The sequence below is a fragment of the Ranitomeya variabilis genome, chromosome 8, assembly GCF_051348905.1.
Source record: "Ranitomeya variabilis isolate aRanVar5 chromosome 8, aRanVar5.hap1, whole genome shotgun sequence".
In the NCBI taxonomy this organism is placed as follows: Eukaryota; Metazoa; Chordata; class Amphibia; order Anura; family Dendrobatidae; genus Ranitomeya; species Ranitomeya variabilis.
This window is the reverse complement of record NC_135239.1, coordinates 19,084,372-19,372,729: the sequence shown is the minus strand read 5'-3', so window position 1 is coordinate 19,372,729 and position 288,358 is coordinate 19,084,372. Positions and strand designations below refer to the sequence as shown.

Below are 288,358 nucleotides of genomic sequence, written 5' to 3'. Positions count from 1 at the left end.
TGCAGCCTATCCATCACTAGAGAGCGCTGACATCACTGAGAATGCAGCCTATCCATCACTAGAGAGCGCTGACATCACTGAGAAAGCAGCCTATCCATCACTAGAGAGCGGTGACATCAGTGAGAAAGCAGCCTATCCATCACTAGAGAGCGGTGACATCACTGAGAATGCAGCCTATCCATCACTAGAGAGCGGTGACATCACTGAGAATGCAGCCTATCCATCACTAGAGAGCGGTGACGTCACTGAGAATGCAGCCTATCCATCACTAGAGAGCGGTGACATCACTGAGAATGCAGCCTATCCATCACTAGAGAGCGGTGACATCACTGAGAATGCAGCCTATCCATCACTAGAGAGCGGTGACGTCACTGAGAATGCAGCCTATCCATCACTAGAGAGCGGTGACATCACTGAGAATGCAGCCTATCCATCACTAGAGAGCGGTGACATCACTGAGAATGCAGCCTGTCCGTGTCTAGAGAGCGGTGACATCCGTACTACTAGCCTCACAATTAACCGCAGCCCCATTACTTTGTTTTTAGCCCTCTAAATGCCCCTCTCTTGCATCCGCACATTGTTTTCGTCGACAGGTTAATGTTATGAATTGCATCGGGGGAAGATGTCGGGGGCAGAGCGCACGCCATTGCTCACCGACGCTCGCCCAGCTTTGCATTACTCTTGTAAGACATTTATAACTCGCCGCTCTGATCAGGATACAACTTACTACCCAGATTACTTTTCTAAGTAGGAATATGTTTAAAAAGTAAAATCTTTATAGCTTCTTAAGACGCGCGGCGCTCCGTGATAAATTTTCGTATTTTGACTGTTAATATGTTTGAATGAAAATTATTTATACATTTCGGTGTGGTTGAACGCTTTTCATTTGATTGCTGCCTGTGGGAATAAAAGCAGAATAGCAGGAAATGTGGATGTCACGCCGTGATGTATACCCAGATTATGAAATGATAGCGATTCAGATGAACACCGCGTAAAGTCATTTGCATCAAACTATGACAACTGCAATTCCTGACAAGGCCTCTTAGTTTTTGGGGATAATATCATCGCACTGCAATCTAATCTAGCGGCGGCGCGGCTTTTTAATGCATTTAAAAGTCAGGCAATGGAAGAATTCCTGAGTGTTGTCATTCTCGGCTGCACCCAGGACTACAGATGAGATTAGATTTAAACATATGCACGTATGATAAGATGCACGACATTCATCAACACGCTTAGTCACGGCTAGGCAGAGTGAGCGCCAGTCCGATATTACCGCCATATGCGCTGCGGAATAAAGACGTGATAATGTAAATGGTATTACTGGCTGCTGTAAGTATAAAGAGCCGAAATGCAGCAATTTGCAGCAGTAGATGAAAAAAAAAATGGCTTGGAGAGACTTAGATTTAATTAAGTCGGCAAATACAGGTCAGTGTGGGTCACGGATAAGTCATCTCGGGCTAAAGGGACTACAAGTCACAGCATGGCCTGGCAGCGGTTAATGATCTACTCTGCCTTTGTTCAGATATGCAAATACTGAGAGCTGCAGGATGTGCTCGGCGCTGCCACCTGCTGGACAGGACTGGTTATACAGGTGTCTCATCTGCATGTAGATTATTAGTATTGTATCATTTTTGATTATACCACCTGATAATAGAAATTATTTTTTTTTACATTGCATGAGATACGTCAAAAGATTAATTTAATAAAGGTAGAAGGATTTTTTTTTTCTTGTGAGGGCAATAGGTAAAAAAATAAACGGGTTTGCTTCTGCCTTTTTCTGGATTAACACTTTGTGATGATACAGTGATGATTAGAGAGGACTGAGAATGTTGATAGGTTCCTTAGCAGCCATGTGGTGATAATAAACTTTCGAATTACTTTCATGCCTTTCTCGGAGCCATTGACTCTTGAATTGTGTCCTAATGCCCAAGTGGTCAGTCAGGGTTTCGCTGGCTGAATGATGTGCCCTTGATGAAGCTTTGAAGGGTGGTACTGGATCTACTATGGAGTTATTGGTAGTGCTCCATGGGAGGGAAACATATAAATTAGCTCTCCCCCGGAGAGAAGAAAATGATCTTGTTAGCGCCACCTATTGGAGGTATCTACCTTGCCAATGTCCTATCCATTACCGAGCATTGGCACATGGCCAGGAACATTAACCAAGTCACCTATCCACAGACATCTCTTCGGGGTACTTGTCCCTTCACCTTGACCCACCAAGGGCATCTCATTCACCCAGCCATTCTCTGCTCTGCACTCATTAGGGGCACGTCCCCCAAAGCGGCTCCAGCGTTAGACATTGACTTATAGGGTTGTCACCTCCACTAGGTTGCACAAACAAGATAGTTTCCTTCCCTCTGGGAGATATCTAATTTACATGTTTTTCCCATGGTTCATTGCCAATCAGACTCCATACTGAGCTGGACTCCTTTAGTAGAGCCAATAGCCCCCAAAGCTTGATTAATGGCAGCTCATTCAGCCAGCCAAACTGTGCACTATACTGATGAGGGGCAAGTCGCCCGAAACAGCTGCCTGTAGACAGATATCTATCTGTGGTCATTTTGCATGGGGTCGTCTGGTCAAATCATATTAATGAGTAGGATAGGCCATCAATATGCGATCAGTAGGGGTTTGACACCCAGGACCCCAACAATCAGCTGTTATTTGCTCTGGCAGCAGAACCGAGCTGCACTGCGCTGCTCCATTCAGTGTGTAGCGGCTGCTGCCGGTACTGCAGTATTCTATTAAATAGGAGCCGCTCTTCAGCACCCGGCAGCGGCCGCTACACATTTACTGGAGTTGTGCTGTACAGTCCCATTAAATCTGGTCGCTGCTAAAGCAAGTAACAGCTGACCAGTAGAGGGGTCGGGATTTTGGCCCCACTCATCTGATATTGATGACCAATCACTAGTTTGATTTGACCAATAGGTGGCATTACAAGGCCCCTTTTTACTCTTCCCTCTGGGAGAGAGCTTATTTTCATGTTGTTTTTCCCATGAATCATTAGTAACAAGACTCCACTGTCAATGGATGCACGAGATCTCTGTACAATGCATGAGCATTTATAACAATGCAAAACTGGCGCTAATGGGGCGCGTTGCTCCAAATAGCGGATGTGACTTTAGCGATATAGTGCAAGTGACGAGGAGGTAACCTGTATTCACATTGGGCGTATATATATACAGTATATATACAGTATATATATATATATATATATATATATATATATATGTTCCTTCAGACATCCGTGATAATCGGTCCGATGTTGCCGGTATGCGGCGCACAGACCGGCCGCACATCTCCTGACCCGAGGGGACCGCTTCATATATTTCTATTAACCTGTCACACCCTGGCATACATTTCTGCACCGCATAGGAAAGTGTTGTCTGTTTTTGTCCAAAAATAGAGCTATCCCTAACCACGGCCCTTAAAGGGGATGTCCAGTTCAAATCGACAAGTCTGCAGTCAGGCTGTGTGATTGCGGACTTATGAATCCTCCCAGCGCATGCACTGTGCCCTGTGGGGATATGCCGGTTTTTGAACCCGGACCAGAGGGTATGTTTGAGTTATACATATTCCTGGCCAGTGGGCGTGGCCTCACCTCCATACACTTGTATGGAAGGGGCCACGTCCTGTTGTCAGACACTCCCAGTGGACGGCTCTGTCACTAGACAGGGCGTGGCCTCACTCAATACAAGTGTATGGAGTGAGGCCACGCCCACTAGACGGCCCTGGTCGGGAGCATGTATAACCCATACATACTCTTCGGCCCCGGCGAATATCCGCAGCGCACAGTGCATGCTCTGGGGGATTCATAAGTCCGCAGTCCACAGAGAGGCTGCACACTTATCGTTTTTGACCGGACAACCCCTTTAACAACTACTGCAGTTCAGCCCTAGTGAAGTAAATAGCACCGAGCAGCATCACCAGAAGCCGCCCATGAATAAAGACGCGCCCTCATCTTGGGTGATGCAGCGCCGCTGTCCTTCTGGTGCAGTCTCATGAAATGTGACCCCCATTATTAATGGAGTACGGCGAAATGTGATCTAACATGGGAGCAAAGACGCCCCAGACACTTGGAGTTGCACAAAAAGTTGGATGTTGCTATCGGCGGTGCGAAGGATGCAGGTGCACCCAGGTCCCAGCATCTGAAGGACCCAAAGGCACCAGGCTTGTAAATGTCACATTGTGGGTGGGGGGCTCTGTGGCAGATTGAGCACTAGGGTCCAAGAGCCGGCTCCCCTGGGAGTAATGAAGACGTGGCGCTGATATAAGAGGGTCATTAAGTGAGGATCTGGCAATGGGTGCGATATATGAGGGGCCTCCAGGAGCTAGTCCTAATGTATGAATATTTGCTCCTCAAAGTCAGACTATGGGGAATATTAGCATTTGACTAAATTATTCATCACCTTCCCGAGAAATCAGGGGAATGATGTCTTGAGAATGGCGAGGTGACAACGTAGCGAGCGGCAGAAAGGGAAGGCTGTCATTTTTTCTTCAATTACAAAAGGCAAATATTTATTATTTATAAGTATTCACCTTGCATGGGCTTAAATGTTATTTATGAACCTGTTGCATAGTGATTTCCAATGTAACTCATTATTTTTAGCCTTAGGGTGTTGTAAAGGAGCCTGCCTGTATTTAATGGTGCTCTGTTAGGCAGTGCAATTACACTGTAATCATTATGTAAAATGTGCTATTAATTAAACCAATTTCTGCTTAGAACATTCTCTTCTGCAGGGCTTAATCTTAATCTTCCAGCATCCTTCACACTGTTTTTCATGAATTAACCCACTCGCTGACAGATATAGACCTTGGCGGCTGTATCGATGATGTTCACACTTTTTTATTGGTTAAGTATGGGACTGGGGTTAAATATTAGCCAAGAATAAGACATAATGGATGAGGAAGGAAGGAAGGAAGGAAGGAGAGAAGGAAGGAAGAAAGGAAAGAGAGAAGGAAGGAATAAAAGAGAGAATGAAGGAAGGAGAGAAGGAAGGAAGAAAGGAAGAAAGGAAGGAAGGATAGAAGGAAGTCAGGAGAGAAGGAAGGAAAGAGAAAAGGAAGAAAGGAATGACAGAAGGAAAGAAGGAGAGAGGGAAGGAAAAAGAATAAGGAAAAAAAGAAGGAAGGATGGATGGAAGGAAAGAGAGAAGGAAGGAAGGAGAGAAAGAAGGAAGGAGAGACGGAAGGAAGGAGATAAGGAAGGAAGAAAAGAAGGAAGGAGAGTATAAAGGAAGGAGATTATGAAGGAAGGAGAAGAGAGAAGGAAGGAGGCAAGGAGAGAAGAAAGCAAGGAGAGGAGAGACGGAAGGAAGGAAATAAGGAAGGAAGGAAAGAAGGTAGGAGAGAAGGAAGAAAAGAAGGAAGGAGAGTATAAAGGAAGGAGATTAAGAAGGAAGGAGAGAAGGAAGGAAAGAGAGAATGAAAGAAGGAAAGAAGGAAGGACCAGATTTGGTCCATAGGGTTTGGTCAGTACAACATCTGTAAGAAATAAGGCTGGGAAAAGTCAATTTACATCTAAAAATCATCTATAAATTGGTATATTAAAGCAATAATTTGCTTTACTTAACTTGTAAAAATATCAAATTATAAATTTATTACACTCCGCCCACATCCAAGGCTGCATTGGGAATTTTCAGTGCTCCTTACACACAGCATTTAGAGAGATATCCATAAATAATTATGGATTTTGCTCTAGTTTTCTAACAATACAAAATTACATATTATTGTCTTTCTTCTGCCACTTTTATCACTTTTTAAAAATGTACCGGATTTAGAGAAGAGTTGGGGCCACCTGAACTTGGCAGTATACAGCAAAAGTATTTCCCGACATGTACTTCAGCCGCTATGTACATGTAGGCATACGGTGGCATTTGTCACCCATGGACTCCCATATATAAAAATTATAATAACAATTTTTAAAAATGTATACCAAACATTTTATCTGGATGCCTCTGCATATAAAAAATACCCGCCCAATGGAAGCCAAATAGACACCATCAGATACAGTGGCATGTAAAAGGTTGTGCACCCCTGGTCAAAATTACTGTTATTGTGAACAGTTAAACAAGTTGAAGATGAAATGATCTCTAAAAGGCCTAAAGTTACAGATGACACATTTCCTTTGTATTTTAGGCAAAATATAAATATATATATTTTTGTCATCTTTTACATTTAAAAAATTACAAAAAGGAAAATGGGCTGATGCAAAAATTTGGGCACCATGCATGGTTAGTACTTAATAGAACCCCCCTAGTTTCACAGCTTATAAATGCTTTTTGTAGCTAGACATGAGTCTTTCAATTCTTGTTTGAGGGATTTTCATCCCATCTTCCTTGGAGAATTCCTCCAGTTCTGTGAGATTCCTGGATCGTCTTGCATCCTCTGCTATTTTGACGACTAGCCACAGATTTTCAATGATGATCAGATCAGATCAGGGGACTGTGAGGGCCACTGTAAAACCTTCAGCTTGTGCCTTTTAAGGTCATCTATTGTAGATTTTGATGTGTGTTTAGAATCATTATCCATTTGTAGCAGCCATCCTCTTCCTCTTTTCATCTTCAGCTCTTTGCAGAATGTGTTATGTTTGCATCAAGAATTTGTTGAAATTTAACTTAATCCATTCTTCCCACTATCTGTGAAATGTTCACGTCATTGGCTGCAGCACAACCCCAAAGCATGATTGATCCACCCCCATGCTTAATGGTTGTCAAGATGTTCTTTTCCTGAAATTCTGTGCCCTTTTTTCTCCACACATACCTTTGATTATTGGAGCCAAAGACTTCTATTTTATCCTCATTGGTCCAAAGGACTTGTTTCCAAAATGACATGGGGGGTCAGCGGGTGCACTAGTCCGCTAGCCAAAACCCATGGACCAGGGATTATCCAACCAAACGCCAGCTCTCTTTTTACCGTGGGCGTAATACTACTCAAACAACACAGGGTGAGTGTAAAACAGAATGGCAATACTTCATTGAACCACAAAACAGGAAAATAACACATAGAACAGTCCTAGCAAAATACCCAAGATGGTGCAAAATTACAGTCTCACCCTTCCACTGACTCGCCGGGATAAGACCAGCTGTGACTTCAGAGCTTCATGCACAGAGAAGAGGTAATGCCAAGCTGACAGTCCATTGAGGTACAGTGCCAGATGACTGGAGGGTCACATCCTGGCTTCTCCGAACATCGCCATAGTTGTTATGGCAACTCAACAAGCCATAGGACCCACACAATGGTCATTCAACATATTAAGCAAACATCTATTATTCAATGACCCTGGATTACTGTCTTTCAAAGAAAGCAGACAATAAGTTGTAGGAGCTGATATAAGAGGCAAACATTAGCAATTTAAAAAATATAAAAAATCAACATTTAAGACTCATATGACAACGGTGTACGGTTCTTGACCAAATGAAGAACAAACACATAAATTCAAAATTAACATATAGATAACAGTCTATTCCTCCTGGATTACTGAAAATAGACGTCTTGTTAGTTAAGATAAAATGCTGTGTCATCACAGCTTGTTTAGCATTTTTTTATACTTCTGATACTGAATTTTATGGTGAGAAAGCAGGAGAGGTTTTCTTCTGATGACTCTTCCATGAAGGCCATATTTGAGCAGGTATCTCTGAACAGTAGAGCAATGTACCACAAATCCAGAGTCTGCTAAATCTTCCTAAAGGTCTTTTGCAGTCAAGCGGGTGTTCTGATTTGCCTCTCCAGCCATCCTATGAGCAGCTTTCACTGAAATTTTTCTTGGTCTTCCAGACTATATCGTGACCACTATTCCTGTTAACTGCTATTTCTTAATTACATTTCAAACTGAAAAAAGGGCAACTTGAAAATGTTCTGCTATCTTCTTATAGCCTTCTCCTACTTTGTGGGAATCCATCACTTTCATTTTCAGAGTGCTAGGCAGCTGCTTAGAAGAACCCATGGATGCTGTTTTTTTTGTCACAAGGTTAGAAAAGGCTAGGTTTTTATAAAGCTGGAAAACTTGCATTGATGAAAGTGAACAAGCCATAACCCTAGCAGGCTAATTAAAGTCTGAAACCTTGTTCAAAGTTATCTGAGCACACAAATCTCCAAAGGTGCCCAAACCTTTGCATCGGCCCATTTTCCTTTTCGTAATTTTTAAAATGTAAGAAATTGTAATATATATTTATTTTGCCTAAAATACAAAGGAAATGTGTTGTCTTTAACTTTAGCCATTTTAGACATAATTTCATCTTCAACTTGCTTAACTGAACACAATAACAATAATTTTGAACAGGGGTGCCCAAACTTTTATATGCCGCTGTAAACAGTGCCGTATGCATACTTTTTGGGTATACACCACAAACATAGGGGGGATTCAACCTTATGTCTACTGCACGGATTGTGTTGAACATGCTGAGCAGCAGATTTTTTTTATTTCTTTTACTTGGTTATATAGTGCCATTAATTGGCACAGCATTTTACAGACATCATCATCACTGTCCCCATTGGGGCTTACAATCTAAATTGCTTATTAGTATGTCTTTGAAGTGTGGGAGAAAACCAGAGCACCCCAGCACATCTTGTCCTTGGTGAGATTTGGACCCAGGACCTCAGATCTGCAAGGCTACTATGCTAACTACTGAGCCATTGTGCAGATTGTGTAGCATCCAATGAATAGGTGGTCTAATTTATGGGTACATTTATGATCTTAGTCTGTTTTGTAGCTGTTAAAAACGTACCTATTTTTATAAATAAGAACACCTATATTCACCTCTGTTACCGGCACCGTTCCAGCAGTGTAAACATTGGTTCTCCCAGGGATCATCACATGATTCCTGCGGGAAAATCAGCACTGGATTCATTCTCCGCACCTGCGAACAGATCACACACATCCAGAGGAAGTGAGAGAGTAGCAGCCGTCACTTACTTACTTAGTTCGCATCTCGGCTTCAGGAAAATGGCCGCCACGATCTCCATCTGCGCATGCGCGGCATCCCGCGGCCATTTTCCTGAAGCCCCGGGCAGCAGAGCACTCCATCTGCGCACGCGCGGCCACAGGAAGATGGCCGCCCCCACCGATCACCAGGGGAATAGCGCAGATCGCGCTCTTTTCCCTCCCCTGTGCAGTGGTTTCTGGACTTGGGCATGCGCACACCACTACGCCACCAACGGAAAAATAAGCAAGATCTGGGGGAAGACACCACGCCCATCTGACCAGACCAGCCTGATTGACAGGCGAAAACGGCTACTTTGGTAACATATTTCGGCAGCATAGGTGGGGAATCGGGGTCCACAAAATACACTATTGTAATGCACAGCTCAGGCCCTATTTAACAGTATTTTTATCTCATACGGAAAAAACGGGGTGACAGGTTCCCTTTAAGTGGATACTTAAGTGGGGTGTCTATAAGCATAATCTAAGCTTGTATTTTAGCAAGTGGAATCATAAAGAGGACTTTCAGTGCTAATAGAGCATGATGAGATTTGTAGTCCATCACTGCTTATTTGCACAGGACGTTAGAAAATTGCAAATCTCTTCCCATCCCGCAATTTTTTCCTGCTTATATTTCTGCGAATTAAGAAACGTAACGTCTTTGCGGCGTCAGGCAATTTTTCCCCAGCTGTCCTCACCTCTACAGTAAGATATTAGTTTATCCAATATGTGAAATAGCTCCATTGCCGGCTACATTGATCAGCTTTTTAATATACATTGTTGACCTTAATGATGCTCTATTGAGATGAGGGCAAGAGTTGTCTGATCAGGTTGAGATTAATTTCCGGCTGCGGCGTCTGAAAATGCATGAAAATGTACTCCCTCTTCTGGTATTAAGCTTGCAGGAGGGCGATGATTGATTGACTAGTTTACAAATGAAGGTGATAAAATTAGTTTGCGATTCACATACATTTCTTAAAACGAGGCTGGCTGGTCGTTCAGACAATGAGGTTTGGACAGATTGTATTGCTGGGTTAGCCAATCTCCTGTACATGTCAAGATTTATAGAGCTGAATTGTAAAGTTACAATTGCAGCTGTGACTCTCGTGGAGGGATCTCTTCAAATTCATCCTCACTTTACTTAAAAAAGCTATTACCGAGTCATAGGCTTCTCCATAGAGAAGAATGTTCTGTACCGAGGCCGAGCCGGAGCGTCGCCCCGTCCAATTGTAATATAAACTATGATCCCCAGGTCAGGAAATCTGTATATTTATATAAGTGTTATTATATTTATATAGAATAGATATAGACACATAGAAGAAAAGATAGATGATATATAGATAGATACATAGATAGATAGATAATAGATAGAAGATGATAATTGGTAGATGATAGATACATAATAGATAGATAATAGATAATAGATAGATAATAGATAGATAGAAGAGGATAATAGATAGATGATAGATAGATAACAAATAGATAGATAGATGATAAATAGATAATAGATGATAGATAGATAGATAGATAGATAGATAGATGATAGATAAATAATAGATAGATAATAGATAGATCATAGATAATAGAGATAGATAATAGATAGAGAGAAAGATAATATCTAGATAGATAGATTATAGATAGATAGATGGATAGATAGATAGATGATAGATAATAGATAGATAATAGATAGATGATAGATAATAGAAAGATAGATAGATAATGGATAGATAGATAGTATCATAGGTACACTTCAACTGTGAGAGACAGAATCTTTAAGAAAATTAAGAAAATTACATTGTATGATTTTACATAATTAATTTGCATTTTATTGCATGAAATAAGTATTTGATACAATAGAAAAACAGAACTTAATATTTGGTACAGATACCTTTGTTTGCAATTGCATAGGTCAGACGTTTCCTGTAGTTCTTGACCAAGGTTTGCACACACTGCAGCAGGGATTTTGGCCCACTCCTCCATACAGATCTTCGCCAGATCTTTCAGGTTTCGGGGCTGTCGCTGGGCAACATTGAGATTCAGCTCCCTCCAAAGATTTTCTATTGGATTGAGGTCTGGAGACTGGCTAGGCCACTGCAGGACCTTGAAAAGCTTCTTACGGAGCCACTCCTTAGTTGCCTTGCCTTAGTTGCCCCCAAATTATGATGTTTCCCCCACCATGCTTCACGGTTGGAATGATGTTCTTGGGGTTGTACTCATCCTTCTTCTTCCAAACACGGTGAGTGGAGTTGATACCAAAAAGTTATATTTTGGTCTAATTTAACCACATGACCTTCTCCCATGCCTCATCTGGATCATCCAGACTGTCATTGGTGAACTTTAAACATGACATGTGCTGGCGTGAGCAGGGGGACCTTGTGTGCCCTGCAGGATTTTAATCCATGATGGCGCAGTGTGTTCCGAACGGTAATGTTTGAGACTGTGGTCCCAACTCTCTTCTGGTCATTGACCAGGTCCTCCCGTGTAGTTCTGGGCTGATTCCTGACCTTTCTCAGAATCATCCTTACTCCACGAGGTGAGATCTTGTATGGCCCAGACCGAGGAAGATTGACAGTCATCTTGTGTTTCTTCTATTTTCTAATAATTGTGTCTTCTCACCAAGCTGCTTGCCTATTGTCCTATAGCCCATCCCAGCCTTGTACAGGTCTACAATTTTGTCCCTGGTGTCCTTAGACAGCTCTCTGGTCTTGGCCATGGTCGAGAGGTTGGAGTGTGATTGATTGAGTGTGTGGACAGGTGTCAAGAGTGGGGTATGAGAAAGAGTTGTCCTAGTAGTGGACAACCCCTTTAAATTGTCCACCTGCAAAGACTTCTGAAAGTCACATATAAAAGTTCTGCAGAAGTTTCATACTGTTCCCTGTGAAAAAAATAAGGAGCTAAAATTTCCATACCATAAAAACAGCATTTGCAGTAGTTTTTTTTTTCTCTTTTTTTTTTTTTTTTTTAACCTAGAAGCTGCACTTTCTCTCAATAATGGCTACATCAATGTACAGCGCCTTTATATTTTGGGCAAAATTGTCTTTTGACCCTTTTAGGAGCAAGGTCTTGAGGACCACCCTCATTCTGAGATAAAATTGTATGAGGGATGGCATACATAATCCATAAATAATTCATTTTCGGATTGTTATTCTAGATTAGGAGGATTCTTCTCTCTTTCACAAACAATGTTATATATCAGTAATCCATGCCTCCATGCCCTCAGAATTTGGAGGACACCAAATCATTTTCTATATACTATATGTGGTTTCCCATATCAAATATTCATGTATTTTTATATAAAAAAAGAAAAAAAGTATATATATATATATACTTAGTTCTGCAACTATAAGGACACAACACATTTCCCTGAGACTGAGTGTCATCCATATCTGACCGATGGGGGTCTGACACCAATCACACCTGACTATCAGATGTCACCATGACCCATGGTGGCCCAGAGTACACAGTGTATGGAGATGGGAACACCACAGCTCCACACACTCAATAGTGGCCATCTTTGGGTCAGATCCTATTACAGTGAATGGGAGCTGAGCTGCAGCACCAAGAACGGATATTAGACAGTGTATGGACCGTGGTGTTCTGGTTTCATACACAGTTTACGTGTGGTGACTATGGACCTTCTAGCTGACTTTGTCACTAATGCTGGATTAATGCTTTAGTAGGGTTCAATTGTTGGGGTGTTTAGTGGATTATGGATAAGGGGGTAAAAAAAAATACATCAATCCAATCCATATGTGCTGTAATTCGATTGTAGATGAAAATGCCCTTGAATAAATATGGCAGACATTAATGATGGGGCTCGACTTTGGATGGGTGGGAGCCACTTGATTATCATGAGGAAGGGTTACAAAAGCATCAATCGCAACCTGACGTCTCTTCTTCATCATATTGGAAGTTTGCAACTCAACTAGTACAAGGTTATTTTAATTTCTCTCCCCGGCCGTTGCTGTTTTCCAATTCCCCTGCGCTCGTCGGTGACTTAAGAAGCCTCAGATATAGATTTTTCTCTAAGGTTTGTATATGTTTAAGGCACCTCGATTTTTCAAGTCACCCAATCCAGGGACCTGTTAGTCTACAATTGTCTCCCATCTTTCTCTGATGGTCTGATGGATCACTTTCCTTGGTGCCACCGCTCAGGACCGGTGACAATCAGTGAACTGATTGTGTCTGCCGTTCCGCATATCTGTAATTGATTGCCTAAACCTGAGGACTCTTTTCTCCCACTTGATATGATGAAACATTGGAGGAAAATCACTCTCAACGAGGAGGAGTCGAGATCATTAGTTATTTAGCTCTCGGCTGGCTCCTCGCTCGTCTCCTGCCTGGATTGTCCCACAAGTGCACATTATGGTAATCAGACAGAATGTATGTATACGAATCAATCACATGGAAGCCCGTCACAAGAGTTATGACACCGCAAAGTCTGTTTGTAACTTTTGATTTATGGAAGGATTTCTGTTCTCTAAATTGGGACTGAGGCATTTCGGGATGAGTTAACCCTTGTTCTCCTCACCTAAAAGAGCGTAACCTCTGAAGACAGCCATATAGAGAGACTCCACAAGTGATTTCTAGAGATGTACTACACAATTTCTTTTAGCATTTTTGTAGTAGTAGATACCTTTTGAAAAATGTAGCCAAGGAATCTAATTTTTAGGATATAATCACGATAAATTATCATTTTCGGCAAGTAACATTTTTCAATGGTTGGTAATTTGCATCACAACCACCTGGTGTCCACATAAATATCTTCTGACAGAGACCATGTTTTTTTTCTCATGCCATTCATCTCGGAATTAGAGATGACCGAATTGATCCATTACCAATCAAGGTCGTTACACATTTTTCAATGTTTTCCAAAATTTGGGGTATTCAGTTTGAAGAAAATTAACAAAAAGGCGGTCATATGGAACATGACATTTTTTTCTGTCTTCTTTTAAGAGCCAAAATATTAAAGTACATTACATCTATCCTTATGCCACCGCAGCTTCCCAGTCCTCAGCTTTAGTCTTGTGTTCTTCGTCACTCCCGTCCAGGACTGAGGACTGTGATTGACCCGGGGTGCTGTGGAGTGGAGCTGTAGTGACAGTTGAGGGTCTAGGACAGGTAAGTATAAAGTATTTTATTATTTGTTAACCCCTTCTCTCTCCTCCATTTAAAACCAGACCTCAGGGCATAATAAGCATCTTTTCAAGTGAATCGGGAAACTTCCAAATCAGACCAATTTTATTTGGACTGAATTGAGTCTGTCAGGCCAAATCTGTCTCAAATGAATTTTGGGAGATTTGTACTCATGATATATCAATCCAAAAGGAAATCTGAGGAAGGACACATATATAGCTTTATAATATCTACTGGTCAAAAAAGATCAGATAAGGAGAAGAAGACTGTGTGGTTGTGTAGTGTCCAATAACCCACCAGCTGGGATGGCTTACAGACCCAACATTCAACCCTACATGGTCAAGCAAAGTACTATAGACGCAGCAAGCAAAGAGATCCAAGAATATTCTACCTTTTTGTAGGTAATAGTGTGTTTTTGGCTTTCTGCTAGGTGGTTCCTCTGATATATGGTACTAATTACATTTGAGGTAGCAGAAATTCATTTTCTTGATATGTTACGGGGCCCATTTAATTTTTCCTCGGGATCCAAGGATTCTAGTTTTACACATGCAGATAAGACTGTATATACTTTGTTTGCACCTTCTATCAAAGTTATATGTCCAACAGAAGGCCTAAAATATACAAAAGTATAGACAAACATTTTTTTGGCAATCTTATGGCACTGGGTAATGTCCCAATGACCACCAGTAAAAGCCCTTTTCTGTGACCATTGTGCCAATTAGACAGCAGAGTCTAAGAAGCAGACAATCCTTCAACCTATCTGCAAAATAAATGGGCTGGGGTATAAATGTAATGGGTGAACTGGTTGCAGTCGCATTCATACCCTGGAGCCTAGGGTTCCAAATGGGCTTTGTGACCCATATGAGAAGACAAATTCTATTAAAGACCCATGAGAATTGAAGGCCCTGTTAGACATTTTGCATTGGGGCCCTCAAGCTTCAAGTTATGTCACTGGGAAGGGGACCAACATTTCACTTATGCCTTTCTCCAAGGAACCCATCATGGCTCCATGGGCTCCCTGTATGCCTATGGTTGGGTGAAGACCCAGGAGTTGACTACCGCCACTATAAAGGGTTTTATCGGAGATCCTATTAATTGACACCACCATTGGTGTGATCAGTAGGGATTAGGGACTCTCAAAGGCTGATTTTAGTGGGTAAAAGATCTTGGCCCAATGCTCAGGCTCTAAAATTGGATTATCTCTTTGTTCATCATAAATATGCAGATTTATAAGTACATTTTTTTTCCCAAAATTACAAAAATTCTAACGTCACGTCTACTTTGCTCGTGTATCTTACATAAAATAACGGACATCCAGAAATAACCAGCTCTGGACATTAGAATTCCCTCTGGGCTTCCATACATATAATTATTATGTAATAAATTTCAGGACCCTACAGCCCAGTACAGGGATCTAATCTGTGAAGAGCTGCCCCATCTCATTCTGTTTTTTTGTTAGTGTATTAAACTTTTACTACAAGATCATTTTCATTATTTCTGACATTAGAATGTGATTATTGGGCAATAAAGCCGTCTTTCATATATCAGAGGTGACCACATACAGCAGCGGCCTCATCACCTAATTAAAGCAATAACCCTAATTTATCATGGCCCTGCTGTTCCAGATGAAGCCTGGACATTCAGGCCTGTTTATCTAGAGGCATTCCAATCTAATATTTATTGCTGGGATTGATCATGGAGGACAAAGGAAATGTGTCAGCTCCCTTCGGGCAGAATTCACAGCCAACCACAGGATGACATCTCAGCTGCTGTTTTTGAAGTGTGTTTCCATGTCCCCTTCTTGACTGCAAATATCTATCTACAGTGGTGTAACTTGAAGCTCATTGGCCCCAATACAAAAGCTCCAACAGGGCCCCCCAATTATTGCAAGTTTTTGATACCAATGCTTTTTTATATAGGTCACAGGGACTTTTGCGACCCCCTAGGCTCAGGGGCCCAGGAGCGATTGTAACCTCTGCACCTATTGTATTTACACCCCTATCAATCTATTATCTATCTATCTATCTATCTATCTATCTATCTATCTATCTATCTATCTATCTATCCAAATATAAAAGAAAGTTGAAAAGCACCACTAGCAAGCAGTATGTAGAAAAATGGGTGCCAGACCTTCAAGGCATAGACCGATCCTCAATATAGTATAAAAAGATGAAGACGGCACTCCTTCTTAGAAAAAATATAGTGGTTTATTAACCAATTAGGGCTCCTGTGACATTTCGGCTCAAGGTGTGAGCCTTTTGTAAGCCTTTACGCATAAAAATGGCAGCTGCTAAGGGTATTTATTCCCTCATTGCTGTTTTAAAACAGGCCGTAGCGCCTCCCAGAGTCGGAAAATCTCCAGGGCCTTGGCTACTGGGGATAGCTGAGACCCCAGAGAACATGATAAGGGCCGAATTTTTTAGTGTTGGATCACATGATCGCCGTTATTCAGTGAATAATGGCAATCACAAAGAAAAAAGTCTGCCGGCTGTTTCAATGATTTCTTTCTTCTGACATAATATACATGTCATGGGAGAGAGAAATGATGTCTCCTGAGACTCCCTGGTACCTCCGGCATCTCCTGGTCCCTCCTGATCAGTCCCCCAACCCAGCATCATCTTGCTGGAAGAAAAAATGTCGGGTGCATGCGCAGTGCCCCCGCCGAGACCTGCCGGCTGGTACCCGGCAACAATAGGACATTTTTCCTATTGATCCCTTTTGATCACTGTGATAGACCCTATAACAGTGATACAAAAATAAATGGTAAATCAAATTCCCCTTTGTCACCCCCTTAGTTAGATAAAAATCCTAATGTATATATATATATATTTTTTTTTTCAATTTATTGCAGTTGGGCTTAGTGTTAGGGTTGTGGTTGGGGTTTGGGCTAGGGTTGGGATTAGGGTTAGGGCTTTATTATGGTTAGGGGTGGGTTAGGGTTAGGGTTGTGGTTAGGGTTGGAGTTAGGGTTGTTTTAGGGTTAGGGGTGTGTTAGGGTTAGGGGTGTGTTACGGTTGGGGTTGTGGATAGGGTTGGAGTTAGGGTTGTGTTAGGTTTAGGGGTGTGTTATGGTTGAGGTTGTGGATAGGGTTGGAGTTAGGGTTGTGTTAGGGTTAGGGGCGTGTTAGGTTTAGGGTTGTGTTAGGGTTAAGGCTGTGTTACGTTTGGGGTTAGAATAGTTTTTTTTTTCAAAAGTACAAAAAATTACAATATAAAGGCTAGTGTTGAGCTCAAGTGCTCAATACTCGAGTTTACATTGGGTGCTCAAGTATGCACAGAGTATTGCAGATCCCCGCATGTTTTTTTGGGGTGTCTAATAGCGGCAAAACATGCGGGGCAGGGACTCGAGCATGTCACTTGCCCATGTCACTCGAGCACTTGTGATATTCGGTGCATATCTGAGCACCAGATGCAAACTGGAGTAGCGAGCACTTGCGCCTATGACGATATATGACGACCTAATGTTATCAAATTCTGTCACATACCTGTAGGTTCAAAATGCTCACTATATCCCTGGAGAAAATCCTTTTTGGATGTGGTTTACAAAATGAGGTGACTTGTGGGAGGTTTCCATTGTTTAGGCACATCAGGGGCTCTCCAAACGCAACATGCCATCCCCTAATAATTCAAGCAAATTTTACTTTGAAAAAGTCAAATGACGCTCCTTCCCTTCTGAACCCTGACGTGCGTCCAAACAGTAGATTTCCCCTACAAATAAGGTATCAGCGTTTCCAGGAGACATTGCACAACAAATTTTGGCATCCATTTTCTCCTGTTACCCTGGTGATAATAAAAAAGTTTGGGTCTAAAGTAAAAAATTTTGTGAAAAAAAAAAATGAAATGTTAATTTTTTTCCCTCCACATTTAAGCAACTGAATGGGTTAGTAAACTTCTTGAATGTGGTTTTGAGCACCTTGAGGGGTGCAGTTTTTAGAATTGTGTCACTTTTGGGCACTTTCTGTCATATAGACCCCTCAAAGTCACTTCAAATGTGAGGCGGTCCCTAAAAAAATAGTTTTGTAAATATTGTTGGAAAAATGAGAAATCGCTGGTCAAATTTTAATCCTTTTAACTTCCTAACAAAAAAAATTATAGTTCCAAAATTGTGCTGGTGTAAAGAAGACATGTGGGAAATGTTATTTACTAACTATTTTGTGTGACATAACTCTCTGATTTCAGGGCATAAGAATTAAAACTTTGAAAATTGTAAAATTTTCCAAATTTTTGCCAAATTTGCATTTTTTTCACAAATAAACGCAAGTCATATGGAAGAAATGTTACCACTATAATGAAGTACATTATGTCATGAAAAAACAATTTCAAAATCAGTGGGATGCATTGAAGCGTTTCCAGAGCTATACCCTCATAAAGTGACACTGGTCAGAATTGTAAAATTTGACTTGGTCATTAAGGTCAAAATTGGCTTGGTCATTAAAGGTTAATATCACCATAATTTGTACAATTCAATAGAAAAATAAACTAAAATAATTTTGTGGGGGAAAATGAAAATAATAAAACTAAAATAATGTGGTTGCGTAAATGTGAACACCATCTTATAATTGCAGATGTGGTTGTGTTCAAAATTAGTCAATCACGTTTACCCTACTGTTACATAGTAGTCAGTCCTCGGCCGCCATCATTTACAGGGATCCTGATTAATCCCATAGAAGGTTTTGCTGTTCGTGGAGGATTTTCCTGACATTTTCTTAGCTCCTTTTTTACAGCAAAAGCCATGGTCCATAAACAGCTGGAAACACAGCAAAGGTATCTCATTGTTTAAAGTTATCAGTCTGGAGAAGGGTATAAAAATATTTTCAAGGCATTAGATCTACCATGGAATCATGTGAAAATGTCATCAAGAAATGGCTTAAAGAATGACTTTAGCTACAACTGGACGTTCCTCAAAAGTTGATGAAAAGACTGAAAGAAAATTGGTCCTGGAAGCTGCCAACAGGCGGACAGCAACATTAAAGGAGCTGCAGAAATTTCTGGTAAATCCTAGTTGTGTACTTTATGTGACAACAATCTCTCTTATTTTTCATACGTCTGGTCTGTAGAGTTAGGGTAGCAAGGTGGAAGCCTTTTCTTATGAAAAAAAACATTCAAGCCAAGCTATGTTTTTGAAAAAGCTTTATTAAGTTTGCCAAAAGCATGTGAGAAAATGTGTTATGGTCTGATGAGACCAATTTTGTACTTTTTGAACATATTTTCGAAAGGTACAAAGCCAATACTGCTCATCACCAAAATAGAACCATATCCACAGTGAAGCATGATGGAGGCAGTATTATGCTTTGAGGCTATTTTTGGTCAAGGTGGAGGGTGCAGCGCCCCAGAGTCCTGGTCGTTGCAGTAATGTCGCTCTTCCACCAGGGAGAGTGATATTACGTCTGATGGTACTAAAGGAGTTCACCTTGCCAGGTATCACAGTCACACACTACACTTCACACTCCAGTCCACCAGGGGGAGCAAAGGTACTATCTACTAGGCCACTCCTCACACACGGGTAAAACTGGTGGGTTAGATAGGAAATTAGGCAGAAGCTACCTGGGTTTGACCCAGAGAGGACCTGTCAGGCAGACAGGGGGAGAAGGAGGAACATCTGAGCTGCAGTCAGAGGGTCCCTGTCAGGGGTGGGATCCTGACAGAGACCAAGCACGAGATAGAACGTTACGGAGCTGCGCCTGCACCCATTGCGGCAGCATCCTAAGAAAGGACATGAAGAGAATTGTATTGTGGAGAGTGAGAAATAAAGTCACAGCACAAGGAGATAATACCGGGAGGAGTTCTGCCCCAAGATCGGCAGCCTCCTTCTGAGGCGCGTAGCCTTGGCCGGAACACTGAGGGAGTAATAGGCTCTACACATTACTTCAGAGACTGGCAGGACAGTTGATTTCAAGTTGGCTGCCCGACCTTAATACCTATGAAGACACGGAGGCAAATTGTGGGAGAGGGGCGTCTCTAAGGTCCCTATAAATAAGCTCCAGGCCTACCCCGTCATACGGGTTGTCCTATCCATATCATCTGGGGGACAGAGAGAGAATATCAGAAACATACACGACAGTTGTGAGGACTATCCCGTGGTGCTCAGCAGGGAGGTACTACAACACACAGGCGCTAGTAGGAAGGCTACTGATTTCCACCTGGATAAGGGAACTCTGGATGTGCCTTCAGACCGGCTGGACTCTGCCTGCCCTGTGAACGGTACTCTGGACTGTGGACCCTGAAGTCTTCAGTAAAAGGTAAAGAGACTGCAACCCTGTGTCCTCGTTATTCATTGCGCCTTACAACGTCCACCATCACCACCTATACATCTGGGAAGCCCTGGGAACATACTTCACCTGTGGGAAGGTACACCATCTAGCTGCCATTCTATCACCCCAGCGGACCCTAGCAGCGTCGGTCACCCTGACCGAATACCACAGGTGGCGTCACGAACACCAGACAAACTACACCTTGAATTGGACGCCCCTCAAAAGGGCCATGGACCGGGTCAGGCCACAGTGACATCCCCCGAACCGAAGGACCCGGTACCGAGTACCCCATTGCCCTTACACTGGGGGCGCTCCAAAGGAATTATGAACATTTCCAAATAGCATCAATTTTGCAATAAACCCTTCAGGCCTCTGCTAAAAAAAATTGTCAATTACCTTAAGTGACCTCCAAAGCAGCAAAAGAATGGCTTCACCAGAACAAGATGGAAGTTCTCGAATTGCCCGACAGGAGCCCCTACCTGAATTCAAGTGACAATGTATGAGTGAAGAGAGCGCTGTACACAGGAGATTTCCCCACAATGCGTGTAGCTACTGCAAGGAAGAACATTTTCAGTTTATCAATTGAAGTATGCAGACTATGGTTGACATTAAACAAGGAAAAAGTCTATGAATTCTTCTCGGTATGATTATTTTTACATGACAAAACCTGGTATTTTAACAGGGGTGTGTAGACTTATTGTATCTACTGTATACAGACACTCTCATGGGGTTTCTACACTTATATGGGCACTAATATGGTGGTCCAGCTTCTATATAGGTAGTGATATTGGGTTGTTAAATTATATGGTCACTGTTATAGTAGAAACTTTTATACAGACACTGACACATGTGTTATGACCCCAATGGCAGAGGGTCTCAGAAATATTTACTAAGTCTGCAAACACAAAAACCAGCTCATAGGGCAGTGGTAACTGGGCTGACCATATATCTAATCCTAGCACCACAAATAACAGCAGCCGGGGAACGTGCCTACGTTGATTCTAGACGTCTCGCGCCAGCCGGAGAACTAACTAACCCTAGAAGGGAAAAGAAAGACCTTTCTTGCCTCCAGAGAAAAGACCCCAAAAGTTGGATACAAGCCCCCAACAAATAATAACGGTGAGGTAAGAGGAAAAGACAAACGTAAGAATGAGCTAGGTATTTAGCAAAGAGAGGCCCACTAGCTAATAGCAGAATATAGTAAGATAACTTATATGGTCAGCAAAAACCCTATCAAAAATATCCACGCTGGAAATTCAAGAACCCCCGAACCGTCTAACGGCCCGGGGGAGAACACCAGCCCCCTAGAGCTTCCAGCAAGGTCAGGAATCACATTTAGTACAAGCTGGACAAAATGAGAGCAAGCAAATAACCCAAAAAACAAAGAAGCAGGACTTAGCTTAATTTAGCACGAACCGGGACCAGCAGATAGGAGCAAACAGAAAGGATCTGATTACAACGATGCCAGGCACTGGACTAAGGATCCAGGAAGTTTATATAGCAACACCCCTGGACTAACGGCCCAGGTGGGTGCAAACTGAGGGAAGAAACTCCCAGAGTAATATCACTAGTAACCACAAGAGGGAGCCAAAAAGTCTAATTCACAACACACATGATTGCAATTGTTGTATGGGGTCTAACAAGGCTTGGACATTAATAGTCTGAGGCTCAGGATTGGTTTGTTATTTTGAATTGATTTGTTAATATAATATCAAGTGTTTTTGGAATTTTAAATGCAAAAAAAGAGAATATTGCAGATCTAGAAGGTAAGATACTATTGGATACATCAGAGAGATTATTTCATTGGCAATCATTACCGGTAGTTCAGGGTGGTCTAATTGTTATTTTGAGTGGTGGAGATGTAATAGAAGTGCCCATTTAAGATGCAAAGTAATTGCCCATTTTTTCGAAAATTAACGGGGTACCCATAGATATCAATAAAGTGTTCCTCAGATTCAACCAGTCTTCCATAATCCTGCACTGTCAAGAGTCCTGGTATGTTCTTCTACTAGGTCAACCTAGGATGTTCAAAAAGATTTGTAGGACTCCGATCCATTGGCCACATTTGTAGTCCATGGCCATGAATCCAAGATGTGTGAATCTCTTCCTATCTGCCAGAATCTTCGAAGCCTCTTCAGATTTGTATTTGAGACATAGTGTCTGCCACACTAATCAGGAGAGGTGGTGGGATGCCAGCAGATACGCGACACAGGTCTTGGCATTTATGGATTACCAATGTGACCACTGGACCAGGGTTATCTCTTTGATCATCTCTGTTAGTAGTACATAGAATATTGGTTTATTTTTGCAAAATGTTTGGTAAATTATTAGACCCTTTGGCCAATTCCCAAAGTGTAGATTCATTGCGGCCACTTCTTGAGCCAAGTTTTCAATTGCAGCTGGTAAGACTGAACATCATTGTTAAAATCTGCATAATTATTTTTATGATACAAGTAGTTGGCAGCCAGGAAAGTCAGCGTCAGCGCCTTTGTCTTCAGGCTTTCTAAATTATTAACCAGTATTGGCCGGGCAAATAGAAGATGCAAACTGTTTGTAGAATCCCAATTAAAGGCTCAGTAATGTTGTCATTTGCAATCATCTCACTATAAAAACAGGCCTCACACGGGCGAGGAAAATCTTTTGAACTTGTGATCTGCTGTGGGCTTGATTTGTCACATGGGGTCGCCGGTCAGGGCAGAGGTGACTGTCGTGGTCAATATGAATGTCCAAAAGGACATGATCTTTTTTTGGTGAGAGATGACATCCTCTGGAGGGATTAAGAAAGGATTAAATTCAATCAGTGATTGAAGGATTTAACCTCATCCTTACGGGAAGGATGTGGAGGACTTACAAATTAAAGTATGTATTGGTTTCACCCAATTCTGGACATGATCCTATCTATTTAACTTTTGGGGGAGATGGAATCACGTGTGCAATTTTGGAAAATTGTGTACAGTTTTTGAGCCAAAGTCAGGAGTGCATTCAAAAAAGAATAGGAAATATAAAGATAGGGCTTATACTTCACCCCGCTGGAGTCATTTATGGTTTGGGTTCAAAAACTGCATCAAAGATTTCATGGAGGGTATATGAGGGGTTACATTCAATGACATCCACCATCTTAGAGCCCCAAGAAACCTCCACCACGTAAGAGACCTTCACCACTTATTCTCCAATCAACCATTTTTTAACCCTTTTCTTAAAACTGTAGATTATTTGAGAAAACCGATGGAGAAAACCGATGAGGTGTTGATGGATACTAGGAATCCTCTGTCTGGGCTGCAGTACCAGGCCCTGTGCTTGGAAAGCAATGAAGGGGACACAGTTCTCACTGGAGGTCAGTGGTGTAACCTGAGGCTTGTGGCCCATAATGCAAAATCTCCAACAGGATTATCAACTATGAAGGGTATTCAATGGTATCGTCTTCCTATATTGACCAAAGAAATATTTTTGGATCCCTTTGGCTTGAGGATCAAGGTGCGATTGTCTGTAATCCATTCACCCATTATAGTTACTCTCTTGCTGGAGCGTCCAATTCCCTTCATTCAGCTAATAGGCTGAGGTGCCTGGACTCCGAACCCCACAAATCAGTTATTGATGGTGTAAAAAAGAAGGTGGAGGTCGTCACTGAGTCCTCCAGAAGAGGAGAATTAAATACGGTAGCTTTCCAGGGTAACTGGAACAGACCTGACGTAAACCAGAAGCTGGAAGAGCTAGCAAACTGTGCCTGTTGCACCCCAAGTGGTCGAGTAGTTCTAGACTCCCACATAATACAAATCCAGCTGACCTATGGTCCACGAATCTGGAATGGACTGTTTATACTCTGAAACCAGAGCTCCCAACATAGAAACCCGAACCAATGAGAACATGACAGGGAATATTAGTAATATTAAATTATTTTATTTATTTATTTATTAGTAGCAATAGTGACAAACATTTTTAAAAGGATATTGATTAAAAATAAAAAATGAATATAAAAATACATATATAAATAGATTCCAAAAAATGTACACAGTTCAAGCCGCAAAATCATAAGGCAAGCCAAATCCTCATCATATACTATCAAAAATGGCAATTTATCCCAATATGCACACTAGATAAAAAAATTTATAAAAATATATAGTATAAAAAATCCAAAAATCAATATGTGCCAGTGATAGAAAGATCACAAAAGACTCCAAAAAAATATGTATCTCAAAGTATCAATGTGAAGAAATAAAGTGCTATGTGCAACAGTTAGATTACCACCAAGAACACATCTGGTGCAAAGAAAACGGCCAAAAGGCCAGGAAAGTGCTATGTGCCAATGCAATAAAAAAATGCCAATTAATCACAATAATAGATCAGGGGAATGACCCAGGGCTGCCAGCGGCTCGGTAATGTGTACCCCGACGCGCGTTTCAGACACGCAGTCCTTCATCCCCCTGACGAAGGACTGCGTGTCTGAAACGCGCGTCGGGGTACACATTACCGAGCCGCTGGCAGCCCTGGGTCATTCCCCTGATCTATTATTGTGAGTAATTGGCATTTTTTTATTGCATTGGCACATAGCACTTTCCTGGCCTTTTGGCCGTTTTCTTTGCACCAGATGTGTTCTTGGTGGTAATCTAACTGTTGCACATAGCACTTTATTTCTTCACATTGATACTTTGAGATACATATTTTTTTGGAGTCTTTTGTGATCTTTCTATCACTGGCACATATTGATTTTTGGATTTTTTATACTATATATTTTTATAAATTTTTTTATCTAGTGTGCATATTGGGATAAATTGCCATTTTTGATAGTATATGATGAGGATTTGGCTTGCCTTATGATTTTGCGGCTTGAACTGTGTACATTTTTTGGAATCTATTTATATATGTATTTTTATATTCATTTTTTATTTTTAATCAATATCCTTTTAAAAATGTTTGTCACTATTGCTACTAATAAAAAAAATAAATAAAATAATTTAATATTACTAATATTCCCTGTCATGTTCTCATTGGTTCGGGTTTCTATGTTGGGAGCTCTGGTTTCTGCTTTTTAGTGGGTCTCCACTATAACCGTTGCACAGGTGGTGATCCATTAATTATAGTATATTTTACTCTATTTTACTTACAATTATTATTTTGGTATCACTACTGTGTCCTTTTACTGTTTATACTCTGGTAGCTGAAGCACGAGTACCTCACCCACAGCTACCGCCCCGACCCACTTGTAATGGTTTATCCTAAAGGCTCGTGCACATGACTGTATTTTCATTCTGACTGCAATCCACCAAAATATCGATTTGCACTTGGACCAATGTTATTCTGTGGGGCCATAAACATGCCGATTTAATCCTCCGACCAAGTTTCAGCTTTGATCCGATTATCGTATTGTACTCGGCCATGCAAGTCGCTGAGTTCGGCTGAAAAATCGGTCTGTATTTGGATGACATCTGATTGCAGTCTGATTTTCCCGGACTGACAGAATGGAGAAGATGTAGAATTTTTTTGCCATCTTCTCCTCATCCAAGTGAATCGGATCACTGAATGATCACAGTCTGATCAAACTATGTGTGTGATTAGCCCGATTCTCTCGGATGAGAGAAAATCCACTGGTGTGACCCTAGCCTTAGGAAAGGCCATTAATATTATAGTCCTGATAAACCCCAGAAAGACTTTTATGAAGAGTAGTTTTCTACTCTTGTCCACGACTTAGGACAGTCTTCCATCTTGGAAAAGAGCAGGATTCAGCTGAGTGCTTCTATCCTTGTGTTTTATTGATAAAGTTTATTATAGTGCAGTTCTGCTTTACAACTCCATGGCTTCCTCCTGACAAGCCCCATTTCTAATAGTCCTATGATGGCCACCATATTAGTATCGGGCAGGTTCCTATGAACTGGATTGATACCTTCTGTTGGAGTTGTGGGGACGTGAAAAGTTTTTTCGAAATGGTCCAGATAGTATGTTTTCAAACCAGTCCATCCAAATGAAGGCACAAAATAAAGTTGAGCTTCAGGAGTCAGAAAATTACTCATCCTAAATGCTGCATATTAGAAAATTATAATTTACATATTGACATGAATTTTATTTTGATTTTTTTTTTCAGTTGGATTCATGCAATGGCTTATTTTGGGGATTTCTTTCCAGCGTTTTTTGACCTTAATGAGTCCTTGTCTGGCCAGTCATTAATTATGCTCCGAGCATAAATTGATACAATGATGGATATGACTGGTGTCCATGATCAGGAAGGTGTCAACAGTGGCACCCCGGCTCTACCAGTGGCCCCGGGGCCGTAGAGATCAGAGAGGGAGGTTTGATGCTGATGAAGGATCACAGTGCGGAGTGTATTGATGGATGACATAGCTGGAGGTCTCCGGTTTTGTAGATGTGTACACCTTTCCCAGCAAGGGTTCTCAAGCTAAATCCAAAGTCACAGCTTCTACTATCCGCTATAAAAAAATATGGTCTCTTAGACTTCCACTAATAATTGTCTACTTGTGTGGAGACCTCGGACCAGTTTGCACACGTATGTTTCTTTAAGTTCTAGTTTGCCCTCAAGTTTTGGTCTAAATCTGCCATAATGGTGGAACACACTAGATTTTACAGGACATACAACACATACAAAGTTTTCCTCCCTGGTTCCAATATGGAATGTTGCAGCGTATCAGAGCTCAGGAAGGGATTTCCTTAACTATTAAATGGGTTATTTCTAAAAAAAAATAATAGAATATGGGATAACTAGCTGATCGCTGGGCGTCTGTTTGCTCGGCCCCAGTCTTAAATGGAGCAGGGTGTGCTTGCCCGGCCTTCTCTCCATTCACTGGCAATAAATCTGTTGTAAATAGCCTAGCACAACGCCTGGCTTTCTCTGGCAGGAAAGGGCACAGAGCCCCATTCTTGGGGGCCAGAACTCCGATCCCCGTATTGCGGGAAATCCCGGCAGTCAGACTCCCAGCGATCCGCAAGTTATTTGCTATCTAATGGGTAGGGGATAACTTTTTACTTTGGGTATAATGTTCCTTTTAACTGCCAGGAAACAGAGTTGGCGACATTTTGAAGCATGCAGTGTCGTCGAAATTTTTTGACGAAATTCTACAATAATAGTTTATTTACATAAAACTGAAAAAAATAAAAACTTCTAAATTGCAGTGCAGCTATCACTTCTGCCATCATTAGATTATCTCATCCTAGGCAAGAAGCCACAAAGAAAATCTCAAACACTGAAGGACTTAAAGGGGTTGTCCACCTTTGGGGACATTTACTTAAATAAATGTATATGAGGCTAAAAATAATTTTTGCAATTGGGTTTCATAAAAAATGTTTGCACCAATTTTCTTCTACTGCTTCTGTATTGTACTGCCTATTTTGGCTGCAGAATGAGTGAACTGAGAAACTGTCAGTCTTTTTCTGATTTATGGCCTCAGTGCACATCAGAGTTGCATATCTTGGAAAATGAAGAGTATGTAAATGTCAAACGGTGCAATATTTTGTATGCAATTATTTTTACCCCCAAATACATTAATTTAAAAAAAATAATTTTAGTGACAAAAGTGGACAACGCCTTTAAAACATCCACATACAACACAGAGAACCCACTGATTTTAACATTGTATGTGTAATTCTTCAGTTCCCCTGCGGAGGCGCTGCAGGGAAATGGAACACTTATTTAATGAACACATATTACAGATAATCGCAATCTGGCGGACTGCACAGACTAGGCCACATGCACACCATTGACCTCTATGACTGGTATTGCAAGGGTGGGATGCACCAGAGGCCTCGTAATCAGTGCTGGAAGACTGGAAGAGGTGAATGGAGACCTGGGTGGGGAACGGCGGCGGCAGGACAGGTGAGGGGCGAGTTGAGTATACAATTTTACTACTTTATTTTATTTTAACCCCTTTTCGACTCTAAAAAGTGTCTTAGCCAATTGAAAGCCACCATTTTGCTGGATTTGAGCAAATCAAATGCCCCCCAAAAAAACCATTTGCTTCTAATCGATTTATCTCTAGTTTTAGTAAAAAAAGGGAGAGTTCAAAGTGGAGGGCCGGTTTAAAGAAAACTCTTCTCGTATACTATATATGGGGCTGCCATTTTGAATACACTGACGCCAGGCCGCACTCTCTAAACTATCCTGAAAACCCACAGCTCCTCATTTCCAAGGTTTCGTCATGACGAGGTGTCATCCATAGTGACACTGTTGAAGCTAAAACATCCCACGGCAACCAATCACAGTGCCGCTTTCATTTTTCAAGGACAGAATACAAAATGGAAGCCGCGCTGTGATTGGTTGCTTAAGTCAACAAAGACTTTTTTATTCTTTCGCACTGATTTCATGAAACACCCAATTTGATCAAATTGGGACAAATTTGACCTGTTTATGGCCAAATTAATGGCACTACGTATCAGAACTGTGTCGTTGTTGCCCATATTGACTAATCAGAGACTAATTTTCATGATTCTGGGGCAGTGTAACCCCTTAGTGCCCCATGATTGATATATCCATCATCGAGCAGATCGGGGGGTGCGGAACAAGTCCAGAAGCTCAACTCCTATCACTGGTGTTACCCATTTAGATACCACTGTCAATCTGTGACGTGATCCGGGGGAAGAACCAATGGGTCACCATGGCAGCCATCTTGGTGTTTCCATGAATCCAAGCAGCAGCCTGAGCTCCATGATTTACACGATATATTGCAATACTAAGAATATAGTATAGGAAATCGGATGTTTCAGGTCTCTTAAAAAGACTAAAAATAAAAAAAATGTAAAAAAAGTATAAAAAAAATGTTAAACTTGAATCCTCCTCCTATTTACCCCATTAAAAATAAATTTAAAAAAGCAAAAAATATTTGGTATTGCCACATCTGTAAAAGCTCAATCTAAGAAAATATACAAATATACAATTAATTAACCCGTACGGTAAATGTCATTAAAAAAATAAATTGAAATGCCAGAATTTCTTTTTTTGGTCACTGCACCGCCTTGAAAAAGTACAATAAAAACTGATCAAAAACCACCAGCTCATGACGCAAAAGACAAACTCTCACGTGGCGCCACTGAGGTAAAAATTTTTGTTTGAAAAATAGGGACAAAAAACTTCCAATTTTTTTTTTTTTACAATCTTCTAAATATTTTTTTTTTATTTAAATTAAAAAAAGTATGCTGATTTGGTATCGCTGTAATCATACTAACCTGGGGAATAATGTTACTCATTTTTATCACACAATAAACACTGTAAAAACAAAAGCCAAATTGCATTTTTTTCACCATTTTGGAATCTTTTTTTTTTCCTTTTTTTATACATATTAATGATTATAATAATTGGTTTCATTCAAAACTACAAATAAAAAAAAAGTTATGGCTCTTAGAATAAGGGGAAGGAAAAAGAGTAAAAATGAAAAAATGTCCAGGTCTTTAAGGGGTTAAAAATGAAATCTGATTTCTGATTGTTTACCATGGGCGACATGTCCGCCGCACATTTCCACAATCGTGGGCCAGTCTCTGCCCCCAAAGCAGCTTACGCCAAATGTTATCACCGTGGTAACTTAGAGAGGATTTGTAAAAATGACATCATGTGATCTTTCCTCTCAGTCTAATCGGGACTGTAACATGACGGCGGCCATTTTAGGTGGTTTTTGGATTTGTGTTGAAGCGATTCGTCCATCTCTCCTGAGACAAAATGGCCGCCTCCATTTTGAATATTATACAGGGCCGGCGTTCATGTCCCATAATAGGAAGACTAGGAGCGCGCGGCCATATTTTATTCACCGGCATCTATAAAATAAATGAGGATTCCCCGGCCTATAAATATATATCGCCTGTGCCTTATTGTGCCTTTTTTTATAATTAGGAGAAATTTCTATTGAGATTTATCTAGAAAGAGAGAAGATATTACCTGGAGGAGATGACGAGAATAAAGTTAGATAAAAAGCGGCCGTTAACCCGGCGGCGTCAGTCCACGAGGCGAGTCTCAGACTGTAAACCGTCAAATGGGATTCAGCGACACTGTAAAAGAGAAATGACAGATAAAGAGCTCGGCGGCCGGCCTCACATTGACAACCGCTCAGAAATTGATTTCAGTCTGTGATGGCTTCTGTGGTCCCATGTGGGCCGCAGGCTGCGGCAGCATCATCTGGTAATCTTGTCATCAGATTTTCGTTTTTCCCCCTTTCATTCTCACATTTAAGGCCTATTGACTTATGAGGATCAAGAAAAAGAAGTCAAAATATCCTTTAAGTGTTTTAAGAGACAAACGGCTCCGAGGCTGAAAGCCCCGACAGAGAAGATGTGACCTTTCTAGGCAATGGGGTCTTCACAGAGATAACATAAAAAATGGTTATAACAATAGAGACTTGTTACATAAATAGATAAATAGATAGATAGATAATAGATGATAGATAGATAATAGATGATAGATAATAGATAGATAGATGATAGATAGATAGATAGATAGATAGATAGATAGATAATAGATGATAGATAATAGATAGATAGATAGATAGATAGATAGATAGATAGATAGATGATAGATAGATAGATAGATAATAGATGATAGATAGATAATAGATGATAGATAGATAGATAGATAGATAGATAGATAGATAGATAGATAATAGATGATAGATAATAGATAGATAGGTAGATAGATAGATAGATAGATAATAGATGATAGATAGATAGATAATAAATGATAGATGATAGATAATCGATAGATGATAGATAGATAGATAGATAATAGATAGATAGAGAGATAATAGATGATAGATAGAGAGATAGATAATAGATAGATGATAGATAGATAGATAGTAGATAGATAGATAATAAATGATAGATAGATAATAGATAGATGATAGATAGATAATAAATGACAGATAGATAATAGATAGATAGATAATAGATGATAGATAGATAATAGACATAATAGATAGATAGATAATAGATAGATAATAGATGATAGATAGATGATAGATAGATGATAGATAGATAGATAATAGATAGATAGAGAGATAGATAGATAGATGATAGACAGATAATAGATAGATAATAGATAGATAGATAATAGATAAATAGATAGATGATAGATAATAGATGATAAATAGATAATAGACAGATAATAGATAGAAAATAGATAGATAGACAGATAATAGATAGATAATAGATAAATAGATAGATGATAGATAATAGATAGTGTAGGTAATAGATAATTGTCAGATAATAGATAGATAGATAATACATAGATAGCTAGATAATGGATAGATAGAAAGATAATAGATAGAAATATAATTAATAGATAGATAATAGATAGATAGATAGATAGATAGATAACAGATTCTACTGATGATATTGGACATTCTCGAGTATTTAAGTAGAAATACCCAAAGACCCCAACATTGTTACAAAGCAGCAAAACCAAAAGAGTGGATCCAAACTCCCCAACATCTGGATATTGCTGATATGTGAATATCCCACTTTCCACCCCCACCTCCTTTTTCTCCACCGCTTGTTCTTTTGAAGAAAAACTAAGGTCGGGATCAGCGAATTGATTTCCAGTGATCACATTAAGAGCAGGGTCAACACTTATCAGGCCGGGGCTCCCACTTTACCGCTCAGCATTTCTAACTACTCCGGAGTGACAGGCTGAATAATATTGTGGTTTATGAGGGAGTTGTTGTGCAGTCACTTAAACCATATGTCAGATATTGTAATTTACCACTCTCCCAGCTCCATTATGCATACATACAAATTTACTTTGCAAAACGTGGCATAGAAAAGAAAAGCGTTCAGAACGGAAATGCTTCAAAATTGCACTTTTTTTTTTACGCAATGTACATGATGTATACTATTACTGTACCTGTACCTAGACCTATATGTGCTCAAGGTAAAAATATTTCTGTCATCTCCTGTTTTATATTTTTGCTTAAATGTTAATCATTTATCTTGTTTTTTTTACTCTGGTTTTGAATTAAAAAGACTAGGAATACATTTGTTTAATTTTTCGAAATTAAAAATGCATCAATGGAAAATTTAATTATTTAGAATTTAAAAAGTAATTAGAAATGCATATTTTTATTAAGTTTTATTAAGTAAATATTTGGCGCAAAGGATTTATCCTTATTATTGTTATTATTATTATTATTACTACCAGTATTATTATTGTTTAGCTTTATAATAATCATCGTTATTATTATTTCCTTGTCTTAAAACATTCATATAATTGCTTTTCCTTCAAGATTTAATTAACCACAAAAAAATATTAATATGTTTATTTTTTCCTTTAATTGTAAATTGACATATTAACTTTACAATCTTAACCACTTGTTAACTTGGGATACACATATGACAAACCGGTCGGTCTGAAAACGATTAGAAAAAGCTTCAAAATTTAAAGTCTTTCATTTTTGTAATTTTTTTACTTTAGTTTTTTTATTTTTACATGGGAAATGCCATTGAAATGAAAGCATCTCACCCCTATTTCCCAGCGCTAAATATTCTTCAGTGGTAAAAAATCTTTTGAAGGTCAGGACCATTTCTTTAGAGTTCACCCTTCTATTTAATAACTTGCAGCTGTGTCAAAAAATATATTCATCACAGAAGAGAGCGCGGAAGTATTGTGCAATGTAATTGCAGCTATCGATACGCTTTAGCTCTCCCTGTTATTCCATATTCTGTCCATCCCCAGACAAGGCTGGAGGATACAAAGGGTACAGATCTTGTTAGGTAAAGCCTTTGACACTTTCACTATCAATTGTCTTTTGCAAGCTCTGATCATCACCTCAATTATCTGCTGTCCGGCCTACCTGATAGGTTTTTGCCAACTATAAGTCTTCTGTCGATGAACACGGAATAATGACAGCTAGGGCAAATGGACAGAATACCAAACAGACAGGGAATTGAAATCTACATCGAAAAAGTAACAAAAGCAGAATAGACAAACATAGTATCTTCGGAACACAATAAAAGAATTGTTTTCATTTTGTTTTTACAACAGTTCTTAGAAATTGAGACTTTATTATTATTATTGCAAATAACAGTAATACTAAACTATGTATATATATACTATATATATATATATATATATATATATATATATATATATATATATATATATATATATATATACTGTATATATATGCAGGTGTTTCTCACAAAATTAAAATATCATCCCAAAGTTAATTTATTCCAGTTCTTCAATTCAAAAAGTGAATCTCATATATTATATAGTGTCATTACACACAAAGTGATCTATTTCACGTGTTTATTTCTGTTAATGTTGATGATTATGGCCTACAGCCAATGAAACCCGAAAAGTCATTATCTGAGTAAATTAGAATAATTAACAAAAACACCTGTAAAGACTTCCTATGCATTTAAAAAGGTCCCTTAGTCTGTTTCAGTATCTCCACAATCATGGGGAAGACTGCTGATGTGACAGATGTCCAGAAGGTAGTCATTGACACACTCCACAAGGAGGGTAAGCCACAAAAGATCATTGCTAAAGAAGCCGGCTGTTCACAGAGTGCTGTATCCAAGAATATTAATGGAAAGTGGAGTGGAAGGAAAAAGTGTGGTAGAAAAAGGTGCACAAGCAACCGGGATAACCGCAGCCTTGAAAGGATTGTTAAGAAAAGGCCATTCAAAAATTTGGGGGAGATTCACAAGGAGTGGACTGCTGCTGGAGTCATTGCTTCACCACACACAGACGTAGCCAGGACATGGGCTACAAGTGTCACATTCCTTGTGTCAGCCACTCATGACCAATAGACAACGCCAGAAGCGTTTTACCTGGGCCAAGGAGAAAAAGAACTGGACTGTTGTCAGTGGTCCAAGGTGTTGTGTTCAGATGATAGTAAATTTTGCATTTCATTTGGAAATCAAGGTCCCAGAGTCTGGAGGAAGAGTGGAGAGGCCACAATCCAAGCTGCTGGAGGTCTAGTGTGAGGTTCCTACAATTAGTGATGATTTGGGGAGCCATGTCATCTGCTGGTGTAGGCCACTGTGTTTTATCAAGACCAAAGTCAGCGCAGCCATCTACCAGGAAATTTTAGAGCCCTTCATGCTTCCCTCTGCAGACAAGCTTTTTGGATATGCAAATTTCAATCTTCAGCAACACTCGGCCCCTGTCCACACTGCCAAAAGTACCAATACCTGGTTTACAAACAACAGAATCACTGTGCTTGATTGGCAACAAACTCGCCTGACCTTAACCCCATAGAGAATCTATGGAGTATTGTCAAGAGGAAGATGAGACACCAGACCCAACAATGCAGACGAGCTGAAGGCTGCTATCAAAGCAACCTGGGCTTCCATAACCCCTCAGCAGTGCCACAGGCTGATCGCCTACATGCCACGCCACATTGATGCAGTAATTGATGCAAAAGGAGCCCCGGCCAAGTATGGAGTGTATTTACTGAACATACATTTCAGTAGGCCAACATTTTGGATTTTAAAATCATTTTTCAAGCTGGTGTTATACAGTATTCTAATTTACTGAGATAATAACTTTTGGGTTTTCATTGGCTGTAAGCCATAATCATCAACAATAACAGAAATAAACACTTGAAATAGATCCCTCTGTGTGTAATGACTCTATATAATATATGAGATTCACTTTTTTTATTGAAGAACTGAAATAAATTAACTTTTTGATGATATTTTAATTTTGTGAGAAGCACTTGTATGTACAGTATTTATAGTACAGACCAAAAGTTTGGACACACCTTCTCATTTAAAGATTTTTCTGTATTTTCATGACTATGAAAATTGTACATTCACACTGAAGGCATCAAAACTATGAATTAACACATGTGGAATTATATACTTAACAAAAAAGTGTGAAACAACTGAAAATATGTCTTATATTCGAGGTTCTTCAAAGTAGCCACCTTTTGCTTTGATGACTGCTCTGCACACTCTTGGCATTCTCTTGATGAGCTTCAAGAGGTAGTCACCGGGAATGGTTTTCACTTCACATGTGTGCCCTGTCAGGTTTAATAAGTGGGATTTCTTGCCTTATAAACGGTGTTGGGACCATCAGTTGTGTTGTGCAGTAGTCTGGTGGATACACAGCTGATAGTTCTACTGAATAGACTGTTAGAATTTGTATTAGGCTGGGTTCACACTGCGTTAGTGTGACCCGTTTAACGGACTACGTTACACCGCGGCATAACGCGGTGTAACATAGTCCGTTAACGCCGCCATTGAACGCAATGGCGGATGCATCGCTAGCGCACGCCCACAATGGGTGTGTGCTAGCGATGTGCTGTCATTGAGTGACGGACCCTGAGACGTGGGCTGCAGCATTTCCGGGTCCGTCACTGCTAGCGCAGATAGAGCTAGCAAAGCTCTTTCTGCGCTAGCGGGATGCAAACTCCGGCACTTGCGCTAGCAGCAGCCCGTTAGCGTATGTGCTGCACGGGCTGCTGCTAACGCAGTGTGAACTTAGCCTTATGGCAAGAAAATAGCAGCTAAGTAAAGAAAAACGAGTGGCCTTCATTACTTTAAGAAATGAAGGTCAATCAGTCTGAAAAATTGGGAAAACTTTGAAAGTGTCCCCAAGTGCAGTTGCAAAAACCATCAAGCGCTACAAAGAAACTGGCTCACATGAGGACCGCCCCAGGAAAGGAAGACCAAGAGTCACCTCTGCTTCTGAGGATAAGTTTATCCGAGTCACCAGCCTCAGAAATCGCAGGTTAACAGCAGCTCAGATTAGAGACCAGGTCAATGCCACACAGAGTTCTAGCAGCAGACACATCTCTACAACAACTGTTAAGAGGAGACTTTGTGCAGCAGGCCTTCATGGTAAAATAGCTGCTAGGAAACCGCTGCTAAGGACAGGCAACAAGCAGAAGAGACTTGTTTGGGCTAAAGAACACAAGGAATGGACATTAGACAAGTGGAAATCTGTGCTTTGGTCTGATGAGTCCAAATTTGAGATCTTTGGTTCCAACCACCGTGTCTTTGTGCGACGCAGAAAAAGTGAACGGATGGACTCTACATGCCTGGTTCTCACCGTGAAGCATGGAGGAGGAGGCGTGATGGTGTGGGGGTGCTTTGCTGGTGACACTGTTGGGGATTTATTCAAAACTAGCTGAAGAGCCCGGCGTTGCCTGGGCATAGTAAATATCTGTGGTTAGTTATAGCACCTCACTTCTCTTATTTTCCCATCACGCCTCTCATTTTCCCCCTCACATCTTTTCATTTTCTCCTCACATCTCTCATTTTCCCCTTCACTCCTCTTATTTTCCCCCTCACTCCTCTCATTCCTCCCTCACTCCTCTCATTCCCCACTAACACTTGTCATTTCGACCGCTGTCATTTTCTGATCACTCCACTATTTTCCCTCACTCCTCTCATTTTGCACTCACACCTTTTCATTTTCACCTCACACCTCTCATTTTCACCTCACACCTCTCATTTTCCCCTCAGTATATACATGTTTGTCATCTCCCTTATATATAATATACACCTGTATGTCATCTCCTGTATATAGTATATACCTGTATGTCATCTCTTCTGTATATAGTATATACCAGTATGTCATCTCCTCATATATATAGTATATACCTGTATGTCATCTCCTGTATATAGTATATACCTATGTCATCTCCCCTGTATATAGTATATACCTGCTGTATGTCATCTCCTCCTCTATATACCTATGAGTTATCTCCTCTTTTATATAGTTATATACCTGCAGTATGTCATCTCCTCCTGTATATAGTATATACGTGTGTCATCTCCTCCTATATATAGTATATACCTGTATGTCATCTCCCCTGTATATAGTATATACCTGTGTGTCATCTCTCCTGTATATAGTATATACCTGTGTGTTTTTTCCTCCTGTAAATAGTATATACCTGTGTGTCATCTCCTCCTGTATATAGTATATATCTGTATGTCATCTCCTCCTGTATTAGACCTCGTTCACACGTTATTTGGTCAGTATTTTTACCTCAGTATTTGTAAGCTAAATTGGCAGCCTGATAAATCCCAAGCCAACAGGAAGCCCTCCTCCCTGGCAGTATATATTAGCTCACACATACATATAATAGACAGGTCATGTGACTGACAGCTGCCGTATTCCTATATGGTACATTTGTTGCTCTTGTAGTTTGTCTGCTTATTAATGAGATTTTTATTTTTGAAGGATAATACCAGACTTGTGTGTGTTTTAGGGCGAGTTTCATGTGTCAAGTTGTGTGTGTTGAGTTGCGTGTGGCGACATGCATGTAGCGACTTTTGTGAGATGAGTTTTGTGTGGCGACATGCGTATAGCAACTTTTTGTGTGTCGAGTTGCATGTGACAGGTTAGTGTAGCAAGTTGTGTGCAGCAAGTTTTGCGCATGGTGAGTTTTGCGCATGGCGAGTTTTATGTGTGGTGCGTTTTGAGTATGTGCAAGTTTTGTGTGAGGCAACTTTTGCATGTGTTGCAACTTTTGTGCATGTGGCAATTTTTCCGCGTGTGCAAGTTTTGCATGTGGCGAGTTTTCCATGAGGTGAGTTTTGCACGTGTGGCGAGTTTTGCGTGAGCCTAGTTTTGCATGTGGCAAGTTTTGCGCGTGGCGAGTTTTGAGCGGTGACTTTTGTGTTTCGACATTTTATGTGGCGAGGTTGGTGTATGTGTGGTGAAATGTGCGCTGAGGGTGGTATATGTGTTCAAGCACGTGGTAGTGTGTGGCGCATTTTGTGTGTGTGTTCATATCCCCGTGTGTGGTGAGTATACCATGTCGGGGCCCCACCTTAGCAACTGTACGGTATATACTCTTTGGCGCCATCGCTCTCATTCTTTAAGTCCCCCTTGTTCACATCTGGCAGCTGTCAATTTGCCTCCAACACTTTTCCTTTAACTTTTTCCCCATTATGTAGATAGGGGCAATATTGTTTGGTGAATTGGAAAGCGCAGGGTTAAAATTTCGCCTCACAACATAGCCTATGACGCTCTCGGGGTCCAGACGTGTGACTGTGCAAAATTTTGTGGCTGTAGCTGCGGTGGCGCAGATGCCAATCCCAGACACACACACACACACACACACACACACACACACACACACACACACACACACACACATACACACACACATACACACATTCAGCTTTATATATTAGATTGAAGGCATACTGAACCAGCATGGCTACCACAGCATCTTGCAGCGGCATGCTATTCCATCTGGTTTGTGTTTAGTTGGACCATCATTTATTTTTCAACAGGACAATGACCCCAAACACACCTCCAGGCTGTGTAAGGGCTATTTGACCAAGAAGGAGAGTGATGGGGTGCTACGCCAACTGACCTGGCCTCCACAGTCACCAGACCTGAACCCAATCGAGATGGTTTGGGGTGAGCTGGACCGCAGAGTGAAGGCAAAAGGGCCAACAAGTGCTAAGCATCTCTGGGAACTCCTTCAAGATTGTTGGAAGACCATTGCCGGTGACTACCTCTTGAAGCTCATCAAGAGAATGCCAAGAGTGTGCAAAGCAGTCATCAAAGCAAAAGGTGGCTACTTTGAAGAACCTAGAATATAAGACATATTTTCAGTTGTTTCACACTTTTTTGTTAAGTATATAATTCCACATGTGTTAATTCATAGTTTTGATGCCTTCAGTGTGAATGTACAATTTTCATAGTCCTGAAAATACAGAAAAATCTTTAAATGAGTGTGTGTCCAAACTTTTGGTCTGTACTGTATGTATATTTATTTTTAATTTTATTTATTTTTTTCCTTGAGCAGAATGTAAAAATTAAAAAGTCAATTAAAATTTTCTTCCAAAATTGTCTCACTTTTTTTTTTATTACAATTACGTTGGGTTCTGGATATGTATACAGTAGATTCTCTCCAAATCTTACTCAATAAAAACTATTTTCCTAAAAAATAAAATAATCTTTATCCACTTTTTACCATTAACTTTACTAAACTTTCCTTTTATTATTTTTTTTATTATTGCATTATATTATAATGCATCTGCTGCTTTTCCTTGACCACGGCATTTAGGTAGAATCTTTGTCCCAGGTAAAAGGATACCTTATGTATATAACTTTTTATTTTGGATACCTTATGTATTGAACAGGTAAAATTTCAGAAAAGGCTTGGAGACATCTGTAAGGCCCAGGATTGGCGAGAAATAGGTCAAAACTGGTGGTTTTTAGTGATGAGCAAATATACTCATTACTCGAGATTTCTCGAGCACGTTCGGGGGTCCTCCGAGGATTTTTAGTGCTCGGAGAATTAGTTTTTATTGCCGCAGCTGAATGATTTACATCTGTTAGCCAGCATGAGTACATGTGGGGGTTGCCTGGTTGCCAGGGAATCCCCACATGTACTTATGCTGGCTAACAGATGTAAATCATTCAGCTGCGGCAATAAAAACTAAATCTCCGAGCACTAAAAAATACTCGGAGGACCCCCGAGCATGCTCGAGAAATCTCGAGTAACGAGTATATTCGCTCATAACTAGTGGTTTTGCTATGTTGATGCCACATATCAGGGTTAAATGGTCAAGATCTAAGTTTTCCTCAATCCTGGCTGCCACTGACAAGTGCCGATCACTGTCGATCACGGCTGCCGGTCATGTGAGTGATCATATGGGCACAAATGCTTGACACTTACCATATAGAGAAGGAAAGGTTTACTAATGAAGCAAATAATAATGACTATAATAATCCTAAGATTAATAATAAAACTAACATTTTAAAATAAAATAATAGTCATGATAATACAGTTCTAATAATAAAATAATTTGACTAATAATAAAAAATAAAAAAATAATGAAACCAATATTTGTTTAACAATTATGATTATAATAATAGTAAATTGAATAGTAATAATAATAATAATAAAAACAGCACATGCAAAGAAGGGAAAAATCCGGCACATCCATCCGATAAAAATCGATATAATTTATTAGAATTCCATTCAAACAAAAGGATCCAACTTGATACGTTTTGGCACAACAATCTCCTTTTCTCATAGGAATACAACAACACTAATACAAAAAAATAATAATAATAACAATGAGAATACTGGATATCATTGTAATTATTAGATACTTTATTAAGGATTATTCTCTAATGATTCTCTACATTTAGTCACTCAGAGCTGTTTAGAAATGAGAGATACTACATTCCGATTCCGAACTAATTGTAGATTTTTAATGGTGCGTGGTGATAATGATTTAATAAGCAAATAATAAGAGGCTCAGTATTTAAATAAATGACGCTTACATTTACCACATCAACAATAGGAGCATTAAATAATATTTTTATTCTATGTAAATTTCCGCCATTCATCTCCTGCGTATAATGAATGGATATAATTATATTCTGCTTCATTGGAAGGAAGGTCATTGATAATCTTGTAATTTCTCATTGGTGTAAGGAATGAAAACACAAGTGTTTGTGATGAATGTATTCAACCTTTTGCATACTTTGCTACTCGCAACAAGCATTAAAATGCAACAAGAAATTAAGTTCTTTGCTTCTGTAGAATTTGTAATCGCATTGAATTCATTTGTCACAGACTGAGACCGTGACGTGCGGTGAGCGTGATTACGGAAGGGAGTGAGGGCTGAGATGTGTGGACTTGGCCGACTTAGGTTTAAGTTCTTATTGTCCCGATGGATGTAAAATGAAAAATTGTGCAACTTTACAGTAAGTTATGATACAAATTGTCATATTGTTTGGTTCCTATAGCTTTTATATATACACAGACCTATAAATCACCATGGTAACAGACAACGAACAAGCCCTGTGTAGTCTGGTCCTGCAGTCAAGCTTCCTTCTACCTGTTATATTATCCTTATATTAGAATTAGGGAATTTGACAAAATTTGATTCTTCAGAGTTGCTTAAATTTGATTTATCGGGACATCAAATTTTCAGACTCCAGAACATAATAAATAAGGTTCAAAAATAAAAAATATTATACTCTCATTGCCCTTCACCAGTCCTGGTTTGACATCTCCCCAACCAGTCCTCCTCTGATTCACTTCCTTTCTTCGGCTCTGGTCTACTCTTCTTTTTTCAGTTTTCATCACTCTTCAGCACCTCTGGTGCTGATTGGGCCTCATGTGACATCATGAAGTTCATTGCCCTGTAAAGTCATAATATCACCTGCAGAGAAGACTGGAGCCAGAGAGAAAAAGCAAATGTGACACCTGTGTCAGTGCCTGACCCCTCTATTTCTGTTGCTGGGCAGCACCATGCCTTCAATGAGAGGCAATAACATGGCAGTTCTGTGTATTCTATGGGATTTGTGATGCCATCCAGGGAGCTTAGGGGTTAACCTTTGTCTTTGGTTTGTGGTTGTTCCTAGATGATTAGCCTCAGGTGTGGCTGTTGCTAGTTGTGATCCCTAATCCATGTTCCATTCTGTCAGTTATAAGTTAAGCTTGACCTGGTCCACATCCCTGCTCTCTACTCCTGTGATGCTATTTTTAGTATTCTCTTTTGTGACCTTGACTCATATTCTTACCACTCACTAATTTTCAGATTTTGTTCTTCACTAATGAACCAGCGTTATGACCCTTCTTGCTGCCAAATTTCTCCAAATCCAAACCTACAGGGCCCTGTGTGAGAAAGTGATGGCACCACCTTAAAATATAAATTAATTGTGGTTTATCACTTCTTTGAGAAGCTGAGCACAAGTTCACTAGCCACACGCACGCCTGATTACTGCCACACCTGTTCCCAATCAAGAAATTACTTAAGTAGGACCTGCCGGACAAAGTGAAATAGACCAAAAGATCCTCAAAAGCTAGACATCATTCCACAATCCAAAAAAAATCTGGAACAAATCAGAAACAAAGTAATTGAAATTTATTAGTCTGGAAAAGGTTATAAAGCCATTTCTCAAGCTTTGGGACTCCAGTGAACCACAGTGAGAGCCATTATCCACAAATGTCAAAAACAAAAGGTGAGCCTTCCCAGGAATGGCCGGTCAACCAAAATTACCCCAAGAGTGCAGCGTTGACTCATCCAAGAGGTCACAAAGGACCCCACAACAACATCCAAAGAACTGCAGGCTTCACTTGCCTCAGTTAAGGTCAGTGTTCATGACTTCACCATGAGAGACTGGACAAAAATGTTTCGCATGGCAGAGTTCCAAGATGAAAACCACTGCTGAGCAGTAAGAACATAAAGGCTCATCTCAGTGTTGCCAGAAAACATCTTGATGATCACTAAAACATTTGGGAGAATACTCTGTGGACTGACAAGACAAAAGTTGAACTTTTGGAAGGTGTATGTCCCATTACAGTTGGTGTAGAAGTAACACAGCATTTCACAAAAGGAACGTCATACCAACAGTAAAATATGGTGGTGGTGGTAGTGTGATGATATAGGGCTGTTTTGCTGCTTCAGGACCTGGAATACTTGCTGTTGTAAATGGAACCATGAATTCTGCTGTCTACCAAAAAATCCTAAAGGAGAATGTCCGGTTATCGTTTGTGACCTTAAGCTGAAGCACACTTGGGTTATGCAGCAGGAAATTGATCCAAAACACACTAGCAAGTCCACCTCTGAATGGCTTAAATAAACAAAATTAAGACTTTGGAGTGGCCTTCTCAAAGTCCTGACCTTAATCCAATTGAGATGCTGTGGCATGACCTTAAAAAGGCGGTTCATGCTCGAAAACCCTCCAATGTGGCTGAATTATAACAATTTTGCAAAGATGAGTGGGCCAAAATTCCTTCAGAGAGTTGTAAAAGACTCATTGCCAGTTATCTCAAATGCTTGATTGGAGTTGTTGTTGTTAAGGGTGTCCCAACCAGTTATTAGGTTTAGGGGGCAATTACTTTTTCACACAGGGCCCTGTAGGTTTGGATTTCTTTTTCCCTTAATAATAAAGACCTTAATTTAAAAACTGCAGTTTGTGTTTACTTGTTTCATCTTTGTCTAATATTTATATTTGTTTGGTGATCTGAAACATTTAAGTGTGACAAACATGCAAAAGAAAAGGAAATCAGGAAGGGGGCAAAAGAACATACAATCAACATGATGGTTTAGAAGCCCCAGCCTCAAACCTCCCAGGAATGCACATTTTTGCAAGGGTTTTGCATAAGTCTCGCCACTTTGTGTCTTGGATGCTGGGACTTCCTCAGGAAAATCCTAACTGCTGCAACTATGCATATTTCCATTATTTTTAGTCTTTTGTTAGTGTATTTTGGGTTGTTGGTTAGTGACAAATATCATTTAAAAAAATAATAATAATTTGTTATCATTTTTAAGTGGACTTGTAGAGTAGCATAAGCTTGGGAAATCCTTGGTTAAGGGAAAATTATCAATCAAGACCACCAACCAATTTATAGTAGTAATTTCTAAATATATAGCAGAGGTCCTTCTAAGTCTCCTCACAATTCAGTGTCAGTTGTGATCACAGCATCATCCTCTGCACTTCATATTTTATGCCCCTCTTAAGTCATTTTCAGCTGATTCTATAGCCCTTTGCATTTTCAACTATGACCATGACCTGAATCACATTGCTCCATGGTCTTCTTAAATGGTTTGTCCAAGATTTAGATCTTTTATAAAAACAACACCACACTCCTCCATGAGTAAAACACAGCCGATGGACTGACTGTGATAAAAAAGCAAAACCATTTTTATAAGGATTGATCACTACTATAATACCTTTCTCAATAACAGATTGTTGGGGGTCCGTTTCTCGGATCCCTCATTGATCAGCTGTTAAAATGTCCCACGGCTGCCTGAATTCCCTACAATAGAAGCTGAGCTTCAAAATCCGAAAATGGCCACTACAGAGTGTACAGAGTTGGGATGTTCTAGATCCATACAATGAGTACGGTACTTTTGGTTGGCATCTGGTTACACCTCACCATAGTAGTTCCCCATGTCCGACCCCCACCTATCCTGACGATAGGTTATTAGTACTGTAGATAACCCTGAAAAAATATCTCACCAAACGCAGCCAAGTAGATATTTTTACGGATATTTTTTAGAAATGATGGATTTTTTTGTTAAAGCCAAGTAAAAAATCCAATCAACGGCGCCAAGGAATCCTATAATAATTCAGAATTGTCCACATCAGCGGGTCAATGGACTGTTCATAAGATCCGAGATGTCTCGTTAATACTCTACCGACATGCCGAGAGCAATCCACGAAAAGGCTTCTTCTATTAACCGGGCTTATATATAATCTCATTATTCTAATAAAGTCAAATCAATTAAGTCGGACAGTATGAAGGTCTAGTTCAAGCCGAGATTAGATCTAAGTTGTTTTTCGAGGACAATGAAGAGCAGGACCTCGGCTAAGTTAATAGGCATTTTTTTGTCTCCTAATCCCCCTTTTCCTGGAGCTTGTCTTGAGTTTTTGAAGGAGGGCAATTTAGAATCTGTCTTAGTGCAAATCTTACAAGGGCCCTGTGGCTACTCAGAGGGGAGCAAAACCCTCTCGGCATTCACCGAGATATGCTTCAAAGGAGATTGTACTCTTAATCCAATTTACTCAGCCGCATAACTCCCACAGGTTCAGCTTGCCAACAAATTAAAATCCAGCTTCATAAAAGCACCTTGAATTTGGAAGGTATTGCCGAGACCGCTAGACTTGAAACTTCATTTATTCTGGCTAACTTCTCAATTATCTTCCTTGCAGTGGAGATGTGTAAAAGTCCAAAAATCAATAGGATTCCATTCCCCGTCTATTGGAAAGGGAAGAATTAATGAGATAGGACACTCTCTTAATCAGAAATAAATGTTTTAATTCAGGTAATGACATAGTTTTCCCTCGCTGAACGATGACAAATGCCGCCCCGCACCCCCAACAGAAGCATTTTCAATTTTATTGTAAATATAAAAGGTATTGATCGGCCTCATGTACAAACCCTATTGCTTACAAAAGCCATTCAGGGGGACTGGGAAAAACTATTAAGCACCAGGGCAGAAATCGATAAACAACACTGAAATGTTGTAGAGCTCGCCCGAGGCCCTGCGGAATCTGAGTAAGCCAGACGGGCGATACAGAGACGGATACAACGCCCGTGGAGCAAAGTTAGGGATAAGGAGGGTCCGTCTTTCCTGAGGTGAATGGAGCCAGGGGGGGATTGGGGTCCATAAGTATGCTTCATTTAAATGTATTCCAATAATCGCTGCTACTGATGATCAGCATATATAAAATTTCACCCATTATATCATATTACATGGTAAAGCAGAAATTTTTTGAACGTTTTTATTCTATCTAATATTATACTACATGGTAAAGTAAAGGATTTTGAATGTTTTTGTTCTTTTTTTATGTAATAATATATTACATGGTAAAGAAGAAGTTTTCTGATAGTTTTTTTTTTTTTTTTAATCTAATTATGCTGAATAGTAAAGTAAAAGTTTTTGAATGTTTTTATTCTTGTTTTATGTAATATTATATGACAAAGTAGAAGATTTTTGAAAGTTTTTATTCTTTTTTTTATTTAACCCCTTTCTGACATAGGGCGTAACAGTACGCTGGTGTCGGACTCCATCCCTTTGATGTGGGCTCCGGCGTTGAGCCCACATCTTTTCTGGCACATGTCAGCTGTTCATATGTCTGGAACAGACACAGGTGGAATCGCGATCCACCCACGGCTATTAACCCGTTAAATGCCGCTGTCAAACTCTGACTGCGGCATTTAACATGCGCTTCCAGCAATCACAGAGGAAATCCGCCCATCGGTGACCCCTGTCACGTGATCGCGGGTCACCGATGGGTTGGTATGAAAAACAGAGATCTCCTGCAGACTTCTAGTGTTGTCACTGCCTGGCTGCTATGAGCGCCGCCCGGAGGTCGGCGCTCATAGCAAGTGAGTAATTCTGCTACATACAGGCGATCTGATCATTGCCTGTATGTAGCAAAGCCGATCAGGTTATGGCAGCTTCTAGTCTCCCATAGAGACTATTGAAGCATGCAAAAACTAAAAAAAATGTTTTTAAAAATATAAAGAAAGTTTAAAAAATATAAACGTTCAAATCACCCCCCTTTCGCTCCATTCAAAATAAAACAATAAAAGCAAAATCAAACATAGACATATTTGGTATCGCCGCATTCAGAATCGCCCGGTCTATCAATAAAAAAAGGATTAAAATGATTGCTAAACGGCGTAGCGGGAAAAAAGTCAAAACACCAGAATTATGTTTTTTTTGGTAGCCGCGAAATTGCATTAAAAGGCAATAACTGGTGATCAATAGATCGTATCTGCACCAAAATGGTATCATGAATAAAAAGTCATCTTAGTGCACAAAAAAATAAGCCCTCACCCAACTCGAGATCACAAAAAATGGAGACGGTACTGGTATCGGATAATGGCGCAATTTTTTAATTTTTTTTAACAAAGTTTGGAATTATTTTTCACCACCTAGATAAGAACCTTGACATGTTTGATGTCTATGAACTCATAATGACCTGACCTGCAGAATCATTGTGGCTGGTCAGTTTTAGCATTTAGTGAATATAGTAAAAAGCAAAACAAAAAACAACTGTGGGATTGAACTTTTTTTTGCAATTTCACCGCACTTTGATTTTTTTTCCCATTTTCCAGAATACGTTAAAATCAATGGTGTAGTTCAAAAATAAGACTTGTTCTGCAAAAAACAAGCACTCACATGGCTATTTTGACCAAAGAATAAAAAAGTTATGGCTCTGGGAAGAAGGGGAGCAAAAAATGAAAATGCAAAACCAAAAATACCTCTGGTCGTTAAGGGGCTAATATCATATTACAATGTAGAGGAAAAGTTTTGGAATGTTTTTATTCTTTTTTTTACCTAATATTATGTTACATGATAAAGTAGAAGTTTTTGAATGTTTTCTTTTTTTTCTCGTAAAGAGGTTTTCTGGATTTTGGCAAACAAAATCATCAGGTTTAACACCTTTATAACATATGACTTATATTTACATCGTGTCCCTACTTTTGATGCGGGTGTAAGGAGAGGTTATATGTTTGGTGTTGTGCATTGGTCAAGGACGACCATCATTAAAGAAGGGGGAAATGTAAGGAAATGCACATATTGCACTCTTCCCCCTTGAAGACATCAATATTATTGTTATAATGTAATGGGTGGTGTCATGCGTTATTGTGATGGAGATGTGTAATGGGAATTGTAATGGTGATATATTGTAATGTTTTGCACTGTACTGTGAGGAAGCTGATTTTTGCCTAGCAACAGACAGGGAGTATGGTTAGACATAGATAAGTGTTACGACTGGCCCAGAGAGGCAGGGGCTATGTAGCTCTGAGAGGACTTTGTGGTAGTGACTCAGAGAGCGCCTAGCTTGCAGCTAGAGCAGACATTTGGTCTGAGTGCTCAGCAGGGCCGCACGCAGTGGGTGCTCTTTGGCAAAAAAGAAAGGAGATCGGGACAGAGATAGCGTGATCCTGAGGAACAGACCGAGACGGAGAAAGTTGCAAATACACAGAGACAGTGCTGGCTCAGAGGACGGACCAAAGAGCAACATGACCAAGTGAGAAGGGTTCAGACAAGGTACGCCTAGAGATAAGGCCCTCAGTAGCTTACAGGTCTTAAAGGTAATGGGCCAGGATGGAATAGAATATGAGACAAAGTGAGTGTTCCGTGCGGGAGTTCCCAAAGCATCAGAGAGCATGAAGATGAATCTGCCCATATTGGCAAACCCTCTCCTCTACGAGGAAATTCAGATGCGGAACCGTGGGAAGAGGAAATGACTTTAATGATGTTAAGCTGGGTGGTGGTGAAGAAAATTAGGCCAGTGGAGGCAGGAACGTTTGAGGCCGAGGAAGTAATGAGACTGTATATTGAGATGCTCTGTATTACTGGAGAAACATGCAAGAAGCTGTGTACACGCTATCCTGTGTACATAGTTGCCATGCAATGGCTGTTTAGTAAAGCTTCGTTTGTTAAGAAATGGTGGTTTCTTTTTAAGAACTGGTTAATATCTGGTCCTAGCAAACCAGCGTCATTGGTTACATGTGGCCTGCATGGACATACCGCCCCTACAACACAAGTCCGCACACCCTGTCAGGACCTCCAACTTCATGTAACATGCCGGGACGCAACAGACGAGTATCTCATTCATAGCTACCACCCTGCACCACATTACACGGGCTCACATTCTGAGCCTGCATCTTTCCCCGCATATGATGAGGCTATCGATTACATCTAGGACGTCATTGGCTGCTGATTACACAGAAGCTGCCAGCAGAGGATCTTGATGATTTATCAGCAGCAGAACAACCCTCAGACAACCATTATTAACCCAATTGTTAGCAGACGAGGCTTTACTTGCCAGGACTTCCGCACATGTCGTTCATTCCCGATACTGAATAAATCGAGATGTTTTGAAAACTTTGATTCCAATTTGTGTCTATCTATCCTCTGATTTCCATGATTCCTTCTTGGTGCTGCAATTTCAGTGTTAAAGAGTGCATAGCACATCTATCCATATTTATGTATCCATATTTATCTATCTACAGTATCTACTGTATATCTATCTAAGCACATCACTGGGAATCATGATTTTCCCTCATTGTTTGCAGTTCTGGGTTAATATGCAGAAGCCTCAGGAGTTAAAAGACAGGAGACTGGAGAAAAGTGTTTCACATGAAGAATTCGGCTGCTGATCTGGATATGATTATGGATCGGTTGGGGTCATGTTACCCATCAGTAGGTGAAGTGTTCATTTTACTTTCATCTCACCTTCGATATTATGTCAGTATCATGTCATTCTCATCACACGGAATGATAGAAGCTTCTGCTACAACTCTTGTTATTACGGTCATTTGACCCCTGATGTAACATCTGTATAATACCATCATCTCCGGAGTCTGCTGAAACGCACACACTCCGAGGCCGTGTCACCTACCCTAAGTGAAAATATCCCAATCAGTCCTGCTAGCGGGACCCAGCACCGCGCGTTATTTTCCAGATGTTAAAGTGAAGACCTCCATGAATTGGTTGACATTTACCGACTACACGTCTATCACGCTTTCTGTTGAATCCAATAGACTTTCTCCTTGTGGAAGAGATGGAATTTCACATAATAATACAAGATTCCAAAGAATGTTTCTTCTTAAAGGAGACCTGTGTCATTAAATCTCCTAAAAATGTGGTCCATTTAAAAGGGTCCCCTGAAAACTAACTGATCATAGGGTCTTATGCTGGGACCCCAGAATTTAACCTGTAATGTAATAATTAAAAATGAGTGATTCAATACACAAAGAATTACACCTTACGAATAACTTTGGTGAATCCAAACATTTTCAGGATTTCAGGATTTTCAGCTGACAATTTGCAAGATTTTTTTGAGGCTTGGGAAGGGGCTAAAAAATAGTAAAAGTTTATACTTACCCCTTGAGTCTTCATATTTTCTGTCACTGGCTAGGTCTCATGCAGTCCTGTAGGGCACAACGCACATCACTCATCGGTAGCGAGTGTAGAACTGGGGATGGGAGCTGGACAGGTGAGTTTAATATTTTATTCATTTTAACGCCTTCCTGGCCCTCCATTTTTTTTGCTTTGAGAGCATAAATAATGGGGTTTTTTTTCAGGGCACTTTCAGACTGAATAAATTGGGACCGATTTGAGCAAATCTGCCCCCCCAAATATTTTTTGGAAATTTACTCATTCCTATTGATATCATATCTATAACAATTGGCATCTTATTCTCCATCTCTATTGATATAGGGCAACTCGTGCCATCCTTATTTTGTGTGACTTTCTTAATTACCCTCTCCCTTTTAATTGCTTCTTTCAATGTAATAGGTTTCTGCAACCTTAGTCACTTTTGAGAATGTAAAGTGATGCTGCTCACTAGAAAATGGAGCTTTCTAGCATTCTGTTAGGCAGAGGCAGGGCCAGTGACAAAACACGCCCATGAGGAGCATTGGGGCGGTGCTTCGATACTATAAGGACCCATTTAGCCTCTATAAGAGAGTGGGACAGAAGCCATAGGGAGACAACTGTGTCATCAGCAAAGAAAGCATTGTGTTTCAGAGGTTGTGGAAAATCTCAGGGAATTTGACAATTGGGACTACAGACTCTCGCTCAACAGATGATGGGAAGACAATGGAGGTAAGGGTCAATGTTGAAATCAATCCTTTTGTTCTTCAGCTGTCGACTCTGGTATATAGGCACCTTGAAAGTATACAGGATATAAATTTTGGAATCTTTACGAACATCACCGGCCATGGTATCAATCATGTATGGAAGTTCTTCATCTGTGAGACCTCCTGTAGTTACCTGCTTTGCAACTGGTAATGCTTCACTTGGCTTGGGCCCAGGAAAGACATATCACATTTTTAGCCCATAGGGGAGAAGGGTCCAGTCACACTACTGTTATGACCCCAATGGCGAGGGTCTCAGAGAAACAAGTAAGTCTGCGACGTACAAAAATCCAGCTCATAGGGCAGTGGTAACTGGGTTGACCATATATCTACTCCTAACGCCAACACTAGCAGTAGCCGGGGAACATGCCTACGTTGGTCGCTAGATGTCTCGCGCCAGCCGGAGGACTAACTACCCCTAGAAGAGGAAAACAAAGACCTCTCTTGCCTCCAGAGAATAGACCCCAAAAGTAGGATAGTAGCCCCCCACAAATAATAACGGTGAGGTAAGAGGAAATGACAAACACAGAGATGAACTAGATTTTAGCAAAGAGAGGCCCACTCACTAATAGCAGAATGTAGTAAGATAACTTATATGGTCAACAAAAACCCTATCAAAATCCACACTGGAGATTCAAGAACCCCCGAACCGTCTAACGGCCCGGGGGGAGAACACCAGCCACCCTAGAGCTTCCAGCAAGGTCAGGAAACAGATTATATACAAGCTGGACAAAAATGCAAACAAAAACAAATAGCAAAAAGCAAGAAAGCAGACTTAGCTTAATCAAACAGGAACCAGGATCAGTAGACAAGAGCACTACAGATTAGCTCTGATATCAACGTTGCCAGGCATTGAACTGAAGGTCCAGGGAGCTAATATAGCAACACCCCTGACCTAACGACCCAGGTGAGCATACAAGGGATGAATGACATACCCAGAGTCAAATCACTAGTAGCCACTAGAGGGAGCCAAAAGGTAAATTCACAACAGTACCCCCCCTTAGTGAGGGGTCACCGAACCCTCACCAAGACCACCAGGGCGATCAGGATGAGCGGCGTGAAAGGCACGAACTAAATCGGCCGCATGCACATCAGAGGCGACCACCCAGGAATTATCCTCCTGACCATAGCCCTTCCACTTGACCAGGTACTGAAGCCTCCGCCTGGAGAGACGAGAATCTAAGATCTTCTCCACCACGTACTCCAACTCGCCCTCAACCAAAACCGGAGCAGGAGGCTCAGCAGAAGGAACCACAGGCACAACGTACCGCCGCAACAAGGACCTATGAAATACGTTGTGGATGGCAAACGATACCGGAAGATCCAGGCGAAAGGATACAGGATTAATGATTTCCAATATCTTGTAAGGACCAATGAAGCGAGGCTTAAATTTGGGAGAGGAGACCTTCATAGGAACAAATCGAGAAGACAGCCATACCAAATCCCCAATGCGAAGTCGGGGACCCACACCGCGGCGGCGGTTGGCAAAACGCTGAGCCTTCTCCTGTGACAACTTCAAGTTGTCCACCACATGCCCCCAGATCCGCTGCAACCTATCCACCACGGAATCCACCCCAGGACAGTCAGAAGGCTCCACATGTCCCGAGGAAAAACGAGGATGGAAACCAGAGTTGCAGAAAAATGGCGAAACCAAGGTGGCGGAACTAGCCCGATTATTAAGGGCAAATTCAGCCAACGGCAAGAAGGTCACCCAATCATCCTGATCAGAAGAGACAAAACACCTCAAATAAGCCTCCAGAGTCTGATTAGTTCGCTCCGTTTGTCCGTTAGTCTGGGGATGGAAAGCGGATGAAAACGACAACTCAATGCCCATCCTACCACAAAAGGATCGCCAGAACCTGGAAACAAACTGGGATCCTCTGTCCGACACAATATTCTCAGGAATGCCATGCAAACGAACCACGTTCTGGAAGAACACAGGAACCAGATCAGAAGAAGAGGGCAGCTTAGGCAAAGGAACCAAATGGACCATCTTGGAGAAACGATCACATATCACCCAGATGACAGACATGCCCTGAGACACCGGAAGATCAGAAATGAAATCCATAGAGATGTGTGTCCAAGGTCTCTTCGGGACAGGCAAGGGCAAGAGCAACCCGCTGGCACGAGAGCAGCAAGGCTTAGCTCGAGCACAAGTACCACAGGACTGTACAAATGACCGCACATCCCTTGACAAGGAAGGCCACCAAAAGGACCTGGCCACCAGATCTCTGGTGCCAAAAATTCCCGGGTGCCCTGCCAACACCGAGGAATGAACCTCGGAAATGACTCTGCTGGTCCATCTAGCAGGCACAAACAATCTGTCAGGTGGACAAGAGTCAGGCCTACCAGCCTGAAATCTCTGCAACACACGTCGCAGATCTGGAGAAATAGCAGACACGATAACTCCTTCCTTAAGAATACCCACAGGTTCAGCGACTCCAGGAGCATCAGGCACAAAGCTCCTAGACAGAGCGTCGGCCTTCACATTCTTAGACCCTGGTAAATACGAGACCACAAAGTCAAAACGGGAGAAAAACAATGACCAGCGGGCCTGTCTAGGATTCAGGCGTTTAGCAGACTCGAGATACATCAGATTTTTGTGATCAGTCAAGACCACCACACGATGCTTAGCACCCTCGAGCCAATGACGCCACTCCTCAAATGCCCACTTCATGGCCAACAACTCCCGATTGCCCACATCATAATTTCGCTCTGCCGGCGAAAACTTCCTAGAGAAAAAGGCACAAGGTCTCATAGTAGAGCAACCAGGGCCTCTCTGTGACAAAACGGCCCCTGCCCCAATCTCCGAAGCATCCACCTCAACCTGAAAAGGAAGTGAGATGTCAGGCTGGCACAAAACAGGCGCCGAAGTAAACCGGCGTTTTAACTCCTGGAAAGCCTCCACGGCAGCAGGAGCCCAGTTAGCTACATCAGAGCCTTTCTTGGTCATATCCGTCAGCGGTTTAACAACGCTAGAGAAATTTGCGATAAAACGACGGTAAAAGTTAGCAAAACCCAAGAACTTCTGAAGACTCTTAACTGACGAGGGTTGAGTCCAATCATGAATAGCTCGGACCTTGACTGGATCCATCTCCACAGCAGAAGGGGAAAAAATGAACCCCAAAAAGGGAACCTTCTGTACACCAAAGAGACACTTTGAGCCTTTTACAAACAAAGAATTTTCACGCAGAATCTCAAAAACCATCCTGACCTGCTCCACATGCGAGTCCCAATCATCAGAAAAAAACAGAATATCATCCAGATAAACAATCAAAAATTTATCCAGATACTTCCGGAAAATGTCATGCATGAAGGACTGAAAAACTGAAGGCGCATTGGAGAGCCCAAAAGGCATCACCAAGTACTCAAAATGACCTTCGGGCGTATTGAATGCGGTTTTCCATTCATCGCCCTGCCTAATGCGCACAAGGTTGTACGCACCACGAAGGTCTATCTTGGTGAACCACTTGGCACCTTTAATCCGGGCAAACAAATCTGACAACAGCGGCAAAGGATACTGAAATTTGACAGTGATCTTATTTAAAAGCCGATAGTCAATACAAGGCCTCAAAGATCCGTCCTGTTTGGCCACAAAAAAGAATCCCGCACCAAGAGGGGAAGAAGAAGGACGGATATGCCCCTTCTCAAGAGACTCCTTGATATATGAACGCATCGCGGTATGTTCAGGTACCGACAGATTAAACAGTCTCCCCTTAGGAAACTTGCTGTCAGGAATCAAATCTATTGCACAGTCACATTCCCTATGAGGAGGCAGTGCACTGGACTTAGACTCGCTGAAGACATCCTGATAATCAGACAAATACGCCGGAACTTCCGAAGGCGTAGAAGAAGCAATAGACAAGGGCAGGGAATCTCCATGAATTCCATGGCAGCCCCAACTTGACACTGACATAGCCTTCCAGTCCAAGACTGGATTATGGGTCTGTAACCATGGCAAACCCAAAACAACCAAATCATGCATTTTATGCAGAACAAGAAAACGTATTACCTCCCGATGTTCGGGAGTCATGCACATGGTAACCTGTGTCCAAAACTGCGGTTTATTTTTTGCCAATGGCGTAGAATCAATACCCCTAAGAGGAATAGGATTTTCCAATGGCTCAAGAACAAATCCGCAGCGCTTGGCAAATGACAGATCCATAAGGCTCAGAGCAGCACCTGAGTCCACAAACGCCATGACAGGATATGATGACAGTGAGCAAATCAAAGTTACAGATAGAATAAATTTAGGTTGCAAATTACCAATGGCGACCGGACTAACAACCTTAGTAAGACGTTTAGAGCATGCTGAGATAACATGTGTAGAATCACCACAGTAGTAACACAAGCCATTCTGGCGTCTATGAATTTTCCGCTCATTTCTAGTCAGGATTCTATCACATTGCATTAAATCAGGTGTCTGTTCAGACAACACCATGAGGGAATTAGCGGTTTTGCGCTCCCGCAACCGCCGGTCGATTTGAATAGCCAGGGCCATAGAATCATTCAGACCTGTGGGAATGGGAAAACCCACCATCACATTCTTAATGGCTTCAGAAAGGCCATTTCTAAAATTAGCAGCCAATGCACACTCGTTCCAATGGGTCAGCACGGACCATTTCCGAAATTTTTGGCAATACACTTCAGCCTCGTCCTGGCCCTGAGACATAGCCAGCAAGGCCTTTTCTGCCTGAATCTCAAGATTGGGTTCCTCATAAAGCAAACCGAGCGCCAGAAAAAAACGCATCAATATCAGCCAATGCCGGATCTCCTGGCGCCAGCGAGAAGGCCCAATCCTGAGGGTCGCCCCGTAAAAAAGAAATAACAATTTTTACTTGCTGAGCGCAGTCTCCAGATGAACAGGGTTTCAGGGATAAAAACAATTTACAATTATTCCTGAAATTTCTAAATTTAAATCGGTCTCCGGAAAACGGTTCAGGAATCGGTATCTTAGGTTCTGACATAGGACTTCTGAAAACATAATCTTGTATGCCCTGCACACGAGCAGCAAGCTGGTCCACACTTGTAATCAAGGTCTGGACATTCATGTCTGCAGCAAACACAAGCCACTCAGAGGTAAAGGGGAAAAGAAAAAAAAATGAGAGAGAGAAAAAAAAACTCAGAACTTTCTTTCTTATAATCCCGCTTCTGCAATGCATTTAACATTTAATACTGGCCTGGCAAACTGTTATGACCCCAATGGCGAGGGTCTCAGAGGAACAAGTAAGTCTGCGACGTACAAAAATCCAGCTCATAGGGCAGTGGTAACTGGGTTGACCATATATCTACTCCTAACGCCAACACTAGCAGTAGCCGGGGAACATGCCTACGTTGGTCGCTAGATGTCTCGCGCCAGCCGGAGGACTAACTACCCCTAGAAGAGGAAAACAAAGACCTCTCTTGCCTCCAGAGAATAGACCCCAAAAGTAGGATAGTAGCCCCCCACAAATAATAACGGTGAGGTAAGAGGAAATGACAAACACAGAGATGAACTAGATTTTAGCAAAGAGAGGCCCACTCACTAATAGCAGAATGTAGTAAGATAACTTATATGGTCAACAAAAACCCTATCAAAATCCACACTGGAGATTCAAGAACCCCCGAACCGTCTAACGGCCCGGGGGGAGAACACCAGCCACCCTAGAGCTTCCAGCAAGGTCAGGAAACAGATTATATACAAGCTGGACAAAAATGCAAACAAAAACAAATAGCAAAAAGCAAGAAAGCAGACTTGGCTTAATCAAACAGGAACCAGGATCAGTAGACAAGAGCACTACAGATTAGCTCTGATATCAACGTTGCCAGGCATTGAACTGAAGGTCCAGGGAGCTAATATAGCAACACCCCTGACCTAACGACCCAGGTGAGCATACAAGGGATGAATGACATACCCAGAGTCAAATCACTAGTAGCCACTAGAGGGAGCCAAAAGGTAAATTCACAACACACTACATGCTGCTTGCTAAGTTCTTTCCTCAACCAACTCTTGAAAAGGAGCCAATCACATCTGCCTGAGTTCACTAGATGCCTTCATTATACTTAATTTATTATTTGCTTTTCTTGCAATGTGTTCTTCCCCAGGATTCCAGCTCACAATCAATAGGCTAGCAGAAACTTTAAAAATGAGCCAAAGGCTGTACTGCTAAGTATTGGAGAATTTTCTCTGCCTAAAGATCTAAACGGCAAACTTCTTCTTTACAGGCATATTGTACTTGTACATTTCTATATATCCGTACATCTCTATATACCTGCATATTAGGGGTAAAATATAAGTCAGAGATTTGTGTCTTCTATATCATTGCTAAAAAATAATTAAAACAATTACAATAACTACATTTTTTGACACTTTTTTTAAAATAAACATCACAAATCAGTAAATAACATGGACATATTTGGTACCCTTGTAATCGAAGCAATAATTATTTACAATGAACGGTAAATTTAATGAAAAAATGGCTTCTTTGCTTTTGTTTTCTTTATTAAATGCATAAAAGGATTCATACAAATGTAGCACTTAGGCTAGGTTCACATTGCGTTAGGGCAATCCGTTTAGCGCTAGCGGATTGCGCTAACGCAATGTATTTTTAGGGGTCGCGTTTGGGGTTCGCATTAACGTCCCCGCTCTCGCAGATCCCCGATCTGCGAGAGCGGGGAACGGACCTCGGGCGCGCCGCGGACGCTGCAAGCAGCGTCCGAGGCGCGCTACAAAAGAACGGCACATCGCTAGCGCGAGCCGAAAAAGGCACGCGCTAGCGATGCGCTTCAGGCAAAAAGAACATTGCTGTCAATGGGTGCGCTAACGGACCCGTTGCACGGCGTTAATTGCGACATTTTCGCCGTGCAACGCTGTCCGTTAGCGATCACCCAAAAACGAAATGTGAACCTAGCCTTACATGTTTGACAAAATGGGATTTAAAAAAAAATACCGCTCACCTAGAAAAACATAAGACCTTGATTATATTGAAAAAAAAACTATGGCTGTTATTAATGTGAAACGACAAATAAACCAAAAAAAACATTGTCCGGTCGTCCAAATAAGTGCATCCCAAATATATTTATTGTGTATTTGCCTGTGTTGTATGTGAGCATATTTAATATTTGCTTGTGCATGTGTGTGCTATGTATGTGCATGTGTCATGTATTAGTATGTGTGTATTTTATATATGTGTATCTTATGTGATTATCCATGTAATTGTGCATTTGTGTATATATAGGTAAGTCCTCCGTGTGCCGCCCTAAAAGGCCATAGTACAACACACACAATTGTCAATATCTGTTGATCTCCTGATAAGACAAACATATGCCTCCTGCTTATCTGGATCAGAACGTCCATTGTTCTCATTGTGCACTTGAGCAGCTGCTCGCCATAATGTCTCCCATCGTATGGGATGGACAGAGCTCTCATAAGCCGCTGGTATAGAATAGAGAAGATAAGTGCTGTAGCATCATATAAGGCACCGAGCTCAACGTCAGTGCGAACCTGAGTGTCTGATGAAGAAAAAGTCATTAAAAGTGAACTTTTCATTTAAAAAATGTATGTAAAAAAAATCATCCCCCAGATTTTTCAGTTTTTTATTACACAGAGCAAACAATTCATCAAAACATCTGCCTCAAATTTCACTGTAAGGCTACTTTCACACTAGCGTCGGGCCGAGGTCCCCGACGCTAGCGCTGTCTCCGCCGCACAACGGGTGCAGCGGATGCATTTTTCCAGCGCATCCGCTGCCCCATTGTGAGGTGCGGGGAGGTGGGGGCGGAGTTCCGGCCGTGCATGCACGGTCGGAAAAAGCGGACCGTTACATGTAACGTTTTTTGCTCCCGGTGGACCGCCACAACACGGCACAACCGTCTCACGACGGTTGCGACGTGTGGCAATCCGTCGCAATGCGTCGCTAATGTAAGTCAATGGAGAAAAAACGCATCCTGCAAGCACTTTTGCAGGATGCGTTTTTTCTGCAAAACAACGCATTGTGACGGATTGCAGTTAACGCTAGTGTGAAAGTAGCCTTAATCATCATTTCCCCATAAATGGCCAATGTAACTAGGCTTCAATTCAATCAACGTGAACAGGACATATGCTGCTGGGGGCAATGACAGCCTAGGCCCACAGAACGATCTATATCAGATTATCCAAACCGGCTATTAAATGACTGTTGACTTCACCAGCAGAAAGTGAGTGCAGCTCTGGTGTGTAATTCAGGATGTAACTCAGGATCAGTAATGTAATGTGTGTACACAGTGACTGCACCAGCAGAATAGTGAGTGCAGCTCTGGAGTATAATACAGGATGTAACTCAGGATCAGTAATGTAATGTATGTACACAGTGACTGCACCAGCAGAATAGTGAGTGCAGCTCTGGGGTATAATACAGGATGTAACTCAGGATCAGTAATGTAATGTATGTACACAGTGACTGCACCAGCAGAATAGTGAGTGCAGCTCTGGAGAATAATACAGGATGTAACTCAGGATCAGTAATGTAATGTATGTACACAGTGACTGTGGAGCGCCCCCACTGCCGCAGGGCCGAGGGGTACCCGGTACCGGGCCTCTCTGTCGCAGTTCTGGGGTTGTCACGGTGGCTAGACCTGGCCCGTGACCCTGCTGAGGGGCATCCAATGAAGGTGGAGAGTGATGTTGTTGTGGTGTGGTGCAGGTCGCGGTGAATAACGAGGACACCAGGTTGCAGTCTCTTTACCTCTTTACTGGAGGCTTCAGGATCCTCAGTCCGGAATACGGTTAACCAGGCTACCTGAGTCCGGCCAGTCCGATGGCACCTCCAGAGTTCCCTTTGCAGGTGGAAATCTGTGCCTACCCTCTAGCGCTTGTGTGTTGTGGTCCTCCCCTGCTGTGCTTACGGGATAGTCCCCACAACTGTTGTGTCTGTTTCTGAAGTTCCCTCACAACTCGATTATGATGTTCTTCTTCGTCCCCCCAGATGATATGGCTAGGACGCACCCGTATGACGGGTAGGCTCGGAGCTCTTCCTGGACCCTAGTGTCGCCCTTCTCCAAATGTTGCCCCTATGTCTTCTTAGGTGATTTGGGTGAGACAGCCCGCCTAGAACTGACTGTCCTGCCGTAGGTTTGAAGTTTGGCCTGGAGCTCTATACTTCCTCGGCGTTCCGGCCACCGGCTGCACGCCACAGTAGGATGTTGCCTCGTCTTACAGCACGACTCCTACTGGTGTTTCTCCTTGTTGCGTTGATCTCGTTTCTCACTCAGCACAATAAACCTCGCTTCTTGTCCTTTCTTGGGGTACCGCCGCAATGGAGTGTGTTGTGAATTTGGATTCTGGGCTCCCCCGGTGGCTACTGGTGGAATTGAACTTGTGACATCATCTTCCCTGTTCACCTGTTCTGATTAGATCTGGGTGTCGCTATATAACCTGGCTTCTCTGTTAGATGCTTGCCGGTCAACAATGTTATCAGAAGCCTCTCTGTGCTTGTTCCTGCTCCCAGACATCTACTAGATAAGTTGGACATTCGTCCATGTTTTGTTTTTGTATTTTGGTTCCAGTTCACAGCTGCAGTTTCGTTACTGTGTCTGGAAAGCTCTTGTTGATCAGGAATTGCCACTCTGGTATTATGAGTTAATGCCAGAGTCCTAAAGTAATTTCTGGATGTGTTTTGTTAGGGTTTTCTACTGACCATGAAAGTATGCTTTCTGTTTTCTGCTATCTAGAAAGCGGACCTCAAATTTGCTAAAACTATTTTCCTGCTGCGTTTGTTATTTCTTCTAAAATCACCGCCAATATATGTGGGGGGCCTCTGTCTCCTTTTTTTGGGCATTTCTCTAGAGGTGAGTCAGGTCTTATCTTTCCCTCTGCTAGCATTATTTAGTTCTCCGGCCGGCGCTGGGCATATAGGGATAAAAAGTAGGACATGCTACCTGGCTACTTCTAGATGATGCGGTAGGTTTAGTTCATGGTCAGTATAGTTACATCTTCCAAGAGCTTGTTCCTATAGAGCAGCGGTTCTCAACCTGGGGGTCGCGACCCCGAGGGGGGTCGAACGACCAAAACACAGGGGTCGCCACCTCTCTCACCTCCCCATCCACCTTCCCCCGTATGCCTGGACTGCTAGCTTTACTCCCGGCATAGCTTTGGGATACCCGCAGGAAAATGAATCGATCGCGCATCGGATCTAGGGAGATACCAACTTCCGACGTCCCCCCTTCTTGTTTGGTGCAGCCAGGACAGATCCGGAATCTGTGGCACGTATCTGGCAACGGAATCCAGGGATGCAGGAAGAACGCGGCTGCCGGCATCGGTAATCGGCTTGAAGGGCTGACGTCACACGCTGCTCCACTTCCTCATTCCGAAGCAGAGAGAGCAGCGTGCTGTGTGTCACGCGGGGGTGGACTGCAGATGACGGAAGAGCAGGGTGAGTCTCTCCCCTCTCCGGTGATCCCATCTGCTGAGTTGTTTGTAATCCTCTCCTGTGCGATACTGTGTGCTGAGCCATGTATCTAATCCTCTCCTGTGCGATACTGTCTGCTGAGCCATGTATCTAATCCTCTCCTGTGCGATACTGTCTGCTGAGCTGTGTATCTAATCCTCTCCTGTGCGATACTGTGTGCTGAGCCATGTATCTAATCCCCTCCTGTGTGATACTGTGTGCTGAGCCATGTATCTAATCCTATCCTGTGTGATACTGTGTGCTGAGCCATGTATCTAATCCTATCCTGTGTGATACTGTGTGCTGAGCCATGTATCTACTCTTCTCCTGTGCGATACTGTGTGCTGAGCCATGTATCTAATCCTCTCCCGTGTGATACTGTGTGCTGAGCCATGTATCTAATCCTCTCCTGTGCGATACTGTGCTGAGCCATGTATCTAATCCTCTCCTGTGTGATACTGTGTGCTGAGCCATGTATCTACTCTTCTCCTGTGTGATACTGTCTGCTGAGCCATGTATCTAATCCTATCCTGTGTGATACTGTGTGCTGAGCCATGTATCTAATCCTCTCCTGTGTGATACTGTCTGCTGAGCCATGTATCTAATCCTCTCCTGTGTGATACTGACTGCTGAGCCGTGTATCTAATCCTATCCTGTGTGATACTGTCTGCTGAGCCATGTATCTAATCCTATCCTGTGTGATACTGACTGCTGAGCCGTGTATCTAATCCTCTCCTGTGCGATACTGTGCTGAGCCATGTATCTAATCCTCTCCTGTGTGATACTGTGTGCTGAGCCATGTATCTACTCTTCTCCTGTGTGATACTGTCTGCTGAGCCATGTATCTAATCCTATCCTGTGTGATACTGTGTGCTGAGCCATGTATCTAATCCTCTCCTGTGTGATACTGTCTGCTGAGCCATGTATCTAATCCTATCCTGTGTGATACTGTCTGCTGAGCCGTGTATCTAATCCTATCCTGTGTGATACTGTGTGCTGAGCCATGTATCTAATCCTATCCTGTGTGATACTGTGTGCTGAGCCATGTATCTAATCCTATCCTGTGCGATACTGTGTGCTGAGCCATGTATCTAATCCTATCCTGTGTGATACTGTGTGCTGAGCCATGTATCTAATCCTATCCTGTGTGATACTGTGTGCTGAGCCATGTATCTAATCCTATCCTGTGTGATACTGTGTGCTGAGCCATGTATCTACTCTTCTCCTGTGCGATACTGTGTGCTGAGCCATGTATCTAATCCTCTCCCGTGTGATACTGTGTGCTGAGCCATGTATCTAATCCTCTCCTGTGCGATACTGTGCTGAGCCATGTATCTAATCCTCTCCTGTGTGATACTGTGTGCTGAGCCATGTATCTACTCTTCTCCTGTGTGATACTGTCTGCTGAGCCATGTATCTAATCCTATCCTGTGTGATACTGTGTGCTGAGCCATGTATCTAATCCTCTCCTGTGTGATACTGTCTGCTGAGCCATGTATCTAATCCTATCCTGTGTGATACTGTCTGCTGAGCCATGTATCTAATCCTATCCTGTGTGATACTGTCTGCTGAGCTGTACATCTAATCCTCTCCTATGTGATACTGTGTGCTGAGCCGTGTATCTAATCCTATCCTGTGTGATACTGTGTGCTGAGCCGTGTATCTAATCCTATCCTGTGTGATACTGTGTGCTGAGCCGTGTATCTAATCCTATCCTGTGTGATACTGTGTGCTGAGCCGTGTATCTAATCCTATCCTGTGTGATACTGTGTGCTGAGCCGTGTATCTAATCTTATCCTGTGTGATACTGACTACTGAGCCGTGTATCTAATCCTATCCTGTGATCTCATCTGCTGAGCTGTATCTAATCTTATCCTGTGTGATACTGTCTGCTGAGCTGTATCTAATCTTATCCTGTGTGATACTGCCTGAGTTGTATCTAATCCTATCCTGTGATACACTGCTCAGCAGTCAGTATCTAATCCCATCCTGTGTGATACTGTCTGCTGAGCTGTGTATCTAATCTTATACTGTGTGATACTGACTGCTGAGCTGTATCTAATCCCATCCTGTGTGATACTGTGCTGAGCCGTGTATCTAATCTTATAGTGTGTGATACTGACTGCTGAGCTGTATCTAATCCTCTCCTGTGTGATACAGTCTGCTGAGCTGTGTATCTAATCCTCTCCCATGTGATTAGCTGTATCTCATTCTCCCCTGTGTGACCCCATCCGGTGGGCACTGTGGTATAACCCTTCTCGCTGTTTCAGGTTGGGTGGTCTTGGAGGTCATTGCTTTTGCTGTTCTTTTCTTCTGACTGGGGGCGATGGATGAGCAGGTGGAGGCAGAAGGCAGATCAGGCGGGCGAGCAGGGTGAGTGTCTATGCCATAACTAATAAAATTACAGTTTTAAAGTAGCCACCAAAATTATTTTTTGGGTTGGGGGTCACCGCAACATGAGGAACTGTATTGCGGGGTCACGGCATTAGAAAGGTTGAGAACCACTGCTATAGAGGCTTATGCTAGTTCTCTGGCCATGGAGATCATGACAGTTTGACCGGCCCACTAAAGGGTTAAAATCCTTGGCTGAGAAAGGAGAGAAATAAGAAGTCTGCTGAGAGTTTTTTTTTTTTTTTTTTTTTTTTTTTTCTCTGTGCTCTTAATTGGATCACTTGCCAGTCTGTCTATGCTGCAGTCTTTCTTTTTTTTCTCTCTCCTTATAATCTTTGAATGGCTTTGTGTTCACCTGTTAATAATGGATCTTCAGAGTGTAACTGCAGGTTTGAATAATCTCACCACGAAAGTACAAAATTTGCAAGATTTTATTATTCATGCTCCGGTATCTGAGCCGAGAATTCCTTTGCCGGAATTCTTCTCAGGGAATAGATCTAGCTTTCAGAATTTTAGAAATAATTGTAAGCTATTTTTGTCCCTGAAATCTCGTTCTGCTGGAGACCCTGCACAGCAGGTTGGGATTGTGATTTCCTTGCTCCGCGGCGACCCTCAAGACTGGGCTTTTGCATTGGCACCAGGGGATCCTGCGTTGCGCAATGTGGATGCGTTTTTTTTGGCCTTGGGCTTGCTGTATGAGGAACCTCATTTGGAACTTCAGGCAGAAAAAACTTTGATGTCCCTATCGCAGGGGCAAGATGAAGCTGAAATTTACTGCCAAAGATTCCGTAAATGGTCTGTGCTTACTCAGTGGAATGAGTGTGCCTTGGCGGCTACTTTCAGAGAGGGTCTCTCTGATGCCATTAAGGATGTTATGGTGGGGTTCCCTGTGCCTGCGGGTCTGAATGAGTCCATGACAATGGCCATTCAGATCGATAGGCGTCTGCGGGAGCGCAAACCAGTGCACCATCTGGCGGTGTCCACTGAGAAGACGCCAGAAAGCATGCAGTGTGATAGAATTCTGTCCAGAAGCGAGCGGCAGAATTTTAGACGGAAAAATGGGTTGTGTTTCTATTGTGGGGATTCTACTCATGTTATATCAGCATGCTCTAAGCGTACTAAAAAGCTTGATAAATCCGTTTCCATTGGCACTTTACAGTCTAAATTTATTTTGTCTGTGACCCTGATTTGCTCTTTGTCATCTATTACTACTGACGCCTATATCGACTCTGGCGCCGCTTTGAGTCTTATGGATTGGTCCTTTGCCAATCGTTGTGGGTATGATTTAGAGCCTTTGGAAACTCTTATTCCTCTGAAGGGGATTGACTCCACCCCATTGGCTAATAATAAACCACAATACTGGACACAAGTGACTATGTGTATTAATCCGGATCACCAGGAGACTATTCGTTTTCTGGTGCTGTATAATCTACATGATGATTTGGTGCTGGGATTGCCATGGCTGCAGTCTCACAACCCAGTCCTTGACTGGAGAGCTATGTCTGTGTTGAGCTGGGGATGTAAGGGGACTCATGGGGACGTACCTTTGGTGTCCATTTCATCATCTATTCCCTCTGAAATCCCTGAGTTCCTGTCTGATTATCGTGACGTCTTTGAAGAACCCAAGCTGGGTTCACTACCTCCGCACCGTGAGTGTGATTGTGCTATAGATTTAATTCCGGGTAGTAAATACCCAAAGGGTCGTTTATTTAATCTGTCTGTGCCTGAACATACTGCTATGCGAGAATATATAAAGGAGTCCTTGGAAAAGGGACATATTCGTCCATCGTCATCTCCCTTAGGAGCTGGTTTTTTCTTTGTGTCAAAAAAAGACGGCTCTTTGAGACCATGTATTGATTATCGGCTTTTGAATAAAATCACGGTTAAATATCAATACCCATTGCCGTTGCTGACTGATTTGTTTGCTCGCATAAAGGGGGCCAAGTGGTTCTCTAAGATTGATCTCCGTGGGGCGTATAATTTGGTGCGGATCAGGCAGGGGGATGAGTGGAAAACCGCATTTAATACGCCCGAGGGCCACTTTGAGTATTTGGTGATGCCTTTTGGTCTTTCTAATGCCCCTTCAGTCTTCCAGTCCTTTATGCATGATATTTTCCGCGATTTTTTGGATAAATTTATGATAGTGTATCTGGATGATATTCTGATTTTTTCGGATGACTGGGACTCTCATGTCCGGCAAGTTAAGAGGGTTTTTCAGGTTTTGCGGTCTAATTCTCTGTGTGTCAAGGGTTCTAAGTGCGTTTTTGGGGTTCAGAGAATTGCCTTTTTGGGATATATTTTTTCTCCCTCTTCCATTGAGATGGATCCTGTCAAGGTTCAAGCTATTTGTGATTGGACGCAGCCCTCTTCTCTTAAAAGTCTTCAGAAATTTTTGGGCTTTGCCAACTTTTATCGTCGATTTATTTCTGGTTTTTCGGATGTCGTTAAGCCATTGACCGATTTGACTAGACAGGGTGCTGATGTTGCTAATTGGTCCCCTGATGCTGTGGAGGCCTTTCAGGAGCTTAAGCGCTGTTTTTCTTCTGCCCCTGTGTTGCGTCAGCCTGATGTGACTCTTCCTTTTCAGGTTGAGGTCGACGCTTCTGAGATCGGAGCTGGGGCAGTGTTGTCGCAGAAAAGTTCTGACTGCGCCGTGATGAGGCCTTGTGCCTTCTTTTCCCGTAAATTTTCGCCCGCTGAGCGGAATTATGATGTTGGGAATCGGGAGCTTTTGGCCATGAAGTGGGCGTTTGAGGAGTGGCGCCATTGGCTCGAGGGGGCCAGACATCAGGTGGTGGTATTGACTGACCACAAAAATTTGATTTATCTTGAGACCGCCAGGCGCCTGAATCCTAGACAGGCGCGCTGGTCATTATTTTTTTCTCGGTTTAATTTTGTGGTATCGTACCTACCAGGTTCTAAGAATGTTAAGGCGGATGCCCTTTCTAGGAGTTTTGAGCCTGATTCACCTGGCAACTCTGACCCCACAGGTATTCTTAAGGAGGGAGTTATCTTGTCAGCCGTTTCTCCAGACCTGCGGCGGGCCTTGCAGGAGTTTCAGGCGGATAGACCGGATCGTTGTCCGCCTGATAGGCTGTTTGTTCCTGATGATTGGACCAGTAAAGTCATCTCTGAGGTGCATTCTTCTGCGTTGGCAGGTCATCCTGGAATTTTTGGTACCAGGGATTTGGTGGCAAGATCCTTCTGGTGGCCTTCCCTGTCACGAGATGTGCGAGGCTTTGTGCAGTCTTGTGACGTTTGTGCTCGGGCCAAGCCTTGTTGTTCTCGGGCTAGTGGATTATTGTTGCCCTTGCCTATTCCTAAGAGGCCTTGGACACACATCTCGATGGATTTTATTTCAGATCTGCCTGTTTCTCAGAAGATGTCTGTCATCTGGGTGGTGTGTGACCGTTTTTCTAAGATGGTTCATTTGGTTCCCCTGCCCAAATTGCCTTCTTCTTCCGAGTTGGTGCCCCTGTTTTTTCAAAATGTTGTTCGTTTGCATGGTATTCCTGAGAATATCGTTTCTGACAGAGGAACCCAATTTGTGTCTAGATTTTGGCGGGCATTTTGTGCTAGGATGGGCATAGATTTGTCTTTTTCGTCTGCTTTTCACCCTCAGACTAATGGCCAGACCGAGCGGACTAATCAGACCCTGGAGACATATCTGAGGTGTTTTGTGTCTGCTGACCAGGATGATTGGGTTGCTTTTTTGCCATTGGCGGAGTTCGCCCTCAATAATCGGGCCAGCTCTGCCACCTTGGTTTCCCCGTTTTTCTGTAATTCGGGGTTCCATCCTCGATTTTCCTCCGGTCAGATGGAATCCTCGGATTGTCCTGGAGTGGATGCGGTGGTGGAGAGATTGCATCATATCTGGGGGCAGGTGATGGACAATTTAAAGTTGTCCCAGGAGAAGACTCAGCTTTTTGCCAACCGTCACCGTCGTGTTGGTCCTCGGCTTTGTGTTGGAGATTTGGTGTGGTTGTCTTCTCGTTTTGTCCCTATGAGGGTCTCATCTCCTAAGTTTAAGCCTCGGTTCATCGGTCCGTATAAAATATTGGAGATTCTTAACCCTGTTTCCTTCCGTTTGGACCTCCCTGCATCCTTTTCTATTCATAACGTTTTTCATCGGTCGTTATTGCGCAGGTATGAGGCACCGGTTGTGCCTTCCGTTGAGCCTCCTGCTCCGGTGTTGGTTGAGGGTGAGTTGGAGTACGTTGTGGAAAAAATCCTAGACTCCCGTGTTTCCAGACGGAGACTCCAGTATCTGGTCAAGTGGAAGGGATATGGCCAGGAGGATAATTCTTGGGTCACTGCATCTGATGTTCATGCCTCTGATCTGGTTCGTGCCTTTCATAGGGGCCATCCTGATCGCCCTGGTGGTTCTGGTGAGGGTTCGGTGCCCCCTCCTTGAGGGGGGGGTACTGTTGTGAATTTGGATTCTGGGCTCCCCCGGTGGCTACTGGTGGAATTGAACTTGTGACATCATCTTCCCTGTTCACCTGTTCTGATTAGATCTGGGTGTCGCTATATAACCTGGCTTCTCTGTTAGATGCTTGCCGGTCAACAATGTTATCAGAAGCCTCTCTGTGCTTGTTCCTGCTCCCAGACATCTACTAGATAAGTTGGACATTCGTCCATGTTTTGTTTTTGTATTTTGGTTCCAGTTCACAGCTGCAGTTTCGTTACTGTGTCTGGAAAGCTCTTGTTGATCAGGAATTGCCACTCTGGTATTATGAGTTAATGCCAGAGTCCTAAAGTAATTTCTGGATGTGTTTTGTTAGGGTTTTCTACTGACCATGAAAGTATGCTTTCTGTTTTCTGCTATCTAGAAAGCGGACCTCAAATTTGCTAAAACTATTTTCCTGCTGCGTTTGTTATTTCTTCTAAAATCACCGCCAATATATGTGGGGGGCCTCTGTCTCCTTTTTTTGGGCATTTCTCTAGAGGTGAGTCAGGTCTTATCTTTCCCTCTGCTAGCATTATTTAGTTCTCCGGCCGGCGCTGGGCATATAGGGATAAAAAGTAGGACATGCTACCTGGCTACTTCTAGATGATGCGGTAGGTTTAGTTCATGGTCAGTATAGTTACATCTTCCAAGAGCTTGTTCCTATAGAGGCTTATGCTAGTTCTCTGGCCATGGAGATCATGACAGGAGTGCAGGCGCGGTCCCGTAACGTTCTTTCTGTTCGCTAGGCCTCTGTCAGGATCCCACCCCTGACAGGGACCCCCCTAAATCTTCCCCTGCAACACCCTCTGCCACAGGATGTTGCGTGGTTCCAACCCAGTCAGCTTCTGTCTAACTTCCTATCTAACCCCCAGTTTTACCAGATTGTGAGGAGTGGCCTAATACATAGCGCCCTTTGCTCCCCCTGGAGGCCAGACTGTGAAGTGTATTGGTGTCTGTGATACCTGGTCAGGTGAACTCCTTCAGTGCCATCAGACGTACCATAGCCCCCCTTAGCGGCGGAGCATCAGTACTGCAACGACCAGGACTCTGGGGCGCTGCAACTGCACCAGTTGAAAGTGAGTGCAGCTCTGGGGTGTAATTCAGGATGTAACTCAGGATCAGTAATGTAATGTGTGTACTACACAGTGACTGCACCAGCAGAATAGTGAGTGCAGCTCTGGAGTATAATACAGGGTGTAACTCAGGATCAGTACAGGATCAGTAATGTAATGTATGTACACAGTGAATGCACCAACAGAATAATGAGTGCAGCTCTGGAGTATAATACAGGAGGTAACTCAGGATCAGTACAGGATCAGTAATGTAATGTACAGTATGTACACAGTGACTGCACCAGCAGAATAGTGAGTGCAGCTCTGGAGTATAATACAGGATGTAACTCAGGATCAGTAATGTAATGTATGTACAGGGTGACTGCACCAGCAGAATAGTGAGTGCAGCTCTGGAGTATAATACAGGATGTAACTCAGGATCAGTAATGTAATGTATGTACAGGGTGACTGCACCAGCAGAATAGTGAGTGCAGCTCTGGAGTATAATACAGGATGTAACTCAGGATCAGTAATGTAATGTATGTACACAGTGACTGCACCAGCAGAATAGTGAGTACAGCTCTGGGGTATAATACAGGATGTAACTCAGGATCAGTAATGTAATGTATGTACACAGAGACTGCACCAGCAGAATAGTGAGTGCAGCTCTGGAGTATAATACAGGATGTAACTTAGGATCAGTGATGTAATGTATGTACACAGTGACTGCACCAGCAGAATAGTGAGTGCAGCTCTGGAGAATAGTAGTGGATGTAACTCAGGATCGGTAATGTGATGTATGTACACAATGATTAAACTTTATATGTAGATTATCGCTATATTTTCCCCCAATATAATATCTGTAACATGACAACTCATCTATTTTTGGACTTTCTGTAATGACTTCTCTCCTTTGGCAGACCGGTCTTTGCTGTAGTTATACAGTAGGCAGCATTATCTTGTTTTCCCCATGGAGCGACATTTCCAGGAACTGCAGGGCATAACTCATATTGTGCGCTAATGTTATCACATTATATACGTATGTGCTATTTATGTGAAGTTACAACCTTCCTGTGATATTTCTATTAGATTATCATGCTCATCATGCAACAACCTCAAATAATAATACATGGCTGACACTGATCAAGGCTAATATGTTTCCTTCTGAATTCGTATTTCATTCATTCATGTGATATTAATCTGCGAATATAACACAGACGCCCCAGTGACCCAGGAAATTTCCCTCCTTATAAGACAAGTCAGCAGCTTAATGTTTATTTTGAGAAAGTTGCAAACTTTCAGCAGAGACTTAGTGTGATTTCATTTGCTTCTTTTAGGCTGCGTTCACATATTGCTGATCAGTTTTTGTTACAATATCATTAGAAATACATCTTTTTGTGACGATTTTCAAAAATCATGGTGGAATGAACCCACACCTCGCCACCCCGCCTGATGTCACTATTACGTCAGAAGGATCACGTAATGCGGCCTGACCACTTTCACCAACGTGATGTTCCGCACCCCCTGGGAACACGTAAGATCAGCTTGGTACAGTTTTACACAGACCCCCCTTTCCACACAGGCCCAGGGAGGCACGGGGAGTGAGAAGATGTGGCCAACGCAGTCACTGACGTGGCACTACACTCGCTCACAACCCTGACAGGCTGAGCTGCCCCTTTCACTAGCCCTACCAGCTCACTAGGACTTGACACCAATACCTCCTTAGATATAAGCCCGGTCCTAATATAGAAACCAGCCCCGGTAGCATGGAAAGTTAAACCGAGAAATGGACATATGGATTCGTGGCCCCAGATAAAAGAGCAGCCCAATGTTAAATTGTATATTGTAGTGCAGCGGGTTTGGTGCAGTGTGACAGACAGGCAGTGACCCCAGGAAAGTTCCAAACAAAGTGTCCTTAATGTTCAATGTAACTCACAAACGGAAAACAAATGGTATCCTTCTGATTGAAGCCGGGAGTCAAGACAGTCCGTATGCGAGACCGGTTGCCGTGGGCGACTGCACCTCCGTGTCGCGCTGAGGATTGCTAGGCCTTTTGGCTTCACTTGGCTCCGTGTTACTTCACACAGGCTGAGCCTTGCAGAGCCTCCTGCTCTGCAGTTTGCAAACCAAGATTGACACACTCATCCCTTTGCTGCAGGGTTTTTAAATGGAATCTGTGGCCATGGGCCACTTGTAAGACCCAGCCTAGAGGGAGCAAACCACCCCACTCCCATCCTGTAGTTCGCTCCAAAAATAAAAGCCCATGATGGTTTTTTCTTAAACCTGCCTTGGGCAAATAGCTTGTCCAAGACCACACTTACTTTTACTCACACTGCAACCACAGCTGTACCTGTGACTGCAATGTACTCCAGCGGCGTCAATACACTTCTATGCGCATCCTGAAGGACACATAGCGACCCTCGCATATAACACCTGTCACTGCCTCACTATATTTAATCGAATTAAGAGTACACTAGACAATACAATGTGTAAACTGTATACAGTAAGCTCCTGATCTCCCTCTAGTGGTGGCTGCAGGCAGCTAGCATGATAACACTGAAAAGGTTGTATGCTATTACACTATTATGACACATATATATACACTATATATATATATATATATATATATATATATATATATATATATATATATATATATATATATATATACATAAAGTCTTTTAAAGGCAAAAAATGTTTTCTGACTTTTTTTCTTTGAACCGTATTCATGAATCACATTGCACCTTTTTTAATTTAACTTTTTTTGTTTTTGGCTATCTTTTTTTTCTCTTGCTCAGCATTATGGTCGTGGTTTTGGCTACGCAGGTATTTTAGCTTAATTAATTCATCATTTGTGACTTTTCAAAATGTTGCTACATTTTGTACATTTAAATATTTAAAGTACCCGAGTAGAGTACAAAATGTATTTTTAAGGGTATGTGCACACGTTGCGGATTTTGCTGCGGATCCGCAGCGTTTCTGCAGCTGCGGGTCCGCAGCAGTTTCCCATGAGTTTACAGTTCAATGTAAACCTATGGGAAACCGAAAACGCTGTGCACATGCTGCGGAAAAAAACGCACGGGAACGCAGCGGTTTACAATCCTCAGCATGTCACTTCTTTGTGCGGAATCGCGGCGATTCTGCACACATAGGAATGCATTGATCCGCTTACTTCGCTTAAGTAAGCGGATCATGTGCGGATGGTACCCGGGGTGGAGGAGAGGAGACTCTCCTCCAGGCCCTGGGATCCATATTTGTGTAAAAAAAAATTATTAAAATAAAAAATAATGATATACTCACCTCTCAGCGCTGCACGCAGCCGTCCGGTCGCAGGGTTGCTATGCGAGCAGGACCTGCGATGACGTCGCGGTCACATGACCGTGACGTCACGAAGGTCCTTCTTGCAGAGCATCTTTGGAACCGGACCGCCGTGTGCAGCGCCGAGGAGATCGGGACATCGGAGGGTGAGTATAACCATTTTTTAATTATTTTTAACATTACTATTGATGCTGCATATGCAGCATCAATAGTAAAACAAGTGCAGGAGTAAACCCGCAGCGGAAACCGCAAGACAAACCGCGATAAATCTGCAGGGATAACCGCAGCGGTTTTGCCTTGCAGATTTATTAAATCCGCTGCGGGTGAACCCGCAGAGGACCCTTCCTACGTGTGCACATAGCCTAAAGCTTCTTGAATGGATTGTGGAATTTTTTGCTGTAAAAAAGGTAAAATAAATTAAGCATTCTAGAATTTATGCCATTTAAGTATAAGACCAGATAGGAAAAAAAAATGACTTATAAAATATAATTGATAAATTGTGGCCTAAGAGTTGTCTTAGGTAAGAAAAAGTGTCTAGTAATAGATACGACAAATCTATCACACTGTGGCCCCAAATCATCATTTTTTGCCCCTTTTATTAAGAGTAAAAGTTTGTTTTTTAGGCATTTTATCCACCAAATTCATTATGGCTTTTATGGCATTTTTGCCTCATTTTATTTTTGTAAAATGAAAAAACAGGTGAAGTGAAGCTCACACCCCCTCTATTCTGACGTTGTCCAGGCCTCCGGCTAGTCTCTACTTCCTGGTCCTTTTTGATACACAGGAAATGACTGCTCAGCCAATTACCAACCATAGCAGGGACCCACCTCAGCCATTGATTGGCTGCAGTGGTCACATGTTCCTGTTTCAGAATATTATACCTAGAACAGGAAATTGAGACTGGTGGGGGCCTGAGCAGTATCAGAACTATCGGGTGTGTTGGGGGGGGTGGGGGGGGGGTTGGAGGGGAATTGGTAACGTGTTATTGTTTCTTTTTTTAACCCATTCTAAAGCATTTAATGAGTTTCAAAACTTTTTTTTTAAGTCCAGCATGGAAAGCGATGAAACTTTGCAAATGACTTTACTAGGAAATTTGTCTTCCTTCCCTTTAAGAAATTGCATTTAAGCCTCTTCCAAACTCCTTCTTTTCCCCAGTTTATTTGCCTTCCTGCAGCTGCATTGATTTCAGAACGTACTAATGTGGAGTACAGATGATGGCAGTGATGGCTCAGCTCCGCACCGGTGTCAGAACACTCAGAGGAGGTGACAGGTGCTGACTAGTGATGAGCGAGCGTGCTCAGATAAGGTGTTATCCAAGCATGCTCTTGTCGTAAGAGTATTTTCGGCGCGCTCGAATATGCTCGAATAGCTGCAGCTGCATGTCTCTTGACTGTTCGACAGCCGCAATACATGCAAAGATAGCCCGTTTGTTAGCCAACCCCTGCATGTGTTGCGGCTGTCAAACAGCCGTGGCGACTTGAGCATAGTATTCGATTACCACTCGAGCATGCTCAGATTACACCTTATGCTCGCTCGTCACTAATGCTGACCATCACTGCCATCAGCTGTACTCCATATGAGTACAATGTGTTATCAATGCAGCTGAAAGTATAGCAGTCATACGGATTGGGGGAAAAGCCAGGTTTTGGGAGCCAATTACATGCAACTTCCTTAATAAAGTGATTAGCAAAGTTTAAGAACTTTCTACACTGGACAAAAAAATAATAAAAGTGAAAAATGAAACCAAGAAAATGGTGGACAATCCCTTTAAATTGAAGTCTGATTTACAGTAGATAAAAACGGATGGGCGCAGACTATTGAAGCGCTTTAAGAGCGGTCCTCTGTGTTTAGGTACATTAGTCCTGTCGGGGAGTACAGGGATGTGACCTCCTATGTCTGGGCAGCGCTGCAGTAAGTGCAGGACTTGTTTATCCTGATTGCTAATATATCTGCCCATCAGGCGCCACGTCGCTTTTTATTACCGTCTATGGGTTTTTTTTCCACTCCTCCATTCTCGTCGTTATTTGACGTCCCCCCGATTCTCCCTGAATTGGTCATTTTGCAGCGTGAACTATGGTCTCCACCGCGGTAATTGTAGGAAAACAGGCAGCGGAGATATTGTTTCACCATTACGGCTTTAAAGTTTTACCAAGATGCTTAGTTTTCCTCCGGTTTATAACAGAACAAACTCCCCATTTTTCACCGGACCTGATGTATTTTGTGCTGATGACTAGTCCATAATTCAGACTAAAGCACACAGCCACTTTCCTGTACACTGTTTTCTCACCGACGCGAGAGGCCTTGCATAGCGCAGCGGCGGAGCGAGGCAGAGGTAGAGACAATTTATGATGCACTGACACAGGCAGAAGGTGTGATTTATAGTTTAATTTGCTGTCGTAATGGACAGAGGATAATAACATGTAAAATATTAATCAATGTGTTGTAACAGCAGACATCATTTGCAAAGCTTGTTATTTGGAGATGTGCCCCTGACAGTGAACAATTAAACTGACATCAAAAAGGAAAGGCTTATACATAAGGCCATGCCTCGACGAAACACAGAGACGGAAATTAGCAAATAAAACAGCCTTTATTTTCTTATTCTCACTTTATTATTTATTTTCATAGAAACCCCTCCCAGGGCGGAAAAACTGCACTGTATTATCATAGAGGAAGGGTGCAGTGCAGCACAGGAGCCACCAGGGGGCAATGTGACAAATCCCGCTCTATAAATAACAAAAAAATGATCGTTTTGGTGCAGAGCAAAAACACTTCCCGATCCTTTTTTTGTCTGGTTTTATGTTTGTTTATTTTTTATTTTTTGCTTCATTTTCCATTTTTCTATTTGTGTCTTCTTTTATTTTTAACCCATTTATCTGTTTAGTTTTTTTTGTTTTTTGCTTTGTTTTAGTTAGTCATTGTTGCAATGTTTTTTTCATAAATGTTCTCTATTCCCCCCATAGAATGATTTAATATTTAATTATTTAGTTTTTTTGCGTATTTTTTGCGACATTTTGAAAAAAGACTAACGATAAAATGAAAAATGAGTTTTGACTTTGTGCAAAATTTATGAATCACCTGCGCTAATTTGAAGAATGTAAAGACAAAGGAATAAAAAGGGGTCTCCAGCTATGAAATTGGCACAAAGGCAGTAATAAAAATGAAAAAAACATAGCTTTTAATTAATCTACCGTATATACTTGAGTATAAGCCGACCCGAGTATAAGCCGACCCCCTAATTTTGCAACAAAAAACTGGGAAAACTTATTGACTCGAGTATAAGCCTAGGGTGGAAAATGCAGCAGCTACTGGTAAATTTCAAAAATAAAAATAGATACCAATAAGAGTAAAATTAATTGAGACATCAGTAGGTTAAGTGTTTTTGAATATCCATATTGATTTAGGAGCCCCATATAATGCTCCATGCAGTTATGGCCCCATAGATGCCCCATATAATGCTCCATGCAGTTATGGCCCCATAGATGCCCCATATAATGCTCCATGCAGTTATGGCCCCATAGATGCCCCATATAATGCTCCATGCAGTTATGGCCCTACAGACGCTCCATACAGCATTGTGCCACATATAATGCTGCTGCAATAAAAAAAAAAATACATACTCACCTCTCGTCGCTGCTCCTCAGTGTCCTGTCTCTCCGCACTGACTGTTCAGGCAGAGGGCGGCGCACACACTCATACGTCACCGCGCCCTCTGACCTGCACAGTCAGTGCAAGAGGACGGGAAGACGGAGCGGTGCCCGGCGGATGGAAAGCGGACAGGTGACTATGAAATACTCACCTGGTCCCGGCGCTCCTGACGCTGTCCCTGCCTGTCCCATGGTCTCCGGGAGCGGCAAATCTTCCTGTAGTGAGCGGTCACTGGTACCGCTCATTACAGTAATGAATATGCGGTTCCACCCCTATGGGAGTGGAGTCCATATTCATTACTTTAATGAGCGTTACCACGTCATCGCTGAATAGAGGAAGAGCTGCAGCGAGGGAGACCATGGGACAGGCAGGGACAGCGTTAGGAGCGCCGGGACCAGGTGAGTATGCGGCAGTCGTCTCTCCCCCTCACCCGCAGACCCCACCGCCGATCATGACTCAAGTATAAGCCGAGAGGGGCACTTTCAGCCCAAAAATTTGGGCTGAAAATCTCGGCTTATACTCGAGTATATACGGTATTAAAAATGATACAGCCAAGGTAGGTGACAAAAAGACAATCCACACGTGACAAACCGACGCGTTTCAGCAAGGAGCCTTATTCATGGTGTATATGAAGAATGTCGAGCAAAAAACTAGTGGCAATGAATACCACAAGTGATACAATTGTATTGAGTGAGACTGGATTCGACAGAATATGGCCGGAAGTATGCAAATGGCATACTCGTGGTCACATGACCATCCATTCCTGGCACCGACAATGGACAATCCTGACAAAGCACATTGTGCGCACTCTGAAGATTCACAAGTCTGCAGTCACATAGAGAGACTGCAGACTTGAGCCCCGAGCCCGGACAACCCCTTTAAGTCATCTTTCTTTCATTAAGTCTATTTTTATTTTTTTCCTTGACAACTTTGCTCGTCCAGATATTTTAGACAGAGGCACAACATGAGGTTTTTTGTTTTTTTTTAAAGATTTACTATTTTTGGAGCATCTCATTCCAGTCCCTGACTGGAGTAAAGTTCATAATGAATTTTTATTTTGGCGCTGTTTAAGACTATCATGTGACATTTTAAAGGATTGTGTGACTTTTCTCCGAAAAGGGGCAAAAATAGTAAAAGAATGAAAAATAAGATATATTTTTTTTCATTTTGGGCAAAATTCATCATTCATTCATGCAGTAAACACCATAAGACAAACAAGAAAAATGACGTAAAAAAAATATGCAACTGATGAATCGAGCCCATTGTCACCTGCATTAGAAAAGGTGGATCTGTGTTCTAGATCTAGATATTGGGGGAATATTCTACCTATGCACACACTGATCAGGTGTTTAAAGGGGATGTCCCTTTCCAGAAAACATTTTCCTAAATGCACAGTCTGTTATTAAAACAAATAAACTGTGCTTTACGTTCCCTCTCTGTGTTCAGGAAACCCAGTTATCTGCCTATAGATACTTTGACACTGTTCTGGACATTGTTGCATTCAGCTGGTGTGTTAGGCTACTTTCACACTAGCGTCGTGCACTGCATGTCGCTATGCGTCGTTTCGTAGAAAAAACGCATCCTGCAAAATTGCTTGCAGGATGCGTTTTTTCTCCATAGACTTCAATTAGCGACGCAGTGCGACGGATTGCCACACGTCACAACCGTCGTGCCACGGATGCGTCGTGTTGCATCGGACCGTCGGCACAAAAAAAGTTACATGTAACGTTTTTTGGTGCGTCGTGTCCGCCATTTCTGACTGCACATGCGCGGCCGGAACTCCGCCCCCGCCTCCCCGGACCTTGCAATGGGACAGCGGATGCGTTGTAAAACTGCATCCGCTGCCCCCGTTGTGTTTTCTAATCACAGTTTGCGTTGGTACGTCGCAACGTCGCATTGCGACGTGCGTCGTACGACGCTAGTGTGAACGTAGCCTTACATGAACACATATTTATACACTGTTGTAGTTGCAGATGTAACTATTGATACAATGTTCTAGATCTAGACATTAACAGCTGCATTGATAGTGTTCTAGGCACAGATACATTAAAGGGAATCTGTCAGCATCTCATCTGAGAGCAGCATAATGTAAAAAAGAGACTCTGATTCCAATGATGTATCACTCAGAGCCATTACTACAGGGTGTTAGGTATAGGTATACAGATATACTGTATTGCCATTACTACAGGGTGTTAAATATAGGTATACAGATATAGAGCCATTACTAGAGTGATAGATATAGGTATACGGATATAGAGCCATTACTACAAGGTGTTAGATATAGGTATACGGATATAGAGCCATTACTACAGGGTGTTAGATATAGGTATACAGATATAGAGCCATTACTAGAGTGATAGATATAGGTATACGGATATAGAGCCATTACTACAAGGTGTTAGATATAGGTATACAGATATACTGTATTGCCATTACTACAGGGTGTTAAATATAGGTATACAGATATAGAGCCATTACTAGAGTGTTAGATATAGGTATACGGATATAGAGCCATTACTACAGGGTGTTAGATATAGGTATACGGATATAGAGCCATTACTAGAGTGATAGATATAGGTATACAGATATAGAGCCATTACTACAGGGTGTTAGGTATAGGTATACAGATATACTGTATTGCCATTACTACAGGGTGTTAAATATAGGTATACAGATATAGAGCCATTACTAGAGTGTTAGATATAGGTATACGGATATAGAGCCATTACTACAGGGTGTTGGGTATAGGTATACAGATATAGAGCCATTACTACAGGGTGTTAGATATAGGTATACGGATATAGAGCCATTACTAGAGTGATAGATATAGGTATACGGATATAGAGCCATTACTACAAGGTGTTAGATATAGGTATACGGATATAGAGCCATTACTACAGGGTGTTAGATATAGGTATACAGATATAGAGCCATTACTACAGGGTGTTAGATATAGGTATACGGATATAGAGCCATTACTAGAGTGATAGATATAGGTATACGGATATAGAGCCATTACTACAAGGTGTTAGATATAGGTATACGGATATAGAGCCATTACTACAGGGTGTTAGATATAGGTATACAGATATAGAGCCATTACTACAGGGTGTTAGATATAGGTATACGGATATAGAGCCATTACTAGAGTGATAGATATAGGTATACGGATATAGAGCCATTACTACAGGGTGTTAGATATAGGTATACAGATATAGAGCCATTACTAGAGTGATAGATATAGGTATATGGATATAAAGCCATTACTACAGGGTGTTAGATATAGGTATACGGATATAGAGCCATTACTACAGGGTGTTAGATATAGGTATACGGATAAAGAGCCATTACTACAGGGTGTTAGATATAGGTATACAGATATAGAGCCATTACTACAGGGTGTTAGATATAGGTATACAGATATATTGCCATTACTACAGGGTGTTACATATAGGTATACGGATATAGAGCCATTACTACAGGGTGTTAGATATAGGTATACAGATATATTGCCATTACTAGAGTGTTAGATATAGGTATACGGATATAGAGCCATTACTACAGGGTGTTAGATATAGGTATACGCAGGGGCGGACTGGCCCGGGTTGCAGGAATGCATATGCCCCCCGGGCCGGTGCCTGAGCAGGTGCACAGGGCCGCTGGAGGACCGGAAGCGATTTTAATACATAGCGCTCCGAATCCCTCCAGCCGGCCCTTTAAAACTCAGCCAGGTCCTGTGTGCGCGCATTGCCCGAGCTGATAAGTGCCGCGGCGGCCCACGCTAGTGCGCGAGCACGGCCGCGGTCCTGAGTCCTGCGCGTGCTCGTCTGCTGCCAGTGTCAGCGCGGGCAAGCAGGAGACCACGCGCGCACATGGAGATATTTGAAAAGTCCGGCGCGCATAGGGCGCCTCCACCTGACTGTCTGACGCTGGCCCGCCTGCACCAGCGTCAGAGAAGACTGCTGCTCACCAATGCCTGGGATCGTCTTCACCGCCGACGCTGGATAGGACCCGACCCACCTCAGCTCTTCATCCTCCCGACCTCCCCCCCCCCCCCCATCTCAGGGACCTGGGTGAGTCCCAAGATGATTTTTTTAATGTATGTACAGCAGTTGCACTTATATAATGTGTATAGACTGCTATATATACATTATATAGGTGATGCTGCTGTATATAATCACTATACCACCTATATTATGTATGTATAGCAGTCTATATCTTATATAGATGACACTGCTACTGATGCGTATATACGTTATATAGGTGATACTGCAGTGTGTGTGTATATACACACACACACACACACGTATGTATACACATATATGTACATGTATGCACAGCAGTATCACCTATATAACGTATGTACACATCAGTAGCAGTGTCACCTATATAAGATGTAGACTGCTATACATACATTACATAGGTGGTATAGTGATTATATACATCAGTATCACCTATATAATGTATATATAGCAGTCTATACACATGATATAGGCAATACCGCTACTGATGTGTACACTGATGTGTGTATATAGGTGATACTGCTGTGTATATATGTCGTTATATAGGCGATACTGGTGTGTATATACACACACAAACATGTACATATATACACAACAGTATCACCTATATATAACGTATATACACATTGGTAGCAGTATTGCCTATATAATGTATATAATATATATATATATATATACAGTATAGACTGCTGTATACATGATATATAGGTGATACTATCATTATACAGCAGTAGCAGTATCGCCTATATAATGTGTATCCAACATTTGCAGTATCACCTGTATAATGTATAGACTACTGCATATACTTTGTATAGGTGATACTGCTGTGTATAGTCGCACTATCTATCTGTGTCTAATATATATATATATATATATATATATATATATATATGTATATATATAATATTTTTTTTTTTTTCAGTTTCATCTATATAATGTGTGTACACCAGTCACAGTATCACATACAATATATAGGTGATACTACAACTATACACATCGGTCGCAGTATCAGCTATATATTGTATATACAGTAGTTTCAATGTAATATATATTCAGCAGTCGTGGTGTCTCCTATGTGATGTGTGCATCATAATCTTTATATATATATAATTGTCTAAGGGTTACTTCCGTCTTTCTGTCTGTCTGTCTGTCATGGATATTCATTGGTCGCGGACTCTGTCTGTCATGGAAATCCAAGTCGCTGATTGGTCCTGGCAAAACGCCCACGATCAATCAGCGACGGGCACAGTCCAGCAGCGAAATGGCCGCTGCTTACTGCCCTGCACTCAGTGTCCCGTCCATACTCCCCTCCAGTCAGCCCTCACACAGGGTTAATGGCAGCGTTAACGGACCGCCTTATGCCACGGTGTAACGCACTCCGTTAACGCAGCTATTAACCATGTCTGAACAACTTTTTACTATTGATGCTGCCCATGCAGCATCAATAGTAAAAAGATCTAATGTTAAAAATAATAATAATATTAAAAAAAAAATGGTTATTCTCACCTTCCGACGTCGCCCGCTGTCCATGGCAGTGCAAGCGGATGCCAAGGATGCTATGCACGCAGGACCTGGAATGACGTCATGTGACCGTGACGTCATCCCAGGTCCTAAGGGCATAGCAACCCTGGGACCGGAAGCCGCCGCGTGCACCGCAGAGGCGCCAGGACTTAAAGGGGCCTTCGGAACATGAGTATATGTTTATTTTTTATTTTAATTCTTTTTTTTTACCACGCATATAGTGCCCACATTGCTATATACTACGTGGGCTGTGTTACATACTGCGTGGGCTCTGTTATATACTACATCTCTGTGCTATACACTATGTAGCCGGGCAATACACTAAATCGCTATGCTTTATACTACGTAACCTGTGTTATATACTCTATGCGAAGTGTTATATACTACTTCTATGTGTTATATACTACGTGGCTGTGCAATATACAACGTGACTGTGCAATATACAACGTGACTGTGCAATATACTACGTGGCTGTGCAACATACTACGTGGCTGTGCAACATACTACGTGGCTGTGCAACATACTACGTGGCTGTGCAATATACTACGTGGCTGTGCAATATACTACGTGGCTGTGCAATATACTACGTGGCTGTGCAATATACTACGTGGCTGTGCAATATACTACGTGGCTGTGCAATATACAACGTGACTGTGCAATATACAACGTGACTGTGCAATATACTAAATGGCTGTGCAATATACTACGTGCTCTGTGCAATATACTACGTGCTCTGTGCAATATACTACGTGGCTGTGCAATATACTACGTGGCTGTGCAATATACTACGTGGCTGTGCAATATACTACGTGGCTGTGCAATATACAACGTGACTGTGCAATATACAACGTGACTGTGCAATATACTACATGGCTGTGCAATATACTACGTGCTCTGTGCAATATACTACGTGCTCTGTGCAATATACTACGTGGCTGTGCAATATACTACGTGGCTGTGCAATATACTACGTGGCTGTGCAATATACTACGTGGCTGTGCAATATACTACGTGGCTGTGCAATATACTACATGGCTGTGTTATATACTACGTGGCTGTGCTATATACTGCGTGCGCTGTGCTGTTATATTCTACTTGGCTCTGTTATATACTACGCAGCTATGTTATATACTTCGCCGGTTGTGTTATATACTACGTGACTGTGCAATATAGTACGTGGGCTGTGCTATATACTACCTACATATTCTAGAATACCAGATACGTTAGAATCGGGCCACCATCTAGTATAGTATAATGCTTTCCTAATTACCGTATATTGTAGAGATGTGTGTGTGTATAGAGAGAGAGAGAGAGAGAGAGAGTGTAGAGATGTTTGTATAGTGTAGAGATGTTTATATAGTATGGCGCTATGTATATAGTGTGGAATTCACACTATATATACACTGCTGCCACATCTCTACACTATATAATATATACACTGCTCTATATTCCTTAACACGGTATATAATATGCCGCTGTGTATTTAATAGATTGTAGTATACCGTATAAACTCGTGTATAAGCCGAGTTTTTCAGCATATTTTTTTTGTGTGAAAACACCCCCCTCGGCTTATATACGAGTCGTTGTCCCAAAAAAACGGTGGGGGCTGTGGCTAAAGCCTGGGCCGCTGCTAAGGAGAAATGAATATTCACTGCGCTGGCAGTGAATATTCATTTCTCTTATAGCGTTCACAGCCACAGCCTTCCAGCACACATCCCACTTACCTTCCCTGCAAACCCTCGCTGCATCTCGTTCCGGCGCCAGCAGTTCTTCAGGCCGAGCGATCACGTGTCTTCCGCTCATTAAGGTAATGAGTATTCACCCCTCTCCATTCCCATAGGCGTGGGTAAATATTTATTACCTTAATGAGTGGGGGACACGTGATCACCCGGCTACAGGAGCTGCTGGCACCAGAACGAGATGCTGCGCGAGGGCATGCAGGGAAGGTAAGTAGGATGTGTTTTTTTTTTTTTTTTATCGGAACCATGCATACATGAACAATGAAGGAGCCATACAAGGACGGGGATAAGGAGCCATGCATACAAGAATGGGAATAAGAGGCCCATGCATACAAGGACGGGGATAAGGAGCCATGCATACAAAAATGGGAATAAGAGGCGAGGGAGCCATGCATAACAAGGACGGGGATAAGGAGCCATACATATAAGGACGGGGAAGCCATGCAGTAAAGGATGGGGATGAGGAGCTATGCATACAAGGACGGGGATAAGGAGCCATGCATACAAGGACAGGGACGGGGGAGCCATGCATACAAGGATGGGGATAAGGAGCCATGCATACAAGGACGGGGATGTGGGGACAATGCATACCTGGCTTATACTCGACTCAATAAGCTTTCCCAGTTTTTTAAGGCAAAATTAGGTGCCTCGGCATATACTTGGGTCGACTTATACTCAAGTATATACGGTATATTGTGGAGCTGTGTATACTTCTACTGTCCTGCATAAATGGTGTAATTCTCAGTATCTATTCTTATTATGTATGTGTGTATCTGTCTATCTATCACTCCGATTAATTGTGAGAAAAGTAGCGTACTCTTTATTGGCCCATGTGGCAACATTTCGGATCCATAACTGAACATTTCTCTGATATGGAAGTGAAATGTTGCCACATGGACTAATAAAGAGTATAAAAAAAAAACTGTTCCATTGTCTTCCACAAAAGTGGTCTGATTCTCCTCTCACTTGCTGTCCGTGTGCAGTAGTTTTTTTTTTTCTCAGCAGATGTTGCAGTCTGATACACGGCGAGTCAGACCATTGAGGAGATGGAGAAATTAATTTCTCCATCTCCTCCACACCTGTGCTGCGAGAGCATTGGAGCACGGACACTTGGCTCACACTCACAGCAGAGCAAGAGCCAAGTATCATTGGCAGATCACATCGGATGCCATATGCTGCTGTGATTCCACCCTAATGAGCACCTGTATTAAAGGGAACCTGTAACCCCCCCAGGTGTTTTTAATTAAAAGAGCCACTTGTGCAGCACTACTGCTGCATTCCGTGAAGGTGGCTCTTTTAGTTCGGGTCCCTTCCAACGCTGAAATACCGTAATCGTTTTTAGAATTTGCCTGTCATACCTGTAGTTTGTCAGGGGGGCATGTCCTTTCCCCCCTGACACAAATGCCTTCCAGCCATCACTCAGTACTCTGCGTGCCGGGCGCCACCTCCTCTTCCTTCATTAGCGTCCCTGGCGCCTGCGCTGTAAGTTTTTTTCGGGCATGTGCAGTTTGTGCTGCCCTTCAAACATACAGCGCAGGCGCCGGGGATGCTAATGAAGGAAGAGGAGGTGGCGCCCGGCTCCGGAGCAGATACTGCTGGGCGGCAGGAGGAGCGCTGGTCCCCTGTGAGGGAGATGCCACCTCTGCTGTGACTCCTCTGCAGAGTGGTCACTGGGCGCTGTCCTCCTCAGTCCTCTACCATCCTCTGGGCTCTCCTCGTCCCCAGGGTGTCCCCGGCGCCTGCCTGCGGTGTAATGAGCACCATGTACATGGACCTGTGGTCGATCATGCGCACTGCGGCGCCATTCACATGTGGCTCTTCAAATAACGCCTTTAAGAGGAGTGTTGAGGGGCAGGACAAAGCATAGCAAAATTCACTGATTGGGGATGGGGAGTGTTATAGTATGTGGGCTGGTGGGGTTTGTGTGGCAGGGCTGTTTTTTTTGTCCCAGTCCGGCCCTGTCTGAGTGTGATTATACAGTGTGTGTGCGTGTCATTATACAGTGTGTGTGCGTGTCATTATACAGTGTGTGTGTGTGTCATTATACAGTGTGTGTGTGTGTGTCATTATACAGTGGGGCTGTGCCTGTCATTATACAGTGAGGCTGTGCCTGTCATTATACAGTGGGGTTGTGTGTGTGTCATTATACAGTGTGTGTGCGTGTCATTATACAGTGAGGCTGTGCGTGTCATTAATTATACAGTGGGGCAGTGTGTGTGTCATTAATTATACAGTAGGGTTGTGCGTGTGTGTCATTATACAGTGTGTGTGCGTGTCATTATACAGTGAGGCTGTGCGTGTCATTAATTATACAGTAGGGTTGTGCGTGTGTGTCATTATACAGTGTGTGTGCCTGTCATTATACAGTGGGGCAGTGTGTGTCATTATACAGTGGGGCAGTGTGTGTGTGATTAATTATACAGTAGGGTTGTGCGTGTGTGTCATTATACAGTGGGGCTGTGCGTGTCATTATACAGTGAGGCTGTGCGTGTTATTATACAGTGAGGCTGTGCGTGTCATTATACAGTGAGGCTGCGTGTCATTATACAGTGTGTGTGCGTGTCATTATACAGTGGGGCTGTGCGTGTCATTAATTATACAGTGAGGCTGTGCGTGTCATTAATTATACAGTAGGGTTGTGCGTGTGTGTCATTATACAGTGTGTGTGCCTGTCATTATACAGTGGGGCAGTGTGTGTCATTATACAGTGAGGCTGTGCGTGTCATTATACAGTGGGGCTGTGCGTGTCATTATACAGTGAGGCTGTGCGTGTCATTATACAGTGGGGCTGTGCGTGTCATTATACAGTGAGGCTGTGCGTGTCACTATACAGTCGGGCAGTGTGTGTGTCATTAATTATACAGTGGGGCTGTGCCTGTCATTATACAGTGAGGCTGTGCGTGTCATTATACAGTAGGGCTGTGCGTGTCATTATACAGTGAGGCTGTGCGTGTTATTATACAGTGAGGCTGTGCGTGTCATTATACAGTGAGGCTGCGTGTCATTATACAGTGTGTGTGTGTGTCATTATACAGTGGGGCTGTGCGTGTCATTATACAGTGAGGCTGTGCGTGTCATTAATTATACAGTGAGGCTGTGCGTGTCATTAATTATACAGTAGGGTTGTGCGTGTGTGTCATTATACAGTGTGTGTGCCTGTCATTATACAGTGGGGCAGTGTGTGTGTCATTATACAGTGGGGCAGTGTGTGTGTCATTATACAGTGGGGCTGTGCCTGTCATTATACAGTGAGGCTGTGCGTGTCACTATACAGTGGGGCAGTGTGTGTGTGTCATTAATTATACAGTAGGGTTGTGCGTGTGTGTCATTATACAGTGAGGCTGTGCGTGTCATTATACAGTGGGGCTGTGCGTGTCATTATACAGTGGGGCTGTGCGTGTCATTATACAGTGGGGCTGTGCGTGTCACTATACAGTGGGGCAGTGTGTGTGTGTCATTAATTATACAGTAGGGTTGTGCGTGTGTGTCATTATACAGTGAGGCTGTGCGTGTCATTATACAGTGGGGCTGTGCGTGTCATTATACAGTGGGGCTGTGCGTGTCATTATACAGTGGGGCTGTGCGTGTCACTATACAGTGGGGCAGTGTGTGTGTGTCATTAATTATACAGTAGGGTTGTGCGTGTGTGTCATTATACAGTGAGGCTGTGCGTGTCATTATACAGTGGGGCTGTGCGTGTCATTATACAGTGAGGCTGTGCGTGTCATTATACAGTGGGGCTGTGCGTGTCATTATACAGTGGGGCTGTGCGTGTCATTATACAGTGGGGCAGTGTGTGTGTCATTAATTATACAGTAGGGTTGTGCGTGTGTGTCATTATACAGTGGGGCTGTGCGTGTCATTAATTATACAGTAGGGTTGTGCGTGTGTGTCATTATACAGTGGGGCTGTGCGTGTCATTATACAGTGGGGCTGTGCGTGTCATTATACAGTGAGGCTGTGCGTGTCATTATACAGTGGGGTTGTGTGTGTGACTGTCACTATAGAGTAGGACTGTGTGTGTCAATAAATATATATATATTCGCATGCTTGCAGTAACAAGACCGCCTGTTCCCGGTGACGGCACCAGAGAATCCTCTGTGCGCACGATATGAGGATTCACACATAGTGACTGTAGACATGTAAGATCCGACAACCCCTTTAAGGATGGGCCGCGACTCATGGGCCACTGCTGTGTGCTTGCCCCCCAGGCTAAAATTTGCCAGCCAGCCCCTGGGTATACGGATATAGAGCCATTACTACAGGGTGTTAGATATAGGTATACAGATATAGAGCCATTACTAGAGTGATAGATATAGGTATACGGATATAGAGCCATTACTACAGGGTGTTAGATATAGGTATACAGATATAGAGCCATTACTACAGGGTGTTAGATATAGGTATACAGATATAGAGCCATTACTACAGGGTGTTAGATATAGGTATACGGATATAGAGCCATTACTACAGGGTGTTAGATATAGGTATACAGATATAGAGCCATTACTAGAGTGTTAGATATAGGTATACGGATATAGAGCCATTACTACAGGGTGTTAGATATAGGTATACGGAGCCATTACTACAGGGTGTTAGATATAGGTATACGGATATAGAGCCATTACTACAGGGTGTTAGATATAGGTATACAGATATAGAGCCATTACTACAGGGTGTTAGATATAGGTATACAGATATAGAGCCATTACTAGAGTGTTAGATATAGGTATACAGATATAGAGCCATTACTACAGGGTGTTAGGTATAGGTATACAGATATAGAGCCATTACTACAGGGTGTTAGATATAGGTATACGGATATAGAGCCATTACTACAGGGTGTTAGATATAGGTATACAGATATAGAGCCATTACTAGAGTGTTAGATATAGGTATACAGATATATTGCCATTACTAGAGTGATAGATATAGGTATATGGATATAGAGCCATTTCTACAGGGTGTTAGATATAGGTATACGGATATAGAGCCATTACTAGTGTTAGATATAGGTATACGGATATAGAGCCATTACTACAGGGTGTTAGATATAGGTATACAGATATATTGCCATTACTAGAGTGTTAGATATAGGTATACGGATATATTGCTCTGACTTTGTAAACTTTTATTCATATTTCTAACTATACTTGGAGAGAAATTACCAAAATATTGAAGATGCGCCATTGTGACACATTTCGCCCTACTTTCGCCAGCCACATTCTCCAACTCTTCAGTGTATGGATCCTATGGTTGAATCTCACCACGATGTTGATAAAATTGATACAGCTTATAAACGTCCCATTTTCTCACACTTTCATATCATTCCTTTGGCCCTTAATACCATTACCTGCACAGTAGCGTCCTCCATGTCACACAGGATTGTATAGAGAGGTAAACTTGGTCACGAATCTGCTGCCAAAGCTTTAGGGCAAATCTGAAATCTCCTTAGCCGTACAGTTATGTTTATTGGATGGGGAGGTTCTAATAATAACATATTGGGGAGTCAGTTATGCAATTTCCTATTGTAAGGAGGGCCGCCATCAGGGCATTACTGCCCTGACTGGCGTATGGGGCCCGCTGGGCAGAGGGGCCCCGCATCAGCCCCGTCTCATCTGCTCACCGGGCCCCAGGCTAAACCAGGCCCTTAGCGGCGCTGCGGCAATACTATTGACGTGCGGGTGCGGGCCCGCTCCCGCACGTCAATAGTTAACAGCCGCCAGCCAATCGGAGGCTGGCAGCTGACGTCAGCCGCAGTGTGCACGTTGCTGGCGTCCGTTGTCAGTGTCAGTTGCTGGCAAGTGCGCACTTCAGCTGAGTGGAGGGAGCTTCGCCTTCGCCGCAGGAGCGCGGCCAGGTAAGAACTTTTTTTTTTATTATTGAGAGCGGCGATCCGGGGGGGCCCCAGGGCAGAATGCTGGACACACTGGGGGTAGAATGCTGGAGCACTGGGGGGGGCAGAATGCTGGACACACTGGGGGTAGAATGCTGGAGCACTGGGGGCGGGCAGAATGCTGGAGCACTGGGGGCAGAATGCTGGACACACTGGGGCAGAATGCTGGAGCACTGGGGGCAGAATGCTGGAGACACTGAGGCAGAATGCTGGAGCACTGGGGGTAGAATGCTGGAGCACTGGGGGTAGAATGCTGAACACACTGGGGCAGAATTCTGAAGACACTGGGGGCAGAATGCTGGACACACTGGGGGCACAATGCTGGACACACTGGGGGCAGAATGATGGACACACTGGGGCAGAATGCTGGACACATTGGGGCAGAATGCTGGAGCACTGGGGGCAGAATGCCGGGGACACTGGGGGTAGAATGCTGGACACACTGAGGCAGAATGCTGGAGCACTGGGGGCAGGACTGGATACACTGGGGGCAGAATGCTGGACACACTGGGGCAGAATGCTGGAGCACTGGGGGCAGAATGCTGGACACACTGGGGCAGAATGCTGGAGCACTGGGGGCAGAATGCTGGACATACTGGGGGCAGAATGCTGGAGACACTGGGGGCAGAATGCTAGAGACACTGGGGGCAGAATGCTGGACACACTGGGGCAGAATGCTGGAGCACTGGGGGCAGAAAGCTGGACACACTAGGGGCAGAATGCTGGACACACTGAGGCAGAATGCTGGAGCACTGAGGGCAGGACTGGGGACATGGGGGGCAGAATGCTGGACACACTGGGGGCAGGACTGGAGACAGGTGGGGCAAGAATGGAGATACGGGGCATGATTGGAGACACGGGGCAGAATGAAAGACATGGGGGCAGGTTGGATCATGGGGCAGGATGGATATGATGGAGACAGATGGGGCAGGATGGAGAATCATATGGGGCAGAATGGATACTCATGAGGGCAGGATGGGAGAACACATGGCTGAAGCCAGGAGTGAGACACACGGGGCCAGGATGGGGAATATTATTACCATAGTGGCTAATTAAGGGATATTACTGCAGTCATGAATGTATTTTATTTTTTGAGTATAAGGTTTTAAATGGGGGGGTGGTCCTGTTACTGTGCAGAGTGACACTATCTCGCCTTTTTTTCTTCATGTGGTGTAATGTAGAAGTTGGGAAAAATTAAGTAATGTGTTCTGCAAGCTGAGCTCGAGATAACTGTGTTATTTCCTGTAGAGAGACGAGCCCTGGCTGGAAGAAATGATGGCGGTCTGTGCTGGATGAAAGATGAAGGACTTCACCTAGAGACGTCACTGGTGAGTCAGTGTGTTACCTGTACACTGACAGTATACACTGTATACTATATACATAGGTCCTGTGTATAATGTCACCAGTGATCACTGTATTACCTGTACATTATATACATACAGTAGGTCCTGTGTATAATGTCACCGGTGATCACTGTATTACCTGTACACAGACACTGCATACTAAGTACAGATCTCCTGTGTATAATGGCACTGATGGTGATAGTATTGTGTTTTTTTTTATTACTGATCAGTATTGTAGTATTCAGTAACTATGTGGTGGTAATATGTGTTCTGGACATGGTGTTGTGGTATTTGTTCCCTGTATTTGATATTATTCGATCACTGTGGTTGGAATATATGGTCTGGTCATGGGGCGGTGGTATTTGTTCCTTATATGTGATATTATTGGTCATTTTAAAAATTGAAAAATAAATCAAAATATACCTAAATTGTATTGCATATTTTAACAAATATTTAATAGGTTACAGTAGAGTAGGGCCCAGCCAAAAGTGTCTACAGTGTTATGGTGGTGGCTTAAAAAATCTTTTGGCCAAATCAAAAGCTGCCGGCTATATGTGTGATCTGGTGATGGGAACTGTTAATGTGTGATAGGTGAGAAGTGGAGATTTTCCAAGAGAGAGCGGTGGGACTGTGGACAGTTCGAGGGGTGGAGGCGGGGCTAGGGTGGAGCCTGGGCGGAGTCTCAAGGGGGCCCTGAAAATTTTGCCAGTATGGGGCCCCGAAATTTCAAGTGGCAGCCCTGATTGTAAGTATTAAAGTGACTTCAGATATGAAGTTGCTAAATGTCACCTCCTTAATGTCACATCCCATGCCTCCATGGTCTACGGGGTTCCTGTCCCTGAATAATTACATGACACATTATTGCCATCTTTTCTAGGGAACACAGGGAGAGTGCGGCTCTCAGATGTCAAGTACAAGGCAGGTAGACAATTACATACAAATGTCCTCCTCGTCTTTTCCCGTGCCTGCGGTGGGGGGCTTCTTACCCTGGAAATTAGGGCAATGTAAGAAAGGAAACACAACAGTAATGTATCAACACAACAATATAAAACGCGTCAGTAATGTATCAACACAACAATATAAAACGCGTCTTGTGTCCATATTGCCATGAAAACAGACTAGGAAGCTACACTATCCGATGAAGTCGCCCCGTTCACTCCCAGTCTTTTATGTTATTTTTTATTTATTTTTTTTTAATGTACCTTGAATGTTTTTACTTTGTAAGAAGCCCCGTTTAGAAGTTTTATTTTTTTAGCCAATAAGAAAAAAAAAAAGTTTTTCACCAGTGTGCTGGACCCAAGTTTCATCCATTTATTGGTCGACCTATCGTTTTTTACCATCAGTGCTGCATCTGTTTTTCGCACAAAAATGTTTTTCTAAGCTTCTCCGACTCATTAAACAGTAAAAAATGGCCAGTACTCGGCATTCACACTGACCACTTCTGTGTGCTGTCCAATCCTGTATTGGATTCCCCGCACATCCGCGCTCACTTAGAAGCGACTCTCCACCCAGAGTGGTAATCCCGGTACGGTGGCTCAGTGGTTAGCACTATACATGGTGGCTCAGTGGTTATCCCGGTACGGTGGCTCAGTGGTCAGCACTACACACGGTGACTCAGTGGTTATCCTGGTACTGTGGCTCAGTGGTTAGCACTATACATGGTGACTCAGTAGTTATCCCGGTATTGTGGCTCTGTGCTTATCCCGGTACGGTGGCTCAGTGGTTAGCACTATACATGGTGGCTCAGTGGTTATCCCGGTATAGTGGATCAGGGGCTATCCCAGTACGGTGACTCAGTGGTTAGCACTATACACGGTGACTCAGTGGTGATCCTGGTACTGTGGCTCAGTGGTTAGCACTATACACGGTGACTCAGTGGTTATCCTGGGACTGTGGCTCAGTGGTTAGCACTATACATGGTGACTCAGTAGTTATCCCCGTACTGTATCTTGGAATCTGATTTTTTTTTTGGCGCAACCAATAGACTTGAATATGAAATATGTTCAGGCTGCGATTTATTTTTTAGATGGACTTACATTGGTCAGATTTTTCTTCGCACAGCCCATGTCCGTATTACAAGCTCGTCTGAACAAGTCCTTAGGGGCATTTTATTTTTCATTCTGATTTTTTTTTTTAAATAATAGTCAATCATTAATGATGGAGTTGTATACACAGCATGTATACATATATACGGCTGGCTATCTATCTAAGCCAATATGTATACCCAGTATATGTATAATGTATGTTTTTATTATATCTATACAAATATGTGTGTGTGCTCCTGTACATATATACGGTATATTTTTTTATGCTCCCATATGGTAAAACTCGCTGTTATTCTCCCTTGAATCTATTTTCGAAATGACTGCCTGTGTATTTTTTTTCTCTCTCCATAAATTCCATCAAGCAATCTCCCTCTCAAAGCCGGTGTGTAAAAAAAAAAAAAAAACGTAAAAAAACATCGTGGAACAAGGAGCCATGTAACCGCAGATCTATGGAAGGTCAGCACGGGAGATGAGCAAAGCAATAGGAGTCTAACAAGAAGCTTTCAAAAATTCAATTACAGCCACAGAAATTAATAAATCCTTTCTGTTGCTATAGAACGAGAATTTGTCAACCTGTCCATTTTTCAGCATCTCCCTCTGACCCTGGTCAATTACATTGCTTGTAAATAGTTTTTATACATGTTCAAATAATTGCTCATTTTAATGTGCAGTGATCTGTATTCGTCACGCACTGCAGACTTAGCCCATCACTGCGCTGCCACCAGGAGCCATTACGCCGCTGTATGTGAAATTGAAATTGAAGTTATAATTGATACAGGGGCCCATCACCATAATGGGTTCATCATAGCGCCATCTAAAATATTAATTTTCTAATTATGGGTAAATGATCAGACAAGCTGAGCCAGTGCTAGCAATGGGGCCCCTGGGAATCGCAGCTTGCTGGATGGGAGGAAAAGGCCTTGTAGCAAGTGCAGATCTCTTCTCCTCGTCTATCGCACAGCGCGGCGAGATTCAATTCGCCCAGATAATAGGTAAATAACAGTTAAAGATCTGGCTGTTAGGCTCAATTTTCCTCCCTTTGTCTCCGTCTCTCTCTTTCTTCCTCCTCGGCTCCCTTTCATAATTTACAGTAATATCATTAGTACAGCGATTCCACATTCATTTGTCAGCGAGCCTAGAACATCATTTAATTTTAATCACAATAACAAGACAATGTGTTAATAATTTCTACCCTTCGTCTCAGGGAGAAAAAAAAAATCTATTTAGTTCTTTCATTTTTTTTTATACATATGGGCAGAATACCCTATACAGAGTTAAATCTTTTTGATGCAGATATTATTTATTTTTCGAATGTTTCTATTTTACATTTTTTTTAAAATGTGTCTTATTTTTCCTCTGAAATAAAGTTTTTTGTACTTTTATATATTTTGAAACAATGTTGATTCTAAAAATTGATTCTGAAAATGTCCTTATTTATTTTCAATTTTAGGCATTTTTTAACCTCTTATACACCCAACAGAAGACATTGTAGAATTTACTGACATTTCTTTTTTTCTTTCATTTTTGTTTTATTTTTTTAAATTTTAGACATTTTTTAACCTTTTGTATACCCAGCGGAAGACATTGCAGAATATTTTGACATTTCTTTTTTGTATTTTATTTTTTTCAATTTTAGACATTTTTTTAACCTTTTATATACCCAGCGGAAGAAACTGTTAAATCTGCTGACAATTCTTTTTTTTATTTTAATTTTGTTTATTTTTTTTTTCAGTTTTAGACATTTTTTAATCTTTCACATACCCAGCAGAAGACATTGTAGAATTTACTGACATTTCTTTTTTTCTTTTTTTATTTTTTTTCAAGTTTAGACATTTTTTAACCTTTTATATACCCAGCGGAAGACATTATATAATATTTTGACATTTCTTTTTTGATTTTATTTTTTTATTTATTACTTTTTTCAATTTTAGACATTTTTTAACCTTTTATATACCCAGCGGAAGACATTATATAATATTTTGACATTTCTTTTTTTATTTTATTTTTTTATTTATTACTTTTTTCAATTTTAGACATTTTTTAACCTTTTATATACCTGGCGGAAGCATTGTAAAATATTTTGACCTTTCTGTTTTTTAAATTTAATTTAATTTTTTCAATTGTAGACATTTTATAACTTTTTATATTCCCAGCGGAAGACATTGTGGAATAATTTGCCTTTTTTTAAAAATTTCATTTATTTATTTTAAATTTTAGACATTTTTTAACCTTTTACATACCTGGCAGAAGACACTGTAGAATATTTTAACATTTCTGTCCTATTTTTATTTATTTTTTTTAATTATTGTTTTATAATTTTAGACATTTTTTTTTACCTTTTATTTACCTGACGGAAGATATTGTAGAATATTTTGACATTTCTTTTTTATTGCAGTGCATATTTTTTTTATATAAGTTAATGGAATGATTATTATTTTATGAGCAAAAAAAGTTTTTTTTAATAAAATTATTGGGAAATATTTCATTTATAAATTCTTCACCCCCACGAGCGCGGGCCATTAAACATGGGCACAAATGACGAGTCTTAAAAATCCTCATGCGTTAAATAAAATGGGGTTATTAATATTTTAACCATTAAGTTGCTGAGTTGAAATAATATGCAACTGCTATGCTGTTGTTATATTGTACTAGATCATACGGGAATCATATTTGCTATGTGGCCCGATTAGATCGCCAGCTCTTGGACCAAGCGTTATTCCTTATTTTCATTCTCTGCTCCTGTAATCACACTGGCGGTATAATCAGGGCGATGACAAAGGACACCCTGAACGCTAATCCTGCCATCCAGGCCTCGCCATGGCTAGAGGCGGGTACTCCGCGCCAAGTGTCTGCTCACCTTTACCATTTGTCAACCTGTTCATTACAGGAGAGGATTTGACACACCAGAAATGTCTTTTTGACAGGAAAGTTTATACTGGAATGAAAACTGAAGCTAGGGGGAAAAAAAAGAGAGAGGGAAGCGTAAGAAGGATGAACAGGTAATTTATAACCCCGGGATGGCAATAGTAGTCCTGTCTTTAAGACAGGATATATGTCAGCTGCTTGGAAGCGGGGAGACACAAGATTCATGTGCCGGAGGCAGTAATGGGGGCTGCACAGGTGCTCCGCGGAGAGCTCATTTCACATATCAGTGGGGTTTCCAGACATGGAGTCGGTGCTTGGGTGGACACTGGAGTTTGTGGAGATGAAGGAGATTTCCGCCCAGAAATAGCGGCTCTCCCTCCTCTCTGCCTTTACATGTAGATATATAGATGTAACATCCGGGGGTAACATATCATTTGGGCAACGTGGGCAACAGCACAGGGGCCCAAGAGCTCAGGGGCCACTACCAGCTCCAAAGCAGCAAGTAGAGAGACCCCTATACTGTCTTTCCATAGGGGCCCTCACCCGTCTGTGTCTGCTGCCTCCACCCCCATCTTATATGGACTACTAATAAATCAATGTAAATATCTATAAAATTATATGGTTTATGACACATCTATTATCTATCTATCTATCTATCTATCTATCTATTATGTATGTATCATCTCTCTATCTATTATCTATGTATTATCTATGTATCATCTATCTATTATCTATCTATCTATCTATCTATCTATAAATCTATCTATCTATAGATCTATCTATCTATTATCTATCTATCTATCATCTATCTATTATCTATTATATTCTATTATCTATCCATCATCTATTATCTATCTATTATCTATCAATCTTTCTATCTATCTATCTATCTATCTATCTATCTATCTATCTATCTTTCATCTATCTAGCCTCTATCTATCTATTTATCTATCTATCTAGTAGTAAAAAACGGAAGGCAGCACTCCAAAAAGTAGTTTCAAAATAAGGCTTATAGCCAAAACATCGTCACGCCATGTGGACCTAATAAAGTCCACCTTATTTTGAAACTACTTTTTGGAGTGCTGCCTTCCGTTTTTTACTACTATATGTTGACAAGTATGGATTGATTGCTGGGAGACTTTGCACCCATTTAACTTTTAGTGCTGTTCCATTTTTTCTATCTATCTATCCATTATCTATCTATCCATTATCTATCTATCTTTCATCTATCTATTATCTATCTATCTATCTATCTATCTATCTATCTATTATCTATCTATCTTTCATCTATCTATTATCTATTTATAAATCAATGGAAATTTATTTGCCAGCCATTATAAAAAAAAACATATTTCCACAAATAACACAATTGCTAAGAAACATTATATACGCAGTTTCCTTTAGTTCACTTTCTGAACAGAGTCCTCCTTCTTCTACGTCTTTGCGCATTATTTAGTATATTTCCGTTACAGTAGATCCAATGACTGTATGAGAATCTAGGATTGAGGTTCGGATTAGTTCCCCTGAATGGTAAGAACAGCCCAGATAGAAATCTGTATCTGACCTTTAGAAAAAAGCATCCAAAACAAATATTCCTAAGCACGAAAGTTTTCTTTTTTTTTTCATTTCCAAATAGAAAGTTTGACTCAAGCAAGACTTTAATTTTCAGAATTTAATTTGTTTCCATAACATTAATTAGCGTCCAATATTCAAAATTCAATTAAAAAATCTAAAATATTAATTAAAAAAAAACTACTGTAGGACATTCTTATGGGTCTTATTGGCAAATGTTTACCATCATGGGCCAAAACGGAGCTGGATGTGACGTCCAGGAATGTATCACTCACTGGTAACAAGATTGATGTCTGTGTTTTCAAATAAAGGGACTGGAGATGAAGAGCGTCATTGAGAGGCTTCTCCAGCAAGAACTTATTACATTCATTGTCGTCTTATGCAGCCTAAAGAGCGCAAAACAGGGCTCCATTCATGCATTTAGACTGTAGCAAACGTGGTTAATTACCATGAAAAGACACTAAGTGAGCTCTGCTGGAGCTTCCATTATCCCCTCGGACATCTTATTTACTTAAGAAGCAATAGAAAACAAGATGAAAGCACTAAAAACTGATGTTTTTTGTCTTCGCTGAAGGCAGATAATGTACATACAAGAAGACTGTTTGGTAAACCGGCCCGGAAATGGCCCAGGATGTCCATCTGTAAGGAAACCATAAGTGTTTATTATATTACTTGTCCTTCCTTTTGGATTGAGATTGTCGGGATTACCAAATATTCTGGATTATCAACTGGTTAAAATGTTTAGCTATATGGATAGAGAACCTCATAGAATGGACCCATAATATTTCTATTTCGTGGGTTTTGGGTTTTATCATCTGGTGATATTGGAGATTACCTAGAAACAAGGTCCAGACTATGGTAATTTCTGAATTATCGGCAGGGACCTTTAGGGCCCCCTTATGTTAGTTTTCCCTCTACATCCCCTACAGTAACAGTCTTGATTATCAGATGCCACTTAAGCAACATTATATCATAATTCAATTATTATGTGATGCTGGTCATGTATGTACTGACCCCGGCGTTCACTAGAGAAGAAGCTGAGTAAGTTATGTTCTATATGATCGTACTTGAAATGGTGATACTCCTTTTATTTATGTTTATTTATGTAGATGCTAAAAACATTGTTGCGGAGTCATATTACTTATTCTAGAACACGGAAGACTCGCAACCATTAGAAATGTTGGAAAGAAAAATAATTGTGCATTTGTTTTTTAAAGTAGGGGTTACAGGAGGGGATTTGTCCCACCGGTGCTTTGGGGCTATACGGTTGACCTCAAGAGGTTCTAGGCAGATGGACCACTTCTGATGAAAATCATGATACTTTCTCTAATTTGTGTAGGGTGAGCGGACATTGGGAAATTTATGCATTTTTTGGTAATTTAGCTGGAACATTTTTAAGCTGGCCGTACATTTCAGACGGCTGTTTTGTGGTTGACTTGTTGCAAACACTTTTCCAATTTCCAAGATTGGTCCTATGTACTACCAAAATTTTGCAGAAAGCATAACATTTCCAGAAGTTGTAAAGGGATTCTTCACTTTTCAGAACTCTTGGTCTTTGTTGGGAAGCCACCAAAACAGTTGGGCTGCACAGGGGAAGCATATCTAGAGGTGATGACCGAAAAATCTAAAGTACTAAAGACATTGCCAAAAAGCCTTTTTTTTTTTACTTTTATGTAAAGGGAATATGTGTAGTGGACCACTGTGGAGTTGGCGATGAAGTAGGATTTCAAAGGTTGGCAGAAATTTCCTTGACAGTCAGTCCTGCTTGTGAATTATCTGGTATCGATAAAATTCTGTGCCGATGTCAGGATTTACACATACGAGGGATGGGAGGGATCAGTTTCCGCTCAACAACCTTGTGCAATGATAACATAAGGTAGATAAATGTTTAGTTAACAGTGGGCAATGTGATTAGCAAACCAAGGGGCAGGGTAATGTGGCTAGTGGCTAAACGGTATGGCTACAAAATGTTTTGCAATTTTCACATCAGCCACCGAGGCTTCTTCAGACTATAACGTCCTATTCTTTAAGGAAAGCCACACGTACAATATCAGAAATAGCCTAACCCACACATTGTATTTTAGTATCTTTGTGCAAAGGAACTGTAATTGTAAAAGGAGGAGGTGAGCTGTGACATCACCTATTGTGAATGGTAGATCCTGTGTTATCTACTGTATATAGAGGTGTTATCAGTCATTGTACAGGAGGAGGAGGTGAGCTGTGATATCACCTATTGTGAATGGTGGATCCTGTGTTATCTACTGTATATAGAGATGTTACCAGTCATTGTACAGGAGGAGGAGGAGGTGAGCTGTGACATCACCTATTGTGAATGGTGGATCCTGTGTTATCTACTGTATATAGAGGTGTTATCAGTCATTGTACAGGAGGAGGAGGAGGTGAGCTGTGACATCACCTATTGTGAATGGTGGATCCTGTGTTATCTACTGTATATAGAGGTGTTATCAGTCATTGTACAGGAGGAGCAGGTGAGCTGTAATATCACCTATTGTGAATGGTGGCTCTTGTGTTATCCACTGTATATAGAGGTGTTATCAGTAATTATACAGGAGGGGGAGGGGAGCTGTGACATCACCTATTGTGAATGGTGGATCCTGTGTAATCTACTGTATATAGAGGTGTTATCAGTCATTGTACAGGAGGAGGAGGTGAGCTGTGATATCACCTATTGTGAATGGTGGCTCTTGTGTTATCTACTGTATATAGAGGTGTTATCAGTCATTGTACAGGAGGAGGATGTGACCTGTGACATCACCTATTGTGAAGGGTGGATCCTGTATTATGTACTGTATATAGAGGGGTTAGTCATTGTACAGAGGAGGAGGTGAGCTGTGACATCACCTATTGTGAATGGTGGATCCTGTGTTATCTACTATATATAGAGGTGCTATCAGTCATTGTGCAGGAGGAGGTGAGCTGTGACATCACCTATTGTAAATGGTGGATCCTGTGTTATCTACTGTATATAGAGGTGTTATCAGTCATTGTACAGGAGGAGGATGTGACCTGTGACATCACCTATTGTGAAGGGTGGATCCTGTATTATGTACTGTATATAGAGGGGTTAGTCATTGTACAGAGGAGGAGGTGAGCTGTGACATCACCTATTGTGAATGGTGGATCCTGTGTTATCTACTATATATAGAGGTGCTATCAGTCATTGTGCAGGAGGAGGTGAGCTGTGACATCACCTATTGTAAATGGTGGATCCTGTGTTATCTACTGTATATAGAGGTGCTATCAGTCATTGTACAGGAGGAGGAGGTGAGATGTGACATCACTTATTGTAATTGGTGGATCCTGTGTTATCTACTGTATATAGAGGTGCTATCAGTCATTGTACAGGAGGGGAACTAGGTGAGCTGTGACATCAGCTGTATATAGCGGTGTTATCAGTCATTGTACAAGTGAAGGAGGTGAGTTGTGATACAATCTATTGTGAACTCTGGATCCTGTGTTATCTACTGCACATATATATGGGTTATAAATCAATGCACAAGAGGGGGAGGAGGTGAGCTGTGACATCACCTATTAGGAATGGTGGATTCTGTGTTTTCAGCTGTGCATAGAGGTGTTACATGTCAGTGTTATCCTGCCTGTTATGATAATGAGACTACTGAAAAGTCTTCTGTAAAGAACAAGCTATAACAGTTCCAGTGGAAAAATTGCAATTTTTTTTTTATTGTTTTAAGAGAGATGTAGATCTTGAATTTGAAATACATTAAACTTGCTGGTAATTATTAATTTTCTGATGATACATTCTCTATTAAATCTGTGGCGTCTATCGATATACTGGGTTCTATAGCTGCGATGGGCCCGGACTCACAGATGAGGGTTCAGAGATCAGGAACTGGTCTCCCATTTTACAAACACACGATCTGTGTATAACAGGAGCCACATACAGGACGGGGGTACGGAGCATCCGGAACTTTCCATGTCTTTCTCCATCCCTGTGTGTTCGTTCTGAAAGACGTTATGTAATACAAACAGACGGCGTCCGGCTCCGCTCAATCCCCTGTATTCCCGGCTGTGGATACCATGTAACAACAATATATCACAGGACATGACCATTTGGCCCCTTTGAGTTATCTGTTTAGAAAGATGTGAAAACCACTTTTTATTCCCTCATAATAGATACTTTGAGATTGTCGATCAATACTGAACAAGTTTGCTGCTGGCATTTAATGGCTGCCATAGGGACACAGTGACATTGACCTCTGACACTCGCCATGACGAAAAATCTATAGCGAAGAAGGCATAAAGCAGGCTGTCACGCAGCGCCGGCCCTTTAAATTATGAATGTAGATTGACAGCGAGCAAATAAGTATAACTTTATGGAGTCTGAAATGTGTCATGCCTTAAAGGGCCAGGATTCAGAAATCCTTCACTCGCTTGGATTGATCTCATGGTTATAGGAAATGGCAAGGAGGGGTATATTGAAATCCCTGATATCAGGAGTCCGCGTCGCTGACCGGAGAGCAAGACGTAGGATATTATAAACGCCGCAGCCTTTTATATTACTATATTCTCTCTGTGTTATGCTCCGTTTATGCTGCCACTTCTGCTTCCTGCAAAAGAATATCCAGAGAAGTCTATTAAATTGGTCATTTCATGAACTATCATCCTGTATAAGGCAGCGGTTTTATGCTACGCCATAAACGAGGAACGGTAACCAAATGAAGAAAAAAGGAAAATACATACAAAGGATGATAGATAGATGATAGATAGATAGATAGATAGACAGATAGATAAATGATAGATAGATAGATAGATAGATAGATAGATAGATAGATAGATAGATAGATAGAAATAAAAAAAGGAAAACAGCACAAAAAAACTCAACAAAAAGTCACGCCATTTGGGCAGTAAAGTCTACTTTTTGTTGACTTTTTTTGTGCTGTTTTCCTTTTTTTATTTCTATTTTTGAAAGCCATTTGAATATTGGTTGGGGAAACTTTGCACGTTATCAAGGTAGTGTCTGATGCTGTTCCAATTTTTTCTCTTTAGATAGATAGATGATAGATAGATAGATGATAGATAGATAATAGATAGATAATAGATAGATAGATAGATGATAGCTAGATGATAGATAATACATAGATAGATAATAGATAGTAGTAAAAACGGAAGGCAGCACTTCAAAAAGTAGTTTCTAAATATGGTGGACTTTATTAGGTCCACATGGCGTGGCGACGTTTCGGCTATAAGCCTTTTTCAAGCTTGAAAAAGGCTTATAGCCGAAATGTCGCCATGCCATGTGGACAAGTCCACCTTATTTAGAAACTACTTTTTGGAGTGCTGCCTTTGTTTTTTACTACTATATGTTGGCAAATATGGATTGATTGCTGGGAGACTTTGCACCCATTTAACTTTTAGTGCTGTTCCATTTTTTCTAACTAGATAATAGATAGATAGATAGATAGATAGATAGATAGATAATGCATAGATAGATAGATAGATGGTAGATAAATAATAATGAGTTCATGAGTAAGACTGCTTAGTGCAGTCGAAACGCGTTGACTGTGTCATGTCGACCATGTAAATTTTTCTTTTGTATGCACTATATTTTCTTTTGAAAAAGAAAAGGAAAATCCAGTCCTGCTGAGCCGGACTCCAGATGAGCTGGAATCAAGTTTTTATAATTATTTTGTCGCCTGTGTGTTCACTCTTTATTCAGTCCCGCCGCTCCCTCCTATATGTAGCGCAGTGACTGATGCTGCCGGTTAATCCTTAGAACTTTCCGTACTGTACTCAGATGAATGTCACATTTTTGAGAATTGCCCACTGCCTCAGGGTGGTCACCAGGGAGCAGGATACCACGGGGCGCAGGCCACAGGACTTTTTACTTAATAGTAAAGTGATAAGAAAGCGCGGAGACATCACGGTGCACAGGGCCGGGTATTAGATAGTATTAGATGGAGGATGGGTCATCACAGTTCAAATTACACAGAACAATTGAGAATAATGTACCTTCAGGCAAAGAAGGAAAATTCACTTTTAACCTTGGTGGAACTTTTTGTGGCCCACAAAGTGTTACTCAGCTGGAAGAGACACGTTCTCCAGGCTCAATCACAGGGCCAGCATTGGGCTGGGGTTCCCTGGACCCCCAGAAGAGATGATTCTGAGGGCTGCTGACTATGCAGTGCTGCTATCGGAGCTGAGAATCAGTAGAGGTGCCATGTGCCAGACCCCCACTGATCTGATATCGGTGACCTACACTAAGGTTCTGGACAATCCCTTGTAATGCAGACATTCCCTGTTTCAATGTATCAATAATACTTGGGTATTGGAAACCCGAATGTACAGTAGAAATTCCCTACTGGTCAATGTCCATTTCTTCAACGCAAATGTAGAAATATTTTATAAAGAGGAAGAAGAGTGGTCGGGGGCATCTGCCTCACTGGGAAAATTGGGGATCTGAGGCTTCTATTTTGCAGTTTTGCACCATCGATGGAAGATTGGTTGAACATGGGGCTATATATAAGAATAAGAACCCAATGAAATTAATGGGATCAGTCATCTCTTCCTGTAGTTAAAGACGGTGGAGAGGCAGCAATTGCACCTGAGGGATCTCAAATCCCACTTCCATGTATAATAAATGGTACATGGTCTTCAAATTGAGGAACATTTAATCGACGACGAAGACATAGTTTAGTCTTTAATGTGGTAACAAAGGAATGTGAAACTGGACGATAAAGAAACAAGACAGAAGAAGAATTGATGCCATCGAAATGTGATGCTGGGGAAGGATGTTATCAATACCATGGATGGTAAGAAGAACAAAGCAAGCCAGACATGTCACTCGAAGCAAGGATCACCGAGCTATGACTTGCCTATTTTGGACACATTGCTGGAGAAAGACATCATGGTCGGAAGAATAGAAGGAACAAGCCGAAGAGGAAGACCAGCAACCCGATGGCTGGATACTATCAAGATAACGGCGAAGAAGACCCTGGTGGACCCATCTAGGCTGCACAAGATCGGTCTTCCCACAGAGCGTTTATCCATCAAGGCCGTTAAACTAAAAAAAAAAGGTTAGTGAGTGACGTTACAAATTTTGCATACAGATTTAATGTCTTAATGATCACTGCAGTCTGCCCATCAACAGGAGAACCGGCCAGACGGCCACATTGCCCTTTTCTCTACCAAGATGTGAGAAAGAAGAAATTAAACTTGCATTGCCTTCAGGTTGTCCATGGATTTCGGTTGCACTTTTCATTGACCCGCAGACAAAAACATCATCTACATAGTATAAATTGTGAGTCTCCGTCTGATGGTTCGATCGCAGCTTTAGTTCATATCATTATGAAAATCAATGTAGTAAAATCCAAGGTACACAGTTTGGTCTCGTAATTGTCAGGGGCTCAATATAGAATTTTCACTTCTGATTCGCTTCATCTATTAAATTGTTTCATCTTTTGCTTCTTTTTAATTAACTTTACTCAATATCAAAACAATTTGCAATTCCTAAAGTTTGACGAACGTCACATAAACAGACAGCGGTCAAAAATACATGTAATTAACGATTATTTATGAGCGGCTGCCGCCAGAGAGTCGAATTAAAAAAAAAAAAGAGAGAATTAAATTTCTACAAATGTAATTGAGCATTGTGGAAACTGTTTTCTTTGTGATAAACTCCATTCTTTTTCAGAAATTGATAATACAATTAAAGTGTCGTTAATGAGTGTAATATATCACCGGCCACTTTCTACTTATGGGGGGGGGGGGGGGAACGACACTTGATTAAAATGTGAAAATTGTTAAGGGTTTTTTTTTTCGGGCTTAGCTGTACAATCATTTATTGTGGTGGAGCTATTCATTTAATGAAAGGGCATTAAATCAAACAGGCTGCAATTTGGGTCCGGAATTGGCTGTAATTGGACAACTTTACTCTAATTCAGAAAAGTCATCAGTGTTAAAGCGTAGGTGTCATTTCAGGTGACTGCTCACCGGTCCTGTGCATATACATGAGGAATATCACTATTTCTGGCCATTATATGACTTGTATCCTGCATTTTTCACCAATTTCCCCCCTCTTCAGTTGTCTCTGAGCTAGTGGATGGAGACCAGCTAATATTATGTCTCCCATACACAGCACACACAGACGTGAGAGTTTCCTGCTCTTCTGTCTCTAAGTAGTAGTAAGTATACAGCACAACTGAACAGTGTAGCTGTGAATCCAGCACTGTTTTGAGATCAAACACTAGAAAACAGCTGTGTAAACTTACCCTTTGTGACTTAAAAGTGAAGAAGTAAGCTGATTTCTCTATGTAAATTACAGCTTCATGCATAAATGAACTTACTGACAGTAAAAATATATATCTTTGCACCGTGTTAGCCAGTAGATAGAAAAATATTAAGATTTGACAGTCCTTAGTGGTTGATACCTGAAGCTTTAGAGATGGTAAAGGAGTTCAAGATGGATTATCGATCCCCCACTGCTCCAATTTTGATATTTTTAGTGCCATCCCCTGTAAGTCCCTGCAGCTGATCTTGTGTTGCCTAGCCATATGGCTCATGATTAGCTGCAGTGGTCATGCGGCTAGATGTCACATGATCAGCTGCACATGTGTCTCCCATTGGTAACCCTGCCTTTTATTCACAATATTCTCTTGAGGCCGGAGTCACACTAGAGAGGAATACGGACGAGTGCTATGCGAGAAAAAAATCACATAGCACTCGGACCAATGTTAATCTATGGGGCAGATCACATCACCGTTTTTTTGCGAGTGAAATCGCACCATGCTGCAATTTGCACTGTATATTGGCCGAAACTCGCCAATGAAAGTCTATGGGTGCAAGAAAAACTCGCACACCACACGCACCAATGTTCGATAGAAAAGCCGGCAATTCCGTGCGGTGTCATGTAAAATCACACCGACAGGTTAGAATAGATAAAATAAATGTCTACACATAGTATATATATATATATATATATTTATATATATATATATATATATATATATATATACACACAGTACAGACAAAAAGTTTGGACACACATGTCCTATATTCTAGGTTCTTCAAAGTAGCCACCTTTTGCTTTGATGACTGCTTTGCACACTCTTGGCATTCTCTTGACGAGCTTCAAGAGGTAGTCACCGGGAATGATCTTCCAACAATCTTGAAGGAGTTCCCAGACATGCTTAGCACTTGTTGGCCCTTTTGCCTTCACTCTGCGGTCCAGCTCAGGTCTGGTGACTATGGAGGCCAGGTCATCTGGCGTAGCACCCCATCGCTCTACTTCTTGGTCAAATAGCCCTTACATGGCCTGGAGGTGTGTTTGGTGTCATTGTCCTGTTGAAAAATAAATGATGGTCCAACTAAACGCAAACCGGATGGAATAGCATGCCGCTGCAAGATGCTGTGGTAGCCATGCTGGTTCAGTATGCCTTCAATTTTGAATAAATCCCCCACAGTGTCACCAGCAAAGCTCCCCCACACCATCACACCTCCTCCTCCATGCCTCACGGTGGGAACCAGGCATGTAGAGTCCATACGTTCACCTTTTCTGCGTCGCACAAAGACACGGTGGTTGGAACCAAAGATCTCAAATTTGGACTCATCAGACCAAAGCACAGATTTCCACTGGTCTAATGTCCATTCCTTGTGTTCTTTAGCCCAAACAAGTCTCTTCTGCTTGTTGCCTGTCCTTAGCAGTGGTTTCCTAGCAGCTATTTTACCATGAAGGCCTGCACAAAGTCTCCTCTTAACAGTTGTTGTAGAGATGTATCTGCTGCTAGAACTCTGTGTGGCATTGACCTGGTCTCTAATCTGAGCTGCTGTTAATCTGCGATTTCTGAGGCTGGTGACTCGGATAAAGTTATCCTCAGAAGCAGAGGTGACTCTTGGTCTTCCTTTCCTGGGGCGGTCTGTTGTGAATTCTGTTTTTGGCTCCCTCTGGTGGCTACTGGTGGTACTGGTTGACTTTGGTCTTGTGTTTCCAGTGCACCTGTTTTCATCAGGAAATTGGGAGTTTCCTATTTAGTCTGGCTTCTCAGTCACTCTAGTGCCGGCAATCAATGTTACCAGAGCATCTCTGTTGCTTGCTACCTGCTCCAAGTCTGCAATTCAGCTAAGTTGAAATCTTTGGCTTTTTTGTGTTTGTTTTGTCCAGCATGCATTTATATTTCTCGTGCTGCTGGAAGCTCTAGTGATCTGAAATTACTACTCCGGTGTCATGAGTTGATAACGGAGTTAAGGTAGTTTCAGGATGGCTGCTTAGGGTTTTGAGGTAACCGCGAAGTCCTCTTTTGTATTTTCATCTATCTAGTCAGAGGGCCTCACTTTGCTGAATCTATATTCATACTGCGTTTGTGTTTTCCTCTTACCTAACCGTTATTACATGTGGGGGGCTACTATAACTTTTTGGGTTTCCCTGGAGGCAAGCCAGGTCTGTGTATTCCTCTTCTAGGGGTAGTTAGCTCTCCGGCTGGCGCGAGGTGTCTAGGGATACAACGTAGGCACACCCCCTGGCTACTTTTATTTGCGTGTTAGGTTCAGCATCGCGGTTACCTGAGATACCATCTTCCTAGAGCTTGTCCGTTTTTGCCCATGTCCCTGCCATTGGGAATCATGACAGTATTGCCGGCCAGAATGTATTAAAGGTATTGGCTAAAGAAGGAGAGGAAAAAGAAGTTTCTGACACTTTTTTTTTTTTTTTTTACTCAGAGGTTCTGTCTAGCCATAATTGCAATCTGCTGTTTTTTTTTTTTTTTTCTCTCCTCTTAACCCCTGAATGGCTCAGATCTCTGCTGTTGAGAAATGGATATCCAGAGTTTAGCTTCTAATCTTAATACTCTTGCCTCTAAGGTTCAAAATATCCAAGACTATGTTATACATGCTCCTATGTCTGAACCCAAGATCCCTATACCTGAGTTCTTTTCTGGAGATAGATCTCGCTTTTTGAATTTTAAGCACAATTGTAAATTGTATCTTTCTCTGAGATCTCGTTCCGCTGGAGACCCCGCTCAGCAGGTTAAAATTGTTATTTCCTTGTTGCGGGGTGACCCCCAGAATTGGGCATTTGCATTGGCACCAGGGGATCCTGCGCTGCTCAATGTGGATGCGTTTTTTCTGGCACTGGGGTTGCTCTATGAGGAACCTAATTTGGAGATTCAGGCTGAAAAGGCCTTGCTAGCCCTCTCTCAAGGGCATGATGAAGCTGAAGTATATTGTCAAAAATTTCGAAAATGGTCTGTGCTTACTCAGTGGAATGAGTGCGCCCTGGCGGCGAATTTCAGAGAAGGTCTCTCTGACGCCGTTAAAGATGTCATGGTGGGGTTTCCTACGCCCACAGGTCTGAATTAATCCATGACTATGGCTATTCAGATTGATCGGCGTTTACGGGAGCGCAAACCTGTGCACCATTTGGCGGTGTCTTCTGAGCAGGCACCAGAGATTATGCAATGTGATAGAATTCTGTCCAGAGGTGAACGGCAGAATTATAGGCGTAAAAATGGGTTGTGCTTCTACTGTGGTGATTCTGCTCATGTTATATCAGCATGCTCTAAACGCACAAAAAAGGTTGATAAGTCTTTTGCAATTTGCACCTTACAGTCTAAGTTTATTTTGTCTGTAACTTTGATCTGTTCATTATCAACTATTACTGTAGATGCCTATGTGGATTCTGGCGCTTCCTTGAGTCTTATGGATTGGTCCTTTGCCAGACGTTGTGGGTTTAGCCTAGAGCCTTTGGAAGTTCCTATCCCTCTGAAGGGTATCGACTCCACACCTTTGGCTAGGAATAAACCACAGTTCTGGACACAAGTGACTATGTGTATGACTCCTGACCATCGGGAGGTGATTCGCTTCCTTGTGTTGCATAACTTGCATTATGTCTTAGTGCTTGGATTGCCATGGTTGCAAACTCATAATCCAGTCCTTGACTGGAAAACAATGTCTGTGTTAAGTTGGGGATGTCAGGGGGCTCATGGGGAAGTACCTTTGGTTTCCATTGCTTCATCTACTCCCTCTGAAATTCCGGCATTTTTGTCTGATTATGGTGATGCTTTTGAGGAGCCTAAACTTAGTTCTCTCCCCCCTCACAGGGATTGCGATTGTGCTATAGACTTGATTCCGGGCAGCAAGTTTCCCAAGGGTCGTTTGTTCAATCTATCTGTGCCTGAGCATGCTGCTATGCGAGAGTATATTAAGGAGTCCTTGGAAAAGGGACATATCCGTCCATCCTCATCCCCTTTAGGAGCAGGTTTTTTTTTCGTGGGTAAAAAAGATGGCTCCCTGAGGCCCTGTATTGATTATCGCCTGTTGAATAAGATTACAGTCAAATACCAGTATCCTTTGCCACTATTGACTGATTTATTTGCTCGTATTAAAGGGGCAAAGTGGTTCTCTAAGGTTGATCTTCGGGGTGCGTATAATTTGGTGCGGATCAAGCAGGGAGATGAGTGGAAAACTGCATTTAATACGCCCGAGGGCCATTTTGAGTATTTGGTAATGCCTTTTGGTCTTTCTAATGCTCCTTCAGTCTTTCAGTCCTTTATGCACGATATTTTCCGTAAATACCTGGATAAGTTTATGATTGTGTATTTGGATGATATTTTGATTTTTTCGGATGACTGGGAGTCGCATGTTCAACAGGTTAGGAAGGTTTTTCAGGTTTTGCGGTCCAATTCTCTGTTTGTAAAGGGTTCAAAGTGTATCTTTGGGGTTCAGAAGATCTCCTTTTTGGGGTATATTTTTTCCCCTTCTTCTGTTGAGATGGATCCTGTCAAGGTTCGGGCTATTTGTGATTGGACGCAGCCTACTTCCCTGAAGAGTCTTCAGAAGTTCTTGGGCTTTGCTAATTTCTATCGTCGATTTATAACTGGGTTTTCAAGTGTTGCTAAACCTCTGACTGATTTGACTAAGAAGGGTGCTGATGTTGCCAATTGGTCCTCTGCGGCTGTGGAGGCCTTTCGGGAGCTTAAGCGCCGCTTTTCTTCTGCCCCTGTGTTGCGCCAGCCTGATGTTTCGCTCCCTTTTCAGGTTGAGGTTGATGCTTCCGAGATTGGAGCGGGGGCGGTTTTGTCGCAGAAAAGTCCCGATTGCTCAGTGATGAGACCATGTGCATTCTTCTCTCGAAAGTTTTCGCCCGCCGAGCGAAATTATGATGTCGGTAATCGGGAGCTCTTGGCTATGAAGTGGGCATTTGAGGAGTGGCGTCATTGGCTTGAGGGTGCTAGACATCAGGTGGTGGTCTTGACTGATCACAAGAATCTGATTTACCTTGAGTCCGCCAGGCGTCTGAATCCTAGACAGGCGCGCTGGTCATTGTTTTTCTCTCGGTTTAATTTTGTGGTTTCATACTTGCCGGGCTCGAAAAATGTGAAGGCAGATGCTCTTTCTAGGAGTTTTGAGCCTGACTCCTCTGGTGATTCTGAGCCTACGGGTATCCTTAAGGATGGAGTGATTTTGTCTGCTGTCTCCCCAGACTTGCGACGTGCTTTGCAGGAGTTTCAGACTGATAGGCCTGATCGTTGTCCGTCTGGGAGATTGTTTGTTCCTGATGAGTGGACCAGTAGAGTCATCTCAGAGGTTCATTCTTCTGTGTTGGCGGGCCACCCTGGAATTTTTGGTACCAGAGATTTGGTGGCCAGGTCCTTCTGGTGGCCTTCCCTGTCTCGGGATGTGCGTACCTTTGTACAGTCTTGTGATGTTTGTGCTCGGGCCAAGCCTTGCTGTTCTCGGGCTAGTGGATTGTTGTTGTCCTTGCCTATTCCGAAGAGGCCGTGGACGCACATCTCTATGGACTTTATCTCGGATCTCCCGGTTTCTCAGAAAATGTCCGTCATTTGGGTGGTGTGTGACCGTTTTTCTAAGATGGTTCATTTGGTACCCTTGCCCAAATTGCCTTCTTCATCGGAGTTGGTTCCTTTATTTTTTCAGAATGTGGTTCGCTTACATGGTATCCCGGAAAACATCGTGTCTGACAGAGGATCTCAATTTGTGTCTAGGTTCTGGCGAGCGTTCTGTGCCAGGATGGGCATTGATTTGTCTTTTTCGTCTGCGTTCCATCCTCAGACTAATGGCCAGACGGAGCGAACTAATCAGACCTTGGAGACGTATTTGAGGTGTTTTGTGTCTGCTGATCAGGATGATTGGGTCGCCTTTTTGCCGTTGGCAGAGTTTGCCCTCAATAATCGGGCCAGTTCTGCTACTCTGGTTTCTCCTTTCTTTTGCAATTCAGGGTTTCACCCTCGTTTTTCGTCTGGTCAGGTGGAGTCTTCGGATTGTCCTGGAGTGGATTCTGTGGTGGATAGACTGCACCGGATTTGGAGTCATGTGGTGGACAATTTGAAGTTGTCTCAGGAGAAGACTCAGCAGTTTGCTAATCGTCATCATCGTGTGGGTCATCATCTCCGTGTTGGAGACTTGGTGTGGTTGTCTTCTCGTTTTGTCCCTATGAAGGTCTCTTCTCCTAAGTTCAAACCTCGGTTCATAGGTCCTTATAAGATTTTGGAGATTCTTAATCCTGTATCTTTTCGTTTGGACCTTCCAGCATCTTTCACCATTCATAATGTCTTCCATAGGTCGTTGTTGCGGAGGTACGAGGTACCGGTTGTTCCTTCTGTTGAGCCTCCTGCTCCTGTGCTGGTGGAGGGTGAATTGGAGTATGTTGTGGAGAAGATTTTGGACTCTCGTATTTCCAGACGGAGACTTCAATATCTGGTTAAATGGAAGGGATACGGTCAGGAGGATAATTCTTGGGTGACTGCCTCTGATGTTCATGCCTCTGATTTGGTTCGCGCCTTTCATAGGGCGCATCCAGATCGCCCTGGTGGTTCTCATGAGGGTTCGGTGCCCCCTCCTTAAGGGGGGGGGTACTGTTGTGAATTCTGTTTTTGGCTCCCTCTGGTGGCTACTGGTGGTACTGGTTGACTTTGGTCTTGTGTTTCCAGTGCACCTGTTTTCATCAGGAAATTGGGAGTTTCCTATTTAGTCTGGCTTCTCAGTCACTCTAGTGCCGGCAATCAATGTTACCAGAGCATCTCTGTTGCTTGCTACCTGCTCCAAGTCTGCAATTCAGCTAAGTTGAAATCTTTGGCTTTTTTGTGTTTGTTTTGTCCAGCATGCATTTATATTTCCCGTGCTGCTGGAAGCTCTAGTGATCTGAAATTACTACTCCGGTGTCATGAGTTGATAACGGAGTTAAGGTAGTTTCAGGATGGCTGCTTAGGGTTTTGAGGTAACCGCAAAGTCCTCTTTTGTATTTTCATCTATCTAGTCAGAGGGCCTCACTTTGCTGAATCTATATTCATACTGCGTTTGTGTTTTCCTCTTACCTAACCATTATTACATATGGGGGGCTACTATAACTTTTGGGGTTTCCCTGGAGGCAAGCCAGGTCTGTGTATTCCTCTTCTAGGGGTAGTTAGCTCTCCGGCTGGCGCGAGGTGTCTAGGGATACAACGTAGGCACACCCCCTGGCTACTTTTATTTGCGTGTTAGGTTCAGCATCGCGGTTACCTGAGATACCATCTTCCTAGAGCTTGTCCGTTTTTGCCCATGTCCCTGCCATTGGGAATCATGACAGCGGTCCTCATGTGAGCCAGTTTATTTGTAGCGCTTGATGGTTTTTGCCACTGCACTTGGGGACACTTTCAAAGTTTGCCTAATTTTTCGGACTGACTGACCTTCATTTCTTAAAGTAATGATGGCCACTCGTTTTTCTTTACTTAGCTGCTTTTTTCTTGCCATAATACAAATTCTAACAGTCTATTCAGTAGGACTATCAGCTGTGTATCCACCAGACTTCTGCTCAACACAACTGATGGTCCCTACCCCATTTATAAGGCAAGAAATCCCACTTATTAAACCTGACAGGGCACACCTGTGAAGTGAAAACCATTCCTGGTGACTACTTCTTGAAGATCATCAAGAGAATGCCAAGAGTGTGCAAAGCAGTCATCAAAACAAAAGGTGGCTACTTTGAAGAACCTAGAATATAAGACATAATTTCAGTTGTTTTACACTTTTTTGTTAAGTATATAATTCCACAAGTGTTAATTCATAGTTTTGATGCCTTCAGTGTGAATGTACAATTTTCATAGTCATGAAAATAGAGAAAAATCTTTAAATGAGAATGAGAAGGTGTGTCCAAACTTTTGGTCTGTACTGTATATATACTATATAAATATATATATTTATTTATTTATATATATATATATATATATATATATATGTCATTGACACACACACACATATATATATTTATATTTCATAGAGAGTTAGGTAGCAGAATAGCCGATAATTCAATTGTCGGCATCATTAAAAGACTTTATTCATAATGTGTGTGTATTTATTAACCATTTCATACAATTGGATTAATAATGGATAGGTGTCATAATTGACACCTCTCCATTATTAACCAGGCTTAATGTCACCTTACAATAGCAAGGTGACATTAACCCTTCATTACCCCATATCCCACCACTATTACCCCATATCCCACCACTACTCAGGAGTGGGAAGAGAGAGGCTAAGTGCCAGAATAGGCGCATCTTACAGATGTGCCTTTTCTGGGGTGGCTGGGGCAGATTTTTTTATCCGGGGGGGTCCTATAACCATGGTCCCTCTCTAGGCTATTAATATCTGCCCACAGTCACTGCCTTTTCCCTCTCTGGCAGAGAAAATTGCATGGGAGCCCACGCCAGTTTTTTCCGTGAATTAATTCTTTAATTTAACACCTACAGCTCCAAAATTTGACACACACACACACACTACTAACATTTATAGTTAGGGATATATAAAAATATAACACGCTTAGTAACCCGATGTTTACCCTGGTTACCAGCGTAAAAGTAAAAAAAACAAACAGTACATACTCACCTGCGCGCCCCCAGCGTCTGCTTCCTGCTCTGACTGAGATCCGGCCCTAAAGTGAAAGTGAAAGCACAGCGGTGACGTCACCGCTGTGCTGTTAGGGCCGGAGCTCAGTCAGTGTCAGGAAGCAGACGCTGGGGGACGCGCAGGTGAGTATGTACTGTTTGTTTTTTTTACTTTTACGCTGGTAACCAGGGTAAACATCGGGTTACTAAGCGCGGCCCTGCGCTTAGCAACCCGATGTTTACCCTGGTTACCCGGGGACCTCGGCATCGTTGGTCGCTGGAGAGCGGTCTGTGTGACAGCTCCCCAGCGATCAAACAGCGACGCTGCAGCGATCGGCATCGTTGTCGCTATCGCTGCAGCGTCGCTTAATGTGACGGTACCTTAAGAGCCCTTGACACTGGAGAAGCCATAGATCACCCATTGTGCTCCTGAATGTGGGATTAATGAGATTAAGCCTCCTGTGATTTCCCAGAGTGTCCTCTCCACCAGGATAGGAGCATTGGGCCTCTGTATAAGGGTACCGTCACACAGTGAAATTTCCATCGCTGCGACGGCACGATTCGTGACGTCGCAGCGTCGTATGAATATCGCTCCAGCGTCGTAGACTGCGGTCACACGTTGCAATCACGGCGCTGGAGCGATGCCGAAGTCCCCGGGTAAACAGGGTAAACATCGGGTTACTAAGCGCAGGGCTGCGCTTAGTAACCCGATGTTTACCCTGGTTACCAGCGTTAACGTAAAAAAAACAAACAGTACATACTTACATTCCGGTGTCTGTCCCCGGCGTTCTGCTTCTCTCCACTGTGTAAACGCCATAGCCGGAAAGCAGAGCGGTGACGTCACCGCGTCACCGCTGTGCTCGCTTTCCGGCCGGCAGGCGCTCACACAGTGCAGAGAAGCTGAGACGCCGGAGGACTGACACCGGAATGTAAGTATGTACTGTTTGGTTTTTTTACGTTTACGCTTGTAACCAGGGTAAACATCGGGTTACTAAGCGCGGCCCTGCGCTTAGTTACCCGATGTTTACCCTGGTTACAAGCGAACACATCGCTGGATCGCTGTCACACACAACGATCCAGCGATGTCAGCGGGTGATCAAGCGACGAAAGAAAGTTCCAAACGATGTGCTACGACGTACGATTCTCAGCAGGGTCCCTGATCGCTGCTGCGTGTCAGACACTGCGATATCGTAACGATATCGCTAGAACGTCACGAATCGTACCGTCGTAGCGATGGAAATTTCACTGTGTGACGGTACCCTAAGTATCGCTGCAGATGACTTAATGGGATTTCATTGCATATTAATAAGGAGGCATTTTGGGTGTAGCCCTGGGCCCTAAGCAGTAAAGGGACCAATACTTCACCCTATTAAAACTCAGTAGTGCAATTATGACCTTGACAAGACCATTGGGTAGAGATTCTCTTACATCCCATCAAAGGACTTAAAATACATCAGCTGCGTATTACTCAACTTTATCCCCCAAGTCAAAAAAGTATAAACATTTTTGATGTAGGCAGATTTGACAGTCAGGAGTCTGAGGAGTTGACTCCAGAGCTGATAGACTCTCCTTGTGGTCCTTGCTTGTTTCTTAGCACCTGATCACCACTATTTGCCAATTTTATGTCATAATTTTACTGATGATGTCACTGAGAGTTAAAAAGTTGGATATTAATGGTCCATTATACTGGGCTCTACCTGCAGCTGAGCCTGTGGCAAGCTGTGGCATTGGTTTTGGTAGGGATCATCAATTGTTTTGTCATGCTGGAAATCCTTTTTTTAAAGTATTTAGAAGCCATACATAAGTACAGCATTTCTTAAAAGTAAACGGGTTGTCCAGTACTTGACAAACCTTTTTCAATGTCCACCGGCTCTCACAACATAGTCATGATATTTCCAGGGAACACAGGGGAGGAATGACGTCCTAATCACATGCATCTGGGAATGTGTTTATTTCAGGATGTTCTGGGCACATTTTCTCCCACCATTATCAATGTTGAGTATATTGTTGCTATAATGATCCAATCAACTACCAAGAGCCTACTGCCCCATAAAACATCATAACACTTATTGCTCAACAAGTGTAAATTTATTAATGAAAAACATACATAGGTAATAAATACATATAATGACAAAAATGGATGAGGACAAGGTGAATATCTCAGAAGGACAACCAGCCACGTAGGAATATACACTTGATATAGTGGGGGTTTAAAATGTAAATAGCCCTAGCAGTTTGAATCACCCAAGCTGTAAGGTGTGCTGCTGGATGTAAATGAGAGGGAAGCCAGGGAAAGACCAATATATCTGGAAAAAGTAACAGCAAATAGTAACAGCAAATAGTATGTACTATGCCTATCCCAGTCGCTCCTAAATACCTCTAGTATTGCAGCAATGCCCATAAAGTGCACGAGTGATTAGAAGCCATAGCGTCTATTGGGCTTACCCATGTGTATTCCGATGTGGTCGGTGTCCAGCGGAAGGCCCCGACGCGCGTTTCGCGTGATGTGCTTCTTCGGGGGGCTGTGTGGGAACTGAATGTGTGATGGTTAAATAGGTGCATGCCGCTGACACGGCCAATTAACACGCGTACAGGAGTTTACAAATTTAATTAATACTTTTTACTCAGTGTATCAGCACAGAATTGGCGACCGTATCCTCCAGCAATTATAGCTATGAATATTATCACTATAACTAATGATTTCCCCAAGCGACAACACAGAATCGCAGGGGCAAAGTGTCTAAGGGATCGATTTTAGCACAAAGGGTAAATTCAAGACAGGCAAGATCCATATACCTTCTATCTCCTGGTATACCGGAAAGACTCCACAAAAGGTGCCGTATATTGGAAACACCCCTAAAGAACTATCCCCTCTCAAGACCTGCTGCACACCACAAGCATCTCACAAGACCCACCGTATACCAGGAACACCCCCAAAGAATCCTCACAAGAACTGCTGTATACCAGGAGCACCCAACAAGACCTGCCGTATACCGAGAACACCTCACAAGACCTGTTATATATTGGGAACACCTAACAAGACCTGCCATATACTGGTGCAGCGCCCCAGAGTCCTGGTCGTTGCAGTACTGTGGCTCCGCCACTAAGGGGAGCTATGGTACGTCTGATGGCACTGAAGGAGTTCATCTGAGCAGGCACCAATACATTTCACCACCGGGCCTCCAGGGGGAGCTAAGGGTTCTATTTACTAGGCCACTCTTCCCAACACTGGTAAAACTGGGGGTCAGGCAGGAAGTTAGACAGAAAGCTGACTGGATGGGAACCAAGCAACACCCTGTGGCAGAGGGTGTTGCGGGAGAAGATTCAGTAGGGTCCCTGTCAGGGGTGGGATCCTGACAGGGGCTTGGCAACTTGAGCGAACGTAACGGGACCGTGCCTGCACAGTATAGCGGCGGTGCCCAAGAAGGGACTGGAAGCGAGATAGATTGTGCTGAGTGAGAAACGAGATCAAAGCAAGAAGGAGAATACCAGTAGGAGTCTGTTGTGAATTCTGTTTTTAGCTCCCTCTGGTGGCTACTGGTGGTACTGGTTGACTTTGGTCTTGTGTTTCCAGTGCACCTGTTTTCATCAGGAAATTGGGAGTTTCCTATTTAGTCTGGCTTCTCAGTCACTCTAGTGCCGGCAATCAATGTTACCAGAGCATCTCTGTTGCTTGCTACCTGTTCCAAGTCTGCAATTCAGCTAAGTTGAAATCTTTGGCTTTTTGTGTTTGTTTTGTCCAGCATGCATTTATATTTCTTGTGCTGCTGGAAGCTCTAGTGATCTGAAATTACTACTCCGGTGTCATGAGTTGATAACGGAGTTAAGGTAGTTTCAGGATGGCTGCTTAGGGTTTTGAGGTAACCGCGAAGTCCTCTGTTGTATTTTCAGCTATCTAGTCAGAGGGCCTCACTTTGCTGAATCTATATTCATACTGCGTTTGTGTTTTCCTCTTACCTAACCGTTATTACATGTGGGGGGCTACTATCACTTTTGGGGTTTCCCTGGAGGCAAGCCAGGTCTGTGTATTCCTCTTATAGGGGTAGTTAGCTCTCCGGCTGGCGCGAGGTGTCTAGGGATACAACGTAGGCACACCCCCTGGCTATTTTTATTTGCGTGTTAGGTTCAGCATCGCGGTTACCTGAGATACCATCTTCCTAGAGCTAGTCCGTTTTTGCCCATGTCCCTGCCATTGGGAATCATGACAGTATTGCCGGCCATAATGTATTAAAGGTATTGGCTAAAGAAGGAGAGAAAAAAAGAAGTTTCTGACACTTTTTTTTTTTTTTTTATTCAGAGGTTCTGTCTAGCCATAATTGCAATCTGCTGTTTTTTTTTTTTTGTTTTTTTTTTCTCTCCTCTTAACCCCTGAATGGCTCAGATCTCTGCTGTTGAGAAATGGATATCCAGAGTTTAGCTTCTAATCTTAATACTCTTGCCTCTAAGGTTCAAAATATCCAAGACTATGTGATACATGCTCCTATGTCTGAACCCAAGATCCCTATACCTGAGTTCTTTTCTGGAGATAGATCTCGCTTTTTGAATTTTAAGCACAATTGTAAATTGTATCTTTCTCTGAGATCTCGTTCCGCTGGAGACCCCGCTCAGCAGGTTAAAATTGTTATTGCCTTGTTGCGGGGTGACCCCCAGAATTGGGCATTTGCATTGGCACCAGGGGATCCTGCGCTGCTCAATGTGGATGCGTTTTTTCTGGCACTGGGGTTGCTCTATGAGGAACCTAATTTGGAGATTCAGGCTGAAAAGGCCTTGCTAGCCCTCTCTCAAGGGCATGATGAAGCTGAAGTATATTGTCAAAAATTTCGAAAATGGTCTGTGCTTACTCAGTGGAATGAGTGCGCCCTGGCGGCGAATTTCAGAGAAGGTCTCTCTGACGCCGTTAAAGATGTCATGGTGGGGTTTCCTACGCCCACAGGTCTGAATGAATCCATGACTATGGCTATTCAGATTGATCGGCGTTTGCGGGAGCGCAAACCTGTGCACCATTTGGCGGTGTGTTCTGAGCAGGCACCGGAGATTATGCAATGTGATAGAATTCTGTCCCGAAGTGAACGGCAGAATTATAGGCGTAAAAATGGGTTGTGCTTCTACTGTGGTGATTCTGCTCATGTTATATCAGCATGCTCTCAACGCACAAAAAAGGTTGATAAGTCTTTTGCAATTGGCACCTTACAGTCTAAGTTTATTTTGTCTGTAACTTTGATCTGTTCATTATCATCTATTACTGTGGATGCCTATGTGGATTCTGGCGCTTCCTTGAGTCTTATGGATTTGTCCTTTGCCAGACGCTGTGGGTTTAGCTTAGAGCCTTTGGAAGTTCCTATCCCTCTGAAGGGTATCGACTCCACACCTTTGGCTAGGAATAAACCACAGTTCTGGACACAAGTGACTATGTGTATGACTCCTGACCATCGGGAGGTGATTCGCTTCCTTGTGTTGCATAACTTGCATGATGTCTTAGTGCTTGGATTGCCATGGTTGCAAACTCATAATCCAGTCCTTGACTGGAAAACAATGTCTGTGTTAAGCTGGGGATGTCAGGGGGCTCATGGGGAAGTACCTTTGGTTTCCATTGCTTCATCTACTCCCTCTGAAATTCCGGCATTTTTGTCTGATTATGGTGATGTTTTTGAGGAGCCTAAACTTAGTTCTCTCCCCCCTCACCGGGATTGCGATTGTGCTATAGACTTGATTCCGGGCAGCAAGTTTCCCAAGGGTCGTTTGTTCAATCTATCTGTGCCTGAGCATGCTGCTATGCGAGAGTATATTAAGGAGTCCTTGGAAAAGGGACATATCCGTCCATCCTCATCTCCTTTAGGAGCAGGTTTTTTTTTCGTGGGTAAAAAAGATGGCTCCCTGAGGCCCTGTATTGATTATCGCCTATTGAATAAGATTACAGTCAAATACCAGTATCCTTTGCCACTACTGACTGATTTATTTGCTCGTATTAAAGGGGCAAAGTGGTTCTCTAAGGTTGATCTTCGGGGTGCGTATAATTTGGTGCGGATCAAGCAGGGAGATGAGTGGAAAACTGCATTTAATACGCCCGAGGGCCATTTTGAGTATTTGGTAATGCCTTTTGGTCTTTCTAATGCTCCTTCAGTCTTTCAGTCCTTTATGCACGATATTTTCCGTAAATACCTGGATAAATTTATGATTGTGTATTTGGATGATATTTTGATTTTTTCGGATGACTGGGAGTCGCATGTTCAACAGGTTAGGAAGGTTTTTCAGGTTTTGCGGTCCAATTCTCTGTTTGTAAAGGGTTCAAAGTGTATCTTTGGGGTTCAGAAGATCTCCTTTTTGGGGTATATTTTTTCCCCTTCTTCTGTTGAAATGGATCCTGTCAAGGTTCGGGCTATTTGTGATTGGACGCAGCCTACTTCCCTGAAGAGTCTTCAGAAGTTCTTGGGCTTTGCTAATTTCTATCGTCGATTTATAACTGGGTTTTCAAGTGTTGCTAAACCTCTGACTGATTTGACTAAGAAGGGTGCTGATGTTGCCAATTGGTCCTCTGCTGCTGTGGAGGCCTTTCGGGAGCTTAAGCGCCGCTTTTCTTCTGCCCCTGTGTTGCGCCAGCCTGATGTTTCGCTCCCTTTTCAGGTTGAGGTTGATGCTTCCGAGATTGGAGCGGGGGCGGTTTTGTCGCAGAAAAGTCCCGATCGCTCAGTGATGAGACCATGTGCATTTTTCTCTCGAAAGTTTTCGCCCGCCGAGCAAAATTATGATGTCGGTAATCGGGAGCTCTTGGCTATGAAGTGGGCATTTGAGGAGTGGCGTCATTGGCTTGAGGGTGCTAGACATCAGGTGGTGGTCTTGACTGATCACAAGAATCTGATTTACCTTGAGTCCGCCAGGCGTCTGAATCCTAGACAGGCGCGCTGGTCATTGTTTTTCTCTCGGTTTAATTTTGTGGTTTCATACTTGCCGGGCTCGAAAAATGTGAAGGCAGATGCTCTTTCTAGGAGTTTTGAGCCTGACTCCTCTGGTGATTCTGAGCCTACGGGTATCCTTAAGGATGGAGTGATTTTGTCTGCTGTCTCCCCAGACTTGCGACGTGCTTTGCAGGAGTTTCAGACTGATAGGCCTGATCGTTGTCCGTCTGGGAGATTGTTTGTTCCAGATGAGTGGACCAGTAGAGTCATCTCAGAGGTTCATTCTTCTGTGTTGGCGGGCCACCCTGGAATTTTTGGTACCAGAGATTTGGTGGCCAGGTCCTTCTGGTGGCCTTCCCTGTCTCGGGATGTGCGTACCTTTGTACAGTCTTGTGATGTTTGTGCTCGGGCCAAGCCTTGCTGTTCTCGGGCTAGTGGATTGTTGTTGTCCTTGCCTATTCCGAAGAGGCCGTGGACGCACATCTCTATGGACTTTATCTCGGATCTCCCGGTTTCTCAGAAAATGTCCGTCATTTGGGTGGTGTGTGACCATTTTTCTAAGATGGTTCATTTGGTACCCTTGCCCAAATTGCCTTCTTCATCGGAGTTGGTTCCTTTATTTTTTCAGAATGTGGTTCGCTTACATGGTATCCCGGAAAACATCGTGTCTGACAGAGGATCTCAATTTGTGTCTAGGTTCTGGCGAGCGTTCTGTGCCAGGATGGGCATTGATTTGTCTTTTTCATCTGCGTTCCATCCTCAGACTAATGGCCAGACGGAGCGAACTAATTAGACCTTGGAGACGTATTTGAGGTGTTTTGTGTCTGCTGATCAGGATGATTGGGTCGCCTTTTTGCCGTTGGCAGAGTTTGCCCTCAATAATCGGGCCAGTTCTGCTACTCTGGTTTCTCCTTTCTTTTGCAATTCAGGGTTTCACCCTCGTTTTTCATCTGGTCAGGTGGAATCTTCGGATTGCCCTGGAGTGGACACTGTGGTGGATAGACTGCACCGGATTTGGAGTCATGTGGTGGACAATTTGAAGTTGTCTCAGGAGAAGACTCAGCAGTTTGCTAATCGTCATCGTCGTGTGGGTCATCATCTCCGTGTTGGAGACTTGGTGTGGTTGTCTTCTCGTTTTGTCCCTATGAAGGTCTCTTCTCCTAAGTTCAAACCTCGGTTCATAGGTCCTTATAGGATTTTGGAGATTCTTAATCCTGTATCTTTTCGTTTGGACCTTCCAGCATCTTTCACCATTCATAATGTTTTTCATAGGTCGTTGTTGCGGAGGTACGAGGTACCGGTTGTTCCTTCTGTTGAGCCTCCTGCTCCTGTGCTGGTGGAGGGTGAATTGGAGTATGTTGTGGAGAAGATTTTGGACTCTCGTATTTCCAGACGGAGACTTCAATATCTGGTTAAATGGAAGGGATACGGTCAGGAGGATAATTCTTGGGTGACTGCCTCTGATGTTCATGCCTCTGATTTGGTTCGCGCCTTTCATAGGGCGCATCCAGATCGCCCTGGTGGTTCTCATGAGGGTTCGGTGCCCCCTCCTTAAGGGGGGGGTACTGTTGTGAATTCTGTTTTTGGCTCCCTCTGGTGGCTACTGGTGGTACTGGTTGACTTTGGTCTTGTGTTTCCAGTGCACCTGTTTTCATCAGGAAATTGGGAGTTTCCTATTTAGTCTGGTTTCTCAGTCACTCTAGTGCCGGCAATCAATGTTACCAGAGCATCTCTGTTGCTTGCTACCTGTTCCAAGTCTGCAATTCAGCTAAGTTGAAATCTTTGGCTTTTTGTGTTTGTTTTGTCCAGCATGCATTTATATTTCTCGTGCTGTTGGAAGCTCTAGTGATCTGAAATTACTACTCCGGTGTCATGAGTTGATAACGGAGTTAAGGTAGTTTCAGGATGGCTGCTTAGGGTTTTGAGGTAACCGCGAAGTCCTCTTTTGTATTTTCATCTATCTAGTCAGAGGGCCTCACTTTGCTGAATCTATATTCATACTGCGTTTGTGTTTTCCTCTTACCTAACCGTTATTACATGTGGGGGGCTACTATAACTTTTGGGGTTTCCCTGGAGGCAAGCCAGGTCTGTGTATTCCTCTTATAGGGGTAGTTAGCTCTCCGGCTGGCGCGAGGTGTCTAGGGATACAACGTAGGCACACCCCCTGGCTATTTTTATTTGCGTGTTAGGTTCAGCATCGCGGTTACCTGAGATACCATCTTCCTAGAGCTAGTCCGTTTTTGCCCATGTCCCTGCCATTGGGAATCATGACAGGAGTCGTGCTGTAAGACCGAGGCAACATCCTACTGAGGCGCAAACAACCGGTGGCCGGAACGCCGAAGGAAGTATTTCTACAGACAGCTTCAGGCAATACTTCGAACCTACGGCAGGACAGTCAGTCTCAGGCGGGCTGTCTCACCTTAATCACCTATGCAGTCTTGGGGGGCAACTTGTGGAGAGGGGCGACTCTAGGGTCCCGGAAGAGCTCCGAGCCTACCCGTCAAACGGGTGCCGTCCTGACCGGAACATCAGGGAGGGACGGAGATTAGTAGAAGATCATCTAATCGAGTTGTGAGGGAACTTAAGAAACAGACACAACAGTTGTGGGGACTTTCCGTAAGCACAGCAGGGAAGGACCACAACACATAGCGCTAGAAGGAAGGCACAGATTTCCACCTGTTAAGAGAACTCTGGAGGTGCCATTGGACCGGCCGGACTTGCGCAGCCTGGTGATCTGGATTCCGGACTGGGGACCCAGGGATCATCAGTAAAGAGGTAAAGAGACTGCAACCTGGTGTCCTCGTTATTTGCTACACCGCACCACTACACTGCATCACTACAGCCTCACCACCGCTACCACTATCTACTTCTATCATTACTGACTGTGCGCCCCTCGGCAGGGTCACGGACCGGGTCTAGCCACCGTGACAACCCCAGAGCAGAAGCTCAGAGGCCCGGTACCGGGTACCCCTCGGCCCTGTGGCAGTGGGGGCGCTCCACTGGGAAGACCCTAAAAGACTTGCTGTATACTGGGAACACCCCATAAGACCTGTCAAATACTGGGAAGACCCCAACAGACTTGCTGTCTACTGGGAAGACCCCACAAGACTTTCCATATACTGGGAAGACCCCAAAAGACCTGTTATATATTGAGAACACCTAACAAGACCTGCCATATAGTGGGAAGACCCCAAAAGACTTGCTGTATACCAGGAAGACCCCACAAGACCTGCAGTATATCAGAAACACCCTATAAGGCTTGTATACTGGGAACACCTAACAAGACATGTCATATACTGGGAACACACCACAACACTTGGCATATACCAGGAACACTCCACAAGACTCGGCGTATACCGGGAACACTCCACAAGACTCGGCGTATACCGGGAACACCATACAAGACTTGTTGTATATTGGAACATCTAACAAGACATGTCATATACTGGGAAGACCCCACAAGATTCGCTGTGTACCAAGAACACCCCACAAGACTTGCTGTATGCCGGTAACACCCACAATACCTGCCATATTGAGAACATTCTACAAGACCTGTCGTATACTGGAATCACCCCACAAATTCACCATATATGAGTAATGCCCCACAAGACCCTGCCATATATATGTATATATCAGTGCTAATCAGTGAGTGTTGGGCTCCCGACTGGAGGATGCTGTCCTGTCCTCCTTGTCTAGACCTTCATAGAGGTTCCTGGAGTGGGTCGGTGCCCCCGGTTGTATCTTCAGCTCTTTCTGCTGATGTCTTTTCTTCTTGCTACAAACTATCAGTGGGCATTCAGCGAGTTCAGCGCCTGCAGCCTGGACGGGGCGCTGCTTGTATAGTTGAAAAATGGCAGAAAGCAATAAGCATGGATAAAATGCTTCACCTCCGTCCAGGGCCCACTCATTCCTCTGGCGCTCGGATGGAGAGCGATATGTTTTTGTATATTTTGGGTGAATTATTTCGGCAATCTGTTCGGACCTGCATTGTTCAGGAGCCGCAGGTCTCGGAGGTGTTTTCTCCCTCTCTGCCGGTAATGGTTCTGCCTTGATCAACAGTTACAGACAGAAGGGAAGTGTGTTTGCACAATGGAGCGGTTCCCGGGGCCGGGGGACAGTAAATAAGAGAGAAATCGATTCTTCTCCTTTATAAGTGGGATGAGATGGGAAATACAACCATAACTTACCTGCTACTCTGTGCAGGACGGGAGCGCTCAGCTGGGCCACATACTCATAAATGCCACGTGGCCCCTAACGCACCTCTGTTTTAGGGTGGAACTTCTGTGTTACTTGCAGCCTCCATGGAATCAGTATACTCAGTCAGAAAATTAAGCAAAGTCACTACAAGTGCAGCTCTAACCATATTACTGAATCACAGGGATTCTAAACACAGCGCCTCCACTGCCCACAGGTTGTCAGTGGTCTGACAACTCAGCTTCATTCACTCCAGTTGAGCCGAACTGTAATACCGGACATGGACACTAGTGGCGCTGTATGTTTTTCTAATTGTGAAAATCCCCTAATAATCATCTCCATCACTGGTTTCTTCTTCCTATTTAGCAATGGCTGTTAAATATAGAAGATAACCAAGTGGCATCATCTGGAGTGGAGGAGGTGAGCTGTGACATCACCTATTGTGAATGGTGGATCTTGTGTCATCTACTGTATATAGAGGTGTTATCAGTCATTGTACAGGAGGAGGAGATGAGCTGTGACATCATCTATTGTGAATGGTGGATCCTGTGTTATCTACTATATATAGAGATGTTATCAATCATTATACAGGAGGAGGAGGTGAGCTGTGACATCACCTATTGTGAATGGTGGATCCTGTGTTATCTACTATATATAGAGATGTTATCAATCATTATACAGGAGGAGGAGGTGAGCTGTGACATCACCTATTGTGAATGGTGGATCCTGTGTTATCTGCTGTATATAGAGGTGCTATCAGTCATTGTACAGGAGGAGGAGGTGAGCTGTGACATCACCTATTGTGAATGGTGGATCCTGTGTTATCTGCTGTATATAGAGGTGTTATCAGTCATTGTACAGAAGGAGGAGGTGAGCTGTGACATCACCTATTGTGAATGGTGGATCCTGTGTTATCTACTGTATATAGAGAGGTTATCAGTCATTGTACAGGAGGAGGAGGTGAGCTGTGATATCACCTATTGTGAATGGTGGATCATGTGTTATCTACTGTATATAGAGGTGTTATCAGTCATTGTACAGGAGGAGGAGGTGAGCTGTGACATCACCTATTGTGAATGGTGGATCCTGTGTTATCTGCTGTATATAGAGGTGTTATCAGTCATTGTACAGGAGGAGGAGGTGAGCTGTGACATCACCTATTGTGAATGGTGGATCCTGTGTTATCTGCCTATGCCAGTACAAACTTCAACTGAATGTGTGTCCTTGAACGTGCAGTGCCCCAGAGTCCTGGTCATTGCAGTAATGTCGCTCTGCCACTAAGGGGAGTGATGGTACGTCTGATTGCACTAAAGGAGTTCACCTGACCAGGTAACCCACACCCACCATACACTTCACACTCTGGCCACCAGGGGGGTGGTTCTATCTATTAGACCACTCCTCACACTTGGGTAAAACTGGGGGTTGGACAGGAAGTCAGGGAGAAAGGAGCTGGGAAGAGCTCGAGAGAGGACCTGTCAGAGGTGGGATCCTGACAGAGGCCTAGCAAACAGAAAGAACGTTACGGAGCCGTGCCTGTGCTTCCAGCGGCAGTCTCCTAGGAAAGGACAAGAAGCGAGGTTTATTGTGAAGGAGTGAGGAACGGGAATACAGCAGAGAGGTGATAGGACAGAAGGAGTCGTGCTGTAAGATCGAGGCAACATCCTTCTGAGGCGCAAACAGTCAGTGGCCGGAACGCCGAGCAAGTAAGAGACTCTAAGTACTACCTATAATTGGCTGTCTCACTTAAACACCTAAGTAGACAACGAAGGCAGCTGTGGGAGAGGGGCGACTCTAGGGTCCCAGAATAACTCCAGGCCTACCCCGTCATATGGGTGCGTCCTATCCATATCATCTGGGGGACGGAGAGAGAAACAGAAACATACACGACAGTTGTGAGGACTATCCCGGGAGCTCAGCAGGGAAGGACTACAACACCCAGGCGCTAGAAGGTAGACACTGATTCCCACCTGTTAAGGGAACTCCGGATGTGCCTTCGGACCGGCCGGTCTCAGACAGCCCTGTTAGCAGTGCTCCGGATTGAGTACCTCGAGACCTTCTGTAAAGAGGTAAAGAGACTGTAACTCTGTGTCCTCGTTATTCATCGCACCCTGCACCGCACATCATTATCTCTCTCAACTTTTACTGGACGCCCCTCGGCAGGGTCACGGACCGGGTCTAGCCACCGTGACACTCCCAGAACCGAGACAGAGAGACCCGGTACCGGGTACCCCTCGGCCCTGCGGCAGTGGGGGCTCTCCAACTGCACATTCAGTTGAAGTATACTGCAGTGCAGAGATGTGTCAGGTCCCTACGCAGCAATACACACTGCCAGCCAATCAGAGGCCAGCAGCTCACGTCGGTGTGCATGTGACCAGGGGTGCCTGGCAGTGACGTCAATACAAAAAGTGAAACTCATATATTATGTAGAGTCAATACACACAGAGTGATCTATTTAATGTGTATGTCTGATAATGTTGTTGATTATGGCTTACAGCCAATGAAAACTCAAAAGTCATTATCTCAGTAAATTAGAATAATTAACAAAAATCACCTGCAAAGGCTTCCTAAGCGTTTATAAAGGTCCTTAATATGTTTCAGTAGTTCCACAATCATGGGGAAGACTGCTGACCTGACAGATGTCCATAAGGAGGGGAAGCCACAAAAGGTCATTGCTAAGAAGCCGGCTGTTCACAGAGTGCTGGATCCAAGCATATTAGTGGAGAGTGGAGTGGAAGGAAAAAGTGTGGTAGAAAAAGGTGCACAAGCAACCGGGATAACTGCAGCCTGGAAAGGATTAAGAAAATACCATTCAAAAATTTGGTGGAGATTCACACGGAGTGGACTGCTGCTGGAGTCATTGCTTCACCACACACTGACGTATCCAGGACATGGGCTACAAGTGTCGCATTCCTTGTGTCAGGCCACTCATGACCAATAGACAACGCCAGAAGCGTCTTACCTGGGCCAAGGAGAAAAAGAACTGGACTGTTGTCAGTGGTCCAAGGTGTTGTTTTCAGATGAAAGTAAATTTTGCATTTCATTTGGAAATCGAGGTCCCAGAGTCTGGAGGAAGAGTGGAGAGGCCACAATCCAAGCTGCTGGAGGTCTAGTGTGAAGTCTCCACAATCAGTGATGGTTTGGGGAGCCATGTCATCTGCTGGTGTAGGTCCACTGTGTTTTATCAAGACCAAAGTCAGCGCAGCCGTCTACCAGGAGATTTTAGAGCACTTCATGCTTCCCTCTGCCGACAAGCTTTTTGGAGATGGAAATGTCATTCTCCAGCAGGACTTGGCCCCTGTCCACACTGCCAAAAGTACCAATACCTGGTGTAAAAACAACAGTATCACTGGGCTTGATTGGCAGCAAACTCGCCTGACCTTAACCCCATAGAGAATCTATGGAGTATTGTCAAGAGGAAGATGAGAGAGACCAGACCCAACAGTGCAGATGAGCTGAAGGCTGCTATCAAAGCAACCTGGGCTTCCATAACCCCTCAGCAGTGCCACAGACTGATCGCCTCCATGCCACGCCGCATTGATGCAGTAATTGATGCAAAAGGAGCCCCGACCAAGTACTGAGTGCATTTACTGAACTTACATTTCAGTAGGACAACATTTCGGATTTTAAAATCATTTTTCGAACTGGTGATATAAAGTATTCTAATTTACTGAGATAACGACTTTGGGGTTTTTATTGGCTGTAAGCCATAATCATCAACATTAACAAAAATAAACATGTGAAATAGATCACTCTGTTTGTAATGACTCTATATAATAGATGAGTTTCACTTTTTTGTTTAGAAGAACGGAAATAAATTAACTCTTTGATGATATTCTAATTTTGTGAGAAGGACCTGTACGTACTAGAATGGACCCCAGGATAAGACACATATATATCAGGATGGGGTTCAGATTAAGGCACATATATATTAGGATGGGGGATATTATACCAGGAAAGAGGACATATATATGTCAGGACGGGCAGAGGGCACCGGGGCCCATCGGACTCTAGTTACGCCACTGGTAGGACTCATGCCGATCTGCACCACTCCTAGCACGACTGATGTCCATTGGCTGAGATACGTCATTCCATCCTACACATCATCAGTGAAGTCAGGAGATGTGTGCGAGCGCAGAATTATTTGCCCATTGGCGCTGTCTGATGACCATAAACATGTAACAGGTCACTAGGGTGAAAAATTGGATAAAAGGTTCTGTTTAAATTTATCCTGTTTTATTAAAGTTCTGACAAACCCTTTAAAGTGAATCTTCACTCTCTTCATATTTGTTTATGTCTAAACAGTATCAACCTTCATTGTTGTTTTTTACATTTTTTTATAATATTTCTTTATACCAGTCAGAACCTTTATTTTTTTTCCGATACAGAACTCCACATCCTCTCCATAAATAACATGCTATGTGCAAAAAGAAAAAAAAAAAAAAAAAAGAGCATGAACCGCACATCCCAAAATCATACGTTGATCTAAAGCCGCTAGGCAAAAATTTAAATACTGAACATGAGGTTTTCAGTTTAACATTCTGATCAGACTGTATGAAGCCCACTGCCCCTTCACGGCAAACCTCGTAGTGGGTCCTAACGCCCTAACGGAGCGGAGCCGTGCGGCGACCACCGCCGCAGCGGCCGTGCACCAGCAGGGCGGACGGCCTGTTGCCCCACAGCACCCATGCTGCGAGACTGAGTCCCCAAGACTCCAGACCGCGCCGCCCCACCAGCACAAAGCCACAGCAACAATGGCCGCCACACAGCACCAGCACCAAAATGAAGGGAGCATTTCAACTCACCTTCCTCCGCTCCGTTAGGGCGTTAGGACCCACTACGAGGTTTGCCGTGAAGGGGCAGTGGGCTTCATACAGTCTGATCAGAATGTTAAACTGAAAACCTCATGTTCAGTATTTAAATTTTTGCCTAGCGGCTTTAGATCAACGTATGATTTTGGGATGTGCGGTTCATGCTCTTTTTTTTCTTTTTGCACATAGCATGTACTTGTCTCTTTTTTTGGACCAGCACTCCTCCCATTTGGCTCAGGTGATTTTAATTAGCAGGAGACTGCAAAGTAAGGGGTCTAGCCCATTTTGGCTCTCACTGAAGAGCTGGAGGAAGGTGAGTTTAAATGCTCCCTTCATTTTGGTGCTGGTGCTGTGTGGCGGCCATTGTTGCTGTGGCTTTGTGCTGGTGGGGCGGCGCGGTCTGGAGTCTTGGGGACTCAGTCTCGCAGCATGGGTGCTGTGGGGCAACAGGCCGTCCGCCCTGCTGGTGCATGGCCGCTGCGGCGGTGGTCGCCGCACGGCTCCGCTCCGTTAGGGCGTTAGGACCCACTACGAGGTTTGCCGTGAAGGGGCAGTGGGCTTCATACAGTCTGATCAGAATGTTAAACTGAAAACCTCATGTTCAGTATTTAAATTTTTGCCTAGCGGCTTTAGATCAACGTATGATTTTGGGATGTGCGGTTCATGCTCTCTTTTTTTTCTTTTTTTTTCTTTTTTTTCTTTTTGCACTCTCCATAAATAAGAACAAAGATAAAATGCTGGCGACCTGCAGCCACCACTAGGGGGAGCTCACTGCATACTATCTTATCATTAAATTTTTAAGGGGTTTCCAAGACTTTAACACTGATGGGGTATCTTTTGGTCATCAATGAGTGATCTGTGGGGGTGCGACACTCAGCACCTCCGCAGATCAGCTGTGCCCGCTGCAGACAACTGGATGTGCGGAGCTGACAGCACAGCACGGTCAACGGAATACTGGTCACAACCAGGTCATTCTAATAGTGGGCAGATATACAGTTGATAGAGCTGTGCTGTTCCCCTCCGCACATCTGGCCGCCGCTGACACCAGGAGAAGCTGAACGGCAAAGGCATTGGGTGTCGCACCCCCACCGATCACACATTCATGATAGGTCATCAGTATTAAAGTCCCTGACAACCCCTTTAATGTACACATATTATACAGTGAGCTCCCTCTAGTGGTGGTCGTAGGTAGTGAAAATTGAAAATCTTATGTCTATGCAGTGGCTTTAGAATTAACAAAAATTGTAAATATTTATTGAAAAATGTTCTCTTTCTTTCCTGACTTCCTGTTATTGTTGTCGCCATAAGATAATGAAGTCCCCGCAATTAGCACAGGGCTGATAGACAGAGCAGAGGGTTTCGGGCTCCTTGTGCTTTTGTCCTCCATCCAGACTTTATTTGTCTTCTCGGCTCTCGGTGTTTCTTTCAATCAGTGTTTTCTAATAACAGATCATTCCTTTGTGTCTAACTTTAATCTGGTCTTGCCTGACAAGCATCATCTTTTTCATTGAAGGGTAAGACCACTTAAAGAAAGGCCAATGAGACTGTGCAGCGCTCAGCTGACTCGGGTGATTTGTCACTGTGAGCTGCGGTGGTCACACCAATGGATTCATCTCAAGGTAAATGGAGATACCGAGAACTGGGACCCGGAGCTGTGATTAAGGCCCACTTTTTGCAGTGTTGATAGATGTTGCTTGTGTTTATCTATTTGAAATGCCACTAAATCTGTGAATAGGATGGGAGCGGAGAGCACTTTGTAGCTTGAAACATATTAGTGATTTATGTTACACAAAGAAGAGCAATAAAGAGACACCGGCTATTAAGGAAAGCTATTTTCATGAGAAACAGTTTACCTAAAACCCTACTAACCACACCTTGTCCTGTACGCGAGACGCCGTCCTATTAACTCCTCTAGGCATCGTCTGTAGTACCGCATACACAAGCTTATGGGATGTCCTACGTAACAAAGGTAACATAACCTGCAAATGAAAGCAGCAGCAGTAGGGAGCAATAATCCCCCCACAAGTCCTGGGGCGTCATATATTGGACAAAGACTAAAGGGCATGGTGCCAAATAAAGTGACATAACACTTAAATGGAATCTGTCAGCAGGATTTTGCTACCTTATCTGACAGCAGCACAATGTAGGAAAAGAGACCCTGATTCCAACGATGAATCACTTAGTTTACTGGGTGCAGCAGTTGTGATACAATCAGATCTTTTATATGTAGCATGCAGCAGAGCTGAGAAAGCTAACCCCGCCCACACCAGGCTCTTTATTATATACAATGGAAGAACTACCGTAATAGCAAACGTTCTAAATATATTAAAATATATCAAATTTTATTTAAAATATTATAAAACATGATAGTAAATTAAGTGATATAAAAATTAGCACTAATGATCACAGTAGGATATGATAACAGGAACTAATGAGCAGAAACATACGTCCTGATCTAATACATCAGGAATGATACAGTATAGTAGTAAATATAATTTAAAATTAATAATGAAAAATATCTCTATATCCAAAGAATCATTATCTATGTAACCTCATTGCAGTGCAGCAAATAGCGGACCCAGGGATGTATAATAGTGGTAGCAACACCAGGTTCGATTGCATGGAGGCATATACAAGTGCTTCTCACAAAATTAGAATATCATCAAAAAGTTAGTTTATTTAAGTTCTTCAATACAAAAAGTGAAACTCATACATTATATAGAGTCATTACACACAGAGTGATCTATTTCATGTGTTTATTTGATATTCTAATTAAAGGCCCCGTCACACATAGCGATTTACCAACGATCACGACCAGCGATATGACCTGGCCGTGATCGTTGGTAAGTCGCTGTGTGGTCGCTGGGGAGCTGTCACACAGACCGCTCTCTCCAGCGACCAACGATCAGGGGAACGACTTCGGCATCGTTGAAACTGTCTTCAACGATGCCGAAGTCCCCCTGCAGCACCCGGGTAACCAGGGTAAACATCGGGTTACTAAGCGCAGGGCCGCGCTTAGTAACCCGATGTTTACCCTGGTTACCAAAAAAAACAAACAGTACATACTCACCATCTGATGTCCGTCAGGTAGTGCCGCCGTACAGTGAGAGCAGAGCGCAGCGGTGACGTCACTGCTGTGCTGTGCTCTCACTGTACGGCCGGATCTCAGTCAGAGCAGGAAGCAGACGGCAAGGGACCTGACGGACATCAGATGGTGAGTATGTACTGTTTGTTTTTTTTTACATTTACGCTGGTAACCAGGGTAAACATCGGGTTACTAAGCGCGGCCCTGCGCTTAGTAACCCGATGTTTACCCTGGTTACCAGTGAAGACATCGCTGGATCGGTGTCACACACACCGATTCAGCGTTGTCAGCGGGACCTCAACGACCAAAAAAAGGTCCAGGCCATTCCGACACGACCAGCGATCTCGCAGCAGGGGCCTGATCGCTGGTACGTGTCACACATAGCGAGATCGCTACTGAGGTCGCTGTTGCGTCACAAAACTTGTGACTCAGCAGCGATCTCGCTAGCGATCTCGCTATGTGAGACGGGGCCTTTAGTGACAAGCACTTGTGTTTTTGAAACACTGTTGATTCCAGACTGATACATTTCACCTGCACTGATACATTGAAGCCAACTAACAATCCAAAGGGAAAACTAGGCTAAAGCTCCAAAGCAGAATTTGGTAACTTTTTCCCAATGCATGGGCATCTAGAAAGTCTTTAGTAGGATGGCACAAACTATCTCCTATCCTAAAAGTTTGTTACAGTGTATTAGATAGAACATTATGTAGATTGGCTCCAATTGTGCCAATTAAGCCATAATCATCAACATAAACAGAAATAAACACGTGAAATAGATCACTCTGTGTGTAATGACTCTATAGAATGTATGAGTTTCACTTTTTGTATTGAAGAACTTAAATAAATTAACTTTTTGATGATATTCTAATTTTGTGAGAAGTACCTTTATGTGTGATGGTGAACGTTTTGTTCGGTAAATGTTTTGTTCCCATAACTACTCATAAAAGTAAATGACCTATCAACAAATCTTCACGCCGAGCAGTCTCAGCATTGGAATGGACCCCATCTAGGACCAGCTGTGTCAGTGAAGATAGATTTCTGAGATGCAACATAGTGGCTTCTAGTAAGTATGTCTTTTAGATTTTTGGACCTTCTCCATGTTACTGACGGGTGACAGGGAATATGTTTTGCAAGGTCCTAATCTGTTAATAGGACCGACCAGTATTTCTGCAATATCTGCATAACTTCTGTCAAATCAGAGATAAACGAGGGGATAAATCTCACAGGTTGTTCACATCTCATTGCGAGTTTTTTTAATGGGATAACAGCTGATACCTGGGAGTGACCTTCGCTCTCCTGTATCCCCTCATTCAGTAAATATGATGGCTTGATGTTCAAATTTTTTGTTATCAGAATAAATGCATTTCTTGCGCAATATCCAAAGACAGTGAGCAGCTTATCAGAGGAGGGGGCATAGTAAGACCAGGGCTCAGGCCAGCTGTAATCCAGGCAGTGATAATCTCTCACGTTTAGTCAGTGTATGAGTGTTGTTCTATTCTTTCAATAAACTTTATACAATGTTTTCATATACAGTATGTTTATCATAAGGTGTGCACTATATATTTCTATGCAACCGACTGCTTTTTGCCTTTTTTATCCTGTATTATACTCCAGAGCTGCACTCACTATTCTGCTGGTGCAGTCACTGTGTACATACATTACATTACTGATCCTGAGTTACATCCTGTATTATACCCCAGAGCTGCACTCACTATTCTGCTGGTGCAGTCACTGTGTACATACATTACATTACTGATCCTGAGTCACATCCTGTATTATACTCCAGAGCTGCACTCACTATTCTGCTGGTGCAGTCACTGTGTACATACATTACATTACTGATCCTGAGTTACATCCTGTATTATACTCCAGAGCTGCACTCACTATTCTGCTTTTGATGTCACTGTGTACATACATTACATTACTGATCCTGAGTTACCTCCTGTATTATACCCCAGAGCTGCACTCACTATTCTGCTAGTGCAGTCACTGTGTACATACATTACATTACTGATCCTGAGTTACATCCTGTATTATACTCCAGAGCTGCACTCACTATTCTGCTGGTGCCATCACTGTGTACATACATTACATTACTGATCCTGAGTTACATCCTGTATTATACTCCAGAGCTGCACTCACTATTATGCTGGTGCAGTCACTGTGTACATACATTACATTACTGATCCTGAGCTACATCCTGTATTATACCCCAGAGCTGCACTCACTATTCTGCTGGTGCAGTCACTGTGTACATACATTACATTACTGATCTTGTACTGATCCTGAGTTACATCCTGTATTATACTCCAGAGCTGCACTCACTATTCTGGTGGTGCAGTCACTGTGTACATACATTACATGACTGATCCTGTACTGATCCTGAGTTACATCCTGTATTATACTCCAGAGCTGCACTCACTATTCTGCTGGTGCAGTCACTGTGTACATTCATTACATTACTGATCCTGAGTTACATCCTGTATTATACTCCAGAGCTGCACTCACTATTCTGCTGGTGCAGTCACTGTGTGCATACATTACATTACTGATCCTGAATTACCTCCTGTATTATACCACAGAGCTGCACTCACTATTCTGCTGGTGCAGTCACTGTGTACATACATTACATTACTGATCCGGCACTGATCCTGAGTTACATCCTGTATTATACTCCAGAGCTGCACTCACTATTATGCTGGTCCAGTCACTGTGTACATACATTACTGATCCTGAGTTACCTCCTGTATTATACCCCAGAGCTGCACTCATTATTCTGCTGGTGCAGTCACTGTGTACATACATTACTGATCCTGTACTGATCCTGAGTTACATCCTGTATTATACTCCAGAGCTGCACTCACTATTATGCTGGTGCAGTCACTGTGTACATACATTACTGATCCTGAGTTACCTCCTGTATTATACCCCAGAGCTGCACTCACTATTCTGCTGGTGCAGTCACTGTGTACATACATTACATTACTGATCCTGTACTGATCCTGAGTTACATCCTGTAATATACTCCAGAGCTGCACTCACTATTATGCTGGTGCAGTCACTGTGTACATACATTACTGATCCTGAGTTACCTCCTGTATTATACCCCAGAGCTGCACTCACTATTCTGCTGGTGCAGTCACTGTGTACATACATTACATTACTGATCCTGAGTTACATCCTATATTATACTCCAGAGCTGCACTCGCTATTCTGCTGGTGCAGTCACTGTGTACATACATTACATTACTGATCCTGAGTTACATCCTGTATTATACTCCAGAGCTGCACTCACTATTATGCTGGTCCAGTCACTGTGTACATACATTACTGATCCTGAGTTACCTCCTGTATTATACCCCAGAGCTGCACTCACTATTCTGCTGGTGCAGTCACTGTGTACATACATTACATTACTAATCCTGTACTGATCCTGAGTTACATCCTGTATTATCCTCCAGAGCTGCACTCACTATTATGCTGGTCCAGTCACTGTGTACATACATTACTGATCCTGAGTTACCTCCTGTATTATACCCCAGAGCTGCACTCACTATTCTGCTGGTGCAGTCACTGTGTACATACATTACATTACTAATCCTGTACTGATCCTGAGTTACATCCTGTATTATCCTCCAGAGCTGCACTCACTATTATGCTGGTCCAGTCACTGTGTACATACATTACTGATCCTGAGTTACCTCCTGTATTATACCCCAGAGCTGCACTCACTATTCTGCTGGTGCAGTCACTGTGTACATTACTAATCCTGTACTGATCCTGAGTTACATCCTGTATTATACTCCAGAGCTGCACTCACTATTCTGCTGGCGGAGTCATTCTGTTAATATTATTTTATTAGAAAATACCTAAAAAGTGGAAGTCTATAATTTTAAAGGGGAATTTTATCAATTAAAAAAACATGGCTTTTACTCTTCAGACAGCTCCACCCGTGTCCTGAGGTTGTGTCAGGTACTGCAGCTCAGCCCCGCTCACTACGATACCAGCCATTGCCCCAGCACGGGGCTGACGTTATTTCTGGATAATGGCGCCAGATCTTTCCATCATTGTGTAATAATTTCTATTTTTGCTTTACAAGAGACACTTTTAGCCCAGTACAAAACATTTCTTCAGTTTTCCGGCCACTTTTTTTTCTTACTTTCTTAGTGTTTATCTAGAAGATTAAAGCAGAAATAACCGGTTGGGTGACACGAAAAGAGATGATAATGCATGGATATAAAGTATAGCATGAATCAATGTCACAGGGACGCTCCCATTTAAATGAATAGGGTCAAATGAGAGCGCTGCATCACTGTGACGGGGGTGACAGTAACAAATGCCGACCCTCGTCTGCATACAAGGCGGCCGAGGTTTGTAAACATGGTTCATCTGAAGCAGAACTGACCCGCAGGAATTCGGACGAGCCGGCGCTCCGTCTGCCGCACCGTGAATTCGCACTTTGGGCATAATGAGGTTTCAACTCTTCAAGGTTGAACATGTGAAATAATAACACGATTACGCCGCACGTCGACTGTTTGCATAATGTGTTCACATTTAATTTCCCAACACGAGGGGATGCGGATGACATTTAAAGATACAGTTTATCTATGGGAGGAGGGAAGATCAGTCTCCCGAAAATTCATTTTGCAACATTATAAACATGAAAAATGACTCTGATAATATATGGTAACTATATATATACAGCAATGATACAGCCGGCGTGTGGAGTCACAGGTGGACGGAGGAAGAGGAGAGCTTCATTCATTCCTACAGGACGGCAGAGGGAGCAGTTACACCCCCTGGACCTTTGGGGGCGCCAGATGCACCAAAGCCACATAGGAGCTTAACAGTGTAATAATGGGGTCTCTTTTACAGAATGATTGACTCCATACACTTTTGAACATTGCATAAATCAATTGTACCTGCAAATATAAGAAACTTTCTGATATGTCTTCGAAAAAATCTGCTTCTTTCTCCACTAATGACCCATTTCTTTACCTCCTGAACTTATGATTCATACTGATAACTGCTAAAATCTGTCTTGATCAAAACAAGAAAGACTGCCAGCTCACGGTGAGTTTAGCTGTCTATGGAAAAAAGAACGAAGAGAAGAAGAGTGAAAGGCACATGGTGTTTCTGCTTTCTAGTAAGTGTTTTATCTCACCCAGTGCTTGATTCTTAGCTACTGTGCTCAGTACTGCTGTATAATGTTCTCTATGTTGATGCTTTTTAGTAAGCGTTTTAGCTCAACTCCATGCTGGATTCACAGCCACACTGCTCAGTACTGCAAAGTGATGTTCTACATGTTGCTGTTTCTTCATTACTGCTTTATTTCGCCTGAGTGCTGGATTCACAGATACACTGCTCAGTATTTCTGTATAATGTTCTCTATGTTGCTGCTTTTTAGAAACCGCTTTCTCACCTAAGTGCTGGATTCACAGTTACACTGCTCAGTATTGCTGTATAATGTTCTCTATGTTGCTGCTTTTTAGAAACTGCTTTCTCACCTAAGTGCTGTATGATACCCTTCATGCTGCTGCTACTGAATGTGTGCTACATAGTGATGAGGGAGCAGGAATCCCTCATTTCTGCATGCTGTGACATCATAGTAGATAGTCTAACCCTTCTAGCTCAGAGACAACTAAGAATTACAGATAGAGTCTGCAGTGGGGAAAACTAGTGGATAAATACAGGATACAAGTTATATAGTGGCCAGAAGAGATGACATCCCAGTCACCAGTGGCCATGTAACTGTTGGTTGTGACATCATGACTAGTAACTGGGCAGCGACCATTGAAACGGCAGCACTGAAGTGGCGATTTCCTGGGTGGGAATATCTTTATCCCTATGGCTTGCCACTATCAGGTTTTTTTTTACCTTTTATTTTTGGAAAGAAAACCCATTTTAATTTATGTGTCTGTAGTTTTCTGGCCTCACAGCAGCACAGAGGATTTTAGGAGACGGTATTAACCTAATGGGGGTAGTAACTTGTTTTCTCATGATGATGGTGGTGAGGGCAGGGCCGCAGGTGCATTGATTTGCGAAGGAAAATGGGGATGTAGACTGGCAGTTTGATGGTGGAAGGGGGCTGGCCCTCAGCAGCACAGAGTATTTCAGCTTAATAGCTGTTCTCTTCCATCAGTCATGGCGTCCACCATCCTCGCTCCTTCTCCATCCATTTACGATATCACAGCACCAATATTATTTTATTCTTCTTCATTACAACGTCGTTGGTTCTAATTGCAATGATTATTTCTGCAGATTCCGTTCTCTTTAAGTCCAGCGCCATCTGATTGTGCAGCCTCGTCTGCCCGCCACTAATGCCAAGTAACCTGCAGTGCCAGGCTGCAGCGACAACGGCCATTCTGGAAGGAGAGGACGGCTGCTCAGGTTCCTACTCCCCGGAGATGCTTCTTTTAACACTTTGTGCTTGGAAATACCAGCATTCTAGGGTCACTTTCTATTTGATATTATATTAAGTATTAAAACGGACGTGCAAAACCCTACAATAAGTCACGTCCTCTGACCCTGCCCCCCATATAGAGTGTCTGCTTGTTATCTCTGCTCCATTGGGACCCAGCTATGATCAGTGGCTCCAGCTCAGCTGCATTGTCTGTTGGAGTCTAAGGTAGTCAGAAATGGTCCTTTTATATTCTGTCCACCATGCTTTTTGGTGCAGCACAGATTGCAGCATAAAATCAGCATTAATGAAGTAGCCACAAAGAGCGCCTGCGACTCCATACTGTAACCATTACTCTATTTAGGACCATTCTTCCTACTCATTTCCCTTCCATTGTTTTGGGTTTAGTTTTTTACATTGTGCTGTAAAATGTCCTGGCAGCATGATTCGCAGGTCGGTACGAGAGCCGGAGAGCAAACTTATGCGCTTTTTTAAAATTAATATTATTTTTGTTTTAGCGACTTAAAAAATGGCGGAACTTAAAAAAATTTGGTTTAATTTTCTTTTCGATGGAGCCGGCCGAGGGCTGGTTGGTTTGCAGGTAACATTTGGGGTACGTACAAAATTTTGATTGAACTTTTAAGGGGAGGTGAGACCCCAAAAAATGCACCCCTGGCATTTCTCTTTTTCAAAATTTTTTTGTTTTGTGGCATTTACTTTACAGGGTAAATATATATATTTTTTGCATAGATTGAACTTTAATGACTATTTAGATATAGCTGCCCACGGTATATAAGTTGCTGCACCTCTCCTGCGCGGAGCAGCCCGCTCCGTAAACCCACTCCATATATCCGTACCGACTCCATGCTGTAACTTCTCTGGAGCGATGGAGATGAAGGCTGCGCTCTGATTGCTTGCGATGGACTTTGGGCAATTGGAGGTTTTGCTTTTAGACACTTTTATAAATCTTCCCCAACTTGTCGCGGCTCCCTTGATGCGCGGAGGTCATGATGTGCATATGAACTGAGCTTTATGCCTCATCTCAGCGCCTCTATTTTAATTTTACCCAATACCAACACCTTTTCCTTTTTTTTTCCTCCGGCAGCCATTTTTGCCCGTTCTCAGCGAGAGTTAATGGGCTCAGTGTGTCTCCGGCACCGGTAGTCCGGCGCGCGCCGCAGCAGGAGGCAGAAGCGCAGTCTGGATCTTGGCACTGTCAGAAATCTGGACGACACCTGCACCTCATTTGCTTTCGCCGCGGCTCCGGCTCCTGACTCCTGATGGAGAACCTTCCCCCTTTTTTCCTTCCATCCTCGGTATTATGACAAGATATTAATTGCTGCCATTAGCTGCAGCTGCCTTTCTGCGCTCTCCGGAGGTGAGAGAACGCAAGCGAATGAGAAGCACGCACGGAATCCGAGCACGGGGGCAAAAAACGTGCCGATCCCTGCGCCAAAAGGGGATTGTAGGCCGGTGAATAATTTATTAGAAAACATTTTTCTTTGTCCTTCTCGCAGAACCACAAATCCTCCCTGAGCGCTCCTTACCAGCCTTGCAGATAATGTACTTAAACAACTCAGATCTTGCTAAATAGACTGAAGAGGCCACGCGGTTCACACTCTGCAGCGGCGTATCCCCCTCCTCGCACACCCGATGCTTCCATTATCCCCAGCCTTCCCTGTCACATTTTATGGCGCTCCCAACCCGAGCAAGAGGGAAATATATAGCGACCGGTGAAATGAAATTCGGCATTAAGTGCCCGGTGTTGGTTTTGTCAGTTAGGAGAGAGATAGCGGAGATGTTCTGTTTTCACACAGCTAAATCTGGAGTCATAACAAGCGGGATTTATTCACCTGTACCTGCCGTAAGAATGGAGCCGTAAGGGGAGCAGGGGGCGCAGGGACACTCAACCCCCTGACCCAAGTATTACAGGAACGGACACACTCAGGAGAGGCCCCTATATCTGGGCCCCTTGCAGTCCAATAACTCATCATAATGCACAATTCCACCTTCCTAGAGGTGATAGTTGGCTTTGGGTCATGTGTTTTAGGGTCAAATCTCTCAAAAAACTACTTTGAAGATGTGGATCCGTACACTGCTCATGATGGAGCATGGCGGTCCTGCCTGATGGGCTGCGATGGTCAGAGCAGGTTCTTGGGCGATCGGTGGGATCGGTTTGGGGCAATTGAGCGGCATCAGAACTAACCGAGGACAAGGCATGTGTAAGGCAGGGTGAATAATGGTGGTGAGGTCTGAGGTGCCGCTCAATTACAGCAACTGTTAAGTCATTAATGCCCCAAAATGCCGGTAACACAACTGGGTTAGAAATACAAACGTGAGGTTAGTGCCATAACCACCAAAATGTCCATATTAACATTGGAGAAAACATTAAAAAATGCTTCTGTTTCCCGTCAGCTGTGGGGAAGCTGTGCAGCAGCAGAGGAGTGCTTGCGCTGTAGTTAGCTAGTAAGTAGGTGTCAGTGGCACTTACTACACAAGAGCTATAGAGGGGTCACAGGGGAATATATAAAGAGCTCCTGCTGTAACTGCAGGGGGTGGTTTGTCCCCGAAGGAGCAGACCAGCCAACCTTCATGAGAGGACCGCCATTGCTCAGAGAGGTTGTGGCGCATGCTCAGCCTCTGCTCTATTCATTGTCCATGAGACTGCTGGAGTAAGATGGGTAAAGGGCTCTTCCAGCAGTCCCATAGATAATAATGGCGGAGAGGAGGCTGAGCACCTCTGCTCCATTACACTCTGCCAAGCCCCGTATGTTGGGGTCCCAGATCGCAGCTCTCGGGGTCCCAGTGGTTGGACTGCCAGTGATCAGCATGTTATATCCTATACTAAGGATAAGAGTTAGCTTTTTTTTGGGGGGGGGGGGGTTAATAACATAAAGAATTTAAATCTAAATTAAAAAGTTTACTTTTTTTGCTTTACTTTTTATTTCATATTATTTTCTCCATTCATTCACACTGGCTGATTTTACAATTCCGCTGGTTTCCCTTGGAATGCAACATTGAAACATTTTGATAAACTTTGATCAGGAAAACACAGAAAAAGAGTAAAAGTCGTCTGTTTCTGTAGGCGATTGCTTGTCTTCTGCCGCTAATTGTAAGCATCCCCCGTTACTGGATTTCTTCTAATCGTAAATTATTTCTTTTTGTTTCCTGGTGATTTTTTTTCTTTAATTTTCTCACTTTAATTAAAATCTCAGAGCGACCGACTTGTAATTCCATCTGTGTTTTTCTCACCTACAGATGTTTAGCGGTTTAATTAAAAGTGTTAACCCTTTGTGATATTAAGCGCTGGTATATGAGGACACGGAGGAAATGATAATGAGGAGCCATCACGCGCTCGCGTCATGGAAAGCGTCAGTCACTTACCGCAAATTCTGCTCTGCCAGGAGGGTGAATATATATCTATAGGTACATATAGAGTAATAGAGTCCACCCCCAACATAAGGCATCAGGAAGACAACCTGTGCACATGGCTCCCAGCAGGAATACAGACCCCAGACCTCAAATCTAACATAAATATACATAAGACCCCCTGCAAAATACAGAAACAAGACCCCAAAACAAATATCATTCCTAGACAAGACAATTATAAACCCTAGACAAAGCCCCAAAATAAACGCAGACACCAGACCAGTCACCCATGAAGAAATACCTGAATTATACAATCATAAAAATAAATACAGACCCTAGACAAGGCCCCCTGAATAACTGCAAACCCCAGACCAGCCCCTCTCCCCCAAACAAACAGAGACCAGACCCCAATATAAATGCAGACACTAAGCAAGACCCCCTAAACAGATACACATCGGACCCCAAAGTTGAAACAAATGCTATATGTGACCCCCTGAATGAATACAGACATAAGACCCCTAAATATATTCAGACTAGGAAAATTCAGACTTCAAAGTAAGTATAGACCCTAGACAAGACCCCCTGAAAAAATACAAACTTCAGACCAGCCCCCCAGAACAAGTACAGACAAGACCCCATAGTAAAAACCGACACTAAGAAGGACCCCTCCAACAGGTACAGACTGGACCCCAAAGAAAATACAGACACTATGCGAGACCCCCTGTACAAATACAGACCAGAACCCTAAAATAACACAAACTCCAAACTAGACCCCCTGAACAGACCCCAAGGCAAATGCATTACTAACCCGTAGATGTTGACCCCTAGACCAGACCCCTAAATAAGCACAAACTGTAGACTGGAACCCCCAACAAATACAGACAGCGAGTCATAATGGGGGTTCATATTAGGGGGGCTGTGCCCTCAAGGGATTTCCCAGAGAGGGTGGGAAAACCTTAATAAAGGGTATATTTTGCTATTTGCCCCCCAGCCCGCAGTGTTTTCCATTTTTCCGTTTGTAATTGGTGATGTAAAAACAACGTTCTGCCAAAGGGGAAATAACAAGCCTGTGTGCAGAGTGGTGTCAATGAAGCATTTTGCATATTGCTGTTAGTTAATTAATCGAATGCTTGTTAATTACAGAAAGCCCAAGTATTGATCGTTAGCAGCCAATTCCTCGCTGTCTATGAGCCGTCGATTCAGCGGCTTAATTGGCTAATGCGCTCACTAATCAGCTTCTTCCAAGGAAGATCCAGAAACAACAAATCCGACAAAACAAATTATCTTCCTCTTCTTTGCAGTTATTCATTACTGAGACAAATTTCATTGCTGCAAATTTACTAAGAATGTAATGGAAGTATCTGGATGCACCATATGGCGGCATTATAGGGGCCGTGATATCGCTCATGTGACCCAATAACAGGAATGGCTTCTCCTATACATCCAGTGTAATCCTGTCCGTGGATGGATTATTACTACAGCACAGGAACTCAACTAGTTGTCCACGATGTGGCATTAGGTCCCCAGGCTGATGGGCAAAATATGGCATCTGAAAATGGATTACAGCTGAAAAACTAATGCTCAATTAATAGATAATATTACTATACCTTGATTATAGAATGACAAAAAACAACTAAAAGCTTGTGCCATACTGTGCACACATAAAGGTAATACCGCCATACAGCACCCAAATAATGCCACAATACAATGCTACATTATACCACTATAAAGCACACAAATAATGCCGCAATACAGTGCCACATTATACCACTACAAAGCACACTAATAATGCCACAATACAATGCCACATTATACCACTATAAAGCCCCCAAATATTGCCACAATAGCATGTGCAAATAACAGTTACAAACAATGTCTAAATCATACTACCATACAGCACCCAAATAATGCCACAATACAGGGTACAAATAGCAATTACAAACAATGCCACATAATGCCACTATGCAGCACACAATTAATGACTCAATATCATGTGTAAATAACAGTCACATAAAATGTCACATAATACCACTCTAAAGCACACAAATAATGCCATAATACTGTGTGCAAATAACAATTACAAACAATGCCTAAATCATACTACCATAGAGCACACAAATAATGCCACAATACAGGGTACAAACAACAACTATCTACAATACAGGTAATGCCACCATACAGCACATGAATAATGCCACAATACAGGGTAAAATAAGAATTACAGACAATGCCTAAATAATGCTACCATAGAGCACACAAATAATGCTACAATACAAAGTATAAATAACAGTTCCATACAATGTCTAAATAATACCTCCATACAGCAATCAAATAATGCCTGAATTTAGGGCACAAAGAGCAGTTCCATATGATAACTACCTAATACCATCATAAAAAACCTAAATTATGGCACAATACCGTGGCAAAATAACAGTTACCTACAATGCCTACATAATACCACCAACTCAAACAATGCCAAATACAGTGTGCAAATAACAGCTACTGTATATACACTGCCTAAAAAATAGCACGAAAGGGCACACAAAAAATGCCACACTACAGTGGGCAAATAACCCCATATGTTGCCTATATAATACCCTATACAGCATCTAATAATTTGACAATACAATGTACAAATACAATGTCTAAATAATACCACCATACAGCAACTAAATAATACCACAATACAAGGCACAGATAATTCCATATGCTGCTTACATAATATCACCATACAGATCACAAATAATGCCGCGATACAGTGTGAAACAACAATTCAGGGGAATGTCTACATAATAGAACCATACAGCACCAAAATAATGTCACAATACAGTGCACATATACAGTTTTGTGTAACCATAAAGCCCCTTTGCAAATAATAATGTTGTGTTGTGCGTACACAGCTCATCTACAGACATGTGTCTCCATAGTAACAGACTACAAGCTACTCCTGTGTAGTCTGATCCTGCCACCACACTTCCTCCTTCCCTTCTGACCCTGACTTCTTGCTCATCCACTGGGACACATGTAAGGGAACGATGCCGATCCCACACAGGTTTTGCTTATAGTCTATTGCCATGGAGACACATAATTCTACATGGGAGCTGTAGACACAAACAATACATATTACAAACGAAGACTATCTGCAAAGCTGCCTACATTTTTAATTTTAAGGTTCCCAGTGCTGAAATTTCCAAACATTACAGCAATTTACGAGAGAAGAAATTAATTACACTTTATCTACTGAAAAATTATTTTTAGCAGGCGTTGACTTTCACAATAGGTAAAATAGGGTCTTATGTGGGATACCCCCATATCCTTAAAATTCTCTCATCACTGGATTCTTTTAATATTTAGGCTAAGTATCTCATCTCATTTCCAGCGCTTCACTGATTCTGGAACAGTTTTTCTTTTTCTTCTGTGACCCTCCATTCCAAAGTTATGCCCCCCAGTAATAAAAAGCTGCATATTTTCCTAGTGGGTGTGGCCGTGTTTTGATTGGCCAGTGTCAGAGGAGAAAAAGAAAACGCCCACAAGGAAGTTCTGTAGTACACGCCCAGTTTGTTAAAGGGAACATTTGCCCCCATATTTCCGAGGGCATATCTTTGGAACGGAGAGGCACAGAAGAAAAAGGAAAATTGATCCAGAATCAGTGAAACAGCAGCAATCAGAGGAGATACTTGGTTTTAATTTTAACAATCCAGTGAAAAGTCTCCTTTAAATGGGACTGAAAAAAGCAGACTGCCTTTTTAAGGGAACTGCACTCCTGCCTAAAATAATAAGCAATCAACCTAAAAATAGGGATACATTTTTTTAAATTACTTTATTTTTTTCACTTTTTACAGCTGCCCGAATTTAGTAAAAAGCCATTTACTCGTCCGCACAAGGTCTCATTTATTGTGCACAGAATCTCTCCCTTGCATCCTCCTTAAAAAGGTTAAAATGCAATTATCCGAGAGCGAGCCATTAGACGTGGGAATATTAACCTTTGAGCCTCATAGACTCGGACTCATTTTTATCTCCTTTCTTTTTTGTTTGGCGGCCTGTTCGTCTTTTGTGATGGGGGTCCCGTTGCTAGGCGACGCCGGCCGCCATGGTACGCAGACACACTGGTCTATTAGTCCCACGGCGCGGTCTCGGGACGGACATCTTCCCTCCCCGGTGCTCGTTGCTGGCAGTCCTGGCCGCATCCTTTAAGAAGAAGGAAAAAAAAAAAGCATTTATCAACGTACGAGTCAGTAATGGACACTCAGTGGATGGGAAATTGAGATGACCCAAAGGCCAAAGCTGTTAGGGAGACAGGTGGTGAGGGTGAGGGGTCACACTACCCTTTTCCCACCCACTTAGTTGCCAGGAAGGAGCAGAACAGAAGTGTCACTGTTTTCGCTGACGTCTCCCAAGGCTGCGGCACCTGAGATAAATGTTTGCTTGACATCAATAATAACACAAAAAATATTTTACAGTATAAATCAGACCACTAAAAACTTTGACAAAAGGTTGAGCCCCTTGCCGGTCTCCCCTTCTCCCCAGCCCTGTATATGATTTTATATGATTTATATCATCAGGTTTTTTCTGCAGGGACGATTCCTCTTTGTTCTGGATCACTTTGAAGAAAAACAATTGCATTTTTATATTTCGGTGTGGGAAACGGCTCGCGGAGGGTCTAATGTCACCGACCCAAAGCTTAAAGTGCAACCGTCTTTTTAATTTTGATTTCATAAATCAATGGTGCACATGAATATAAGCAACTTTGTAATATATCTTATCAGGGCAATCGGCTTCTTTCTTCTCCTAGATTAATCTTTTACTTTTATTTCATGGATAAAATCTGTATTCAGTGAAGATAGATTGGATATGACAGTTGGTGCTTGTAGAATTCTATGGAGAGGAGGCGGAGCTAGTGGAACACACAGACATTCCGCTGCAAGTTCTCCTGACATGACAGTTACACTTCATCATTTAGAATTGTAGATACTAAGGGTACGTCAAAGAGGAGATCATAAACAATGGATTTCTAGTGGAACCCTCTGCAGGAAATGCTCCTTCTTTGAAGAGTTTTTGGAAGAGTTTCTCATTTCCTGAAATAGTTTTGGAAGAATTTTCTATCAAAAATTAAAAATTATGTGGATTTTTTTTTGTATCAATTTTCTGTCAGGGTCGCAAATCAGCAGTGATTCTACCATGTCTCAACCTGCAATACAATATAGAGTGGCCAATAATAATACATGCTATTAACAACAAACTTAGATGCCGCGCTACCAGGGGATGCTACTACTTTGTAGAGCAACACAAATAATGCAATAAGCAAATCCTAAGTTGAGTTACCTTGTGGCCGTCACTGATGTGTCCCCGTAAAGGCCGTGGGCTACTGTGGTAACCGTGTTCTCCGTGCTGATGAAAGCAGCGTTCCTCAGACTATACAGACAAGGGAGCGTCCTCCCGGTCTGTAGAAACCCCTGCGTGCACGCTGCTGATAGTGCCGGCAAACGTTCCCGGCTGATAACGCCGCCGTGCAGTAGCGTGGTGTGCGGGGGGCGTGGCTATAGCGGTGACGTCACCTGTCCAGTAGACGGACATACACAATCCTGGTCAATCCTAAAAGAGGACAAGAGTGTGGGAGAATTACTGCCCGACCACCCAAGATTTATTTATAGAAAGGTTCAGAACATTGGTAACATCATAGCCCCGACCATTAAAATGGGAATGGGCAATGTGTCTACATCTAGGCATCAACTTTCCAAAAATGGTGGATTTTCTAGCTGTGGGAGTTGCTCGTGCTGCATACGCACTAAAAGTAAACGATCAGTCCAAACTCTGTTTTGGAATGCGGATAGGACAGTATCATTCACTATTCGAGATAGTATTTCCTGTCATTCCAGAGGGGTCATATATACAGTGAGATGCCCTTGTGACAAACTTTACGTTGGTCGCACTAAAAGGAGACTCAAAGAGAGAATAAAAGAACACCTTGATAATATCAAAAAAGGTTTTTTGGGACACCCTTTGTCACGTCATTATGCTGACAAACACAACCGGTCATGTGACCATACATCCTTCTGCGGGATCCAAAGGGTTAAGGAACATCCAAGAGGGGGCGACTATTTGAAAATTATGTCAAAGGTTGAGTCCAAATGGATATTCACATTGGACAGTCTTGCCCCAAAGGGACTGAATCACGAAATTGAGTTGTATGCCTTGTAGATCATAGAATGTGAATAACATTTTAAATACTATTTGAACAGACGTGGTTTTAAATTTGGCAAGATTATATTATTCAATTTACATTTTATGGGGTAGAGTTTATTCTTAGTTTTTAAAAATTATCTAGGGAATATAGAGAATATACTGTGTATTAATAGGGTGGTTAACGGATAATATTCCGTTTTTTAACATAGTTTGAGAATTTTTTGTAATATATTTTTATAGTATTTAATAAAAGTTTTTTGCATAGATTTTTAATTTGTTATATTGTTCATAAATAAAATATTAAGGATTTTATCAAATTCCTTGGGGTGGATATCTTAGGTGAATATTGAGAGGAAATTTGGGAAAGAGTTATAATAACTAGTTGTGTAGCAATATCAAGGTCCATAGGCGTGGGTTGCACTGTGTGTGATATTGTGGGCGGTGTTGGATAATAAGGGGCGTTCCATTGCCATACATAGAACTTGAGAACGTGGCTATATAGTAGGGAAGGTGAGCAGAGTGGCCACACCTTGAGAAAGAGGGACGGTACCCTCGAAACGCGTCGGGATTGGCCCTTTGTGTATGTCCGTCTACTGGACAGGTGACGTCACCGCTATAGCCACGCCCCCCGCACACCACGCTACTGCACGGCGGCGTTATCGGCCGGGAACGTTTGCCGGCACTATCAGCAGCGTGCACGCAGGGGTTTCTACAGACCGGGAGGACGCTCCCTTGTCTGTATAGTCTGAGGAACGCTGCTTTCATCAGCACGGAGAACACGGTTACCACAGTAGCCCACGGCCTTTACGGGGACACATCAGTGACGGCCACAAGGTAACTCAACTTAGGATTTGCTTATTGCATTATTTGTGTTGCTCTACAAAGTAGTAGCATCCCCTGGTAGCGCGGCATCTAAGTTTGTTGTTAATAGCCTTTATTCAGTAATAGCAGGTGTACACACACCACCTGCATAGGTGCCTGCAGCTTTTGGAGGGGGGTTACAGTTTCATTTTAGCGCCGGTGTTTATTCTGAGTATCCAATAATAATACATACTTACAATAATCTATCACCCTATACTAAACGGAAGCAAAAAAAACAGCTTGCCTTAAAGCAGATCTGTGACTAGTTGTATTTACCTTAAAATTCCACGTCCGAATATTAAAATGAGTATTTTAAATGAGGTCCAGTCTCCCCTCACCCACCCACCTGACTGACAGCTGCTGCTTGTTCTGAGCAGAGTGTGATTTCTGCAGCAACAGAGGAGGAGAGACACTGAGGATCTGGCAATCAGATTAGGTGGGTGGAGATATAGCAGGGAGGAGGTACACTGAGGAGCTGGCAATCAGGTTAGGTGGGTGGAGATACAGCAGGGAGGAGGTACATTGAGGAGTCATCAATCAGGTTAGGTGGGTGGAGATATAGCAGGGAGGAGAGACACTGAGGAGCTCTCAATCAGGTTAGGCGGGTGGAGATATAGCAGGGAGGAGGTACACTGAGGAGCTGGCAATCAGGTTAGGTGGGTGGAGATACAGCAGGGAGGAGGTACACTGAGGATCTGGCAATCAGATTAGGTGGGTGGAGATATAGCAGGGAGGAAGTACACTGAGGAGCTGGCAGTCAGATTAGGTGGGTGGAGATATAGCAGGGAGGAAGTACACTGAGGAGATGGCAGTCAGGTTAGGTGGGTGGAGATATAGCAGGGAGGAGGTACACTGAGGAGCTATCAATCAGGTTAGATGGGTGGAGATATAGCAGGGAGGAGGTACACTGAGGATCTGGCAATCAGATTAGGTGGGTGGAGATATAGCAGGGAGGAAGTACACTGAGGAGCTGGCAGTCAGATTAGGTGGGTGGAGATATAGCAGGGAGGAAGTACACTGAGGAGATGGCAGTCAGGTTAGGTGGGTGGAGATATAGCAGGGAGGAGGTACACTGAGGAGCTATCAATCAGGTTAGGTGGGTGGAGATATGGCAGGGAGGAGGTACACTGATTAGCTGGCAATCAGGTTAGGTGGGTGGAGATACAGCAGGGAGGAGGTACACTGAGGAGCTGGCAATCAGGTTAGGTGGGTGGATATATGGCAGGGAGGAGGTACACTGATTAGCTGGCAATCAGGTTAGGTGGGTGGAGATATAGCAGGGAGGAGAGACACTGAGGAGCTCTCAATCAGGTTAGGTGGGTGGAGATATAGCAGGGAGGAGGTACACTGAGGAGCTGGCAATCAGGTTAGGTGGGTGGAGATACAGCAGGGAGGAGGTACACTGAGGATCTGGCAATCAGATTAGGTGGGTGGAGATATAGCAGGGAGGAAGTACACTGAGGAGCTGGCAGTCAGATTAGGTGGGTGGAGATGTAGCAGGGAGGAAGTACACTGAGGAGATGGCAGTCAGGTTAGGTGGGTGGAGATATAGCAGGGAGGAGGTACACTGAGGAGCTATCAATCAGGTTAGGTGGGTGGAGATATGGCAGGGAGGAGGTACACTGAGGATCTGGCAATCAGGTTAGGTGGGTGGAGATACAGCAGGGAGGAGGTACACTGAGGATCTGGCAATCAGATTAGGTGGGTGGAGATATAGCAGGGAGGAAGTACACTGAGGAGCTGGCAGTCAGATTAGGTGGGTGGAGATGTAGCAGGGAGGAAGTACACTGAGGAGATGGCAGTCAGGTTAGGTGGGTGGAGATATAGCAGGGAGGAGGTACACTGAGGAGCTATCAATCAGGTTAGGTGGGTGGAGATATGGCAGGGAGGAGGTACACTGATTAGCTGGCAATCAGGTTAGGTGGGTGGAGATACAGCAGGGAGGAGGTACACTGAGGAGCTGGCAATCAGGTTAGGTGGGTGGAGATATGGCAGGGAGGAGGTACACTGATTAGCTGGCAATCAGGTTAGGTGGGTGGAGATACAGCAGGGAGGAGGTACACTGAGGAGCTGGCAATCAGGTTAGATGGGTGGAGATATACCAGGGAGGAGAGACACTGAGGAGCTCTCAATCAGGTTAGGTAGGTGGAGATATAGCAGGGAGGAGGTACACTGAGGAGCTGGCAATCAGATTAGGTGGGTGGAGATATAGCAGGGAGGAGGTACACTGAGGAGCTGGCAGTCAGGTTAGGTGGCTGGAGATACAGCAGGGAGGAGGTACACTGAGGAGCTGGCAATCGGGTTAGGTGGGTGGAGATACAGCAGGGAGGAGGTACATTGAGGACTTGTCAATCAGTCTAAGCGGATGGAGATTGAACATCAGAAGAGAGGAGGGACATGGATATGCTGTCAATCAGGCTAAACTATCAATGTAAGTACACCAGCCTCTTTGAGTCTGACAGATGTATTTAGTAATATATTTAGTTTGTACTTTGAGATCTTGTGACAGATTCACTTTAACATCTTCTTACTTAATAGATCTCCAATGTGTGGTATCATCAATAGAATTCTCTGAGGTCTGTTATATACATTCAATGATGACGTTATAATATCTGGGGTCATCATCTCAAACTAAAGAGCAGATGAGCTAGCAAAATTTCAATAAAATTTTGTAAGCCTGAAAAACTGTCATTGTGCTGTGATCACATGATAGTTCTCGAGGTTGTAACTTCCAGATAAGCAAGAACCGTGAGTGTTATGGGGCTCACCAACTGAGGGGCCACTTCTTCTGGTAAAGGAGGTAGAAACAAAGTAAATCCTACTAACTGATAGGGTTGACTAAAAGGGCTTCTCCACTTGGGACAACTCTTAGTAAGAACTATTAATATAATGCCACCAATCAAAATGAATGTATTATTAGCAAGGTAGGGCTGTAGTTAAATATAATAAAATATAACTTTTAATAAATACTTATTAAAAAGAGCCTATCAGACTCATAAAACAACAAAAATACCAACGTACATATATATACTAGCTGATACCATCAGTGAGCTATGCAATAAGCTCCAACACAGCACGGTGATTAATTCCAACACCTTATTTCAATAGAGACTAGCGAAATACAAGAGGTATCTTCTCTTATGTGCCCTCTATATAGTAAGCTTAGTCACCAAAACAAATCCAATCAAAGGGAATAAACATTGGCTGCTATTAATAATAGGAATAATAGGAACAATCTCACCCAAGATGGAAGTTGCTTCACAGGATATTATGGTCTGAGAATCCATGCATATAAGGTGGCACTCTGCGTGCCCGTTCCAAACCTCACTCATATGGATTTCATCACACTGAATATTATTTCTCCCTCATTCCAAATTTCTCCCAACGCGTTTCTTGTGGCAATATCATCAGGGGAGAGGCCACTTCAAGAGGATCATAAAGTGTGTGTCGTCTGTCCGGCACACATAAGAGGGTCGGTTTCCCCGCACACAGCTATTACCTTTATACACCGCGCCACCAGCGTTGAGTATGTGACGCACTTAGAGCTGCGTCCGGGTTCCGGTTTGCAAGCGATCACATGATCCTCAGTTAGGGGATCATGTCCGCGTGAAGCGCACAGTGACACGCAGGCGTCACTTCCGGTCATCAGGGGAGGAAAAAACTCCACCCCCAGGAGGAGTACCTAGCGTTGTATACATAGAAATGGACACACAAAGTGTCTTTGAATGAATAGGGAGGATTTTAACCCCTAAGGTACCTTAGTCGCAGGTTTACAAACCTCACTCCCATGGGGGAAGAGATAAATCCATGATATACAGATATGTCCTACAACCTCCACATTACGGAAGGAGAACATTATAAAAAGCATTAGTGGTCACTAGTACTTAGGGTATCAAGAAATCTCCGTAAGAGCGTTTATGTCCAGAAGAAAAAAACTATAAAAATCATGGCAGATTCCTCTACCATTTATTTTGTGCTTATGCTAAATATACCATGTAGTACGGGCAGAGAAAAGAAAAACCTAGGAACAGACTATTATTTTTATTAAATATATTAAATATATATCACCGGAATGAAAGGGATGGATTAATTACATAATCATTCCTAGTTGTTCAATGACCATTGGAGACCTAGTGGAACACGGGCAGACTATTTATCCCTAAAGGGGCCCTCAAACTCATTCCTGCCTAGCCTGTGGGGGTTGGCACCCTAAAAACGAGAGATGGCGCCCCCACTCCACGGCGGCCACCCCTATAAGGCCCTCATAATCCCTGGCTTTAAGATGAACTAATTAAGTGCCCGAAAAGGAACTACATCAAAAGAATAGAAAAGACAAAAAAGAGGGAGGTTATTGGGAAAGATACAGATAGACTACTGTCAATGCTTAAAAAGGGGGAAATTAGATCATTATTTGGGAATATGTATTTATAGAAAACAAGCAAAGGTCAGGATCTCATTGAGGCCCAATGGTTGTTGTGTTTTAAGATGAAATATCCACTTCGTCTCGCATTGCAGTATCCTCCTGCAATACGAGTCGTCTTAAAACACAACAACCATTGGGCCTCAATGAGATCCTGACCTTTGCTTGTTTTCTATAAATACATATTCCCAAATAATGATCTAATTTCCCCCTTTTTAAGCATTGACAGTAGTCTATCTGTATCTTTCCCAATAACCTCCCTCTTTTTTGTCTTTTCTATTCTTTTGATGTAGTTCCTTTTCGGGCACTTAATTAGTTCATCTTAAAGCCAGGGATTATGAGGGCCTTATAGGGGTGGCCGCCGTGGAGTGGGGGCGCCATCTCTCGTTTTTAGGGTGCCAACCCCCACAGGCTAGGCAGGAATGAGTTTGAGGGCCCCTTTAGGGATAAATAGTCTGCCCGTGTTCCACTAGGTCTCCAATGGTCATTGAACAACTAGGAATGATTATGTAATTAATCCATCCCTTTCATTCCGGTGATATATATTTAATATATTTAATAAAAATAATAGTCTGTTCCTAGGTTTTTCTTTTCTCTGCCCGTACTACATGGTATATTTAGCATAAGCACAAAATAAATGGTAGAGGAATCTGCCATGATTTTTATAGTTTTTTTCTTCTGGACATAAACGCTCTTAGGGAGATTTCTTGATACCCTAAGTACTAGTGACCACTAATGCTTTTTATAATGTTCTCCTTCCGTAATGTGGAGGTTGTAGGACATATCTGTATATCATGGATTTATCTCTTCCCCCATGGGAGTGAGGTTTGTAAACCTGCGACTAAGGTACCTTAGGGGTTAAAATCCTCCCTATTCATTCAAAGACACTTTGTGTGTCCATTTCTATGTATACAACGCTAGGTACTCCTCCTGGGGGTGGAGTTTTTTCCTCCCCTGATGACCGGAAGTGACGCCTGCGTGTCACTGTGCGCTTCACGCGGACATGATCCCCTAACTGAGGATCATGTGATCGCTTGCAAACCGGAACCCGGACGCAGCTCTAAGTGCGTCACATACTCAACGCTGGTGGCGCGGTGTATAAAGGTAATAGCTGTGTGCGGGGAAACCGACCCTCTTATGTGTGCCGGACAGACGACACACACTTTATGATCCTCTTGAAGTGGCCTCTCCCCTGATGATATTGCCACAAGAAACGCGTTGGGAGAAATTTGGAATGAGGGAGAAATAATATTCAGTGTGATGAAATCCATATGAGTGAGGTTTGGAACGGGCACGCAGAGTGCCACCTTATATGCATGGATTCTCAGACCATAATATCCTGTGAAGCAACTTCCATCTTGGGTGAGATTGTTCCTATTATTCCTATTATTAATAGCAGCCAATGTTTATTCCCTTTGATTGGATTTGTTTTGGTGACTAAGCTTACTATATAGAGGGCACATAGGAGAAGATACCTCTTGTATTTCGCTAGTCTCTATTGAAATAAGGTGTTGGAATTAATCACCGTGCTGTGTTGGAGCTTATTGCATAGCTCACTGATGGTATCAGCTAGTATATATATGTACGTTGGTATTTTTGTTGTTTTATGAGTCTGATAGGCTCTTTTTAATAAGTATTTATTAAAAGTTATATTTTATTATATTTAACTACAGCCCTACCTTGCTAATAATACAACTCTTAGTAAGACAATTACTGATAAGTAGATCACGAAGTGTCTACCTGCTGGGACACTCGGCGATCATCTGCAATATCTGACAGTAACTGTCTTATTTTCCTGCACTGCCTCCACAGGTAAAATTAAGTATTACATTGAAGCTAATAAAAATCAATGTGTTGTCTGTACAGTATAGTGCAGGATGGAGTGGTCTTCAGAGCGAGATATACTCTTTGCCCCTGGTCTAGTCTGGACAAGAGATGAAGATCCTGAACAAGTTACCTGTTGAAGCTAAAAAATAAAGTGAATAGTAAAAAAAAGCTTTTAGAAATATTTTAAAAAATTTTTTTCCTGTTTTAAATTTGCCTTTTTTACCCCTTTAAAAAATGCAAAAATAAACATATTTGGTCTTACTGGAACCTCAAATGTCTGATCTAAAAAATATGAATTGAATTAGCCCATATGGTAAATACCATAAAAAGAAAAATAATCAAAATTCCATTTTGGTCATCACATTCCCCTAAAAATATAAAATAAAAAGTGTTCAAAGCATCGTTAGTACCCCAAGATACAAATATAAAACTACAGCTCGCCACGCTAAAAACAAGTCCTCACTCAGCTCCATCGACAGAAGAATAATAAAAAGTTGCAGGTCTTAGAAAATGGTGACACAGATCAAAAAATTTTTTTTACAAATCTCTACAAATTTTTACCCATTTCGATAATAAAAAAAAGTTTCTCATTGTGGTAATTGTCCTGACCCGTAGAATTATACTTCTAGTTATTTTTTTACCGAACAATGAACTCCATAAAGACAAAGCCCAAAAAGAATGGTGTAATTAAGTTTATTTTCACCATTTCTCCCCTCTTGGAATTTTTTTCTCCATTTTCCAGTCCATTTTATAGTTAAATAAATGGTGTTATTGAAAACTACAACTCATCTTTGCCAAAAAAAAAGATAAGCCCTTCTACAAACATGTTGACAACAAAAACACAAAAAAGTTAGTCTAGGAAATTGTAGAGGAAACAAAGTGAAATTGCAAAAAAACGGAAAATCGCCAGGTTATGAAGAGGTTAAAAAAGGGAATCTGGGTGACTAAAGAAGAAATAAGTTAGTTGGTTTTGCTCCAAGTTTTGCTAGATGGCGACACCCCCGTTATTACATAAGACCCCCTACTTGTCTATCTTAGATTTTTTATTCTTGGAAAGTAAATATTTACTTCTAGTAATTTCCAGCGACTTTCACCTTTGTCACCCGGTTGTACGATATGTATCTATTACCGCCGCCTCCCTGATATCTGTGTGTTTAGCCTTTTCAAGAATACAATGTTTAATCAATGACAGAAAGGAAACGAAGTCAATCTCAGTCCCACTTATTCCCAAGAAAGCCATCAAATAAGAGAGTGAACTTTGAAATTGATCAGGATTAATCTTACTGACAATGTATCATAACAGATTTCCCTTCTGAGAGCCATTTGTTGGGCTGCAGATGTACGGAAAGTGAGGCGAGGTATAAATCAGAGAGCTCCGAGGTAATTAGAGGTTTACCATTTATAGAATACTAACAATGGCTGATTTATCAAAGCATTAAACAGGAACAGACAAAACAAGTTGCTTAACATTTTCTTATAAAATATCTGCCAACATTCAATTAAGATGGGAATTTAAGACGGCGCCATCAGCGGTAAACGTATTTTTGTTCACTCTAACCTGGGATTAAAACAAAGTATTTATTTCAATTCCAGCGGCAAAGTATCCTGTTTACTAACTCATCTATCATAACTCCGGTTCCGAAAAGTTTTGATCAGATCCAGCGATGACCATTTGCTGTACAGTTATATGGTAAGATAGGTTCCAGCCTCTCACTTAAAGTGGATCTGTCACTAGATTATACAATACAGATTGCATACATTGTTAATCAGATCCCTTCTACCTGATGAAGCTGGTGCGCTTGCTTTGAAAATCCATATCAGAATCCTGGCTAAAAGTATAAACTCAATCTTTGTCTGATTGACAGCTCCTCGGTATACCTCCTCCCTTCTGCGCTATAGCATGTGAAAGACGCAAGGTGAATCGAATCGCCAATTGTTTGAATTGTCCGACGAATTTCGACAAATACTCTGAAGCTCAGCAGATTATTATGTAATTTTGTAGAAAAAGATAAATTTAACTCTCTAATGAGTGACTGATGGCTTTGAAAATTATGAAATCTAAACGTCCATGTATCTTCCGTGATGCGTTACATCAATAAATAGATCGCGGCAAGGATGGAGCAAATTATGCCTGGTTGTAATTTTTGTTTCCAGATTTTTTTGTCAATAACATCTGCTACGGTCATTCCGGAAAAAAGATGTGTTATTGATGTGATAGATACATTCTGGCATTGACACCATGACTAACGGACACAGTAAAATAGTGTAATTACTTATGTGATTAATGAATGACAAATAGATAGAGCCACAGATAGATACATCCAAGCTTACATTCTTCTTGGTGTTTTCAGAAGCTGCTGTATTATCTTATTTATAGATAGATAGTTTCTACAAGATCGTTATTTTTTGGATAAGATTTTGAGCCTTTTGGCTACAGATATAGTCTTATGTACGAGACACTTCTGATTTTTTTTCTGTAAGTTGTCACAGGTTCAATTGACCTTTACTGTAAATGTGTTGTTAGCGTCATTTGACAAAGTATCACTTTATATTTCCATTAATCATGATAGAGATCTACCTGCTGTGAGGCACAAGTTTATCTCTACTACATGTGCTCTGAAGAAAGTGTTTCCTTTATCCTGTCTTTACTTGAATTGGTAATTAAAAATGATTTGGAGATGAATATTTTGTCCAGTTGCATGGAACCGCTATGGGCACAAATATGGCACCCTCTTATGCAAATATTGTTATGAGTGACTCAGTCCAATAGATAATTCACATGCGTCATTGGCCAATTTTGTCCTTAGCTCGGCAGGGTCTTCCACTGGGTCCATTTTGGCCATATGTGGTATTTATCAAACCTAGATGTATTTTTTTAAGATTGAGAAAGACCAGATATGGCTGAAAAGTTGTCTAGTCTTCTTGTTGTGACCTGTTTTTAAACATTATGGAATAATCTCAATTTTTTAGAAGAATTTGCTTATTTTTATGAGTGATGAGTGAAATTGAGGAAGGCTACGTCTATATATGTCCCATCACATCAGCCATGTCCTCTGGTAGAGGCGATACATAGACGATGTTTTCCTCCTATGTACTGGCTCTTTAGTTGAATTGACCAACGTTCATGGCTTCTTGAATTCATTAGACCCTACGATTCAGTTCAGCTTGACTTGTTCAGAAGCCAGTGTATAATTTCTTGACTTATTGGTGACACTATGGTAAACACAATTGGTGATGACACTTTATGAGAAGCCAAAGGATAAGAATTATATATTGAGAAATGACAGAAGTCTCCCTCATTCCTTACCATTTAGTCAACTGCTAAGAGTCAAAAGAATTGTCAGTTACACTGAGGGAATGGAGACAAGTTCAATGCTTATGACTCATAAATATAATAGGAGAGGTCATCCAAATAAATAAGTGCATAGACACAAGCAAAGAGTCTACAATATGGAATGTTCTGTCATATTAAATACATATATTTTCCCCAAAAAAGGATACAATGACTCAGATTCTGTTTGTCTCGACTTATACAAAATGTAGCTACAAAATAGCCACTGTTATACGGAGGCATTGGCCAATGTTGGGTCGATTCCTTCCTACAGTTTCTGACTTCAAACATCCTGCCCTATATTCACATTGCAGATCTCCCCAATATTAGAGATAAAGTAATCAGATCTGATGTAGATTTGTCAGACTTAAATACACAAATTACTCTAACGAGGAGAGCAGCCTAATGGACGACCCAATGGCAATATACTATTAAAGAAATGTTTATCCTCTTAATATATTGCAGTCATCATATTATACAACACTGTGTACTTACAATTGCTCATTTTACTGTTCTACCCAGGTATTTCTTCTTTTTTTCCATTCGGTCTATGACATCACTGATTAAAAACAGGGTAGCTAAATCTTTTTGAGCTCTATGTAGAGTCATCATTAGAACTACAATTCTACATCACTGAAATTTCCCTGGCAAGCCCAGCTCTACCTCCACTTCACCTCCTGATTCAGCTGCTCTATTCCTCACCCGTGCTAGGGACTTTGCGGTGATGTAGTACTTAATTCCTATAATGACTCATGCAGGAAAAATGACCTCCTATTTCTACATGGAACTTAGAAGGATTCAGCTAGTCAGGTTTAAATCATGTGATGTCATAGACTTAATGGAAAAGAGAAGATTTAGCTGGGTAGAAAGGCAAAATCAGCAATTGCAATGACAGAGTGCTTAAATAATCATCTTCCATTGTACATTCTTTTCTCATTTACATCTGTCCCAAAGTTTGAAAATTCCATTCCTTTTTCAATGTGCTTCATTAAAAAAATCCAAGACTAAATGAGAATTTCGAGCCGATATTAGGCGGTAACTAATTTTCAATCCTGTTGTAATGAAAACAAGTGTAACTTGACAGAAATCATCACCTGACCTATTGGTCCTGCCCATGAGGAGGCTTGAGGTCCTGCTCATGAGGAGGCCTAAGCTCCTGCCCATGAGGAGGCCTGAGGTCCTGCCCATGAGGAGGCCTGAGGTCCTGCCCTTGAGGAGGTCTGAGGTCCTGCCCATGAGGAGGCCTAAGCTCCTGCCCATGAGGAGGCCTGAGGTCCTGCCCATGAGGAGGCCTGAGGTCCTGCCCATGAGGAGGTCTGAGGTCCTGCCCATGAGGAGGTCTGAAGTCCTGCCCATGCAAAGGCCTGAGGTCCTGCCCATGAGGATGCCTGAGGTCCTTCCCATGAGGATGCCTGAGGTCCTGCCCATGAGGAGGCCTGAGGTCCTGCCCATGAGGATGCCTGAGGTCCTGCCCATGAGGATGCCTGAGCTCCTGCCCATGAGGAGGCCTGAGCTCCTGCCCATGAGGCCTGAGCTCCTGTCCATGAGGAGGCCTGAGGTCCTGCCCATGAGGAGGCCTGAGCTCCTGCCCATGAGGCCTGAGCTCCTGCCCATGAGGCCTGAGCTCCTGCCCATGAGGATGCCTGAGCTCCTGCCCATGAGGATGCCTGAGCTCCTGCCCATGAGGAGGCCTGAGCTCCTGCCCCTGAGCTCAGGCTCCTGTCCATGAGGAGGCCTGAGGTCCTGCCCATGAGGAGGCCTGAGCTCCTGCCCATGAGGATGCCTTAGCTCCTGCCCATGAGGAGGCCTGAGGTCCTGCCCATGAGGCCTGAGCTCCTGTCCATGAGGAGGCATGAGGTCCTGCCCATGAGGAGGCCTGAGCTCCTGCAGGCTGTGTTTATTACACTGTAAGCAGTGATTTAATACATTTTTGATACTGAAACAAAGTTTTTTCTGATCTAACACCATCATGAAAAAAATATGGAAGAAAAATTAAAAACATTTATACGACTCTAAACTTTTTGGACCTTTAATAAAAAAATGTGCTAATTTTCTCCTTTCTTTCTATTACTTTTTTTATCTTTATTCTCTAGAGAAAAAGGAAAATAAGGATTTTTTGTGACCACAATTCTAAAATCCACAGTGCTATTTTTTTTGTTTGTTTTTTTACAGAAACCTAAATAATATTTAGAAGAAGGAATTATAAGTTTTGAGTTTATGGTGGAAAACACGGAGCGAGGCTGCATCCCGGCCGCAGGCTTGAGTGACAATGTGCATATACAAGCGATTTCATCTCCACAATATAATGTATCATCGGTGTTTATTTCATGTTCTTACACATGGCCATAAAACGCGTGCTAATATATGTGCCATAGCGCCTCCGGTGCTGGCAGAACAGACGTGTTTTAACACCTTCCCAAACCAAGACCCTTGCAAGGAATTGTTGTACATGATGAAGACCCCCCAAACTCAGCAGTGAGTGTGTTGAATGTCTGACTCTGCAAATGATGGTCTTTGAGTGGAAAAGGACCACAGGGTATGGGGGCTGGGATGCAATACTGAGAAATGTAAAGGGTTATAGCCGCATAAGTAGCACAGGACAATACTACCTTGTAGTGCAAAGCAATATATCAGGGAAATGATGAGAGGAGCAGTGGACGCCCGCAGGCAACATTCTCCTTCTAAGGTTCATTAGATTTACAGATTTAACTTAGCAAGAACGGCCATTTAATTTTAACATTTTAACTCAATCCCTTAAGTAGCACGGATGTTGCACCCACCGAGGAGGGAGACGAAGTCACCAAGGAAATCCAGAATATAGGAAATATCCAAATATGGGGAACAACAGAAGCAAAACTATAAGAAATGGCAAACTTGAAACTGGTGGAAGGATTATTACTAGAAGTTACCGATAACGGCGCGTCACTGTAGAGAATGGTGTATGGCGTCATCTGAATTATCATAGATAGATATAGGAAAGAAATAGAGAAAGAAGATAGATAATAGATAGATAGATGGTAAATAATAGATAGATAATAGATAGATCATAGATAGATGATAGATAAATAAATAATAGATACAGTAGATGATAGATAGATAAATAATAGATAGATAATAGATAGATCAATGATAGATAGATAGATAGATAGATAGATAGATAGATGCCATATATACTCGAATATACAGTAAGCCGACCCGAGTATAAGCTGAGACCCCTAATTTTGCCACAAAAAAACTGGGAAAACTTAATGACTCGAGTATAAGCCTAGGGTGGAAAATGCAGCAGCTACTGGTAAATTTCAAAAATAAAAATAGATACTAATAAAAGTAAAATTAATTGAGACATCAGTAGGTTGTGTTTTTGAATATCCATATTGAATCAGGAGCCCCATATAAATGCTCCATACAGTTCATTATGGCCCCATAAGATGCTCCATATTAAAATATGCCCCATATAATGCTGCACAAATGTTGATTATGGCCCCATAAGATGCTCCATATTAATATATGCCCCATATAATGCTGCACATGGCCCATACAGATATTTGCCCCATAGAATGCTGCACATGGCCCCATAAGATGCTCCATACAGATATTGCCCCATATAATGCTGCACATGGCCCCATAAGATGCTCCATACAGATATTTGCCCCATATGCTTTTGCTGCGATTAAGAAAAAAAAAAAAAGACATACTCACCTCTCAGTCCTCCGGCACTTGCTATATTCACCAGTCCGTGTTCCACCATCGGCGCCGCTGTGTCTTCCCCGTACTCTACACTGACATTCAGGCAGAGGGCGGCGTGCACTAATCGTGTCACCGCGCCCTCTGACCTGAGCGTCACTGCAGAGGACGGGGAAGACGCCGCCGCAGCCGGCGGCGGTGGAACGGGGAGCAGGTGAGTATCGTGCACTGCGTTACACTCACCTGCTCCTGGCGCGGTGCAGTCCCTGGTTCCCCGGCGCCGGCAGCTTCTTCCTGTATTGAGCGGTCACATGGTACCGCTCATTACAGTAAAGAATATGCGGCTCCACCCCTACGGGAGTGGAGTCGGGTCCATATTCATTACTGTAATGAGTGGTACCATGTGACCGCTCAATACAGGAAGAAGCTGCAGGCGCCGGGGAACCAGGGACACCGCGCCAGGAGCAGGTATTATTAAACAGCTGCCGCTCCCCCTCTCCTGCCGACCCCTGGGTATGACTCGAGTATAAGCCAAGAGGGGCAATTTCAGCCTAAAAAAATGGGCTGAAATTCTCGGCTTATACTCGAGTATATACGGTATATAAATAGATAATAGATAGATAGATACTAGATAGATAGATGATAGATAGATAATGGATAGATAGATAGATAGATGATAGATAATAGATAGATAGATAGATAGATAGATAGATAGATAGATGATAGATAATAGATAGATAGATAGATGATAGATAGATAGATAGATAGATAGATGATAGATAGATAATAGATAGATAGATAGATAGATAGATAATAGATAGATAGATAGATGATAGATAGATAATAGATAGATAGATAGATAGATATATGATAGATAATAGATAGATAGATAGATAGATAGATAGATAGATAGATAGATAATAGATAGATGATAGATAGATAATGGATAGATAGATAGATAGATAGATAGATAGATAGATGATAGATAATAGATAGATAGATAGATAGATAGATAGATAGATAGATAGATAGATAGATGATAGATAATAGATAGATAGATAGATAGATAGATGATAGATAATAGATAGATAGATAGATAGATAGATAATTAAGAGATAGATAATAGATAATTGATAGATAATAGATAAATAATTGATAGATAGATAATAGATAGAGGGGGCACATATTTTTTTTCAAACAAAAATTGTTAAATGACTGGAAAGGGAAGAGCGAGAACTCTCCTGTGGAGGGGATGATGGATGCAGGAGGACATTTTTCCTGGGATGAAGAAGACTTCAGTCATTTTGCTTTGTAATTAAAAAGAAAGTTAGAAACATCCTGGATACATTAAGAATTGAGGAGATAGATTTTTGCGGTTTTAGTCTCGAGCTCGGGACATTAATGAAATCTTCCTTCAGGGTCAATTTGGACGGGCTGTAATCTTCTGCAAATATATCGGAACGAGGCTCATTTGATGATCTTAAAACTAACTGCCAGGAGACGGCTGCTCATAACTCTCCGAAAACAAGAAGAAGGATCCCGCTCTCGGCTGCGAAAACTTCTAAGTCCCCCAGAATTATTAGCAATCTTGTGTGAAAATCCAGTCTTATTTTTTTTCTGCCTGGTATCGCCACCAGGGGGCGCTGTGTCTGCAGCTTTTCATCATCCTAGTAGGAGGCCTGTACAGCTGTATACAGAGAGGCCCCCTAGTGGTGGCAAAAGGAAAGAGGGTTTTTTGCTAGTATGTACACAGGGGAACAATCTCCATTTTGGCTTCGTCATGCATAAATTGTAATGATTGATATGGCAGCTTTTATCATCAAGTCATTTTTAGGTAAAATGTTCTGCGTTGATTAATTTCTTAATATATCTTCATAGTGATCTGAGCTTTGTTTTCCTGATACAGAGCTCCAAAACTCCTGCATAGATATGAAAGTAAAAGGTAACTTACTGTCCATCTGCGGCCACCAGATGAACAGCGTTTAGAGGTGAGTGCACAGAACAGAGACGCTTATTATCCTCCTGTCAGACATTTATGGCACATTTTGTATATACAGTGGAAAAACGCTTTAATGTAGGAATAAATAGTATTATGTTATTTTTCCTTATAGTATTGTTTTGTAACATTTTTATCACCTGCAGTACCACCTTTCACCACTTTAGTAGACAAAAATTCCCCTAGACACTAATGAAACAGCGCCCCCTCTGTCTAATACAGAGAAAACAAGCCAAAACAATAGCTCAGCAATGACCATCACCCAGAAAAGCAAAATGCCTCATTATATTGAGTCACATATCAGTGAAAGTGATGCCATATTTATTAAAAATGACAAAAATAAGATTATATGATTTTAGTATCCTTGCAAAAGTTATTGAAAGTCTCTCAAAAGGGGTTTTAACGTTATTCTTGTCTTTTTGAACACTGTGAACAGGCGATCTGAAAGTTTTTGTGGTCTTAATTCCAGACTCTACAGACAAGAATGTCATTTTGGACCATTTTGTGGCACGTTGCCCATCAGGCGCCCCTACTATGTGCTCAGTATGGGAGTCATACACATCTTCCATATATTGCTATGCACTGTGTCTCTCCGCTGAACCTATTAACCTTCCAGATTTACAACTTCAAGCTAATTAAAAAAACATTGTGAACCCGAGGGTCACAGAGAGAATTACAGCCCCCCATAGAAAACAAAGGGGTTAAACTAACAAGAAAACCTAAAAATCGTAGAGGGGCGGCCGCCCGAGCACCTGGTGCCGGCCATTGTCCTGAGCTCAGCAGATCCTAAACGAGATGAGCGAATAAAACCAAAACGAGAGAGAACGTCAACCACTCCGGCCTTCATTGTACTATGCAGGGATCCGTCCCGCAGGACCAGTATACACGACATAAAATACAATCCGCCTCTGGACACGCTCCCAATTTCCCTTTCTCTTTTATGATAGGCAAAATAACACGGGCTTATTGGCCAGTAACACATTGCCTGGGGGCCACCGCGGACCCTTCAAAGGTTTCCTTGTCACTGAAAAATGGCTGAAAAGTTAATAGGACCCTGATGTGATGTTGTTAATATGCAAAGTGAGAAGACGGCAAATCTCACTGCGTAATATAAACCCATCCATTATCTGCCCATTATCTATGTATTATCTGTCTATCTATTATCTATCTCTATCTATCTATCTATTATCTATCTATCATCTATATATCTATTATCTATCTATTATCTATCTATCATCTATCTATAATATATCTATTATCTATCTATCTATTATCTATCTATCATCTATCTATTATCTATTATCTATCTATCTATCTATTATCTATTATCTATCTGTCTATCTATAATCTATCTCTTTATCTATCTATCTATCTATTATCTATCTATCATCTATCTATAATATATCTATTATCTATCTATCTATTATCTATCTATCATCTATCTATTATCTATTATCTATCTATCTATTATCTATTATCTATCTATCATCTATCTATTATCTATTATCTATCTCTTTATCTATCTATCTATTATTTATCTATGTATCTACCATTCCATATCTATGTAAAAGTTTGTGCACCCCCCGCCCTGATCAAATTTAATGTTATTGTGAACAGTAAAGCAAGTTGAAGATGAAATGATCTCCAAAAGGCCTAAAGTTAAAGATGACACATTTCCTTTGTATTTTAGGCCAAAAAAAATATGTTGTCATTTTTTACACTTTCTAAAAACTACAAAAAGGATAATGGTGTGATGCAAAAGTTTGGGCGCCCTTGGAGATTTGTGTGCACATATAACTTTGACCAAGGTTTCAGACCCAAGGGTACTGTCACACAGTGGCACTTTGATCGCTACGACGGTACGATCCGTGACGTTCCAGCGATATCCATACGATATCGCTGTGTCTGACACGCAGCAGCGATCAGGGACCCTGCTGAGAATCGTACGTCGTAGCAGATCGTTTGGAACTTTCTTTCGTCGCTGGATCTCCCGCTGTCATCGCTGGATCATTGTGTGACAGCGATCCAGCGATGCGTTCGCTTGTAACCAGGGTAAACATCGGGTTACTAAGCGCAGGGCCACGCTTAGTAACCCGATGTTTACCGTGGTTACCAGCGTAAAAGTAAAAAAAAAAAAAAACGTACATACTCACATTCCGGTGTTTTATAGCGAAAAAACGTGAAAAGAAATGCGAAAAATACTGAACGTGTGCACATGGCCTCAGAAAGATTTAGCAGACTCTGGAGTTGTGGTACAGTTACAGCTACTGATCAGAATCACCTGTACAAATATGGCCTTCATGTAAGAGTCATCAGAAGAAAACCTCTCCTGCATCCTCACCATAAAATTCAGCATCAGAAGTATGCAAAAGAACATCTAAACAAGCCTGATGCATTTTGGAAACAAGTTCTCTGGACGGATAAGGATAAAATAGAAATCTTTGGCCAATGATGATCAAAGGTATTTGTGGAGAAAAAACGGCACAGAATTTCAGGAAAAGAACATCTCACCAACCATTAAGCATGGGGGTGGATCAATCATGCTTTGGGGTTGTGTTGATGCCAATGGCATAGGGAACATTTAACAAGTAGAGGGAAGAATGAATTCAATGAAATTTCAACTAATTATTGATGCAAACATAACACCATCTGTAAAAAAGCTGAAGGTGAAAAGAGGAAGAGGATGGCTTCTACAAATGTATAATGATCCTAAGCACACATCAAAATCCACAATAGACGGCCTAGAAAGGCGCAAGCTGAAGATATTACAATGGCCCTCACAGTCCCCTGATCTGAACATAATTGAAAATCTGTGGTTAGACCTCAAAATAGCAGAGGATGCAAAACGACCCAGGAATCTCACAGAACTGGAGGAATTCTCCAAGAAAGAATGGATGAAAATCCCTCAAACAAAAAATATCTATCTATCTATCTACAGTACAGACCAAAAGTTTGGACACACCTTCTCATTTAAAGATTGTTCTGTATTTTCATGACGATGAAAATTGTACATTCACACTGAACGCATCAAAACTATGAATTAACACATGTGGAATTATATACTTAACAAAAAAGTGTGAAACAACTGAAAATATGTCATATTCTAGGTTCTTCAAAGTAGCCACCTTTTGCTTTGATGACCGCTTTGCACACTCTTGGCATTTTCATGATGAGCTTCAAGAGGTAGTCACCGGAAATGGTCTTCCAACAATCTTGAAGGAGTTCCCAGAGATGCTTAGCACTTGTTGGCCCTTTTGCCTTCACTCTGCGGTCCAGCTCACCCCAAACCATCTTGATTGGGTTCAGGTCTGGTGACTGTGGAGGCCAGGTCATCTGGCGTAGCACCCCATCACTCTCCTTCTTGGTCAAATAGCCCTTACACCGCCTGGAGGTGTGTTTGGGGTCATTGTCCTGTTGAAAAATAAATGATGGTCCAACTAAACGCAAACCGGATGGAATAGCATGCTGCTGCAAGATGCTGTGGTAGCCATGCTTGTTCAGTATGCCTTCAATTTTGAATAAATCCCCAACAGTGTCACCAGCAAAGCACCCCCACACCATCACACCACCTCCTCCATGCTTCACGGTGGGAACCAGGCATGTAGAGTCCATCCGTTCACCTTTTCTGTGTCGCACAAAGACACGGTGATTGGAACCAAAGATCTCAAATTTGGACTCATCAGACCAAAGCACATATTTCCACTGGTCTAATGTCCATTCCTTGTGTTCTTTAGCCCAAACAAGTCTCTTCTGCTTGTTGCCTGTCCTTAGCAGTGGTTTCCTAGCAGCTATTTTACCATGAAGGTCTGCTGCACAAAGTCTCCTCATAACAGTTGTTGTAGAGATGTGTCTGCTGCTAGAACTCTGTGTGGCATTGACCTGGTCTCTAATCTGAGCTGCTGTTAACCTGCGATTTCTGAGGCTGGTGACTCGGATAAACTTATCCTCAGAAGCAGAGGTGACTCTTGGTCTTCCTTTCCTGGGGTGGTCCTCATGTGAGCCAGTTTCTTTGTAGCGCTTGATGGTTTTTACCACTGCACTTGGGGACACTTTCAAAGTTTTCTCAATTTTTCGGACTGACTGACCTTCATTTCTTAAACTAATGATGGCCACTCGTTTTTCTTTACTTAGCTGCTTTTTTCTTGCCATAATACAAATTCTAACAGTCTATTCAGTAGGACTATCAGCTGTGTATCCACCAGACTTCTGCTCAACACAACTGATGGTCCCAACCCTATTCATAAGGCAAGAAATCCCACTTATTAAACCTGACAGGGCACACCTGTGAAGTGAAAACCATTCCCGTGACTACCTCTTGAAGCTCATCAAGAGAATGCCAAGAGTGTGCAAGAATGTCATCAAAGCAAAAGGTGGCTACTTTGAAGAACCTAGAATATAAGTCATAATTTCAGTTGTTTCACACTTTTTTGTTAAGTATATAATTCCACATGTGTTAATTCATAGTTTTGATGCCTTCAGTGTGAATGTACAATTTTCATAGTCATGAAAATACAGAAAAATCTTTAAATGAGAAGTTGTGTCCAAACTTTTGGTCTGTACTCTATCTATCTATCTATCTATCTATCTATCTATCTATCTATCTATCTATCTATCTATCTATCATTTCTTTCATATTGATCTGTGAGATCCTAAGTCATTGCATTGTGTATCTACATATCTTCATTCTTTACAAGTTGTTCGGGCAAGTAAATGTTAATCACTGCACATGCTGTTCATAAACGGCTGCACTCAGGTCTCAATATCTGATATTTATATAATAATCATGGGGGTCTGTGGGGCTGTTCCTACATATTCACATAAAAGACATTTGTGCTCTTTGATGGCATTTCTGACTTACAGAATTAGAAATTGTGTTTAGGTTTTGATAATATAAAATTACATATAATTAGTCAATAGAATTTAAATGAAAAATAACAATAAACAACGAAAATAATTGTTTATATTTTTATTCAATAATTGTTACATTTCTTTTACATTTTAAATGTACTTACATAATTAGTAAAAGAATGTTCAATTAAGTTTCAAAATGATCCCATAAGATGTTTTTCCCCACTAACATAACATTGCTGGAAACACAGTGTCCCTTTAATGGGGATTTAATAAACAGCATTTTCCACCAGCCGACACATTGATGCCATTGTCTTCCACTCAATTGAAGTCCTTGAGTCCGAGAAGCTCGGAGCTTCACTTGGGGCATTTTGTGCTTCCCTCTGTCTTCTGACACAACCTTAGACACTAAAGTAGAGGAAGGTCAAGACAGCATGTAGACTTCAGCATTAACCAGGGGGGCACTAATTACTTTAGGGACAAAGGACAATTGTCGCTGTATTCTAATATTTTGATGAGCAGTTTTGTTTGAAAATATGTTCAAAAGGACACAATGTATCTCCGTGTCCAGCTGCCAGTTCAAAGCTTAGGAAGTTACACATTTCCCAGAGTAAGGTGAAGTTGGCCGAGTGAATCACTCCGAAGACACTTTTACAATCTTCCAAAGCCAAACTCCAATAATAAAGACACTGACGCCAACACTTATGGAAAAAGAACAATCTGCAGGTCTAAGATCTTTATCGAAATTTGCTTCAATTGAGGAAAAGTTAATTTTTTTTTGTCCATTTATCTAAACAATCAACACTTGGGGTGTGAAGAATTAAGGAAAGAAAACATTTATTAAGAGGATATTATCCTAAAATTGACAAAATTTCCATTATGTCAGCCATTTTTCCAAAAATAACAAAGCCTTAGATTGCCAAATTTTGTTTTTTAGTAGACATTTTCCAAAATAGACAACCAGTGCGCCTACCAAACTGGTTCTCAGTGCTGGTGAAATAAAGCCAATGATAAAAAATGTTTCTTGTCAGCTGCTGAGAAGTATTTGCAAAAGTGACAACTAATATGACAGCAGATTCAATTGTCACTTTGTAGGTATAACAATCGCTGGGAAAGAAAAAAATAATGCATTTCTAAAAAAAAAAAAAAAAAAAAAATGACTGCTATGCATATATCAGTCAAACATTTCTTTTACTTTAGTCACATGTAGCCAATTCTGAGATATGTTCATTAGTGAAGAAAAAAGGATTATGGCTAAAGTTTGGCCATTAGTTTACTAGTATCTGGTCAATTTTGACATTTTGGCCAAAGCTCATCACCTTATAAGTTTTATGACTAAATAAATGAATAATTTAAAAAATTCCAAAATTATTAGTAATAAAGTTTCATTTTATCAAAGGTTTGTAAAACAGCAATTTTGTGAAATCACAATTTGATATCAATGCTAACAACAATTTTAACAAAATTTTCCTTTCGTTTATAAAACAGTTCTGTGCAATTTCGCATTTTGGCCCAGGTATATACACTGCTCAAAAAAAAACAAAGGGAACACTAAAATCCCAGATCCTAGATATCACTGAATGAAATATTCCAGTTGTAAATCTTTATTCATTACATAGCGGAATGTGTTGAGAACAATAAAACCTAAAAATGATCAACGTAAATCACAACTAATATCCCACGGAGGTCTGGAGTTGGAATGATGCTCAAAATCAAAGTGGAAAATGAAGTTACAGGCTGATCCAGCTTCAGTGGAAATGCCTCAGAAAAAGGAAATGATGCTCAATAGTGTGCGTAACCTCCACGTGCCTGTATGACCTCCCTACAATGCCTGGGCATGCTCCTGATGAGGCGGTGGATGGTCTCTTGAGGGATCTCCTCCCAGACCTAAACTAAAGCATCCACCAACTTCAGGACAGTCTGTGGTGCAACGTGACGTTGGTGGATGGTGCGAGACATGATGTCCCAGATGTGTTCAATCGGATTTAGGTCTGGGGAGTGGGAGGGCCAGTCCATAGCTTCAATGCCTTGATCTTGCAGGAACTGCTGACACACTCCAGCCACATGAGGTCTGGCATTGTCCTGCATTGGGAGGAACCCAGGGCCAACCGCACCAGCATATGGTCTCACAAGGGGTCTGAGGAACTCATCTCAGTATCTAATGGCAGTCAGGCTACCTCTGGCAAGCACATGGAGGGCTGTGTGGCCCTCCAAAGAAATGCCACCCCACACCATTACTGACCCACTGCCAAACCGGTCATGCTGAAGGATGTTGCAGGCAGCAGATCGCTCTCCATGGCGTCTCCAGACTCTGTCACATCTGGCACATGTGCTCAGTGTGAACCTGCTTTCATCTGTGAAGAGCACAGAGCGCCAGTGGCAAATTTGCCAATCCTGGTGTTCTGTGGCAAATGCCAAGCGTCCTGCAAGGTGTTGGGCTGTGAGCACAATCCCCATCTGTGGATGTCGGGCACTCAGACCATCCTCATGGAGTTGGTTTCTAACCATTTGTGTAGACACATACACATTTGTGGCCTGCTGGAGGTCATTTTGCAGGGCTCTGGCAGTGCTCCTCCTGTTCCTCCTTGCACAAAGGCTGAGGTAGCGGTCCTGCTGCTGGGTTGTTGCCCTCTTACGGCCCCCTCCATGTCTCCTGGTGTACTGGCCTGTCTCCTGGTAGTGCCTCCAGCCTCTGGACACTACGCTGACAGACACAGCAAACCTTCTTGCCACAGCTCGGATTGATGTGCCATCCTGGATGAGCTGCACTACCTGAGCCACTTGTATGGGTTGTAAAGTCCGTCTCATGCTACCACGAGTGTGAAAGCACAACCAACATTCAAAAGTGACCAAAACATCAGCCAGAAAGCATTGGTACTGAGATGTGGTCTGTGATCCCCACCTGCAGAACCACTCCTTTATTGTGTCTTGATAATTGCCAATAGTTTCCATCTGTTATCTATTCCATTTACACAACAGCATGTGAAATTGATTGTCAAACAGCGTTGCCTCCTAAGTGGACAGTTTGATTTCACAGAAGTTAGATTTATTTGGAGCTATATTCTGTTGTTTAAGTGTTCCCTTTATTTTTTTGAGCAGTGTAGTTATAAAGGGTGCAGACGTACCATACGCACCCAGGCCCTAGATTAAGGACACAGAGGTATTGTTGCCACATACAAATACGCCATTATTATAAATGGTTCATATTAGGGGTTGGATATATTCCCCAGTTGCCCACAGTTGTTTCCTTAATGTCTCTATTTTCTCTTGCTAATGTTTATTTCTTATGTTTTTTCTTGATGGTTTCTGTAGCCAGCACAAATATGTCATGATATACACATATATGTATGGAATATAGAACATTATGTGTCACTTTCAGAGGTGGTGCTGGTCTCTGTTCACCAAGTTTTCTCTGTTCAATGCACACTGACAGTGCACTCTCTTGCCGGCTTGTAATTTCTGATCAGAGCCGATGAGGGAGCGCACTGTCACTGTGCAATAAAAAAATGCACAATGACAACTGATAAATGCTCATTATAGCAAGGACTAGCCCAGCCCCTGAATCGGATGTCACTGGTGACGCTTCATTTCAGGGTAGGGGCAGAGGCTGTGGCAGTGACCGCAGCCTCTGCTCCCTGAAAACATCTCGTTTCACTGGGGACATTTTAATTAAAGTGTATCCGATTATGACCACGTAGACAGACATTTAGGATTAAAGTAAATGTTACTTCCGGACCACCCCTTTAACACTAGAGATGATCATAAAGATTCACACGACCCAGGTATGGCAACCACGGAGGAGAGGCACTGAAGATAGAGCAGGATAGGAGCAGGTTTAAAGGGCTCTGGTCCGGCGGTCATAGACTTATTATGAGGCCACTGGAACAAGGTACTGCAAATCTTTTTGATCATCTCTAATTAACATTACATCTGTATTTTTGTGAATCTTCATTTAGAAATTCATCCTTCAAGTTCACGCAGGTTTTTTTTAAGTGAAGGGAAAAGAAATCTACTCAATGAGGTCAACTTGTCATTTCTGTTTGGGGTAAACAACAGTCTAATTATTGGTAACAGGAAAGACAAATCCAAGACAATTCCTTGTGTGCCAGAGACAACAACTATCTGTGCGAAACACCAAATCAAAACACATTTGTTTACTATGTTTCAGGTTTCCCCCTTGAGGCAAGAAGAGGAGACCTCCTGCCTGTGCTCCCTCTGGCCACAATATGCAAGTCTTGGGCTCATATGGAGCAATAGAGGTGGGACACAAGTGGGCTACGAAGACCATCTCCACTTCTGAAGAGCGTTAACATTGTCCAGCCTTTCATGGAAATTTTCTCTTCTATACACAGAAAACTTTTTCACAATATTCTTTCAGCAATTTCAAAATTTTGGGTCAATATATCAAAGTATTTTTTCCATAGAAGATGGCTATTGCTTACATAGAGAACATCTAGCTAAGAATCAATTACATTGTACAAGGTTAGAAATGGCCATCCTCAAGAAATTTTTAGAACTTTATTGGGTCACTATAGAGAAGGGCTCCAATACAAAAGACTTTCAGTAGAGAGACGGCATGCAGAAAACAAAATCCTAGAATTCTCCTTCTTGACATCCAGGAAAACAAGTGCTTGTGGATCTTTTACTAAATGTGGGTGTCACTACTAGATCGCCTCAAGATATTTTGGTCACCTTTTGGCAAAGTTGCGAAAAATATTCTCACTAATAAAAATGTACAGTTGCAGTTTTGTCTGATATTCATGGCACTTTCCTGACTCTTGGGAGAGAGGCTCAATTTCGATGTTCCACCAGCATTGCCTCCTTACTGTATCCCTTGCTTGGGTAGTGTCCCAAAATTCAAATGTAGCCACTGTTGGATCTCAATGATTGATATGGTTGAAGATAAACAATTGCCAAGGATGCCTGGCACCTGCTTACGCCACTCTCTCAGAGCATACATATCTTTGGAGGAGAGATAGCTGTCAACTGAAAGGGTGTTTGACTGACCACTATCCGAGATGTGTGGACACTTTAATAAAAAGTAGCTTTCCCTCTGGGGCCATGACATGGTCCTATGCCTCCATCTGATTATAGAAATTGATTGATTATAGAGTCTGCTATGGTTTCATAAGGAGAATATGGACTTATCGTACATCCCGGTTACTCACCGGTCACACTTTCGAGATCACAGGACTAAACCGAATGTGTTCCAGGGTCTCGATCCGTTCTAGCACCACAGGGTGGAGAGATACGTAAAATGGCTAGTAGGGGCCAGGTAGTAAATCTATGTTTGGTCTCAACACGCAGCAGGGGCTCGGTCGGATCTGATGGCTCCAAAACTGCCTCCCTTACATCGTTCATTAAGGAGTTATGACCCATCTTCGGTTTTGGAGTTTTTAGCTGCTAGAGGCAAGGAGAGGGGATTTAGGTTCAGCCCAGGGGGCAGAAGGGTAGTGACCCAAAGGGGATAAAGGCTAGTGTACGACCATGTGACTTTTCTCTCTGTTATGTTTGCAGTTCACTTGGAAAGTGGGGGCCATGTTGAGTAACATGCTGTGAAGAAACGAAGTATCAGCTGGCAGTCCATGCCCCTTGCTACCCAGCACACATATGGTCTAACATCAAACCGATAATTGGCATGATCCATCTGCTTATATCTTTTGTCCTACCACTATTGTATTTGCATATCTGACCACTGTATATTTATAAAAATTGTATATATAGTGTATTGTCTAGTGTGCCCTTAAGGCGATTAAGTATATAATTTAACCTTGGGCTGAGCTTTTATCTTGATCCACGAATCAACATGTCCATTTCTCTGTTTAACTTTCCATGCTACCAGGGCTGGTTTCTGATCCCATTAATAGACTGGGCTTATATCTAACGAGGAACTGATGGCAGTGTTGTCGGGCTGGCAGCGCTCTGTTTCATTGGTGCTAGCGCTCAGCCTGCCAGGATTGTGAGCGAGTATGCCTCACTGGGCCCATGTGGACAGGGGGTGTCTGTGTAAAACTGTGCTAAGCTGACCTTATGTGTCCCCAGGGGGTGCGTAACATCACATTGGTCAAAGTGGGGAGACCGCACTACGTGATCCTTCTAATTTAATAGTGACGTGTGGCGAGGTGCGGGTTCATCACAGTGAACCTTATATAGGCCCGAGCGGATGCTCTCATGGGATCATGCCGGGCCATCTGCAAAGCTTGACGTGAAGACAACAGAGTCTAGTGGACTAGGGTGAGGGAAGCAAAGCACGGATTCGGTACAGGTACGTAACACCAACTTTACTGCAATCAACTGATCAAGAAACTATCTGCCACAAAAACAGCATGAAAAATGAACTGCTTGGCACGATATGATTATGGCGGACATGCATACCATATTCTCCGTTCCAGATCTACCCAATCTGTTCCAATATTAATGAATGTAGCCAATTTAGGTGTCTTTCCTTTTGCAACATCGGGTCTTAGTTCAACCAAATGTTTATACATGAAACAAGGACGGCGATGATCGCAGTGACTCAGAACCCTGTGATACGTTGCGGCCGTTCTCCCACCATCCACCCATCATCCCGCCGAGCTGAGCTCCTTGTATTGTGGCGGCATTCGTCATCAGCAGTAAGTAGGCTCAGCGTTTGGAATACCTTTGTTTATCTGTGAAAACATTCGAAATTGTCTGAACGGCCCCAAATATGAGGGGGAAGAGACAACAAAGTCCTTTTTATGTGTCCTACAAAGGACTTGAGATCTTGACCGTCCGGCACAGCTGCCCGCGGCGTCCGACAAAGCTGCCATTGTGTGTCCCTTTATACTAAATGGGAGTGAATTACATTAACCCCACTAACAGAATTAGTCTATTCTTTACATTTTCACAGCACAATATACTGTGGATCATATCCGGATGGGATAGACATAAAATAATACGTATCATTCAGAGCCTAATTAACTGTGCACTTGTAATAGCAGAAAGCAACAGAGGGAGAAAAACACCAAAAATGTTGTCTTTTGCTCCATGACAAAGGGCCTTTGAGAGGTCCTTCAGCATTTCCAATGTCTGACTAATGTCTGGAGAGTTCCCCAACCCGCAAAAAATCCCAGAGCCATCGCGTTCCATGTTTAATGTCCTCGGCTTACAATGACACGCTGTCCTCTCGGGGCTCTGCCTCTTACCCCCCAACATATTGACGCCTTTGTTTGCTGTTGCATAAAAATCTTTATGCTTTTCAATGTGAAATTATCATTTTTGATGCAGGGTCGAGGCAAAAGAGCGGTTATTTTGGGTAAATGGCACATGTGCATCTGAACAGAGAGGCCGTAGTGTTTAGGACCAGATAGAAACGGCTATTCCAGGGGATTCCATAGGTTGTAGGCAGTGTAATGTCACAGGGGGTCCCAGCGATGATTCTGTAGTCCTGACTTTCAGTAAATCCAGCAAAATCAAATAATTTGCAATCACCTAAAAGAATCACCGCCGTTTGACACATTGCAGAAGGTTGCATCAGCTGGAAAAGTCTCACATGACCTCTGGTGCAACCGTGCAGGCTTCTCCATGAGGACTTGCAGCTATTACATCACATGGTATAATATAGACAAACAGGACTAACAATCCTATCCTGTATAAAAGCAGAGGCAGGGAATGCAGCAGCCATTATTGGATGCATCTGTAAAGTGAGAGGACGTCACAGTTGACAGCTTAGCAATAGAGATAAGGAGTTAAAGCTATAACACACTGAATAAACATTACAGATAGTGTGTGAGAGCACAGCAGTGAAGAACAGTTATCATCTGTTTACCCATAGCCAGATATGGTGAAGCTGATGAATACTCGTTCATTTCTAAAGAATTAGGTTACATCAGAGCATAAGTAATGTATGTACACAGTGACTGCACCAGCAGAATAGTGAGTGCAGCTCTGGAGTATAATACAGGATGTAGCTTGGGATCAGTAATGTAATGTATGTACACAGTGACTGCACCAGCAGAATAGTGAGTGCAGCTCTGGAGTATAATACTGGATGTAACTCAGGATCAGTAATGTAATGTATGTACACAGTGACTGCACCAGCAGAATAGTGAGTGCAGCTCTGGAGTATAATACAGGATGTAACTCAGGATTAGTAATGTAATGTATGTACACTGTGACTGCACCAGCAGAATAGTGAGTGCAGCTCTGGAGTATAATACAGGATGTAACTCAGGATCAGTAATGTAATGTTTGTACACAGTGACTGCACCAGCAGAATAGTGAGTGCAGCTTTGGAGTATAATACAGGATGTAACTCAGGATCAGTAATGTAATGTATGTACACAGTGACTGCACCAGCGGAATAGTGAGTGCAGCTCTGGAGTATAATACAGGATGTAACTCAGGATCAGTAATGTAATATATGTACACAGTGACTGCACCAGCAGAATAGTGAGTGCAGCTCTGGGGTATAAATTTACATTTTGTAGTGCAGTAATTCTTTCTGTAAGCTGTCATTTAGATGAATTACACTACCCCTGACCTTGCTTTTTATACAATATTTGATAATACGGAGGAATGTTTGCAGTTTTCTGTTATTTTCTGTCTCTTCTGCTCGTTTCTCCGCTTGGCTACAATCACATTTCCCTGTCTAGTTACAGTATTTACCCACCAGTCACAAGTCCTTAGTGCCGTCTTTCCCGCTGTCAATACAGACTGTAATTAACTGCTCGATACTAGATCCATACTGCAATGAATAAAGAACAGCTCAGCTTGTGATTGGCATTTCCAATTAAACCCTTAATGGTGTGATTCTGGACTACAAAAAGGCAATTGCTCCAAATCCAGTGACCTGATAAAATAATTGTTTAAGACGATATGCATGACAATGGCGGAGGCCAGAAGAAGCAAAACGATACAATGTACAACCTCAGCCTGAGATGTAATAAACATCGTGTAATGGAAGAAACCCACATAGGGGGGAATAATAACAGATCTACGACGACTACAAAGTAAGTGAACCCTTAGACCACATAAATCACTATTAAACCTCTACACTCATAGCAGAAGATAAATTGACACGAGCAAAGAGAAAAGTTGTCGTCACTTTCATCAATTTTTCCAACAACAATCCATCAACTTCAATGGAGGGAAAACATTAGTTTTTACTATCGAAGCCAATGGAGGAATATTAGTTTTTCCATCCAGTGTCCCATTGATTTTTTTCATTGCCATTAGTCATTCAATATTATCATATCTTTGGATTATTGTCTCCGCTGCAATGTTTTTCTGTCTATGTTAATTGAGGGGGGCAACTAGTACATTGGTGTAAAAAAATCATCTGTCCGCTCCCTGCAGATGGACGGGGAATGAGAAGTAGTGGTGGGGTCTCTGGTGGGTATATAGATGCACTGCGTGTATGGGGCGGAGTCTGGTCAGGTCATTATACTCGCGCTTACAGGAGGCGCATCACTGGCTCCGCCCATTGGTGACCCCGTCACATGATCGTAGGTCACCAATGGGTCGGCATGACAACCAGAGGTCTGTAGCAGACCTCTGTGGATGCAATTGCCAGATTGCTATGAGCGCCACCCCATTGTCGGCACTCATAGCAGGTGAGCATTTCGGTTACACACAGGCGATCTGATCATTAACTGTGTGTAGCAGAAGCCATCAAAGTACTGCAACTTCCAGACTCCCATAGAGACTATTGAAACATGCAAAAAGTAAAAAAAAAGTTTTTAAAGATATAAAAGTTCAAAACATCCCCCTTTCGCCCCATTCAAAATAAAAAAAAAAAAATCAAACATACACATATTTGGTATCGCCGCATTCAGAATCGCCCGATCTATCAATATAAAAAAATAATTAACCTGATCGCTAAATGGCATAACAAGGACAAAATTCAAAACGCCAGCATTACAATTTTCTGGGTGCCGCTACATTGCAATAAAATGTAATAACGGGTGATTAAAACATTTTACCTACACCAAAATGATATCAATAAAAACGTCAGCTCGGCACACAAAAAATAAGCCCTCAACCAGCCCCAGATCACGAAAAATGGAGACACTATGGGTCTTGGAATATGGCGCCATTTAAAAAAAAAATATTTGTTTGTTTTTTCACCACTTAGATAAAAAATAACCTAGACATGTTTGGTGTCTATGAACTCGTAATGACCTGGAGAATCATAGTGGTTAATTTTAGCATTTAGGAACATGATTAAAAAAAACCAACTGTGGAATTGCACTGTATAGCAGTGTTCCCCAACTCCGGTCCTCAAGAGCCACCAACAGGTCATGTTTTGAGGATTTCCTTCGTATTGCACAGGTGATTGAATGCTTGCCTGTCTAGGTGATGCAATTATCACCTGTGCAATACTAAGGAAATCCTCAAAACATGACCTGTTGGTGGCTCTTGAGGACTGGACTTGGGGAACACTGGTATATAGGGTTCTCTCTGTTTAGGGCGTTATATACATTTCAATATCGTCAGAAGAAGCGTCGGCTCAAGTTTGCAAAAAAGTCCGAAAGTGGACGGTAGAAGATTGAAAACGGGCGATTTGGAGTAATGAGCCGAAAGTCAATAGATGGTTATGATGGGTGCAAATGGGTCTGGAAGAAACGAGGGAAGAAGGGGCTAACAGATCAAGGAATTGAAGAAACTGTGAAGTTCGGTGGAGGAAGCCTGATAATATGATGTTGTTCCACAACCAAAGGTGTTGAATACCTGACCAGGATCGATGGTGGTCTCAGTGAAGTTGAGAGTGTTGAAAGCCAAAGGTGGATTTACAAAATATTATTATTACTATTTATTATGCTTTGCTTATATAGCGCCATCATATTCCGCTTTACAGACATTATCATTGTCCCCAATGGGGCTCACAATCTACATTCCCTATCAGTATGTCTTTTGGAATACCAACAAAGTAATAAAAATGAAAATTTAGATTTTTTAAGAGCAAAACAGTAACAATGCAGTGACATGACCAGAATCACCACCACAACTCCTTTGTATACCAGATCAATGTCTGTTATGACCTGGTGGTTAAGGAGCAACATGGGACGAGCTCTGAGAAGGTGGTATCTGTACTGACCGCAGTTCCTGATCCTAACACCAACACTAGAAGTAGCCGTGGGATGTTCCTGTCACTCCCTAGACACCTCGTCACAGCCTGAGAACTAACTACCCCTAAAGATGGAAACAGAAAGCTATCTTGCCTCAGAGAAAATCCCCAAAGGAAAGATAGCCCCGCACAAATGTTGACTGTGAGTGGAGAGGGAAATGACACACACAGAATGAAAACAGGATTGAGCAAAGGAGGCACTTCTAACTAGATAGACAGAACAGGAAAGAATACTGTGCGGTCAGTATTAAAAGCTAACAAAAATCCACACAGAGTTTACAAAAAATCTCCACACCGACTCACGGTGTGGAGGGCAAATCTGCTTCCCCAGAGCTTCCAGCTAAGCTGAATATATCATACTGACAAGCTGGACAAGAAAAAACATAACATGAGCTGCACGATTAAGTCCACAGCAAGTGGACAACAAAAGAACAAGCAAGGACTTATCTTTGCTGAAATGGACAGGCTATCAGAGAAATCCAAGGAGAGATCTGAATCCAACCAAGAAGCATTGACAGCTGGCACTGGCTGAAGACTAGAGCCAGGCTAAATAGCAGAGCCAGGAGAGACGATCAGTGGAAGCAGCTGCTAATGCTAAACCCAAGGAGCAGCAGTTCCACTTAAAACCACCGGAGGGAGCCCAAGGGCAGAATTCACAAAAGTGCCATTTACAACCACCGGAGGGAGCGCAAGAACGGAATTCACAACAAATGTCCAAACCCCATAATCTCCCTATCCAACATCACTGAAGAGAAGCTTAATTGTCTCGTCTCCAAACCGCACCTCACCACCTGTGACCCCATCCCACCTCCTGCCCAACCTCCCCACCACTATAATCCTGTCCCTAACCCACCTCTTCAACCTATCACTAACTTCTGGCACCTTCCCTTCTGCTTTCCAACATGCCACAATCACGCCTATCCTTAAAAAGCCAACCCTCGACCCAACAGCTATGTCCAGCTATCACCCAATATCGCTGCTCTCATTCGCTTCCAAACTCCTGGAGCAGCACATCCACGCTGAACTTTCCTCCCACCTCTCATCTAACTTGCTCTTTGACAATCTACAATCTGGTTTCCGCCCCCATCACTCAACTGAGACAGCCCTGACCAAAATTACCTAGACCTACTTACAGCCAAAGCTAACGGACAATTCTTAATACTCCTCCTTCTAGACCTGTCCTCTGCTTTTGACCCAGTTGATTCCTGCCTCCTACTACAGATCCTCTCACCCTTTGGCAACAAAGACCTCACCCTATCCTGGATCTCCTCATACCTTTCTAACTGCACATTCAGTGTCTCCTCATCCCACCCTCTCTCTGTTGGAGTCCCCCAAGGCTCTGTTCTAGTACCCCTACTCTTCTCAATCTATACACTTGGCCTGGGAGAACTCATAAAGTCCCATGGATTCCAGTACCACCTTTATGCTGATGACACTCAGATCTACCTCTCTGGCCCAGACGTCACCGCTCTGCTGTCCAGAATCCTGGAGTGTCTATCAGCCATATCCTCCTTCTTCTCCTCTCACTTCCTCAAACTCAATGTGGACAAATCTGAACTCATCATCTTTCCTCCATCTCATAGATCTTCCATACCTGACCTATCTATCGCAATTAATGACATCACTCTTTCCCCCGTACCAGAAATCCGCTGCCTCGGAGTAACCATTGACTCTGCCCTGTCCTTCAAACCGCACATCCAAGCTCTTTCCACCTCCTGTCGCCTCCAGCTCAAAAATATCTCCAGAATCTGTCCTTTCCTCCACCGTCAATCTACTAAAATGCTTGTGCATGCCCTCATCATCTCCCGTCTCGACTACTGCAACATGCTTTTCTGCGGCCTCCCTGCTAACACCCTTGCACCTCTCCAGTCCATCCTTAACTCTGCTGTCCGACTAATTCATCTCTCTCCTCACTACTCCTCCGCTTCCCCCCTCTGCAAATCTATTCACTGGCTCCCATTCCCTCAGCGTATCCAGTTCAAATTACTGATACTGACCTACAAAGCCGTCCATAACCTGTCTCCTCCATATATCTCTGAACTAATCTCCCAAGACCTTCTTCTTTCCTCCAAACTTATTCGCTCCTCACTCAACCACCTGCATGACTTCTCCCGAATATCCCCCATCTTCTGAAATTCTTCGCCCCAACACATCCGACTATGATCTACATTGGGATCCTTCAGATGGAACCTGAAAACCCATCTCTTCAGGAAAGCCTACTGCCTGCACTGACCCCGCTGCCGCCTCACCACTACTGGAGCTACCGCCTCTCCAACACCGAAGCTGCCGCAACCCCCGACCTACTGTCTCCTTCCCCATAATCCTGTAGAATGTAAGCCCGCAAGGCCAGGGTCCTCGCCCCTCTGTATCAGTCCGTCATTGTTAGTTTGCTTACTGTAAGTGATATCTGTAACTTGTATGTAACCCTTCTTATGTACAGCACCATGGAATCAATGGTGCTATATAAATAAATAATAATAATAATAATCTGCATAACTAATCACATGCTGAATAACTGCAAGTCAAATTTATGTAAGAAATAGCCAAGATGATTGTCTATAAAATGATGGTGGTCTGACGTTGGAAGCAGAAGTGGATGGTGAGATATTGCTGAAAGGCAAAAGATTGTCACCCTTTACTTGTCAGTGTGTGTGACACTGTATATGGGACAATTTCTGGCTGTTTAGAGTATGTGGCACCACTGTCTAAACTGGGTACTGTATATACTGTACTATATACAGTACCCAGAAGCTAGATATGGTGGCACTCTGTGATGGGGCACTGTATATTGGGATACCGTCTGATTAAGAACTGCATGTGGGAAACTGTGTATGATGGCACTGTATACTCAGTCAATCACTGATGGTGCACTGAATATTGGAGAGTGCTCTGATGGTGCACGGAATATTGGGGCTCTCTCTGATGGTGCACTGAATATTGGGGCTCTCTCTGATGGTGCACTGAATATTGGGGCTCTCTCTGATGGGGCACTGAATATTGGGGTGCTCTCTGATGGGGCACTGAATATTGGGGTGCTCTCTGATGGGGCACTGAATATTGGGGTGCTCTCTGATGGGGCACTGAATATTGGGGCTCTCTCTGATGGGGCACTGAATATTGGGGCTCTCTCTGATGGTGCACTGAATATTGGGCCTGTCTCTGATGGGGCACTGAATATTGGGGAGCTCTCTGATGTGGCACTGAATATTGCGGCTCTCTCTGATGGTGCACTGAATATTGGGACTTTCTTTGATGGGGCACTGAATATTGGTGAGCTTTCTGATGGGGCACTGAATCTTGGGGCGCTCTCTGATGGGGCACTGAATATTGGAGAGCGCTCTGATGGTGCACTGAATATTGGAGCTCTCTCTGATGGGGCACTGAATATTGGTACGCTCTCTGATGGGGCACTGAATATTGGGGCACTCTCTGATGCGGCACTGAATATTTGGGCTCTCTGATGGGGCACTGAATATTGGGGTGTTCTCTGATGTGGCACTGAATATTGGGGTGCTCTCTGATGGTGCACTGAATATTGGGACTTTCTCTGATGGTGCACTGCATATTGGGACTTTCTCTGATGGTGCACTGAATATTGGGGCGCTCTCTGATGGTGCACTGAATATTGGTGTTCTCTCTGATGGTGCACTGAATATTGGGGCTCTCTCTAATGTGGCACTCTTTGGCTTTTCCATAGTGTATGGGACAAGTCTCTACACACAGTATAGTATATGATATATTAATTGGAGGTCACACGTCACCCAATCGGAAACTAATTGTTCGGCAGTGCTGATCTATGTCCGGTTGTTCCTTAAGGGAAACTTGTAACAGTATTGTTGATGATTTTTGTTTGGGGCACTACATGTCTCAGCAGGACTGATAGCGACATCATTGGATAAATACACTGATACTGGAAGTGTGACGGAGACTGGGATTGTTACTGTCTATGTCGTTGTTTATAAGGGTTCCTCTTTGGCAGATAACGCGGATATAACTATGTAACAAATAACCTATATTAATCACAAAGATGAGCGCGTTAATTTGACCTAAGTTTTGCCATTTATGCGCCCCCTGCTGGGCACATTTATATATTGTGTACCCTGACTAAATCATTGTATTCTGTGGGTCAGCAAATTGGCAAATGAAATAACTCATCAATAATCCAATGAGCCATTTTACTCAAAAAATATTTCTGAGAAATATCTAAAAATATATAAATTTTTTTAGTTTCTAGAAAGTCAAAAAGGTGTAAAATGTCCCGGCGATGACAGAGGAGCCTGCCCTAATAATGGAGCACACTTTGTAACGAATCTCATTAAACATCGCTGAAGGAACATCAGCAGGGAGGTAGCCATCAGGAACCACAGATGCAAAAGAAGGGTCTGTGTCCAACACCACAGGTGACGGAGCGACTACAATGGCACGAGACAAGGAACCTAACAGGATGATGAAAGAGAGTTCTCTCTCCAGCTATCGAAAGAACGAGGGGCATTTTAGGAAAGATTACGCTCAAAGATTAGCACTACAATATCAACACATTAATCAAGCTTTCCAAAATCTATATTACTCATTTCAGTCCATTCTTCATACACACACAGAACATTTGTCTCCCCGAAAGTAGACGAATTAATCAGTAATCAGTACAATGACCGTGTCACAGATAGTTCCCTGGGCGAATGAGACATGGGCGGCGTGAGGGAAGGTGAGCGCTTCCACTTATACCAAAGGCAAAAAGACCTTGAACGCGACCGACATATGAAATGTACTGAATTGTTGCATTTGTGGAGCCACCAAAATACCTTTATGGCCCCTATACACAGACTAAAGTTATCCAAACCCACTGATATCGATGGGATTGGCCAACATAGGTTGAAGTGAAGGACAGCAAACAGTCAAGGTGAAAAAAATTCTTCTTTATTATGCCATAAATGCAACGTTTCAACCTCAAGGGTCTTTTTCAAGCTTGAAAAAGACCCTTGAGGTTGAAATGTTGCATTTATGGCATAATAAAGAAAAAAAATTTTCACCTTGACAGGATGCTGTCCTTCACTTCAACCTATGGTATGTACTCTTCCACTTGGGTCCAGTGGAAATAGGACGGGCATCCACTTTTACGTGTTTTTTTTTGTCAGCCGCTAACCTTTGTTTTGGGATTGGCCAACAGTCTAATGTGTATTTGCAGCGCCCCAGAGTCCTGGTCGTTGCAGTACTGTTGCTCCGCCGCTAAGGGGAGTGATGGTACGTCTGATGGCACTGAAGGAGTTCACCTGACCAGGTATCACAGACACCAATACACTTCACAGTCTGGCCTCCAGGGGGAGCAAAGGGTTCTATGTATTAGGCCACTCCTCACAATCTGGTAAAACTGGGGGTCGGACAGAAAGTTAGAGAGAAGCTGACTGGGTTGGAACCAGGCAACACCCTGTGGCAGAGGGTGTTGCAGGGGAAGATTCAGGGGGGTCCCTGTCAGGGGTGGGATCCTGACAGAGGCCTAGCGAACAGGAAAGAACGTTACGGGACCGCGCCTGCACTTCATTGCGGCAGTATCTTAAGAAAGGACAAGAAGCAAAGTTTATTGTGGAGAAGTGGGAAACGAGATCACAGCACAAAGGAGATAAAGCCAATAGGAGTCGTGCCGTAAGATCGAGGCAACATCCTACTGAGGCGCGTAGCCGGTGGCCGGAACGCCGAGGAAGTATTGGGCTCCACGCATTACTTCTAACCAACGGCAGGACAGTTAATTATAGGTTGGCTGTCTCACCTAAATCACCTAAGCAAACATAGGAGGCAATTGTGGGAGAGGGGCGACTCTAGGGTCCCGGAAGAACTCCAGGCCTACCCGTCATACGGGTGCGTCCTAGCCATATCATCTGGGGGACGGAGAAGAACATCAGAACAGATACGAGTTGTGAGAAATAACATCAGAAACACACACAACAGTTGTGAGGACAATCCCGTGGTGCTCAGCAGGGAGGTACTACAACACACAGGCGCTAGAAGGTAGGCACTGATTTCCACCTGCAAAGGGAACTCTGGATGTGCCTTCGGACCGGCCAGTCTCAGCCAGCCCTGTTAGCAGTGCTCTGGATTGCGGATCCTGAAGCCTTCAGTAAAGAGGTAAAGAGACTGAAACCCTGTGTCCTCGTTATTCATCGCGACTTGCACCACGCACCACCACTACATCTTTCATTGGACGCCCCTTAGCAGGGTCACGGACCGGGTCTAGCCACCGTGACAACCCCAGAACCGAGACAGAGAGGCCTGGTATCGAGTACCCCGCGGCCCTGCGTCTGGGGGCGCTCCATATTGGGGTCTCCCAACTCTCCCCCATATGGAAACCTCCCAATTCTCCCTCATATGGGGGACACTCAACTCTCTCCAATATGGTAGCCTCTCAATTCTCCCAGGTAAGGAGGCCTCCCAACTCTACCCCATATAGTAGCCTCCCAACTTTCCCTCATATGGGGAACTCTCAACTCTCCCCCATATGAGAGCCTCCAATCTCTTCCCCATATGAGAGTTTCCGAACTCTACCCCATATGAGGCCCTCCCAACTTTCCCTGATATTGTAGCCTTCCAATTCTCCCAGATATGGAGGCCTCCCAACTCTCCCCCATATAGTAGCCTCCCAACTCTCCCCCATATGGGAGCCTCCCAACTCTCCCCCATATGAGAGCCTCCAATCTCTTCCCCATATGAGAGTTTCCCAACCTTACCCCATATGAGGGTCTCCCAACTCTCTCCGATATTATAGCCTCCCAATTCTTCCAGGTATGGAGGCCTCCCAACTCTCCCCCATATGAGAGCCTCCAATCTTTTACCCCATATGAGAGTCTCCCAACTCTACCCCATATGGGGCCTTTCAACTCTCCCCGATATTGTAGTCTTCCAATTCTCGCAGGTATGGAGGCTTCCCAACTCTCCCCCATAAACGAGCCTCCCATCTCTCACCCATATGTTAGCCTACCAACTTCCCCCCATATGGGGCCTCCCAACTCTCCCCAATATGGTAAGCCTCCCAACTCTCTCACATATGGGAACCTCTCAACTCTCCCCCATATGTAAGCCTCCCAACTTTTCCCCCTATGGAAACTTCTCAACTCTCCCACATATGGGAATCTCTCAACTCTTCTACATATGAGGGTGTCCCAACTCTCCCCGTATGGAAACCTCCCAACTCTCCCCTATATGGAAACCTCCCAACACTCCCCCATATGGGAACCTCTCAACTCTTCTACATATGGGGGTCTCCCAACTATCCCAAGTATGGAAACCTCCCAAGTCTCCCCTATACGGAAACTTCCTAACACTCCCCCATATGGGAATCCCCCACCTCTTCTACATATGGGAGTCTCCCAACTATCCCACGTATGGAAACCTCCCAACTCTCCCCTATATGGAAACCTCCCAACACTCCCCCATATGGGAAACTTCCAACTCTTCTACATATGGGAGCCTCCCAACTATCCCACATATGAGAGACTCATAACTTTCCACAAAATGGTAGCCTCCCAACTATCTCACGTATGAGAGCTTCCCAACTGTCCCACCTACAGGAGATTCCCAACAATGCCCCATATGGAAGCCTCATAACTCTTCAAAACTCTTGGTCAATTCTTTTGTTCTCCAGAAGATATGCCGCCAGCAAAACAGTCTGGCAGCAACTCTCTCATAGAAAACGCAGGAGCCCCTGGACGAACGATTGTTCTGCCAACAGCTATTTAATGTGTATGGGGCTTTAGACCTTGAATGAGAACTGTTATATCTTAGCCAAATAGGCCATCTACATCATCCAACCACCAATTTACAACCTGCTAACTCAAGCACAAAAAAATTGAAAACAGGTATTAGGAAGGAGGGTGACTTGAGGCTGGGACCGGTCACTTATGTTTGGTCATTTCTAATTGCGGGAGACAATACTTTGTACCTAAATGATTATCCGTCAATCTCAATCCTGGTGGGTTTATGGTAGCCCATCTGATCCAGGGTTTGCCCACAGGATCCAATGTGTAAATCTATTCTGTACACACTCATAGATTTAGGTTTTCATAAGCTTAAAAAAACATGGCTCCTTCCTTCTTCCAGAAACAGCGGTATCCTTGGCCATAAATTGTGCATTGTATTGCATTTTTTAAATGTTAGACATTGTCACAAGTGAATGTTTTCTATATTGATCCAGTGTATATATATATATATATATATATATATATATATATATATATATACTGTATATATATATATATATATATTTATATATATAAACTAAGAAGAATAAAGCCAAAAAATTGTAAATTTACATATAAATATATACATATATATAAATATTCTAAATATTTCAATTATTTTTAAATTGTTTTTACTGCAAATATTTTTAATTTGCTTTTTAACAAAAAAAAAAAAGTACACAGATTCTAAATTTATATCCAATTTCTGTCAATTTCTAAATTATTTTTTACATTGACAGTGATTTAATAAATAGACATAAACTCTACATTTGTTATACATTTTCTGGTCATATTTGTTTGAACTATTTTTTTCTCTTATTATGAAGTAAAAGTAAAATTGTGTTTAACAATCTGATTTTTATTTTTTAAATTTTTTTTAATAAAGCAGATATCCCCAGACATAATTAATGATATACTCAATTTAATATTCATCCACTGTCAAGTCATTTAGAATTCATTAATAAATAATAGGTAGGAATGAAAATCACAGCGTTCGGCTACAGACAAGACTATAAAATAATGAACAGGAAAAAAAAAGTAAAAATTAATAAAAAAAAAAAAAAGAGAGACACAACAAAGGCCACTGAGCACATGAGCTATTTTTATCTGTTGCCGTGAAGGGGTTAACGCGGGGAGTCATCCATCCGCTAAGAAGAAAATTAGGCTTCCTGTTTGATCGACAGCGACTCAAAGATCCCTGATGTCTCAAAATATTAATTTTCCCTTCTAATAATGTTGAAAATATTGCCTGGTGTCATGTTTAATCAGGGGACGCGTTGGGGTTGATTGTAGGTGACGCAGTCATACAGCCCCGGCTGTGTCAGCTTCCACACACCGTCAGTTTTGCTGCATATTCAGTCTTGAAGGAACCGGTGTTTCGGCATTGGGCTCGCCGACCGCTAATAGATTGTGACACCAGAGAAGGAAATCTTTACTTTAATTCAAAAAACAAAAGCCATAAAGCAAAAACTTTGGGACGTGACTTTCTTTTTTTTTTTTTTTAATTTCCTGGCCAGATATGTTGTGTTGTCTGGTTTGGAGGGGAGGGGAGGGGCAGCAGAAATATATTTGGAAATTAAAAAACATATATTTTCAATATCTAAGACTTGAATCGTGGTGAACTGTAGAACAAAAATCGTCTTTATCCATCAAAAAAAAACAAGAACCGGCCAAACAATACGAGCTGTGTCTATCTATTTTCCAAAAAATTCTCCGCATTGTGGCCTTCTTTATTGGCCCACAATGGAAACATTGATTTTAGAAATATTCGAATTTTGTCAGACAGAACAAACTGCCGATGAAAGCCGCCGAAGGACGGCGGTAACACAACAGTGCTCTTATACAAACTTGGCATTTTATTTTTCCCCCCCTTATCCCTTCTTTTCCAAAATCCCAAATAGCTTCAAATCAATCTGATTCATTCAGGGAACTTTTGCCAATTGCCCTAGATCATCGTTCCGTCTTCAATAAAAGTTTTTTTGTGCTGACAAAAGTTTATGTCATCTTCCTCCAAGCTTGGTAGCAAGTGCTAATGGCGTCCCCAACAATCGGCCCTTGTTTGTGCATACACATTTATTAAGTGAAAGTATTTGGAGACTGATGGGACATTGAGCTCCGGTTGCTATGGACATTAATCGCTCTGTAAAAGTCACGACCCCTCTGTTATGCGGCCGGCAACTAATTGAAATGATACAAATTACTTTGATTCTACGTCTGCCAGTTTAGATGCTGGTTGTGGTCAGGGGTCAAATGGCCTCTATTCAGCCGGGGATGTTTGAAGTCGCTGCCTCGGCAGTAAACAGCGCTGCGTGGACTTTGTGACTCCTTCGGATATTGCCACCTATGGAGGTGGGAGGACGGGGCTCCTGGAGGTGGTTAAGGTTTTTTGGGTTTTTTTTGGAAAAGGGGTGAAATATAAATAATAATATTTTAATGACATCAAAGAGGTAAAAGGACACGTTAAAGCAAAATATGAGATAATCTGGAAAGTTGTGTGCCGGATATTTCGATATTTGTTATTATCAAATTTATATACATAGGGTCCTCGCTCCACCACTCTCTGTCCTGTAGGCTACAAGGTGATGTACGCCTACTACCTACTAGACGGTAGCGTCCCCGCACAGGCAGTGCAAGGATGTCACGGTATTGCACTGCCTGTGCTGGTGAAGAAGACCCAGGTCAATCGGATTACATGTGCAGCGCCCCAGAGTCCTGGTCGTGCAGTATTGTCGCTCTTCCACCAGGGGGAGTGATGGTACGTCTGATTGTACTAAAGGAGTTCACCTGACCAGGTATCACAGTCACACACTACACTTCACACTCCGGCCACCAGGGGGAGCAAAGCTTTCTATTTATTAGGCCACTCCTCACACACGGGTAAATCTGGTAGTCGGATAGGAAGTTAGAGAGAAGCCGACTGGGCTCGGCCCCGGTAACATCGAGTCAGAGAGAGAAAGCTGACTGGCGAGGCCCAGGGAGGTCCCTGTCAGGGGTGGGATCCTGACAGCGGCCTAGCACGAGATAGAGCGTTACGGAGCTGCGCCTGCACTTCATTGCAGCAGCATCCTAAGAAAGGGCAAGAAGCGAAGTATATTGTGGAGAAGTGAGAAACGAGATCACAGCACAAGGAGATAATACCAGGAGGAGTCCTGCCTTAAGATCGTGGCAACATCCTTCTGAGGCGCGTAGCCGGTGGCCGGAACACCGAGGGAGTACTGACTCTACGCATTACTCCAGATAACGGCAGGGCAGTTAACTCTAGGTTCGCTGTCTCACCTTTACACCTATGAAGACAACGGAGGCAATTGTGGGAGAGGGGCGTCACTAGGGTCCCTATAAATTAACTCCAGGCCTACCCCGTCATACGGTTGCGTCCTATCCATACCATCTGGGGGACGGAGAGAACATCAGAAACATACACAAGAGTTGTGAGGACTATCCCGTGGTGCTCAGCAGGGAGGTACTACAGCACACAGGCGCTAGTAGGAAGGCTACTGATTTCCACCTGCAAAGGGAACTCTGGATGTGCCTTCGGACCGGCCGGATTCAGCCAGCCCTGTTAGCAGTGCTCTGGATTGTGGATGCTGAAGTCTACAGTAAAAGGTAAAGAGACTGCAACCTTTGTGTCTTCGTTATTCACTGCGACTTACACCATCATCATCTACCTTACTGGGAAGCCCTGGGGAGATACTTCACCTGTGGGAAGGTATACCATCTAGCTGCCATTCCATCACCCCAGTGGACCCCTAAGCAGCGTCGGTCATCCTGACCGAATACCACAGGTGGCGTCACGAACACTTGACAAACTCTCATCTACACCTTTAATTGGACTCCCCTTAGCAGGGCCACGGACTGGGTCGGGCCACCGTGACATCCCCAGAATCGAGACAGGAGGACCCGGTACCGAGTACCCCACTGCTCTGCGCCTGGGGGCGATCCAACTTTGGCGTCACGAACAGGATCTACTTAAGCCTGAAGAATCAGGTCATGTGTGCCTTGGAACTGTGTCTGAATTGTGCTTGAACTGTGATTTATTGCCAAGACTGTGTATTGCCATTTGCCGCCAAAAATTCCCTCCAAAACCACCGCCATTACCGCGCCACGAGGAACGCAGGAGAAGAAGGGCGTGCCATGGGAGGAGATTACCAAAGCGGCGCCAGAAGTAACGACCGCCCCCTCCGACTACTGCTGCAAGATGACGACCTGCCCCGAAGCAGAGGAGGACCGCCCCCTGATTTGCAACGGCGGGAACGAGAGGAAGAAGAAGCTCCACGCTCAGAAAATGGCGGAGCCATGTGCATGTGTGGGCGCAGACCTCGAAGCAGAGAGGGCGACCAGCGAGTACCTGAACGACGACGAAGTGACCCCGGACTGTCCCCGCCGACCAGAGGCGGATCTGAACCCACCGCTGCTGGAGGATCCGAACTTCTTGGAGCCACAGGTGGAAGAGCCGAGTCAACCTATCCCGAAAGCGGAGCCAGCAGATGTGAAGCAACGGAAGTCAGAGCTGTGCCAGAGGGTCGCATTGGAAGATCCGCGGTCAGAACCGCAGCCGATTCAGTGTCCTCATCAATGGAACAGATTGGCATCGGTGGAACCACATCAGACGCAGGTATGGAAAGCGCCCCGCTCTACCGACCGATCCTGCTCCCGTGACCGCTCCCCGTCCCAGCAGTGACCGATTCCCCGCCGCTGAGCTCGTCATGGTACCTCCTGGTACCCTGGAGAAGACAGTACACCTGTTACCAACAGCTATGGGAGAACCATTAGACGTGAGCTCTGAGGGGGTGGTCTTCCAATGGGACGCACCAAGGACTAGACCAGACGGGTCCCGAGAAGAAGGGATCTATATTGCTGCGCTCACCTGGGAGCAGTACCAACAATGCCTAATTTCACACTGGAAAAATCGAAAAGAGACAGAACGAGACCCACCGAGAGTTCAAAAACCGAAGACCGATCGCGGCAATAGGAACTTGGTAAAACAAGGGACTGTACTAGCCTTTCACCCGAAGAGGGGTTGGGGCTTGATACAAGAACCGGGACTACTGTCTGACATCTTCGTTGCCAGCTATGACGTGGAGGTCCAATTCCGCAAAGGTTATCGGAACCGAATCTTACGCAGAGGTGACCAAGCGACCTACACTCGCCAACGGAGTGCACAAGGCTGGTGCGCTCGGAATGTTAAGCGCTGCGAGCCTGCAATAGCGCCACCTGCTGTCTTGACCATGACTAACTCTGAATTGACAAATCCTAATACTACCACCACTGTGTGCATTATTGCCACTACTGAACTTGCTACCAAAACTGACATTCGAACCCAGACCCCTGGTGACCTGGCCGCACCTGAGAGACGAACGAAAGACACTGACACCGGATCCGACGAGAACATGGAACCGAAGCTTCCCCGGTCGGGAAGTGTTCGCTACCAACTGATGCCTTGCAACCTACTATGAGAATAAACCTCGGAACCACGAGTATGTAAATAGTTAACTGTTTGTTTTCCTGCTTTTTGCTGCTTAAAACCCGTCTTGGGTTACTTCTTAAAGGGATCCCTTTGTTGACCCGGGATCCCTACTGTTTTCAAGTTTACTCATCTTTAAAGACTGCCAAATCATGGACAGTGAATGATTCACAAACTGTTGCTGTACATAGTTTGTACCTTCTTAACCCCTTAATCCCATATGACGTACTATCCCGTCGAGGTGGGGTGGGCCTTAATTCCCACCGACGGGATAGTACGTCATAGCGATCGGCCGCGCTCCCCCCGTGATCGTGGCCGGGTGTCAGCTGCCTATGGCCCCCGGACCGCCCCCGGCCCATTAACCCCCGGCACACCGCGATCAAACATGATCGCAGTGTACCGGCGGTACAGGGAAGCATCGCGCAGGGGGGGGGCTCAATACGTGCTTCCCTGAGACGATCGGTACAAGGCGATGTGCTCACCTTGTACCGAGCGTCTCCTCCCTGCAGTCCCCGGATCCAAAATGGCCGCCGGGCTACATCCGGGTCCTGCAGGGAGTACTTCCGGGTCGTGAGCAGGCGCCGGTAAGCCTGCAGCAATGTGAGTGACATCGCCGATCTGATAGAGTGCTATGCAAACTATCAGATCGGCGATCTGTGATGTCCCCCCCTGGGACAAAGTAAAAAAGTAAAAAAAAAAATTTCCACATGTGTAAAAAAAAATTAAAAAAAAAATCCTAAATAAAGAAGAAAAAAAAAAATATTATTCCCATAAATACATTTCTTTATCTAAAAAAAAAAAAAAAAAAAACAATAAAAGTACACATATTTAGTATCGCCGCGTCCGTAACAACCCAACCTATAAAACTGTCCCACTAGTTAACCCCTTCAGTGAACACCGTAAGAAAAAAAAAAAAACGAGCCAAAAAACAACGCTTTATTATCATACCGCCAAACAAAAAGTGGAATAACACGCGATCAAAAAGACGAATATAAATAACCATGGTACCGCTGAAAACGTCATCTTGTCCTGCAAAAAACGAGCTGCCATACCGCATCATCAGCAAAAAAATAAAAAAGTTATAGTCCTCAGAATAAAGCAATGCCAAAATAATTATTTTTTCTATAAAATAGCTTTTATCGTATAAAAGTGCCAAAACATAAAAAAATGATATAAATGAGGTATCGCTGCAATCGTACTGACCCGACGAATAAAACTGCTTTATCAATTTTACCAAACGCGGAACGGTATAAACGCCTCCCCCAAAAGAAATTCATGAATAGCTGGTTTTTGGTCATTCTGCCTCACAAAAATCGGAATAAAAAGCGATCAAAAAATGTCATGTGCCCGAAAATGTTACCAATAAAAACGTCAACTCGTCCCGCAAAAAAAAGACCTCACATGACTCTGTGGACCAAAATATGGAAAAATTATAGGTCTCAAAATGTGGTGACGCAAAAACTTTTTTGCTATAAAAAGCGTCTTTTAGTGTGTGACAGCTGCCAATCATAAAAATCCGATATAAAAAACACTATAAAAGTAAATCAAACCCCCCTTCATCACCCCCTTAGTTAGGCAAAAATAATAAAATTAAAAAAATGTATTTATTTCCATTTTCCCATTAGGGCTAGGGTTAGGGCTAGGGTTAGGGTTAGAGCTAGGGTTAGGGCTACGGTTAGGGCTAGGGTTAGGGCTAGGGTTAGGGCTAGGGTTAGGGCTAGGGTTAGGGTTAGGGCTAGGGTTAGGGCTAGGGTTAGGGTTAGGGCTAGGGCTAGGGTTAGGGCTAGGGTTAGGGTTAGGGTTGGGGATAGGGTTGGAGCTAAAGTTAGGGTTGGGGCTAAAGTTAGGGTTAGGGTTTGGATTACATTTACGGTTGGGATTAGGGTTGGGATTAGAATTAGGGGTGTGTCAGGGTTAGGGGTGTGGTTAGGGTTACAGTTGGGATTAGGGTTAGAGGTGTGTTTGGATTAGAGTTTCAGGTAGAATTGGGGAGTTTCCACTGATCAGGCACATCAGGGGCTCTCCAAACGCGACATGGCATCCGATCTCAATTCCAGACAATTCTGCGTTGAAAAAGTAAAACAGTGCTCCTTCCCTTCTGAGCTCTCCCGTGCGCCCAAACAGGGGTTTACCCCAACATATGGGGCATCAGCGTACTCAGGACAAATTGGACAACAACTTTTGGGGTCCAAGTTCTCTTGTTATCCTTGGGAAAATAAAAATTTGGGGGGCTAAAAATCATTTTTGTGAAAAAAAAAGAATTTTTATTTTCACGGCTCTGCGTTATAAACTGTAGTGAAACACTTTGGGGTTCAAAGTTCTCGCAACACATCTAGATAAGTTCCTTGGGAGGTCTAGTTTCCAATATGGGGTCACTTGTGGGGGGTTTGTACTGTTTGGGTACATCAGGGGCTCTGCAAATGCAACGTGACGCCTGCAGACCAATCAATCTAAGTCTGCATTCCAAATGGCGCTCCTTCCCTTCCGAGCTCTGCCATGCGCCCAAACAGTGGTTCGCCCCCACATATGGGGTATCAGCGTACTCAGGACAAATTGCACAACAACTTTTGGGGTCCAATTTATCCTGTTACCCTTGGGAAAATACAAAACTGGGGGCTAAAAATCATTTTTGTGAAAAAAAAAGAATTTTTATTTTCACGGCTCTGCGTTATAAACTAGTGAAACATTTTGGGGTTCAAAGCTCTCAAAACACATCTAGATAAGTTCCTTAGGGGGTCTACTTTCCAAAATGGTGTCACTTGTGGGGGGTTTCAATGTTTAGGCACATCTCAATTCCAGTCAATTTTGCATTGAAAAGTCAAATGGCGCTCCTTCCCTTCCGAGCTCTGCATTGCACCCAAACAATGGTTTACACCCACATATGGGGTATCAGCGTACTCAGGACAAATTGCACAACAATTTTTGGGGTCCAATTTCTTCTCTTACCCTTGGGAAAATAAAAAATTGGGGGCGAAAAGATCATTTTTGTGAAAAAATATGATTTTTTATTTTTACGGCTCTGCATTATAAACTTCTGTGAAGCACTTGGTGGGTCAAAGTGCTCACCACACATCTAGATAAGTTCCTTAGGGGGTCTACTTTCCAAAATGGTGTCACTTGTGGGGGGTTTCAATGTTTAGGCACATCAGGGGCTCTCCAAACGCAACATGGCGTCCCATCTCAATTCCAGTCAATTTTGCATTGAAAAGTCAAATGGCGCTCCTTCCCTTCCGAGCTCTGCATTGCACCCAAACAATGGTTTACACCCACATATGGGGTATCAGCGTACTCAGGACAAATTGCACAACAATTTTGGGGGTCCAATTTCTTCTCTTACCCTTGGGAAAATAAAAAATTGGGGGCGAAAAGATCATTTTTGTGAAAAAATATGATTTTTTATTTTTACGGCTCTGCATTATAAACTTCTGTGAAGCACTTGGTGGGTCAAAGTGCTCACCACACATCTAGATAAGTTCCTTAGGGGGTCTACTTTCCAAAATCGTGTCACTTGTGGGGGGTTTCAATGTTTAGGCACATCTGGGGCTCTCCAAATGCAACATGGCGTCCCATATAAATTCCAGTCAATTTTGCATTGAAAAGTCAAATGGCGCTCCTTTCCTTCCGAGCTCTGCCATGCGCCCAAACAGTGGTTTACCCCCACATTTGGGGTATCAGCGTACTCAGGACAAATTGTACAACAACTTTTGGGGTCCATTTTCTCCTGTTACCCTTGGTAAAATAAAACAAATTGGAGCTGAAAATAAATTTTGTGTGAAAAAAAGTTAAATGTTCATTTTTATTTAAACATTCCAAAAATTCCTGTGAAACACCTGAAGGGTTAATAAACTTCTTGAAAGTGGTTTTGAGCACCTTGCGGGGTGCAGTTTTTAGAATGGTGTCACACTTGGGTATTTTCTATCATATAGACCCCTCAAAATGACTTCAAATGAGATGTGGTCCCTAAAAAAAAATGGTGTTGTAAAAATGAGAAATTTCTGGTCAACTTTTAACCCTTATAACTCCCTAACAAAAAAAAAATTTGGTTCCAAAATTGTGCTGATGTAAAGTAGACATGTGGGAAATGTTACTTATTAAGTATTTTGCAGAGGACATATCTCTGTGATTTAAGGGCATAAAAATTCAAAGTTGGAAAATTGTGAAATTTTCAAAATTTTCGCCAAATTTCAGTTTTTTTCACAAATAAACGCAAGTTATATCGAATAAATTTTACCACTAACATGAAGTACAATATCTCACGAGAAAACAGTGTCAGAATCGCCAAGATCCGTTGAAGCATTCCAGAGTTATAACCTCATAAAGAGACAGTGGTCAGAATTGTAAAAATTGGCCCGGTCATTAACGTGCAAACCACCCTCGGGGCTTAAGGGGTTAAAGGTGCCCTCTACTGGTTTTACAAAAAGAAGAGCTTTTTGAAGAGACTGTTCCTGATTACAGCGCAGAAGTTCTTGCTTTAAACGGATTTGCAAATTGATAGTTTGCACTACCTCAAAGAGACTTGAGATGTCCCTCTTAAAGGGAATGTTCAGTTGTTGCACTTAGCCTAAAACATGATAATGTTGCCTTAAGAAAGTTAAATAGTGATAATGTTTTACATAAAGATAGTATGTAGCTAGTAATAAGAAATGTTTAATAACGTACTTTAGAAATTGAGGACAGGGGAAAGTTGAAAGCCGAATTTCAATAAAGTGAACCCGTAGCGGTTAGCGAGTCCTCCAGAAAGTCATAGATAGATAGTTGATAGATCTTGCACTTAGAAAAATAAAGAAAATGTTGATTTAGACTTTAGAGTTATATAGCATGCCTTTAGTGGGTACGGTACACACCCTTACAGGAAAAGTTAAATTATTGTTCGGAAATAGCACTTAGTAGATAATAGATAGGATACCTGTATGGGTAATTATATTTCATAGATAGATAGTAATTGTTTGCAAGTTTGCCTTGGCACAATGTAAATATGTTTTTGTTTGCAACGTTCAAGTGTTCTCACCTCCCATAAAGGGAAGCACTGTTATATTTAATTGTTTACAGCATTACAAAATTGTATATCTTTTGCTAACATGTATTGTTCTTCTTTTCCCAGTCCGGGAGTACTGGATTTAACGGGGGGAGCGCAGCGCCCGAGAGTCCTGGTCGTGCAGTATTGTCGCTCTTCCACCAGGGGGAGTGATGGTACGTCTGATTGTACTAAAGGAGTTCATCTGACCAGGTATCACAGTCACACACTACACTTCACACTCCGGCCACCAGGGGGAGCAAAGGGTTCTATCTATTAGGCCACTCCTCACACACGGGTAAATCTGGTAGTCGGATAGGAAGTTAGAGAGAAGCCGACTGGGCTCGGCCCCGGTAACATCGAGTCAGAGAGAGAAAGCTGACTGGCGAGGCCCAGGGAGGTCCCTGTCAGGGGTGGGATCCTGACAGCGGCCTAGCACGAGATAGAGCGTTACGGAGCTGCGCCTGCACTCCATTGCGGCAGCATCCTAAGAAAGGACAAGAAGCGAAGTATATTGTGGAGAAGTGAGAAACGAGATCACAGCACAAGAAGATAATACCAGGAGGAGTCCTGCCTTAAGATCGTGGCAACATCCTTCTGAGGTGCGTAGCTGGTGGCCGGAACACCGAGGGAGTACTGACTCTATGCATTACTCCAGATAACGGCGGGGCAGTTAACTCTAGGTTGGCTGTCTCACCTTTACACCTATGAAGACAACGGAGGCAATTGTGGGAGAGGGGCGTCACTAGGGTCCCTATAAATTAACTCCAGGCCTACCCCGTCATACGGTTGCGTCCTATCCATACCATCTGGGGGACAGAGAGAACATCAGAAACATACACGACAGTTGTGAGGACTATCCCGTGGTGCTCAGCAGGGAGGTACTACAGCACACAGGCGCTAGTAGGAAGGCTACTGATTTCCACCTGCAAAGGGAACTCTGGATGTGCCTTCGGACCGGCCGGATTCAGCCAGCCCTGTTAGCAGTGCTCTGGATTGTGGATGCTGAAGTCTACAGTAAAAGGTAAAGAGACTGCAACCTTTGTGTCTTCGTTATTCACTGCGACTTACACCATCATCATCTACCTTACTGGGAAGCAATGGGGAGATACTTCACCTGTGGGAAGGTATACCATCTAGCTGCCATAACATCACCCCAGTGGACCCTTAAGCAGCGTCGGTCATCCTGACCGAATACCACAGGTGGCTTCACGAACACTTGACAAACTCTCATCTACACCTTTAATTGGACGCCCCTTAGCAGGGCCATGGACTGGGTCGGGCCACCGTGACATCCCCAGAATCGAGACAGAAGGACCCGGTACCGAGTACCCCACTGCCCTGCGCCTGGGGGCGATCCAACTAGGTATAAACTTTATGTGTTTGTGATGCCATTTCTTATAATGGAACTGCCAATCAAGGGGAATCATTCATTTTTAAGGGGGCATTGATGCTTTATAAAGGGGGTATCATTTGTTTTAGAGGGCACTCAAAGGCATTATTGTTAAGTTAGGGGTTCAATACTTGTCTTCAACAGGGTGCTGGCGAGTGGCACCCAAATCAACACCACTGGTATGTAGCTCTACCACTAGAGAAATGCAGACGGAAGAGACCCCTGTGCAGGAACAATATATGGGCCATTTGCAATCCAATAGCTCCTTATAATTCACAAATCCTCCTACTTTGGAGGTGGTAGTGGCCCCCTTATTTATTGGGCCCCTGTGCGGCTGCACAGGTTGCACCAGTGATATGTCCACCCCTGAGCTATACTTTCCTCCAGCAGCCGGTCATTGTGCACAACTGGCCATGATTGCTGCAGCCATTCTGGTGATTTGCCATCATCACTGCTAAGGTCAGAGCCATGATGACAGTCATACGGCATATGAGTCTGACCAATGAGGCCACTGATTAGCTCCAGCGGTCACATGATGGCTTTTTGTATACAGAGACCAGGATGAGCAATGCAGCCTCTACACTCTCTCTAATGGCTATTTATAATTTTTTTAAAATAAAATCACAACAGGAATTTTAATCTGTGGAGGTCCAAGTGCAGAAAACCCCAAAGATGGCTAAAGTGAAGAAGCAGAAACAATTATCTGAGTGCCGGACCTCTTGTTTTCTGATAATCACTGCTCGCTAATCCTCGGAAAGGGGAATGAGACTTGTATGGACTCATGGACCTTTGCTCCGTTCCTTAAGGAAAGTCAGGCAGGCCTACAATGTTGTGCTCAGCGCTTCTGCCAACTTCGTGTGATGCTGTGATGACAATCTCAACGGGAACTGTGATGGTGGCTAAATTTTCCTAGATTGGGATGAAACTGGAAAATTATCTGAGCAGGACACGTGTTATCTGGACATTTTACTGTCTGGGGCAATTGTTTTTAAAGTTCGTGAAATAAAGAATTTTTTGAAAGTTGACAACCCATTTAAGTTGCGCAATTATTGCTAATTTTCGGTGGTATTACTACAGTAGCTGCAGGAGGTTGCAGTCAAATCCCGGTCCTTGGAGCTTAGGGGGAGCCAAAATATCCCCTTTGACCCATACGAGAAGAGTGATGCTATTAAAGTCCCATAATAGTTGGGGCCCTGATGGAGATTTTGCATCGGGGCTAAAAGCTTTTACTGGGAATTTCATCAGCATTTTTAATACAATGCACATCACTGCGGATCCGTCCTCTACCAATGTCAACATATGTTACTAAAGGAGATTGTAAATGTAATTTCATTGAGTGTTCACGGGCCACGCATTGCTAAACAAAGTCATCTGGATGTGTACGGAGAGCAGGTCCGATGGCTGCACTGTCTGGGCGCTGTCATTTCTGGAATCGCAAGGACAATCTGCTCCGAGAAGAAGATGAGTAACGTTCTGGTGGGAAATGAATTCTGCTCTCACAACACGTAACTGTGTGACAAGAATGGATGATTACGATGTAACTCCTTCTGTCCCGGCCAGGTGAGTGCAAACCTCTAATGTGGCCGTCCCTTGGTCCAACATCTCCATGCAAAACCATGTGGGGTGGCGCAGTGGTCAATATTCACATCAAGGACCCATAAATGATATTGTAGGGTTGCTTTGGAAGCAAAGCACAAAAAAAAACAAATGTCATACTATTTCAAGACCATGGTGGTAAAACACCAAATTCAGTGTGGATCTTCTGGCCTAGATCTTCCCCTGCACTAGGACGTTTCGTTTAAAATAGGTGTTTTGACAAATCTTACGCCAATTTTCTGTTTCGTTTCACTGTCGTCTAAAAGATAAATTAGTAGTCCATGGCCACCAGACCAGAATCTTGCCAGCGTCTTTGGTAGCCATGGACTACTGGTGTGGTCGCTGGCTCATGGTCCTGCGATTCTTTTTGCTCAACTCTAGTAACAACTATTTCATCAAGACCCTTGCAGAGAGATATTAGATATGGTCCTTAAAGGGGTTGTCCAGCACTTTTTCATTGAGGGCCTATCCTTAGAATAGGTCATTAATATCTAACCAGTGGGGATGCGACATCCAGCACCCCCAACAAGCAGCTGTTCCCAGTGTTAGTTGTGGCCCAGACTGTAAAATACCAATTTTATTAGATTACTTAAAACCAGCAAGCCCTATCATAGGGATTTCCAGGGCGATAGAGGGACAGTCGCTGAGGAGCAGGGGCCCCATTTCCCGTTATCTACTTAGGGTGCCAACCTCGGCTGCTAGGCAGCTCAAGAGGATAGGGGTCACTTAGCAAAGTTTTTTCCAATCAGTTTTTGATATTTGTTAGTTTTAATTAATAAAATAAAATTGTTATTTTAATTTTTTTGTATGTTTATGCTTTAAGTGTGGCCCAAACTGCTAGGACAGCTCCATAGACTGTATAGTGGCCACGGATGAGTATTGCACAACCGCGACCTATTCAAATCAATAGGAGGTGGATGTGTAAGGAGATGGACATACTGCCCACATTTCCCTCTTGAAGAAACAAGTTTAAATGTTATGTGATGTATAGTGTTAACTGTGATGTGTGAGAAAGGAGCTAGTAATATTGGTAATGTGTGTAGTGTGACAGGGAAAGTAAGAGTTAATGTTTGGTACTAGCACAGAGAAGGAGGGATGAGCTGAAAGGAATGTGAAAATTTCCTGTTAGGAAGTCAGATAGGTTCTAGAGGGCATAGAAAGAGGACCTAAAGTCCAATGTGAGCAGTGTCACGTTCTCGGGTGTCCCCAAGTGAGTGAGAGGAGACCGAGTGGAAAGGGATAGCGAGATCCGGAGCATAAGTGACTGAGAGACAGAATGATATACCATAGACAGGTCCTGGCAGAAAGGCCCAGGGTTTATAACTCTTGAAGGTAACGGGACTAGAAAGGACTGAGTTTGTGACATGAGTAGAAAGTCCCGCTTGGGCATTCCCTGAGTGTCAGAAAGCTTGGAGCTCAGTCCAGCCATGCTGGCACCCTAAGGGTAAAGAAGACGCGGAACCTCGGGATGAGAAAAGGACTCTTGATAAATAGGACTGTAGAGTTGAGCTGTTTTGTGGTAAAGTAGTAAGAAACAGTGGAAACAGAGGACAAGTTAAAGATAGAGAACAATAGAGGAGGAATGAAACTATGTTGTAAAGGAACCGTTCATAGTTACATAGTTACATAGTTATTAAGGTTGAAGGAAGACTGTAAGTCCATCTAGTTCAACCCATAGCCTAACCTAACATGCCCTAACATGTTGATCCAGGGGAAGGCAAAAAAAACCCATGTGGCAAAGAGTAACTCCACCATGGGGAAAAAAATTCCTTCCCGACTCCACATACGGCAATCAGACTAGTTCCCTGGATCAACGCCTTATCAAGGAATCTAGTGTATATACCCTGTAACATTATACTTTTCCAGAAAGGTATCCAGTCCCCTCTTAAATTTAATTAATGAATCACTCATTACAACATCATACGGCAGAGAGTTCCATAGTCTCACTGCTCTTACAGTAAAGAATCCGCGTCTGTTATTATGCTTAAACCTTCTTTCCTCCAGACGTAGAGGATGCCCCCTTGTCCCTGTCTCAGGTCTATGATTAAAAAGATCATCAGAAAGGTCTTTGTACTGTCCCCTCATATATTTATACATTAACATAAGATCACCCCTTAGTCTTCGTTTTTCCAAACTAAATAGCCCCAAGTGTAATAACCTATCTTGGTATTGCAGACCCCTCAGTCCTCTAATAACCTTGGTCGCTCTTCTCTGCACCCGCTCCAGTTCAGCTATGTCTTTCTTATACACCGGAGACCAGAACTGTGCACAGTATTCTAAGTGTGGTCGAACTAGTGACTTGTATAGAGGTAAAATTATGTTCTCCTCATGAGCATCTATGCCTCTTTTAATACATCCCATTATTTTATTTGCCTTTGTAGCAGCTGCCTGACACTGGCCACTGAATATGAGTTTGTCATCCACCCATACACCCAGGTCTTTTTCATTGACGGTTTTGCCCAGAGTTTTAGAATTAAGCACATAGTTATACATCTTATTACTTCTACCCAAGTGCATGACCTTACATTTATCCCCATTAAAGCTCATTTGCCATTTATCAGCCCAAGCTTCTAGTTTACATAAATCATCCTGTAATATAAAATTGTCCTCCCCTGTATTGATTACCCTGCAGAGTTTAGTGTCATCTGCAAATATTGAAATTCTACTCTGAATGCCCCCTACAAGGTCATTAATAAATATGTTAAAAAGAAGAGGGCCCAATACTGACCCCTGTGGTACCCCACTGCTAACCGTGACCCAGTCCGAGTGTGCTCCATTAATAACCACCCTTTGTTTCCTATCCCTGAGCCAGCTCTCAACCCACTTACACATATTTTCCCCTATCCCCATTACTCTCATTTTATGTAACAACCTTTTGTGTGGCACCGTATCAAAAGCTTTGGAAAAGTCCATATATACTACGTCCACTGGGTTCCCTTGGTCCAGTCCGGAACTTACCTCTTCATAGAAGCTGATCAAATTAGTCTGACATGAACGGTCCCTAGTAAACCCGTGCTGATACTGGGTCATGAGGTTATTCCTCTTCAGATACTCCAGCATAGCATCCCTTAGAATGCCCTCCAGGATTTTACCCACAGTAGAGGTTAAACTTACTGGCCTATAATTACCGAGTTCAGTTTTTGCCCCTTTTTTGAATATTGGCACCACATTTGCTATACGCCAGTCCTGTGGTACAGACCCTGTTATTATGGAGTCTTTAAAGATTAAAAATAATGGTCTATCAATGACTATACTTAGTTCCTGCAGTACTCGGGGGTGTATCCCATCCGGGCCCGGAGATTTGTCAATTTTAGTTATTTTTAGACGCCGCTGTACTTCCTGCTGGGTTAAGCAGGTGACATTTAATGGGGAATTATTATCACTAGTCATATTGGCTGCCATGGGATTTTCTTTTGTAAATACTGATGAAAAAAAGTCATTTAGCATATTGGCTTTTTCCTCATCCTCATCCACCATTTCACCCAGACTATTTTTAAGGGGGCCAACACTGTCATTTTTTAGTTTCTTACTATTTATATAGTTAAAGAATATTTTGGGATTATTTTTACTCTCTCTGGCAATGAGTCTCTCTGTCTCAATCTTTGCTGCCTTGATTTGCTTTTTACAGAATGTATTTAATTTTCTGTATTTATTTAATGCCTCCTCACTACCTACTTCCTTTAATTCTCTAAATGCTTTCTTTTTGTCCCTTATTGCGCCCCTTACAGCTCTATTTAGCCATATTGGTTTCCTCCTATTTCTAGTATGTTTATTCCCATACGGTATATACTGTGCACAGGTCCTATCCAGGATGCTAATAAATGTCTCCCAGTTCATAGGACTGTGTACCCATTATCTCTCATATTATTCCTGGCAAACCCGCAACATTGGTTACATGTGGCCTGCACTGGCGTAGCAGAAGACCACACACCCAGCCAGGACTCCAACTTTGATGTAATGTGCCGGGGCACGACAAATGAGTACCTCGCCCATGGCTACTGCCCCGCTCCCCATTACAGATGTGCAGTACCCAGCTGTGGCCAATATTTCGTCTATGGAACTGTTCTGTGCAGCTCTGCAAATGAGCCGCCCACGACACCAGGAACAGCTGACTGAGCGGGTGTTCGAGCCCCACCGATCAGATATTGATGACATACCCTGCATTAGTAAATTCCTGCATTCTAGATTAAATCTTAGTTCTGGGGCATTTTAAACCACTGAATGAGGCTTTCTTCTTGTATTTCTTCTGGAAATATAAAAATAATTTAGTAACTGAGCGTCAGCATTCCTTTTATCAATAGGACATGACTATAAAATTACAGATGTGGACAAAATTGTTGGTACCTTCTGGTGATGGTTCCCTTAACTTAATATTTTGTGGCATGACCTTTGCGGCAATCACAGCAGCTGATTTCTGCACTTCCCGGTGAGATTTCGGCCCCCGTCCACAGGTATTTTGGCTGCTCCTCGTGAACAAACTGCTCCCGCTGTCTCGGGTGTGGAGGCGTCTTCCCCAAGCTGCAGGTCTCAGCTCCTTCCATAGATGTTCTGTAGGATTTAGATCATGGTTCACAGAAGCCTCCTCAGAAGAGTCCAACGCTTTGCTCTCAGCCATTCTTGGATGTTTTTGGCAGTGTTTTGGGTCACTATTATGTTGGAGGACCTATGACCTGCGGCTCAGACTGAGCTTTCTATCACTGGGCAGCATGTTTGGCTCCAGAATCCCTTGATAGTCTTGAGATTTCATTATGAGTCACCCGCCTGGGCAGTGGGGTACTCGGTACCGGGTCCAATCGCACTTAAAGAGGATATCACGGTGGCTGCGACCCGGTCCATGACCCTGGGTGCTCAAGCTGATGAGGAGAGGTCTTTTTAAAGGGGTTTTAATAAAGTCTGTATAAGTTTGTGACGCCACCTGTGGTTTTCGGTCAGTAGGACCGACGCTGCCTAAAGGGGTCCTCTGGGGTGATGTTGTTGCAGCAAGATGGTGACGCTTCCCACAGGTGAAGCGGGGTCCCCAGGGCTCCCTAGGTGTATGGGCAAGGATGGTGTATGCCAGCAAATAAGTGGAGGACACAGAATTTTTAAGTCTTTACCTGGTTTACTGGCAGTAGCAGTCCACAGTCCAGGGCGCCAGGAACAGGTGATGGTAAGGTCCGGTCAGCCTGGAGACAAAAGTAGATCCCTCTCCCAGGTGAGGTCCGTAAGCCTTCCTACACGCGCTAGTGTGCAAGGTCCTTGCTGCCTGTGGCTTCCGTGCAAAGTCCTCTCTCTCCTGTCCTGGGAAAGTTACCTGCATGGCAGGCAGTTTGAGCCATTTTATAGGGACTCTATCATGCCCCGGGCTCTTCAGGTGCTACTTCACCTTCAGGTGTGGTGGGTGCAAATAACATGCAGTCCTATGGCCTCCGGTTCTGCCGTGTGACCTGGAGTACAACACAACCTCGGGCTCCCGGTGCCTGATTTCTGCACTCTGGCTCTGAGGGTGCCAGTCACCATTCCCCTCTGAGCCCCTTTCCTTCTCCACTGTGCTCCTTTCCTCAGTAGCTCCACCACTTTTAACCCCTCGGGTTCTTCCTCTCTCCTGGAGCTGCAGCTCAATCCTGGCTGCCAGCTCCGCTGTCTGCTCTCAGTTCCAGGCTTCCTTCTCTCTCACTGTCTGCTCCAGACCCCTCTCTGCTTGGTCTCCCTGGACCAACTCGCTAACTCCTCCTCCAGGCCAGGATACATATCCTTGAGGGAAGCTCCCCTGAATCCGGGTCCTGAGCTCCCCCTCCTGGCCTGGATTCAGATTGTGTTGAATGTGGGTGCGTTACCTGGTAAAGAGAATCCCATTGCCTCCAAGCATGATATTACCCTCCCCGAAAGGAAGGCAACATCACTGTAACAACCGGTTACCTGGGGTGTTACAATTATACCCTGCACAGATTTTAGACCCTCTGTGCCAGATTCAGCAAAACAGCTCCAGAACATCCAAAACAGCAGGTACAATGTTCTTTTCTTTGTAGGCTTCATTTCTGCATCTGTGAACATAAAGCTGATGTGACACCAAAAAGCTCCAGTATTGTTTCTGTTGGCAGATATGCAACAGAAACAGATTTATTTGTGTGCAGGAGGAGTTTACACTTTTCTGACAGTAGATGGCGATGTTCTTACTGTTATATGCTTAGTTGAATGTAATGCATATACTTGCTGTACTTTGGTTTGACTTTCTCTCCGGTAAAAGGTCCTTCAGACTTCCTGTTATGCTGTATTAAGAAGCTGATGCATGTACCTCATGTTCTGTGAAGATAAAATTTGAATTACCCAATATAATCTACTCTTACAAGTTTCTTCTGGTACCAAACTGTGCAACAGTTTCATTCATCCAAAGGACATTCTCCTATAAACATTCTGACCTATCAATGTACATTTTGGCAAATTCCAATTTTGCTTTTTTATCATTTGTTTTTAACTTTGGTTTCTTCTCGGTTGTCTCCATGAAGTCCACTTTGGCCAAGACACAGACGGATGATGCGATCAGACACCAATGGATCTTAACCTTGGTCTCTTTGGATGTTATTCGTGGCTCATTGGTTCCCACTCATATTATTCATCTCTTCAATTTATCATCGCTTTTCCTCCTGCGGCCACGTCCAGGGAGGTCGGATACAGTCCCGTAGACCTTTAACTTCTGAATAATATGTGCAACTGTGGTCACAAGAACATCAGTCTGTGTGGAGACGTCTTAAAGACTTTATTTTTAACATGTTTATCTATAATTTTCTTTCTAATCTCATGACACAACTGTATCCTAAGCTTTCTTTGCTCTTATGTCCAGTATGGGCACACCTTGATCCCAAACAGCACAATGACTACTTTTCACCCTATAAACAGACACTGACTGATTACAAGTGTAAAGACACCTGTGCTGCTAATTATCCAGGACACACCTTAGTGTAACACGTCCATATGGTCAAATTATTTTCAATCTTATTTAAGGGTGTCATCGTTTTTGCTGAGGCTATTCTCATTAGTTTTTGTTTCTGTTGAACTACAAATCAAAAGTAAAGTCTGATTGTTATTACTGAAAGTCAGTAAATTTTCATTGAAAATTACTTTTTGTCATTTTCAAGTTATTTCATATTTCAGTGACCAGTGTGTTTTTTTTTTTACTGTAACAAAAAGTACCAACAATTTTGTTCATGTCTATATACACTGACGAGCACAAAGGTAACTCCCATCATTTTATAGACAATCATCTTGGCTATCTCATCCATAAATTTGACTTGTAACTATTCAGCATATGATTAGTTGTGCAGATTCTTGTCATCTCACTACATTGTTACTGTTTTGATCCTAAAAATCTAATTTTTTTATTTTTATTATTTTGATGGCATTTTGGAAATCCACCTTTGGCTTTTCAGCACTGCCTGACTCCTTCTGGGCTGCTCTCGATCAGATTCAAGCATGAGAAATCTGATCTGAAGTCTCTTTTACACATCCCCAAAGCTGATGCACACTGGTAGCCTCACTTGGGTCTGTACAGTTTTTGTTTTCACCTCTACCCACAAATGTTGTATAGGGTTGAGGTCTGGGGACTGTGGGGACAATCCATCACCTCTACATCATTGTCATTGAACCATTTATTTGCCAATCATGCTGTATGCTTCGTGTTTTCCTGCTGGAACACTATGTTGCCTTTTTCATACCTATAGTACTTGACTGTATGGAATAACTCATCTTGTAGGATCCTCACATATAGCTCAGCATTGACACCACCATCGATCCTGGTCAAGTATCCAATGGCCTTTGCTGTGAAACAACCACATATCAGGCTTCCTCCACCGAACTTGACTTTTCCTTCAATTTCTCGATCCGTTAGCCCTTTTTTCCCTTGTTTCTTCCAGACTCATTTGCACCCATCAGAGCCATCTATTGACCTTTATTTCATCGCTCCAAATCACCCGTTTACAATCTTCTATTGTCCACTTTTAATACTTTTTTAAAAACTCGAACCGACGCTTCTTATGACGATACTTAAGTTGAGGCTTCACCTTTTTTCGGACCACCATTCCAGACTTGCGTAATCTCACTATTATGGCGCATGCGAGCCTCCTCCACTGCCGTGTTTGTCTCCAGAACTGATAGACCTTGGAATGAGCCGACTTGTTGACTCTGATATTTTGCCTGGACGTCCATCTCTTGGCTTCTGAATGGATATACATACTTCATTTTGCATTCTTCCAACTGTCATGGCTCTCACATGATGCAGTTTGGCAATTTTCTCGGCAGATAGACCGCCATCGATGAGATGGATGATGCTTCTCTTTTCTTGGGAAGTCTTCATGGCTGCTCCTCGATTGCAACCAGTGACCTTTCACTTGGGAATCAAACTAATAACACACGGAGCTATTAGGGAATGTGAGAACAGGTTGTTATTTGTAGTATTCAGTAAGAAAAACATTTTTCCACCACCAGCAGTAAAACTGTAACAATGCAGCGACATGACGAGAATCTGCATAACTAATCGTATGGTAAATAGTCGCAAGTCAAATTTATGTATGAGATAGCCAAGATGATTGTCTGTAAAATCTCACGATTAAAGCAGTAGTGGATGGTGAGATATGGAGCCTGGAAGTCAGAAGGGCAGAACATTGTTACTCTTTTGCTGCGTTCAGTGGGATGAGTCCTGGTCCGTATAATCTTTTTTAAGACAACCTGGCCAGCGGACGACAGCACCCGCTGACCGTCGTGTCTCCACAATGTGTAAGGAGACTTAGGGAATATAAATAGGCAACAAAATGGCTTTTGCCATCATAAATTTGAGAATAGTAGAATCCCCCAGACAAATTAATGTGAATCTGGTGAATTGAATTTGGTCAGGTTGGCTCATCCCTAATGTATATGCCAGCCATGGGATGTGTCTATCGTGATTACATGATTGCACCATTTTGATACATTTGGATACAATGTAACTAATTTGAATGGTTCCTCAGACCAAGAATTGGCTCCTGTTACCCGCGTTTCTGATGCAATGTTGTTTCTCTGCTCGGATTCTATAGTCCCGGCTTATCACTGTAATTATTAGTCAGACGAACCATTATTGTTATTATTATCAAACTCATCCCCCGTTTCTGTGTCATAAAGACAAACCAAATCTCATTTCAATTAGTGGCAGCAGGAGGCAATGAACTTTAAACAGACATTTAATTTCCAGAAGAAAAAAAATTAGGAAGATCCTCCTAGAAATGTTATGGCATTTTGAAACAGATTAATAGCCGAGTCGGAACACAACCTCCCCGCAGCTAAATGACAGCCGGGCTCCGATCAGCCGACAGGTACCGTGAGTAAACCCGCCGACGCTCCGGCTTTAAACTTAATAAAACCCCATTAATGTTTATGGTTGATCGTCTGCGCTGTGTATATTCTCCTTGTTTGGAGCTTTGAGTTTGCGCTGCAGCTAATAAATAACACTTAATTATTCATGAGATGATTCCCATATTTGACGCTGATCCGCCCGGCGCTCTAAATATTTACAAAATCCCGCGGCATTTATTTATTGGAAGGGAACAGTCAATTTTCAGAAAGATATTCTGTAAATCAAATGACCTGCTTGATTAAGGCAGCCACAGCTGAATAAACAGGGTGGGCTTATGGGTCCGCCATTGCACGCCTTTATATTCAATATTTAAAGGGATTATTTCCATCTTCATAAATTAAAATTGTTGGATAGTTCTTGTAAAAACAAGCACTTTTGCAATGTATTGCTTATTAAAATTTGCATCAACATTACTTGTAAGGCTAGGTTCCCATTGCGTTAATGGGATAGCGCTAACGGACAGCGTTGCACGGCGAAATTAACGCCGTGCACCGCGTCCGTTAGCTCTCCCATTGCCGGCAATGTTAGAGCGCATTGCTAGCGCGTGTCATTTTCGGCACGCGCTAGCGATGTGCCGGCCTTTTGTAGCGCGCCTCGGACGCTGCTTGCAGCGTCCGCGGCGCGCCAGAGGTCCGTTCCCCGCTCTCGCAGATCGGGGATCTGCGAGAGCGGGGACGTTAACGCGACCCCTGAACGCGGCCCAGAAAAAGACATTGCGTTAGCGCAATCCGCTAGCGCTCGCGCTAAACGGATTGCACTAACGCAATCTGAACCTAGCCTAAGCACTGCGCATGTTCTGCTGTCTAGCAGCTGTGGTCGGTCACCAAGGCAACGAGCAGGAAACAAAAAAGAAAAGTATTAATATCTCAAGAATGGATGAAGGTTTTAATAAGCAGTAAATGACAAAATTGCTTTTTTTTGCCAGCGCTATCCGACAATAATCATTTATAAAGATGGTAATAGCCCCTTTAAATATATAAAGGTGTACAATGGCAGAAAGTTGACCCATAAGCCCACTCTATTTATTCAGCTATGACTGCCTTAATCATGCAGGTTACTTGGTTTGCAGAACTCCTTTCTGACAACTGATTGTTTCCTTTAAAAAAGACTTTAATAATTACTAGTAAAGAGTTATTTTCTTGTAAGCCTTAATTATGCCATTTCAACATTATATAAGGGTCCGGATGAGTGTTAACCCCTTGGCGACCGCCCATACACATTAAAATGGAGGCCATTACGGGTACTCTCATCGCCGGTTTAAAAAGGCAATCGGGAATAAGGCTGTAGCACCCCCCCAGAGTCGGAAAATCCCCGGGGTCTCAGTTACGCCCAGTATGACCAGATTTCCCGGTGCCCGTTCACATGATCGTCGTTATTCAGTGAATAATGGTGATCACAAAAATATATATGATATACATGCCAGAGGAGAGAGAAATTATGTCCACCCGAGATTCCCTGGTACCTCAACCATTCGTGGACTCTCCTGATCCATCCCCTGGCCCGTCATCATCTTCCTGGAAAAAAAATGACAGGTTCATGCACAGTGTGCCCGCTGAGATCTACCCCCAGTACCCAACAACAATAGGACATTTTTCCTATTGGTTCCTTTTGATCTCTGTGATAGACCCTATCACAGTGGTCGAAATAAAAAAAAATATTTTTCCCATGTTTTGTAGTTGTGGTTAGGATTAAGGTTAGTGTTGGAGTTAGGGTTGGGTTAGAGTTGTGTTAGGGTTAGGAATGGGGTTAGGGTTATGTTAGGTTTAGGGTTGGGGTTAGGGTTGGGTTAGGGTTGGGGTTACGGTTGTGTTATGGTTAGGAATGGGGTTAGAGTTGTGTTAGGGTTAGGGTTGGGTTAGGATTGTGTTAGGGTTAGGGTTGGTGTTAGGGTTGGGTTAGGGTTAGGGTTGGGTTAGGGTTGTGTTAGGGTTAGGAATGGGGTTAGGGTTATGTTAGGGTTAGGGTTGGGTTAGGGTTAGGAATGGGGTTAAGGTTGTGTTAGGGTTAGGGTTGGGTTACGGTTAGGGTTGTGTTAGTGTTAGGAATGGGGTTAGAGTTGTGTTAGGGTTAGGAATGGGGTTAGGGTTGTGTTAGGGTTAGGAACTTGCTTAGGGTTGTGTTAGGTATAGGGCTGGGATTGGGGTTAGTATTGGCGGTCTTTGAAAAGTAAAAAGAAAATGATGATATGACGGCTAGTGTTGAGCGCAAGTGCTCGCTACTCGAGTTTGCATCGGGTGCTCGGGTATGCACGGAGTATCGCTGATCCCCGCATGTTTATATTGGGTGCCTAACAGCAGCGAAACATGCAGGGCAAGGACTCAAGCACTCAGGATATTCAGTGCATACCTGAGCACCCGATGCAAACTCGTCTAGCAAGCACTTGCGCTCAACACAAATGACGACATATTCAATATGACGACCTAATGTTATCAATTTCTGTGTCTTACCTGTGGGTTCAAAATGCTCACAATACCCATGAATAAAATCATTTAGGGGTGTGGTTTGCAAAATGGGGTCCCTTGTGGGGAATTTACACTGTTTAGCACACTAGGGGCTCTCCAAACGCAACATGGTACCCGCTAATTATTCCAGCAAATGTTACATTCAAAAAGTCAAATGGCGCTCCTTCCCTTCTGAGCCCTGCCATGCACCCAAACAGTAGATTTCCCCCCAGAAATAAGGTATCAGCGTATTCAGGAGAAATTGCACAACAAATTTTGTGGTCCATTTTCTGCTGCTACCCTTGTGAAAATAAAAAAAGTCTAAAGAATTTTTTTGTGAAAAAAATTAATGTTTTAGAATCGTGTCACTTTTGGGTATTTTTTGTCATATAGACCCCTCAAACTCACTTCAAGTGTGATGTGGTCCCTAAAAAAATGGTTTTGTAAGTTTTGTTGGAAAAACGAGAAATCGCTGGTCAACTTTTAACTTCATAACAAAAAAAATTATGTTTCAAAAATGGTGCTGATGTAAAGTGGATATGTGGGAAATGTTATTTATTAACTATATTGTGCGATATGACTCTCTGATTTAAGGGCATAAGAATTAAAAGTTTGAAAATTGTGAAATTTTCAACATTTTTGCTAAATTTCTATTTTTTTCACAAATAAACGCAAGCTATATCGAAGAAATTTTACCGCTATCATGAAGTACAATATGTCATGAAAAAACAATCCCAGAATCTGTGGGATGCATTGAAGCGTTCCAGAGTTATAACCTCATAAAGTGACAGTGGACGGAATTGTCAAATTTGGCTTGAACATTAAGGGAGAGGGAGGAGGTGAGCTATGACTATCGATTATTGTGAATGGTCACTGTAATTGTGCCTCTGATGATAATGAGCCTGCTGAAAACTCTTCTTAAAAGGACAGGAAGTAAAAGCTTAAAAAAGCCCCAGTCGCCAGTTTTAAATTTGCAGGATTATTAATGTTGTTGGGACATGAAGAATAAAAAAATGTCAATTTTATTTTTTTAAAAAATAATAATTTATTGCAAAAACCTTATTTGGAAAATAGTAAATTTTCTGATGACACAATTCCTTTAATATATCCTCCTCCGGGTACCTGCATGTGCGGCGCCCCCACACCGCCGCAGGGCCGAGGGGTACCCGGAGCCGGGCCTCTAGTTCTCAGTCTCGGGGTTGTCACGGTGGCTAGACCCGGTCCGTGGCCCTGTCCGTCAGTGGGGGACGTCCGGTGTAATAGGTGGTAGTAATGATAGCGGTGGAGCGGTGCAGTTGTGGGGTGTAAGTCGCGGTAAATAACGAGGACACCAGGTTGCAGTCTCTTTACCTCTTTACTGGAGATCTCTGAGTCCTCAGTCCAGAACACGGTTCACCAGGCTACGCAAGTCCGGCCGGTCCAATGGCACCTCCAGAGTTCTCCTCTCAGGTGGAAATCTGTGCCTTCCTTCTAGCGCTATGTGTTGTAGTCCTTCCCTGCTGTGCTTACGGAAAGTAACCCCACAACGGTTGTGTCTGTTTCTTAAGTTCCCTCACAACTCGATTTGATGTTCCTCTGTAATCCACCCCTTCCCTGTATTCAGGTTGGAATGGCACCCGTTTGTCAGGTAGGCCTGGAGTTCTTCCGGGACCCTAGAGTCGCCCCTCTCCCGCAATTGCCCCCCAAGACTTCATAGGTGATATGTGGTAGACAGCCCGCCTGAGACCGACTGTCCTGCCGCTGTTTGGAGTATGGCTTGAAGCTGTATTCTAATCCACTCCCTCGGCGTTCCGGCCACCGGTATTGCGCCTCAGCAGGGTGCTGCCTCTTTCAGCACAACCCCTGCTGGTATTCTCCTTCTGCTTGATCTCGTTTCTCACTCAGCACAATCTGTCTCGCTTCTAGTCCTTTCCTTGAGTCCCGCCGCTTCCAGGAGCCTGCGCGGACCCGTTACGTTCTTTCAATGCCAAGCCTCTGCCAGGATCCCACCCCTGGCAGAGACCCTACAGTCTCTCCCTTCACAACACCCCCTGCCACAGGGTGTTGCTCCGTTCAATCCCGTCAGCGTTCTCCCTAACTTTCTGCCTGACCCCCAGTTTACCCACTATGGTGGGGAGTGGCCTAATGAATAGCACCCTTAGCTCCCCCCGGAGGCCCAGCTGTGAAACATATTGGTGTCTGTGATACCTGATTGGAGGAACTCCTTCGGTGCCATCGAACGTACCATGGCTCCCCTTAGCGGCGAAGCCACAGTACTGCAACGACCAGAACTCTGGGGCGCTGCACTTGCTGATGTCATCCATTCGCAGGCTCCTCCCACTATGACATCACTAGTCCTGTAGACACTTTGTGTGATGCGCCGCGCTCTCCGCTCTTGCACCTCGCACCGTTGGATGATATGAATCTTTCATACAACATCTTACAAATGTCATCTCTCTCACGAGTCTGGAGGATTTCCATCTCAGCAGTGAGGACGGAGATTGATGTGAACTACAATACACAATACACATTTGCCGTGTCCTTATTAAAGTCAATCATTGTCACAGACGACGACCACTGTGCTGGATCCTCCAAACACGATTATGAGAGGGCGGCCTGGGGAGGAAATCCGATTACATCATGTTTGAGTTCAGGCCAAGAAGGTCCCCGGAGGGTCCCGGGTCGCACACATTCTGATTGAGGGACACAAAGTCATCATTTTCCATCTGGAAATAAATCTGGAAGCAGAAAATCTGGTGCTTGTGTAACGGCGGAAGGAAAAGGTGCCGCAACCAGCAGCCACCGACATGCAGAAACGTTTATTGAAATGTTTCCATCACGTTGGTTACTAATCATCATGTGATACAGGAGCAATTTCCATCATTGTTATTAGCGTCTTTCGTGTTTGTCGTGAAGTTGATTTCAGCCTGTTTGGTTCTCCAGAATTCTCAAAGAAGTGTGCATGATTGCTGATTGTTTCCATCCATCTTGTTGACGATTGTTCTCTTCCTTTTTTCCGCTCAATCCTTCTGACCATATTATAATATAAAATGTCATCTGAAATTATGAAAATTCAAGATATTCAAGAAATTCAGCAAATAGACTAGAAAATACTGCAGAAATGGATGGATGGATGGATGGATGGATAGTATTGTTCTGTTTGATGGTGTTCCTGGTTAGAAGTGGTGTTAAGCAGAAGAAAGAATCTGGCCAGAAGTGGGGGATGGAAGGAGGAAATGGAGAAAATAATAGGAAGGAAGGAAGGAAGGAAGGAAGGAAGGAAGGAAGGAAGGAAGGAAGGAAGGAAGGAAGGAAGGAAATAATGTAAAGGTATGAAGGAAGGCAGGAAGGAAGAGAGACAATTTTAGGAAGGAAGGGAGAAAAATAACAGAAAGGAAGATAGAAAAAATATAAGTATGGAAATAACGGAAAGGAAGGAAGGAAGAAAAATAAAAGATAGGAAAGAAAGAACAAAGGAAATAATGTAAAGAAATGAAGAAAGGCAGGAAGGAAGATAGACAATTTTAGGAAGGAAAGAAGTAAGAAAAATAATGGAAAGGAAGAGAAAATACAAGGAATGAAGGAATAGAGAAAAAAATGGAAAGGAAGGAAGGAAATAATTGAAAGGAGTGAAGGAAGGAAGACAGTCTACTTTAGGAAGGAAAGAAGGGAGAAAAAAAGGAAAGGAAGGAAATAATGGAAAGGAATAAAGGAAGGAAGAGAGATCATTTTAGGAAGGAAAGAAGGGAGAAAAATAATAGAAAGTAAAGAGAAAATATTTAAGGAGAGAAGAAAGAAAGGAAGGAATAAAGAAAATTATGAAAAGGAAGGAAGAAAATAATGTAAAGGAATGAAGGAATATAGACAATTTTATGAAGGAAGAGGGAAGATAATGGAAAGGAAGGAAGAAAGGAAGGAATAAATAAAATATTGGACAGGAAGGAAGGGAGAAAATGATGGAAATGTAGACAGTAAGGAAGGGAGAAAAATAATAGAAAAGAAGGAAGGAAGAGAGAAAGAAAAAATAATTAAAAGTAAGGAAGAAAGTAAGGTTTGCAAACTAAAGTCAGCAGTTTGATTTGTTACTATGGACTAATCATCAATTCTACTTTGTACTAGTTTTTGCCAAATGTCTCTTGCCGCCTCTCCCTCCCCTCCCCCAACATCCCTACCACCACCACTACCTCTTTAGGGACAAAAACTTGAGTTAAAGATAAGCTTCTTTTACCAATGAGAATTTTAAGTATGTTTTTTAATATGATGCCAATGTTTAGGAACTTCTTTCCAGGAGACTGTTTTTTACATATTGCACCACACAATGGCTTCAGGTCTTTTCACCTTCACCATTAGAATCCATCCCATCATCTAGGTGAGCGGCTCTATACATTACATTGCCTGTGGACTGTGATCAGCAGCCATGAAATAACCTTGACTTCTCTCGGTGAAAGTTCCTATAAGTGTTTGATAGTAAATCCCCCCAATCCCAGCAGGTTGTCCCAACAGCCCCAGGTGTGCACAGCGCAGTGATTGGGTAATACTAGTCTCCGGATACACTGCGAACCACGAGGGAGAAGGTGCAGATCAGAGATGAGCAAATCTGCCCAAATTTCATTTTCCAGTTTCCATTGAATTTGGCAGGAAAATTAAAAATTTGCAATGAATTTATGTGACGCAAATCGAATTGTTAATAAAATTTGTTCATTATTCTCTGAGATCTCTCCAAACTCCAGAGCATAATAAACGGAGGGGTCAAGTTATAAAAAATATTATCCTCCCCCTCACCGGTCCGGGCACCACAGTTCCCCACCCGATCCTCCCCCGGCTCCCTTTCTCCATACTGCTGTTGTCTTCTTCTCTGTGGGTCCATTTTGCCGTCATTTTGCTTCTTTTGAGAGAGTCAAATCAACAAAAATTTTGGATTTGGCAACTTCCAATTTTTGGAGAACTCGAATTTGGTTGACCTTGAATTAATTTGCTCATCTCTAGTTAGATCTATGTTTTATGGTCCACTACTTTTGTAAAAATTCTAATAATGAATTTTAATACATTAGGACTCATTTTGTTTCCTTTCCGTTTTCCGCCTCTGTTTCCACCAATATTTCATCTATCTGTAAAAATGTTGAGTCTTTCATCCGCCAATCGATGACCACGGCCCCTGTTTTCCGGGTGTTTTCTTTCCGTGCCGCTCTCTCTTTTTACAGTTCCGTAAATATTTTCCTATGTGCCACTTGCCAAACAAAAGAATTTCTGTAGCTGTTAAATCCTCTGACAAATCCCCGTATGGTGCTTCACATAGGAGCCATTGATAAACAAATTAAAATTCAGTCCCTGCGCCGAGCTCATCTGGTCCATCTCATTGTGGCGCTGAGCGCTGTTTGTAAAGGGCTGAGAGTCTGTCATTCTCCCCTAACCTTGTCTTTGTTAAAGGGATACAATGGGCCTCACGCTCGAGGCCTTACGATCCTGATTAGTAAGTGACAAAGTGTAGAAGCAAATCTACTCAGTCCTTCATAATAAATCTATCACTCTCTAATAGAAAGTCATCAATCGTGTCTCATCCCCGAGGGTCGCGGTGCCGGGATGGGAAGTGTGGTCCTCGGGGATTGAGGCAACTGTTATTATTCAATTAGAGTCTTTTCTTCCTAGTTAAAGACCATGATATCATTATCACTTAATGAATACGTATAATTGGATGGAGATTCCAGGTTTAGCTGATGAATACCACTCACTATTCATTCAGCCCCAACTCATTCCCTGACCATTTATTACAGGGCTTTTGGCTCAAAACCATCAGGGCGACGGGAATTTCAAATTAGCCGAGAATTTTTTTTTTTTTTTTTTATGTGACGAGACCGCAGGACAACACGAGCTGCCCGGCATTTAAATCAAAGTGGACAGCGGAATATTGTGAGATCGGATCTATCAGTGGGCGGCCAGAAGTAGATGAAGAATGTGGGATATTGGCCAATTAGACAATCAACGGATGAGAGAACCGAAATATATACAGAAGGGAGAGATAGATGATAGATAGATAGATCGATAGATAGATAGATAGATAGATAGATAGATAGATAGATAGATAATAGATAGATGATATATAATAGATAGATAATAGATAGATGATAGATAATAGAGAGATAATCGATAGATGATAGATAATACATAATCAATAGATGATAGATAGATAGATAGATAGATAATAGAGAGATGATAGATGCTAGATAGATAGATAGATAATAGACAGATAAATGATAGATGATATATAATAGATAGATAATAGAGAGATAATCGATAGATGATAGATAATAGATAATCGATAGATGATAGATAGATAGATAGATAGATAGATAGATAGATAGATAATAGAGAGATGATAGATGCTAGATAGATAATAGAGAGACAATAGATAGATGGTACACAGACAGATAATAGATAGATGGTACACAGATAGATAGATAATAGATAGATAATGATAGATAATAGATGGTAGATAGATAGATAATAGATAGATAGACGATAGATAGATAAATAATAGATAATAGATAGATAATAGATAAATAGATAGATGATAGATAATAAATAGATAATAGATACATAGATAGATAGTTAAATAGATTACAACTACTAAATTGATAGAAAACGTAAAAGTGCAATATTTTCTATGATAGTTTGGCCACTGAGGGGCGCTCTTCAGTGCTAATTCTTCTGCAATCTATCATTTTAGTATAAAAACCAATATGGCAGCTTGTCTTTGCACCAAAACATGAATATGTGGAGAGTGAAGGGTCTGTGGAACATGCAGGGATATCACATTTTATTTCCTTTCATTTTTTCACACAAGGGAAAACTTCTATCAGATGAGGACTTTTATTTTTAACTTTTAACTGAAAGATGAAAAAAGAAAATAAAGTAAAAATATAAGAAAAAAAGTGAGATAAAACTGACGCTCCGATGACTATTGGTACTTTTGGTGTCGGGGCTGTTTGGTCACTCTTGAGTCCGGCCGTACACAGGGACTGTAGCAAGGAGGTCTATGGGAACAAAGGTAAGATGTTTCCGGGGACTGATTTATGACGCCTGTCGATGGCCGCAAATGATCGCACACGTTGATAACATCTGTTGGAACCTCTGTCTGTCATAATAATTACCTAACATATTGGAAAATCATTTAGCCAATGATTGGCGGAAATATCCGGAGTGGTCGGACAATGGTTCAGTTCACATAGATCAGTGTTTATAATAATAATAATAATAATAATAATAATCATTTTTGATTATATAGCGCCAACATATTCCGCTGCGCTTTACAATTAAGTGTGGACAATACATACAATACAAAGTTACACATAATTCACCAGTCACAGGGGGAGTGAGGGTCCGGCTGCTCGCAGGCTACAATCTATAAGGAAATAGTGGGGTCTTCATATATGCAGGATCCGTCATCAGCCCGGATCTGTCTACAGTCACCATGCACTATTGGGGGCATGGAGGGTGTGGAGACGACTAGGAGGAGCAGAGTATGACCAACATTTAGATGGAGGGAGCATGGGAGAGTCGGGTTAGTGAGTTGAGGAGATCGCCCTATCTGAAGAGATGTTGTGGTGTTTTGTCCGGCGCCCCTGCACAGGGTCCCCTTCTCCCTCCATGCAGGGATGCCGGGTTACTCACTGCCTCGGCCCGTCCCCGGCGTGCTCTTTCATCCTGCTCCCCGGTCTATGTGTGCGCGCATGCTCACGGTCCCCTGCTCTTAATGGGGGCAGCGCACAAAAATACTACAGTACATGTCCACAGCTTGTAGCTAAGAAGCATTTAGTATAATCAGTACACCTGTAAGATGGCTCCCAGCCGATTCATGGGAGTCATCCTGTATAAAAGACTCCCAATTGCTTAGGGCCAAGTTGCCAAGTAACTTTTTGAATCATTAGTGAGTAAGGTGTACTACTAGTGAGTTGTGAGGTGCCCTGGTCCCAGTGCAGCCAGCGTCCTGAACCTGTATCCCTGGTGCCAGTTCTGTATCCGGAGTCCCCTGGTCCCGGTGTGGCAAGTCCTGTATCCAAAATCCTCTAGTCCCGGTGTGGCCAGTCCTGTATCCGAAGTCCACTAGTCCTGGTGTGGCCAGTCCTGTATCTGAAGTCCTCTGGTCTCCGTGCGGCCAGTCCTGTATCTGAGGTCCTCTAGATCCAGTGTGGCCAGTCCTGTATCTGAGGTCCTCTAGATCCAGTGTGGCCAGTCCTGTATCTGAAGTCCTCTAGTCTCCGTTCGGCCAGTCCTGTATTCAAAGTCCCCTGGTCCCAGTGTGAACAGTCCTGTTATCCAAAGTCCTCTATTCCAGTGTCGCCAGTGCTGTATCCGAAGTCCCCTTGTTCCTGGTGCGGCCAGTCCTATATCGAAGTCCTTTAGTCCCGGTGTGGCCAGTCCCGTATTCGAAGTCCCCTAGTCTCGGTGTGGCAAGTCCTGTATCCGAAGTCCTCTAGTCACAGTGTGGCCAGTCCTGTATCTGAAGTTCTCTAGTCTCCGTTCGGCCAGTCCTGTATCTGAAGTCCTCTAGTCCCGGTGTGGCCAGTCCTGTATTTGAAGTCCCCTAGTCTCGGTGTGGCAAGTCCTGTATCCGAAGTCCTCTAGTCCCAGTGTGGCCAGTCCTGTATCTGAAGTTCTCTAGTCTCCGTTCGGCCAGTCCTGTATCTGAAGTCCTCTAGTACCCATGTGGGTAGTCCTGTATTCAAAGTCCCCTGGTCCCAGTGTGGACAGTCCTGTATCCAAAGTCCCCTATTCCAGTGTGGCCAGTCCTGTATCCGAAGTCCCCTTGTTCCTGGTGCGGCCAGTCCTGTATCGAAGTCCTCTAGTCCCGGTGTGGCCAGTCCTGTATCTGAAATCCTCTAGTCCCAGTGTGGCCAGTCCTGTATCCGAAGTCCCCTAGTCTCAGTGTGTCAAGTCCTGTATCCGAAGTCCTCTAGTCCCAGTGTGGCCAGTCCTGCATCTGAAGTCCTCTAGTCTCTATTCGACCAGTCCTGCATCTGAAGTCCTCTAGTCTCGGTGTGGCAAGTCCTGTATCCGAAGTCCTCTAGTCCCAGTGTGGCCAGTCCTGTATCTGAAGTTCTCTAGTACCCATGTGGCTAGTCCTGTATTCAAAGTCCCCTGGTCCCAGTGTGGACAGTCCTGTATCCAAAGTCCCCTATTCCAGTGTGGCCAGTCCTGTATCCGAAGTCCCCTTGTTCCTGGTGCGGCCAGTCCTGTATCGAAGTACTTTAGTCCCGGTGTGGCCAGTCCTGTATCTGAAATCCTCTAATCCCAGTGTGGCCAGTCCTGTATCCGAAGTCCCCTAGTCTCGGTGTGGCAAGTCCTGTATCCAAAGTCCTCTAGTCCCAGTGTGGCCAGTCCTGCATCTGAAGTCCTCTAGTCTCCGTTCGGCCAGTCCTGCATCTGAAGTCTTCTAGTCCCCATGTGGCTAGTCCTGTATTCAAAGTCCCCTGGTCCCAGTGTGGACAGTCCTGCATCCAAAGTCCCCTATTCCAGTTTGGCCAGTCCTGTATCCGAAGTCTCCTTGTTCCTGGTGCGGCCAGTCCTGTATCGAAGTCCTCTAGTTCCGGAGTGGCCAGTCTTGTATCTGAAGTCCTCTAGTCCCCGTGTGGGCACTTTTGTATCCGAAGTCCCGTGGTCCTGGTGTGGCCAGTCCTGTATCTGAAGTCCTCTAGTCCCGGTGTGGCCAGTCCTGTATCCGAAGTCCCCTAGTCCCAGTGTGGCCAGTCCTGTATCCAAAGTCCCCTGATCCTGGTGTGGACAGTCCTGTATCCGAAGTCCCCTGGTCTGGGTGTGGCCAGTCCTGTATCCGAAATCCACTGGTCCTGGTGTGGCCAATCCTGTATCCAAAGTCCTCTAGTCTCCGTGCAGCTAGTCCTTTATCTGAAGTCCCCTAGTCCCGGTGTGGCAAGTCCTGTATCTGAAGTCCCCGAGTCCCGGTGTGGCCAGTGCCGTATCCGAAGTGCCCTAGTCCTGGTGTGGCCAGTCCTGTATCCAAAGTCCTCTAGACCCTGTGCAGCCAGTCTGTCAGGACTCTCAACATTTTTATTACCTTTTGTGCATTACTGCCCTTTTCCAAGATGGCGTCCACCCCAGCCTTCAGTCTGTGCTAGAGTATTCTGCCTTGCATCCAGCTCCTGACCCTGGTGACTCCCTGGCTATATACCTGCTCCTGTGAACCTGTGTGCTGATCCTGCTACTCTGCTCGGAGTTCCTGCTGCATACACCAGTTTCCAGTAATCCTCCTTCATCTGCTGCTCGTGTTTACTTCCATCTGCGTATGCTGGACATGTAAGCTGTTGCTGCTCTGCAAAAACCTGAGGCTATTACCCAGGCCTCCCTGGTTGTGCTAAGATATTATTTGAACTGCCTTATAAGCATAGCTATCTGTGTTTGGACTAAAACAAGGACTTATTCGTGTCAAGTATCCTCAAGAATAATTGTGCTTCATAGACTTTCTGCATGATTGCATTTTCCTCTGAAGTTTCCTATAGACTGTTAAGCTGCGTTTAATATTTACACCAAGTGTTGTGGATTTGAGTTTCTCTCTGCACCTGTTTGAATCACCGTGTGATAATATAGACTTTACCACTTATAAAACTGTGTCCTGTAGTTGTCTTGTTCCACGCAAAGAGTCTCCTGAGTTATCCCATATAATTGTTACACAGTCCTTTATCCAAAGTCCCCTAGTCCCGGTGTGGCAAGTCCTGTATAAGAAGTCCCCGAGTCCCAGTGTGGCAAGTCATGTATCTGAAGTCCCCGGGTCCCGGGGTGGCCATTCCTGTATCCGATGTCCCCTAGTGACAGTGTGGCCAGTCCTTTATCCAAAGTCATTAACCAAAAATTCAAGATGCACATTATAAATCTATAGGGTCAGGAACTTAATCAATATAATACAGTTCCCCCATTATAAAGGATATATAAGAGTTGAGTACTCCTCTGATTAAAAACAAAGAAAAGAGAATGGAGTAACCATAAACCACAAGGATGGAATAAAAGATAAAGTTTATTCAATCAGAAGGTCTTAAAGCAATGGAGGAACAAACAGAACGGGGATATATCATAAAAAAATGTGAAATATGGGATCAGAATCACCGAATAGAAATAAGACAGACTTTATAAAGAACATTCAGTACATGGAAAGACTCAAAAAGGTAAAAAAGTAATGGGAGTACTGGTTACAAATGTGTCAGCATGAAGTAAAGTGCATATAGTGCAAATGTTATCAATTATACCTAATCAGGCTAAGCAGATTACAATACGCAGATTTCCACATGGGCCCCAAAAGTAAACGCTAGTTACTAGTTATAAATAAGACCTACCACTTACCCATGTTATGTTGAGATGCCCCACACAGCCCCGACGCGCGTTCCGCTATCGATTTCTCAAGGAGAGGTGCTTGCTATCATGTTGATCAGTTAGGGTTATATATGCAGACACCACTTGGCTCCACCGGTGGTGTCTGGATATATAACCAATTAAAAACTACACTTTTTCCTATTTTCTTTTACTCCATGTGTGTATCTGTGTACAAGTGGAATAAATATTTTTAAATTATACTCTTTAAACTTTTTTGAAGTGGAACTGCAAAAATAGACAAAACCTATTAAACCTATGTACAGAGGTGGCGTTGTTGCTTAAAAAAAAAGACTGTGTTTTGCAGATCTGAACAACACCTTAACTAATTCTGGCTTTTTACTTCATATTATGAAATACATTTTTTTTCTTTTAATTAGTACGCTTTTAGTCTCTGTTGAGGCTGTACTGGAATACCAGACACAACTTATGTACAAAGGTGGTGCTGTTTCTAGGAATAAAAAAGAAGCAGGCCTTGATATTCAAAATTTTAGCCAACCCTTTTAGAAAAAAATAAACTTTTTTCAGAATTTTCACCCCATGTATAAATATATCTCTACAGATGGAGTAGAATTTTTTTTTTTTTTTAAACAGTACTTTTTAAAGGGACTGAACTGCAATACCAGACACATCCTATGTATAAAAGTTGTTTCTGTTTCTGGACCTTTATTTTCAAAATTGTAGACGACCTTTTCCAAAAAGTACACTTTTTCAAAAATGTTATCGTCTTGGAGGAGAAATTATTTTTTCTTTTTGTTTTCGCACATGAGATGGTGAAAAGAAGAAAAAAAAGTGAATATATAAAAATGAAGGAAAGTGAATGCCTTGTGGGAAGATACCGTATGGCCACCCGAGCCTCTTGGGTGGAACGCGTCGGTTTGTTTGTATTTTAGGCCACCGCTGCTGCGTTTTTCTAATTTCATTAAGCCGAAGATACACAATATTCTAACAATTACATCGGGCTAATGAAAAGGCCGGTCAATAGGATTCTATTTATCGTGACCATAATAAAATCAGTCTAATCCCCCCGTGAACAATGTGCCCTACAAGAAGAGGCCGTGTCCCTCCCACCGGCATTGTTGGGAGTCAATGTACCTTACCTCCTTTGGATCAGCGCTGAGCAGGCCACCTCATTAATCCTAGTTAGGAGATGCTGGTAGGCATGTGTCTCATCTCGATGCAGATGGTACGGTAGAAGCTTGTCCGCTCAGTTAGGGAATCGCAGACAATCACCTCCAGCCTCTCATAGATCACTTCAAATTAAATTTACATTAAGTGCTACTCCGTCAGAGCCGGGAGAGGCTGACAACTTTGGAAAATGCGGATGATAATCTATTAAATCCTAGTATATACACGTCGGCTAATTTTACTTAAACTCATGCATACCAGAGTGAGGGTGAGCTTGAAAAATTAAAGAGTCTTTTGCTGGAACAAAGGACTTTCTGAACTGTTGACTTTGGTAAGACACACTCTGTCAAGGCAAGGAGCCCTTTCCCCCCTGATATTTAGCATTGGAATAATTTTAGCAGATAATTTATTTTACATTTTTTGCAAATTTTTGCATTTTTATATAAAGTGTCTATTGGGGTAACAGAAAGAAAAAAAAAGTCAAGGTTTATGATAGAATTAAATTAAACTTTATTGAATAAAATAGGATTGAAAAAAATATATGTATTTTTTAATGAAAAATATAATGGTAAATAATACATGTAATTATCGGCTTGTAACTTAGAAACATTTTCCTGAAGTTAGTTGCCGTTCACAGGTCACAACTGAAATTTGCTAAGAAGTTTTTAAAAAAATCTAAAATGTTTATCATCAAGTGGACTTGATTATTTGGAAATTAACTAAGTTAGGGCAGGTGCAGAAGAACGTATTTTTGATTCAATAAAACATCAGATCTCATTCGGACCAATGTTAGTCTAGGGTCCGTACGCATGTTTGATTTTTTTCCTCCGACAGAGACTTGCGAGGAAAGAATCACTGCATGTCCTAGTTTGATCTGATATTCGTATTGTTTTAGCTTTTTTTAAAATATAGATTGTGATATGAAAATTAAACCATCACCAAATATTTTCAACTAAACAAATGTAGCACAAAAACAAAATGTAAACAGCAGGTCATTTTCTGGCGATAGCTTCCCTTTAAAGAGGTTCTTCACTTTGGATAGTCCATAATTCTAAAAATGGCCCATTAACAAGAAACAGATCTCAAAATGTGAAGCTGCTTGTACCCAAGCGATCAGCTGTCATTTTTGAGGAAACCTGACATTAAATGTTTGGGGTTTTTTCTACAGCGCCCCGAAAGGGCAGATCAGACATTACAAATTATTCATCCAAATTAAAAGATTGTCATCCAGATAAAATGTAACGAATGGAGGCAGGACGCCAAGCATTACAGCAAAAAATAGTGGTTTATTAGCCCATAGTGGCAGTAACAAGGTTTCAGTTCTAAGGTATGAACATAAATATAACAAAGTTGTAGCTTCCAGCAGCCACCAATAGGGGGAGCTAAAGCACTTACTGCATACATCTCTATCATTGAGTTTATTAAACAGTATGCAGTGAGCTCCTGAGCTCCAACTAGTGGTAGACGGAGAAAGCTAAAGTTGCATAATTTACCTCTGACTTCACTGAAGATTTGGAACCCTGTATAAGAAAAAGTTTTGAGGGTTATACAGATAAATTAAAGGGGTTTCTGGGCAAGATACTATGTTTCTGCAGTCGCTCCATGTGGCTGTAAATTGGTGAATTCAGACAGTGTGCATTATAAGACTGAGTGAAGCAGATGAGACTCTAGCAGGCACGTGACCGCAGGAAGGCAAATTGTGTACTGGCGGTCACTTAACAGCCCAATTGGTTTGGCAATAAAGGGGAATCATGACAGTGAGAATAGTGCACACAGTCAGGATTCGCCAATCTGCAGTCACATAGAGTAGAAATTTAGCTGAAGCAAAGAAAATCCATTCATAGAGTACCTGTGACCAGGTCATCAGTGGCTACTTTTTGCTTTTATTTTGTTCTTGCTGCTCCCCTGAGTATTCCAGTTTTATTTTTTTTATTTATTTTTTTATCTGCCATGCTGTTCCAAAGATATGCGCCTTTTTGTTTAGTGTTGATTAGAGATGAGCCGATCAATCTGCAGCACTCCGATCCAGTGTCCAGGTCAGTGGTATGTAAGGGAGCGGAGAAGTTGCCCACAGTCCCCCTTAAAGATTTTATGATTAAATAATGAATTGCTATGTATAAAATGTTGTTTTATCTATTTTGTGCCAAACAACAGTGAGTCAGCAGCAGACAGTGCTATTGATTGGGTTCAGCCCAAGGTGGGAGGAGCTATGTGGGCACAACCAGGGACAGGTTCCTGTTATTGTTTAGAAAGAGATAAGCATTGAGAAGTAACAGACCTATAGTCTAGCTGTTTGCAGACTTGCATAGAAACAATGTTGTATGCAAAGAGGGGGACCACTATATAGCAGATAGTCTGACCTGAAGGAAAGCAAAGATTAAGTGGCAGCAGGGCTCATGATTTCAGGCAGGGGGCCTAGAAAAGGAATGCACCAGACATGCTGTCTGTGTGAACCGCCTCTCAACTAAACGGTGTTATCTACCCATGCATTTGTACCACCTAGAGCCCGGGGTGTGGGTCAAATTGTTAAAGGAGAATGGGCTGAGAGAATGCTATGCAGTGGCCGTTTTCTGCCTAATGGTTGGAACTGATATGGAGGAAACAGTAGGTAAAACCCTCAATGCCTCAAGGTATGTACCCTCCTTCTGAACCACAAGTTTGTGTACTTGTAAGGAGGTTGCTGTCCCTGCTCCATACCTGGAACCACTTAGTCGGTGTAAGAGGGTGGTGCTGTTATGCATAATAAGAAACACGCTGTCACTTTAAGAGGTTGCACCCCCCTTTGTCTATGTGATGGTATGTTCTGCTGTTCTCCCCTGCTCTTGTTTTGCTATGGACTGCTCAAGGCTGAGTGAAGAGGTGGAGCTGTAGCAGCGTGCAGGAAGAAGTTTCCAGAGGGAAGATAGAAAGACTGTGTGTTGTGTTCCGTCCTGTTTTGCAAGGAAGAGACTTTGGCTGCAAGAAAGAGTACACAGCTTGAGACGAACTGTGTTTGTCAGATAGACTTTCCCGTTTACAGCAAAGAGTGGCTGTTCTGCGCTGGTTGGTGAAGCCACGAAGATACTTGAAAGGGGACTTACAGTTTCCAGGAGCAAGGAGAAGACCACGCTTAGCAGAGCTGATAGGAATCCGTGCGCACCACCGTTGTGGACTTTTGGGGGCCCCCTGGGACTGGACCTGTGTCCCCAACATCACCGTGAGTCTGTTCCTGCCTGGTGCACCAGTTAGGGTCTAGTGCAGGGTACAGTAGCTAGAGCACGGTATCCGTGTGGCCTGCGTAGTAGAGGCCAGGGAGGATATATGCAGAGTAGCATTGAGCTATATATGTTTTATTGTGTAAAGTTGCTGGTGAGATAGATTCTGAGTTTATGATTGTTGAAGCACTGTGCGGTTATATAGACAAGTTGACTCATGTGCATTATCTTTTGCTATTGTAAATACGCTTTTGCATCTTCCATGTCCCCTCCATTCCCTGTCTCCCAATAAATCTATCCTTTGTTGATTGCACCTCGTCTTGTGTACAGTAGTCTCCTGCACCGTGGTGGTCCCCGGGCCATCGCTTCAAGTGGCGCTGCGAGCAGGGTACTGTCACTAAGATGGAGGCAGCAGACAGCAATGGCGGGAATGCTAACATTAATGGGGATGCTGTAGGCATTGGTGGAACCCCTGCAAGGACACTCCCTATGGGCACCATATTTAGTGTGCTCCCAAAATTTGACGGCAAGAATATGCCACTGTCCGACTGGGTGTCTCGGCTGCAATGCACCCTGAAGATTTATAACATAAGCCCAGTCCTTGAAGTGGATATTGCTTTAACTGCCCTAGAGGGGGAAGCCCGCAGAAATGTCTGCCTACAACCAGAACTCACCCGCAGTACCCTGAAGGAGCTAGTGAAGTTCCTGGAAGAGATCTACGGTGAGACCGCTAGCGCAGGACATCTTCGCGCCAAATTTTTCTCTAGGCTGCAGCGGGAAGAAGAAGGAATTTCTCAGTACGCAACAGTACTGCAAGAAGTGTTCGAAGAGGTGCAGAGAAAGGAGGCAGATGGACTTGGCGGCATGGGCTCTAAAGACCGGATACTCCGGGAGCAATTCATTCTGGGACTACACAGTACATCCTTGAGGAGAGCACTGTCAGAACGGGTCCGGGCAGACCCGGCCCTTACGTTTCGTCAAGTCCTGGCGGAAACAGTGGCCCGAAGTAAAGAAGAAAGCTATGCGTCTGGAGTGATGCGTGTCCAGAGCACCAATGCCAGAGGGGACCCAAACCATCAAGAAGTGCTGGTTCAGGTAGTGCAAGATTTGCAGCGGTCCCTTGTGAACGTACAAGAGAAACTGACCCAGATGGAGCGGAGAGTGGGGGAACTACAAGAAACTGACCCACCATACTCATACAACCATTCTTCGGCCCGATCGACAAGGAATCAGTGGGAACAAGCCCCCTCCCGTCAGACATCGGCGGCCCGAGGACAGGCTGGAAGTACCCCTCGGCGAGGGGGAGGCGTTCAATGCTGGGAGTGTAGAGGACGGGGGCACCTTGCCAGAGACTGTCGGAACTATACTCAAGGCCAGTGGAAGCCGCCGTTAAACTACCAACCCCCGCAGTAGTGCGGCACTCTGCGGGGGAGGCGAGAAGAGAGGCCGCTCCATATCATAACGAACACTTGATCGCTGGGAGCCCCATCCTACGTGCTGAATTTGAAGGAGTTCTGGTGGATTGCCTGGTAGATACCGGGTCACAAGTGACAACGATGCCAGAAGCATACTTCAAGCAGCATTTCCAGGACCTGGCTAAGCCAGAGAAAGAGACATTGATCCGGTTGTTTGCTGCCAACCAACAACCGATCCCGGTCACAGGGGTCATGTGGATGAATATTCGAATCTGTGGCCAAGAAGTTGGGAGAAAAGGGATCTTGCTAGTCCCTGAGCCTATCAAGAAAGATGTGCCTGTAGTACTGGGAATGAATATCCTACGTGAACTCGATCAGATTATGTTTACCAAGCGGGGACCTGGATATTGGAAGAAGGCTACCCCACATAAGCCTACTCAAGAAGCCCTTCAACGACTGATCCGCGTCTGTGGGACGCAGAAGAGTGTGCCATCTTATCAGACGGTAGGGGTCATCCGGGCTCCTGGGAAAGAACCTGTAATCCTACCTCCCGAGCAAGAAACTATAGTGTACCTCCCAGTGGGGACTCACCGCAACCTTGATGGGTTGGAAGTGGTTGTTCAGCCTGTGGTAGGCGGAGGAGTGGATCAAGAAGTCATGATAGCTCGTACGATAGCTGTGGTCCAGCGAGGACATGTCCCCATAAGAGCTTTGAATGTGAGCCCCAGGGAGGTCGCCTTGCCACGAGGGACAGATCTGGCCCTGGTGTACCTGCATAAGGGTGAAGTGGTGAGTCAGAAGGAGATGTCTTTATCACCGAAAGAAGGCGTGGGGTGGGCCCTGGCAGTTGCTGCGGAAGACGAAGAGACACCATCCCCGGAGTGGAGTGGACGGGTCATCCTTGAGCAAATGGAAGTGGATGTGAAGGCTATGGGCCCTGAGCGTGTGCAAGCGATAGAAACTATGCTGTGGAAGAATCAGGCCGCATTCGCCCGTCATGCCGAAGATTTCGGCTGTACTGAAGCCATCACGCATGAGATCCCGACTGGGGAAGCTCGTCCAATTCGAGAACGATACCGGCAGATCCCGCCCAAAATGTACCAAGAGGTGAAAACATTACTGAGGCAGATGCTGGATTCAGGAGTGGTGCAGAGTAGTCAGAGCCCTTGGGCAGCCCCGGTGGTGCTCGTCAAGAAAAAGGACGGGACCATCCGGTTCTGTGTAGATTACAGAAAACTCAATGCCTGCACTGTTCGAGACTCGTATCCGTTGCCCCGCATCGAGGAATCCTTGACAGCGTTGGGGAAAGCCAAGTACTTCTCCACCCTGGACCTAGCAAGCGGATATTGGCAAGTAGCTGTGGCAGAGAAAGACAGAGAGAAAACTGCCTTCATTCTCCCTATGGGACTGTTTGAGTTTAACCGGATGCCCTTCGGGCTCTCCAATGCTCCAGGCACCTTTCAACGGCTGATGGAAAAGTGCTTGGGAGATTTAAATTTCGAGGCTACCCTGATCTATCTGGATGACATCATTGTGTTTTCGTCCTCTTTCGAAGACCACCTTGCCCGGCTTGGACAGGTACTCGGAAGATTGCGTGCTCATAACCTGAAGTTGAAGCCAAAGAAATGCCACCTCTTCAAGAGGGAGATCGAGTACCTGGGTCACATTGTGTCACAAGATGGAGTTCTACCCTCGCCAGAAAAAGTGGCTGCTATCCAGAAGTGGCCAGTCCCTCAAACAGTGAGAGAACTCCAGGCCTTCCTGGGACTCGCGGGTTACTATCGTCGGTTTGTTAAAGACTTCGCGAAGATGGCCGGTCCTCTCAATGAGTTGCTGAGGGGGACCGCTGGAGTGCCGAAGACCCAGCGCATCCCCTGGGCACAGGGACAACACGAGGCCTTCCAGGCTATAAAGAGTGCCCTTACTTCGGCCCCGATTTTGGCCTACGCAGACTTCGATCAACCGTTCCTGTTGTACACCGATGGTAGCCTACATGGACTCGGTGCCGTACTTTCTCAGATACAGGATGGACATGAGAGAGTCATCGGGTATGCTAGCAGGTCCCTGCGAGACAGCGAAAGAAACCCTCACAATTACAGCTCCTTCCGGTTAGAGCTCCTGGCTCTGGTGTGGGCTATGACAGAAAAGTTTGCAGGCTTCCTGACAGGTACAAAAATTCAAGTTCGAACAGACAATAATCCCCTGGCCCACCTTGAGAATGCTAAACTGGGGGCCTTAGAACAACGGTGGATGGCTCGCCTGGCCAAGTTCGACTTTACTATCCGCTATCGCTCTGCTACCGAAAACGCAAATGCGGATGGGCTGTCCAGAGTGCCTGTGGAGACTCCAGTGGAGGATCTTGATGAACAACTTGAAGAGGAGGAAACCCCAGACTTTAATAAGTTCAAGCCCCCGATGGTTGTGGCCCAGTCAAGAAGGGAGGCCTGTGCCTTACCTCGGTCCCTGGGAAGAACCAATGAAGAATGGGGACACGTTCAGGATGAAGACGAAGGGCTGAGACAGATGAAATGGTGGGTAACGCAAAAGCGGAAGCCTGGCAAACAAGAAAGAGATGATCTGGACTCTGAAATGAGGAGTGTGTTGCACCAGTGGGATAGACTGGAAGTGAGAGAGTCAGTACTATATTGTAAGAAGCAACAGCCAAAAGATATGGAAGTAAGGTGGCAAGTGGTCATCCCAGGAAGAATGGCTCAAGAAATAGCTAAAGAAGCCCATGAATTCGGAGCACACTTTGGCTCCACAAAGACCTACCAATGGTTGCAGCGGCATGTCTATTGTCCTCGGTTGGAGCTTGTGGTGGAAGAGGTTTGCCGGCAGTGTCGAGTATGTGACCTCATTAAGAGTACTGAACAGAGGGCACCCGTCCAGACCATACAAACTAAGGAGCCATTGGAAGTCTTGATGATCGACTATCTCCTCGTGGGACACTCGGCCCGGGGGCTGCAATATTGTTTGGTGATGACCGATCATTTTTCTAAGTTCGCAGTAGTAACCCCGACTAGAGACCAGACTGCGGAATCGGCGGCGCGAGCCATCTGTCAAGACTTCATCCGGGTGTATGGGTGCCCAAAGCGCATCCACTCCGACCAAGGCGCGTGTTTCCAAGGCAAGGTGATGGAAGAATTGTATCGCATGTATGGCATCGAGCGGTCCCGGACCACCCCTTATCATCCTCAAGGCAATGGAGCTTGCGAACGCTTTAACAGAACCTTGCTTCAGATGCTGAGAACATTGGAAGAGGATAAGAAGGTGTGTTGGCCAGACTATCTGCCGGAATTGGTCTGGACCTACAACAATCGGGGCCACTCCACCACGGGTTACACCCCCTATCTACTGTTGTTTGGAAGAGCTGGACGAGAGATCATTGAGCTGAATCTGGAACAGCCAGAGGAGCTGATGGAGCGAAATGTCACCTCATGGGTGAAAGAGCATCGACAACGTTTGCAAACGATACGGCGGTTGGCGGGTCAGCAACTGCAAGAAAAAGAACATACGGCCCGCAAACCGACTCAAGAGTTACCGCTCCAACCTGGAGACCGAGTGTTGGTCAGAGAGAAACGCCCCAAGGGAAAACTAAGTGAGAGATGGGAAGTACAGCCATACAAGGTTATCGAGAGAGTGTATGCTAACGGCCCTGTCTACAAGGTACAGATTGAGAATGGGGCATCCGCCCCTAGAGTACTTCACAGAAATATGCTGCGGCCTTGCCGGTCTGAGGTCTGTTCTACGCCATTGTCGCCTGAAGGAGCCACTCCACCTCCTGAATCTGTCATGCCTGATGGCCAAATCGATGAGGAGTGGTGGACCGTCCCTGACACAGTAGGGGGTCCTCAGCCGCCCAGAAACGGTAATCCCATGGATGTACCAGTACCGCCATGTGAGGATGAAACCAGACAAGAGCTCACAGTGTCCCCTGCAACAAGTGTTCCTCTGGAAGATAGTCAAGCCTTGCCTGACAGCCAAGAGCTTCGGAGATCCCAGAGGTCTAATGCAGGGGTTCCACCAGTCCGATATGTAGAACAGTGTGCTCTGTCTGTTTGTATACCTTTGTTGTCTCCTTCATTATACTTTTACCATGAAGCTGTGATGGCCGAGGACGACCATCATTAAGAAGGGAGGCATGTAAGAGGGTGGTGCTGTTATGCATAATAAGAAACACGCTGTCACTTTAAGAGGTTGCACCCCCCTTTGTCTATGTGATGGTATGTTCTGCTGTTCTCCCCTGCTCTTGTTTTGCTATGGACTGCTCAAGGCTGAGTGAAGAGGTGGAGCTGTAGCAGCGTGCAGGAAGAAGTTTCCAGAGGGAAGATAGAAAGACTGTGTGTTGTGTTCCGTCCTGTTTTGCAAGGAAGAGACTTTGGCTGCAAGAAAGAGTACACAGCTTGAGACGAACTGTGTTTGTCAGATAGACTTTCCCGTTTACAGCAAAGAGTGGCTGTTCTGCGCTGGTTGGTGAAGCCACGAAGATACTTGAAAGGGGACTTACAGTTTCCAGGAGCAAGGAGAAGACCACGCTTAGCAGAGCTGATAGGAATCCGTGCGCACCACCGTTGTGGACTTTTGGGGGCCCCCTGGGACTGGACCTGTGTCCCCAACATCACCGTGAGTCTGTTCCTGCCTGGTGCACCAGTTAGGGTCTAGTGCAGGGTACAGTAGCTAGAGCACGGTATCCGTGTGGCCTGCGTAGTAGAGGCCAGGGAGGATATATGCAGAGTAGCATTGAGCTATATATGTTTTATTGTGTAAAGTTGCTGGTGAGATAGATTCTGAGTTTATGATTGTTGAAGCACTGTGCGGTTATATAGACAAGTTGACTCATGTGCATTATCTTTTGCTATTGTAAATACGCTTTTGCATCTTCCATGTCCCCTCCATTCCCTGTCTCCCAATAAATCTATCCTTTGTTGATTGCACCTCGTCTTGTGTACAGTAGTCTCCTGCACCGTGGTGGTCCCCGGGCCATCGCTTCATCGGACAGCTGGGTTGTTGGGGGGAGGACTTTCTGCCCTGGACAGAGGGGACCATGTGACTGCTGGGGGCAGAGAGGAAGAGAGAGGAGAGTGGTCAGAAAAGAGCGGGAAAGCGGAGACGGAGGGGACAGCATGCCAGAGAGAAAACAGGCTGCAGCGCCGCACTCCCTGAGTGAGAGTGCTCCCCGTGAGGGCACTGAGGCTGAGATACCAGCCGTAGTGAAGGCTGGATGTGAGAGTGTGGACTTGGAAGCCTCCGTAATCAGAGAAGACGTATCCCCTGAAAGTGACCTGAGCGCACAGCCCCGGAGACCGTAGTGACAAGCCAGGACCCTTAAGTGTGACAAGTAAACTGCTCAGTGTGTGTGTAGCATTGCTACTGCATAAAGACTGCCAGGCATTAGCATACAGAGACTGTGCAGCAGAGTGTCTGTGTTACTTCCTGCTTCCAGCTTCACTGGGAGAAAAGACTGCAAAGACTTAACCCCGGAGTCTCCAGTTCCCAGGAGACAGAGGAGAGACTTCAGGATCTCAAGCGCTGCTGGTGACTGTACCCACGTTGGAATAAGGACCCTCCAGTCAGGACCTCCCTGGACTGATAAGTTACAAGAACACTCGTTAACCATTTCGATTCCGCTTAACTGTTTACTGTTTGCTTTATCTCTATTAACCCCTTGTTTAGTCCCTGCGAGGAGAATCTTACTCCTGTTAATAAATTCCTCTCAACAGTTGGTCTGTCTGTTCCGTGGTGACATACTCAACCCTGCACTCTATTACATACTGATGCCCCTGTCCCGAGCTGCATGTCAGTTGGGGCCTTCAGTTGGTGTGGAGTCGGGCCTACAGACTCTTGCTGGAGTCACGAGAGGTACAGGTAGCCAACCCGGCTGTTGTTTATGTGGCTCAAGGCGCTCATTCAGCAGTGTACTGTATGTGAGGGAAGAGGGGCCTAGCAAAACCTGGATCTGAAAGAGGCCTGAAATCACCCTCAGTTGAGCCGGACGCTGTAATAGCTACCAAGTTGTGCTCATTGCACCACTGATATGTTGGAGTAGTATAAGACTCCCCAAGTAGCAGATACCAGTGGACCTTCAGTCCAAAATTACAAGACTCATGGAAAAAGTGGACTTTAAAGTCTATAGCTGCCCAAGTCTCTTGTTAATGGAATAGGACTTCTTATGCCTCAAAAAGAGGCCGAGGGCAGCCTCTATCCACTGGTGCCGGATGGGTGAACTGTTATTTGATTTTGCTGCTTCTGTTGCGCCCCTTTCTGCTGAATTACAGGTGTTAAACCGGCTGGAGTGCCCTACATCCTCAGTAATGGAATGAGCCGTATCCAAGACTATTATTGCATTTCATGGACTTTGCTTCTTTTCCAGGACCTTTAACAAGAAGGACCAGACCAATCCTATGGACTGTCATCAAATGAAAAGATTTTGCTTGTTGATGTTCCAGGGTCCTTATCGAGAAGGACTTGATCAACTTTAGAGACTGTTGCACCTTAAAAGAGAAGATGCTCCAGAGGTTCCCAAATTTAAGATTGCATTATATGTTGTTTTATGGTCTGGTTGCTTTTTTTGTTTTGCAGGTCCTGGATGGCCGAGGACAGCCATCGTTAAAGGAGGTAGAATTGTAAGATAGTGGAAAAGCTGCCCACACTCACCCTTGAAGATCCTATGATTATATCATGCATTGCTAAGTTTAAAATGTTGTTTTATCTATTTTGTGCCCAGCAACAGTGAGTCAGCAGCAGACAGGATGGGAGGAGTTACGTGGGCACCAACAGGGGTAGTTTCCTGCTATTCTTCAGATAGCGATAAACATTTGGACGTATTCACACCTATGGTTTAGCTGCTTGCATACTTGCATAGAAACAAAGTTGTGTGCGAAGATGGGGACCACTATACAGTATATCAGATAGTATGTTCTGAAGGAAAGCAAAGATTAAGTGACAGCAGGGTTCTAAATCTCAGGCAGTCGGCTTCATTTAAGGGACGGAATATTGCTCAGGTGAACAGCAGTACAAGGTCGTATTCCCAGGCCAGGGGGCCTAATTAAAGGGATGGAATATCACTCAGGAGAGCAGCAGGACAAGTGGCCTAAAGCAAGAACTAAGCATAAGGAAGAATTCCTCATCTCAGGCAAACAGATATTAAAGGGATTGTCCACTACTAGGACAACCCCATCTTGATCTAAATGTTTGGCCCTGAAAAAAAAAGAAGCTTATTGTCACCTCCCATGCCATCTCCGTTCCAGCGGTGTCGGCACTCACGCTCGTGTGGTTGTGACATGTGGGCCCGATGTCCAATAAACTATTATTTATACCAGATAAGAAGTTAGACTGTCGCCATACAGTGACACAAGTTCTCCTACAGAGAGCAGAAAATGCAGTGGCACAGCAAGGAGCGTGTGACCCTCATCAAATGGATTTTGAGAGTAATACTGAGGAGTCGTACCAACGTACTTCAGCCACTGGGCTCGTCACATATCAACATGGAGTTGAGAGCAGCTGTGAGAGACCGCGGGACACCTCAACCTGTGCGGTCATCAGAAGGAAAAATGGAGCTTCCAATAATGTGTCCAACAATTTGTTGGACTGTTATAATATGTAATGACAGTAATATACTACCACGTATAGCCATAAGGTTCCTGAACCAGAATTGTGCAAACGAAGCATTCTTGAAGTGTTGTGCCTGCTATCTGATGGATATACATCTCATCAAGTTGTTCAGTGAAAGGTTTCTTTTCGGACTTTGTTCTCCCTTATTCATCTCATCTGGTCCAGGCTCGTCAAGTCAACAGGCAGCATGTGGTCTGCAGAGGCGTATGGCCAAGGTAACGTCAGAACCCATAATTTTCCTGTAACGTAGCGATGCGCGGATGATACTCTCTTCGCCCATGACCACCGCCCCTTCCTACGTTACAGGAACCCGGTGGCTAGATGGAAGGAATGTGAATCTCTTACCTTCAAGCTTTTCCATCATAGCTTTCAATTTGTCAGGGCTGACACAACTTCATCTGTGCGACGTAACACACAAATAACTTCACACCAGCTCTGCTTAATAAAAAGACGGGCCAGGGGCGCCAGAAGGAAAGAGATTGGCGGGCTTCCCATCTTCCCGCCAGGTGCTGCTGACTGGGATGCTGGATCTGAGTCCTTGGAACCATTATACTTATTTCTAGTGTTGATTTTTATGGCCTTTTATGCCTCACTGGGTAATACTGCGGAGCAGACACACCCCAGAGGATCCTGTGAGACACACCCCCTTAGAAAAAACCATCTAAATTGGCACTAACTAAAAAGGTCCATATCTCTGGAACCATATGGCGGATTTAAAAAAAAAAAAAAAAAAAAGAAAACTCCAAGGAGCAGAGGGAATAAAATAAGAGCACAAACAGACCACCTTTAAACTGTCCTCTTTAAGAAATTCGAATAGCACAGAATACTGTAAGTATATTCCAACATATTCCCGTCAGATACTGGGCAGACCTTCTCTTTATTGCCTCTTGAAGTTTTTCCAGTCTCCAAAACAGATCAGTCGTCCCTCCGCCCCCACCAGATGCTGCGAGGCGAACACCCATCATGCTGTTAATTAAAGTTCTAAACTTCAACAGTCAATAAAGATGGAAAACACAAATTCTGAATTAAGCATAATCCATTGCTTATTTGCTTTTCTCCTTTGATGACATTTGCTATTTTTTATTTGCATTCTATTAGTGTTTGTAGTTTCTATGAATGCGTTATTCTAGGAAAACAAGTTTACGTGAAGTCATCTGACACCGCGGCCGTGGTTAGCCCATCACACGGCTTTAGGTAATCGGCAAGGAAAACGATTGTGTCTATTCACATGTGACCACAGGAAGGGCATGCCACGAAACGAAGCAGCACAAACAGAAGTCACATTTTGTATAAATGTAATTACGTTCATGTGGTCGTTGACTAATTAGAAGACGTAAGATGCCTAATTCCGTGCTACAAAAGAATATCTTTTTCCGTTAGCATCGTCAAGCTCATTAGATAGTCCCCGGATAATTCTCTTAAGTAATTAGGTTTTAAAAGGATTTTTTAACAGACCCGAGTGAGCTTTATGGGTGCGAGTACGTGACTCCATCCACCATCGCTGGTCTTCTGGGTTAGCAGCTAGCAGGTCGTTCCAATTTTTTTTTGTTTTTGAATTATTATATTTTGGAATTCTTTTTTTTTTTATTATTTTTATGTTTTTTTAGATTTGGAATTTTTGAATTTTACTTTTATTAATGCACTTAAACTCGATGACTCCACTGATGATTAAATATTAATATCTACAGGAGAGGCAACCGTGGAGAAGCTATTGAGTGGTGTTGTGTTAATTCTCCCAGAGTGGGACTACAAGTGTTTATGTAAATATCCATTTAATTTTTTAAGGCTTACTTTTAACGTACGTATTATTTGCTTCTGTAAACTGTTCCCTTGCCAGAGACGATCCCAAAGTTTCTTCAGTAGGACGCACATGCCAAAATCAAAAAGAAGAAGCTGACAGCAAATGTCTTAACATCCAATAATAAGATGCCTGAAAGGACATTTTCCCCTCAAATCCAAAAACACTGATGGACCCTGTTCAGGGGAATAATACAAAAAATTTTTTTTTCAGAAGATCTGTTTAACCATTTTTTAAGTTATAATTACTGGTCTTTCAAGAATAGTTGGGTAAAAAAAAAATGGGTAGATGTGGATTCACTCTGCACTGCTGAATAAGTGAAAGTCCAGACGTACACTCACTGGCCACTTTATTAGGTACACCTGTCCAACTTCTTGTTAACACTTAATTTCTAATCAGCCAATCACATGGCGGCAACTCAGTGCATTTAGGCATGTAGACATGGTCAAGACAATCTCCTGCAGTTCAAACCGAGCATCAGTATGGGGAAGAAAGGTGATTTGAGTGCCTTTGAACGTGGCATGGTTGTTGGTGCCAGAAGGGCTGGTCTGAGTATTTCAGAAACTGCTGATCTACTGGGATTTTCACGCACAACCATCTCTAGGGTTTACAGAGAATGGTCCGAAAAAGAAAAAAAATCCAGTGAGCGGCAGTTCTGTGGGCGGAAATGCCTTGTTGATGCCAGAGGTCAGAGGAGAATGGGCAGACTGGTTCGAGCTGATAGAAAGGCAACAGTGACTCAAATCGCCACCCGTTACAACCAAGGTAGGCCTAAGAGCATCTCTGAACGCACAGTGCGTCGAACTTTGAGGCAGATGGGCTACAGCAGCAGAAGACCACACCGGGTACCACTCCTTTCAGCTAAGAACAGGAAACTGAGGCTACAATTTGTACAAGCTCATCGAAATTGGACAGTAGAAGATTGGAAAAACGTTGCTTGGTCTGATGAGTCTCGATTTCTGCTGCGACATTCGGATGGTAGGGTCAGAATTTGGCGTGAACAACATGAAAGCATGGATCCATCCTGCCTTGTATGGAGCATCTTTGGGATGTGCAGCCGACAAATCTGCGGCAACTGTGTGATGCCATCATGTCAATATGGACCAAAATCTCTGAGGAATGCTTCCAGCACCTTGTTGAATCTATGCCACGAAGAATTGAGGCAGTTCTGAAGGCAAAAGGGGGTCCAACCCGTTACTAGCATGGTGTACCTAATAAAGTGGCCGGTGAGTGTATATGTCATATAGGATGTGGCTTTATTCTTCAAAGAAGACAAATAAAGCCACAACCTATATGACATACGTCTGGACTTTCACTTATTCAGCAGCGCAGAGTGAATCCACGTCTACCCATCATTTTTTCCTTTGGTTGGTCATTGTGACCTGTGGATCTGCTGCAGCGAATACAATCATAAGCCATAAATTGGCTCTATCTGGTGAGTACAATCCTATTATTTAACCATTTGAATCTCGGATAAGACCCTATTTTGCGCTATTTCTCCAACACTATCTATAAGAACGGTTGGGTGACTGACTTCATATAAGGGCTTAAATGTGTGGGCACTATATTGGTGGATGATATGGTTGTCAGCACTATGGGTTATATTATGTGGGCACTATAGAAGTGGGTCATGTGGCTGTGGGCAGTATGGTTGACATTATGTGGGCACTATAGCTGTGGGTAGTATGGCTGTGGGCATTATGGTTGACATTATGTGGACACTATAGCTGTGGGTAGTATGGTTGATATTATGTGGACAGTATAGCGGTGGGTCATGGAGTTGTAGGCAGTATGGTTGATATTATGTGGGCACTATAGCTGTCGGTAGTATGGCTGCAGGCATTATGGTTGATATTATGTGGGCATTATAGCTGTGGGTAGTATTGTTGTAGGCAGTATGGTTGATACAATCCTCTGTCTCCAAACACAGACAGCCACCTCATGCCCTCTCCTGCTCCCACATGCTAACAATTTCTCTGCTCCTTCTCACTGCTGGTGGTGATATCTCTCCAAATCCTGGTCCTCCTCACTAGGGTTGAGCGAAACGGGTCGTTCGTTTTCATAAGTCGCCGACTTTTGGCAAAGTCGGCGTCTCATGAAACCCGACCCGATCCCTGTGTGGGGTCGGCCATGCGGTACGCGATCTAGGCGCGAAAGTCGCGTTTCGTATGACGCGTTTAGCGCCATTTTTGCAGCCAATGAAGGAGCGGTAGAGTGCTGACGTAGGTGTTAGGGGGCGTACACAACAACAGGCATTTTTTTTCGCGTGCATTACAGCGATGTGCAAAGTGTAAAATGAGCGTTCTGGGAGCGATGTGGAAAATCAGCATTTAGGGGGGAGAGAGAGAGAGATTTAAAAAATAATATTAAAAAAATTTCTTCATTGGGTTTCGTGTTTCGGCCGAAACCCGACTTTTCACGGTGGTCGGCCGATTACACTCGACTCGACTTTTAAGACAGTCGGGTTTCACAAAACCCGACTCAACCCCAAAAAACTAAAGGTCGCTCAACCCTACTCCTCACCACATCCCCACAGTCATTTCTACCTCCCATCCATGCTCTATCACAAATTTCCATAACCTCTCTAACCTTATACCCATGCGCCCAGCCCCTGCTTCCCCAGTCCCACTATCAGGAGCTCTATGGAACGCTCGCTCTGTCTGCAACAAGCTTTCCTACATCCATGATCTTTTTGTTACTACAAAACTTTCCTTCCTCGCCATCACCGAAACCTGGCACACCCCTTCTGACACAGCCTGTCCTGCTGCACTTTCATATGGTGAATTCCACCTTTCCCACACACCCCACCCCAGCAGCAAGCATGGTGGAGGAGTTGGTTTTCTCCTGTCAGATAACTGCTCCTTCACCCCAATCCCACTGCCACCCTCTGTTACCCTCCCTTCCTTTGAGGTGCACTCTGTGCGCATCTACTCCCCTTTCAACCTCCAACTGGCTGTCATTTACCACCCCCAGGGCCAGCCACCACCTTCTTTGACCACTTCACCATCTGGCTACTTCATTTCCTCTCCGCTGACATCCCCACTATCATATTGGGTGGCTTCAACATCCCCATTGAAACTCCCCTCTCAGATGCCACTAAGATTCTATCTCTCACTTCCTCCTTTGGCCTCACTCAATGGTCTTCTGCAGCCACCCACAAAGATGGCCACACACTGGACCTCATCTTCACCCACCTCTGCTCCCTATCTAACCTCTCTAACTCACCTCTTCCTGTTTCTGACCACAACCTACCCTCTCCACTTCTTGTGTACAATCCCCACCCCACAAACTTGCACACCCTGGCAGAAATCTTAAAGACCTCAATTTACACTCACTCTCTAAATCCCTTCTCCCTCTTACATAAATAAGTTCCCTACACAATGCGGATGCCGCTGCCGCTCTATATAACACCACAATAGCTGTAGCTTTGGAATCTGATGCCCCTCTCACACATACCAAAGCTCTTAAAATCAACAGACAGCCCTGGCACACCAGCCTTACCAAAGAACTGAGGCCAGCTTCCAGGGCTGCAGAGCGCAGATGGAAAAGATCCCACTCCAACGAGCACTTCATCGCATTCAAACAGTCCCTCACTACTTTCAAGGCCACACTCGCCACAGCTAAACAAACCTATTTCTCATCCCTCATATCCTCCCTGTCTCACAACCCTAAACAGTTATTCAACACCTTCAATTCTCTCCTCCATCCCCCAGCACCTCCTCCCTCCCCACTTATCTCCGAAGACTTTGCTTCATTTTTCAAGCAGAAGATTGAGAACATCAGAGACAGTTTTGGTCAACAACCCCCAGAGCCCTTCCTCTCAACTGCCCAGCCCTCCCTCCACCTCCAAAACCAACTTCTCCACCATTACAGAAGATCGACTCTCCACTCTACTCTCAAGATCGCATCTCACCACCTGTGCTCTTGACCCGATCCCATCCCACTTCATCCCAAACCTCCCCACAGTCTTCATCCCAACCCTAACCCATCTCTTCAACCTATCACTAACAACTGGTGTTTTCTCCTCAAGCTTTAAACATGCCTCAATCACACCTATCCTCAAAAAGCCCTCTCTTGACCTATCCTCTGTATCTAGCTATCGCCCTATATTACTTCTCCTCTATGTCTCAAAACTACTGAAACAACACGTCCATCTTGAACTGTCTTCCCATCTCAATTCCTGCTCCCTCTTCGACCGCTTACAATCTGGCTTCCGGTCACACCACTCCACTGAAACTGCCCTAACTAAGGTCACCAATGACCTATTAACCACCAAGAGCAAGCAACACTACTCTGTCCTCCTCCTCCTGGTCCTGTCCTCTGCCTTTGACACAGTGGATCATTCCCTATTACTACAGACCCTTTCATCCCTTTGCATCACAGACATGGCCCTATCCTGGATCTCATCATACCTAACAGACCAGACATTCAGCGTCTCTCACTCACACGCCACCTTCTCACCTCGCCCCCTATCTGTCAGAGTCCCACAAGGTTCAGTCCTAGGGCCCCTGCTCTTCTCCATTTACACCTTTGGCCTGGGACAGCTCATAGAATCTCACGGCTTTCAGAATCACCTCTATGCCGATGACACACAGATCTACATCTCTGGACCAGATATAGCCACTAGTGATGAGAGAATATAACCGTTACTCGAGATTTCTCGAGCATGCTCGGGGGTCCTCCGAGTATTTTTTAGTGCTCGGAGTTTTAGTTTTTCTTGCCGCAGCTGAATGATTTACATCTGTTAGCCAGCATAAGTGCATGTGGGGGTTGCCTGGTTGCTAGGGACTCCCCACAGGTACTTATGCTGGCTAACAGATGTATATCATTCAGCTGATTGGCTTAATACCTTGTACAGTGGGGCAGAGTTTCCCGCTTGTGAACAGTTGGATTGGCAGCTCTTTTGAGGTTGGGTCTGGTGTTCGCCAGGGTTGTCCCTTGAGCCCGCTGCTGTACGTGTTTGCGATTGACCCACTTCTTAGGAGGGTGGAGCGTGGACCGTTGGCCGGGATCGGGATGGACCGGGCAGCACCGGAAGCCACTCTGAGGGTGGTGGCGTATGCTGTCACTGTGTTTGTTTCCTCTCACAAGGAGGCACGATGGCTGATGTCAGAGGTAGATCGTTACTCGGAGGCATCCGTGTCCAAGATCAACTGGGATAGGTGTGAGAGTCTCTGGCTGGGAGGAGGAGATCCTGTTTTTGATCTCCCGGACACCCTTCCAGGACCCAAAGTCTCTGAAATGGAAGGGTTGGTCTTTGACCCTAAGGAAAAGGGTAAACCTGATCAAAACTTACCTGCTCCCTTTACTGATTTATCTGGGCAGTGTGTGCATCTTGCCAGAATCTCTCTGGACTCAGGTCTACAGTTTGTTCTTCCAACTGTTATGGGGGAATAGACTGAACCTGGTCAAGAGGGAGGTTACTTACCGTACAAGGAGACTAGGAGGGTTGGGTATGGTCAACCCTGTGGTATTCCTTGTGGATACCTTCATTAAGATCAATATTGCAAACCTCTGGAAAGAGAGGGCTCCTCCGTGGGTATTCTCCTGTAGGGGATGGTTTCAGCCTTTCTTCCAGGAATGGGAGACAGGAGGGAAAGTGAAGGATCTTCGCACACCGCATGGACATCTTCCGGCTTATACTACCTTGGTTCTGAAGGTAATTTGTCGGTGGGGTCTGGGAATGTGGGAGATCAGGACTCTGCCAAGGAAACTCCTTGACAATAGGGTTCTGTTGACCCATTTCCAGAGCCCTCTGGTGCTCAAGAACTGCCCAAGTCGGGATCTTGGGGTGGGTTTGCATCTTTTGAATTCTATCAGGTTCCCCTCAAAGTTTTGGGAGTTGGCTTGGCACTGCTTCCATGGGAAACTGTGTGTGAGGGACAATCTGAAGTATAGCAGCTCTGAGGACAGGAACTGTCCTTGGGAGCATTTTGGTACCTTGCTGGAAAGCATGGACCACTTCCTGCTTCATTGTCCCTTCAAAACAGAGGTGTACAACAGGGTGGGCGCCTTAATTGGCTGGTCTTGGCTGCCCGGTCTCTCCTATGCGGAATGGACCTATGGAGCATTCGGAGACCTTGGTGGTCGGGACCGCTGCACCTTATTTCTAGTTAGCACAGTTGTTAGGTATCACACGTGGAACGCACGGTGCTTAGTATCGACGCAACGAAAAATCCTCCCAGTGGACGATGTGTTTAGGACCATACTCGGTGACCTGGTGAAGGTGTGCTCTCTGGAGTATGGGAGACTGGGCGCACGGAGGGCTGTTCTCCTCTGGAGGGGCTTTTCTTTTAGTGTGCCCTAGTCTGGTCATCTCCTTTCCTGGTGGTGGGCTGCTGCTGACACTGTAGATTTTAGTTTTGTTTGATCATTATACAGTGATGTAGGGCTGCAGGCGCCGAACTTGGGCTTCGTGATTTGTGATTATTGTGGTGTGTGCTGCTGTATATATTGTATATAGAGATATAGATTTGGGTGTAGGTGTTAGGTTGGGTGGTGGGACAAGGGGGGAGGTGGGATTATCTTGTGGAACTATGGGACACTGGGGTGTTTGGGGGAAAAACTGGCACTGCCTGATCTGGCCTATGTACGTTGGACATGGACTGAGGCATGAGACGAAGGACCAGATCTCAGGTCAGTGAGGGGGTTGGGAATGGTGCGCTTGAGTGTGGGGTGGTGGTTAGCTTAGTATTGTATATATTTGCATAGTTTGTGGTTATTTTATTTATAAAAATAAAAGTAAAAAATAAATAAATAAAAATAATAAAAATATTAAAATTAAAATTAAAAAAATAAAATAAAAATAATAATAAAAAAAATGTATGTGTATATAGTTTTTGTTTGCTATTGTTTATTTGTTTTTGCTTGCTATTGTTTATATTGTTTGTTATTATTTAGTTTGGTGACCGGACCAGAAGGTGTAAGTACTTAATGTTAGTTATTGTTAGTTATTATTCTGTATATATAAAATGTGTGAGAGGAGAGAATGAGCGGCTAGACCAGTGTTCATTATACTGATTATTTTCTGGCTAATATTTCTGTTTTGTTTCTGTTATTATTATTGTTATGTTTTTCATTTTTATAATAAAAGATCTACAGGATGTAACTCGGGATCAGTACAGGATCAGTAATGTAATGTATGTACACAGTGACTGCACCAGCAGAATAGTGAGTGCAGCTCTAGCGTATAATACACGATGTAACTGAGGATCAGTAATGTAATGTATGTACATAGTGACTGCACCAGCAGAATAGTGAGTGCAGCTCTGGAGTATAATACAGGATGTAACTCAGGATCAGTAATGTAATGCATGTACACAGTGACTGCACCAGCAGAATAGTGAGTGCAGCTCTGGAGTATAATACAGGATGTAACTCAGGATCAGTAATGTAATGTGTGTACACAGTGACTGCACCAGCAGAATAGTGAGTGCAGCTCTGGAGTATAATACAGGATGTAACTCAGGATCAGTGATGCAATGTATGTACACAGTGACTGCACCAGCAGAATAGTGAGTGCAGCTCTGGAGTATAATGCAGGATGTAATCAGAATCAGTAATGTAATGTATGTACACAGTGACTGCACCAGCAGAATAGTGAGTGCAGCTCTAGCGTATAATACACGATGTAACTCAGGATCAGTAATGTAATGTATGTACACAGTGACTGCACCAGCAGAATAGTGAGTGCAGCTCTGGAGTATAATACAGGATGTAACCCAGGATCAGTAATGTAATGTATGTACACAGTGACTGCACCAGCAGAATAGTGAGTGCAGCTCTGGAGTATAATACAGGATGTAACTCAGGATCAGTAATGTAATGTATGTACACAGTGACTGTACCAGCAGAATAGTGAATGCAGCTCTGGAGTGTAATACAGGATAAAACTCAGGATAAGTAATCATTGATATCCATATATAAATTACAAATGGTACTTCTAATGACAATTGAAGTGAAACTCTCAGACTAATAAAGGCCGAGGTCTGAAGAGATCCATTAAAATAACTTTATTGATTAATACAGAACAAGTTAAAAAAATATGTTAAAAAAGCAAAATGTCCAACATAGAACTCTAGTGTGGCCACATTACATCAATTGCCAAAATGAATCGAAGGGATTTATAATGTTCCTAGTATAACATCACTCTTCCCGCTGAGGATAGGCTAGATTTAGAGCTTCAGTGTAATCACTCTATTTGAAAGAGTCAGGTGTGTGGGCTTTGTGATATTTGGAATAGAGAGCAACAAACAAACCATTGGTTCAGTAGGGATCTGACTTATATTTAAGCTAGTGCTATAGAATTCCCTACGGAGTCAGTGAGTGGTCTGAGTATAGGCAATGGAACAGATGTCAGGTAAAAATACCGCACGTCATATTCCCACATAAGCATCCTGCCTAAGTTAGAATAAAAATATGCAGTGTTATAGATACCTGAATAAAGGTTCGGAGAGTAGTGGTCCACATGTGCGTCCCTTTACCCCGACGTGCGTTTCGCCGCCAGCTTCTTCCGGGGGCGTGTGTTCTATTGCATATACTCAGACCATTCACTGACTCCGTAGGGACCAATGAATATGGGACAAAGCACAGGGTGAAAGCACCCCAATAACCAGTGCCACCATAGTTACATTTCCAGTACAAATTATCACCCAGCTTTCCTAGGGTTCAGAGCTATAAATCTGCTCAGTTATACCGACATATAAACAGGTATTCGAGGCATCAATGCATATTTGAAAGGGTTGCCCACTTTTATTTTTTATGTGAATATACAATAACAAAGCCAGATGTCAACATTTTCTCAACATCAGTGCTGAGAGCAGTGATTGGCTGCAGTGGTCTCTGCTCCAGCCTTATCAACAAAGAAAAGGAGCAGCAACAAAGTGATAGGACTGGAGCGGCAATGGTTAAGTTGATGGAATAAAAAATAAATTAAAGACAGGAAACCACTTCAATCAGACACACAATGTAGGATTGAGATTGAACAGAGTAACAACTCCTTGGTTGTCACTCAACTTTCCTAGATACAAATGAATATTTTAAACCACTTGACAGAAGCGGACAGTTCAAGGGCTTCTATTATCCCAAATCTACACGCAGGGATCGTGTGATATTTTTGGTGTAGATAACACATCTAGGCGGCATTCTTAATAATCCTCATGTGCTGCAGGAGCTGACGCTTGTGTCACAGCCGGCCATGTTCGCATAAATCTCACGTCAAGGACAAGTTGGGCAGTAAATCAGTTTCTTTGTGCAGAGTCATTATTATCACGAACCAGCGAGATGAGTGGCGTGAAATTCACCGCTAAACAGGAAATCCAGATTTACCCGTGGAACTAGAAATGGATTAGAAAAATAATAGGAAAATATCACATGTCATTGATGGAGGTCACTCGGGCCCCGGCCCTGGGAGGTGGTGATATCGATATGGAGCTGCTATCATGTGGGTCATTCATTCATCAGACGTTCAGAACCATCGATAAGACGGCCAGTGACTTTACCGTAGAGGTTGGAAAGAGCAGATGTTTCCAAATAAGCCCAAAGGGGAAAAGTCAATGTCAGTAATCTATGGTCGCTGGACGGTAGCCCTGAGAACCGCCTTTTACCTGATGGTATCCACACAGGGGCGTAACTACCACAGTCGCAGAGGTGGCCACCACCGGTGCCAGCATATACTTCAACTGGATGTGCGTCCTCTTCAGCTGAAGAGTATTGCAGTGCAGAGACCCGTTTCGTCCGTGCGAGGTAATTCATGGCGGCGGCCAATCAGAGACCAGCAGCTGACGTCAGGGTGCACGGAGAGGAGAAAAGTTGATTATAACGGTTTATTGTTTTCTATTGTTTCTGGCTAATAACTATTAAATAATTGTCCCTGTAAAGGGTTTAACTAAAAGAAACAAAAATTATTATATGGACAACTCCATTAACCATTAGTCTTAGTAAATAATGAACTGTGCCTGCCATCCGTGGTATTCACTCTATCAACTACGGTTATTGGATAACGAATTTTTATTGCATGATGTATGATTTTTAACTATATGTGCTTGGTATTTTGATTATATCCTTTTTTTTTTTACCGCAATTTGCTATGCGTGCCTAACAATTCAATTTATCAAGCAGGCATTTGCACAATTGATGGGGATCCGTGTGGATGGTAGCTTATAGGACTAATTACTGCACATGTTCACACTATATAACTGAGAGACATATATACCAGGATGGGGGATAAATATACCAGGATGGGGCCCAGGATAGAGGACATATATACCAGGAAAGGGGATATTATATACCAGGATGGGGCCCAGGTTAAGGGATATATATACCAGGATGTGGAATATACGGTATATACCAGGAAGAGACCCAGTATAAGGGACATATATACAAGGATGGGGGATATATACAGCTATGGCAAAAATTAAGAGACCACTGCAAGTTTTTCAGTTTGTCTGATTTTTCTCTTTATAGGTATATTTTTGAGTAAAATGTAAATTGTTCTTTTATGCTATAAACTGCTCACAACGTGTCTCCGAAGTTCCAAGCAATAAATTTTGTATTAATTTTCAGAAAATGAGAAATGGTCAAAATACCAAAAAAATGCATTGCTTGCAGACTTCAAATAATGCAAAAAAAAAACAAGTTCATAATCGTTTAGAAACAACAATACTAATGTTTTAACTCAGGAAGAGTTCAGAAATCAATATTTTGTGGAATAACCATGATTTTTAATCCCAGCTTTCATGCATCTTGGCATGCTTTCCACCAGTCTTTCACTCTGCTTTTGGGTGACCTTGCACCACTCCTGGTACAAAAATGTAAGCAGTTCTTCTTTGTTTGATGGCTTGTGACTATTCATTTTCCTCTTGATTATATTCCAGAGGTTTTCAATGGGGTTCAGGTCTGAAGATTGGGCTGCCCATGACAGGGATTTGATGTGGTGGTCCTTCATCCACACCTTGATTGACCTAGCTGTGTGGCATGGCGCATTGTCCTGCTGGAAAAAAACAGTCCTCAGAGTTGGGGAACATTGCCTGAACAGAAGGAATCAACTGTTTTTCCAGGATAACCTTGTATGCGGCTTGATTCACACATCCTTCGCAAAGATTAACCTGCCCAATTCCTGCCTTGCTGAAGCATCCCCAAATCATCACCGATCCTCCACCAAATTTGACAGTGGGTGCAAGACACAGTGGTTTGTACGCTTCTCCAGGTCTCCATCTAACCATTAGATGACCAGGTGTTGGGCAAAGCTGGAAATTAGACTCATCAGAGAAGATTACCTTACTCCAGTCCTCTATGGTCCAATCCTTATGGTCTTTGGCAAACGCCTGGCTCTCCTTTGCTTCTCATTGATGAAAGGCTTTTTTTTAGCTTTACATGACTTGAGTCCTGCCTCTAGGAGCCTATTACGAACTGTTCTTGCTGTGCACCTCACTCCAGCTGCCATTTGCCATTCCTTTTGTAGGTCACTTGATGTCATTCTGCGGTTGCTGAGTGACATTCTAATAAAATGACGGTAATCCTGGTCAGTGGAGAGTCGTTTTCGCCCTCTGCCGATCTGTAGTTTTGTTGTCCCCAATGTCTGCTGCTTGACCTTGTTGTAATGGACTGCAGTCTTAGAAATTTTAAGAATGGAGTCAACATGACGCTCACTGTGTCCCTCTGCTAGGAAAGCCAGAATTGAGCCCTTCTTTTCCTCACTCAAGACTTTTGTTTTCAACTCCTTTGGCATGGTTAAAAATTATTTTTTCATTCCAATTACTTTTAGGATATTACTAGCACTTGTTTTGCCATCCAGCTTGTCCTATTGCAAGAGACTGTCTTGTTCCCCCACACACGTCCTGGTAAACTAACGGTCAATGTTTTACACTTGTATTGCAGAAATGGTATAATGCCCTTAACACTATCCATTTAATGTCTTACTTGTATATGTGTTATGTCTTCCATGCTAAAAGTATATATTTCTATTGTGTCATATTATGTGTTATAGGGAAAGTGCAGTACTCTAATTAGCACATTTGGCGTAGTATGCAGTTCAGTCACTAGAGGAGGACATGTTAGAATACTATAGAGAAAGGTACATAGAGTTAGGAACTAATTAAATTAGGAGGGGTTTGCTGTGGGTAAGAAAGGGAATTTCCTGTTTTTTATTCAGTGAAGCCAGGGTGGGCCTCCGCACAGGTGGGCCTAAGTGCCCAGGCAGTCCCAAAGGGATCTAAAGCTCGGGACAGCACAGCAGCTTCGAAACACTTAAGGAAAGGGCCCAGCCATCCAGTGTCAGTGGGACAGAAGTTCAGCTGCAGCAGCCATGTGACAGCAGTGTGGACAGAAGCGAGAGAAAACGTCCTAAGCAGTATGGAGACGCAGGTCGCTCATTATGTGGCTGATCGTCGCATGGGCTGATGCCCTCAGATCCAGTGCGAAACAGACAAGGGAAGATCCAAGCATAGTGACTCTGGACAGGGAGGACGCTGTGTTACCGTCAGATGCGGTAAGACCCGTGAACGTGCTGAGGGACATCGAAAAGAGGACAGGGAAAATAAAGGATGTGAACGGAGCCGAACTCTGTGTTGATACTGTAACTGTTGTGAACGTGCTGTGATTGAAACCAAGTAAAGATCTACATTTAATGTTTGAATTGGACCCTGTCTCTTTATGTGTAACTTTGCTAGCAGCGGAACTTCAGCAGCCCCGATGGGACCCTGACGGTGCAGAGGGTGCAGCAGAAGGTATGCAAGAAAAGGGACATTGTTTACATGTGGCGGGAGGCCAGGGTGCGCTTATCAGATATTCTCAGCCACGACTACGGCCCTGGCCCTCCCTCACATATATACCTGGATGGGATATATATATATATATACCAAGATGGGGCCCAGGATAAGGGACTTATATAGCAGGATGGGGCCAGGATGAGGGACATATATACCAGGATGTGGAATATATATACCAAGATGGAGGTCATACATAGATATACCAGCCTGAGGTACATATATATCAGGATGGGAGGTACCCAGGTTCAAATCTTGCACCGAGGCCCATCAGACTCTAATTGTCTAACTGGTAAAAGTAGAGCCGTGGATGCTATCAGGCAGGAGACATTTGTCAGGGCTTCCATCCAGGTGACCAGCAGACTGGATTCTAAAAATTCTTTTACACCAACATTAGTGGGACCATTCCCAAAAGCTTTTTACTTATGTCTTTTAGGCCTCATTCTGATGTTTGTGTTTTTCTTGTACGTGAAAAATATAATACCCAGTTTTCATCAGTGGGCTGATTCAGATTTTTATCCATTTTTTGGCTCATTTGACCAAAACATACCAAGCTGTCCCATCCATTAAGCAGTAAGAAACAGGCAACACAAAGTTGACACATAGATGGAATTATAAGGCTATGTGCACTCGTTGCGGATTAGGCTTAGGAATTTCTGGTGCGAATTCTGCATCTCTTGGCAGAAAACGCAGGTGCAGATTTGCCGCGGTTTTTTGTGCAGATTTTGTGGGTTTTTGTTGCGGATTTGCTGCAGATTTGCTGCGTTTTTTACCCCTGCGGATTTCTATAATGGAATGGGTACAAAAACGCTGCAGATCCGCAAAAAAGAAGTGACATGCTACTTCTTTTAATCAGCAGCGTTTCGCACGGAATTTTCCGCACCATTAGCACAGCGTTTTATTTTTACCATTGATTTACATTGTACTGTAAATCACTTGCGGATTTGCAGCGTTTCTGCACCGCAAAAGTCCGCAACGTGTGCACATACCCTAAGTGCTGTCGGTTTCTTTATTATGGACCCATAGACTTGCATTAGCGAGATAGATTGTGATCAAAACTTGACGTCTCTATTTTTTTCGCAGCCAATTGGACACTGTAATGGATTTGTGTTCTATTGTGAAAAATACGGGTAGTACAAGTACATGAAAAGTGAACGTCAGGATGAAGCCGTTGCTCTGGTGGACTTGAGTTGTCCTTGCATTTACATGGGCGCCCATTGAAAGGCAACCATATAATAATTTGGGGGGAAATGTCTTTCTGGCCAAGGTGACCCCTGGATACATCAATAGCCTAATTTTAGAATAGGTATCACCATCTGTAATAATAGATGTATATTCTATGTCCGGGATCCTCTCCCACAATATAACGAAGATACTCCTATAGGTAAATTTATGGCCATCCCTGCCCTCTTGTTTTTTTTTGTATAAAAATCACACAAAAATATTGTCTTGTCATTGGTGCTTGGTAAAAATATGGTGGAAGAATCGATGTGAAGTAATATAAGAAAGGACTCCAGGACTCCACAAAATCAGTGCAGACAATAGCGTTGGGCAAATGCTTCCAAATGATTAGTATATTAGGACAACGTGTATTTATACATATTATACATTACTCCCTCAGATTTTTCCAATTTGATTTAATTATTATTGGCTGTATTGATAATATTAATAAGTGGCAGCAATGGTTTGTTGCCCATAGCAACCAATCAGATCACAGCTTTCATTTTCCCACAGCAGGTTGAGAAATGTAAGCTGTGATCTGATTGGTTGCTATGGGAGACTTCTGCTCTGCACAGTCGCACTGGGATTATAGTTTAGGCCTTGTTCTCCATGATGAGCCTATTAGATCACATAATATTACGGCAGCTGGTCCTTGTGTGATCGTACGTTTACCACCAATCACAATCGGGCTGGATCTTATACACCGATGGCAATGGGACCAGTAGAGTAACCGAAATGTAATGATGAAGACATGTCCAACACTTTCATCCATGTAGTGTACATGCTTAAAAAATGGCCCCAAAAGACACTAGAAATAATCTTGCAGAAACCAAGGCATCCTAAAACAACAACAAAAAACATTTGGGGCCAAAATGGCCTTGTCTTGAGGGGGTTAATATTACACCGAACTGATTCTAAAACCCTCGGCACGACATAAGCGTCCCGCTTGCTTACTGCGTTCCCCGCTCATATGCCTCTGTTTCCAAATATTTTCTTCGTTTTACAATCCATCAGCCTATTTTATGTGCAATAATTATTACAAAGTTCATTTCATGCGGCCCGTTCCTGGGATAATCTGTGCGATAAGCGCAGTCGTATATCTGTAACGAGGATGGAGAAATTAAGACGGTAAAGGCGAACATTTGAAGATTGTGATTAAGTTAATTATAATTCTCTCTGGCGTTCGTGGCGCTGGGTAATGTGTCTGCAGCGCAAAGCGGCCATCACTGGAGGAACTATATATTTTATTATATACAGTGATCACAAAGATGGAAAAAAGGTGCAAGTACTGTCATGTATAAAATAAGATTATTGATGTATTATGTCTCTCAGATGCTGCAGAACATCATAACACAGCTCAGCTGCTGCAGAACAGAATGATACACACCTCAGCTGCTGCAGAACAGAATAATATACACCTCAGCTGCTGCAGAACAGAATAATACAACTCAGCTGCTGCAGAACAGAATAATACATACCTTAGCTGCTGCAGAACAGAATAATACACACCTCAGCTGCTGCAGGACATCATATTATACACCTCAGCTGCTGCAGAACAGAATAATATACACATCAGCTGCTGCAGAACATTATAGTATACACCTCAGCCGCTGCAGAACAGAATAATACACACCTCAGATGCTGCAGGACATCATAATACAACTCAGCTGCTGCAGAACAGAATAATACATGCCTTAGCTGCTGCAGAACAGAATAATACACACCTCACCTGCTGCAGGACATCATATTATACATCTCTGCTGCTGCAGAACAGAATAATATACACCTCAGCTGCTGCAGAACATTATAGTATACACCTCAGCTGCTGCAGAACAGAATAAAACACACCTCAGATGCTGCAGGACATCATAATACAACTCAGCTGCTGCAGAACAGAATAATACATACCTCAGCTGCTGCAGAACAGAATAATACACACCTCAGCTGCTGCAGGACATCATATTATACATTTCAGCTGCTGCAGAACATCATATTATACATCTCAGCTGCTGCAGAACAGAATAATATACACCTCAGCTGCTGCAGAACAGAATAATACACACCTCAGATGCTACAGGACATCATAATACAACTCAGCTGCTGCAGAACAGAATAATACATACCTCAGCTGCTGCAGAACAGAATAATACACACCTTAGCTGCTGCAGGACATCATATTATACATTTCAGCTGCTGCAGAACAGAATAATACACCTCAGCTGCTGCAGAACAGAATAATGCACACCTCAGCTGCTGCAGGACATCATATTATACATTTCAGCTGCTGCAGAACAGAATAATACACACCTCAGATGCTACAGAACATCATAATACACCTCAGCTGCTGCAGAACAGAAAAATACACACCTCAGCTGCTGCAGAACAGAATAATACACACCTCAGCCGCTGCAGAACAGAATAATACACACCTCAGCTGCTGCAGAACAGAATAATGCCCACATCAGCTGCTGCAGAATGGAATGATACAAATCTGAGCTGCTGCAGAACTTCATATTATGCACCTCAGCTGCTGCAGAACATAACACACATCAGAGGCTGCAGAACATCATAATTCACATCTCAGCTGCTGCACAACCTCATCATACGCCCCAGCGGCTGATAGTAGACCATCAGAGCCCGTGTACAATGTTGCACTCAGTATTGTATATAGATGGCTCGGTCCAGTGCAGTGATGTATTGCGCCATCCACTAAAGGGGGAAAAATGGCTTTCCACGGTTCTCCTTACTTATTTCCATGTAACCCGAAGAATAATATGACTATGTGCATTTTTCTCTGCAGTGGCTCGCAGGTTCCATGGGGTCATTTATCAACCAGCCAGGAGTAAGCTGGGATAAGAGGGATGACGTTTCGGCCGCCTTCTCATAGCAAACATTAATCAGACGCAAGGTTGTTACGTACACGCCATCCTTTACCAAACTAACTCATATCCCGGTCCCCCACAAACACTTTGTAACATTACCCACTGTCTGTAAGTATGAAGGAGGAGGACAGGTCAAGATGGGCTGAACACATGCACTAGTAATACTAATTTCTAGTTTGTCTCCAAGGAAAAAGAGCATATTAAGTGGACCTTGAACTGTCAGTAACCAAATTGACCCCATGATTATAATGAATGGGGTCCATCTGGCTCCGTTTGTTTCCGTCATGAGACAGAGCCGTTTTGTGCAGGAGTTCAATTTTTTTGTTCTTATATTGGAACAGAAAAAAAATCTAAATGCCAGAGTGATTCTAAATAATAGCACCAAAAAGTGCCAAATAAAACTACCATACGCTACAAACATAAGTGTCATTAGGTGCCTAAATAATAATGTCAAAAAGTTTCAAATAAAAGTATACTACATAAAATATCTAATGAATAGTAGAACCAAAAAGTGACAATTAAAAATATCACATAATGTAAGCATAACAGTATCATTAAGTGCCTAAATAATAGCACTGAAAAGGGCAAAATAAAAGTTCTATACAGTGCAATCGTAACAGTGTCATAAAGTGCCTAAATAATAGAAATAAAAGGCACCAAATAGAAGTACCATACAGTGCAAAAACAGTAATGCTATAACATGCCTAAATAACACTGGTCAACAGCATTTTTGGTGCCAAAGATATTTCATCGAATTTAGGGTATTTTTGGGGTGCTGATTCTGAATATGTCATCAGTTTTGCCAGATTGGCTCAAGTTTTTGAGATTTTTGGTATCTTATTTATAGCACTTGTTGGTAAATGCGACGCATCATCTCATTAATTTCTTTGGATTAGTACTTGAACTGAGCAGTTCTCAATATAGTTTTGTGTTAATTAGTGTTCTAAAAGTTTGTTCATAGCTTGATTTTTGCACTAACTTTATGTTGTTGTCTGTTTTCCAGTGAAAAGCATGAACTCATCAAGAAGAAGTTGTCTTAACGATCCAGACTCATTCTGTTACATTTGTGGTGAATACACACTGCCAAAACATAGAAGAAACATAACAGACTTCGTAAAAAAAGTGTATTTTGCCTATTTTGGGGTTATGCTTGGGGACCAAGACAAGTTTTGGGCACCACTCATAGTGTGCAAAGCATGTATCAAATTATTACGAAAATGGAGCAAAGGACAAAGAAAAAGCTTCAAATTTGGTGTTCCAATGGTGTGGAGAGAGCCAAAAAATCATCATGATGACTGTTATTTATGGTAAACACAGGTACAGGCACATCTTCACAATGAGGGACAGGCCTTCTTGCAGATTCCATGTTACTCCCATTTTCGTTTCTTATGCTTATTGAATCCTTGCACTTGCACTGCACAGAAATAACAGTCATCATGATGATTTTTTGGCTCTCTCCACACCATTGGAACACAAAATTTGAAGCTTTTTCTTTGTCCTTTGCTCCATTTTCGTAATAATTCGATACATGCTTTGCACACTATGTGTGGTGCCCAAAACTTGTCTTGGTCCCCAAGCATAACCCCAAAATAGGCAAAATACACTTTTTTTACGAAGTCTGTTATGTTTCTTCTATGTTTTGGCAGTGTGTATTCACCACAAATGTAACAGAATGAGTCTGGATCGTTAAGACAACTTCTTCTTGATGAGTTCATGCTTTTCACTGGAAAACAGACAACAACATAAAGTTAGTGCAAAAATCAAGCTATGAACAAACTTTTAGAACACTAATTAACACAAAACTATATTGAGAACTGCTCAGTTCAAGTACTAATCCAAAGAAATTAATGAGATGATGCGTCGCATTTACCAACAAGTGCTATAAATAAGATACCAAAAATCTCAAAAACTTGAGCCAATCTGGCAAAACTGATAGCATATTCAGAATCAGCACCCCAAAAATACCCCAAATTCATTAAAATATTTTGGACACCAGAAAAAAAATTTTTTTTTGTTGACCTGTGTAATACCAAAAAACTGTGTCAAATAAAAGTACTATATACTACAAACATAACAGTGCCATAAAGTGCCTAAATAATAGCACCAAAAAGGGCAAAATAAAAGTTATATACAGTGCAAACATAACAGTGCCATAAAGTGCCTAAATAATAGCACTGAAAAGGGCAAAATAAAATTTCCATACAGTGCAAACATAACAGTGCCATAAAGTGCCTAAATAATAGCACCAAAAAGGACAAAATAAAAGATCTATACAGTGCAAACATAACAGTGCCATAAAGTGACTAAATAATAGCACCGAAAAGGACAAAATAAAAGTGTCATACAGTGCAAACATAACGGTGCCATAAAGTGCCTAAATAATAGCACCGAAAAGGGCAAAATAAAAGTTCTATACAGTGCAAACATAACAGTGCCATAAAGTGCCTAAATAATAGCACCAAAAAGGGCAAAATAAAAGATCTATACAGTGCAAACATAACAGTGCCATAAAGTGCCTAAACAATAGAAATAAAAAGCACCAAATGGAGGTAACATACAGTCCAAACATAACAATGCTATAAAGTGCTTAAGTGATGCCACAAAACAGTGCCCAATAAAAGTACCATATAGTGTAAATATAATAGTGCCCTAAAGCATCTAAATAATAGCACCAAGTGCCAAATAAAAGTGCCATATACTGCAAACATAACAGTGCCATTAAGTGTCTTAATATTTTTTCCAAACAGTAGTAAATAAAAGTACTATACAATGGAAACACAGCCGCGCCATTCAGTGAACGCATAACAGATCTGGAAACAGTCTAAAAAATTCCACAACCAGTGCCATGAAAAAGGGTTGCGATGAATTGCAAGGTTCATAATGGGAGTAGTCTAGGACCATAAATTGGGAATTGCCCCTTTTGCTTATGGTTTAATTTTGTGAATACATTTTAAAATCATGGCCTTGAGATGCAGTAATAGTTCCTCTACCATGGAGGCAGAATATACCCCTAGCATGGGCCAGCGAGGGAATGGAGGCCCCTTTCCCTTTGTATTGGTATTGTAGAAGTCCAAGGAGAAAGGTAGGTGCAATGTGTGAGGACCTTTGGTTGAGGAAGTGATATATATTTTGCTATAAGGACCTTCTACCCCATTGGACGGGCTCCTGATAAGAAGTACCTGCTTTGCGGCAGAGTTCCTTTTTCCATTCAGTTCAGGAGGTGCAGACCCGTAATTGGGAAACTGACCCCTTTTGCTCATGTTATAATTTAGGGATCAAGATATAAAATCTCAGCATAGGGTTAAAATAGCAGTTCCTCTACCCAAGAGGCAGAATACACGACTGTGAAGAGCATAGTAAAACCAAGAACACCCAGTTTCAAAAAATCATAGTAATCTGCAAGTGCGGATGTCCACATGGACTTTTCCTCTCTGAACCCTGTTCACACAGGTAATATACAGATGATCAGGTTTTAAATACATCAGATAGGGATTGCATACATCAGTTAGGACTGCTCTGATATGGGTATACCTTGACGTTTGGTGGAGCAGCTTAGTACACATTTTTTGCAAAAAACGTATCAACCAAATGCCCTGTTCTTTACATCTTTTTACTAGCACTTGTGGATTACTGTGATTTTTTGAAACTGAGTGTTTTTGGTTTTACTATGCTCTTTTGTGTCTTCAAGTTTCTTGGTGGTGCGTGAACATGTTCCTACAGACTTGTTCACTGTGCAAGTAGCCCATGTGTTCCTGTTTCCAGAATACACGACTGTGTGTGAGGCTGGGGGCAACACTAAGCTTTGAATTCTCCCCCGATGCATTGGTTTTGTAGGGGTGCAAAGAGCTGTTGGGGAGGATTAGGAGAAGACCCAGGGGTGTAACAGTGGTGGGTGCAGGGGCTGAAGTCACATCTGGCCCTAGAGCCTAGGAGGGCCCAAAGGTCTCTTTGGCCCATATAAGAAGACCAATACTGTCAATATCCTATGGTAGTTGGTGGTCTTCTTGAAAATTTGCTTTGAGGTCCACGAGCCTCAAGTTACAAGTTGTATTTATTTTGCATTAATGACCTCCCACCATAGTGAACGCCCCTGAGGGGAATTATTTGCTTTGGGGGCAGAGTTAAATTTCTTATTTAATTTTTTTATATTACAGGTACAGTGTTCCACAGAAGAGAAGTATAAGGTTTGCGATCTTCTATTATCACCTAGAAGCTTCGAGGAATCTTGCCCAGAATACCAATGGCAGCGAGCAGGTTTCCATCAGGAGCGCCACGTTCTACCTTACAATATTATAGATTTCACTCAATTAAAAATGTCCCCACTCAGCAAAAACTGTTTCTGCAATGTAATGAAATAATGAAATAATGATATGCAGGGGAGGACTTGTGATCTTTTTAATCATTCTATACTTCATTTTTAAAAGGGCCATTTGAAAAAGCACGAATCTAATTGACTGCAATAAATCAGTCACAGCATTTTAAGGATCGTAAATATTCTAACTTTTAAAAGACAACGAAATGCTAAATATTCAATGAAATTTTTTTTCTTTCCCGAAAAATATAATCTACGGCCTGGAGAGCCGGTATGGCAAAAAAAAAAGAAAAAAAAAAGTAAATTTGTTGTCTCGGAGTGGAATTAAATATTCTGAATGTCAGCGGCAGGAATGGAATTAAAGCCGGGATCTTTTTTATTGTTTTTTAAGGTCATTAGGCTGTGAATTCTATAATTATGGAAATTGTCCGTCCACTTCTCTAGAATGTTTGCTCCTCTCCATAAGGTTCTAGAATGTTCAATCAGCCTCTCTCGTGGGAAAGTTGGGTCATAACTGCGAGTGTACCAGCAAAATTGAATTAAGCAAAGAAATGTCATCAGTATTTATAGCTGGGAGGCATCTGTAAAAGTGCAGGGCAAAGAAGTTATGTAGAAGTCAGAGGAAGAAAAAAAATGGCTTTCTGGTGACAAAGGAAGATTTGAAAGAGATATAAGTGTATAATGAATAGCGACTATTGAGCGGCGCTCCAAAGAGCCAGTTGCAGAGATGTCAAATATTGATTTTCCTGTGTATGCCTTCAGACTACATATGCAATTGTTTGGTTTTGCTGTCTATACAGTGCAAAAATGTTTGTTGTTGAAGGTTACAATGCAGGATATAAATGTGGATTTTTTTTTACATACAATTATATTATTTGCATGTACACTAATAATTAGGGTTTTTAGGGGATCCTTGCACTGGAGGACTCGGCATCACTGAACTCAATGACAATTGTGTAATACTTTGTTCCTCCTGTGGTGGCACTGTAAGAAAATGAAGCCGATCAATGGAGATCTCCTTTAATTAGCCCATCATCTTCATTTATATTTAAAGTCCTGTAACATTCTATATATGTTTTTCTAACATTTGTTACGGTAGATCTGAGCACAAAGATTCTCAGGACCCTGGTTCAGCTCCACATTGGTAGTTCATGGCTGCTGGACCTCCTCTCTAGATTAGTAGGTCTGGAGAGATGTCATCGTTGCGGCACAACACATGAATGAGACTGGCCCTCTAAACGAACGAGGTACGAGGAATGCCATCAGATAGGAGGTGGTTCACAGGGCTCTAGTCTGGTGGCCACGGACTCTCTACATGGCGGCTAGACCAGGGTAATTTGAATGTTTTTGTTGAACTCTAATTCCAAGACTAGCTCATATTTTTGAAATATTCCTCAAATATATCACCTATCAAAGCTGGACATAGACGTTCAATAGTGACCATGCACGACGGGTACTCAACCAAAAGCATTTATTCCATACAGGCTGACTATATGGCTGCTATGGACCCGATGGAGCAAGGGTTGGTTGGTCCTATCCCTTTTCATACTGGGTGATGAGAACTTGTGCAGGATTCCCTTCTCCAGAGGCACCGCATTATAAGCGATCTAGAACCTGGGAAAGTTATCTAATGGTAAAGAAATGCCTCATCTCTTCTGGCGCCATATTGAAGGGGCTCATTGTCAATTTTATTATAAGTCTTTACTACTTGTTAATTGGCCACCAAGGGATCTATTGCCCAAAAACTAAAGTAGCCAAGCCCATTGCTAAATATTTCCCTGGAGAGAAAATGGATATTGGATACTACTGAATATACTGGAAAATTCCAACTTTTTTTATATTTTTGAAGAATGCGATAGCCCCATAGATAACTGCATAATATCCATGGACAGCAATATTTGCTACATCAATGGGTTTTATATCTACTGATGTCTTCTTACCAAACCAGTCATTGCGATTTCACGCCAACAATGGCTACCAGTTTGGACTCTTAAATTCCAGATATTATTTTATTACTTTTGTGGACTCTGGCGATCTGGAAAAACTCTTCATAAATTCCTAAATCATTTAAAGTTTGCTCGAAATTTGGCTAAACATGGAAACTAGATTGTTGCATAATTAAATCAGCAAAACAATTTTTGTATTCAGGACAAACTTTCCTTTAAAATTTCAGCAATCCCCTTTCCGGATGGCGATGTATTTACTGCCAGATGTAGCATTGATCTGCACTAAAATAATGAACACCCTCAACAACAATTATCCTGTAAATACAACACATTAGCAGCTTGCCATCACAATCCCCGCTGTCAACGTTTTTTGACCTTACATTAGCATTACATGGCGGATATCCTTCACTGAAGTTTACTGCACCGGTAGAACGTGCAGAACCTCTGATCTGGTAATGATTGATAAGGATTTCTGGAGATTCACTCAAGATCTGCCAAGGGGAGTCATTCCGGTTGCTCCATTAAGTTCATTTTTATTCTAACAAACACATAGTGCAGATGGCTTTTTCTTGGCAAAAATTGGACCAGCTGCAATATTTAGACTCTTGCATGTTTAATTCAACACCTTGGAGAAAACGCAGCCCAATATTGATGACTATCTAGCCTGACGATGGTGGATCTAAGCCAAGGCGTAGAAAATGGCTGCAACGTACCCTGTCGGATCCTTCCATACGCCGGTAACACAAATATATTTCTTAGAATTAACTCCGGGTTATTATTTGTTCAGTATAATCATCCAGTCGGTAAATATTCACACAATATTAAAATATTTTTTCTGTACAAGAGCATTTTTTCCCTTTCTTTCCGAGCAAGAGACACAGTCCGAAAGGCGATCTAGTAAATTAAATGGCAGCTTGTGGAGTACAATTTGGATAAGAAGCAGAAATATGTAAATCGTGATCTTGGCCTCGGAACAGTTATCAGTCGACATTCCTGATGGGTTGCACGAGCTGCCGAGTGGCGCAAACATGGTCACGCACAATTCGAGCTGCACAACAGCAAAATAACGTCTCCTTCGACACAACATTTATCAGTTTCAAAGTAACTAAAACTAAATGTTTTGATACAAGGATATACACAATATACGGAGATTTAGGTGGAGCCATATTGGGTTGGCCAATCTCTTGAATAGTGTGAACGAAGGAGGAATGAGCTTACCGTTGGGAAGGGTGGTTGAAAAATACCAAAATAGGTAGATAGCATGGACCAACACCAGGAAGGGAGCACCATTTTGATACATGGAACCATTTTTCTATGTTGTCACTGGGATAACCCATAGCTGACAGTTATTACTTATTCCTCTTTGGTCCATTTTGATACCCACTCAGCACTCTTGAGTCACAAAATGTATCTACTGGGATTAGAGATGTCTTTTTTTCTGCATCGTGTCATTGGTTACAAAAAGGCAAAAATATCCGCTGAAACTTTTTTCGCCCACTCTTTTCATTTTACTTTACTAGATGATTGGTGGGTAAAAATTCAAGTAACATTGACTCCCTCTTAAAATGGTAAGATATCAACTCAGCTTCCCAGACATGATTTGATTCCAGAATGCTGTAGATAAGCCCCTGATGCCGGTGGGCTTAGCTCATCTTCGATTTTGGGGGTTACAGGTTCCCTTTAAGTTCAAAAGGGGTGTCACAACTTTCTATATGGCACAACTTTCTACATGTAGTATTAGGGTGAATTTACATCATAGCACCCATACACCCAAGTCAAGTCAGTTTAAATAGAGCCCCCCATCCTGATATACATGTCTCTCATCCTGGCCCCATCCTGGTATATACAGTATATGCCCTCCATCCTGGTATATATCTTCTTTATCCTGGGCCCCATCCTGGTATATATGTCCCCTATCCTGGTAATATGTCCCTTATCCTGGGCCCCATTCTGTATATATATATATATATATATATATATATATATATATATATATATATATATATATATATATATATATATATATATATATATATATATATATCCTCCATCCTGTTATATATGTAGCTTATCCCGGGTCCCTTCCTAGTATATATATCACCTATCCTGGTATATATGTCCCTTATCCTGGGCCCCATCCTGGTATATATATATCACCCATCCTGGTATATATGTCCCTTATCCTGGGCCCCATCCTAGTATATATATACCTTATACCGGGTCCCTTCCTAGTATATATATCACCTATCCTGGTATATATGTCCCTTATCCAGGGCCCCATCCTGACATGTATCCCCCATCCTGGTAATATGTCCCCCCTTATCCTGGGCCCCATCCTGGCATATATATCACCCCTCCTGGTATATATATCACTCGTCCTGGTACATATATTCCCCATCCTGGTAATATTATTATTATTATTATTATTATTATTTACATAGCACCATTGATTCCATTGTGCTGCACACGAGAAGGGGTTACACACAAATATGTCCCTTATCCTGGGCCCCATCTTGGTATGTATGTCCCCCATCCTGGTAATATGCCCCTTATCTTGGGCCCCATCCTGGCACATATATCTCCCATCCTGGTATATGTCCCCCATTCTGCCTCTGTTATTTAATGCATAGGAAAAAATAAACAATTATACTCGCCTTCCATCCGCTCCCCCGCCTCGCAGCGCCCTCTTTTGAAGCTGGCAGCTGACTTCAGCGTGCAAGTGACGGTAGCGTATGACATCACTACCATTCACGTGCACGCCGACATCAGCTGCTGGCCTCTGATTGGCCGGTGCATTGTTAGTACGCACGTCCAATTGCGCACGCCGACATCAGCTGCTGGCCTCTGATTGGCCGGTGCATTGTTAGGACGCACGTCCAATTGCGCACGCCGACATCAGCTGCTGGCCTCTGATTGGCCGGTGCATTGTTAGGACGCACGTCCAATTGCGCACGCCGACATCAGCTGCTGGCCTCTGATTGGCCGGTGCATTGTTAGGACGCACGTCCAATTGCGCACGCCGACATCAGCAGCTGGCCTCTGATTAGCCGGTGCATTGTTAGGACGCACGTCCAGTTGAAGTTTGTGCAGGTGGGATCTCTGCCACTGTGATTGTTATGCCCCTGCTTATATAACTGCAAACAGTGGCTGCCACATGGGCTACCTTGGCCTGGACTTTGCATTACTTCATCGTCCAATGATTTGATGAGTGGCCACACGGTGCTACCTTCAGTAATAGATCTATGGCGGTTACAGCAGGGAACACTCAAACTTGTCCAGTTGGGATAACCCGTTGGCCATGCACTTTGGGAATGTACAATGATTTTGATGTGAAAAACAAGTACACCACATTATTAGAATTCATTTATCATTTTGTTATTGAAAACAATGCAATTAAAAAAAAAAGATCACTTAATAGAATAATTTAAAAAATGATACTGTGCAGAATTATAATGGTGTCATCTCCCAGAGAGATAGGTAGCTAATCCTTCAGTTAATTCCTCGGCTAGGTTAAAGTCTTTAAGAGCTGCCTTAGGCCCCCAGTGTTTCCAGCTGGGCTTTAAATGCCTTGTAATACCGTCTTGTGATGGGATTATTACTTGCACAGAATAGGTTTCCATTTCAAGCTTCTTTATTAGTATCGCCGTCTTTTTGCCTTTCCACACTTTACCTTTTGTGACCAAAGTCTTTAAGATTCCGGAGGAACTTTGAAGTTCATCAGCTGAAAAAAAAAACCACATAAAAAGAACCAAGGAACATTATTATATTCTGGAAACAGGGAGTACATGACAACCTAGGCAGGGGCATGATTGGGATGATTTTGTGTTACTTACTATTAATATGTAAAAAAAAAATTAACCTGGTATAAATGCCGCTGTTTTCCTGAATCGGGCGTTCTTTTTCTTTTGTTCCTGCTTTTCTCCGTTCCTGAGATATGGTCCCATCTTACTTGTATATAAATCTAGTCTTTTATACAAGTGGGCGTGGTCCTCAACTATTTTCTGGGAGTGTCTTCTAGAAGACTGCGCCCACTTGGAAACAAGACTAGATTTATATACTGGGAAAATTTCAGCCCATTGCGCCTTTTGCTCCTTTTCCTTATAGACTTTGATGGGAAGCCTGAAAAGTGCATGTGAAATTGCAATTACATTTTTCAGTGGAGAATCGCAGGGTTTTGTGCTAAAGGAAGAAGAGTCCATGAGGACTGAGCTCCAGCACCAATGAGAAAATGTTAAAACTTAACTTTTATTGTGCCGTTAAAAACATGGTGAGAAAAAGCAAAAAGATAGAAAAGATTAAGGATCCATAACTGACGCGTTTCGGGTTAGCAACCCTTATTCATAGCGTTAATTGTGCAGTAAAAGTTATTCGTTAACATCTTCTCATTGGTCCTCATGGACCTTCTCTACCATTTCTGACCTGGATAGGAGCTTGGCGCTGTTCCTACCCTCCTTGCACCACGCAAGGTCTCCCAGGGTTCCTAGGTGAATACGTGTAGTTTTCACACTGAATTGGAAGGTGAGCTGATTACCATTTTTCTTCCTCCCTTTTGCGGTAAAGAGGTCAGGGTTTCTTTACTTGTACATGAAAACGATGGACTGATTTTTGTGAGTGTTCTGGTTGAGATTTTCATCCGTGTCTGTTTTTACAGTCGGTGATTTTTCTCATATGCCAAGAAAAAAAAAACGAAAAATAGCAAAGCTTCTCCTGTCCATTACAATGTACAGTACATTGATGGGATTGGTGTGATGTTTGTGATTTGGACGAAAATCCAACAGGTCTCCTTAATTTTTTGCACACACACTGTCAGCAAAAAAAAAAATACGGACATGTGAACAGCACCGTAGTCTATAATGGGTACGTGTTACACCTGCGGAAAACAAAGATAGAACATATATGTGAAAAACGGACGTCTGAATGAGTCCTAAAAGACACAGTATGAATTTGGCACACTAAAAAAAATGCATAAAAAAGGTACCGCATCCATAGCAACATTAAATCTGCCCCAATGTGTGAGTATAGAATAGTAGATTTAATGATGAGCCTATACAGAGGGGGACAGTGTCTGTACAACGCTGTGGAGTATGTCGGCCCTATCCGGGTATGTGCTCATAGCATGTTCCATCTGGAGATTCCATTGCTTATTACAAGAGCAGCGATGAGGATGAGATTTCCCAACATGTCGCTCACATGCTGCTGTAACGCAAAGGGTGACACATACGGCAAATCCACAGCAAAATCTGCAGCTCTTCTTACAGCTATTGTTTTTGCTGCGTATTTATCGCTACAGAATCTGCCCCTTGTGCACGGAACCTATAAAGCACCAGAACTGCTTTGTAATCGACTCTTTATATATTTCTTCTTATTAACTAGTAAATGTAATTATTATTAATGATTATTTTGAAATCATATAAAACGTATGACTGTTATTATTGTTGATGATGTTTTTATTATTTGCCACTGTTACTGTTCCTAGATCCTAGAATTAGGAAGAGAAAATAAACATTATTATAAATCTTCCGAAAAAGAACAAAAAATAGATGTAAAACAGGAGAATTCATGTGTCAAATCTAATAAAAGTCTACTGGAAGCTGTGCGCTGCTCCCCCTAGTGTTATTTTGGAGAACTGCTCTGCTTCGTAAATGTAAACCGATGTAATAAACGCTATATAAAGGCGCGTTCACATGGGGTGACATTGTTGCAGACATTTCTATGACATATCCAAATCATCTCAGTAAGGTTTGGAAAAATCAATGCACATATACTGTCAGATGTATGAAATGGATTTCCCAGTAACCCAAATTTCTGCAAAGTGTCTACTGAATGTAAATATATTATATAGTTCAGGGCAGGAACAAATGGTTTCAGGAATTGGGCTCCCTCCAATCCACAGTGCTGAAAAGGATCATCAGATGTCCAAGAATTTTTTTTAAAGTTTACTTAACTTTTAAATGATAAACTTCTGGTTTCCTGCAGCCACCACTAGAGGGAGCATACTGCATACTGTTTATACTATAATGGGGTTGTCCACCCCTGAGCAAATTGTCGGCATGCCATACAGCTTGCCAAATCCTGATGGTGTGCAATGTACATGCCGTTAGTATTTGGCTTCACTTGCCGGATCCAGCAGTCATCCCACGATTGCAAGATTGTGATTTCCATACTTGCAATCGTATATCGACCGCTGGAACCGACAAACAGAGCCAAAACCTAACAGAGTGCACATTACCATCAATAGGATTTGGCAAGTTATGCAGCTCAGAGGAGGAAAATCCTTTTACTCAGGGGTGGAAAACTCCTTTAAATTGTTTATCAAACTTATAAGCCATGTTTCATGCCACTAATCAGCAACAGGAGCCATGATGCTAGAAGTGTCACACATGACCATTGGGGCCACTAAGACAGGAAGAACCATGGATGGGAGAGTAATGTAACATTTGATCACATTTGCAGAAAAATGTAAAAGTTGGATAACCCCTTTAAACTGAAAAATAGCCCAGTATGCAATATAGCGAGGTCAGGTGTGATAGAAAATCAGTGATCTCCCACGCGGACAGCCGGTCACTGTAAGCTCCGGCACTGATAAGGTGAGTATGTGGCCACTGTGCTCAGTGATAGACGCATCATCACAATTTCACAACCGTTTTTTGTAATTTTGTGTTTATGGAGTTCGCCAAGCAGAAAAATGTTCCATTGATTGTAGGGTTGTTATGATTATAGTGATAAGTGTATAACGTCCCATTCATCATTACATTTCCGCCAGTTCTCTGGAGTGACCATCTCTCAATCAGTGACTTTTTGATTTGAGATGAATTCATCAATTTGCGCCTTTTTCCAAGTTGTCTTCGGTGGTTTAGTTCGTTTTCTGATTTCTACGTCAGTGTGACTTTTCCAGATGTTTTACGGCTCGTGCAGACGACCGTTTTATCAGTCCATGTGCGATCCGACAAAACATTGGATTGCACCCAGACCAATGTTAGTCTACGTGGCACAAGTTCAATTTTTTTTCCTTGGATAGAGTCTGTCCAAGGAAAAAAAATTGGTGCATGCCTGAGTTTGATCAGCTATTTGGATTGTACTCATCCATACAAGTCAATGAGTCCATGGGAAACATCGGACTGCGCTCGGATGACATCTGAATGCAGTCCAATTTCTGCACACTGACACAATGGAGAAGATGGAGGCATTTTGTACTCCATCTTCTCATCTGAGAGAAGCGGATCACACGGTGCTGTCACTGTGATCACCATCTGATCAGAGTTTGATCATAGTGTCATATGCATAATTGCATAGATGAGAGAATCTATGACCGCCTGCACCGGCCATTAAACAGATTCATTAAATGTGAATTTTCAAAAAGTTATACAATTTAGCAAACCTCTACCCTGTTACCCCTGGAGTGATTTTCTATTAGACACTTATTTTGTCACATTTTTTGGGTCATTTTACAAAATGTGCAACTTTTTAGCGGGAGAAACAGTGAAAGGCATTGGAAAAAGACAATTTGAACTTTAGGGCAAAACTCTTGTATTATGGGCGACATTTTGTTTAAAAATACATCAGCGAAAACCAAAAGTCAAAAGAGAAAAGGGACTTTAAAAAACCACAAATGACAAATCGTGCTCACCATCTTATTAAAAAGACTTTCTCTGCTAAAATCATTGGGTTTTGTCTCATGACTTTCTGATTCCCATGGGAGTTTGTATGTTCTCCCCGTGTTTGCGTGGGTTTCCTCCGGGCACTCCGGTTTCCTCCCACATTTCAAAGACATACTGATAGGGAATTTAGATTGTGAGCCTCATCGGGGACAGCGATGACAATGTGTGCAAACTGTAAAGCGCTGCGGAATATGTTAGCGCTATATAAAAATAAAGATTATTATTATTTATTATTATTTGTAGTTTTTCCATTGATGCCTTGTATAAGTGCTTGTTTTTTGTAAGATGAGCTGTAATTCTTTTTGGTACCACTTTGGAGGAACGTATAACTTTTTTACCACTTTCAATAGTTTTTTTGGAAACAGGATAAATATAAAAGCAATACTGGCTTTACTTTATTGCTTTCGCCCTTTTCTTTTTTTACAATTTGTTTACCAAACGGTAGTACAAATAACAATAGTTTTAGGTTAATATATGTGTACATTATCATCGAATCCTAGAATTTTAGAGTTGGAAGGGACCTCCAGGGTCATCATGTCCAACCTCCTACTCGATGCAGCACAGGATTCACTAAACCATCTCAGACAGACGTTTGTCCAGCCTCTGTTTGAAGACTTCCATTGAAGGAGAACTCACCACCTCTCGAGGCAGCCTGTTCCACTCATTGATCACCCTCACTGTCAAAAAGTTTTTTTCTAATATCTAATCGGTATTTTCTCCCTTTCAGTTTTATTCCATTTCTTCTAGTGTCTCCATGTGCAAATGAGAATAAGGATGATCCATCTACACTGCGACAGCCCTTCAGATATTTGTAGACCGCTATTAAGTCTCCTGTTAGCCTTCTTTTATAAATTCTAAATTTTCCCAGTTCCTTTAACCGTTCCTCATAGGACATACTTTGCAGTCCGCTCACCATCTGGGTAGCTCTTATCTGAACTTGCTCCAGTTTTTTAATGCCTTTTTTAAAATATGGTGCCCAAAACTGGACACAGTATTCCAGATGAGGCTTGACCAAGGAGGAGTAGAGGGGGATAATTACTTCACGTGATCTAGACTCTATGCTTCTCTTAATACATCCTAGAACCGTGTTTGCCTTTTTTGCTGCTGCATCACACTGTTGACTCATGTGCAGTCTGTGATCTATTAGTATATTTACGTTTTTAACACATGCTGTTGCTTAGTTCTATTCCTCTCATTCTGTAGATGTAATTTTCATTTTTCTTGCCTAGATGTAGAATCTTGTATTCCTTAAGCTTATCTAGATCCATCTGAATCCTTTCTCTGTCTTATCTAGTGTTAACTATCACTCCTAGCTTTGCATCGTCTACAAATTTGATTAGTTTACCTTCAGTTCCCTTATATAGATAATTTATAAAAATGTTGAACAACACTGGGGCCAGGATAGAGTCTTGTGTACCCCACTTGAAACACCTTTCCATTTGGATGTGCAACCATTTATCACCACTCTACTATCGCTGAGCCAGTTATGAATCCACCTAACCATATCCTTGTCAATCCCATACTTAGACATTTTTTCAATAAGGACAGTATTAGATACTTTATCAAATGCTTTGCTGAAGTTGAGATATATTATATCTACCGCATTTCCCTGATCCACCCAGTCAGTGATTCCATCATAGAATGAAATTAGATTAGTCTGGCATGACTTGCTACAAACCCATACTGGCTCTGGTTAATTACTGTATTCTTATCAAAGTACTTACACTCATGCTGTTTAATCATTTGTTCAGATATCTTTCCTGGTATAGAAGTAAGGCTCACTGGCCTGTAATTTCCTGGCTTCCTCTTCACTCCTTTTTTGAAGATATGGACAACATTTGCCCTTTTCCAATCTTCTGGGACTTCTCCTGTTTTCCAGGATTTTTTTAAATATTCTGGTTAGTGGTTCTGCAATTTCATCTGATAACTCTTTCAATACCTAGAATGTAATTCATATGGACCAGGAAATTTAAATTCATGTAAATTATATAAGTGTTCTCTCACCATCTCTCTGTTTATAGATAGTGTGGATTATTTTATTCCTTCGATGGCACCATGAAGATCAGTTGATGTTACATTTGCTTCCCTAGAGAACACAGATGCATAATAGGAATTTATAAGTTCGACCTTCTCAACATCATTTTTGAACACTTCACCCATTTTATCCTGTAAAAATCCTATAGCATCTTTCGCTGTTCTTTTCCTTTTGACATGCCCTCAAAATCCTTTTTTACTGCTTTTGGTCTCCCTTGCAAACCTTACTTCATTACTGGCTTTAGCTCTTCTAACTTTTACCCTGCATTACCCTGTAGAGGGCATTATATTGTTCTATAGTTATGCCCCCTGTTTCCATTCAATATATATTTCTTTTTTACCTTTTTAACAAGTGATTATTTTCTGTGTTCTCATCCATCCTGGTTTTTTTAAATGCTTCCAATTCTTCCTTCTTTTCGGGATTGTTACCGATTGTGTAGTGAGAATTTCATTTATCAAAATCTCCCATCCTTCTTGGACATTTCTGTCCTTTAGAACATACAGCCATTGGACCATTTCCTATCCTCTTTCTGAGTCGATTAAAATCTGCCTTTCTGAAGTCCAACCTTAAAGTCTGAGTCTTCGCTGGTCTTCCTCTTGTAATCCAAAATTCAAGGATAGCATGATTGCTACCTGCTAAATTTCTGGCCACCTTTACGTCCTCAACCATTTCCTCCCTGTTGGTAAGAATTAGATCCAAGATTGCTGAACCTTTTGTTTTCTCTTCCACCTTTTGAAAGATAAAGTTGTCAGCAAGAGAAGATAAGAATTTTTTGGATCCAGTGCTATTGCCTGAGATAGATTCCAAACAAATATCTGGATAGTGAAACTCTCCCATGATCACTATGTTGTACTTTTTTGAGAACAGAGACATCTGGTGTAAAAAGAGTTCATCCATATCTTCAGTCTGTCCAGGTGGCCTATAGTAAGCACCTACAATAAAGTCCTTTATGCTCTTCTTTCCTTGAATTCTTACCTGAACAGTTTCTACAGAGCTACCAGTCTCTGAAGCTTGGATCTTTGTGGAGATATACATTTTCATAACATACAATGCAACACCTCCTTCCCACTTGTTAATCATGTTTTTAATAAATAAGTTGTAGTCTTCAAGGTTTGTATTCCAAGCATGTGTATCATTCCACCAAGTTTCAGTGATGCGTATTGCATCATATCTCTCTGTGTTAGCAGCTCCAATTCTCCTTGTTTGTTTCCGATGCTCTGTGCATTTGTATTGACACATTTTAATTTGTAGTTGGCTTCTCTTGCTCCTCTATTTTCATTCAGAGTTTGTTCTTCATTTCCACTTCTAATAGCAGGGTTCTCAAAAGAATTAATTAGCTGCATATTTCTTCCCAGACATATATTTCCCATCCCATATTGCTCTAGTTTAAAGCTCTCCTGATGAGTTCAGCAAGGCGTCTACAAAATAGGCATTGTAGTGTTTTCATAAGATGCAACCCATCTTTCACAGTGAGTCCATCATACAGCTAATTCACGCCATGGTCAAGAAACCTAAAACGTTGCTCACGGCACCATCGATGTAGCCAGTAGTTCACCTGTAGAATCCTGTTCAATCTCCTTCGTCCATGTCCATCCACTGGGAGGATGGATGAGAAGACGACCTGTGCTCCCAGTTCCCTCACTTTCCGGCCGAGGTCTTCAAAATCTATGCCTATAGTTTCCAGGGCCTTTCTTGCTGCGCCATTTGTTCCTACGTGTATTAATAGGCATGGGTGGTTGTCTCTAGCACTGAAGAGTCTTGATACCCTATCAGACACCTGGAAGACAGCACACTTCTCGTGAAGTAATGTCCAGTCAGACACTATAAATTATACATTTTTTAAGGCAGGTTTTATTTGTAGAAAAAGCATTTTTAAAAAAAAAAATACCTTATTTATTCTTATTTTGGATTTTTATTTGTGTGCAAAATAATTTGTTTGGTTGTATAATACACTGAAGAACTTTTGTATTACTGTGTATTCTGCTTAAGGATACATTCACATGCTCAGTATTTAATCAGTATTTTACATCAGTATTTGTAAGCCAAAACCAGGAGTGGAACAATCAGAGAAAAGTATAATAGAAGCATATGCACCACTTCTGCATTTATCACCCACTACTGGTTTTGGCTTACAAATACTGATGTAAAATACTGACCTAATATTGAATATGTGAACGCGGCCTTACTCTGGCCTGATTGTCATTCAAGGTTGGAAGATCTGGGCCTCTCTGTAAGGCCCAAGGACATATATTGCTACTGTACTGCAAGAATGTCATAAGGATGATAAAGGGAGCCTCCTCTCTCTGTCTAACCGCTTAGATGCCTCAGATGTTATTGACCTCGGCATGTAAAGGGGTTAAACAGCCAGAATTAAATATAGCTTCATGCAATTGTAGTAAGTGTGCTGCAGATCTCAATAAGGATTATCCATCAGTTAGCAACAATTTTAATTAAAAACAAATGAAAAAAAAAAAACTGTAAACATTTCTACATGGCATATAAAGAAAAAAAGGCACGGAATGCAGGATTTACATCGTTCTATGCAGGGCTGTGGAGTCGGTAAGCCAAACCTCCGACTCCGACTCTGACTCCACCAAAATGGGCTCCGACTCTGACTCCACAGCCCTGGTTCTTAGGCCAGAGTCACACTACCGCATGGTGTCTGATACGAGAGCAATGGATGTGATATGCTAATGACACTCGGCTCCAGCTCTGCTGCGAGCGTGATCCGAGTGTCAGTGCTCTGTGCTCCAATCCTCTGGCATGAGAGAATCGAGAACAGGTGCGGAGGAGACAGAGAAATTAGTCTCTCCATCTATTCCATTGCCGGCGTCCGCGGTAATTGCACTGCACTCAGGTGACATCCGATTGCAGTCCTATGTTTCACATGCGCACATAGACTTGTATGGGTGCGTGTGATCCGCTTCTCACAGCCATTCAATCGGCATGAGAAAATAACTGCAGATGTGCACTGCCCCATAGAATAACACTGGGCTGAATGTGATCTGATTTTTTATCGGATTGCACTTGTCTGATTTATTCACTCGTGTGAGCGAGCCCTAATACAAAGGATTCTATGGGATCTGAATTTAGAATTGCAGCCGTATTACAGTCTGGAAAATAAGGCCATACTGCGCCCGACCCAAGTGACATGACAATGGACTGAAAAATGAAAAGTAAATCTCTTTATTGTAAGGAGTCATCCAGGTGTCTAGGCCGGGACTGAAGAACTGAGAGAAGAGGCCTGACGTAGCTTTCTGCTCAAGGTCGCTCGCCTCCAGCCGAGATTTACGTGATTGTAACTTCGCCGGATACACTGCCAGTTTTGTGACATGATCTGTTTTTTATTTTTTAGGACCGCTATATAAACAATTGTGTTATTCTGCTGTAAATTAAGAGGGCACATCCTTGCAGAAGCTGAAAATGGAGAAGGTATTTTAATAGGTTTATTACACAATCATTCATATCGCTTCACCCGATCACCAACAGATTTGTTGGGTTGTTTTTACTTTGTTTTCCTTTTTTGTTTCAGTATTTTTGCTTTCTTACAATGTTTAAAGATAAAGAATAGTTAAGAAAAATCATGTTTGTTGCATCCATCTATTTATTTTTAGATCGTATGAAAAAACACAGATAAAGCTGTAAAAATATACAATTATGAAAGCCACCCATACTTAACCTATGAATTTGATCATATTCTTATGCATTTGCATTATGAGGACACAGTGAAATTAGCGAAAACTGGTGATGGATGCAATTCAGAACAGTTCTACAGACTACATTTTAGCTAATTACCTGGTCACAGAAACAGACAAGGATAGAGATAGATAGATAGATAGATAGATAGATAGATAGATAGATAGATAGATAGATAGATAGATAGATAGATAGATAGATAGATAGACTGGGACTAGTCATGACTGAAGCACTGGCCAGATGACTGGTGAGAGAACTTCAGTATCTTCATCCTACTTAAACTACAAATTATAAACATATTGACCGTAAAGTTATTAGACTATACTCAGTCACGAAGTGTTTAATGATTAAAAAGAAACCTTTATTCACATGTAGACAATACACACAATTAAAACCAGAGCCTCAAAATCAGAACAAAATTTTCTTCCTAGTAAAGGTAAGCGAAGGGAACCGCAGGTATCCAAATATGATTACTCAAAAAGTTGCTGCTACATATACATCCATGAAAGTTCATTAATCGCAAGGAAAAAATTCCTTGCAGCAAATACCAAAGTTTTTCAAATGGCAGTGCAAAATTGCTGCTACGTATGTATTCGTAAGTATTCATAAAGAATATTTAGTCACTAAACAAAAAAATTCCTTGTAGCATATAGTCCAAGTTTTAAGGTGACAGTGCAAAAAATAATCCATATTGGGTCAAAAAGTGACCGTGCACAAGTAATCCTTATTGGGTCAAATCTCATACAAATGCACTTGCAAGATAATTATAAATGGTCAAAAGCCAAATCATTGACCAGCAAAGAAAAATTCCTAATGCCCAAAGCCAGACCCCACCGCCAGATAATCAGAGTGGGAGCGCCAAATATTGCAGATTAATCCATGTATCATTACAACAAGCTGCGTCTCTGGAACACAGGGCGAAGACCCCACCGTCAGATTCCACCAAATAGGGCCACAAATTATTGCACATCCCATCAACTTCATAGGTGTCACACATATAGAATAACAAAAGACTGTGAGCAATCAACTCGGTACATATTACCTGGATGACCCACTGCTCCCCTGCCTCGTGGCACGCTATCCCTTGACTACCCCGACGCGCGTTTCGCATCTGCTTCCTCCTGGGGGCGTGTCTGAGGTCAGGCATCATAGAGTACTTAAAGGGCCACTGTCACCCCCCTCCAGCCGTTATAAAATAAAAGAGCAACCTTGTGCAGCAGTAATGCTGCATTCTAACAAGGTGGCTCTTTTAGTTGTAGGTTCAAGTATACCCCCCAAAAAAGCGATTTGATACTTAGCCATAATTGGTGTCTCTAGCCACGTAGGCTGGTCCTCCCTCCCCAGCTTGGCCAGATCCTCTGCCGTCACTCACATCTTCTTGGTCTTTCTGCGCCGCCCCCTCAGCGCTGTTTACGTTTTCAAACCGGCGCCTGCGCTGTGTAGTACTGTATACCTTTATGGATCGCACATGGAGTGATGGCGTTGTTTGGCACCCCATCCTGCAGGGGGGTTCCAGACGCTCCTCACTATCACTTGTATGGTCCTTGATTTAGGTGCTGTTTCGGCATACCCCCCTTGTTTGTTATGGGTCTCCACATTCATTTATTTTACATTCTTCCCTTCTCTGTTTGTGCCATGCCCTGTCTTTCGGCGTGGCGCATTATGCAGGGAATGCCTTTAGAGATGGCACCGGGAAGAAGTTGCCTATTGTCTCTATGCGCCTGCGGTTATAGCGGGGTTTTGCTTTGGAGGTGTGGTTCCCCCTATGAGGATTAGTGTACGAACTCCTGTTGATGTGGCACAGGATGGAGTTTATCCTCGCCCTGTGTGGCCGATGGTTCGGCCTTCATATGACGCATGGTAATTGGGAGGGGTTATGCCGATTAGTGGGTGCGGCCGCCGGGCGACGTGTCGGGGACAGCCTCGTATATTGTACCTGATTGGCTGTTAAGTGGACGTTGTCTCGGCATGACGCGCCTGGGATATCCCTGTCCATGGAGCCTGATTGGTTATTTCGGACTTTAAGTACTCTATGATGCCTGACCTCAGACACGCCCCCAGGAGGAAGCAGATGCGAAACGCGCGTCGGGGTAGTCAAGGGATAGCGTGCCACGAGGCAGGGGAGCAGTGGGTCATCCAGGTAATATGTACCGAGTTGATTGCTCACAGTCTTTTGTTATTCTATATGTGTGACACCTATGAAGTTGATGGGATGTGCAATAATTTGTGGCCCTATTTGGTGGAATCTGACGGTGGGGTCTTCGCCCTGTGTTCCAGAGACGCAGCTTGTTGTAATGATACATGGATTAATCTGCAATATTTGGCGCTCCCACTCTGATTATCTGGCGGTGGGGTCTGGCTTTGGGCATTAGGAATTTTTCTTTGCTGGTCAATGATTTGGCTTTTGACCATTTATAATTATCTTGCAAGTGCATTTGTATGAGATTTGACCCAATAAGGATTACTTGTGCACAGTCACTTTTTGAAACAATATGGATTATTTTTGCACTGTCACCTTAAAACTTGGACTATATGCTAGAAGGAATTTTTTTGTTTAGTGACTAAATATTCTTTATGAATACTTACGAATACATACCACAGAAAAACAGGCAAAGGTGCTTACCTGTCTAGGCCTCAAATCAAATGCACAATGGTTTTTTCCTCCTTTTTTTTCCTCCTGTTGTGGTTTTTGCTGTTAGACTAGGACTGGCAAGCGTGAGGACCCGTGACGTGGGTTGCCAGCTTATGTATTGTGGTCATAATATTAACTAATACCTTACATTTTTTGATATGTTCTTGTGCACTTTTTTTTACTTTTACTTTTTGAGAAAAGTTGGGCCCTGATGGCTTTGTAAGTTGTGGCCTCTGTTCACACAGGACGCATTACAGTTAGCACTGGTCAGCCCGCCACATGGCGTTACTAATAGGCTAGGATCCAGTTGCTGTGCATACTCTGTGTGAACATTGCCGCAGATTATTTATTTGCACTGGTGTGCCCAGCGGCCAATCCCTGATTGTAGGCTCACTGTCTCATTTGGTATTACCACACCTGTGTAGTCGCCATCTTTACTTGGGGCCCACTGCACCATGAGAGTGCATTTGATTTGAGGCCTAGACAGGTAAGCACCTTTGCCTGTTTTTCTGTGGTGTTTTTTCTAGAATAGTGGAGTTTTTTTCCTCCTTTTTTTTCCTCCTGTTGTGGTTTTTACGAATACATACGTAGCAGCAATTTTGCACTGCCATTTGAAAAACTTTGGTATTTGCTGCAAGGAATTTTTTCCTTGCGATTAATGAACTTTCATGGATGTATATATAGCAGCAACTTTTTGAGTAATCATATTTGGATACCTGGGGTTCCCTTCGCTTACCTTTACTAGGAAGAAAATTTTGTTCTGATTTTGAGGCACTGGTTTTAATTGTGTGTAATCGTGACTGAGTATAGTCTAATAACTTTACGGTCAATATGTTTATATCAAGTTTGGAGTGTTGCCCATCCGCAACTTAAGGAAATGGGTTGGTGCGTTATGTTTATTAAACTACAAATTTTAGCAAAGGGGCTTGCTTCAAAAGTATTCATAAGACCCAAAGCCCCCTGCCTTTGAATCAATAACCATTTTTTTGCTGACAGCTTCATTTTAAGTAAAATGTATGCAATATGCAACGAGATAAGTCCACTATCCCAATCACTGCGGTCACCGCTCTACTTCTCCTCATGTCAGGCTATCTCCCTGAGTTTGCCCTATGCAGCATTTTTCAGGACTGCTGTGTTTAGATTTAGAATATCATCAAAAAGTTAATTTATTTCAGTTCTTCAATACAAAAAGTGAAACTCATATATTATATAGTCATTACAGAGTGATCTATTTCAAGTGTTTATTTCTCTTAATGGTGATGATTATGGCTTACAGAGAATGAAAACCCAAAAGTCATTAAATTAGAATACTTTATAACACCAGCTTGAAAAATTATTTTAAAATCTGAAATGTTGGCCTACTGAAATGTATGTTCAGTAAAAGCACTCAGTACTTGGTCGGGGCTCCTTTGCATCAATTACTTCATCAATGCTGCCTGGCATGGAGCCAATCAGTCCAGTTCTTTTTCTCCTTGGCCCAGGTAACATTCTTCTGGCATTGTCTATTGATCATCAGTGGCCTGACACAAGGAATGCAACACTTGTAGCCCATGTCCTAGATACATCTGTGTGTGGTGACTCTTGAAGCAATTAATCCAGCAGCAGTCCACTCCTGTCCCTAATGCTAGGGGGCGCCCTAGCTCTCCCTATTCCTCGGGTTACTTCTGAAGGTGAAGATGCCGGAGCCACAAACCTTGCCTTATCTCCTGTATCTGCCCTCCGTTTGGACCCTTCCCCCAGCCAGGAAAGAGAAGAGCAGCGGTGCACCACAGTACACCAACCAGATGAAAGAGGCAACATCAACAAGGGGTAACTGAAAATACCAGGCATACAAATATTCACTCACATATAACAGAGGAATGCACCATGGAGTGGAGGACGGGGGGAAAAAACAAAGTATGAGAAGGAAAGGGAATTATCACACTTACAAATCCAGGCAACACCGATAAATCCACAAAACTCCTTCTCATATAACCTTCAAACTACTCTCCTCCAATCCATGCAGCATAAGGGGATAGGAGTGGCTGACAAGCATAGCTGAGAGCCCAGACTCCCAGAGCTCCCAACATGGCTGATTAGCACCATTTAAAAAGAAGGTGAAGTGCTTCTTATCAGCGCAGGAGTAGGAGCAATCAGACGCTGCGGTCTTCTGGCTCCTATCTGTGACATCTTGAGTCTGTGCATAAACGTTATGTATTTGTAAAGAAAAGTTTAAAAACGTATAAAACGTTTATAGGTGTACTTCAGTAACCATGGAAACATCTGACTAAAATATGTAAAAACACAGAAGCTGCAAACTTTATGAAAAACAAATGTTGTGGCAATCTCAAACCTTTTTGCCATGGCTGTAAACAGTGGTGTGAAAAAGTATTTGCCTCCTTCTTGATTTCCTATTTTTTTCATGTTTGTCACACTTAAAAGTTTCAGATCACCAAACAAATATAAATATTAGACAAAGATAACACAGGTAATCACAAAATGCAGCTTATAAATGAAGGTATTTATTATTAAGGGAAAAAGAAATCGAAACCTACAGGGCCCTGTGTGAAAAGTGATTCCCCCTCCACACCTTAAAACATAGGTATCTGTGGTTTATCACATCTTTGGGAAGCTGGGGTCACGTTCCCTAGCCACACGCAGGCCTGATTACTGCCACATCTGTTCTCAATCAAGAAATCACTCAAATAGCACCTGCCTGACAAAGTGGAGTAGACTAAAAGATCCGCAAAAGCTAGACTTCATACCGCGATCCAAAGAAATTCTGGAATAAACGAGAAGCAAATTAATTGAGATCTATCAGTCTGGAAAAAGTTATAAAGCCATCTCAAGCTTTGAGACTCCAGCTAACCACAGTGAGAGCCATTATCCACAAATGGCGAAAACATGGAACACTGGTGAACCTTCCCAGGAGTGGCCAGCTGACCAAAATTACCCCAGGAGTTCAGCGATTACTCATCCAAGAGGTCACAAAGTTCCCCACAACAACATCCAAAGAACTGCAGGCCTCACTTGCCTCAGTTAAGGTCAGTGTTCATGCCTCCATCATAAGAAAGAGACTGTGCAAAAAAAGGCCTGCATAGCAGAGTTCTAAGATGAAAACTACTGCTGAGCAATAAGAACATAAAAGCTCGTCTTAGTGTTGCCAGAAAACACCTTGATGATCCCCAAGACTTTTGAGAGAATACTTTGTGAACTGACGAGCCAAAAGTTGAACTTTTTGGAGGGTGTATGTCCCATTACATCTGGTGTAGAGGTAACACAGCATTTCAGAAAAGGAACATCATACCAACAGTAAAATATGATGGTTGTAGTGTGATGGTCTGGGGCTGTTTTGCTGCTTCAAGACCTGGAAGACTTGCTGTGGTAAATGAAACCATGAATTCTGCTGTCTACCAAAAAATTCTGAAGGAGAATATCTGGCCATTTGTTCATGACCTCAAACTGAAGCGCACTTGGGTAATATACATTACCGTTCCAAAGTTTAGGGTCACCCAGACAATTTTGTGTTTTCCATGATAACTCATACTTTTACTAATCAAATGAGTTGCCAAATGAATTGAAAATCTAGTCCAGACATTGACAAGGTTCGAAAAAAAGATTTTTATTTGAAATAATAATTTTCTCCTTCAAACTTTGCATTCGTCAGAGAATGCTCCCTTTGCAGCAATTCCAGCATTGCAGACCTTTAGCATTCTAGCAGTTAATTTGCTGAGGCAATCTGGAGACATTTCCCCCCATGCTTCCAGAAGCCCCTCCACAAGTTGGTTTGGCTGATGGGCACTTTTTGTGGACCACACGGTCAAACTGCTCCCACAACAGCTCATTGGGGTTGAGATCTGGTGACTGCGCTGGCCGCTCCATTACAGATAGAATACCAGCTGCCGGCTTCTTCCCTAAATAGTTCTTGCATAATTTGGAGGTGTGCTTTGGGTCCTTGTCCCAGGATGAAATTGGCTCCAATCAAGTGCTGTCCACAGGGTATGGCATGGCGTTGCAAAATGGAGTGATAGTCTTCGTTATTCAAAATCCCTTTTGCCTTGTACAAATCTCCCACTTTACCAGCACCAAAGCAACCCCAGACCATCACATTACCTCCACCATGCTTGACAGATGGCGTCAGGCACTCTTCCAGCATCTTTTCAGTTGTTCTGCATCTCACAAACATTCTTCTGTGTGATCCAAACACCTCACACTTGGATTTGTCTGTCCATAAAACTTTTTTACAATCTTCCTCTGTCCAATGTCTGTGTTCTTTTGCCCATATTAATCTTTTCCTTTTATTAGTCTCAGACATGGCTTTTTCTTTGCCACTCTGCCCTGAAGGCCTGCATCCTGCAGTCGCCTCTTCACTGTAGATGTTGACGCTGGCGTTTTGACTGTACTATTTAATGAAGCTATGAGTTGAGGACCTGTGAGGCGTCGATTTCTCAAACTACAGACTCTAATGTACTTGTCTTGTTGCTCAGTTGTGCAGCAGGACCTCCCACTTCTCTTTCTACTCTGGTTAGAGCCTGTTTGTGATCTCCTCTGAAGGGAGTAGTACACACCGTTGTAGGAAATCTTCAGTTTCTTGGCAATTTCCCACATGGAATACCCATCATTTCTAAGAACAAGAATAGACTGTCGAGTTTCACATGAAAGTTCTTTTTTTTTCTGGCCATTTTGAGAGTCTAATGGAACCAACAAATGCAATGCTTCAGATTCTCAACTAGCTCAAAGGAAGGTCAGGTTTATAGGTTCTCTAATCAGCCAAACTGTTTTCAGCTGTGCTAACATACTTGCACAAGGGTTTTCAAGGGTATTCTAACCATCCATTAGCCTTCTTACACAGTTAGCAAACACAAAGTACCATAAGAACACTGGAGTGATGGTTGTTGGAAATGGGCCTCTATACACCTATGAAGATATTGCATTACAAACCAGACATTTGCAGCTAGAAAAGTCATTTACCACATTAACAATGTAAAGAGTGTATTTCTGAATCATTTAATGTTAGCTTCATTGGAAAAAACTGTGTTTTTCTTTCAAAAATAAGGACATTTCTAAGTGATCCTAAACTTTTGAACGATAGTGTAGCAGGACAATGATCCAAAACAGACCAACAAGTCCACCTCTGAATGGCTTGAGAAAACAAAATTAAGACTTTGGAGTGGCCTAGTCAAAGTCCTGTGGCATGACCTTAAAAAGGTAGTTCATGCTTGGAAACCCTCAAATGTTGCTGAATTACGAAAATTCTGCAAAGATGAGTGGCCAAAATTCCTCCAGAGCGTTGCAAAAGACGCATTTCCAGTTATCACAAACTCTTGATTGCAGTTGTTGCTGCTAAGGGCGCCCCAACCAGTTATTAGGTTTAGGAGGCAATCACTTTTTTTCACACAGGGCCCTGTAGGTTTGGATTTCTTTTTCGCTTAATAATAAAGACCCTCCTTTAAAAACTGCATTTTGTGATTACTTGTGTTATCTTTGTCTAATACTTAAATTTGTTTGCTGATCTGAAACATTTAAGTGTGACAGACATGCAAAAGAATAGGAAATCAGGAAGGGAGCAAACACTTTTTCACACCACTGTAAATATTTTCCTCATTAGGCAGGCATTTCTTTATTATTCTGTAACGTTTCTGTTCTGGGCAGCACTTGGGACCAATCAGGTGGTTCTCCAGCTCCTTCTCAGCCTCCCATCTCACAAGCACAAGTGAGAAACTTCAGCTGCATCCCCCTCCTACCCCCTGTTTTCAGGACTTTAACTATTTTATGACTACAGCAGTTTTTTTTTTTACAGTGTAGGTTGGATAATGAGAACTGAGGGCTACCGAGAGGTGAGATTTTACAAAATATCAGATATTCACATGTACTATTCAATCAAGCGCAAAATAATGAATTAAACCTGAGCTAATGATATAAAGACCTACAGACAGAAAATTCCAAACAAGCAGAAGGCGCTATGTATTTCAGCATAGACTCAAATGAAATTTCATCCAATTCGGTCACTGCCAACCTGCTCCTGGGTAGCTGTTTCAGGCCAGGCTGGACAGAAGAGCAGCTTGTTTGTATAGATTTCCATCAACAAATATTTTGGCTAAGGTATTTAGGCTTCCATTGGATCCTGCACCCCTGTCCAGTTATAAAACCACAATCTGGTGCTCCAGCCACTGCCAAAACAGACTGCACTGAAGCATTATATGTGAGTGATCAGAACTATGTGCAGGCTGTTCCACAAGATCTACCTCCCATTTAGTGATAACTCAAAAAAAAACCCAGGATGTTTTCCTAAAATATACTTTACTGACCTCAAAAATATATGTAAGGCTTGCATGGAAGGTCTATGTACTGCAGCCTGGATCAGCAATGGAAATGACATTGACCCGGGCTGATAGGGCAGGAGGAACAATGGTTAGGGTGGGATACATTCAAGAGATACTTTTGTTTTCATAAAGTTCATAAACACTACTTTAGAGATTGAAAGGAAGAATGCGCAATATTGATACCATTGTGCCATATTCTACAGTGATGGACATGGAGCAGTGTATTTAATGCCACTGAAACTGCAACATCTTTACACTACTGAACTTGTAAGGTTCAAAACCGACCAACTATTCTAGGTATTTTAATTTGGGTAATGTGGTGATCAATATGCAATGTTACAACTACCCCATCACAAATTCTTAGGCTGGGGTCACGAGCGTATAAATAATCGGTCCGATTTTCATCCAGAAACGTGGGACCATTTTTTTCTCACTTTTTATCCATGTGCAATCCCTTTTTTTTTTTACTCAGCAGCTATTAATCTTTTATAGGACTATTTTCAGTTTCCTATGTTACAGAATTGCAAGGTATCTGTAAAAATCGGATGCTGATTCTTTTCTCACGCCGAACACAGCTGAAAAAACAAAACAAAAACGCAGACGACTTTCACTGGCTCATTGAATAACATTGGTCCGAGTGCAATCCCTTGCAGAAAAGAAGGCATAAATATATTAACAGCTGATTAAAAGACAATGAAAGAGGGTTAATAAATGTTACACATTTTACACACACCTCACACGTCAACATTTCTGCACTTTTTTCACCCACTTGTCTTTTTGACTTACAAATACTGATGTAAAATACTGACCAAATACTGAACGTGTCAACGTGGCCTTAAGATCATGCACTAATTTTTTTGTTTTATTTTGTTTTCTTTTTTATATTTCATACAATCTAAAAGTCAACAGCAAATCACAGGGAAAAAAAATTGCCAATCTACAAAATTAACAGAATTATCATCCTATTCTTTTGGAGGATTTCTGTTTAGTAATTTATTTTGTGCATTTGTGATTTTTTTATTTTATTTATGTTTTGGGGCTTTTTTTTATTTTATTTTTGGAATTATTTTATTATTTCTTTTTCCAAAAAGTCTGGCTGCCTGCAGAAAATGTAAAATATTTATAATACATCATAATTTAAAAATGACTTCCTAAAAAGATATAAAACATACCAACCAAGGTCACGTTCACACGTTCAGTATTTGGTCAGTATTTTACATCAGTATTTGTAAGCCGCAATCAGAGGAAAAGTATAATAGAAACACACATCATCGCTTCTGCCATTTTCACCAATTCCTCATTTTAGCTTACAAATATTGACGTAAAATACTGACCAAATACTGAACATGGCCTGAAATTGTAAAGCGTTTTTTATACTGATTTCTAGCTATTTGCAGAAGGTTCTAGTTCTATAGAATGTTTGTATGCTATAGAACAAATAGCTAGAAATCAGCATGAGACAAGGGCCCCAGGATGAAGTGCGATAATTAACCCCTTACCTCTGGGGTTGTTTTTTCTTTTTATGAAAGGTGTTGAAAGGTGAAAGGGTGCTAACCTACCTAAATACCCGAACCCAAAGGTGGGGGGATGATGCCATGGAGGGGTTGAAAAAAAAAGGTGAAGGTGTGAGCTTCAGTAATAGCACAGGAAAAGGGATGAGCTTGGCCATAACCCCCTCCCTGTCCTGTAAATGGGGAGGTTGGGGTGATAAAAATGACTCCCATCATAGTGTTTGACAGAATGATCCAGGGTGATAAAGCAGCTTCTCCAGTGGGGGTAACAATGCTGGATTCTCCCCTCTAAGCTGGAGCCTGGAGGGATGAGGAGCCTCCATGAGCAGCAGCCTCCTCCTCCTCCTCCTCCTCCCTTCTCTCCCTGTATTCAGCTGGTTGTGATGAAAGCTGACATGCAGATCACTCCATACTAATGTGCAATAATTAACATAATAGCTGTAATTAAATGCACGCTAACAAGGCCATAAATATATCATGTAGTGTTACTGTCTCACTGCCCCTAAATGCTCTCTCATCGTCCATTAAACCTGGGGCCTCCTGCACGATGGATGTGTGCGCCATTCCAGCAAAAATAAATCCCACAAATCCTGGATGGAAAGAAGAGAAGGGACGTGGAGGTGTCCTCCATTCATTATCTCCACCATCATCATCATCATAATAATAGGAAAATATAATAAAGAACAGAAAAAGTGAGATAGTATAAGGATTATAGCAGTACTGTGGAAATATAGAATACCAAATGTTATTAAAATATCATGAGAATATGGAAATGATATTGATAACAATAATATAACGAAATCAAAAATCAAAATGTTAATATCATAATCGCAAAAATGACAAATAATCACCATGAGAATATAAGAGAATATAATATAATATGTAAAATGCTATCAATTGCAATATAGAGATCAAACTATGTATGACTGATCTTTTTTTTCTTTGCTTCTTGCCAGCCCATCCAGTGCAACCACCAAGAACAATAGATCCCACACCTGAACAGCACATATCTGTATCAAAATTATTTTATCGTATTTGTTATTTTATCTTAGGATTTGCCCCATAAAAAGGACAATCTGAGTGTTGTAATGTTTATAAAGGGTTAATTCGATTCTGTCTCAGTTCAGTGGTCATAAACTTGGTATATAAAGGATATATCTAGAGAGGGAGACTCCTGTACATGAAGTGCAGCTAAAGATGGCATCAAAGCCCTGACACTGATTGGGATCAATCATTAGTGAAAGTAAGAAGATTAGAGAGTTAAAAGCGGACATCACTGATTCCCCAGAAATCCTTATAAATCCACTGTCTGCAGATAGATGGATGGATGGATAGATAATAGATAGATTAATAAATAGATAGATAGATAGATAGATAGATAGATAGATAGATAATAGACAAATATATAAAGTAACATCACTGATTCCCCAGAAATCCTTATAAATCCACTGTGTGCAGATAGATAGATG

The 288,358-nt window shown here is 42.8% G+C and overlaps 1 long non-coding RNA gene across 1 annotated transcript; it reads left to right on the top strand.

Moving 5' to 3' along the window:
* The first annotated feature begins 61,988 nt into the window (after positions 1 to 61,988).
* Positions 61,989 to 174,209, top strand: LOC143788779 (uncharacterized). The gene is made up of 3 exons (XR_013218735.1): positions 61,989 to 63,115; positions 164,416 to 164,497; positions 173,522 to 174,209. It is a non-coding gene; the product is annotated as an uncharacterized LOC143788779 (long non-coding RNA).
* The last annotated feature ends 114,149 nt before the right edge of the window (positions 174,210 to 288,358 follow it).